The 282,500-nt window shown below is 40.3% G+C and overlaps 10 protein-coding genes across 10 annotated transcripts in view; 5 read left to right on the forward strand and 5 right to left on the reverse strand.

The window, feature by feature from the left end:
* anos1b (anosmin 1b) overlaps positions 1-1,824 on the reverse strand; it is a gene marked incomplete at its 5' end in the record, with an annotated part of 37,872 nt that extends 36,048 nt beyond the window's left edge. Inside the window, one exon of the mRNA XM_079220562.1 lies at positions 1,648-1,824. Within this exon, the coding sequence (XP_079076688.1) occupies positions 1,648-1,824 (177 nt within the window). The remainder of the gene's footprint in view (positions 1-1,647) is intronic.
* A 5,606-nt stretch (positions 1,825-7,430) lies between these two features.
* swt1 (SWT1 RNA endoribonuclease homolog) lies at positions 7,431-23,666 on the forward strand (the record flags this gene model as incomplete). The annotated part of the gene is made up of 20 exons (XM_079221569.1): positions 7,431-7,496; positions 7,839-7,906; positions 8,038-8,113; positions 8,753-8,817; positions 8,947-9,022; positions 9,609-9,673; positions 10,698-10,788; positions 10,969-11,098; positions 11,393-11,494; positions 12,033-12,215; positions 12,949-13,042; positions 13,898-14,133; positions 14,992-15,140; positions 15,431-15,569; positions 18,129-18,268; positions 18,638-18,768; positions 18,984-19,127; positions 20,173-20,239; positions 20,374-20,441; positions 23,558-23,666. The coding sequence occupies 20 exons, from the start codon at positions 7,431-7,433 to the stop codon at positions 23,664-23,666; spliced, it is 2,199 nt and encodes a 732-aa protein (XP_079077695.1).
* Positions 23,667-58,914: 35,248 nt separating this feature from the next.
* Positions 58,915-67,456, reverse strand: ivns1abpa (influenza virus NS1A binding protein a; the record flags this gene model as incomplete). The annotated part of the gene is made up of 15 exons (XM_079220641.1): positions 67,377-67,456; positions 66,656-66,946; positions 66,340-66,473; positions 65,467-65,636; positions 65,296-65,371; positions 65,012-65,185; positions 63,434-63,559; positions 61,828-61,938; positions 61,152-61,293; positions 60,716-60,940; positions 60,385-60,506; positions 59,994-60,120; positions 59,726-59,857; positions 59,312-59,485; positions 58,915-59,177 (listed from the first exon to the last, which is right to left on the reverse strand). Exons 3-15 carry the CDS (start codon positions 66,448-66,450, stop codon positions 58,915-58,917), a joined length of 1,953 nt encoding a protein of 650 aa, XP_079076767.1. The 5' UTR covers positions 66,451-66,473; positions 66,656-66,946; positions 67,377-67,456.
* Positions 67,457-88,982: 21,526 nt separating this feature from the next.
* Positions 88,983-170,085, forward strand: hmcn1 (hemicentin 1; the record flags this gene model as incomplete). Its single annotated transcript, XM_079220983.1, has 107 exons — positions 88,983-89,238; positions 104,764-104,834; positions 106,953-107,111; positions 107,199-107,321; positions 108,351-108,522; positions 109,505-109,611; positions 113,555-113,675; positions 113,820-114,083; positions 114,172-114,316; positions 115,207-115,328; positions 117,843-118,112; positions 120,719-120,860; positions 121,050-121,177; positions 121,582-121,695; positions 121,910-122,068; positions 122,893-123,084; positions 123,165-123,260; positions 124,372-124,499; positions 124,594-124,738; positions 125,640-125,752; positions 126,788-126,947; positions 127,609-127,765; positions 128,294-128,421; positions 128,595-128,846; positions 129,043-129,138; positions 129,324-129,518; positions 129,665-129,795; positions 130,665-130,812; positions 130,934-131,060; positions 131,155-131,309; positions 131,446-131,724; positions 132,304-132,585; positions 136,502-136,610; positions 136,700-136,869; positions 137,098-137,252; positions 138,818-138,941; positions 139,102-139,203; positions 140,415-140,591; positions 140,797-140,948; positions 141,182-141,305; positions 142,472-142,647; positions 142,859-142,955; positions 143,314-143,436; positions 143,571-143,726; positions 144,087-144,368; positions 144,498-144,665; positions 145,504-145,617; positions 145,858-145,944; positions 146,057-146,248; positions 146,355-146,528; positions 146,618-146,731; positions 147,025-147,170; positions 147,259-147,409; positions 147,641-147,838; positions 147,923-148,036; positions 148,149-148,336; positions 148,674-148,770; positions 148,969-149,130; positions 149,291-149,404; positions 149,502-149,704; positions 150,065-150,146; positions 150,264-150,395; positions 150,623-150,772; positions 150,912-151,071; positions 151,221-151,345; positions 151,482-151,665; positions 152,053-152,150; positions 152,259-152,537; positions 152,636-152,832; positions 153,167-153,248; positions 153,436-153,572; positions 153,656-153,797; positions 153,927-154,071; positions 154,306-154,433; positions 154,554-154,710; positions 154,962-155,083; positions 155,250-155,414; positions 155,696-155,803; positions 156,013-156,150; positions 156,283-156,417; positions 156,798-157,067; positions 157,604-157,794; positions 157,967-158,180; positions 158,333-158,467; positions 158,814-159,004; positions 159,155-159,236; positions 159,420-159,689; positions 159,829-159,999; positions 160,105-160,275; positions 160,786-160,956; positions 161,110-161,280; positions 161,645-161,815; positions 161,931-162,101; positions 162,190-162,336; positions 162,496-162,633; positions 163,393-163,514; positions 163,787-164,024; positions 164,238-164,300; positions 164,588-164,707; positions 164,798-164,932; positions 165,021-165,134; positions 165,271-165,396; positions 165,519-165,647; positions 166,777-167,145; positions 167,361-167,480; positions 167,581-167,707; positions 168,896-170,085. The coding sequence occupies 107 exons, from the start codon at positions 88,983-88,985 to the stop codon at positions 169,260-169,262; spliced, it is 16,866 nt and encodes a 5,621-aa protein (XP_079077109.1). The 3' UTR covers positions 169,263-170,085.
* Positions 170,086-171,148: 1,063 nt separating this feature from the next.
* arpc5b (actin related protein 2/3 complex, subunit 5B) lies at positions 171,149-175,279 on the reverse strand. Its single transcript, XM_079221137.1, has 4 exons — positions 175,052-175,279; positions 173,821-173,892; positions 173,475-173,651; positions 171,149-173,068 (listed from the first exon to the last, which is right to left on the reverse strand). The coding sequence occupies exons 1-4, from the start codon at positions 175,190-175,192 to the stop codon at positions 173,006-173,008; spliced, it is 453 nt and encodes a 150-aa protein (XP_079077263.1). The 5' UTR covers positions 175,193-175,279; the 3' UTR covers positions 171,149-173,005.
* A 5,694-nt stretch (positions 175,280-180,973) lies between these two features.
* Positions 180,974-197,315, reverse strand: pla2g4ab (phospholipase A2, group IVAb (cytosolic, calcium-dependent); the record flags this gene model as incomplete). The annotated part of the gene is made up of 18 exons (XM_079221570.1): positions 180,974-181,634; positions 182,626-182,783; positions 184,179-184,368; positions 184,468-184,652; positions 184,806-184,917; positions 185,065-185,195; positions 186,630-186,695; positions 187,833-187,922; positions 188,001-188,138; positions 189,308-189,422; positions 189,676-189,898; positions 190,259-190,395; positions 191,856-192,000; positions 192,574-192,611; positions 193,123-193,236; positions 193,471-193,619; positions 193,843-193,924; positions 197,307-197,315. Coding segments are annotated over 18 exons (2,244 nt in total), but the record flags the coding sequence as incomplete, so codon positions are not given.
* A 3,209-nt stretch (positions 197,316-200,524) lies between these two features.
* ptgs2b (prostaglandin-endoperoxide synthase 2b) lies at positions 200,525-205,933 on the forward strand. The gene is made up of 10 exons (XM_079220541.1): positions 200,525-200,655; positions 200,964-201,080; positions 201,178-201,321; positions 201,444-201,587; positions 201,943-202,124; positions 202,229-202,312; positions 202,410-202,656; positions 203,230-203,516; positions 203,607-203,754; positions 204,359-205,933. The coding sequence occupies exons 1-10, from the start codon at positions 200,595-200,597 to the stop codon at positions 204,769-204,771; spliced, it is 1,827 nt and encodes a 608-aa protein (XP_079076667.1). The 5' UTR covers positions 200,525-200,594; the 3' UTR covers positions 204,772-205,933.
* Positions 205,934-225,753: 19,820 nt separating this feature from the next.
* On the forward strand, positions 225,754-228,367 carry pdcb (phosducin b; the record flags this gene model as incomplete). Its single annotated transcript, XM_079221223.1, has 3 exons — positions 225,754-225,799; positions 226,640-226,788; positions 227,852-228,367. The coding sequence occupies 3 exons, from the start codon at positions 225,754-225,756 to the stop codon at positions 228,365-228,367; spliced, it is 711 nt and encodes a 236-aa protein (XP_079077349.1).
* A 5,311-nt stretch (positions 228,368-233,678) lies between these two features.
* tprb (translocated promoter region b, nuclear basket protein) lies at positions 233,679-260,689 on the forward strand (the record flags this gene model as incomplete). Its single annotated transcript, XM_079221256.1, has 51 exons — positions 233,679-233,829; positions 234,232-234,336; positions 234,436-234,509; positions 235,173-235,269; positions 235,355-235,458; positions 235,618-235,782; positions 238,077-238,169; positions 238,321-238,401; positions 238,750-238,837; positions 238,988-239,128; positions 239,223-239,326; positions 239,712-239,909; positions 240,178-240,285; positions 240,402-240,628; positions 242,211-242,374; positions 242,525-242,667; positions 243,928-244,076; positions 244,159-244,321; positions 244,458-244,592; positions 244,673-244,813; positions 245,047-245,215; positions 245,658-245,824; positions 246,021-246,173; positions 246,305-246,421; positions 249,284-249,487; positions 249,668-249,855; positions 249,984-250,131; positions 250,352-250,489; positions 250,814-250,945; positions 251,071-251,201; positions 251,336-251,546; positions 251,702-251,848; positions 252,114-252,312; positions 252,437-252,630; positions 253,240-253,313; positions 253,520-253,713; positions 253,929-254,219; positions 254,560-254,714; positions 254,812-254,892; positions 255,073-255,249; positions 255,370-255,525; positions 256,738-256,831; positions 257,459-257,604; positions 257,790-257,855; positions 257,952-258,043; positions 258,289-258,398; positions 258,539-258,637; positions 258,836-258,986; positions 259,355-259,470; positions 259,590-259,685; positions 260,553-260,689. 51 exons carry the CDS (start codon positions 233,679-233,681, stop codon positions 260,600-260,602), a joined length of 7,077 nt encoding a protein of 2,358 aa, XP_079077382.1. The 3' UTR covers positions 260,603-260,689.
* Positions 260,690-260,791: 102 nt separating this feature from the next.
* prg4b (proteoglycan 4b) lies at positions 260,792-267,619 on the reverse strand (the record flags this gene model as incomplete). The annotated part of the gene is made up of 12 exons (XM_079221571.1): positions 260,792-260,933; positions 261,635-261,763; positions 262,113-262,220; positions 262,352-262,508; positions 262,693-262,829; positions 263,066-263,152; positions 263,661-264,584; positions 265,083-265,376; positions 266,119-266,175; positions 266,449-266,571; positions 266,789-266,905; positions 267,562-267,619. 12 exons carry the CDS (start codon positions 267,617-267,619, stop codon positions 260,824-260,826), a joined length of 2,301 nt encoding a protein of 766 aa, XP_079077697.1. The 3' UTR covers positions 260,792-260,823.
* Between the last annotated feature and the right edge of the window lie 14,881 nt (positions 267,620-282,500).

Raw genomic sequence — 282,500 nt, forward strand, 5'->3', positions numbered from 1 at the left:
CGATTTGGCCACGCCGCACAGACACAGACACAGGCAGGCTTGTTTACGTCACAGAGTAAATGGGAGTGAATCCTAAAACAACACACGAGTTGGAACGCAAAAAAACATTCATTGAGTCTTGGAGAAAAAACATACGAATGGGGAGAATGATGACTGATGGTATGTGCGTAGAGAGTGTGAAGTTGAGTGAGAGACAGAAGCTGAAACTATTCTCCGCACCAGCGAGTAAGCGAGGGTCCACGGGATGTACTACACGTTGTCATCAGAGGCATCGGCATGCAATAATTGTATAAGTAATGTCATAATGCAATATCAAACAGCTACTTTGCATATTTTCCTCATATCGTGCAGCCCTAAATGCAACAACACTTTTCAAATGGAAACCCAAGTTGAAATTGAATATCTGGCCTGTTTGCTACCTCCCAGTCAGTTGGTTTCATTTCCATCACTGCCGTTTTGATGCTCAACATCTGACTACTGCACTGCACTTCATAAAGTTTAAACTAAATGTTCCCTTTCTCACACACGCACACACACACACACACACACACACACACACACACACACACACACGCACACTGCTAGAGAGTCAGGGAGTCATCCAGGGGCCACCCTCATTACCCAATGCACAGGTGCCGGGAGTCTTTTCTGGATGGACGCGGACCAGACCAAACTTTTATTTTATACATGAACATATGCACACACACACACACACACACACACACACACACACACACACACACACACACACACACACACACACACAAACACACACACACACACACACACACTTTATTCTACACACACAGAGCCACTGGGCTGAACTCTGTGGTTAATGACTTTCCCACCCACTACACAGCATGCACATGCTGAAGCCGTTAACGATAAGTGGCTTTTCAACTTGGTAACGTCCTAATGTCCCCGTTAATCACATTCCTCACTACAAAGACAACAGAACATGGGCCAGCGATTTCACTGGGATGAGTAATTTTGTCATCCACTATAAACCAGTAACCTACATTTTTTCAGGGTACCATTGACCCTCTGAGTCCTGACACAGGGAAACTTCAGTCTGAGCAACATCAAAACATTTCTTCAAACATTCTTATGAAAACCATGTTGGACACAATGCATTGTTTTAGGCGAGATCCCACAGTTTCTTCTGGTACGACAAAGTGCTCCACTCTGCTCTTTCTGTTGTGCATAACAACACCTGAAAGAGGATTTTAAATATCTGCACCATATGACATCTGTGACCTCTAGAAAGGAAAGAATATTTTAAAGATTTTGATGATAGCCACAAAATTATAATGAGGTATTGCAATATCAGCGGGGTCTTTTCACAAATCAGACCAACTAAACATGATTATTTATGTAATGTTTCAATGTTTTGATAAAGTTTCATCACCCAATTTGTGTTAAAGTTAATGTCAATATCTGTGGCTGCACGCCTCACTGGGAACATATTCAGCCCTGTATGCACTGTCGCTTCTGCTTCACTGTCATCATGTCAGTGGATTATGAGAAAGTATTTGTAATCCTTCTGATGTATGTTTAGCCTATGAATTTGACACTTGACTGCATCTGATTGATTCAAGATTGCCCCAATGTCTGTTAATTTCACCCCTCAACATCCCCCACAGGTACCTGGAGGTGTCTGAAGGCAGTCGTCAGCTGAGTCATATGCAGAGTGAGGCACCTGGACGTGCATCTTGCGCTGCTGATTTTCTCCTGAACGTCCTCCTGCTCCGGTGAACTCCTGCGAGCGCGAGTCACCGCCAGCACCGCGCACAGGAGCACGAAAGCGGCCCGACGGACGGACATTACTCCGAAAGAGATACGAATGAAAGAAACGCGCAAGTTACACGGCAGACTTTTCGTCCTCGTGTCAGGGCTCGTCAGCGTCCTGCTCTCGCGACCCTTTAGGCTCAGAATGAAAACATCTCAACGCTGCTCCTGTCTGCGCGCGAGCAGCTCGTTGAGCGGCTTTCCCTCCTCGCGGACACTCCCACCGCCGGTACAAGTTACTTTTTAAAGAATCTTTTTACTTAAATATCTTTATCATCATCCTCTAAGCTTTGATTTGATCCACTTCCTCCTCCAATTAGTCTATCAATTATCATTATCATTATAATCATCATCATCATCATCATCATCATCATCACTGAATCCCTTCCATGAATGCAGCTCATAACATGATAATCATCATCATCATCATCATCATCATCATCATCAAATTCACTTTTACATTTCCCTCACCTTGTTTATTCTCCATTGCATCATTGGTGCTAATCAAGCAAGCCATTAAACTGCACCACTCCCTCACTCTCTCACTCACTCTACCTGTGCACATTGTCCTTATCCTGCATGCCAACATAATCCTCACAGCCATCAAGCATCACTGTCACCTTCATCCTCATCATCACAGGTGCATTATGCAACAGGCTCTTGTTGGTCAGCACCATATAGCGGTAGGAGACATAGATCTTTTTTTGGCATGTTACTGTAGAAAAAGTGCAGGTGTAAATAATTAGATTAAAGATGGCCGAGTTCCATTTAGCTGCTTCAGTTTCAAATCTTGGTATTGTTCATGCACTTACGGTCCCACTTTCATGACTTTTACTTTTTATTTTGATCTTCATCTTCATAATTATAAATTATCCCCACCCCATCGTCATAATCATCACCATGACAGCCAAGATAACCATGATAACCCTGCATACCAGTTAATTGAAATAAACACATAATCATATTTTCTCTTGTTTCACTGATGCTGATTATGCATGATCATCATCTTTTTCATTAGTTGATTTTAATATTTCCATTATCATCATTATCAAGATAATTGTCATTGCATCATTATTTTCATCCTCGCTACCTCACTTTTTACCTTTATCATCATATTTCCTCTTGCCTCCTCTTATTCAACATCATCCACACGATGATCAGTACACCATCAACATCATCATCATCATCGTCACAAATAAACAGATTCACATATATCAACTATCTACTCAATGAAATATAAGGACCACTTTGTTGAAAATCAAAAAGCTGCTATTAATAGATTCAACATGAGTAGATGCAGTGCAGTAAAGCAGGAGAAGGCATTTATGGCCTAATGGTTTGCATGGCAGGCTATTGTTCTGGGCCTATTAACACTATACTACTACCATTACTATTCTGAACAACAAACTCCCCTTTATAGTCTGGGAATTCTCTCTGGTAATTATGAAAACAGACTAATTACAGAGCATTTATTTATGTCAGAGAGACCTGAAGCATTTGTTGAGGTAGGTGTCTGTCACAGAGCCAGTCCATGTGTTAGTCACCACTTTTCAACAGCAACTGCAGAGCCAAGTGGGGTTTATTAGATCCAGGGCCAAGTAAAGATGTTGCGCACACATGGTTGAAAGACCTATTTGTTTATATAAACTTGCAACCCAGCAGAGGAGTCATCTCTGTTGGCCTAAGATGTAGGAAGAATCACCTACGTTTTGATTTAGGGGATATGGAAATGTCTAAATATTTTGTACTGGCAGGACTGTTCTTGGCCCTGCAGTTTAAACTAGACTTGATTTTGTCCTCATATAGAACAAACTGCGTACTGTAGGTTATTATAATGGTCAAGATAAGTGATTTACAACCATTATTGGCTCAATTCATCATTTTTCTTTAATTTTTTTATTACATTTTTTTTGTCTAAGTGTAAAGAAAAATGATAATTCCCTGCAGCCCAAGGTGAAGCTTTTAGGCAGCATGTTTTAATCAAAGCAAAACCAAAAGATTTGCCAAAGTTTATGACAAAGAGCAACATCAAATCCTGTCATCTAAGAAGTCTGAAGCCAATGTTTGGCTTTCTTGCTTGAAAAATTAAAAGACAATTAACTAGAGACCAACTAGAGACTAGCTCACACTAGCAACCGCACAAAATCTGACCAGGGGCCTAAAGTGGGGGGGTCAATGGCCCCTACCCGACTTCCTACCCTCCACACGTATCTTTGAACTCCGCCAAATGTCTTTCAATGTCATGGAAAGAGAGAGAGAGACAAATAGGACTAAAGAGACAGAACAACTCAATAACAGACAAAGGAACACAAATGTGCCAGAATCTCAGCTCTTAATCAGTCTCAAAGATCTCAAAAAGATCTGGAAACTATTATTTTTTTCTTCACTTGATTTTCACCCTGATTTGATCAAATGTATACTGCTAGACAGCAAGTTCTAGCTTGGCTTCACACCTTTTAACCAATGCCTGCTATCCTATTTTTTCAGTCATCTGTCTCTATATTGAAGTGAAGACGCGAATGATTGTATTTGGTCCAATTATCAAGCTCAGTAAACAGAGCTGGAAATCTCAAGTTTATATTCATTAGTGAATACACTGACCTTGTTTTATTTATTCAACATATTTAGCAAAACGTATTTTATATAATATAGCTACAAGCTGATAAAACCAGATTAAAGTTAGTTAGACGTTTTTTAGACTTTCTAAAAAAATGGATTTTGAGGAAAATCCCTCTACATATAAACAGACTGTGGTGGTAGTTGTATTTTTCATATTTTAATTCTATAGCCTTGTGTGTATAAATAGTGAAACAATGTGTTCGCAAACATGAACTTTTCTATAATAATATGTTGAGTGATTTTCACTTAGGGTTCGTAAATCAATATAGGCAGCGTATAATTTTTCCTGTGTTTTGGGTAGCTCAATGAGAACTCAGGAACTCAGGACTTTGTTTGTGTTGAAAAAAGAATACCAAGCATGTGGTTGAAGGCAGTTTAAAAGGTGCCAAAGACAAGCAAAAAAATCTGTAAAAGATTTTTTTTTTTTAAGATCAAAACATTAATTAAAGTGAAGGAATTTTTTATTTGTCTACAAAAAATACTGAAATTGTGTCTTCAGCCTTGCAGCCTGCTGGTTTTGTCTTTTTGTGTGTGTGTGTGTGTGTGTGTGTGTGTGTGTGTGTGTGTGTGTGTGTGTGTGTGTGTGTGTGTTTGGGTGGGGGGTGATAGAATTGTTCTGTCTCTTCTTATTCACCAATAACACAAGGACAGATTTCCATTTGTGAAATAGCTTTTCATGTTAACAAAGAAGCTTGAGTTTCATGATTTGTGTTAATGAGGGAAGCTGTACTACCAAATGTAACCCTGTGATGATGAAATCTTATGAACCGGTCTGTTTGACACCAGATTCCTAGACTTCATCACAATTTACCACATAAACACATCTTATCACAACTAAACCCAGAAGAATTAACCGTCTGAACTATGAAACAGACAAGCTGTTCCCACTTATATATAATATAATCGTTATGTGTTTAACATGTCACTGATCTAATCCAAACTGTGTCATGTACTGAATCCCAATGCATTTAACTGTTTCTGTCACAATTTGTACATGTTGTTATTATTCCTGTCCAAGATTATTGAAGTGGTCAGATATTCTTCCCTGCAGCTGGTAATACTCACTGTTCATCTGTTAGTCGTCTGGTTTCCGTCTTCAACAGAACTGTTTCTCAAGCCGTGGTTCAGGGACCCAAAGGTGGCTCACTGTGAATGCTTACAGTCTGTGTGCATGTCAAGAGCAAAGGAAGGCAGGGTTTCTGAATGGAGCTATAGTGTCACTATGTGGCATATTACAGCAAGTGCTGTTTCAGTATTGACTTCATAATGGACCATATTGTATAAATCAAAGGTTTCAGAGAGTTTTCTGAAACTTGGCATTGCATGATTGACAATGTTACTTTGAGGGTAACATTACAAACTCTATGCATAGAGGAATGATGGTGATTGTTTGAAATATTGTTATTGTGGTGGAAATATATCATAAGGGCTTTATTCTTAAATGTGAATAGTGCTGAACTCTGAAAGCAGAGTTCAGTTCATCTTGAACCAGTCTAATCAGCGCCATCCGAGTGGAACAATAACAGGTTGATCTCTGTAGTGTTTGGGATTCTTTTCGTTTGTTTTCTTTCTTTCCTCTCACTCTTGACTCTCAACAACACCTTCCAGACAGGCACAAGGGCTTGTCTGGTGGGAAGAAGGACACTGCGAGGAGTAGCAGGGGGGAAAGGGCAAACATTTCAATAATAATTGTAGATGTATACAACTCATGTTGCCCTATTTTTCGGGGTCAGACCTCCGAACCATCTGCGGGGAAGAGCTCTGCCCATTCAATTGAATTATTCCAAGTTTTCTGTTTAGTAAATACTTAAAGACATTTAAGTGTTTCACATCACATTTGTTTTCTCTAAAGGAGATTGATAAGGTTAATTTCCATTACACCCTTCTGTTGAATTACCGTACATCTATCTGGTTGTAATGCTGTAAAAGATAACTTATAAAACATAATAAATAATAATACCAAGGTGAGTGGAAAACTCTTCGCTGTGTTTCCCCACAGTGATAGTGTTTGTGTCTAGAGGTCACGATAACCCGCTCAGCTGACCTCGGACCGTGTACTGATGATGATGCATTTTATTTGTAACACACTTTTCTTTCAACAGAATCTCAGAGTGCCACAGAGCCAATGTATAGTAAAAAATAAATAAATAAATAACATAGTTAAAACAAACAAAATAGCTGACAGTGATTTAACCCAGAGGCCAAAATAACACCAACGAGTCTGTATTTTCCACCAGATCAACGATTTCCACTCCAGTCCAGTCTGTGGCGGTAATGCAGCACCAGAAGAAGAAACAGTCGTAGAAGAAGAAACATGCGGAAGCGCAGCAGTGGCTGAAGGGAAACTGTCCGATTAGAGTCGTTTATTTGGCTGTGTATGACACATTTTTCATAATAGACAGCGTGCTTTATGCCACTTAATTCGTGTACCACAACTTACAGACACCAGAGAAAACAGTTTACTTGCGGGTCTGTATTTGTTTTTCATCAGTTACCGTCAAATTAAACGAGCGTTAGTGAAGTTAACGGTAACATTCAACGTTGACTTCACCGTGTGTGTTGGGATTCGAACAGTCGGCTCTAAACGATGAAAACAATACTCACTGTCCTGTCGTTTTACATTAGATATGAGTCCAGTATACACTTGACCCCAAACTGAAGATGTAAGCTAGTAATGTTTGTGTCACTACACAGTGTTAGCCCCGGGTTGTTCTTCCTGTAACGTAGTAAGCAACTGGTTTGTGTTGATTTCATTGACTTTGCTCACATTACACGTCACAGCACACAAACTGGGTCCAACCAATCTGTGTGACAGAGCACCTAATCATGTTACCCTAATATTAAGGGTAATTTCCATTTTAAATTCGCAGTCCCTCATTAAGAGAAGTTGTTTTCTGTATTTCTAGTTGTATTTATGTCCTGAGCCAAGGTGCTTAGTTGAAGATCAATGTGGATTGTTGTATTGTGTAAGGATGATGCATAGTCACTGAAGTCCTGCTTTTCAAAATTCCATTCATAGGAAAATGTCTAGAAAGTCAAAAAAGAGAAGGTGCAAGAAGTCTTCATCCTCAAATGAAGAAGATGATAAGGTAAGAAGGCATTCAGGAGTGTTTGGTTGCTCTGGGCTGTCTAGCAACAGAGGATACACTCTAATGGCAGGCAGTAGGTCTGAAAGTAAACAAAAACAATTTTCTTTTTCAATTAATCTGAAAATGATGTTTGTCATTTTTCATTTTGTCTATAAAATGTCAGAAGATAATTGGGAACAATAGCCATCACTGAATAAAAAAGACATAGATATATGACATATAGACATACATTGATTGAAAACCTGGAACCAACAAATATTTATGATTCAAACTAATTAAAATTGTTTCAGAATAGTTTTCTGGTGAGCGAAAGAAATGTAATGTTTTTCTCCATGTTTTCAGTCATCCAAGAAACAAGATTTTACTGAGAGTTACAAAAGGGGCAAGAGGAAGCAAGATGTAAAGGAGAGGTTAGATACAGTTTACTTGACTTTTAACAACACATTTATGTTGATATTACGTTGTTGAATATTATTCACTTAATTAATCTGTTTGTTTATTATCTCTGAATGTGATATTTCTTCTGTTCTTCTACATGTAGCTGTGCAGCAAAACCAGAAAAGTGTGAGAAGTCTTCATGCAAGAAGTCTTCATCCTCAAGGGAAGACGATGAAAAGGTAAGAAGGTGTTCAACAGTGTTTTGTTGCTCAGGGCTGTCTTTATGGATAAAATCCTCTTTTTTAATGCATGTTATTTTATGCCATGATATCAATACATATTCAGGTTTATAGTCACATACATTTGTGGAAAACCCCTTGAACAATTGTTCATGGATAAAGTAACCAATCAAGAATGTCTGTTTTTGGCAAGTCTAGCTGTTACCAGACAAATCAAAGTGCTTTGTCAAATTCATGCAAAAAACTGACTAAAAGACTACAAACAGAGATATTACGGGGATAGCTCCTACAGTTTAGATGTATGGCAAAACATCTAACTAGGCAGTAGGACTGAAAGTAAAAAACAAGTTCCATTATCAATTAATCTGAAAATTATATTCTCAATTAATCATTTTGTCTATAAAATGTCAGAAGATGCTTGTGAAAAATAGCCATCACAGTTTCCCAAAGAAGAAATAGACATATATTGATTGTTTTGTCCGATCAATAATAGTTCAAACCCCAAAGATATATTCTAAAACCTGGAACCAGCAAATATTTGGCATTTCTTAATAAAACTAATTCATAATTTATCAAAATTGTTTCAGAATAGGTATCTGGTGAGCAAAATAAATGTAATGTTTTCCCCCATGTTTTCAGTCATCCAAGAAACAAGATTTTACTGAGAATTACAAAAGGGGCAAGAGGAAGCATGTAAAGGAGAGGTTAGATACAGTTTACTTGACTTTTAACAACACATTCATGTTGATATTATGTCGTTGAATATCATTCACTTAATCAATATGTTTGTTTATTTTCTCTGAATGTGATATTTCTTGTTCTTCTACATGTAGCTGTGCAGCAAAACCAGAAAAGTGTGAGAAGTCGTCGTGCAAGAAGTCTTCATCCTCAAGGGAAGAAGATGAAAAGGTAAGAAGGTGTTCAACAGTGTTTTGTTGCTTGGGGCTGTCTTTATGGATAAAATCCTCTATTTTAATGCATGCTATTTTATGTCTAGATATCAATACATATTTTGATATAATAGCCACATACATTTGTGGAAAACCCCTTGAACAATTGTTCATGGATAAAAATAACCAATCAGGAATGTCTGTTTTTGGCAAGTCTAGCTGCTACCAGACAAATCAAAGTGCTTCGTCAAATTCATGCAAAAAACAAAACGCAGACTAAAAGACTACAAACAGAGATATCACAGGGATAGCTACCACAGTATAGATGTATGGCAAAACATCTAACTGTAGGCAGTAGGTCTGAAAGTAAAAAAAAAAGTACTATTTGTAAAAAATAGCCATCACAGTTTCCCAAAGAAGAAATAGACATATTGATTGTTTTTGTCCGATCAATACTAGTCTAAACCACAAAGATATATTCTAAAACCTGGAACCAGCAAATATTTGGCATTTCTTAATAAAACTAATTCATAATTTATCAAAATTGTTTCAGAATAGTTTTCTGGTGAGTAAAAGAAATGTAATGTTTTCCCCCATGTTTTCAGTCATCCAAGGAGCAAGATGTTACTGAGAATTACAAAAGGGGCAAGAGGAAGCATGTAAAGGAGAGGTTAGATACAGTTTACTTGATTATTATGTCGTTGAATATCATTCACTTAATTGATGTTTGTTTATTATCTCTGAATGTGATATTTCTTCTGTTCTTCTACATGTAGCTGTACAGCAAAACCAGAAAAGTGTGCTTTCTCTACCGTTAAAGATGTTTCCCAAAGTACCCGCCACATTAAAAGTGCTGTCTACAGACAATCAAAAACACAAGCAACAAACCCGAAACATGTTTATATGCAAGAAGAATGTACAAAACCAAAACGTGAAATCTCAGGTAAAGATAATACTGTCAGGTGTAAGACTGTGGAAGTCTCAAAACCCTCAAACAATGCAGGTACAGCTCCTCAGAGGACAGAGAAGACATTTAAAGGCAGCACAGATAAAACATCTTCCCATAGTAGCACATCCAATTTAAAAAAACAGCGAATGAGTCCCAGTTTGGTTTCTGCTGAACAGAAAGAACAGAGACCAGATGTACTGAAGAGCAAGTGCAGATCTACAGAACCACCAAGGACTGGAAATGAACACTGGACTGTCAAGACCAGAGAACCAAGCAAGGCCTCGTCTGTCTCTCAGGATTCTTCATGGGAGAAGAAAAAAGAACTGTTCAAGAAGATGTGCAAAAGGCTAGAAGAAAATAAGGCCAAAAGGAGCCTGTGTACAGAGGCAAAAACTCTCTCTGTCCCTACTACAGAGCATTCCTCCACTTCATCCAAGCAGACAGTTAGTAGCTCAAATGTGGTGAAGAATGCCGGGAATGTCCCATCGATGTCATCGAAGACAGTCAAGTCATCATCTGTTCAGCAACAAATATGCCATCATGCATCACTTCTGCCTCTTCGGTTTAAGATATCAAAAAAGGTTCAACCAGGACCAGTATATAGCCCCGGTAACAATAATGGTGCTAGTTCTTCAAACACAAGTCTCAAACATGGGACTGAGCCTTCAGACTCGAGGCCCTCAAGAAGCAATGCCATGCAGGAGAGTGTCCAACAAGCTCCCTGCTGTTTGGATGCGACACCTAGTTCTTCATCTGAAGGGCAAGATAAGAAGTCGTTTTCGTCAAGCCTACTCCCAGTTACGTCTCATACACTCACTGAGCCGTGGCATGACCAGGTATTATTCATTTAAGTTTGTTTTACATGTATTGCTTTACTTGGCTTTTTTTTCACACATACATTGTTCATGTAGTCAGCTAGTGTATTTAAATTACATCTGCATTATGTTGTTAAAATATTTCAAAATGGAAAGGGAGTATTCATATTTATTATTCTTCCAAAATATGTTTTTCTGTAGATGCAAGTGGTTGAAGAGCTTCACCTAGCCCGCTCCGAGAAGCGATTGGAGGTGAACGTTCTGCAGATCTATGGGGAACTCACCTGTATGGACATAGACCCTCCAGAAGAGGGAGCTGCAGACACACAAGGTACGTTTTATTGTTAAATTGAGAGACGCTTGAAATTGTGTGCACTCATCATGAGTGTAAATACAAACTCTCTATGGAATGTAGTCTCAAATGTTACTCCCATGTAAAACAGGATTTCACCGAACAAAGTAATCATAACATTCTATTTAACAGGGAAAAAATATTCTGATCCGTAACCTACACAGGCACTAAACTTTGGCTGAAATTGTTATGTTTAATTTAATTTAATTCTGTTGTTAACTTTTGACAATCAACAACAGACTATTTTTATATATATGAACTTGCTTTTTGCAGGTGAACAACCTCCTCAGCAAGACCTAATCCTTGTTTTGGACACCAACATTCTCCTCAGTCACCTGGATTATGTGAAACAGATCAGCTCTCACGGCCTTGGAGGTGTTTAGGATGATTTTAATACTTGTTTTTTCTTGTAGAATGATTTATGGTTATTTCATATGTTATATAATGATGTAACATGCCGTTATGGAAAGTATCCAGTTAGTTTTCACTCCCACATTTGTCCAGTTGTGAGCCAATACATGTTTAACTGTCCTGTCCTTGGGTTGATTTTGTATTTGCCTATATTCCTTGCCCTTACATTTTTCAGATCATTTTAATTACTTTAATAGTATTTTATGAATATGTCAAGTATTGATACAGTTATCTTAGCACACATGAGGAGCAGGAAGGTAATCTAAGTATGCAAAGAAGAGACCAAGACAAGCATCTGCTCACAAAGAAATAATTCCATCACACAATCAATGGTTGAAAAGGACATTATTGTTGGGGAATTATCCTAAAAAACATACTAAAAAAGTATGAATTAAAAAAAAAAAAAATGTAATTTTTAATTTCTAGTTACAATAAAAGGCACTCATGTTATGGCATATGGAATCATCAATACTTGCTTTCTCCCCACTTCATGTTCTCTTAGCCCCTGTAGTCCTGATCCCCTGGGTGGTGCTTCAGGAGCTGGATTCCCTAAAAAGGGGGAGAGGCATGTCCGGTTCTGTGGCGCACCTGGCAACTCCTGCCATCTCATATATTTACAACTCTTTGAAGAATCGGGGGCCTCACCTGTGGGGGCAGTCTATGCAGCAGGCCGTTGAGAGCAGCAGTGAGTGTTTATTTAAGGAAAATATGGGAATTTTCTGTGCATTGAAAGTAGTAAAACATGTATTACAACCAAGTACGGAACCTACAAGTTAAGAGTGGGTATTGTCTCCATAAGGAGACATATACAGGACAGAAAGTCCTGTATATGTGTGATCTAAGTATGTTATTGAGCATGGTACAGGGTTTTAGGTGTGTATTGCAGCCTCTTATCCTATGAGTAACTTGACTACTTTTTTTCTTTTCGTCCTTTACCTTGTAAATTACACACAGCTACATACAGCTCATGCCCAACACTTACACAAATACTAGGTGGCACTATCACTAAGCTAATTCATCATCAATGCATACATATTGTAAATCTCAAGGACAGGTTTCACCCTTGCATAAGGTAACCCACGCCTTAACTGTATATTATATTAATATTAATTTCAACAGTGGTGTAAGGTTCTCCTCAAAATGAGATGTGATAAAGGAGATTTAGCAGATACATTGTTTACTTATTTATCTCTTAAAATAGACTTGGAATCTCTATCTCTTGGTCTTCATCGTTGAATCTTCCCCCTTGTCTATGAAAGAAAAAGACACCCTGTTGTAAAGTGTGCTAACACGCTTAACATGAGCTATCATTGTACTGAATTCATCATGTCTTTTTAACAGACTGTCATGTTTTTATCTGTCACTCTTGTCTTTCTCTTCCACTCCCTTTCCCTCTCTTTGTACCTCCTTGTCCCCAGACGGTCTGAATGCTGAGAACAACGATGACAGGGTGCTGCAGTGCTGCCTGCAGTACCAGGGTCTGTACCCAGAGTGTACTCTCATTCTATGCACGTGAGTTGCCCCTCTACCTATGGGATATACTGCTGCTGCTGCAGAGTCTGTAGCTGCAGTTGAATAGTCAAAAAATGACCTCCTAAAGTCTAACCCTAACCACTTTTCCTTGACCTCTGTGGAAAACGTCACAGGGTTCAAGGAAAGATGGGAAGGAGAATTCATGAGGAGTTAGGAAAAGACAACCGCGGTGTTTAGTAAATCCGACTCCACTTTCACTAAGCGACGTAGTTATGACATGACGGCAGGTGGATGTTAGTGTAATTGTGGGGCGGTATTATCTCCTTTCCTTTCATAAAGGAAGGTCTAGTGTTTCCTATGCTAAAGGAGCTAAGTTAGAAAGCATTGAAGCTCCTTTCCTTTGCATTTAGAGAATTCGACCAGCACTTATCATGGCGGTCACTTGGATACTTCCGGATCATTTCACTCAGTGAGGAACCTTCCTAACCAAAAAGGACTATTCGACCGCAGCCTGTGTCCTCTGCAAATAATGTACATGCATATGACTGTGACTGTCACTGAGCCCAGCCAGATAGTTCCAGTTCACAAGCGAGAGGGCCAGACAGAATAATTGGGCAAGAATAGATGTGCTGAGCATGGAGAGTTTAGTTTGGCTTGCAACATTGTATTGTTTGACCTTCTTTTAACTTATTTCTCTGACTATTTCCAAATGTCATTTTGCAAAATTAAAGTAGAAATTAGTGGGCAGACATTCAATTATTGTTGCACAGTACAGGTTTGATGATAGCGACCAAACCTTGATTTAAAAAAGTTGCATCCTAATGTTGTTTGTGTTATCACTGCTTATATAGACTTGCCAGATAAAAAACATGTTGTCCTCTATTTCCTCTCTAGTAATGATAAGAATCTATGCTGTAAGGCCCTGGTGAGTGGAGTGAAGGCCCTCAGCAAGAATGATTTGGAAGAAGAGATTGGAAAGTCCAGACATAGCTTTCATCCTCTGGGAAACATTAGGAGTCCCATGCTGCCCCACGTCAGCCCTCACCTCCCATCACCAATGCAGAGCAGGCGCTACACACCAGCCCAGCCACTCAGTCAAGAGAGAACAGGCCTTTCTGTAGAAGAGAAAGGTGAGCCAGGGGTTAATGTGTACTTTTTTGCAAAACAGGAAATTACCTGCCATTTTACATCATGGCGTAATAGTTAACAGCACACACCATCCATGCCCTTGCCACTTCTTCACAGCCCTTTGAATTTGCATGTTTTAGTTGCCTCACTTCAAGTCCATCTGGATTAAGTGTTTAATACAGGTGACATTTTAGCAGTTTTAACAAACAAAAAATACACAGACTGGACAGTGTATTTGTCATGTAACATCTTCCACATTACCTCATGTGTATTTTGTGCTGCCATACGCTCCAGCAGGGTTCTTACGGTCATGCAAAACCTGGAAAAGTCATGGAATTTTAAAATGGTTATTTCCAGGCCTGGAAAAGCCCTTGAAAAAAAATAATTCCCAAAAGTTTTGGAAAAGTCATGGAAATTTGTTATATTCATATGTTCATGGCATTCATTTAAGATGAGTTTGAAATAATTAATATGCTTTTAAAAGAAAGTCGCTCAAAATGTAAACAGGCATACATAAAGTCATCTATATAAATGTTTATTCTTTTAATCAAACCATTGTCTCATTTATTTGTGTCATTTAAGGTATACTGTATGCTTTGGAAGTCTCATTGTTAGTTTGAATACTACATTTTTTTACTTTTTCATGTATACACCGAGATTTCACAAAATGTTTGGTCATGGAAATGTTGTTTAAAGTCATGGAAATCCATTGGTCAAAATGTGTATGAACCCTGTCCAGCTTGCTCTCCTGCTGCAAATATATGCATTTAATTTTTTGTAAAAAATAGCCGCTGTCCTGTATTATGGGTATATATTTTGTATCCACTCATACACAGTATGTATGTTTGTATGTAACACAGATAACAAGCAACTGAGCACAAGAGAGGATGAAGAGAAGACAAAATGGAGCCCCAGCAGCGTTTCTGAACTAGAGGACTGCCTGCGAGAGGTGCTGTCCGATGTGTTAGAGGTGGAGATGAAGGCCGCTTACGAAGACCTCTGGCTAGAGGTAAAATTGTGAATTGGAATTTCACGTTATCTTTTAGACTATATTGTAATTACTGTTTCTAAATGCATTTAGAACTAATATCCGGTATTCATGAAGGGATCAAAGGCGCATATTTGGTTTATTTGCAATCATTTTAGATCAGATTTATATGTTTTGGGTGGACAATATGCAACAAATATTCTCTTGTGTGCTATTCAAGAGTCTAGATAGGCCAGATTGACTGACATTTTGAAAATTGCAATATTTTCCATTTTGGGCGATTGATCATGTGTTGTTTCTTCTGTTAACAGATAGTTTACCTAAAACCACCCTGGACTCTTCAAGATGTCTTGCAGTGTTTGAAAAAGCACTGGATTGCTGTCTTTGGGCAAGTTGTCCCACGGAGAAAGCTGCAAACTGTTTTAAACCTCATTGAATTCTTCAACTCAGGTATGTGGGTGGAAGAAGAAGGAAGTGCTGTTATGTATCTGTGCTGTTAAGTGCTGTTATGTATGTGTTTTTTAATGTTTTTCTTTCTATGAACAAAAACACATTGGTTGTTTTACCCCAGATAAAGATTTCCAGTATAGTCTTGGAGGATTTGTCTTGAATCGTGTTGCAACTATGACTGGCACCATCCTTAACTGAACAATTCACAATACATAATGAATAACGTAAAATGTTCAATAAAAGCTAGTAAAGACATGATAAAACAAATAGATAATACATGAAACAGATACTAGTGGATCATCTGGTCAGGTGGATGTGTCTAAATGTTTGTTTCTGTAAACAAAGTGTGTTAACCTCCTGCTCTGTTGTATTTAGCATCATCTCTGTTGCTGGTATTTGGTGAAGCTTGATAATGTCAAACACTGTCGATAAAAACAATTGATGCCAGTTTTCTTGGAGCATATTTTAATCTTACTTTGAACGTGAACAATAGATTTTGGGGAAAAAAATAAATAAACTTGAGCTACTACATGAGATTCATGAGCATAAACTTTCACATCTGTGGAAACAGCCAAGCTGAGCTCCCAGAGGAATCAAAATGCAAAGATATTATTTGTGCCACTCTGGACAGCAGCGTTAAGATACTGAGTCATCCCTCAGATAAAACACTTTCTCCACTGGGGTATGACGTGGTCTGCCCTGCATTGCGCTAGAATCCTACAGAACTACATGTAGAATTAGGTCATCTGCTAAAACAGGACACTCAAATGTGTGTCAGAAAGATGCTGACTTGTCCACTGCAGCACTTCATACCCTGGACCTCATGACTCAATCTGATTACATTACGCTTACAGTTCTGTGTGTGTGTTGGTCTCAGCCTCTCATTCAGTCTATTAGTCCACCTGTGTGGGGTTGGCTGCTACAACTATGGGACAGTGATTTTGTTATTTGATAAGACAATAGAGTTTTGCCCTTTCTCTCTGTTTATACACTAACATGAGGCTGCATTTCTTGGTACCACACAGCCTGGCTCTATGTGAGGCTAAGAAAAAAATCTTGGAGTGGAAAAGTACTGCATGCTATTTTCTAGTCTCCCATAAGCAGGCTGTGAGCATGCATGTGTCATGTGTGTAGCTACACTTGTGAGGACAGAACTTTTACAGCTTCCTAAAAAGGGACAAAGGTGGAATTTTTAAGACATACAATGCAGGAATTGTCACGTGCTATTTGTAAACACAACATTTAAAGTTGGCCCCTCCTCTCCCCGGCTCAACAACACCAGAAGTGCATATCCCTTTGACTGCAGTTAATAGAAAACAACCCAGTGTACCACCTGCAGCATCACACACCCCAGCCAATGTGAAAGCCAACATCAGATTCACGGTCATTCGCCTCACTGTATTTCCATTTTTTTCAATGCTGTGTCCTCTATTTTACACAGCAAAATGCAAAGACAAGAGAAAATATAGGCATAGGGCCGGAGCTCTGCAGATACAGACACTGCCACACACTTCTAGTGGGTCATAGATGATGATTGAGAGGGATTTGTTTTGTATGAGTCTATCCAATGTTGCATAGTATACCTTTAAGACTTGAGTTAGATTTGTTAAAGGTAAGTTAGGTAAGGGCTAGAGAATGGGGTTACCTGTCATAGGGATCATTTAGGTTACACTGAGGGTTAGGACAATGGATAGGTATGTGTATGTTATGTTTAAAGTCACAGTATGTCCTAAGGATATCGATGGCCAAAGTGCAAAACCTCCTATCTACAAAATGATCCAGGAAAAGTTTAATTTTTTTCTTCTTCTTTTTATATTATGTCTTGGGTATCTTTAAAAGATAGCATTCTGCAAGAAAACTACAAGTTTTTCTTTTGAATTCTCAAAAAAAGTGAATTTTTCAGATAGGAGGTTTTGCTCTTCGGCCATTGATGTGTAAGTATGTAAGACCATACAATGTACTTTCAAGTATTCAGCATCTTGAAAGTCTCAAAACAGAGTTGGACATAATACACATTCACACAAGTTCAGTCTGAGCTGAACTGTGTCCGTCACCATCTGGCTGTTTTGCTTTACATCTATATCTATATCTGTCACCCCCAGGACCATTTCAAACCAGTCACTCCCCTGCACATCCCTTCATACTTCATATTTAAATACACATGTCACTTTAACATTACACTTTAACATACATTACACTTTAACACACACTTACATTACACTTGTTTACAGTACTGTTGTCTGTTTGTCTGTGCACTTTATTTGATATTTGATATTCTATTGTAAATGCAATATGTTTCTATTGCACTGTTGTTTGTCTATTATATATGCACCACCCACCAAGACAAATTCTTCGTATGTGTAACATACCTAGCAAATAAATGGTTCTGATTCTTATACATTTATGACAGTTCTTCTCAAAGGTTAGACACACAAGACATCCTCATCCCTTTTGTCTAGGTGGACCAAAACAGTTGGCAACTGAATGTATGTACACCTTCATATGCATCGATTGGCACACGTCTGATGGCTCGTATCTATTTATCACGTGTTTCCTCAGGGTACACGGCAAACTGTAGCACTAAGTCAGCAGCCCTCCAACAAGCTAAGGAGCTTGTGAAAGTGTTTGGGAAAAGTTCAAGACTTGTTCCCAGTGCTATCTCCATGATGGACAACATTTACAACAAGCTACAACCGCAGGTCAGGTCGGAGCAAATTTGATGTTGCTATGCACTCACAACTTAAACAAATCCCACTTCTGATCTGTTCAAGAAGTTAACTCCCTTTCTAGAATACTGCACCCTCTGAATTGTGTTCTACATTGTGGTGGTTTGGAAGCACAGAAATACACAAAGATATTTTTGTTCTACCCTGTTTCTGTTGTGTATTGGGTTTATATCAAGATAGTTCTTGGGGGAAATATATTCTCTATTAGATTTGAAAGGGTTGAGAATTATTATCAAAACAAAAATGACTCAGACAGCAGGATGCATATTCATATTATACACCGTATATAATTTGTTATTTGACACTGTTGGATTTTAAAGATACATCGCTGTGTGTGTGTAGTGGGAACCTCCTGCCTGCGATGTTGTCATGAATGATAATGATGAAGAGAAACAACCCACGCCTGCTCAGGTCTCTCACCAGGAAGTGTGGGCCCTGTTTGAGAACATCTGGTCTCATGTGTATCAAATAAGGTGGGTGTAACAGGGATCTGACTGATGCAGCGCTGGGATGATTATACTGTCACGAACATTTTGAGGATGATGTGTGCAGATTGTCATTAAAAAAAAGCGCCTTGATTTTTGAAGGATAATGAGAAAAGATTAGCGCAAAAACAACTCTTTGGAGGTTGTTTATTTAAATTTGTATTCCAAGTCATGTAAGGTCATTTTTTCCTGTCACGTTTCAGCTTAGAAGTGTTCAAAGCTCTGGGCTTTGACCCTCACACTATGCAGAGACCTCAGCCGGTGGGAGGTCCTCCACCACAGGACGCCTTGGTCTGTTTGCACAGAATGTCCTCCATGGTCTCACAGCTGCTCCAAGCCTTCAGCAGGTGTGTTAGCCCACTCATATCACTGCTGTCAGTCTAAACTTACCACCAGACGTTCTGCTTCTTTACCTGTTCTATGTAAATTGTATATTCAGTCTACTGACTTTTTTTTATATTAACAATGAATCACATGACAACTTGTATGTGAAAGGAGGTCACTTGTGGTGATGAACCCACAAAGAAGTATCACCTGACTGCAGTTCCCCTCAGCTCCACAAAGCATAACACTCATGATGCTATGTTTCCAGGCTTGCTTTATTTATTGTGCTATGTGTCTGTACTCGGCTGTGCTTTGTTTATTTATCTCTCGGTTGTATGTGCTCCCCTCTGAATCAGTTTCATGTTGCTGCTAACAGAAAACATCTTACTGTGCAGAACCCGTACAGCCCATTAAAATAAATGGTGAAACAATTCAGACAATAATGTTTTTAACTTTATGACCATTTAGATATTTCTCTCTGTAATGATGGGAACAATAAAGGAACATTATGCTGTGTTTTCTGATGGAAAAAGGTGTTTTTTAATACCTCAAAGCAGACATAATAGTTAGAATAAGCTTTTTAGGACAATGCTACATTTGACTTTATCAGCAGGAATCTGTGTTTACTTCATGTGTGTGCATCTTTGCATTTCTGTGCTTATTTATGCACATGCATGTGTGTGTCTTACACAAGTACAGTTGCCTAAGAGACAGCAAGACTAATTTTTTGATATGTTTGAGCAAAGCTATGACTCATTCCATACAGGCTCTCTCTCTTTGCCTCCTCACTATTTTCTATGGGGACACTAGATATGGATAATTTAGGTACATTTTATATTCCTCATTCTTCACTCCTTTGCTGGCACTCCTTACTCTCTTTTTGTCTCTGTTTTGACTTAGTTGTTTCTTTCCCTGTGTTTGTGCATTTTGGGTTTGGTGCATGGTGAGGGATGGATATAGGTAGAGAAAACAAGTGCTGTGTATTAATTTCGTTACACATACAACCTTTTCAAGCTTCAGCTGAAAAAAGGTTGTCCCTATAATGTGTGTTTTTTTTGTCCATCTCAGCATCTTGTCGTCAGCCCCTGGTTTAGAAGAAGCTCAGGCACTGCTCGCCATCATTCACTCTAATAAGGTTGGTACCATTTCACATGTTATTGGTATAACATTAGATGGTGCCATTTATTAAAGTAATTTGACTTTTTTCCTCCGCAGTGGTCTTTGTCATGTTTAGCTCACCGTGCTCAGGTCATATGCATTGTGTTTCAGATTGTTGATATGGATTCCAGATTGACAGCCAAAGACCTTCTTGATTGTTTCTCACAACAAGACTACAGGTAGGACGCACACAAACACGAACATAAGAAGGATGACTGTATAGACACTGTTGAACCAGAGCAGAGTGCTGTTACACTGTGACTTCTGTCTGTCTGCTAAATCAGATGGAGATTTATTGACTCAACTCCCACAGTACAGCTGGAATCTAAGCAGTCTGCATAAAAAAAAAGAAGGAATTATCTATTTATTTAATATTCTCTCTATCTATTTTGCCTTTTGTTTTTCTTTTTTCTCCTTCTTCCCCAACTGACTAAATCCTACTGTCCTCCCCACTCTTCTCCTCTAAACTGTCTCCCCTTCATCTCCTTTCGTCGTCGCCTACTGTGTTCACGCCATACTTCTGACTCTCACACTCATTCCCACCGCTGCTCATTCTGTTTTTATGGGCCTCTAACTCAACCTACAAGTGTTAAAGTTGTTCCTCCGGAGAATTAATAATCTTTTCTTATGAATCAATGTGAACACCTTAGTTATGTTTGTCAGACATGAAAGAATCAATTTTCTGGTCCAGTGATTTAACTTTACTTTATTATGATTATTTCAACAGAACAGACCTTATTTTTCTTCTGTTCATTAGTGCCCTTTGTGTGTCATTGTTGTTCTTTGTCTCTGGCCTTCGAGGACATGTTTGATTTGATTGTCTGTGCTTCTAATTACTGACAAATGCGGCAGATCATTCAAATCTTTCACGAATATAAACTTCTACTTGCTTAAAGTTTATCTACTCCCTTCCATATGTTTTAACATACAGAACAAGCCTAAAATGTTTTTTTTGTTTTTTCTTCAGAGGATAAGCATATTAAAACTAGTGAAATATATCCAGCACCCCCTTTATTTGACATGTTTGACACAGTTTGATTTATGCCCTTAACAATGACATTCTTCTGACCCGAATCAAACTGTCTCAAGTTCCCCCGAACTCTTGTGCTCTTTGTTGAAGCATGCCCGGGCAGGTATGTGTTGTTTATCCAGCATCATAGCCATTACTTTGTCATAATAGCTCTCCTCAAAGATATCCCCAGCAGAGCTCTGACAATAATGGTGGACATGTCAACAATTCCAAACAATTGCGGCACTTAACATATTTCATCAAAGAACTGCTTAATAGATGTTTGTACTTTTGTAATCTAATAAACATTCATATTCATCACCAGGCTGGCATTTTAGGGGACTGTGAACCCATATCCAGTTGCTTCGTTGGCTGTTGAAACATAAACACACCGGCGTTGTCTTGTAGGGTAAGGATGTATCTGTATGGGCAATAATTCATGCTGGTCCTGCACTAAGATTTACTTTTCAAGTGGCAGTGTGAACTAGTAATAAATGATCGGTTGACTTTATTTGAACCATGGAGATTTACTAGGACTCCCATAAACTGTCATGAAGTTAACATAGTGTTGATTTACCAAGCGTTGCCTGGATTACAGGTGAAAACCGTTGTATGTCACTTCACCAAGCTATTGTTAATGTCATTATCTTATCACCTGATTTTAACCTGTGGCTAAGATATCACTATTTTGAAGAAGTACATTATTAGTATCTTTTGAAAGGGGTATTTGTTTGCAGCTTGAGAAAAACGTAAAGCTGTCTGAAAGGCTGAATTTAGGACGACAAAGTGACCTCTGCCGTTCATCTCACTCCCTCATGTAACACAGGCTTTACTTTATGCCTTCTCTAAGATTATCTTGCAAGATTTCGGACTACATATTAACACAGTTATCCTACTTATCTGTTTATATTTTGCTCCTTGTAACCCGGAATATGAGATGGTTGAACATAAAGTGCACACTACTTTTGCTTCAGCGACAACTAATGTTGTCACTGATAGCGACTGATAGTGTGTGCTAAGCTCTCTCTATTTAATATTAAAGATAATATTATTTAAATGCTACTAAACTGTGACAGTTAAACTTTTGCAGTTCTGAAATGATTATTGGTTAGTTTAACTCAAATTAATCACCAACAATTTTGATAATCAGTTGATTGTTTCATACGAAAAATAACACATACAGGCATGAACAGAATTTGTAACACCGTGACAACAGGTCCATCATAATATACCTCTGAAGATAAATTGCTGCTGCATATGTAACTGTAGGTTGAACCAGCCGCTTCCATGTTGTTTTCTGGCCATTGTGTGTCATCTGTTAAAGCCACAGCCTGACTGTCAGAAGCTGTTTCTGAGGATTTCATTACCACATCAAATATATTAACTTTCACTAATAGTATAGTGATATTGTAGCTCTTGCTCACTTGAAAGAACATTTATAATCAGTCCTGTTGTTGTTGGTATTGATAATGATTATTGTATTATCATAACCAAAGTAAGTAGACATCTGCTGTGTCACTTTGTGGAGGAGCTTTAAGGGCACCACTGAGAGGTATAGTTCAACTGAATGTGTGGTGAATATTTTATTTTCTACACTCACTGTAAAGTTATGTCAGCCTTTACTTAGTGAGCGCATTATCCGTAGTCAACCAACAGGCTTTGGCTTTTACTAAAACCCTCTTACCCTGAACTAAAAACCTGTTAATATCAATGTACAAAAATACAAAAGCGTGCACCGCATTTCTTGATACCTAATAATTGTTGCTAAACAAAACTTTTCTCTGGCTTAGCTTGTGGCTCTTGTGCGATACAGCGAGAAATGAACAGATCTGTACATTAGTGAAAACAAGTAATTTGCCCCACAGATGCATGACGACATATCGGAGGAGAGTAAACGCATCAAGTCAGGATTCAGCAGGAATAATAAACACTGTTTTCAGGACTACACTGCACAAACCCCAGACACAGAGGATTGTTTTAAATATTTGTGAATTAATAAGCAATACTGAAGGCTAAAGTTTAGGTCAGTTAATCTGCTTTATCATGATTGTGTGTCACTCGATTTAGATTCAAATATTGGTGCACTAAAGCAGATGAAACACCCTTCTTCCACCCACTTCAAATCAACCACAGCAAAAGACAAACACAGAGGTCCAACTCTGGCTTTGTGTTCATGTCGGACGCTTTCAGAAACAAGATGGTTGGGCTCTTAATGTCCCACCATTTGTCAAGCACACTACGCTGCCTTGTCTTGTATCTAATGCATCTCTTTGCTTGTGTTCCCAGGGACAAGCTGAGAAATGGAGGGAACCAGTTAATGGGGGTTAAAGAGGCCCTGGATTGTTGTATTGGGGCCACAGGTCATCACACCACCTTTCCCACATCAGCGCCCTGATTGGATCAGAATCTGCGAGTCTGCAGCCAAGAATAAACTGATATTATTTACTTGAATTATAGCCTGGTATTTTGAAGGGATGTCTAATCATACTGTGCCTCTAGTGACTGTTTACCTTTTTCACAGTTGAGCAGTGATTGATAATTTTTCACCTTTCATCATATTTCAGTTCATTAAGTCTCTAAAACATTTTGGCACAAAAAGTATTGTTTTATCTCGTAAGTTAAATCAATTGTGGCTTTCATTATTATTATTTAAACGATGATATTTGTTTTGGAAACATAGTTTGTTACATAGTGTGCAAACACAGAATTAGAGATGTATCCATTTTTATATTTTTGGACCATATGAATGTGTGATGATGTAACAGTGACTGAAGTTCTAGGTTTACCCCTCGGCCCACTGTTCCCATTACTTATGATTGTTCAACTTCAGCATAAGCTTCGGTTCACTGGGCTTAAAGGAATAATACGTTTAGGTTTAGGTTGCTTTCATGCTGAGAGGTAGACGAGAAGAAGGATACCATCCACATATCAGTCCATTCAATATTAAGGTGGAGATGGAAGAGGATTAGCTCTTTTGTTTTTTTTCCATACAAAAACCAAAGTGTAAACATAACTTTGGTTTTACGGTGCCCAGCAAGCTGTTTACCCGTTTTCAGTGTTCGTGCTAAGCTAAGCTAACTGTCTCGTATTTAGCTTACAGACATAAAAGGGACTTCGGTGCTCTCGTCTAACCCTCAGCAGGAAAGTAAATAAGCGTATTTTTTCATTTTAGCTTCTTTTCAAACGCAGAATTTTTGAAAGCCAACAGATCGGACTGTCCAACAACCATGAGAAGCTGAAACCAAATAGTTATTTCTGTGGTTGTCACACATAATCACAAATGATCAGGAACACGGCTTTAATTAATAGACTAGAATGAAACCCAGTGACTTTTCAGATTTAGCTAGTTTGGGTTTATTTTTAAATATAAATGTAAATAATTGGAGACCACAATATATTTTTTAATAAATGAGTTAAATGTTTACAACAAATTAAATGTTTTGAAGTTGTGTTTTATTAGCGATTTCTTTTTCTTATATGGATCATTTGCTTCTGTTGATCTTTGAGTAGAAATGATTTCTGAACTATTTTAGCCTTAGTAGCAGTAATTGCAGTACCTTGGGGTATTTCCTGCAGTTTTTAGGAGAGGCTCGCCTGTGTATTATAGTATGTGTGCTGTGATTGACAGCCAGAGTGTGACTGCATGCGGTCGCATGCGTGTGTGCATGATGACTAGGGATTAGAACGCAGGTGACGCCAGCAGTTGGGCTGAGATTACACCCGCTGCTGCTGTGACACACACACACACACACACACACACACACACACACACACACACACACACACACACACACACACACACAGGTCAGACCGCATCAGACGTCACACAGTTGTAGGGAGGACAGGAAACGAGAGCTGATGATCTCAAGTCATTGAACTTCCCATCTCACAGCTGTAATTGAACATTTTGTTTTAGTTCTGTGCATTGAATTTTCAACGTACTTCATTTCTAAATCTAAATAATTGTAATGCCCGAGCAGTCTCTGCCAAAATGGACTACGTGTCATTTTAATTCTCTCTTCGAGTTATAGAGGCCCTTTATCTCATCAGATACTGCATTATCATGTGCCTGGCTAATGTAATACATTATTTCCTCTAAATTTGGTTTCCAGTGCTAGTTGTAATGTGGAAATAATGTGAAAACAGAAAGATCCAAAAAGGACTAAATACATATTTTGTTTATTATCTATTTGAATGCTTAGTTGCCTTTACAATTCTACAATAGATTTAGTTATTTTACCAAGTACTTGATTCAGTCCGAGTACAGACTCATCAGAGTCCAAGTATTTTAGTCCAGATACATACAAATCTGATCTACAGTTGAAGAATCAAAATGTTAACAGCAGCCCTTTAGGCCAAGAGAACCCGAAATACTCACAGGGCTAAAAGCTCCATGTCATTCAATACACAAAATATAATTCACTCAACAGGGGTCTTGCATTTAAACCAGATATGCTAACCGCTAAGCTAGCGGGAGCAAGCCAAAGGTTAAACCAGTACTGAGCTCCCCAAAGCCTGCAGAGGATCTCAACGGGAACAAACCAGTAGCTAGCTACTCCTATCGACGAGTAATATCAAATAATCCACACACACACAAATCACTCAGGATGAAGATACAACGCTTGTGCTGTATTCTTTCTCTTCTTCTACGTTTGCATTTATGCGTTTGGTTATATTTAGCGCCCTACGGCGGACGACTACTGGTACTTTTTTCCGGTCTAGCTTCCAAGTTGTACTAACTCGTAAAGTTATCTCAGTGTTCTTGACATGAACGAGGTGCCCAGATCATTGTTGTTATGCAGCAATTTTTGCAACTGCAAAAACATTTTTTTTTTTACTGTTTTTCAAAAAAATGTTCTTTTCGATTCAATTGTCACCTTAAGAACTTAATTATGTTATATACACATCAGTATGTTATACACTACCGCACACTGCTACGTATATAAGACCCTTAGACGACAATTAGTGTTCTTACCTAACGGTACCTGCCGGATGTTAATCGGATGTGTCTGGTGATAATACGGCCTAATTAAGTGTGGCTTCAGCTAGAGGGGTCATAGACCCCTATAGCAAAGCGCACTTCATATTATTGCTCGGGCTTATTATTATTATTATTACTTATTATTATTCTTCTTATTCCGCCAAACTTTGGACCGTATCTTCTCCCACAGCGTTGCCCGCACATGCGTAAAAAATACATCAAAACGTGCGGCCCGATCGGGAATCGTGAGCTATGACTTTTCTAAGAGATTCGACCAGCCATTTTCACGAAAAGTGCGAAAAACGGCGAGAAATTGTCCCATTCACTTGACTGGGGTTTCGGACTGAAGAGAGCAAAAAAACATACATCTTTGTGCCCACAGTGACTCGCCATAATGTATCGTAGAGAAATGATTTGAAGTTTAAAACGTTGACAAAAGTCTGGAGTTTATTTGCCCAATTGGGCATTTTTTGATAGCTAGCACAGTTTTCATGTAATTATTGTTCAAGTTTAGGAAAATGTGGGAACCATTTCAGAGTTTACAATGGGTGTGTGTGGGGAAGGTTAGAGCTGTGATGTCATCGCTAGAGCACGAGGAGCTGTGTCCTAAACAACCTTTTTGTATTTGTATTTTGCCATTCACTCCACAATATTGACTTTTGAGGCATAATTTATATATGAAAACGTTGGAAATATTGTGCCGGTGGTACACATGCGTCGTGGAATCCAACAAATGTATACTGTTTTGTCAGCAAGCCTGAAAGCGACATGAAGACCGGCCAACTGCTCCATTAACCTCCATGTTAAATCGGACCACAATTTTCTCTCATGACGGAAACGTGAGCACTTTACAAACTGAATTTACGCCCTCATTTATAAATCCTTACAAATATTTAAGTAGACGGAAACGTTCTCAGAAGTCTTGTGCTTCTCATGATGTCATTATTTTCGTGATGGGATCCATGGTTGTCTGTCAAATACAGTAGTTTGAAAGTTAGTTTTTTCATTAAATCAACTCTCCTGTCTCTCTCTCAGTGAACACCATGGCAACGGTGACACACACGCACACACGTGCAGGAGGAACTGTCAGTTGGTCAGCTGACACTTGACTGTTTGTGCTTCCCATGATTTCATTATTTTCGTGATGGGATGGGATTCATGGTTGTCTGTCAAATACAATAGTATTATTTCTTGGTGTAACCACACCTCCCTACTCAATTCTGCGCCCTACCTCGGATTATGGCCCATCTTCATTACCTACACTTACACCGGTCTCAAGACACAAATAAACGCCTCTTAACTTCTTTTCTTCCATATGCTTCCTCTTATTAAACACTTAAACAAGCTTAAGACTCATAGACACGGTTTAAACATCCTAATATCACCAATAAGGCACACAAATAGACATTTTAGACCATTAATAACGTCCTTTGTCAGACGCTCATGAGCCACACCCACGGTTTTCCCGCCTTATGCAAATGAGCTGCACCCACAGAGACTTTCACCCAGACCCCTGCAAAGAGCTCCTCTCCCCTCCTCCTATTCTAATTAATGTTATATATAAACTAATCTCTAAATCCTTGAACTTATTCAATCCCCTTGGCTTTTATTCAAGTTCAGGAACATAGAAATCCACTACAGAGCTGTGTCCTAAACAACCTTTTTGTATTTGTATTTTGCCATTCACTCCACAATATTGACTTTTGAGGCATAATTTATATATGAAAACGTTGGAAATATTGTGCCGGTGGTACACATGCGTCGTGGAATCCAACAAATGTATACTGTTTTGTCAGCAAGCCTGAAAGCGACATGAAGTCCGGCCAACTGCTCCATTAACCTCCATGTTAAATCGGACCACAATTTTCTCTCATGACGGAAACGTGAGCACTTTACAAACTGAATTTACGCCCTCATTTATAAATCCTTACAAATATTTAAGTAGACGGAAACGTTCTCAGAAGTCTTGTGCTTCTCATGATGTCATTATTTTCGTGATGGGATCCATGGTTGTCTGTCAAATACAATAGTTTGAAAGTTAGTTTTTTCATTAAATCAACTAAACTGTCTCTCTCTCAGTGAACACCATGGCAACGATGACACACGCACACACGCGCAGGAGGAACTGTCAGTTGGTCAGCTGACACTTGACTGTTTGTGCTTCTCATGATTTCATTGCTTTTATTCATATCTGTTGTGACTGACTCATGGATTTAAACATGGTTATTCATTTCATTTTATTTAAACAATCCAACTGAAGTCTTGGGTAGGAGAGAGGCAAAGTTGTACTTTTTTACATTGAGCAGCTCTGGTTAATTGATGGCTGACATGATTGTTTCAAGGTCTTCTCCCTCTTCTGCCCCTCCCAATGGGCTTTTCGCATGAGTGTTTGAGTGCTATTTTTTTCCCGCCATTCGATCTATATACCGCCCCCTGTCTGTCTAACTCTGTCTGGCCCCCCCCTTTCCGTGGCTGACATGATATTAGTTAATCTGATTTCTCTCTCTCTCTCTCTCTCTCTCTCTCTCTCTCTCTCTCTCTCTTTCTCTCTCTCTCTGATAGCTAGCACAGTTTTCATGTAATTATTGTTCAAGTTTAGGAAAATGTGGGAACCATTTCAGAGTTTACAATGGGTGTGTGTGGGGAAGGTTAGAGCTGTGATGTCATCGCTAGAGCACGAGGAGCTGTGTCCTAAACAACCTTTTTGTATTTGTATTTTGCCATTCACTCCACAATATTGACTTTTGAGGCATAATTTATATATGAAAACGTTGGAAATATTGTGCCGGTGGTACACATGCGTCGTGGAATCCAACAAATGTATACTGTTTAGTCAGCAAGCCTGAAAGCGACATGAAGACCGGCCAACTGCTACATCAACCTCCATGTTAAATCGGACCACAATTTTCTCTCATGACGGAAACGTGAGCACTTTACAAACTGAATTTACGACCTCATTTATAAATCCTTACAAATATTTAAGTAGACGGAAACGTTCTCAGAAGTCTTGTGCTTCTCATGATGTCATTATTTTCGTGATGGGATTCACGGTTGTCTGTCAAATACAATAGTTTAAAAGGTTGTTTTCTCATTAAATCCACAGTCCAGTCTCCTGCTCTGTGACAGTGTCACACCTGTTTTAAGTTAGCCAATCAGGGCTGTCACCACGACAACCGGTGATACAAACGCAGGAGGAGCCAACTGACGTTGGTCAGCTGACATCCAAGACACTCTATTTTAAACTCTACAAAAAACGTTTCACACACATTCTTATATATCATACATTAGACTTAGACACACACACACACAGAATTATCACAAAACGATTGACTGTGTGTGTCTATGTGCGCCCGCGTGTGTGTACGCGCACGTTTTTTGACCCCAGAAAGTTGGTGAGTGAGGAGATACAACTTGGATCGACCTTTCACCCAATGAGTCTGTTGTTGCTGGGGAAAAATGGACAACACAACGAATCCGATTAGGCTCCTCCCATAGAAGAAGTCTGATTGGCTCTTTTTTATTTGGCTTTCGGTTAAGGATTTTTTTTTTCATTGTGTAAAAAACTACGTTTTTCACCCTCTCAAAGAAAGTCATTTGATCTGATAATTCTGAAGGTGGCAGAGGTTATTGAGGTTATTGTGTTATTGAGAGATGTGTTACCTCAATAACACATCTCACTACCGGTAAGGTATACATATTGCGACGTCTTACGGCAGTAGTAGCCACACTTTCAAAATTTCTTGTGAAATTTTCTAGTTTAATCATCTCATCCACTCATTAGTCACAGTCACATTACCTGCTGTTTTCTCTGTACTTTACATGTATAAAAAGGTAACACAATTCAGCATTAAATACTATTTACTCTCAATTTACTTTGTCTTTAGTGTAATACTTATCTTGTTTTGTTCAGTTTAATGCAGTGTGTACTATTGGCTTGCTTTTACAGGTGAATAAATTAATCTCTATGATAGTGGAGAAGAAGTCAGCTCTAGCACCCATTATTAAAGAACTGAGGTCGCTGAGGCAGCGGTGTCATGTGAGCATCGCCTGCCATCTAGTGGCCACAGTTTGTAACCACAGATGCCAATTTGACAATAACAATATCAGTACTAGTACACGGGGGTAAATACGGAAGCGCATTGCGTTCACTGGATAAAAAAAAATAGACCCCTTTTCTCGTAATTACGACATCCTGATCTCGTAATTACGATATCTTTTCTCGTAATTACGAGATATTTTCTCGTAATTACGACATCCTGATCTCGTAATTACGAGATCCTGACCTGATTACGAAAGGTGCCATACTGGCCACTGTTTGCATGTATGTGTACAGGCGTCTGTATGCATGTATGTGTACAGGCGTCTTCTTAGACGGTTCCCTTGCCTTAGCTACTCCTTGAGGATCTAGGATTTTTAACAGGTGCCGCACAGTTCTTTGAGTCACTGTAGCATCCCCGGCAGAATTATAGTCTGGAGTCTTTAAGTGATGGTTCGCAAAGGTTTATTGAAGTCACCGTAAGAACAATGAAGAAAAACGGAAATAGCAGTTGGTTAGCTTAAGCTCTGACACAGACAAAAAACGTAACAATCTAAAACAATATTTTCTCAAAAAATGAATTTGAACAGGTGCAAACCTTGTGCCCATATCAGCCAGGTGCTAAACTAATACATCCGTAACCTTTTTATCACTGTTTTCCGTTGTTATGGCAACTTTTCCTTCTGCCCGTTTCTTACTAACAACTTCCGTTTTTGTACCTTCAAAATATGAGCGCAACCGGAAATGCACCGACTGCAGTAACAAAACGGACTAAAATAAAGGACAAAAAAAAGGAACAAACTATTACAATACTTTAAACTCTCAGAGGTCCGTTCTGTGAAAAAAAATATTTCTGGTTTTATTTTCTAAGTCTAATCCAAATAGTTTTCTCTATTACGAGCAGGTGAAAGAAGGTTTTGCAGGATATTTATTTTGAATCCTTTAGTTTTTTTCTTAGAGGAATTGCCTTTAAGAAAAGGTTAATGTCTGGAAAGATCACGATTTTCATGTCAGATATAAGAAGTATACCCATTCACTTCAGTTATTTTTTTACCTATTGTTGTTCCAAACAATGTCCTATAGTGAAAAGATATGAAAGCCTGCTGATGAAACGTTTCTGTCAGCTTAGAGATACTGTAATTGCATCTCATTAAAAACTTAACTACCTGATATTTTGAATATATTATAACAGCTGTAATGGTGAGACAATTTTTGATGTAATTTTTATCCCAAAAAGTTCAAACTTGTGTAAAGTTAGTGGTTGTATCCTCCTGTTCAGCAACATCAGGGGTTTTTGGTTGTTTCTTTTTGTTCCAGGTTAATGTGCCAATGAGGAGTGTTGAACTGGAGGGAAACAGGGAAAGGAGAATTGGTTCTCTGGGGTCAGAGGCACACTACAGCATATTCAAAATAACACCAAAACACAAATATGCTACCATAGAGTAAAAGACCGTCGACTTTACAACCTCATGGTAAATAGTTCTGTTCCTAAAATGGTGCTTGTTTTCACATTTCCTGCCTCAAAATCAAAGCCTGTACACACAGACTGATGTGAAGTGATTGTACAATACGTTTGGACATTGTACCGATTTCAAGATTACGGTAATTTGGATTTGGAGTAACTACATTAATAGTACACTATCAATATATAGCTAATATGTATAAAGATACATATTTTCACATTAGATATATAATCCTATTCAGCACATACAAACAAATATTTCCTCTGTTATTACGGTCATTTATATAATACAAGTAAACAAATAAATGCTGTATTTAATATATTATTCAAAGCAAAATCTGTCAAAACTGCACCAATTTAAAAGCAGACGAAAATAAAGCTTAAACTTCTCGTACTGCATTGATTGGATCGGTCCCATTTCAGTCGGTCTGTTCAGGAGTCAGTTAGCTCACAGCCGCCACTTTGTACTGTCCGTGGGTCAGCACTGGCTGCGTTGAGTAGTTTTCCCACACTGAGTTGTGCGATGTTCTGTCAACAAGACGTAGAGTCTGAGCTCTACAACGTGGTCTCACTGCTAATGTCCCGGGGGGCGGTGGTGGTCGCTGTCTGAGTCGTAGTCTGACTCCATCTCGATCTTGACCTGGGGCACAGAGCAGGCCGTTCCTCGGCCCATGGGCATGGCCGGAGACGACAGGCAGGAGATCTTCAGGTGGAGGGTGATGCTGAGGAAGGACAAGCTCCAGTTACTAAACACACACACAGACAAAAGCAATGAGGGGCTGAGGGAGGAGAACAGGGGAGGATGGAGGAGCTCAGCCATGTGGCGTCATGACTCCCACTACAGCAGCTCATGTCAGGGACAAGTGACTGATGAGTGAAATGAGCTGCTGTAGTGGTTGTCCGTGCCCACAACGCCTTATAGTTAAGACTGGTGATTGGTGACTGGGACAGGTAACTTCAAGGCTGGGGAAATTATTTATACAATCAACATGGAAATGTGCCCTTTGCAAAATTGCAATTCAAGTTATTTGTTTATGAATATGCTATGATAATTCTTCTTACGTCCATATTTACGAAGCCTTAACCTGATTGGCCATTAATATTACCCGCCATTCCATGCGGCAGCTGCCTCAGCCACAGTAAAGCCAATAGCTTTAACAATATAGTGTTTTGAAATGTGTTTCATGTCTCATTCCTGGCGCGATTCAGGCAAGAGGATAGACAGGATCTGTACTTTTTTAAATGTAATTTTTTTAAATATATATATTTTAATTATATAAAAAAGTATGTGTTATATACATAACATACATACTTTTTTTTATATAATTAATATATATATATAATAATAATAATAAAAAAAAATATATATATTATTTATTTATTATTATATATATATATACACGTATGTTTTTTAAATGAAAAATGTATTTTGTTTTAATATATATATATATATATATATATATATATATACTTTTTTTAAATAATTAAAAAACATATATATTCCTATGGGTGGAGTATTCACAATAAACCACCTCTTGTCATGGTGTGGTGCATTCACGGACAGCGACAGGACAGCAGAGTTCTTTCTTAGAACAGGTTTATTGCATGGATGAGAACAGGAAAAACCAACAAGGTCCGGGTGCCGACAGTAACACTAACAGACAGCAAGCAGGTGGAATGTCAACTAGAGGCGCGTACCCGCGCTCCTAGAAGCAGCTGACGCGAACAGCAGCAAACTGACTGTTGAACGGAAGCGCACCCCCGCGCTCTGCTCCGGGTCAGAAGGTGGCCGTTAAGCGTCCGAGTACTCCTTACTGCCCTGAGCCGGAAGGTGGCTTCTAACTACGGGCAGACTGGCAGCCAGGGTCTCCAAGCCTCACCGCTGATCTCCGTGGAACGAGATCAGCGTAACGAACTTGAGGCGAGGAAGCACAGAGGCTCCCGGAAAGAAGTAGAGTTAATAATGTGCATTGAAGTAGAGTTAATAATGTGCATTGAAGATACATGGAGGAGAGAGAGAAGAGGAGAGGAGAAGAGAGCAGCTCAGTGTATCCTAAGATGTCCCCCAGCAGTCTAGGCCTGCAAACATTGTAAAACGCGGATCCGTGTTGCGAGTTCCGGAAGTGTTAATTACAGCCACTTTAAAAGACTGTGGTACATGACCCGTTAGTAAAGACCCATTGATAATATCTAGTAGAGAGGCACTATTTAAAGGTAAAACTTCTTTAACAACAACCCACATACTAATAAGGCACCTTTTTGGAAAGATTAGGACCTAAAGAATCGGAATCTGCAACAAAAATCACAATCCAAAAAAGCATTGGCATGTTAGGAAGGATATTCAGTCAAAAAACTGTGTCGTTCGGTTCAAAAATGGAGAAATGGAGAAATTATTTTATGACAAAACAGTGTCAGATTTAGGCATGCTGGGTATTGATATTCAACAGCTTCCGCATGTGCTGTATGATGCGGTTTAAGAAATGTGGGCGGACCAGGAAGGCTTCAGGACTCATAAACGTCCACCAAAAAAAGAACTGTTTTGTGTCTTTACAGATACTAATAGGGGGTTTATAAGGATTTGTATTGCTTTGTTACACCCCCACAAGCTCGTACGTCTACGGGGACGCGTCTGTTAGTGAAATCCGACGTTGTAAGAAACGTTACGGTCGCCGCGGCAAGTTTACGTAAGTACTTCAACATAACGGTTACTTGCCATCCGTCTCTTCTCACAAGGGTAATGGTATTGTAGTGGAGATAATTATGTTTTTTAATTTTTTTTTAAAGAGGCGCTGGTAGGCTTGGGGCTGGACAGTAGATCATCTGTGGTTAGTTCACATGTCTTTAATAAAAATGGGACAGCGGAGTGTCTGAGCTGCAGGTTTTTTTGAGCAGTTTAATCATTTTTGTTATCAGCAGCTGGACGCCTGAGCTTCATGGTCCGTGGTGCTCATATAGACATCACGTGTTTCTGTTCACTTGCTATTGTGACCTTTGACCTCCAAGTGCATCAGCAGCTCACCATGTAAATATGTACAATTGCTTATTGTCATTCTCATGTCACCATCTCTATCATAACCCTCCTCCCCTTCTTTCTCTGCCCTCTGCCCCACAAACTCTGGACAATGCCTTCAATCAAAGTGCAGATTGCAAGAATTATTTTTATTATAGCAAAAAACACTAAATAACTGATTGGTATACAAATAAAACAGTCAAATGACAATAATAAACCTCATTTGGGAGACCCCAGATGAGGGTCCTGGCTGCTCGGGGACCTCAAAGTGGCCCTTTGATTGGAGGGAGAGGATGGACGGCAACAGCCCTTTCTTCAGCCTTCTGGCGCTAAGAGAACCTGCCAGACAAACAGAATGCTCTTCACCAAACAATAAGTCACAGTACAGATTATAAAACATCAGACCAGCTTCATGTTGAACCCTTACCACTGGGTCAGGGTCCTCTGGTTCAGCTCATGACCAGCGCTGCCTCTCTGGTGGCCACGTCGTCCCCACGGACCCGCTGGGTGGAGCTGGCAGATCCGGCTGCCAACGGCCTCCACCAGGCGACTGGCTCCGGGCCAGTTTGAAGGGCCCGAGTTCAGTCCGAGAAGGCGGATGAAAGAGCCGTGGAGAGAAAAGCCTGGGTTAATATAGGGCAGATATTTAAGAGAGGACACATTCATATTGGTAGAGAGTCTCACCGTTGGAGAGTCTCTTGCCGGGACAGGAGGTGTTCTTCCCCTTCGCTGCCTTGAACCGCCCCTTAGGTTGCTTCTCCCGGTATCTGGGAGGGTCGACCACTCGCTGCTCAGGGAGGTCTGTCTACCCTGCTGTCAGGAAGCCCCGGAAGGCCTGGGCTATGAATAATTTCATTGAATGTGCTGTAACTCCATTACGTTATTCATTCTGGTCACATGACATCTATTGCTTCTGTCCATCCGGGGAGAGGGATCCTCCTCTGTTGCTCTCCATCAGTTTTCTTCCCCTTTTTTCCCTGTGAAAGGGTTTTTATTATCTTTATTGGGGGAGTTTTTTCCTGATCCGATGTGAGGTCCCGGGACAGCGATGTTATGTGTACAGATTGTAAAGCCCTCCGAGGCAAACTTGTATTTGTGATGTTGGGCTATATAAAATAAACTGAATTGAATTGATTTCATATGTTTTTATGTTCCATCTTCAATACGTAACGTTGTAGTGTAAAGGTATGTTATCGGGCTAAATGCCCACGTGCCTCTTTGTTTACCTTCTTTTTGTTTACGTCTCCATTCTTCCATTGGGAACTGCGTGTTTAACGTCACATTGCCTGTGGGTAATTCTCTTGAGCAAATTTGGCATCTAATGCTGACTCAAAATGTCTGCCACAGAACTAAACCCTCACGGAGTTAGCGGGAGCGCGCCTCAAAGTCCGTGAGTCCGTAAGGGTGGAGATTGGGATTGGGCCTGAGACTGCTCACGGCAGCACCCGATGCTCGCTGAGGACAGTAACTGCAGAACAAAACGTGCTTTCACGTCAGTCTCCAAAAGTTTCCAATAACATTAGAAAAAGTCGCTAGATTTGTTGCTAGTCACTTTTGACAAAAAAAAGTCATCAAGAGGGCTTGGAAAGTCGCCATATTTAGCGACAAAGTGGCCAAGTTGGCAACACTGGTGAGAGGGATTTGGGAAGTTCACGTGAATTTTGTATGTCTCTGCAACTGCTGCTAAATTTAGAATCGGAAAAATCCACAAATTAGCCGCACTGATATATAAACTGCACGGGTCAAAGTTGAGGAAAGAAAAAGATCAAAGTATCGGCTTATAACCCACATTTTGCAGCATAATATGTATATATATATACACAAAATTATACGATATTATATATATATATATATATATATATATATATATATATATATATATATATATATATATATAATAACAGTGTATTAAATAGACAGCGGGTAACATATATTATATAATAATATATCATATCAAATAATAATGTGAAAAAAACACCAGACCAGGTCAATTTCAACCAAGCAGAGTGTTTAATCATATCCTAGTCCCTGCTTCCTGGAGCACATGGCCCATCTGCTGCACTTTTTGCTGTGACTGTCAGGTGTATCAGCAGGTTATCAGAGGCAAACGTGTGAATGAGTGCGGAGGGATTTCATAAACTGTCTAGCAGTTGGTGATGTCTGAGGTCATGCAGACGCAGCTGGTCCTCAACACTCCTCCAGACCAGTGACTGTCATCGGCCCTTCCTGCTGAGCTCCGTTAGCCGCTTTAGTATAATCGCTCCTAAAAGACACTTAGAGGAGCAGAAAAAAAAACGTGTGGTCGTCCCTGAGGAAAATGGTGGCACTCAGGGGCGGACTGGCCATGGGGGACTCCACCATCAAACGGCCCTCCTCCTGACATCGCCGGCCAACACTACGTTCTATGCTTCACAGAACACGTTAAATGTACTCATATACACTTAAAGTAAATCATCACTGACTGAAATGTATACTCCTCCTCGCAATCTGTACTCACACTCATGGTTTCAACACCACAAGCATACAACACTACTGATCGCGATCTGGTTTGGATGTTGCTTGCAGGTTTTCAGAGCTTTTTGTCGATTTGAGGATATTCTGCCTTGATTTTAATAAATTCTTTAAAGGAGTATACTAATATTGTTTTTATTACCATGTGTCTTTAATGCACCTGGGCTGGCAGAGTTAGTTTAGGTTATGTTACTTAACTTATTGTTTTGTTATGCACCTTCAACACCCCTGCACACACACACACACACACACACACACACACACACGCACGCACACACACACACACACACACAGCATGCAACACAACTGATTCCATCATGATGTTCACACCCCATCGTATGTTCTGTTCAACAATATAATTCGTACTAATTCTACCCTCTGATTCCAGTTTCCTTATTGCGTGGTCTTTCTCTGCTGACATTTATTCCTTAAGACTCTGTAGTTATACGTTTAACCATCTGATACTAGCCCAGAGTTAAGCATATTCATCTAGTAAACTATACTTGTGTATAGTGAGTGCTACAATAGCCAGTATCATTTTATTTCATGTATCCATCCAGGCAAATTAGTGGAGCCAAATGTTATTAAAATACACATATGTAATGTGATTTCTTTGTAATCGTCCATAATAATGTTAAGTGTATAGGTATATTTCCAAGTAAGCCACTGACTGGTCGATACGTGCGAGGCATTGAGTGGGCAACGCGTCATGCATTGAGTGGGCCGGTCTGACAGTATCTCCCGGGCCACTTTTTTCCCTTAGTCCGCCCCTGGTGGCACTGAAAGCGTAGACAGCAGTGACCAGGAGGCAGAACATGGGGGAGACGAGGTGGCAGTAAAAGCTCAATTTAGCTGTTAAATCAGCTGTTGGAAACTTAGTCAAGGTTTTAATTAAGCATCAGCTGTTGATCTTAGACTTAAAAAATGCTGACGCCTATAATACAGTCACAACCAGAAATATCTTCAATATTAACTTCTAGTGCCCTCCATCAGTCCTGGCAAGAGATACAAACCTAGATATTGACATCTGTAAAATAAAATGACTAAGTTGCTGTTGCCATCATCAATTAATGACATTTAGAAAGTAGGCTGATAATTTCTTGTTCTAACATTCCTTCCAGGTGAATCTGCCAATGTCTGACACTTGAAACACAAGAGAGAAAAAAGGATCTTCAGTAAATTGCATTTCAATTAGTTAATCACAATAACAAAATGTTGGTTAGCAGAAGCATGGTTGTGCGTGTGTGGTCTGTGCACAAAAACTATACTAAAACTGGCACTGGTTAGATTCATTGACTGAGCTGTCTGCTACTACTTTTGATGTTCCGACATTTTTGGGACTTCCACAACAAGTATAAAGCAGAACTAGTGGTTATTTATTCCATTGTCAATACCGAAAAGAGAACTATTTCACGGAGAGAAGCGACGGCGATAAGCCACGCCCCCTTCGTCGCGGCGCAATTTCTCTTTGTCGCGTTTGGTGTGAACACCCTTGTTTCACTCGCGCGACGAAACTGAAGCAGTGAGCGCGACGCGACAAATCGTTTCGCGTTCGGTGCGAACCCAGCATAAGTCCCTTATTCCTGGTGAATGCCGTCTTGTTATGTATGACACAACTAGTTTTCACAGACTGAGCCCATGAATAGTGACGCTCTCGTGTAAAACCAGTGAGGTTCCTTCACCAGAACACCCAGACACGTCACAGACAGCCAATGTTGCTTTACCATTTATTAAAAACTGTTTACAACACAAATATAACTAACTATTTACAAGACAAATCAATACATTTAAATGAAAACAACTATCAAAAAGACAAACAAATGAACAATATAACTAACTATTTACAATAGGAGAGGATCAAATCCATGGCTGGACTTTCCTTGATACTGCTCACAAGCGCCTTTGAGAATAAGTTTCTGTAATTTCTAGGAAAGAGAGGAAAACATGTTTTTTTTAAATCAAGTTTTGGTCGCTAGCATTAAATTCAGAATCATCTGACCTGTAACTGTGCAACAATAATCGAATGTCTGCCCACTAATTTCTACTTTAATTTCGCAAAATAAGTGTGTAAGTGTTGGATATGAATGCATGACACCTCTTTGGCTGTGTGTAATTTACTTCAGATAAAGAAAAAAAGTCACTCATGGGATAAGAGACTGCAATACACACCTCAAACACAGTACCATGCTCAATAGCATACTTCCAAAATACTGACTTTAACGAAAAAAGGAAAAAAAATCACGTAAACTCACAATAATTTACAAGTCAATGACCAAAAACCCACAAGGTCATGATTGTTGATGTGAATAATAGATTATTCTATTGTGATGCTTTTACCCATAAAAAGTGCTTATTTATTTGCTGGCAATGTATGTCCTGTATATGTGTGCTCTTTTGTAACCAAGGTGACATGTTTATTAGCCTGCTCAGCCATCAAGTTTTTGTCTAAGATAACACCCAACAGTTGCCTGTAGAAATCTGACATGTGCTCATGGACAGCTTAACTTTTAGGTTCCGTACTTGGTTGTAAATGAATACATGTTTTACTTTCAATGCACAGAAAATTCCCATGTTTTCCTTAAATAAACACTCACTGCTGCTCTCAACGACTGCTGCATCGACTGCCCCCACAGGTGATGTCCCCGATGCTTTAGAGTCCTATAAATAAATTGAATGGCAGCAATTGCCTTGGGCGCCACCGGTTCCGGCTGGTTCCACCTCATTTTTAGTGAATCCAGCTCCCCAAACACCACCCAGGGGATCAGGACGATAGGGACGGCTATCGTCCGTAGAAAGCAAGTATTGATGATTCCATGTCAAAACATGAGTGCCTTTTATTAGAACTAAAAATTTGAAATTAAGGACAAGGAATCAAACAAAGAGGGCCAAGGACATGTAAACATGTATTGTGCCTTTAAATTGGAGATGTGTTTAGAAGGGTGAGGACATCTCTTAATGATGTATAATAATAGCTCAGCCACTACTGCAGAAGAACTTCAAACATTTGGCTCACAACTGGACAAATGTGGGAGTTAAAACTAACTGGATACTTTCTATAATGCCATGTTACATCATTATATAACATGAAATAACCATGAATCATTCTACAAGAAAGATCAAGTATTAAAATAATCCTAAACACCTCTAAGGACGTGAGAGATGATCTCTTTCACATAATCCAGGTGTGTTATCAGGATATTGGTGTCCAACACGAGGATTATCTGAGGTTGTTCACCTGTAAAAAGCAAATTCATATATATATTAAAATAGTTTGTTGTTGATTGTCAAAAGTTAACAGAATACAATTTAATTAAACATAACAATTCCAGTCAAAGTGTAGTGCCTGTGTAGGTTACGGATCAGAATATTGTGATAACTTTGTTCGGTGACCTCCTGTTTTACATGGGAGTAACATTTGGGCCAAAGACAGTTAAACATGTATTGCGCCATGTGCTCATGGACATCTTAACTTTTAGGTTCCGTTCTTGGTTGTAATAATTTTTGTACTTTCAATGCACAGAAAATTCCCACATTTTCCATAAACCCTTTGGGGCTCTTCTCCCCTAATGACTCGAAATCGACTCCCTAAATTACAGAGAAAGCAGTGGCGGGCTGCGAGTTTTAGAACAAGGCCTTCAATGGTGTGTCCACATCAGGTGCGGACTGGGGAAGGAAGTGTCCCGGGAGTTCCTGTCAGACCGACCCGCGCGTGCATTGAACACTGCGTGCTGCCAACTACACGGCGCGTTCATACAGACTGTCATGTGTCGACAGCAGACGCTCACTCTACTATACGGCCGATTTCTTTGCACTATTATGGAACACAGCTATATGGGAAGAGGCTATTTTTTTAATCATTATTTTTTATAAATATATATTTAAATAAAAAATGTAATAGTTTCATTGCTTATTTTTTACACACCGTGAATGCATCAGATTTGGAGGTGCTAACTCTCATCCCTGCCGCTTCACACTCGGCTGCAAAACGCCCCAGTGAATGTTGGCGATCACGGTCTGAGGAGGCAAACAGGACCACATCATCTGCGAACATCAGAGAGGCGATCTCGAGACCCCGAACCTGATTTTCTACGCCCCCCCCCCCCCCCCCCCCCCCCCCCCCCCAACCCCTCCGGCTGCGCCTAGATATCCTGTCCATGAAGGTCACGAACAGGACCGGTGATAAAGGGCAGCCCTGGCAGAGGCCAACACCCACCGGGAACGTGTCTGACTTATTGCCGAGGATACGAACACAGCTCCTACTACAGGCGTACAGAGACCGGAAGGCCCGTGCCAACGGGTCCGGCACCCCATACTCCCGCAGCATTGAAAGCACTAAAACATGTATTAAAACCAAGTACGGAACCTAAAAGTTAAGAGTGGGTATTATATACAGGACTTTCTGTCCTGTATATGTGTGCTCTAAGTATGTTATTGAGCATGGTAAAGTGTTTGAGGTGTGTATTGCAGCCTCTTATCCTGTGAGTAACTTGACTATTTTTCTTTTTCGACCTTTACCTAGTAAATTACACACAGCTACAGAGCTGCCATGAGTTAATGTCCAACACTTTACACAAATACTTGGTGGCACTATCACTACGCTAGTCGTGATATAGCAGAATTCATCATCAATGCAAACATATTGTAAATCTGAAGGGCAGGTTTCACCCTTGCATAATGTAACCCACGTCTTAGCTCTATACTATATTGATCAGACAATGGATTTCTTTTCAACAATGGTGTAAGGTTCTTCTCAAAAAGAGATGTGATAAAGGAGATTTAGCAGATACCTTGTTTATTATTTATGAGCATAGAAGCAATTAGTGCATCTCTTGAAATAGACTTGGAATCTCTATCTCTTGGTCTTCATCGTTGAATCTTCCCCCTTGTCTATGAAAGAAAAAGACACCCTGTTGTAAAGTGTGCTAACACGCTTACCATGAGCTATCATTGTACTGAATTCATCATGTCTTTTTAACAGACTGTCATGTTTTTATCTGTCACTCTTGTCTTTCTCTTCCACTCCCTTTCCCTCTCTTTGTACCTCCTTGTCCCCAGATGGTCTGAATGCTGAGAACAACGATGACAGGGTGCTGCAGTGCTGCCTGCAGTACCAGGGTCTGTACCCAGAGTGTGCTCTCATTCTATGCACGTGAGTTTCCCCTCCCCCTATGGCATATACTGCTGCTGCTGAGTCTGTGTCCTCTGCAAATAATGCACATGTGACTGTGAGTGGGCTCAGCCAGATAGTTCCAGTTCATGAGAGAGAGGGCCAGACAGAATAATTGTGCAAGAATAGATGTGCTGAGCATGGAGAGTTTAGTTTGGCTTGCATAATGGGCCATTGTATTGTTTTACCTTCTTTTTACTTTTGACTTATTTCTCTGACTATTTCCAAATTCTGTCACTGATCATTTTGTGAAATTAAAGTAGAAATTAGTGGGCAGACATTCAATTATTGTTGCACAGTTACAGGTCAGATGATTCTGAATTTGATGATAGCGACCAAAAAAAAGTTGCCTCCTAATGTTGTTTGTGTTATCACTGCTATATAGACTTGCCAGATAAAAACATGTTGTCCTCTATTTCCTCTCTAGTAATGATAAGAATCTATGCTGTAAGGCCCTGGTGAGTGGAGTGAAGGCCCTCAGCAAGAATGATTTGGAAGAAGAGATTGGAAAGTCCAGACATGGCTTTCATCCTCTGGGAAACATTAGGAGTCCCATGCTGCCCCACGTCAGCCCTCACCTCCCATCACCAATGCAGAGCAGGCGCTACACACCAGCCCAGCCACTCAGTCAAGAGAGAACAGGCCTTTCTGTAGAAGAGAAAGGTGAGCCAGGGGTTAATGTGTACTTTTTTGCAAAACAGGAAATTACCTGCCATTTTCCATCATGGTGTAATAGTTAACAGCACACACCATCCATGCCCTTGCCACTTCTTCACAGCCCTTTTAATTATTTCATGTTTTATTTGCCTCACTTCAAGTCCATCTGTATTAAGTGTTTCATTCAGGTGACATTTGAGCAGTTTTAACAAACAAAGAATACCCAGACTGGACAGTGTATTTGTTGCATAAAAGCTGCCATATTACCTTGTGTGTATTTTGTGCTGCCATACGCTCCTGCTTGCTCTCCTGCTGCAAATATATGCATTTAATCTTTTGTCAAAAATAGCCACTTTCCTGTATTATGGGTATATTTTTTTTGTATCCACTCATGCAAAGTATGTATGTTTGTATGTATGTAACACAGTTAACAAGCAACTGAGCACAAGAGAGGATGAAGGGAAGACAAAATGGAACCATTGGCCAGATTGACTGTCATTTTGAACATTGCAATGTTTTTAATTTGGCTGATTGATCATGTGTTGTTTCTTCTGTTAACAGATAGTTTACCTAAAACCACCCTGGACTCTTCAAGATGTAGCATGTAGCATGATGTTGCAGTGTTTGAAAAAGCACTGGATTGCTGTCTTTGGGCAAGTTGTCCCACGGAGAAAGCTGCAAACTGTTTTAAACCTCATTGAATTTTTCAACTCAGGTATGTGGGTGGAAGGAGGAAGTGCTGTATCTGAGTGTTGTTTTTTAATGTGTTTCTTTCTATGAACAAAAACACATTTGTTTTTTTACCCCAGAGAAAGATTTCCAGTATAGTCTTGTTTTTGTGTGTGTCTTGAATCGTGTTGCAACTATGACTGGCACCATCATTAACTGAACAATTAACAATACATAATGAAAAACGTAAAATGTTCAATAAAAGCTAGTAGAGACATGATAAAACAAATAGATAATACATGTAACAGATACTAGTGGATCATCTGGTCAGGTGGATGTGTCTAAATGTTTGTTTCTGTAAACAATCCTGTCTGTTTTGGCTATAGTCCAAACAGGTGCAGGATGCAGTTGTCGAGTAAGTAAAGTGACCAAACTTAATATGTAACTCAGTGAAAACATGAACAATCATCTCCACATTGTTCAGACAAATAAATCAAGCCTGGTTAGAAATTAGTTTAGCTGTGTTGCCATAAACTGTGAAGCCAGTTCTCTTTAGCAGATTTTAATCTTCCTTTGAATGTGAACAATTGATTTTGGGGAAAAAAAGAAATAAACTTGAACTACTACATGAGATTCAAGAGCATACACTTACACATCTGTGGAAACAGCCAAGCTGAGCTCCCAGAAGAATCAAAATGCAAAGATATTCTTTGTGCCACTCTGGACAGCAGTGTTAAGATACTGAGTCATCCCTCGGATAAAACACTTTCTCCACTGGGGTATGACGTGGTCTGCCCTGCATTGCGCTAGAATCCTACAGAACTACATGTAGAATTAGGTCATCTGCTAAAACAGGACACTCAAATGTGTGTCAGAAAGATGCTGACTTGTCCACTGCAGCACTTCATACCCTGGACCTCATGACTCAATCTGATTACATTACGCTTACAGTTCTGTGTGTGTGTTGGTCTCAGCCTCTCATTCAGTCTATTAGTCCACCTGTGTGGGGTTGGCTGCTACAACAATGGGACAGTGACTTTGTTAATTGATAAGACAATAGAGTTTTGCCCTTTCCCTGTGTTAATACACTAACATGAGGCTGCATTTCTTGGTACCACACAGCCTGGCTCTGTGCCAGGACTGTGCGAGTAGGGCGAGGAAGAGGAGGAAGAGGAAGGGAGGAAAGGAAGGAGGGATAAACTGTATGTGAGGCTAAGAAAAAATCTTGGAGTGGAAAAGTACTGCATGTGATTCTCTAGTCTCCCATAAGCAGGCTGTGAGCATGCATGTGTCATGTGTGTAGCTACACTTGTGAGGACAAAACTTTTACAGCTTCCTAAAAAGTGAGAAAGGTTGAATTTAAAGACATATAATGCAGGAATTGTCACGTGCTATTTCTAAACACAACATTTAAAGTTGGCCCCTCCTCGTATTATGTTTTGACTAACCTTAACAAATAGCATTCTGAAAAAAATGCAAACTGTAGCACTAAGTCAGCAGCCCTCCAACAAGCTAGGGAGCTTGTGAAAGTGTTTGGGAAAAGTTCAAGACTTGTTCCCAGTGCCATCTCCATGATGGACAACATTTACAACAAGCTACAACCGCAGGTCAGGTCGGAGCAAATTTGATGTTGCTATGCACTCACAACTTAAACAAATCCCACTTCTGATCTGTTCAAGAAGTTAACTCCCTTTCTAGAATACTGCACCCTCTGAATTGTGTTCTACATTGTGATGGCTTGGAAGCACAGAAATACACAAAGATATTTTTGTTCTACCCTGTTTCTGTTGTGTATTGGGTTTATATCAAGATAGTTCTTGGGGAAAATATATTCCCTATTTGATAGATAGATAGATAGATAGATAGATAGATAGATAGATAGATAGATAGATAGATAGATAGATAGATAGATAGATAGATAGATAGATAGATACTTTATTAATCCCCAAGGGGAAATTTGTTGTAGTAGTAGCGCCTTACAACTTGAAGATACAAATAAACACACAAGATAAAATATATAAAGAAGCAACAGGGATGAAAGATATATACAAAATAAAATAAAAATAAAGTAATATATATATATATATATATATATATATATATATATATATGTATATGTATATATATATATATATATATATATATATATATATATATATATATATATATATATATATACACACAATATACACAATAAAAATAGAATACAAATAACTGGAATGAAATATATGTACAGCTGCAGAGTGTATTCATTAATTAAGCAAATTAAATGTTAACAATCGATAGTGCAAAATGCAAAGTATGTATGTGAAGTGTAATAAGCATACACACGTGTACAGTGATAATTAAATAATTAATCCACAGAAGATCTAGCAAGCGGTGACTTGTTGTAAAGTCATATTGACGTAGGCAGGAATGTTTTCCTGTAGCGGTCCTTGTTGCAGCGGAGCGTGAGGAATCTCTTGAAGAAAGTGCTCCGCTGACCCTGCAGCAGGTGGTGGAGAGGGTGGTCCGGGTTGTCCAATATGGACAACAGTTTCTTCAGTGTCCTCCTCTCTACCATCTGTTCCAGATACTCCAGTTTACAGCCGATGATGGAGCCGGCCTTCTTAACTAGCTTGTTAAGTTTGTTGGTGTCACCGGCTCCAATGCTGCTCCCCCAACAGACAATGGCGAAGTACAGAGCACTGTCCACAACCGACTGGTAGAACATCTAAAAGGGTTGAGAATGATTATCAAAAACAATAATGACTCAGCCAGGATGCATATCCATATTATACACCACTGTTGGATTTTAAAGATACATCGCTGTGTGTGTAGTGGGAACCTCCTGCCTGCGATGTTGTCATGAATGATAATGATGAAGAGAAACAACCCACGCCTGCTCAGGTCTCTCACCAGGAACTGTGGGCCCTGTATGGGAACATCTGGTCTTATGTGTATCAAATAAGGTGGGTGTAACAGGGATTTGACTGATGCAGTGCTGGGATTTTTTTTGTCACAAAAGAAATGCCTTGATTTTTTTAAGGAAAACGAGGAGCACATTTCCAAGAGCAAAAGCAACTCTTTGGAGGTTGTTTATTTGTATTTGTATTCCATTCCATGTCATGTAAGGTCATTTTTTCCTGTCATGTTTCAGCTTGGAAGTGTTCAAAGCTCTGGGCTTTGACCCTCACACTATGCAGAGACCTCAGCCGGTGGGAGGTCCTCCACCACAGGACGCCTCGGTCTGTTTGCACAGAATTTCCTCCATGATCTCACAGCTGCTCCAAGCTTTCAGCAGGTATGTTAGCCCACTCATATCACTGCTGTCAGTCTAAACTTACCACCAGATGTTCTGCTTCTTTACCTGTTCTATGTCAATTGTATATTCAGTCTACTGACTTTTGTCTTTTCGTGTTCAAGAGTCTATACCGTATTTTTATATTAACAATGAATCACATGACAACTTGTATGTGAAAGGAGGTCCCTTGTGGTGATGAACCCACAAAGAAGTATCACCTGACTCTGCAGTTCCCCTCAGCTCCACAGAGCACCTTTTTACTCATTGTTTTAGTTTTACAGCCTGCAATTTCTGCAGTTTTGTTCCACTCTCACCATTCTCAGTGCAGTTTTCAGCCAAAGAAGGCAGCTATTTTCAGCGAGAAAGCTCTAAAAACTGACTGCAAAGTTAACAACTAGCTGGTCATCGTAGTGTCGCAAATAGCAGCCAAACAACCACTTAGTTTCCTTGGCGTAGGAGATGTTGGAGTCCAAAAACTGAGATAACTTAGATTTGCTAGCTGACCAGAAACATTATTCCAAATGAAAGATGGTGTTGCTTGATGTGTAAATATCAACTATTTGCTCATAGGTTTTTCCTTTTAACTTAATAGGTGATTATATATATTTCTTGGACACTTGGGGGCAGCGGAAACTGTTTTGGCAAAATGTAAATTGTCTAATCTCCTTCTACTACTTTCTGTACAGGTATGCCCTGTTTTCAAAAATACATTTTTTGCCATAGCTGTTTAAAGAGCCAGGGCTCTAAAGCATGAGAATAAATTAAAGTCTAGTAAGAAGTTTCTAAGCAGGAATGTGTGTGGCACCTCTCAATACCTCGCCTTTTTCATTGTCCCACTGGTTCATGTTCGTTACACCCTTAACCTCCTCATGCCATCACAGGGGTGTCTCACTTTAGTCTCAACAGCCAGTCCCTCTTAGAAGCCCCTTCAAACTGTCCTTCACCTGTCCTGAACCAGCATACTCTTTCCTGTGTCCTGGTTAATGTGTGTGTTGTATGCTCATAGCTTTCAGGTCCTATTCGGCATGTAATGTTAATCTGCTTGCGCTTGTAGCTGCTTACATTTGACATCCTCCAGCTGTCAGAATGGTAATCACAAAGGGGCAAGAAGCTGAGATGAGTCTTTGGTTGAGTGCATTGAGAAATTTCCACCATAAAGAATTGATGCTATTGCAAAATGACGTATCAGTTTTGGTGCTTTTGTTGTGTCTTCTTTGATAATATTGCCATGTTTCTCAAGCTGACATCAGTTGTTTGCAGTCACATCCTTCAACCTGTTTCCCATCAAGTTGGTGATGATTCACATTGATGTCATGGCAGGTGCAAGAAGACATCCCATAAATCAGAACTCTTTGAGCTCCATTAATACAATATACCTGCTTTACAAAGATTTGTGAGGTGTGTGTTTTGATTTCATGGCATCCACTTACCATGTGTGTGTCAGGGTGTAAGGCTATGTTTATCTATCATTTCCTGTTAACAATGTCATGTTACAGACAGTCCACCTGTGGCTGCTTCAGTAGGTCTCTGTGTGATGTTAATCAGCCTGAAGAGGAGAAGTGTCCTCAAAACATCACTCAGTAATATTGATCATACATTTATTTTTATTTTCATTGTGGCGCTTTAAGTGTGCAAACTAGTGGCACTGCTACCCTGAGCGCACAATCAAGATCTAAATCAGGTGACGGTGCCGATGTTCACTCACAAACATGACAAGTTCTGCCACAACAAGGCATCCTCTTTCAAAAGTGGGTTATTTTTTTGTCAGTTCTTGCTTTTCTCTCAAGCTTTGTGGGTTTGCTTTTGAGCAATTGAGTTCACATGTTGTAGGTTGATGTGAAAGTTGCATGTGTGTGGATGGATTTCCCCATTGAAGTACATTGAGTGAATTTGTATGAATTCACTCAATGTAATAATTTGCATTAATCCACTAAACACAATTGCTAGACAAATTAATTTAACTTCAGCCAAAATATTCAACGGAAGAAAAAAAAGGTGTTGTTTAACACCTCTCAACGCAAACATAATAGTTAGAATAAGCTTTTTAGGACAATGCTACATTTTACTTTATCAGCAGGAATCTGTGTTTACTTCATGTGTGTGCATCTTTGCATTTCTGTGCTTATTTATGCACATGCATGTGTGTGTCCTACACAAGTACAGTTGCCTAGGAGACAGCAAGTCTTATTTTTTTATATGTTTGAGCAAAGCTATGACTCATTCCATACAGGCTCTCTCTCTTTGCCTCCTCACTATTTTCTATGGGGACACTAAATATGGATAATGTGGGTACATTTTATATTCCCCATTCTTCACTCCTTTGCTGGCACTCCTTACACTCTTTTTGTCTCTGTTTTGACTTAGTTGTCTTTTTTCCCTGTGTTTGTGCATGTTGGGTTGGGTGCATGGTGAGGGATGGATATAGGTAGAGAAAACAAGTGCTGTGTATTCATTTCGTTACACATACAACCTTTTCAAGCTTCAGCTGAAAAAAAAGGTTGTCCCTAATGTGTGTTTTTTTTGTCCATCTCAGCATCTTGTCGTCAGCCCCTGGTTTAGAAGAAGCTCAGGCACTGCTCGCCATCATTCACTCTAATAAGGTTGGTACCGTTTCACATGTTATTGGTATAACATTAGATGGTGCCATTTATTAAAGTAATTTGACCTGTTTCCTCCACAGTGGTCTTTGTCATGTTTAGCTTACCGTGGCCGGTTCATTGTCAGCTCAGGTCATATGCATTGTGTTTCAGATTGTTGATATGGATTCCAGATTGACAGCCAAAGACCTTCTTGATTGTTTCTCACAACAAGACTACAGGTAGGACGCACACAAACACGAACATAAGAAGGATGACTGTATAGACACTGTTGAACCAGAGCAGAGTGCTGTTACACTGTGACTTCTGTCTGTCTGCTAAATCAGATGGAGATTTATTGACTCAACTCCCACAGTACAGCTGGAATCTCAGCAGTCTGCTTTAAAATTGTTTTATCTATTTATTTAATATTCTCTCTATTTATTTTGCCTTTTGGTTTATTTTTTCTCCTTCTTCCCCGACTGACTAAATCCTACTGTCCTCCCCACTCTTCTCCTCTAAACTGTCTCCCCTTCATCTCCTTTCGTCGTCACCTACTGTGTTCACGCCATACTTCTGACTCTCACACTCATTCCCACCGCTGCTCATTCTGTTTTTATGGGGCTCTAACTCAACCTACAAGTGTTAAAGTTGTTCCTCCGGAGAATTAATAATCTTTTCTTATAAATCGATGTGAACACCGTAGTTGTGTTTGTCAGACATGAAAGAATCAATTTTCTGGTCCCGTGATTTAACTTTACTTTATTATGATTTTGATTTGATTATATTATTTCAACAGAACAGACATTATTTTTCTTCTGTTCATTCGTGCCCTTTGTGTGTCATTGTTGTTCTTTGTCTCTGGCCTTCGAGGACATGTTTGATTTGATTGTCTGTGCTTCTAATTACTGACAAATGCGGCAGATCATTCAAATCTTTCACGAATATAAACTTATACTTGCTTAAAGTTTATCTACTCCCTTCCATATGTTTTAACATACAGAACAAGCCTAAAATGTTTTTTTTGTTTTTTCTTCAGAGGATAAGCATATTAAAACTAGTGAAATATATCCAGCACCCCCTTTATTTGACATGTTTGACACAGTTTGATTTATGCCCTTAACAATGACATTCTTCTGACCCGAATCAAACTGTCTTAAGTTCCCCCGAACTCTTGTGCTCTTTGTTGAAGCATGCCCGGGCAGGTATGTGTTGTTTATCCAGCATCATAGCCATTACTTTGTCATAATAGCTCTCCTCAAAGATATCCCCAGCAGAGCTCTGACAATAATGGTGGACATGTCAACAATTCCAAACAATTGTGGCAAATTATTAGTATCTTTTGGAAGGAGGTAATTGTGTGCAGCTTGAGAAAAAACGTAAAGCTGCCTGAAGGGCTGAATTTAGGACGACAAAGTGACCTCACCATTGTGTGTCATCTGTTAAAGCCACAGCCTGACTGTCAGAAGCTGTTTCTGATGATTTCATTACCACACCAAAGATATTGACTCTCACTAATAGTATAGTGATATTGTAGCTCTTGCTCACTTGAAAGTGAGAATCAGTACTGTGGTTGTTATTGATATTGATAATGATGATTGTATTATTATAACCAAAGTAAGTATGATTTCTTGCTTGGAATAGTGACATGAAACCAAAGGTGTATCAGTATTAAAGACAACATCTGCTATGCTACTTTGTGGAGGAGCTTTAAGGGCACCACTATGGCGGGTCACCACTATGGCGGGTCACCACTGAGAGGTATAGTTAAACTGAATGTGTGGTGATTGTAAATATTTTATTTGGTACAAAGTGATGTCGGCCTTTACTTAGGGAGCGCATTATCCGTAGTGTTAAATATTTGATTTCGGTGCTCATTGCAGCGGTCTGATGTCATCAGTTATATAAAGCCTGGGTGAGGCCTTTCCCAGAAGCATGTTGGGTCACCGGCAGGCAGCTTGTGGGCTTGTCAGCAGATAAGAGTTTAGAAATGTCAGATAAAAAAAACAGTTCTGTGTTGCTTATCATCCTCGATAACAAACGCCTGTTGGCTTTAAGAAAAAAACACAAATCAAAAGGCAACCACTACACATAATTATTAATAAAATTACAGGAAGAGAAACACTACGGTAGTTATTCAAGTACAGTTAAAAAATCTCTTCTTTGTCTTGCAATACAGTTGGGAAAGACATGCATGAACATGTGTGTTTATGAAGCCTTTTTATGAAGGCCGTGTCCATTTTACTGTTTTTGTAAGAGAGTGGGTTGAAAAAACTAAACATTTTTGCTGTTTGCTAAAATATCTTTCAGTCCAAGACCCATTTGAATATATGCAGCATTTCATGTCTTTCCACTGTACCTGCCAATTTTTCTGTTTGTGTGGTTCAGGTTTGTGGAACAACGTATGTGAGAATGCTGATTTTGCGACACCTGAGTTCTTTTCACCCGAGGATGTGTCACCAGGGTTGATGCCTGATGCGTTTTAATTCGGCTTCGCTGTGGGTTATCACAGCTGATAGGCGAGAACGCAACTCAGCGCTCTCTTACATTGTACGCATGTGAGGTCCAGCCGGCGTGTTTCTCTTACATTGTATATCACCAGCTCCTTATCCATGTCAGCCAACCCTTCCATCATTATCTTATATTATTATATGTACACATATGTTTTATGTAACTGAGTCAAACAGAATGGCCGGGGGCAAACACCGACTGCTGTTTCATAAAACTAACCAACCTATAGAGAAATACACATAGTTTATTTAAAGAAAGCCTTACATAAATCATTTGTTTATTCAAAAGCTACACTGAAGAGAAACTGCCTTGTGTTTGATTAGACAGATTAGAACAAAAGTATTATAGCCATGTTAGAAATTGAGGAGAAGACAAATAGAAGTCATCATTTCATATGATTCCATATTATTACTGAACTTCAATACTATTTCATCACTTCTAATTGTCTACACCAAGTCTTTGCAAGTCCTTTCAGGTCAAACGTTTCATAAGAAAACGCAGTGCCACCTTGTTATCATTAACTGGCATTCCTTCATAAGCCTTTCTGTGAGACTGAGTCACATTTGTAAGGTCAATGTTTTGCTTTCAAATGAAAGTCAAATGGAAAGCTGAAACAGCCTTGGCTTTTCCATACAATCAAAATGTGCAATATGATTTCAGCACAAAAGCCACCACAGCATAATTGGTTGTCTGTGAAATACGGCAAACACTGTTAATAACATTATAAAGAGACAATCTAAAAGCATGCGCAATGAGTCCAACCAAATATAAAAGTAAACTAACCTAATTATCATTTAAAGGTTTTACAGGTGACCCTCCTACACTTCCTCTCTTTCTTCTGATATTGATCAGTAGATTGAGAAGACAGCATGGATCCATGTGATCATAGAAGCATAACAGAATTGGCTGGAGGAGAACAGTAATCAGTGACGTCATCTCGATGCATCATGTGGTTCTCAAATAATTCGGTGCAAATCGTTATTGTCTCCTGTGGATATCCATGAATGACTCATCAAACACATATTGGTTGTTATGTAATGCACAGAAGCAGCGCTGACTCTTTGTGTATACATTGTCGCTGTGGGTCACTGACTGCACAATTCATGTGCGTCACTGACTTTGCATGACTGGGTTCAGAGATCCTTCCTGGTAGAGCTCGATGCTCTTTATTTGTAGTTCTAACAAAGTAAACACATTGACAGGAAGCCTTTCACACATGCCCTCTGTCCATGGAGCAGGCTGGTCTGTAAAACCAGATCATTTGGGATGGACCAACACATTCTGGGTCTAAGTCCAACAAACGTCTGTGACACAACCTGCGATTTCCAAAGGTTATGAAAACACATAGCTGCACTATTTGTATGAAGAAAGAGAGGGGGATTGATGGATGTTGGGAGAAAACAGGGAGCGTCGGCAGCCGTTAAATACTGTTCTTTCTTTCCTCCTTCTCTCCGCCCTGAAGTTACATAACGCTCCAATGGAAACAAAGCAGAGGAGGAAACAAACAAGCAACAAGCTCCTTCAGTGTCTCTGCTGCTAGGCAGCTGTTGCCAAGACTCTTGCAGCCTCTTTGTATTTGTGTTGGTGCTCACACTGATGACCATGTATGTGTTGTGTATGTGCATTTGTAACTGCTTGGATGTATGTGGTGTTGGAACCAGAAGAAATGTAATTCAGCTGGAGAAAATTGCTGCTAAACAGCTGTCGTTGAGAGCCAGAACTTCTGGAAGCTGCAGTCGACACAGAAGCTCTTTTGTCTGTTCTAAACATTCTGTGCTGAACATGATGAGCACAGAGAAAGTTGACGCATTAAAATGTCTGTGTGGAGTTACCCAGGTTCATCCAGATCGTACAAAGTGAAGTTCAATTATTCACTGGACAATTCAATGTGATGTTAAAAACCTTTTGTTGTGTCTTCCAATGTATATAAAATAATAGACATTAACTCAACCAACAGACATTTGGCTTTGACTAAAACCCTCTTACCCTTAAAACTTTAACCCCAGTTGAGCCCCAGCCATTTTTCTGAAAAATTCCGAATGATATGCATTGCATTGCATACCCATACTAAATACAGAATACCTCCTCAACCACAAGGGCTTTTTGAATAATTTCAAAAGTTATAATATACAGAAAACACTTGTGAGTCTAGTTAAGAGGTTCATATAGCAGTATATGGGTTACTGGTTTATTGATTGATGATAGAACACAGGAAAGAAATAAAACTTCCAGGATGTATTTCCTCTGTCATCGCTTTTTTTCCTACTATGAAATAGCACTATGTGTTGACAGTATCTTTGCAAAGTTTGACTTTGATTAAGTGAAGTTAAATATTTTTAGTAATTCATTTAGTGCACATTTCGTGAACCGTAGTTTTAGATCCGCCGAGAGCCAAAATGCCCTAACTTTCTTTGTGGACCTTAGACGCCCATTGTACCACAACAGAGGGGCTCTGCTCAAGCAGATGCACCAATATAGACCAAGCAAGTATCGTTTAATCCATAAGTAAGTCATATTTCAGTTTTTTGGATGAAAAAAATGCAATGTGGTTGATATTTTGCTGAGGCTTTGTCTGACAAGGGATTTCGCGTTATTGGGGGATTCTGTAGGTCGTACGTTTTCCAGAAAGGTGCAGCGATCATGTGTGGCTACAAGCTAGGGATACACAAATTACAGCGAGAAATGAACAGATCTGTACATTAGTGAAAACAAGTCATTTGCCCCACAGATGCATGACGACATACCGGAGGAGAGTAAACGCATCAAGTCAGGATTCAGCAGGAATAATAAACACTGTTTTCAGGACTACACTGCACAAACCCCAGACACAGAGGATTGTTTTAAATATTTGTGAATTAATAAGCAATAATGAAGGCTAAAGTTTAGGTCAGTTAATCTGCTTTAACATAATTGTGTGTCACTCGATTTAGATTAAAATATTGGTGCACTAAAGCAGATGAAACACCCTTCTGCCACCCACTTCAAATCAACCACAGCAAAAGACAAACACAGAGGTCCAACTCTGGCTTTGTGTTCATGTCGGACGCTTTCAGAAACAAGATGGTTGGGCTCTTAATGCCCCACCATTTGTCAAGCACACTTTGTCTTTGTATCTCATGCATCTCTTTGCTTGTGTTCCCAGGGAGAAGCTGAGAAATGGAGGGACCACAGGTCATCACACCACCTTTCCCACATCAGCGCCCATTTTGGATCAGAATCTAGGGGTCTGCACTGCAGCCAAGAATAAACTGATATTATTTACTTGAATTATAGCCTGGTATTTTGAAGGGATGTCTAATTATACTGTGCCTCTGGTGACTGGAACTGTTTACCTTTTTTTCACATTTGAGCAATGATTTCTCATTGTTCACCTTTCATCATATTTCAGTTAATTAAGTCTTTAAAACATTTTTGCAAAGCAAATATTGTTTTATCTTTATCTATAAGTTACTATCGTAGTTAAGTCAGTTGTGGCTTTCATTAGTATTAATAAACAATGATATTTGCTTTGGAAACATAGTTTGTTACATAGTGTGGCCCACTGTTCCCATTACTTATGATTGTTCAACTTCAGCATAAGCTTCGGTTCACTGGGCTTAAAGGAATAATACGTTTAGGTTTAGGTTGCTTTCATGCTGAGAGGTAGACGAGAAGAAGGATCCCATCCACATATCAGTCCATTAAATATTAAGGTGGAGATAGAAGAGGATTAGCTCTTGTTTTTTTTCCATACAAAAACCAAAGTGTAAACATACAGTAACTTTGTTTTTAGGGTGCCCGGCAAGCTTTTTACCTGTTTTCAGTCTTCATGCTAAGCTAACTGTCTCGTATTTAGCTTACAGACATAAAAGAGACTTAGGTGCTCTCGTCTAACTCTCAGCAGGAAAGTAAATAAGTGTATTTTCTAAAACGTTGAACTATTCTTTCAAACACAGTCCAATGGGACATTATTCAAAACATTGGAAGTTCCTGGTGTACTTCCTGTTTCATCAAACACAATAGTCACTCATACAATTAACTGCAAGTGTCGCAAAATTACAAAACAAATCAAGTAAGTAGGACTATCGTTTTAGCTTCTTTTCAAACTCATATTTTTTTTAAGCCAACAGATTGCCACGTCGGACTGTCCAACAACCATGAGAAGCTGAAACAAAATGGTTATTTTTTAGGTTGTCACACATAATCACAAATGATCAGGAACACAGCTTTAATTAATAGAATGAAAACCAGTGAGTTTTCAGATTTTGCTAGTTTTAATTTTTTAATAGAAATGTAAATAATTGGAGAACACAATATATTTTTAAATAAATGAGTTAAATGTTTACAACAAATTAAATGTTTTGAAGTTGTCTTATTTGCGATTAATTTTTCTTATATGAATACTTTTCTTCTGTTGATCTTTGAGTAGAAATGATTTCTGAAGCCTTAGTAACAGTAATTACACCACCTTGAGGTATTTCCTGCAGTTTTTAGGAGAGGCTCGCCCGTGTATTATAGTATGTGTGCTGTGATTGACAGCCAGAGTGTGACTGCATGCGGTCGCATGCCTGTGTGCATGATGACTAAGGGGATTAGTACGCAGGTGACACAAGAAGACGGGCTGAGATTACACCCGCTGCTGCTGTGACACACACACAGAGGCTAAAGCATCAGACGTCACACAGGTGTAGGGAGGACAGGAAACGAAGGCCGATGAGCTCAAGTCATTGAACTTCCCGTCTCACAGCTGTAATTGAAAATGTTGTTTTAGTGCATTGAATTTTCGATGTACTTCATTTCTAAATCTAAATCATTTAATGCCCGAGGAGTCTCTGCCAAAACGGACTTCTTGTGATTGTAATTCTCATTTTGAGTTAAAGGGGCCCTTTACCTCATCAGATACTGCATTATCATGTGCCTGGCTAATGCAATACATTATTTCCTCTAAATTTGGTTTCCAGTGCTAGTTGTAATGTGGAAATAATGTGGAAACAGAAAGATAAAAAATAAATGAATACATAGTTAGTTTAATGCTTAGTTGCCTTTACATTTCTACAATAGATTTCGTTATTTCGTATTTTCATTATAATAGATATTTACCAAGTACTTGATTCAGTCCGTTCCAGTCAAGGGTTATATAAATCCAAAGCCAAGAGGTCAGGAAACCTTGGTCCCAATTAACAGTGAAAGGAAGAAGGGTGGTTGGACATTAGTCCACATAGTAGTTTGCCTTGCCACATCAAAGAGTACAGGCTGGCCATCTGCTGCACTTTTTTTTGCTGTGATACACTTGCTGCGTGTGTATCAGCAGATCATAGGAGGCAAACGTGTGAATGAGTGCAGAGGGATTTCATAAACTGTCTAGCAGTTGGTGATGTCTGAGGTCATGCAGACGCAGCTGGTCCTCAACACTCCTACAGACCAGTGACTGTCGTCGGCCCTTCCTGCTGAGCTCCGTTAGCCGGCTTAGTATAATCGCTCCTAAAAGACACTTAGAGCAGAAAAAAAAACGTGGCTTAGTGTGGTCGTCCCTGAGGAAAACGGTGGCACTGAAAGCTTAGACAGCAGTGACTAGGGGGCAGAACATGGGGAGACGAGGTGGCAGTAAAAGCTAAATTTAGCTGTTAAATCAGCTGTTGGAAACTTAGTCAAGTCTTTAATTAAGCACCAGCTGTTGATCTACAACTTAAATAATGCTGACGCCTATAATAGTCACAACCAGACATATCTTCAATATCAACTTCTAGTGCCCCCCATCAGTCCTGGCAAGAGATACAAACCTAGATATTAACATCTGTAAAATAAAATGACTAAGTTGCTGTTTCCATCATCAATTAATGACACTTAGAAAGTAGGCTGGAGACAAAAATCTGATTTAAATGGTTTATTAATTAAGAAATGTTACAAATGTGATAATTTCTTGTTCTAACATTCCTTCCAGGTGAATCTGCCAATGCCTGACACTTGAAACACAAGAGAAAAAAAAGGATCTTCAGTAAACTGCATCTCTACTTACATCAATTAGTTAAATCACAATAACAAAAAGGTTGGTTAGCAGAAGCATGGTTGTGCGTGTGTGGTCTGTGCACAAAAACTATACTAAAACTGGCACTGGTTAGATTCATTGACTGAGCTGTCTGCTACTACTTTTATTTTATCAGTAAATCAGCAGTGTATAAAAAATATAAAAAAGGCCATTTAAGATTCAAAAAGCAATCCAGCTTGTTTAAAATGACACAAAAAGCCATGAGGTGTTTATCAACTCGCACTCTGAGTAAGGCTTCAAACCACTGACCTTTAAATATGTGAGCAAAATTACATTTCAACAACAGAAATATTCTTAAATAAAATTGTAACTTTCAAAAGTTAATTGTCACCACTCCATACTGCCACATTCCAAATGACCAATAACCGCTAGCTCGTCTGAAAAACGGTTCAAGTCTAAGAGAAACGAAAAGCACTAAATGTGTATTAAATGTTGGCATATGACAAAAATTAGGAAGAAACTAAATATATACAGCACGAAAAACATTGTATGCAATATGCAAAGGCGTCATGTTGTTTTGGGCAACAACCCCCCCCTCCCACCCTTCTTCCCCACCTGCCAAATATAAGCCAGTCTTCACTGAAGACCCCTCATCCCCCACCCAGACATATCCGCTCATACACACACACACACACACACACAACGTCACGAAACACGATTACGTCACTAAGCCTGTTAGTTTGGAAATAGGTGAAGCACTGAAACTCCCCAACCCCCCCACCCCCCTCCCCCTCTCCTCCTCCTCCTCCTCCTCTTCAGTCGGAGACTGGAGAAAGGGTCTTGGTGCAGTCGTTCCACTCGTCCGTCTCGGGGCTGTACACCTCCATCGTGTTGAGGAACTCGTTTCCATCAAAGCCGCCCACAGCGTAGATGGCTTCTCCCAGCATGGCCACACCTGCATTGCTGCGGGAAGAAGTCATGCTACCCAGCATCCTCCACTCGTTGCGGGCGGGGTCGTAAACTTCCACACAGCGGAGTGCGTGGGAGCCGTCGAAGCCACCAACAACAAACAGTTTGCCTTGACAAGAGTGAGAGATACAAGCATCAGCACAAAGTCAAAAACTGAATCATCCAAATTCCTCACACTTAGTTTGCACAACAAGATGCAGCCGATTATGCCGTTCACGCCCCCATTTGCGGTCGTGAGCTTACCTTCATTGACAGCAACGGCGGCCCCCCTGCGAGCCACATTCATGGGGGCTATCAGGGTCCAGGTGTTGTTCTCAGGGTTGTAGCGCTCCACAGTGTTCAGGCAGTTCCACGACTCCGCCCCCCCAATCACGTACATGAAGCCATCCAATTCACACACTGCTGCCTGGTGCCTCCCTGAGAAATAAATGTACTTTATGAATACAACTTTCAAATTTCCCCTCACACTGCAAATATCACGAGTACGAGCTGTTCTGATGAATTGAAACCCTTTAGTGCTGCAATATTTAAAACGTAATACAAAAAAGACAGACATTTGTAAGCATGCCGAAAACATATTTTGATTCTACGGTTAGACCATGTTTTACGTATCAGATGGAAGGTTTTGAGTGCATGCGAGACTGTGTAGACACGTACTGATGTTAAGGGAGGCACAGTTGGACCAGGTTTTGATCACGGGGTCAAAAGAGTCACAGTTCTTCAAGCCCTTCTGCCCGCAGGGGTCCGACCCTCCCACAACGTAGAGTTTGTTGTTCAATGAGCAGACACCTTTAGAGAGGACAGGAATGAAGGAAAGGCAAAATAGCCAGAAGCCAATAACAGAGAGGCTACTTTATTTAAGTGTTGTCCTGGAAAACACCATTAAATTAAATTATCACTTTATAAATCCTCGCAGGAGACTCACCTGCATTGCAGCGGTTTGTCCTCAGTTCTGGCACTTGAGCCCATTCATCAGCATGAGGATCATACGTCTCGCCGCTGCTCAGCTCGTCAGAATGTCCATTCGACCCTCCAATCACGTACAGCTGACCCTGTGAGGTGTAAAGGAACTAGTCATTAGATGACAATATATAAACATGGGACTTAAAAACACTCATTTAAATCACACATGCCATTAATTAAGTTAACATAATTTAGAAACCTAACTACTTGGACAGGGTGTCAGGAAGCATACAAGTATTTGGGCAAGACAATTGAAACTTGTTTAAACATAGTGCAGTCCTATGATAATATTCAAAAATCACTTCATTATTAGAGTCAATAAATCTGAGATTATGATGAATAGTAAACTGTACCATGAGCACAGCCATCTGAAATCGAGCCCTTGGAGTCCGCATGGGAGCGATGAAGGTCCAGCGGTCCTCTTTGGGGTCATAACACTCCACAGTCCTCAGACACTCTTCTCTGTTGTAGCCTCCTGCAGGGACATTAAGATGCATCAAGGTTACAGTTGAGCTCTGTGGTCTGACGTTTTTATATGCATAATCCTCACATTACACTAAAAGAGAAGCATGCATCTTCCCATGTGCCCCAGCTATATACACACACACACACACACACACACACACACACACACACACACACACATGATATAAAACTCCACATCCAACCCTGTTAAGTGCCAACCTGCTGCGATGAGTCTTCCGTTCAGGGCTGCGGTGCCCAGACCAGAGCGAGCATAATGCATGGGTGAGAGCGGCTGCTCCTCCAGCTCCTCGGGCTGGGCCTCGAAGCTGAGGCTCTTCATCAGGCAGGGGGTGGCAGAGGGAGAGGTCTGGGGGCTGCTGCGGCCGTGCAAGAAGATCACACACAACACACCATCCAGCACAGCCAGACACAGGTAGGTGTTGTCTAGAAGTAAGATTGGATATTGTTTGAGCCACTGGAAAGAAATACTTTCAGATTAAGCTCAGAATTCAGATACTATGTCAGCAGACTTCTGACTTTAATCTCACATTGTGCAGCACCTGTGGGATTTATTTTAAAGAAGAAAAAAAAAAAAAAAAAAAAGTGTTGCTGATTGTACTGTGAAAAATCACATGTAGTTCATGCACACACTTACTTGTGGTCTTCTCAGAGGCGATGTACTTCCACTCTCTCCTGCCGGGCAGTTTTGGGGCATTTGCTGCTTGGTTGGAGGGCGACAGGCTTCCTGATGAGCCGCAGCTCATCTGTCTCTGGGTGCTCTCCCGTACGGGTTTCTTCTGCAAGAGCACAGTGCAGCTACAGAAGCCAAGCTTGCACCACAGGCCCACCAGTGGCCACAACACCAGGTAATCATACCCCAAACTACGCTTTGATCCAGCTGTTCTAATGTTGATGTTTGTATTAAAACCTCACGGCATCTGAAGCCAACAACTCCACACTGCAAACAACAGTCTCAGACCACAACTACAATCAGAGCCAACAGCACACAGTTCAGGCACAAATCGAAATAGAGGGCAAAGAGACAGCCATTACTGCCCACCCCCATAGTTAGAAAAGTGTGGTTTTGATAGATGCTCAACAGCAAAGCCTGGCAGACATCATAGCTCATTTCTAGCTCTTTACTGACATTAGTCTTTACATTGTAGCTTAACTGTAGTATCAAATGAGCCATATCTACTTCTTGCTAGGCACAGGCTGTGTAGTATTTGTATGCATGGCCAGGCACAAGCTGTACAATAAAGCTACACACTGCCAAGCAAAATATAGTAAAGACTTCATTACAGTGAAGCCAGGCACAAGCTGTTGAGTACCTGCACAAACTGAAGGTGGTCCTCCTCGCCACCAAACACCTCACTGTGCCCATCAATCACCAGCCCTCCATCCACCAGCTTATGGTCAGGTGAGTAGTACAGCGTTTGAACCTGAAAGACAAACAGGAACAACACACCCATGTGGCTGTCTCCAAGGCAACACACTCAGAACCCCAGCATAAGGGGGAGAGAAGGGAAGGAGGGAGGAGGAGAAGGAAGAGGGGGGCAGTGCTGTGGAGAGGAAGAGGGGGAAGGGACGATGGTCTGGATCTTCAGTCGCTTGGATGGAAAGCTTCCTTTAAAAAGACACACGCTTCTGCCACTGCATAGAGTGGGTTAAGTGTTGAAGCTCAAGAAGGTATCTGACAGTGTCTTTCCTTAATTTGCATCGAAAAAAAGAGGGAGCTGGTGAAGCATGAAAGGCTGCATCTGGAAAGATCTTCAGTGAAGAATGAAGAAGAGGAACTGTATGTGGCCCTCTTTCCACCTCTGCTGCTTGGAAACCGGTCCTCTAGCTGAACAAGTTGGTCATTGTGATGGCAGCCGCAATGGGCACTCAAATCCAGCCGACTATTGACATTCTAGCATCTATTAAGGTAATCTTAATCATTACCCATTAATAAGCGCAAACCACATAGGTTCCGTTGACGCCAGAAAAGATTATAATGACAATATGGGTTGAAGTCACTCAGTTGCCCATCAGGAGGGCCCAATTTAGAAATTGACGGGAAAAAAGTAAAAGGAACCAATAATTGAAGTGAAGGTGAAATACATTATTTGTGCTGGGCATATCGCTATGCTTATGTGCAATGCCGTTTTCTTCCCAATGCCTAATTTGAATATGCTGGTGGGTAAGTAGGAGAATATATCTTTATGTGCAGTAAAAGGGCCTTCAATTATATGTTTTGAATGCTTAAGGTTTGTAAGCAATGCATTTTGGTAAATGCAGAAATGGGATGCATCTGTAGATATGTGGCATGGACAGATGGGAGCACAGTGTTGCTTGGCTGCAAAGAGAGGCTGCTGAGAGGCAGTAGTGCTCCTCTCCGCCTTCTCTTTTCTCTGACTCATTACCCTGGCGGCTCAGTCCTGGCTCTTCAGTCTGGTCTCCTGCTGCTGCTAATAAACCTACAGGAGAGATAAATCAACGGGGAGGAGTGTCTGTTAGTGCTGGAGCAACAAACACGAACCTGTTCAGATAGTAAAGTGGCAGTGAGACAGAAGAATCAAGGGTCACACCTTTGAGAACCTGTGTTTTTGTGTTTCAGAGGAGAAGAGCATTGTAATACTCAAATGGGGTTGAATGTAAACCAACCACATACGCGAAAGAGAACAGTAGAAACAAAAAACAAGAGCAGACAGCAGCTCTTTTCGGCTCACCTCTAATTGTAGTATGGTTCAGGGGTACAGATTCTTACTGCAAAAACCTCAACAAATCAGAGGAAAAAAAAGAACAATCCTGACATTGCAGCATGACAATGGCATGCCATTTCTACTTCAGCCCCCTAAATTACTTCTTAACGTCAAAAACAGGAGTCAGAGGGAGTGGAAGGGGCAGGGTAGGAAAGAAGAAAAGTCTGTTTCGACTGCACGCCCTAGTACTGACCTCCTCCATCAGTCGTTCCAGTTGGTCTCCATTCTCCCAGAGGCTACGCTGCACCCAACTGAGCACCTTCGAGTAGAGCTTGCCATTGCTGGGCAGGGTCAGGTTGTCTTCTAGCATTACTTCTAACTGTAAACACACATAGGGAATGAAACACGAGTTAGACGTACACACTGTAGGAATAAACTGAACTGAAGAAATGGGTAACGTGACCATTATTATTTACTGAAAAACTTGATCTTACTGGCTAATTATTAATTTACCTTAGAATTCATTTTTTATAAATTCATACAAGTGACTCAAGTAAGACATCAGCAATTAGCTAATGGGTCAAATAGCTGCCAGTCATCAATTTTCTCAATTATCAATAAACATCAAGTTTGTGGTTCACGTCAGGAGAATTAGACTAAAAGGCTGTATTTACACCGAGCTACTGCACAGTGATTAACTTATTTTGTTCCCTCATGACTGAGTTGTACAGATCTGGATCGCCGGTTACGTGATTGGCCACTAAAGAGTGATGTCGGCTTGCGTTTCTCCAAAAGTTGATTCCGTTTAAACTATTGCCGCAGGCTACTGCATTTTTACCCCCCCCCCCCAGGCACCCACTGCCACAAACACATTATTCAAATAAAATTAATAGAAAGGCTGCAGTTTTCACCACCGCACCCAATTTGATTTGAATGCACCTATTACATCTTCATCTCCCAACTGGGGGTGCAACAACCCAAATGATTTACCAGAATGTTTTTAATTACACCATTTTTCATTTAGGATCTGAAAATGTCCACATTTAATGGGCTTGTTTAAGTGTAAAAAACAAGCTCATATACCCAAAGTGATATCTTCAAAAAGCTTATTTTGTTTGTCCAACTCAAAGCCCCAAAGTATTACATTTACAATGACAGAGGACTAAAAGAAGAAAGCTAATGCTGACATTTGAGAAGCTGCAAGTAGCAAAAGTTTGTTATTTAATAAATACAGTATCTTTGTCAAATAAATAGTTGCTGACCAATCAATTAACTAATAATTTCAGCAATACTACCAGCGTATTTTTATTCCAAATAAATGACTTAATTTAATTCATCTGACCACAACCAAAAGAGCCCACCTTATAAAGTACCTATTGCTGTCTTCATGTTGAACACCAACCTGTACACTGCAAACAGCCTACGCTTGGCCTTATACATTTTAAGCCCTGTGCCCTAAATACATTCTCAGCAGGCTTTAGCAGTAGGTAAATCTATAAGAGGCACGCCTTCATAAAATATGTACTGTTAATCTAATCTCAAAGTCAGAAAGGTAAAAGCACAAAGCTTAATCCAGTGCGTGTTATTCAACTCAAGACCACTGATGCTGGTTAGTTTTCGTGAAGGAGCCAAGGGGGACTAGAATAGACAACTTTTGTGAACTTGTGATGGCATTTAGCTTCATGATGAGAGAATGTCTCCAACACTACAATACCATCTATAACTTAATAGGACCACTTAAAACAGTCTATACAATACTTTAGTACCAATAGTAGTTTTTTTTAGTACTAAAATACTTTTAAAACATTATGACATATGAAAATTTAAGTACCTTGAGACGGGGAAGTTTGAGGAAGTCCTCCTGTTCAGAAACTTCCAGTAGATGGTCCTGGATGAAGGCGTCCACTTTGGCCAAAACTCTGGCATCTCCCATAGAGCTGGCAAAGTTACGAAAAGAGATGGCGCTCTGGGAATCCATTTTAGACAGCAGGTAGTCGCCACAAATCTGAGGAAATAAAAAAAAGTGTTCTTTTTAACCTGTGAAAATCATATGTAGCCAAACTGGTAGCATTGGGAGAGTAAATATTATGAAAAAGCAGACTAGTAAAAACAAACCTGTTTGACTCGCTCCATCTTGAACCTTTTGGCTGCAGAGTAAACTTCCTTGACTAGTTCCTTATCTGCCTTTAGCCTGCGTTACACACAGAAGACAAAATAAATAAGAGGTTGTTCATCCTTTTAAAAATGTTTTTGTTGTGATAAGCAAAAAGCCAAAATGCTACTCACTGGGCAGTATAGGCATAATTAAGCAAGACCTCTACAGCCTCTGGGTCCAAGTCCTCAAAGGTGACATGTGAGACTCCGTGGGGCTCAATGTCACTGTTAAAGATCTCAAACAGGTAGGGACTGCAGCAAGCCAGTACAGCACGGTGAGCCATCAGCTCATGACCACACACCTGGACAAATGAAGAGAAAGACAGACAATTATATTAAATATGCTACCAAAAACAATATTCAGAGTCAAGCTTGTAGCTAGTTACAAATCAAAGCCATTTGATTCCCTTGTGCCTCAATGGCTATTTCTAGCCATTCAGGAATGGCTAGAATGTTGATTCCTGATTGGCTGCTTTTTTTCAGAGGTCCGCATTATACAAATGGTGGGAACAGGTTCTCCCACTTAAGATATGAGAGCAACGGAAACATAACAGGAAACAATTAAGTAAATACTGACGCTTTTCCTTGTTCCAAGTGTGGCATGACCAGTGTTTGCGTTACACTTTCTCAGTCATGATCCATTATTACCTCTCATTTAATTTTTATTATTATAATAAGCTAAAAAGGTGTATTTAAAACATTTTTTAAATTTTAAAAAATTTCAATGTACATGAATCAATAATATACAGAACAGCTTTATAGATCATGTATTTATAAGTGAATGGAGAGAAAAGACAGACCCAGTAAACTACACTGCGTCTTTTCTAAACTGTGTAGAATTCATATAGCCGTACAGGTAGTAACATCTTGCGCATGTCAAACTGTTTTGTAACATATTTGTCCCTGACAGTGCACCATTGCCTGTTATGCGCGTTTCACAGAGAGGGACTCTGAAAAAGTGTGTGAGTGTGTGAGTGTGTGAGTGCGTGTTTGGATCAACCATACCTGCAGTCTAACGTCGCAGAACTGACCACTCTTTCTAAGAGCGTTCATCTTGGCCACAGTGGAATCCAGGAAACTCTCATCCTCAAAGATCAAATAACCGTTTGGAATCATTTTTATGAATTTTGATGGTATGCCTGCAGAGGAAAAGGTAAAACAATTATTTTTTAAGGAAAGTTTGCCAAGTAAAGCAATAACACCCAGCATGATTGTCTTCTGAAATTCGTCCAACATTCTAATAGCAGGCTTTATTAATTGATGACCAGAGAGGGGGTGAGGGTTAGGCGCATTGTGTATTATAATCAGTTGTATGCATTACCTAATAAAGAATAATGCAAATCCAGGGAAGCACCACTGCTGAAAGTGTAACCGAAGGTCGGCAATAGGCAAAGCAGACTGAGATCACAGTGGAACTCAAGACTTCTTCACCAAAGGAGAGGGATGGGACGTTGTTAGAAGAAATGCCAGTTGACTAAACGGGCGTGAGCAGAAGGGAGAGGGGGAGCAGCCGCACGGACAAACTATCAGGCTTGAAGCGACTGTAATCAAGTCCTTGGGATCCCGTTGGCTATAGAGTTGTACTCATTCTGTGTTGGTCATACATTATAACCTAGAAGAAAAGGAGAAAAGGAAAAAAGGGACATAAGCATTATTATTTTTATAAGTGGAGAGAGGACCTATTCTGGCATTTATCAGTTCCACGTGATAAATCTAAGCAACCTTGAACACGAGCTGGCAGTTTAACACTGCCACCGCCCTTCTCTTCCAGTGGCCTTTTCACAAGCCATTTTTACAAACATGCAGTCGAGTAAATAGTTTTTACATATTCCACTCACATGGATAAAAATTCAAGAATAAATGATCCGATTCAGGATACATTAGTTACCTCATCTGATCACACTATACTCATCAAATTCAGAAAGAAAACTGGAATTCAGCATCTTATCCCAATATGCTATAAACCAAAAGATATACAGAAATGGTAGCTAAGCCCATTGCCTCTTACAACACCCTCCATTTAGCACTTTAAATCTCCACACCTGCTGATGCGTCCCACCAGGCCGAGCAAGATCGTTTAATCCGTCTCACGCTTTGAGCTCCGTCTCCAGCCTTTCTGAGCACAAGGCCACCCCACTTCTATCTTATGTAACAAGCCCCTTTGACTGGCTCCTCCCCATAGGAACCATGTCATTCAAGCAATGACCTATGAGGAAAACACTTGTGACAAGTTTCCACTGTCAGTCCATTGGTGAGATATAGTTATCTGTTGCTTTGAATTATGGTTGGCCATCATAGTTCTCCTTATATACCACATAACCCTGGCCCACAGGCCCCACCCACCCACATGTAACATCCAATAGAGATCATTTATTCCATATCTCCCCATCTCAAGATATTTGATTCCGCTATTGAAGAGCTTGGATTCCACTAGCTGGAAAGCCATTGGTAGCCCCAACTGAGCCAACAAAATCCCTTGTACCAATCAGGTGTTCACAGTAAAAGTTCAACACAACTGCTGTAATTCAATGCTGAACTATGCCATCTGCAGTCCTATACTCAATAACTAAACCTGCACTGCAGACCTAACAGTTTTACCATTATACCAAATGGGGAGAGGTCTAGAAAGACCACAGCAGCTGCCAGTCTGAAATTGTATCCAGACTCCATTTGACAAGGCTCTTCCGGGTAGCCCAGCTTTGTGAGTGTTGTATTTCCAACTTGCATGCCATTCAAACTCATAATAAATAAAGCTGTGATTTACTCAACTGCTGCGCATATAATGTACTTGTGACTCTAGCTGCTGTCAGTGGCACATTCAGTAGCATCCTGTTAATCATTGTGCAAGATTTATTTTCCAGTGAAATCCTCTCGTTAGTGTGCAGAATGTTCAACATTAGTACTTGCCAATGACGCCTTAAAGCCCTGTGACAGATAAAAGCAGGCCTCTACTTCTCAAAAAAGCATGCAACCCTTTGAAAGTGTCCTTGTCTGGCACATGGCAAAAATATAAAAACATCAACTTAATTTTAAAGTATTATTTTTGCCTCGCAGAAGCTTCATCTAGAACAGTCTCGGGTAGTTGCACTGTGCACAATCCCCAGGTAGAATGTAGCTGCTGCTGGCATGAAGCAGACAATGCAAAAGACAGCCAGTCTGACATTGGTGCAGATGAACAGTATGCTGCTGTCTTATCCACAGTCAAGACGGTTTGAAGGAAAGGTATAACAGTCTTGCAGACCCAAGGCCACGTCTGAACGGCGCTTTTATACTGAAATAATGTAAACATTTGTCTTTGGATTAAACAAATGTACTCATATAGATCAAAACAGTAGTGCCTTTGACTTAAACTACATTTATTTTCTGCTGCCCTGAGCTATGAATTTACAGCAAATAATCCCAATACAACAACTACAGTGTGTAAAAGGTGGCAAGTAACTGGTTGAACAAGTAAATCACAATACCAGTTCGGTGCAAAAAGATTACCTTACATATCACACTTCCTAGATTAAACATTATGTAAAATGATCATACAAAATTTGTATGCCAATAATCTGAAACTAGCTCTATGCCTACATCAATCCTTTATTTAAAAATCACCCTCAAAGCACTATACATTACACGCGTGTACTGTGGCTAAGCTACAAAATATTAAAATCCATTCACCTACTTATTTCAAGACCACACAGTGTTAATTTGAAAATCATAAATCAAGTATCACAAGGAAATGAGGAATTGTATTTAGATCCAATTACTTGGCATCAGACTGCATTTAACTTGCTTCCCCCTTTATCTTTTTGACAACACTTAACAAAAAGTACAAGGAAGGGAAAAATAAAAAAAAAGAAAAATAAAAAAAAAAAGGAAGGAACTGTGAAACTAGAGACCATTTTGTGATGGCCACACCATTCGCAACACCAAAAATCGGGCCAGGGGCTTAACGTGGGATGGTCAATGGCCCTTTCCCCACACCCAACTTCGAAAATCTACGTCATCTAAATCTGTCCAAAGACAGACAGAATTTAAACTTCTGGCAAAGCATCAAAGCCCCTTCTGAGGCAGTTCCCACTACATTAGGTGCAGGGTCTGAAATGGTGATTTTGTATTTATTGTTTTATTCAACTGAACATTACCGGCCACTTTTTTGTCTGCTACTTCTGAAATCGATGTAACGGTGAAAACACCAGCTGGTAATTAATTGCTTTTCTCTGAAGTACCATGCACTATTTTACAGTCTGTCAGATGGCATGTATTTGAGAGTAATCCATCTAGAAAGATGCTAATCATAAGCAGTGTAAATGTCAAACACACATTGGACAAAAGTACAGCCTGTACTGCACTACTGTGTGGAAGGCATCTGTATGCCAAGACTGCTGGAAAGTGTGCCAGATATTTGTATAGGTAAATGCTCAAGCACGATGGCAAATGCGAGAATAGTCTTTTGTATTGCACTGAACAGCATGGAACGCTACAATTCACCCTGTATGTGTGTGTGTGTGTGTGTGTGTGTGTGGGGAACACTGACCCAGTTTTGAGTAGTTATGCAATATCTGGCAGAAGGCTTCTTGTGAAGGCTCAACAGCTCAACTCCTCCACATGTTTGGGTCCACCATGCTCGCTTGTTGCCCCTTGCACTTCTACACCTAACACTTAATGCAACACTCTGCCAGACAAGCCTCGCCCTCAGGTCTCTGGATAATTCATTATTACAGAGTTTCCGCCTTAATCACAGCTGTGATTAAATAGAAAATCTTCTGTAGACTGATAACACACTCTTATGCCATGGCCAGCCTTACTCTGGTAACCAGCAAATGGCAATTCAGGGACTGACCACATAAAAACTGTGATGGTAAGCATGTACATGCCGTCTCTATATTACATTGTTCCTTCTAAAGAAATAGTTGATCTTTTGGTCACTTATGTGGACACAAGATTAGTATCCTAAAAATAGAGCTCAGGTCAGTGACCACACATATGGGAATGTGTATAGACAAAAAAGTAAAGTGGATTTGGTGGGCTGTAAATGTGGATGTTTGGGCATACACTTGCAAAACAGGCAACAACAGGAGCGAGAACAAAAGGCACCAAAGAGAACAAGTGAGTTTGTTCACAACCTTGTCACACAGGGTACCTGAATGTATTTTCGCTTTCCAATTTACCATCTGATCGATCAGTCAGTCACAGAAGTGCAGGCCTGACAATGAACAATTAATGCTTGTTAGACCGCCCTCCAGTGGTGAAGTGAGGCATTGCTGGATATTTTACCCAGTTCAACTGTGGAAATTTACAGCATAAATGTAGCACATCTCTAAAAAAAGGGAATATATGAATGGTTTGACAATCAAACTGAAGAATGCAGTCAACACATCGGTCGCGTGTCTGTAAAATGCAAATATTGATGAAGCACGAGCATAACTGAGGAACTAACTATAATAACTGAAAACACATCATGATTCTACATGACAGTTAAATGTATTTTTCTAGAAATCAGAAATCAACCACATTAAAATACTTGAGCAACTTATTTCGATACCACTAAAAGGAAGTAAAAAGGAGAATATCTGAGCATGACCACACAGACAGAATGAAAGTTTAATTAATGACCTATTGGATCAGCCTTAAAGAGCATGCCAAATGTTGCTTCACCCTCTTTATGAAAGCGCTACTCTACATTACGTCATTTGTAAATCACCCACGTGGTTGCCAGCTTCAGAACCGGATTAAAAGCACAGTAGGTCAAATACTACCATGGCATGAAGCACCCTGCTACACTAAAGCACTTTAGGACATCTGAAACGTTAGACAATTTACTTGTACTAGACAATCGATACAATGTAGTGGATAGAGCTCAATATCGACGGAAGCGGTGGCCCATCAATGTGTCAAGACTGGTCACAGCCCACAAAATGTGTCACAAAATGGCACTAAATGGAGGGTGAGAAAAGGACAGGATGTACCCACGTTACGTTAGACACCCTCGACACCCCCAAAGTCTTACAATTGGTCACCCTGCAACTCGTGTTTGTCTATTCGCTGCAAAGCAATGTCATTCTCAGGCCTCCTCCTCTGGTTGTGTACCAGGGCCACGTCTGGCGAGGAGCCAGGGAGCACACAGCTAGTCTGTACATACATCCCGCCACCAGAAACTGGGTCAGGAACGAGACACCCCCGTCACCGGTCTTTAAAAAAATCTGATTAACTCGACTTTTACACGCATTACAAACGCAGATATACACCGGCTTTCAAGGGAGGAGACGCCAACATTAGTCCCCCGGTTGAAGCCGAGCAGCAAGCAACCCGACGAGAGATGGAGAGCTCTGGCACGCGCGGAAGCTAGTGCATGTTAGCCTCCTGGTTAGCGAGGCAACCTGCTGCTGGATGGGAAGCCATGCCGCTGGGTTTACGGTGTTGGGGCTCGGTTAATTTATTTGGCCGTTTTTACAGAGTACGCTGTCAGCGCTTAACTACAAGCAGGGAGAGTCACACTTTCGTCAGCTGACAATATCAGTCAAATAAAAATGGGGTTGTGATGCTTTCCGCGCCAGTAACGCTACAATAGGCATTTTAACCAGTCCACCCATTTTGAAAAACAGCCTAAAATATAAATATAAATATCCACCAATAGCGTTTTTGAAAAATATTAAACTCACATCAGCTGTATAAAAAAAAAAAAAAAAGTCAAAGGAACCGCAAAGACGTCAAACGGAAGCATTTCATCTTACCTGAGGCGTTTGACAGCAAACGATATTAGACATATTTAATGCGAATTCAGAGTTGGTTTGGTTCGAGTTAAAAGCAAAGACGCAACGCGACTCCCGGCTCGGCTCGTGGTCGATGTCGATGTCTGATCCCTCTCTGTAGGAGAAGCACGTCCACTCGCAGTCTGGTCTGGACTCGCTCTGACAGAATGGCCGGTTGGTGACGGGAAAGCGCGCTCCCGACAGAAAAATGTGAGACCGCCGAGCCACCTCTGACGTACACAACGGTGGGCGGTCCTACCACGCCCACTTGTACTATAAAAGTGATGAAATGATCCAGGGTGCAATGTTTTAGTGGCTCATAGGCAATATATGGTTTTAATAAAATCACCTGAAGTAGTTTACTTAAGTAAGATATGTAATCATTTATATACAAGTATTTCTATGAATACAACATTGCAAAAATACGTCATAATTGAGTTGAAGTATGTACCCTGTGACTTTTGATCTCATCTGCAGTTTATTAATGGATTATTTTTACTGACGCATATAAAATATGTGGTATCAGTATTGTAATGCTCTTGGTAAAGATGGATCTGTTTTTACGTTGTTTATACATTGTTGGGTAATGTAAACCACAACAATGCACCATATTTTATTATGTGCATTTTGTGTGTAAACATGTGTAGCAATAGTTTGCAGCCATGGCTGTCACATCATTTAACATTTAGGTAGATGTACCAAACAAATGGATGTCATTTAGCTAAACATTCCATCATGTTGCTGTATCATCTGATAATGCAAAGCATTTGCTTTTTGATGATCCAGATCTGTCATGTACAAATGCTTTAGTGAAAATATAAGCCTAATACATTTATATATATAATTGTTTGCCTCATGGTGATCACCAATGGGGTATTTATGTTCAGCCACTAGCAGAAAAGGTTAGATTGTGAAAAAATAGTATTTAATTAGTAGTAAAAGTGCTGCATTAAAACGAGAAGCCAGTTGGCAGTATTGTATCAATTGAAGTATCTACAGTAAAAGTACTCCTTGCAAAGCAGAAGGAAGAGAAGGAAATATAAAATAAGATCTAAATAAAATATATTAGAAGATTATGATGCACAGGTTGGAAATAAGAAATAAATGAAGATGGATGATATGAGCAATATAATAATAGTAATAATAATGATAATAATAATAATAATAATAATAATGTATCCTTTATTAATCCCCTTGGGGAAATTCTTCTCTGCATTTGACCTATCCTTAATTAAGGAGCAATGGGCGGCCCTGTGAAGTGCCCGGGGAGCAACTAGGGGTTAAGTGTCTTGCTCAAGGACACTTCGACATTTGTGAACTATGGGGAGACCAGGGATCGAACCGGCCTACCTTGCGTACATGTGCCAGAAACTTGTATTTGAGTACAGTAGATTTCTTAACCAGTTCTTAACCTCTTTTACACTTGGTGTCTCTTGTCTTTTGAAAGCACTCAGCCCCTTTTCCATATTTACTTACATTTTGTCATATTCTCCTCTACATGCGTATGTGGGTCATGACAGCACAGTGACATAAGTCTTTTGATGTAAGGGACATTCATGCTCAACTACCACTTAACTTCATCTCGAGGAGGAAGGACCCATTCACCTCATGACTGAGTGGAGCTTAGTACTACTCAGTACATCGGTAATTAGATTAGAGGATAAGAATCGCTTCAATACCAATGTGTCAGCCAGCTTTTGTATCTGCGTGGGGAATGTGTGTGCACATGTCTCTAATTGTTTGCATGTGAAGTTGTTAGTGAAAGCCTGGCACCGAATGTAACTAGGGGACAGAAGCACAAGAGCATTTAGCCGTAGCCTTAAAGCACGCTGACCATTGTGTTGAAAACCACAGTGTTAACAACCAAAGCCAGAGGTCCAGTCAACGTAGATTAGTTTCATCAACACAACGTAATCTCCTCATAACAGCTCTTGTGCTGGAATTATTACCACGACACGTTGTGCTTCCATCCATGTGGGGGTGACATTCCTGACAAGGTGAAATAAGTTATTGCTTGCTCATGGGCAAGACAAATGAATGGCTGGTTTCCAAGGATGGACACCTGCATCATATTTAACCCCTATTTCTTTTTTGGACGCTGTGTCCCTGTGTGCCTGGATTTCTGAGGGAGAACCATGGAAACCAACCGGCTTTAAGGTCCTATCACCAAGGATGTTTTCAACAAAACAAATTGAAGTGCGATACAGGGCATGCCATCATTAATGCATCACTATGCAATTTCCACGTGATTGCCAAATATGAAAATGTAAATATATTATTTATAGCACAGCTGTTGAACAATGTAATGCCTTATGGTTAACATTTTTACTCCTCATTAATCACCATGGCTCTGTTTTATCAGACATATGTAAATCAAGAGATATCACAAAGAAGTTGAATCACCTTGGCTTTGCTGATGGGTTTTTATCTCTGAGTTATTATCAAGTATAGAATCACCAACAACAACTATGTCTTATTCCAACACAAAGGATAAAGCCTCAATTGCTGAGTTGTCTTGTAAACTCTGGCGCCCCCCTCATTCTTTCATTCTACACAGATTTGTACAGTGAGGCTACACAAATGTGTTCTGACAAGGACACTATGAATATTTTAGGTATCCGTGCCCAGCAGTAACACGTGGATCTGCCCTGTGTACGGTGTTGCTGTAAGCGGGAAGTCTTGTGAAGAATTTAGAGTGAGACTGCAGTGTTGAAAAACCTGCTTAGATTTAATCTTAAAGGAAATACCTAACGGTTTTCTTTGCTATTGCTGAAACACAATTTCTGAAACAAGGGCCATCTTTGTCAAAACTCTCCACACAAAAAACAAAAACATGCACAAAATACAAAACATCTCACATCTCTTCCAGCAAACACTTCATTGAAAAATATATAAACCCTTTTAAAATGATATTTTTTTGCATCACAATTGCACACACAAATATGACATAAATAGTCAACTGCAGACTGATGTGCTAAGTATAAAATACTGCTTGAGTATTTGGCATTTTCCTTTGTAGCATCTCATCAGCGGGACTTATTTTTACACTAATATTATTCTCATATTGTTATCATTATTATCATAATTTAGCTAGCGCATAGCTTGGTTTTGCATTCACGTATTATAATATTTCATCCTGTGTGGTGGCGGCAAAGATGGCGGCGGGTGGCTTTGACATATCAGCGGCCTACAAAACTGTAGCTGTAGTTTTGTTGAAATCTCCACCTCTCGACCCCTCGCCCTGGAGCACTGAAAACTGGAACAGTGCCACGTGAGTGTGGAGTTACATAGTCCTCTGATAAGGTACTGATAATCTGTGAAATTCATTAGGTTAACCTTCTCATGACAGACCAATGACATTGACTGAACAGAGGCAGTTGTTTTCCAGTGTCATGCCATTTTAGTTTCATGGCCTACATTATTATCTGTGAGGTCTGATACCACACACTATTAATGCAACCTCAGATAATCCAGTCTGTAATGTTCTGTTTCGTCCTGTCTCTGAAAGGAGAATGGCACCCAATGTAGATGTCCAATATGGTATTCGTGTGACTCATGAAAGTTCAGTCAATGCTAATAACTCTTTTTCAAATTCTTTGTATCCTCAATAAAGTCAAAAATAAAGTCCTAACACTCTTTGTGTTAAAACAGTGTGTGTGTATATGTGATGACCATAACTTTAATTGGATGGCCATGTGAGCGTGTAAATAAGACTGATAGTGAGGTGTGATGTGGTGAATGCACAAGCAGCTCAATTTCACCACATTTAGATCACAAGAACACATTCAAAACAAATTTAAAGTCACCTCTTTAAAATTACTACATTTTCCAGATTGCTTTTTCAGAGGTGTTTTGAACTAAACGTGGCAAAATATAGCTGGCAATTGTAACTGGCACCACTTACAACCTGTCAAACTGCATCTGCATAAACAGGTGACACTGTGAGCTGTCAGTTACACTTATATTATACGTTATGTTATCTGTTGTAACTGATAAGTGTGACCCACAGTGAGATCCACAAAGGCTCACTGTAGTCAAACACCCTCTCGAGTGTTTCCCACAGATCTGTGGCAGGCTCTCCTCTCGGAAAAGTCTCAAGAGTGTAACAAGAGTCTAGCTTTGTGTCCCATGTAAGCACACCTCTCCCAGACTCTCTTTTGTCAAACCCTAAACCCCCTGCGGTCTGTCCCACTCTGCAGGAAGTGGGTCAGTTCAGTAAGTAATCACTGAACACGTGTGTGCTTGCACGTACACACAAAGCTGGATTTTGTGGGAGTAAAAGACACTGAGTTGCTATCTTGACTTAATCTTACATTGATCTCCCTCGAGGACACACATGTAAATTTACTAGTGACAGTAAAATACTGAATTAGCCTCACTCTTATTTTGTCTCTGGCTGGCCAGAACCTACTGTCAGATTCAGTTTATATATTGTTTCTTTGTGGACATGAAACTTACTTCCACTTTTACCCAATACACAAAACACATTTGCAGTGAAAACATATGAGGAAGACAAAGTCATGCAAATTTTCACTGGATTGCAAACATTCAAACAAGCATAGTCCCAAGTCCATTTAAATGATCAATGTCTTAAAAAAAATGAATACCATACCCACATCTATTGATGGATTGATGTTATTGTTGTGGGAAAAATCCAATGTACCAATTGTAAATGATTGTTGTTGTTGAAATGATAAAGGCAACACATGATCTCTCGTACTGCTCATGCTGGTGACCTGAGAAAACATGCAAATCTGTAGACAGTGATATGTGACAGTGTGTTTGGTCTCAGATAATTCAGTCACTGGCTGCTCCTGTCTGCTCCTCTCTGTCTGTCTGTCTGTCTCATCTCTCTCTCTCTCTTTTAGTCCTTCTGGTTTAACTTTTTATGATTCTTCATTTCTCTATTTTTGGGTTGTTGATTTGTGAAATGCTCAATCTTTTGAAACATAAAAATAACATCAGTTATTCTTTTTACTCTTTATATAACTAGGCGTTATTTAAATAAGATGCTGTCTCTCAGTGAGCATGTCTTTTTTCTTCCTCGTGAATGTTAAGATAGGATTATCTCAACTCAACTCATACGCACACAGTGCCAGGAGCAAGTGCTTCTGTGATCCAGGGAGTTTCACAAGAAATAACATTAAATCTAAAACGCTCAACATATCACATAGAAGCCTCAAGTCAAGAACGAACGCAATGCATCATCAAACAAGCACGTGCTGACAACCAGAAATTAATCTGTTGATGTAAATTATTCATAATAAAATCCACATCACAGGACTACGCTTTCTTTATTACCATATGTATAGCAGATTCCTTTTGGGCTTTGTGTTTTTTTCCAGGACAAGTAGCTGATTGGAGAAAGGACATTTAAAATATAAAAGAGGAAAACACGACAGTTCTCGTTTCAGCCTTGAAGCTCTCATCATCTCTTGATGTTTCCCCTCTTTCTTTAAACTGCTTTTAAAGACATAGTCTGTTGTGTGAATGGTAAACTCAGCGCTTTAGTAGATAGATACTCAGTTATTCCTATTCCCTAACATCCTCACTATAAAAAATGATAGCATTGCTGTAAATAATCAGGATTAGCACTTTGTTTGATGCTTTTTTATTTATGTTGAAAGCAGTGAACCTCACTCTGATATGTGGGATTGAACTCCATGCTCTCCACCCTTTCCTCTCGTGTTTAATTCCTCGGTGTCTTTCTTAACGAGATCTAATATCACACAGTTTTCCTCTTAGACAGGGGTGGGCGGCTGCCAGCAATACCTAATTAGTTGTGTACCAGCGACCAGCTCATCACACACACTGTGCTTTCCATAATGAGCTAGTTAGCAGCAGATCCCCTTTGAGAAATAGTACAACGATACACATTAGTGTTGTGATCGCCAGAAACTTGTTTTTGAGGTCATGGTGAATGGACAGCTTTATAAACGCCAGTCAGTCTCCGCTCTTATTTCAATTTCCCTAAAAAACTTGCCCCAGTTGTTGACTCTACTGTCAACAACTGGGGCCTCAATCTCCTCAAGCTGATGTTACAATGGGACTTCTCTGTTTGTCTTGCTGAGATGGGTGAACTCTAAAACAAGTGCACATGAAATGTGACCTGGATAACATCATAGGTTGAAGTTCAATATGTGGAAAAAGGGACACACAACTTTAAAGTTGTGTACACATCTGCACACACACAGTGACGGTTGGCTATCAGATATTCTGTTTAACTTTTAACCAGTGTGCCTCCAGCGAGGACACCTTGGATCACTTTAACCCCAGTCACAATGATCCAGTTTTAGCCGGAAATATTGGCAGCTCACACCTACAGTGTCAAAGTAGCAGTAGCACTTTTAATTCCAGGAAGGCGATTCATTTATACAGAAGCATTAATTCATTGATTGTAGTACGAAGTGCATTTCACTATCTCAAGAGTTGTATCACACTGCTGAAGCGCAACATTAGTATAAGTTTTACCTGAGATTCACCCATGGCAGCTCAGCTGTCTGGGTCGAGGAGCTTCACTCAGAATGAATCAAGGGCACCAAAATAAACTGGAACATTTTAGATTTTCTACTAGACATTTGCATCCATGTCCTTTCTTAGGCAGTTGACTTGTTTTCTATATACACTGTTTTCTTCCAAGTTAATTTAAGTTGCTGATTTTATTCTTACTGTGAATTTTGGAGACAAGTTTTTAAAAACATTCATGACTGTAATAATATTTGAACATGCTTCATGTCTGATCATATTCACCTTCTAGACATGTTGCCTCATAGAAATGTAATAATTGTTTCCAGTCAGGGCTTCTAATCTACTTCTTTCTCAACTTCAGACGTTTACGTTTGTTAAAATTGAGGACTAACTAAAGCAGCTGATGTTGAAGTCCCCGGCGGAGCAGTGCTGTAACCGGAGAGGCCATGACATTTACAGTCCAGGCTAAAGAGAGTGAATTCATTATGGGGTTGTGCAGAGACTGAAGTGCTAAAGCATGTTGATAAATATGTGGTAGTCCCCTGTCTACCTTTTGCATACTGTATGCACTACAGAGAAACACATGCACAGTATGCTTTCACAGCTCCCTACAGCGTCAGTAGTGCGAGTAAACAGAGGTAGCGCTCTGTTTGTGACCTGAGGTCTAAACTGCCATTAATGTTTCCTGTTTAAATTCAGCAGCCCAGACAGAGCCAGTAGCCTTGATTATATGGCTGCCCTCTATGCTCATTCAAGTATATAATGACAAGAACATGTGCTTATCTTGTGGAAAATTTTCAGATCATCCTGTGTGCTGTTTTTCCAGCAGCTTCTGTTTTATCATTGTTGTCTGGGATGTGTTTTGTTTTGGCAGCAACTGTAAATGTCAGCGGGCATATTCTGCCGTGGCAAGCCATAATATTAACTTTTTAGAAATTGGATCATAACAAATCCATGGCTGTTTTGCTCCATATAGCATCATGAATATATAATTGAACAAGGCACAACAATGAATATTACATAATTACATAACAATTTGCACAATATTATACAATATATCTTACATACATTATATTATTTAGTATTTTGGGCTGTAATTATTGCAAAACAATCTGGCTTGTGGGAAAGGTTAAATAAGAGGGCAGTAATACAGAAGCTTGATAAATACAATTGTTTTATCCGCTTTTTATGCTTTGTTGCTTTAAAGAAATGCTCTTCTTTCTTCACTGATGCATGTTCTCACTGGCTTTGTGGTTCAAGGCTGATCATATGCTTGTGACCATTAAAAGAACAAACAAATAATTGTATTTGGAATAAGCAAATATAATAAGAGCTGAAGAGAGCGAAGTAAAGTTTTTGTTTTTACAAAACAAACAGAAAAAGAGTAGCGGAAAAAGTGCAGCAGCCAGACAGCAACGTGAGGTGCTTCTTAAGATGTATTTTTCAGCCTATTTTTAGAGGCATTAATCATGCAACCGCCTCAGATGTAGAGGCTTCTTTAAAAATAGTCACGTATTGTGGCTCGTTTCCACTTGTATTTTTCTCAATGTCACATTCCAGCAGAATGTTGATATTTTGGCCTGGATCTTGTGTTTTGGTAAAAAACAATAGCTCATATTTTCACAATCCTTTCTTTGGCCTTCTTAAAGGTCTCAACAAGCTGTTTTCACGATAGAAGCAGGAAACACAAACAGTCGTCACTGGGCTGAGGACAGATTGCAGTTTTTGAGTTGAGGTCAGCTGGAACTATTATGTTGTTCAAGGTTGCTATGATTTCCTTGCTAATGCAAAGGATTGAAAGTATTTGTTTTTCCACAACACTCAGCCATTACACTTTGGTGCTAAAATGGAACTTTTTAGCCTCTGACATGCACAACAAATGTAGCATTGATGACTGCGGGCTTCAGAGTAAATGGCCCTTTCAAGACCAATGTGCGTTAGTGTCAGTCAACTCGACTTTGTTTATACACAAAGAATGGATGCATGGAAATTATATGGAATAGACACATTTCTGGTTGGATGTAATCCAAAACTCACAAAAGGTGAACTTAGTTTGAGAAACCTCTGCTGTCAATTTCCTCAATCACTGAACATCTTCTGCCTTTTGCCCTCACTGCATGTATAGACATCTATTATGTGAGCCAAACACCCTTCCAATATATGATGGAGACAGGTGACTACCTTTTACAATTCTACCTGAAGCATTTGTGAAACTGTATTTGACAACAAATTCAATAATAATGATGAAAATAGAAAATGATGAGATTACATAAAACAGTTGGACCACTGTGCTTAGAAGAAACAAAGTATGACTAGTGAAAGATTAATGAAGAGTAGATCAAATAAATTAAACTTTCTGCCTCCGCACTAGGAACTTTAACACAGATATTTATTTTCATAATCCAGTGCATATATACTTGTCTGTAACATGTAGGCTAAGCAATGTATCACCATGGCTAGAAACAATATTAAACCCAATAAACCCAAAACTAGTTTACTATTAACTTTATGGATTTCTCTGACACAATTTCCAAAACACACTAGCAACAATCTTTAACTAGAACAAGTTAATGGTTTGCTCAAGGAAAGTTACAGGCAGGTAAGGTCATTTAAAACGCTTGTCAAATTTGATTTTACTTATGTCCATACATTTGGTGGTAAAATAGTTAATAGTTTGCATATATGGCATCCGTAACTATTTTTGGCAACTATAGTTGGCGTTAACTAATGCTGGTGACATTAACATTAGCTACCTAGCATAGGTTAAAATGTGCAGAAAGACCACATGATTGGCAATACAAGACAAGCCCTCTACAGGGATTCGGACCTATTGTCGACTTCGTCGACAACAACATTTCCCCTTGCGGATGAATAAAGCATCTATCTATCTATGGGGATTATGTGTTGACCAACATTTTTTGTTCGCAACGCTTTTGGTGTGAACGCAGCATAACGTTAACCTACATGTAAAGGTTATATGGGAGATGGGGACATGTGAAAATTTGTGTTATTATCACCGCTAGCTCACCTTGCTGTCCATTCATTTGCTTTTGTGAATGTCTATTGTTTTGACTGACAGGGATACATACTTTAGTCTCTTTTTTAATTATATGAAGAATCTATGTTGCATGTAACGTTGTCTCAGTAGCCACTAAATGGTTTGCAATTGTTCCATTTTAACATGTAGGCCTATCTGTCACACTGCTCGTGATAAGTTTGACCATGGGTGTGTTCATAACTGCACTACACTGTGCATAGTGGTCTTTCTTTTCTTCACGTGAAAGATGTTCAAGACATGTTACTCATAGTTTTGCAACAACAAAAAAAACTTTCCTGAAAGAGGACATTAATGCTCGTGATTCGTTCTAAACTGAACCAAAAAGAAGAAAATATTAATTTTGCTTGCACAGAGCAACAATTCTGTGGAAAGGCTGTAGGAAAATATGTGGTGGGACTCACATGCTCACTAGAGGAAGTTAGCACACATTATGGAACACTTCCTGACCTTGCTCAAGCAGAGTAAAATTGTAAATGCTTTTTTTATAATATTGAATTAATTCATGTCATGACTTTCTACAAGTAATATAAACTATAGTAGTGCACTTGACTGAGCAGATGTCCCATGCTGAGGCTTGTTTATTATGTGTCTGTTCAACTGTAAAAACCCTGTACTTTTAAACATACAGCAGCATTTTAGTCCATTCTCTTATGTAAGATAAACATCCACGACTCAGCTTCCTCAAGGCCAGGGGAAGTGGGACTTAATGAAACTTGTCTATTTTCTCACTGATGCTTCCTTGTTGGGATGCAGTTGGAGACATTATGTTCCCTTACATACAAACACATACATGTATATGAATACACAGTCTGCCTGATGAACACACAAATGCCTTCTGTCAGTAGGAGACTTAGCGGGCTGGGAAAAACTTTGTTGCCCGAAATTTTGACTGTGATTATGGGAAAAGTTCCTTCGGTGGTATAAGGTCAGGGAGATGTTTTGAGAAAACGTTTGTATGGGAATAGATTAAGTCTGTTTCTCATAATATTCTAGTGCACATGTGTGTGTCTACTTCTTGTTTTGTATCGTGTGTTTGTGAATGAGAGGAGTCTGCCTGCTTTGGTTTTGTAAAAAGGGGAGAAAGAAACAAAGTGCTCATCAACCAGACTGAGAGAGACAGACACAGTGTATTTATTGCATAATGCAGCCATTTGTAGTGCATGTCCTCCCACCTCTGTCTCCCGTTTCTCTAAGCTATTACTTTATTCTTTTTAACTTAAATCCTCTCTCACTTCATTATCCAACCATCCCAATATCCTTTTACAATTTGATTATTTATGTCACAGCCCATTATTGCTGTTGTTGTTGCAGTTTTTGCCTGACATCCCATTGTTCTTTTGTCCCTTAATTTCCACATAGATTTCATTTCACACACATGCACGCTAGGATGGAAAACAGGAAAGACATGGAAAGGAGATGTTTGTGATGGAAAGAGAAAAGTGGAGTGACATCAGCAATAAGGGAAGTGAATGGGATGGAGACAGAGAGATGAATGGAGTAGAGTAACAGAAAATATCAGACAATTCAGCACAGGTTTCTCTTATCGTCCTGCTCTTGTCCATTGTGTGCTGGGGACAGATTTGCACATAAACAACATTGTCCCACAATGAATTGGGACAAATAGGTACTTTTTCCAAATGTAAATGAGCATTTAGAGTTAACTGTAGGTCACAAGTATAATGTCCTTGCTAAACCGCTCTCTCTCTCTTCCTTATTCTCTGTATCTCTCTTTCACTTTCTGATACGCTCATACACTCATCGTTCTCGCATAATCTGTTTTTATGGTCTGTGAAAAACAAAGCCTGAATAAACGCTTAATTATGTGATCAGCATTAACAGTAGCTTTCAAGGGAGGAATGTGCAGGCCAAATGAGACCAGATTAAAAAGAGTGACAGAGAGAGGTGCAGTCCAGTTAGATCTGAGTCTGATGGAGAGAAGCTTCTTCTTTCCTCGCCTGTCATTTCCATTTTCACCCGATTACATATAGTCAAGAACTATTTCCCTTGATGTGCACTGTATATCTGCTGTTCTCTACGTTTCTGAAATATTTTCATCGCTGCTTGTATGTGACTGACGTCAGAGTGGGCGAGAGAGAGGATGAGACAGTAAGAAAATGGGGACAATTGTTTGTGCACACAAATGCTGGTGTTTGTGTGGTTACCCATGTCTATACTGTTCAGTGTGTTTTTATGAGAGCGAGAGACCCAGAATGGGAGACAGAGATAAATGAAAGAATGGAGAGGGATTACAAAGGATATGTTGGTGTGTATGTGCACAACCAGTGAGCCTCATTGGCCAGATGAGTTGTGTTCCCTACAAAAGAGTGACTTTAGTGAGATGACAGGCAGTAAACCCAGGGATTAGGTCTGTTGGGCAACAGAGCACCAGGGCCCCAGGGCGGGTTTCTGGTTGGTTTACTGGGGGGCTGGAGCCCATGTGTCATATGGCTCATGTTTGGAAGACTGAGGGACTGGTGTGTGTGTGTGTGTGTGTGTGTGTGTGTGTGTGTGTGTGTGTGTGTGTGTGTGTGTGTGTGTGTGTGTGTGCTACAGTCATGCCTGTCCTATGAGTCTGCACTCATGAGCCATTAGGCAGCTATAGAAAACTACCAACATAGGCAGAAACATGGGGAAAAGAAACAGCTGAATGTGGTTCACCTGGCATATGCAGAAACATTATCTCACAAAAGGATCACAAACATATGAAAAGGAGCGCACACTAGGAATAAACTCACCTTTTCTGAAAATTTCTAGTCTGTTTCCCATCCAGGGTCTTTCTTAGAACAATCGAGAAAGAAAGAGAGAGAGAGAGAGAGAGAGAGAGAGAGAGAGAGATAGAGAGAGAGAGAGAGAGAGAGAGAGAGAGAGAGAGAGAAGTGAATGAAAGATGATGTGACTGACTACTAGAGACAGAGAGCAGTGGAGACAGGAGAAAGTTATTGATGCGACTGTATTTTTTTCTCCTCTCTTTCCTTGTCTTCTTCCTGTATTATCCCAAAACTGCTGAGAAAGAAAGTCTCATATGAGTTTGTAAAAGCTGAGTTGGGTTTTGTTGCGCAATGGAAAAGGAAGTTATGCAACTACAATGTTGAGTCCATTGAATTATTTGGTTTTGTCAAGTTTGGTAAGTCTTTGGAGAAATATATATATATGTATACATATATATATATATATATATATATATATATATATATATATATATATATATATATATATATATATGAATATACATGTATACATATATATATATATATATATATATATATGTATACATATATATATATATGTATATATATATATATATATATATATATATATATATATATATATATATATATATATATATATATATATATATCGAATCTAAATTATGTAAACATGTTATAGATTCCAAGAAAAGTGAAACCAAAACCAGTCAAATAAGACTGTAATCTGTGAAAATTTGTGATAATTTGTGGAGCTGGTGCAATGATAATATAAATTCCATGCCTGATACATTGTTTTTGGATACAGCTGTTGTAGCCTTGACGGCTGCTTTGGGACAATGTTTATGCCAGTGAAGGAATGTCCTATTTATACAAACTGTTCAAGCTCAACAGTATTAATTTGAAAGTAAATCTATTAGATACAGCAATTTCTCAGATTATTATATATTATCATAATTATTATTCAGATTGTTAAGGGTAACAAATGTGAAATGAAAAATGAATGTTCTATTCAAATTGGGTATGATCCTACTACTTTAACTGATAAACTGAATATCTTGCTGTAATGAATGATTGATGTTTAATTATTTAATGAATGCATCTTTTTATGTCAAAAGGTCATGAAGGTCCATTTAGATGTGGGACGACTGAACTGGGTTGTTGCGTGGTAGCAGATGCCCGACCTTCTACTGAACGACAACAATGTTCACCTCCCACAACTGATGATAAATCTCTTCACTTTGACATTGCAGAATTTAATCTGGTGTTTTACCTTGAACACAAGCAATAGCACTGTGTGTGTGTGTGTGTGTCGTAGAGAAATCTCCAGCTTGTGTGTGTTTGACAGTCTACACTTGTCATACAGTTCCTATATGCTTCCTGCCCTTTTTCTGAGATGACATCACCACTGTCTCTCTGCCCTTTTTCCAGGGTAGGGATGTATATTCACAGTATTTCAACACATCTACTTCTGCAGAATGCCTTTCGAGGAGTGAATCATATTGTTAGCTTGCAACATAGTAGAAAGGAATGACACTGTGTGTTTAAACCATGTGAGTGATTGTTTTACCTATTATTGTTATTGCTCCTTTTTTTTGTTCATGTATGAACTTGTTATAGGAACTGGACCTGCACCTCAGATGTGATTTATTTTTTGTTGAGAAATGTGTTGTGTAATCACTGTCTGCATGCTGGATGTCATGGTCCATTTTCAAAAAGCTTTAGCCTCCCTATTTGTTTGCTATGCAAAATTATTTTTCCACATCATTTGCGTGTGCCTTGGTTCGTGAGGTTTGGATTCTTATTTGAATGTTTCCGTGTAACACTCAATCAACAACCTCCAGTAAAGACCTGGTGAAATGACCTGTTGAAAATGCAAGACACTTCACTACCCAATACCATTCCCTTTACAGAGCCATGTATTTTAAAAAAAGACTGATGACTCTCTTCACCTTTATTCATTTTTATTTCCCCCCTGATCATTTAGTTATATACAGATATACAGTTTTAAAGCCCTGCATTAGCATTAATATGAGATATCAGTGGTGTACTAGCTCTCCCTAGTGCCCAAATATGCTAATTGTTTGCACTTTACAATAATTGTCTGAGAGGAGTGAAGAAAGCACGTTTGCAGAGAAAATAGCTAGTGTGGACATTTTAGTGATTTATGATTCATGAGATACAGTTGTATTTGTATTCCAAACAATTCTTGAATTGGACTACTTGAAACTAAAGCAATGCCTCACAGATAATGAATAACCAGGTAATGTTGTCACTTTCAAACAAAGGTCAATCTTACTCCCTAAATCGCTCTAATTCTCCTTTATTCTTGTTTCAGAACTAGTTGGGGTAATTAAATAACATGTAATAAAAGATTGTGAAAAAGATGTATTGCATTTAGAGATGTGCAGGAGCACAGTCTCTCAGACTTTATTTCTCATAAAAGAGCCCTTTAACTTGAATACAATTGAACACTGAATCAACATCCATCATAATTGTAACACAACCATCATACTTATTATATTTATCGGTAGGAGCTCTTTGGTATAACATTCAAACAGATATTGATTAAAGTAAAATGCTATGTGACAAGGATTACTTCTCAGTCAAGGAGACTTTTGACTGAGTAGACCTTTTCGCAGCAGACATATTGACTTGAATTATGGCTCCATTCCATCTAGCATTTAGTATGCATAATATAGCTATAACAACCACACCATCAACAGATACGTTTTAAAGATGTATTAAAGAAAAACATGATTGATGTGCAATGCTTGAACTATAAGCTCATCTGCTTTGCCAATTGCATTGTGTGGAAGCTAAGACAGGGAATCCGCCGTGGCACTCAGGCACGACAAACCCTCTGAGGTACAGTTGAGGAGTGGGAATACTCCTGAAATTCTGCTAGATGGAAATTTGATGGAGTTGTCATAAAGCCCTCTGATGTGACAAGATGGATCATTCATGTAATTTAGGGCAATCAAATTGAAGTTTCATCATACAAAGACTGGCCTTCAAGCTTATTGTCTGCATGCAATTTTACTGACACCTGTTTTATTTGTCCCTCATTAACAACATTCACTTTATCGTCTTTCAAACAGTGGAAGAGTACTCATAGTCGTTACTTGAGTTAAAGTACAAATATAACTAAAAATACTTGATTACAAGTAAAAGTCCTGCTTTGATAATCCTGCTGAAGTAAAATTTTATAATTATTATCAGCTAAATGGACTACTAAAGTAAAAGTACTGGTCGTATGATAAAATGTCCCATGTGACCTAGCAGGATTTTACTGTGGTCGATGTGGAGCTCATTTGATTTCTTTCAAATACAGTCAGCTATGCTCCAAAGGGTCACAATGCCAACCCGAGGGGTTGTTTGTGTAAAATATTAGACCATCTCTTTGGTGAAACTGTTTATCACAAAGAGACATCGGCATCATTGCAAGAAGCGCCAATAATACAATCAGAAGTCACAGGCCAAAAAGCCTGAGAAGCACTGTTTTCATTTTTTATATGCTTTATTTGTAAACTTATAACATGATCTTTTAATGCAAAAACTCAATTTGAAAAGTAACCAGTAACTACAGCTGTATATGTAGTGGAGTAAATCATACAGTATTCTTTTCTAAAATGCAGTGGAGTGGAACATAAATACTCAAGTTCCTCAAAAATATATTTAAATTCCTTGATTAATAGTGCTTTACTTCCATGTTTCACTTTTTGGTATATGTTTTGCCTTTTTTTTTTATAAACCTACAACATATCTCCTAGTAAGACTTTTTAAGTACAAGTATATTGTCATTTGTATACCAAATGTCAATTCTTAAATATCTTTAGTTGTAGCCACTTACTTGTGAGGTCAATCAACAACCACTAGGTGGCAATACAGAGCTCAAAATCACCAAAGTGATGCTTTTTGATTGTCCTGGACCCCAAACCAGCTTGTCTCGTGCAAGTTCAGCGTTTCAAACCATTGCATCCTTTCTTTCTGTATTATTCATTCACAATAGGTCAACATTAATAATTGCCCTTCTAATAATTTGTATCTAATTGCATCAAATTTCTTATTGGTTCTAAAAAATAAATAAAAAGTCAACGAGACCTGCAACAAGTGCGTTATTTGCAAGCAAATTCAACAACATTACGCGTTGATGACTGTAGCCTATTACTTTTTATGATGGGAAACATGACGGCGCTGCAGCTCTTTGTTGGAACGCCTTGAAGTCAATTTGCGCACACGGTCCCTCGAAGTCCCCCAAACATCTCGTCCAATCAGAGCGCAGCTACTCTGCACGGGTTAGTCTGTGCCGTGGAGACCTTCTGCCCAGCTGAGAGGGGGTCTTTGTATGACAGAGCTGAACAAGGGCCCCGGACTCTGTAGACAACAGACGACAGGCACTGCTGCAGCTGCTGAGCCCGCTGCCGCTCCTGCTCACAGAGAAGTGAGAGGTTGACTTGTGCGCACAGGAAGAAGCCCACGAAAACTCCGAAACCCTTTTCCCCCCGTTTTTTTTTGTTGGCTGTTGTTGTACCCTTTGTAAGTTGTTCTGCATACGTTTCAGTTCACGTTTGAGAACCCGATGTCTCTACCTTTACTTCGAGACTTACCCTGAGGTCCCAACTGGCGAGAAGGAAACATCCCAGAACTTTGCTTGAGAAGCATCTTGGATCTGAAATGGGCAGCAGGTTGGTGTGGCTGTCCCTGGTGCTGTCGGTGTCGTGTTCCGCCGGGCAAGACACGGGGCCCGGGGCCACAAAGGAGGACATCCCGGAGGGGGCATCCACCCTGGCATTCGTCTTTGATGTCACCGGCTCCATGTACGACGACCTGGTCCAGGTCATCGAGGGCGCGTCCAAGATTTTGGAAACTTCCCTCAATAGACCGAAGCAAACTTTGTACAACTTTGCCCTGGTCCCCTTCCACGATCCAGGTAATATAATGGTGTAACGTGTGTGGAGTAAAAGTCTCATCTGTTGTGGTAACCTTTTTTTTGCGCGTGACATTTTTGTTTTTGCAAACTGGCTGCACACTTTTGGGATTATGTTGTGTTTACTCTCTGCCGTGACAACAAAAGCACACGGAAAAGTGAGAAATGTGATAGTTTGCTCACAATCCGCCCCAATGCTCCTCACACCTCCAGAGGAGGGACTCTGGGGGATTTTGTCTCCGCACACAGATGTTCAGCCTGGCGGTCACTATCATTAGCATTCCGCCGGGGTTAGTGTGTGGCTTTATGTTTGCAATGCAGCTCAATGATTATTATCACCCCGGGGTGCTCTCTCATTCTCAAACAGCTAATATTGCCAAGACAGTATATCATTGGGATACTTAACTGTAACCCTGGCTTGTAGGTCAGAGGCGCAGGCGCACTGTCATGACAAAAACGAGAAGTTTCAAATGAGTTGTTAAATAATAATCATTATTAATAGTGTTAAATAATCTCCTGGGAAGTGGTATGGCAGTATGGAAATGGAAACAAAGCTTTTGAAGAGTATACAGTCGATGTAGTGACTTACATGAGTCATATCTCTTTCCAAGTAAAATGTGTCTTTTCTATCATAACCACCTTACTTGAGGTTATGTTTTAAGCTTGAACGTTTTGGTGATGGAGATACTTTGTGTTTGTATGTAATTACTATTTTCTGAGAGGGAGGAGAGGTCACTCTTGCACCATCAAAGGCTGCCGTGATGCCATGGGGGTCTGTATGCTGATTTGGAGGTGAGACGTGTTCGACATCCTCCTCCAAAAAAGGCTCCATCAACAGCGAGAACAAAGGGTCCATGTTCGAGTGTGTCACTGTAGATAGGCCTTATAAAGGTCAGAAATCAAAGTGTGTGTGTGTGTGTGTGTGTGTGTGTGCGTGTGTGTGTGTGTGTGTGTGTGTGTGTGTGTGTGTGTGTGTGTGTGTGTGTAACACTCAATAGTGTCTTTTTACTTTTTAAGCATTTTAGGTATAATCCTTACCGCAGACTCTCAATATTTTAATATTTGTATAATATCCTGCCAGCACCTACAATTTAACATATGATATCCTTCATTGTGTTTAAAATATACTCAGTTCGATTTGAGTACTCTTAGCAACTGCTGAGAGAAAGTACAAGATGAATCGACAGAGGTGATCTGTGTGGTGAAGAGACAGATTCCTTTTCCAGATGTTTGCTCTCCTCTGCTACATTTCAGCATGTCACAAATTCTTATGAAGCTCAATTCATCATAGATTCTGTGCCTAGAATAATAATTATATTCAAGGAAGACATATGCTCAGTATACACAAGTGTAACAAATGATGAATTCATTATTGTGTGTTTGGGATGGAGAGAGGGGGACATTTAAAATCATTAGCAGATGATAAGAGAGCTCCGGTGCATTGTATCTTGGACAAAGCAACAGTTTTCAAAGAATGATTGCAACCTGTATGCACTTTCGAGGCTTGATTCATAGCAAATGTTACAATTACTGTCACTAGGAAGTCATTATACGACACTCTTACAGTAAACTGAAGCTGCAACAATGGGATTCAGAAACTCGGTGTTGGCAACTCTTTGTCTCTGTGTTGGTCTCTCAACTTCAAGTGACGTTAGTTTGTTCTTAAAATGTTTACAAGGATGTCAGAAGGGGTTCTCCAAAATTCCGGGGGAAAAGAGGAATGATTAGCACAGCACGCAGTGCAAGCAGGGGTGGCCAAACATTCCCCCAAATGTTGTCCTGCCCTCCTTCTCCGACAGTATCCCAGACCCACTGAGAGAATCAGTTTTGTTTTCATAAGAACTTTTATTTTGGGTTTGTTTCATTCTGACACAGATCCACTTTCTCCGCTTTCCATCCGACCCAGTGCGATAACGCAGTCCCTCCTGTTTGGTTTGGCTCCTTTTAAATCAGAGGCCGGAGCTTCCCCTTTATTTACACTGCAATCTGACACGGTAAACATTGGAGAGTGTGTTTGTGTGTCTGTTTCCATCGGCCTGTGTGTGTGTGTGTGTGTGTGTGTGTGTGTGTGTGTGTGTGTGTGTGTGTGTGTGTGTGTGTGTGTGTGAAGCGAGAGTGTCAGGAGGATGCTTGGATATTGGGTTTAGGCTTGTGTGGGAAGATCAGTCAGGAAGCCTCCCCCTTTCCTTCATCCTGCAGGGGGAGAAAGAAAGAAAGAAAGAAGATACTTCACAAGTCATTTTACAACAGCGCAGGGGCTGTGTATTCTGCGCTCCAGTTTGAAAAAACGCTGGTACGTTGGAAAAATATCATTCACTTTATGAGAGAATCCACAGGAAAAGGCCTTCCTGGACTGTTAACAGCTGTAAACATGAACATCTTTCTTCTCTAGCTAGAGTCTAGAAAACGATGACTGGTCTGTCATTGATGGATCCAGTCTTAGGCCGAGGAGTCAAAGGTGTGTTGCGAGCAGACTCTCTGGACTCATGGGACATTTATTTGAAAGTTTACAGCTAAATAAACTTTATTTCACAACACTCCTACCACTACCAAGCCAGGAAATGTGTCATTTATCCCAGAATTAATGTTAATTTGTGCAGTTTTCCAATTAGCCATATAAAAAGACTCTACAAGGTCAGAATAATGTGCTGTAGGGAGTTGATGTGAAATAAAAAGAGTGTGCATGTGTCCACAGATTTGTTTCAAAAGTCCTCAGAGATTCTACGTTCTTCATGACGTCCTTACCCACGTATGCTTGTCCTTGTAAACACTACCTTGCTGTGAGAGGGTGTGTTTGTGTGTGTCTCGTATGTGTTTTTAATTAGCTGAGTTTGAGATAGGTCAGAACCCAGGGCCTTGGGTCAGTGACACTTTTTAGTAGTGTTAGCGGTGCACTCCAGCATTACGGATTTAAAATGGAACAATGACTGTGTGGTTAACGCGCTGACTTTAATTGGAGGGTGTTTGCATCTACATCAGAAGTGGCACATTTGATCCCTTTTCCATAGTGGTTAGCAGGGAAATCCTCCAATTTTAAATGTCAGAAACCAAAGGACAAGTAAACTTAAATTAAGTCATTATATTTAGTATTTGGTTACAAACTCTTTGCAGTCAGTAAAGTGTTGGACCTTGTCCAGGATGCCCCCACCCCCCAATCACAGATTGTGCCATCTTTAACTATGTGTGTGATTGTCTGGTTGAGGACTTTTGTTCTGCATTGTCCTACACTGGTTAAAAGTGGCTACACGTCCCACATAATGCTCCCAATATAAATGTGAACGCTCTCAAACAACCTGAAAGCTAATGATAGAAGAAGTATGCTAGTTCGTAGAACCAGTTGTCTGACATGTCGAAGGCAAAAAGGTGTCGCCGCTGTCATATAGACCACTTTTGGACCTATTGTTTCTGGAAGGCATTCATAGTGTAACAACCGTTTGTACATAAAATAAGTGATAAACGTAGTGTGGACTGTGAAGAGTTATTAAGAAGGCTCGAGAGAGAAGATCAAAAATCTGTTTAATTTATCATCTTCACACACCTTGCCAATCACTGTATGAAGTGTAAGTGATTGACAATTTTGGAAAGTTGCAATAATTGTCAGATGAAGCTCCCCAATAACATCATTAGAAAGGTTTGGGGGGGATCAGACTTGCACTTCTTGGAAGGATACGGACCATTTAAAAGTCAGCACTAGTAATTGTCAAAGTAATTGTTTAATTTCAAATCCAGTGTGTTGGAGAACGAAGCTAAAACAGAGTAACATACAGTATCTCTGTCCTTTCTGACTGCATTGGATTTGTTCAAGGAATGGCACAACCCAAACGGAGGAAGGCTGAGTCATAGACTGACTGACTCCTTACTGAGTGATATCTGACTAACATCAGCTGGCTTGTCAAGAAGTTTAGACTTTGACATCCCAGTCTCTTGTTTCAGCTGTGAGTTCTGTAGATCTGTAGAGAGTTGATGGCCTGCCATCCTCTTTCAGCCAGTTAACTTTAGTTAGAAGGAGATGGACCAAAACTCTGGGCGTGGAATAATAAGAGGAGATGACGGGATTGCTTCAACCTCCACTGCATGATCAAAGGCATCTCAGAGCTCCCTTTGTTGGTGGCCATTGTCCTTTTCCCCCTCATCTCCTTTTCTCTTTGTTTCCCTCTTTCCTGAGCAGCAGTTTTTTTGTCTGGACCGCCCCACCTGTGTGAGATTACAAGGAGCTTGCGTTTAGCTGGACAGAGTCAATAACGATGCTATTAGGCAGGAATGCCAAAATAAAGAGGTGGAGGTTTTTGAAGAGTTAGAGGAAGAGAGAGGAGTGTGGCATACTACAATGTGTGTTTCATGTTTCGACTCTATTTAACTTTGTAATCGGTGCTCTGAGGTTATCTCTCTTTCATCTTGGAAGTCAGCACATACCTGAGGGCTGCATCAGACACTTTAGACGTTGTCCATCTTGTTCTCTGTTTACAGATGTATGTATGACAGCTTTAGAGATTCCAAGGTGTTCAGAAAAGTTTGAGGAAGTTGATCTTTTGATACAGTGGTTGACATGAATGGCCAATGTGTTAAATGTCTCTGTTACTTTATACTCTTTACTATGTTGGTTTTGTTTCCCTCCAGGCTTTGGATTAGTTTTTCATACTCGGTTGAGTTCTGAGCCTCATTCTGAGCTGCGGAGGGTTGCTGAGCCCTGGTCGTGACCTTCAGTGCTCTTTGACATCACTGTCTGGGCTCTCATCAATATCCTCTTGACCTTTTATTACTTGTTTTTTGTTTGAGTTCCAGCATCTCTCGGGTAACTGTCTGAGTGCGGAGGTGTGAATGTTGGACAGGTTGTAGTGAAAAAGTGGAGAAACAGACTGAAAACTTTAGATGACACAAAGCTGTTGGGGTGACGACATTATGATTCATGGCTGGAAGGGAATTGAGACTTAAAGGAAAAATATGAATAATAGGAAGAGTTTATGCAATAAAACTAAACATTTATTCAGACTGAGGAAGTTGGTTTTGTGCCATCATTTAATGATGGAGGCTTTGGGAATGCCTTGGGCATTCATTTGAGTGAGGCCACTCTGCTGGCACAACATCAGTGCCAACCATGGACTGCAAGAAGTAGACGCATTGCCCCGTTCCCCCATTGGTTTGTGGACTATGGTTTTGAAGCCTTGAGTTCGGCATTTGACCTTCGCCATCTTATATTTTGTATTTTTGCAACCAGTAAACGGGTGTGACTATATATAGACTGCGGACAAGTGACTGTAGTAGAGATGGCTACATATACGACTGTCAATCACAAGGTAGCCACGCCCCAAAACAGTTACTGCGTTTAGCATCTATTTTACTCTAATTGGGACCAATAATTGACCAAATACATATCATGTTGTATTGAAGAATACTCAAACCTAAAAACCCATTGAGACCATTACACAATAAATCAAGTGAAAAGTAGGGGCATTTTCTCACAGACCTTTATACAGTCAGACTTCTTATTAGGACCAGAGGAGACTAATGCGGAAGTTTAAGTCACTTCTGCATCGGCTAAACTTTTCAGAACCAGAGGTTGCCGCCTGGTACAAACACAGACAACAACAGCAAAAACATTGAACCTGGCTCAACATTTGCTACAATGCAATATGCCATTATCAGGATAGTTGCTGTGTTGGCCAGTCAAATATATGGAGATATAATGATGGTTACTTCCAGACTACTACCAATACTTTATGTATTGTAGATGACAAGTTAAAAATATAACTGTCTCATGAAGGCAATTTATTGTGTCACAAACACACGTTTTTCTGCATGTCTAAGAGCGTTTCCCCTGTTCTGGGGCAGACATGTTTACCTGACCTATCCTTAACTCTCACCATGTGTCCACAGCATAAGCAGCCTGTCACTCCAAGTCCATTTATCAAGGAGAGCTGAACACCCGAGGCCAGGCAGTTAGGTGATTTTGATAACAGCTGCCACTGCTTGCCTTTTGTTGGTGGGGAACACCTTTTAAATGCTGCTCTGACAGTTTATTTCTCTCCACGACTGCATAGTGGCTCAAGAAGGCTTGAGTCACATAACACGTCAAATATAATTATGAATAACATACTGACCCATCGTTATGCCCCTACAAAGAATATATGGGTCTCAAATCAGCCTTTCAAAATCACTGCCCTGGTACTAGATAGTTTCCAGCTGCTGAATGCCAGCTATACGTACACTATGTTATATATTAGTATGTGCCAGTCAGCATTTTTTGTGCTTCATTACTAATAATAACAAGCAACAACCTCAGCACTTACTGGTAGTCCTTTAACGAGGGCTTTCCCCAAATCACCATTTTTATAGTCAATTTAGACTACAGATCGAAGTCTAGACATTATTATTAAGGAAGTATTTTTCTAAAGAACTTTTTAAGGCAGATTCATTTAATTTTATTGTTTTACGTCATACTTTCGCAGTCTGGAGGACTCATTTAGAACACATAAGATTTACGTCCATATAGATCTAGTGATCAGAGTTTAAGACTTCCCATGGTTTGGTATGGTATGACCTCATTGTCTTTGCTGTCTACGCTGTTTATGTACATTTTAGTTGAAACATATGTAAGGTTTCAGCAGCTTGGCTGCTGTGCTCAGAGTGACATTTACTCTCAAACCATTAATGTGCGAGTGACGTGTTTCTTCCCATAGAAACAGACACGTTTTAGTTATGCTGTCTTCAACACATGTCTTCAGCACATGAGCTGGATGATCCTCCAACACAATCTTCAGGACAGAAGCATAGCAGGAGTACAGTCCTGCACTTGTTTTTGTGGCTAAATTTATTTAAATGTTTTGGTACGGATTTGAATATATTAAATACATTGAATAAAGGCACCTTAATATTAGCAGAGGATCAAATGGAAATGTACTACAGAGAATTGTCTTCTGTCTACTTTCTTTTTGTTTTACTGTTTTATTAAACAGATACACTCACTATACACTACCTTCTCAGCTCTACTGGGCAGGCAAGCTACGGCCTAGCTGGTGAACATAATGAAGCATTTATCTCTAAAGAGCTTGATATTTCCCCTCAGTAGTCAAGACCATAAAAGCGGTTAAAGGAGTGTGAATATTGGACTTATATATGTCACTGTGAGAGACACAACTCCTAATGAATACTGCATCTACTGTATGTGTAAATAGGAAAGTGTTTGCTAACACGATCACCAATTATTGTCATGCTAATTAAGTTCTGTGTACTGGGCCAGCTCTATTATACTGAAAAAGACTTAGCAGGCCATGACAACCCCATAAAAGTTTAATGATCCTATTAATCCCAGGACTTTAGGTTTGCAGCCATATATGCGCAGGAGATTGCCAGTGACAGTATGTACTAGGTGAGCTCATGGGTCGCTGTGAAAGAAGACTTGCTCAAGGTGTTTTGAAACTTGATCTCCGGGTGTAAGAATACATTGTATCTGTGTGTCGTGTGTTGTTCTTGATGCATTTAGCCTTCTTACAGTTTTTGCAGGTGCATTCTTTTTCTTTTCTTCTTGTCTCTTCCAGACAAACTTGAAGCATTTACTGAAAGGCTGCATGTGTCGGCACCAGAGGAAAGGAGTAGAGATGAAACAACTAGGCAATAGAAGGTTGACTGACATGCAGGCCTGTGTGGTTTTAATTGAGGCAAATGTGTCTGTCCCAGACAAGTGTTTTGGGAATCTGAATTACAGGCTGCAAGGTTGAAGGTCTGGCTGTCAGTGCCCTCTGCCCCTGCCTCTGAGGGATATGCATTGTGGGAAGTCATGTATCATGAAGACCACCTCAGAACCGTGTTTCCCAACGTTTTCTATGTCATGGCAAACTTTCTATGTTCTTAAAGGCCCTGGGCACAACATGCAGCCTTTAAAGAACACAAAATAAGGTACACATGTCAATCTTTGTCCATTCCCTACAAATATAGGATAATTCTGCCTGAAACCTGAGCTTGTTTTAATAAACCACGTATCCTGTGTCAAACTGATGACGAGCACGTGATGAGCTCACGGAAAACTGGCAAACAAAACACAACAATAATTTCCTTTTCCATATGAACATTCATAATTAAAAAATGGTATTTTAACAACATGCCTAGGCAGGTGTGAATGCAGTCTTGTGGCACACTGGTTGGAAGTCACTGCCTCAGACGCCTGAGTGTGCATCTGTGTGTGGTCGGCAGTGCTCATCTGCTCAGCATGCACGATTAGAATTTCCTCAGTAGAACAAAAGAGGCACACAAAACCGAAAACACCACCCAGTCACTTTTGAGCATTCTGGAATTACAGCACCACTCGTAAAATACTTGATCATGAGCTTTATCGTTTTGTGGTTGTTCTATTGAGTTTGTTTCCATCCATTTTAAAGCCTTGTACTTTATTTTTGAGGCAAATTAATACAATTAAAAGGTCACATTTAATTGTTGAAGTATTCTTTTTCTGAGAGTGAGTCATAGAGTCAGCATTAGCCAAGTCGCTGGGTTTTGGCCTGGATTTCCAGGATGGAGACCATATGTAGCTACGCCTCTAGGTTCTGGTTGTGTTGCAGCCTGTGCCAGTCTTTGCCTTTCCAATGAGAGGCATTTAGAGGCTCAACACAACCTGAAGCCTCTCTAAGCCCCAGCATTGTCTTTTTCATCCTCTTCTCCAGCCCTCCCACTCAGCCTTGATATGTTGTCAAGGCAATTAAATGAGCATCTGTCTGACCTATTTGCTGTGATGCATTATGGGTAACGGAGATTGCACAACACAACCAGTCAGTGGTGGGGTCAGTTTTGTAAGATCCTGTTTAAGTGATGTAAAGGTGTCCCCCTACCCAGAAACCAAGTTAGGCATTTGAGAGAAATGAGTGCCGACATGAAAGAAGTGGGGAGGAGCTCAGCCGAGAAATATTAACACACCTCTGACAACATTAGTTACAAATCAGACCGCAACTCTTTTACACGGCAAGAGATCATGTTAGACAAGGATTGAGGACTGTGTAATCCCAAGTAATCTCAAAATATACCATGATTGTAATTCATAAAGTTGTATTTAAAGATGTCAAAGAGAACAATAGCTAACCTGGCATGTTTTAAAACATTGTGAACTGACTGGAGTGTATGGCTTCAATAAAGCTTCTATTGTCAGAAAAGCCAGTTGAGATTGTTGAATTGGGGATGTCTTTTATGTGAAACATCTGCTTTTGAAAAGTGCTGTGGCATATTTTGCTGCAAACACAAAACCCTCAGTGGGTTCTTTTGTACCGTGAACTAAAACTAATCTTCAATAACTCTCAAAAATAAAAAAATATCAATAGTTCAGAAAACTAAAATGAAATTCTGAAACATTATAGAAAGGTTCTTTGAATATTATAATGGAGCATGTGCGTCTCATCTCTACCCATGCGACCAAGTCAGTTTTATTTACATAGCCCCAAATAACAAGTTTGAAATCTTTCTCTTGTTGCATGCAGACATAATATGAAAAAGATTGAACATCATCTTAATGAAGACAATGCAGCAGACAGTGACACTCACACTCATGCCTAATAATACTCCATCCTGTTTTAAACAGTACATTATTCACCTACTTTTGCCCTCTTCTTCCTTCTACATTTGTCTGTGCTCTCCTCTTGCGGCTGGTATTCAGACTCAAAGTCACCCAACCACAAAGACTAGACCACATTCAACTCTTTCTTTTATGTTTTTCTTTGTAGAAACACTTCACATTCAGTACGCTTGTGGTGAGAATCAGACTAAAGGCTTTGACTGCCAACATGTGATATTGTTTATATGGATCCTCAAGTAAAGACATCTTTGTTTGTTCCAATATGATCATTGCCTCTGACCAGATGGACCATGTTGACAGATATTTTGAACCCACAACAATTATTTCCTCTGATAATTTTAGTGAGACACAGCTGTCAGGGACATTAAAAGGGACGCTGGAGGTGTGTGGAGGCCGAAACTGATTGGTTACAGGAGAATATAGTTTTACAAAGTAAGATAACTTTAGTTTGAACAAGCGGAGCATACCTCACCAACAGCATATCTTAACAGTTATACAGCAAATATTGCACTTCTCAGGTCATAATAAACTATTTGGCATGTAAAATTAACAATATCATGATATTTGTACACTCTGATGTTTCATACAATTACTTTAATGCTATTTATTCTTTCCTGGAAAGTGGACAGTGACGGAAAGATAAGAGGCAGAAAATTAGGCAACATTTACTATTGTTAATACAGCAACATTGTTTCTTTCAGAATTCCATTGTCTCATTACATTTAACACACTTACAGATTGATATGCAAGTATATACACACGTAAACATACACAAAGCCAGGCAGAAGATGTCCATTTGCTGCAGGGTCGCTGTGAATGGCCACACCACAGAACCACACATCCCCAAAAATGACAATCCTAAATTTACACACACACACACACACACACACACACGCACACACACATGCACACACACACGCACACACACACACACACACACACACACACACACACACACACACACGGTACGCACTCTATTAAGACTTACCCTCGGGCTGCATCCCCTTCTGTGTTCGGTCTCTGGCTCCAGTTATTAAGTCAGATTGAGGACTGGTGGAGGAGCTGTCATCTGTCTCCGGAACATGCTCCTCATCAGGCGATGCATCTGGGAGGGATTACATGCTGTGTGGTTTGTGCTTGGGTTTCCCACTGTGTTTATGTGTGAAAGGCTGTGTGTGATCATTGTAACTCATGAGTGCCATTATTAGGGATCTGTGGTTTTGTGGCACATCATCCTGAGACAGATCCAATCGGGTCGAATGAAGTGAGACAGGAGAGACCGCGCCGCAACTAGAGTTTAGCTGCCTGGTGGTCCTGCATTCTCAGTTGGTTGTGGGAAGAAGTTTCCATCACAAGTTCAGTTTGTGGTGGTTTGAAATCAAGCCTGTCGTCAGCTCCGTCGCTCTGGGCTGAACCTCAATAATTAGATGGCAGCTGAAGAAGTAAGGCAGGGTAAGAGATGCAGTTTAAAAGAGAAAGGGTGAGGAAGAACTTAGGGAGACACACAGGGAGGCACTGTAATAAAGGATTGACCATTTTATGTTGACAGTGATGAGAACATTGGCAGGCTTTGATGCATTACAGATGATATAACTGACAGCTGGTCAGATGTTGGAAGCAGTACTTGCTGCTCGAATGAATTTTCTGCGAAGCTACATTTTAATTATTTATTTGATGAATTATTCTCAAACCTTATACTGCGAGAGAGGAAAAGAATAGTAAAATGTGGATGAGTTGGGCTCAGTGTGATGAAAGAACCCATTTTTTATACCGCACCATTACAAGTGTGGTTATTGTTCTGGAATGGTTGTGTCAAAAATAACCCCTGCATTTGAAAGAAATAAAATTATTCCGTGAGAGGGACAATAACCACTTCCTCTCCATTGTGCTTTTCTTTTTTAAATAGGCAATACATATGAACTTGGTTAAAAAGCATGATCTCATTTTTTGCAAGGCTGCAATTTCCTGTTTGGGAAATTCTTTCAGGCTGATTTCACCATTGTGTCTAAGGAAAGCTGGTCAATTTAACCACATGCAATTAGGGATTTATATCCTCGTCAAAAAGGCAAGAAAAAAGGAAGAGGACTTTAAAAGAGAATAGTGGAATTAGAAGTTAACAATATTTATAGTAAAAGCTACGAGGAACTTCGTTTTGTGTTGCTTTTGGCGGTCCCTGTGGACAAAAAAAGCGTTAGTGTTTCTGACTGCATTTAAATCTAATTTTGAAATTGAAAATCTAATTTTACTGTCAGCTCCGTGCAGTCCTGCTTCTGGTTCTCCCGTACTTCCCGTCCATCAAGCGGGCCCAGCAACACGGCCTGTTCTGGTCGCTGCCTGCTGGAGCTGAGCTGAAGGAGGTTTTGGTGAACTTGCTGCGTTGTGTGAATTCTTTCATCATATTTTGCGGGGAAATGGACCCGATGACAGACATTAAGAATACATATATACTCTAGTAACTTAAATAAAGTTAATAGTTTAATACGTGGAATAAAAAGAGAGTTATCAATTGCAAAAAAAAGAATGTTAACAATTACTGCACATGTTGTTTGCACGCAGTGTACTCAGACCTATTTAGTTGTGTTGCCTCTTCCTAAGAGAGACACAACATATGTGTGCCCTCTGTTAAGAGTGATGGCTGCTTACATGGATGTAATTACAGAGCACGATGCTGTTGACCTCTTATACACAGCATATTTGTTTGTGTTTGTGTGTTCATTCATAGGTCAAGAGTGTAAGTGGACCTGCGTGCTTTATCTCACATAGTGTCTGCAAACATGTTTACTCCTTTGTATGCAGTATGTACTGTACTGGACATGTTCCTAACTGAGGCACACTATTAGCACTGTGTGTTTGTTTCACATGTGTTTTCTCAGTGGGGCTGATTAAGTGAATAACGGTATGCCTAATAGCTGACAGTCAGGAAGACAGCCACTCTCTTTCTGGTCGATTTTAACCTGAGTCAGCAGAATGGCAGAAAGCAATGTGTGTTTACGGCCTCAGTTGCTGTTAAGTGCTGTAACAGCTACATGTTGTGTCTGATGTTGTAGGATGGGGAGGCATATACTTGTCTTTAACTGACCATTCATTTAGTAGGTACATGCATACATAGCTCGTTAAATCAGTTTGAAAAACTTGGCTTATTAGGCACATTTTGTTAATAATAATCTTAAACTGTGAATGAAGTGGTGCCTGTAAGTAGGAAAAAGAGCACAGCCCTGTGACTCTGTTACTGCTGGTGCTGATGAACAGAAGGTTGAGTTTCAGGCTTCATTTGGTAGCTGTTGGTCTGTAGGTTTTTGCGAGCTTTGTGATTAGGTGTTTATAAACCAGAGAAATTGTAAGTTCGGAACATTTTGGTCTTTGCCTTCAGGAATGAAAAAAGAACAATGGTAGATGTGATCAATGCCACTGCTGTATAAACTATATACACTTGGAGGCACAGAGCATTTAAAGAGCAGAACCTTCCCAAACTGTCGCATCACGTTATGGTCACAACTTCGAAGAAATGTTAGTTCAATCTTGTTTTATGTATTGCTGCCAGAATTCAGAAGTTATTGGGTTGAAAGACATTAAAGGCTGTGACCTTTCAATGCATTACCCTTGGAATTCCTCACTGCTGATCTTGTTAGAAAAGAGAAACTCTCTCCACAATGATTCCAAGCTAATTACTTTCAGACCGAATGCCAGTGGAGGTGAAACTAAGTTTGCCATTGGGAAGTTGCCCAGTTTGTTCCATCCCATGGAACAAACTGTAAACTTTCTGTGCGTGTTTAAGCTTGCACGTGATTTGCAGATTCATGCTTTTACATTTGGCATTACGGATGAATGCTGGATTAATTTGCTTTGATCATTTAGGACTATTTGTATAATTATATTTGTGTTAATCATTTACACAACATATAAAGAAAAACAGGATGAGATGCAGGTCATTTTCTCTCTTTTGTTGTTACTTCTTGTCAGACTTTAGAGCATTTTTTCACTCTGACTTCATTCTCTTGGCCATGTTCATGCCTTATTGGATCCTTGTTGTCATCACAGAGAAAGCATTACAGCTATTTCCTGTGTGGAAGCAAGAGCAAAGCATTAAGCGTTTCCTTATATGTGTAGTCATGTATACTATCCTATGTCCTCAAACATTTTTTTATGTTAAAAACATGCATTCCCGGGAGCTTCCCAGTTACATCAGTCCAGTGGAACTGTTGGGGGTTAAGTGCCTTGCTCAGGAGCACCTCATGAATTGTGGGTGAGAGAAGAGAAATCATGAATGGGTCATTTCCACAAACGAAGGTTCCCTGCAGATCTGGAGAGTCAAACCAATGGTTCCCTTGCACAACATATCAGAACCTTTTTAGGCAAATAAAAGCTTTATTCCTCATTTACCACCTGAGCATCACAGCTCATCTTTAGCAATGGCACGGAAGAAGAGCAGGCATGCTCTAATTACTAAATGTAATTAAGAAAGAGAAAATATTGATGAAAAGCAGTGCACACATTATCTTGATATGTCAAAGTTAACGATTGTTACACAAGTAGAGTTTGGAGGGTTAGGTTCATGTCGTCTCACACTGTTTATAGAGGTATTAACTACGGTTTTCCACAGTTCTGGTGCAAAGACGGTGGCTGTGGTTATAATCAATCTAAAGAATACTTACAGTCATGGGAACTTCTCCCATAGGGAAAGAGATGTCAGCTTTTCCATCTCTGAAAAGTTTGGCTCAAGGTCCATGTTCCGTTCAGAGCAGCCAGACACATTTCCATGTTAGTTTTAGAAAAAAGTGTCTCTGATCGCTGCAAATGTTCCTTCACTCTCCACCTTGAGGATTTACAAGATGCCAAAATCTGGGTCATTTGGAAAAAGCCTTTTCGCTTCTTCGTGTATGTTATTATTGAAATTAAAAACGCATGTGGAGTGCTTTCAAGAAGAAATGTACGGCGATGCATGATTGCAAAGAAAATGAACTGCTTATGATTCCTCATTGCAAACTCAACAACCTTAAATGTTTTACTTAAAAAACAATCACTTTTGACAGAAGGAGAATAGAAGGTTCTCAATGTTAATTATGTTTAAGGAGTCTCAGCACTCCACTAAATTTGGGCGCTGGCCTCTAGACAAAATTTAAGACTGTTGTAAAACAGTTCAAACTGTATCCTTTTTCAAAAGTCAGGGATCCTTTGTAATTGCCCTCTCTTCAACAAGGGAAACCTTGTTTTCCAATGTGCTTGCATGTGCAAAACTGCAGTGTGTGTGTCTGTGTGTGTGCATGTGTGTGTGTGTGTGTGTGTGTGCTTTTTGCTGCCCCTCATCAGGCTCATTCCACAGCACAGCTGCAGTGGCTGAAGTCACACAGTTTGACTCAAGAAGAGGCTTAGCAGCTCATTAACGGATAGAACAAAGTAAGCTAAGAAACAGCGGTGACTACCAACACTGGCCGAGGTACAGAGTGCAGGCCATGTTGTCTCTATCCAGAGGTAGTACTCTACTTTCATGGTACAGTGAAAGAGGCCCCACTTCAGGCAAACCCTAAGCAGACATTGACTCAAGAACATTACAATAATAACCGGATGAAAAGGTCATTCGTCTGCAACCAAAGAAGTGTCAATTACGACAACAAAGTAGTACAGAACTTCACATTTTCATCATCATCATTATATTTGTCTTGAGACACATTTTACAACAACTATAACTCCAACCTTGCTTTTCATTGGTCTTTGCCTTTATTATCTCATCTGTCAGTCTAGAAGTGTCTTCCTCACATTTCCCTCTTTCTTTCTCTGTTAGTTAAATATATCTCCTTTCCTTGCTGCAGTTCATATTGTGACATTTTAATCTGGACATCCGTACACCTCTGCCAAAAGCAATATTTGGTTAAGGACAAGAATTTGGGAAACGAAAATGTTTCAGTTATTCATCTGATGCAGACTTCAGCCTGTGGGCCTATTAATCACAGAGCCTCTTTCTTTCTGTCTCTTTGCAGAGATCGGACCCGTAACAATCACAACAGACCCCAAGAAGTTCCAGTATGAGCTGAGAGAGCTGTACGTTCAGGTGGGTTCAGAGATCTCATTCCTCAAACAAAGGAACGGCTGCAGCCGCATCAGGTCATCTGGCCCAGATAAAAGCAGTAGGCTGTGGTCATACCAGACGGCTGGGTAGGAACATGTGTGAGCTGATTTGTCAGTCTACATTGAATGATGAAAGAAGTTCAAAACAATGATATATTTTTCTTTACTTTTACAAGATACTTGCAATTACTGTAACAATTTTTAGTGTGTTTTCATCCTTCATATAAACGTTAGCTAAGGGTTCTAACACTCATGGTTTTGGCCATATGTTGGCCTCACTGTTGCAAATAAATCTTTATCCTATGTTTATTTGCCTTCCCGCACCATTACAAACAAATGTACAAACAAAAACAAAGAATGGTTAGAAAGCTAAACAGAGTTCTGCCAAGTTTACATTTTTGTGTAATCACTTGGAGAAAGAAAATAAGTTGTACAGAAGGAAGTTGAGCAGAAAGCCTGCTGTGTACTACTTGAACAAATCAGAAAAACTGCAAAGCTGGTACTCTTCATGTCTAAGTATGACAGAGAGCTGGACAGACACGGACAGAGATAAGTAGCATTCGGAGGTCTGTCCTTTGAAGAAAAAGATTTTGGCAAGTTTCTTTGCATCCTTGGCATCTGCCTCAGTTAATCTGGTGCTGGAGCGTGTTGTGTGTAGAATGGAAGAGATCCAGTTTCCTCTCACTTACTGCTTTATTCCTGTGTCCTTTTTTTCCTGCCCTCACCTTTTCACCTGCACAACCCCTGAAGAGGTTTTGGCCAGAGTGCATGGAAAAGATACTCTTTGGAATTGACATTTTTCTTGAAATTGAAAGGTTAAAGGTTATGTTATGTTAAATGTTAGGCAACGCTACATATTTGCACAAGAGCAAAAGTGCACAGCGATGTTATCAGGCTTAGCGTTGGGGACAATTGGGGAATGGAGGGGTTCTGGTTCGGCAGAGACAGAGGGTTCCTGTCTCTTCACACACACACACCCCTCGGCCAACAATCATGGGTCACTCCATTCCAGATGTTACTCTTGGGGTGATGCATATTCGCTAGCTATTGAACCCCTCAGACGGACTTTGTCGGTTGGAATGCTGCAGAGGACATTTGTCTTTGGCCCCACCAACAAGACAGAGAGACAGACAGAATAGTGGCTGAGAAAGACGGATTGAACACTCACAGTCACATATACCATCACACATTTTCTTTAACCGTATTTGCTGCGGCTGTCAGTAATAGTTTGAGATATTTTTTACACCCCTTTGTCTATTTTTAAGGGCACGTCTTTAACGGCTACACAGTTCATGAATGTGGTGTTTCTACCAATTAAACAAATGTGTTTACTGTATACAGCATCAGAGTTTAACACGTTTCATATAGAGCAGGTCTAGACTGTACTATCATTTACAGAGACCCAACTTTCTCCCATGAACAAGCACTTGGCAATACAAAACTTGCGTACTTGTTGAACTGGTAGAAACTTTGGGCAGAACCAGGCTCTAGATGGGAGGTCATCTATCTTTTGAGACAGAGAGACATACAGAGATGTACAGCAACAATAATAATAGCACAACAGCAATAATGACAATATAAAAAGTTCCAATGACTATGATAATAATAGCGGTGAAAATAATAGAATGATGCCACCAGACATTCAGTATTACAGACATAATGTTGGTGCTATTTATGTATTGCTGATAGAAAAGTCTGTCATCGTGGACTTTCACTGATTCTGCTAAAATACCAAGCATTCACTCAAATACAATTTTATTTGAAGTTTGAAAATATAATTTGTTGGGGTTGTCTTGTGCTCATGCCTTCTAGTTATAATGTTGAATTTAAACATTTGAATGAAGCCCTGAGTTAACACTGTATCAATAGTTACATAGACACTGTGGGCACTTGTATTATGCCTGTAATGTTCAGTTTGGTTTACATTGCCATTGTACAGGTAGACCTAATACCATGATATGACTTGGTATCACCCAGGACTGCATGAACACAAATAACTATATGTACCGAATACATCAGAGAACTCTGTTAGTGGCTCACAAACTCACACATATATCTGTGCATGCACACTATTTGATGACGATATCCTTCTCTTTCTCAGGGAGGCGGGGATTGTCCTGAGATGAGCATTGGCGCCATTAAAATTGCCTTGGAGATCTCCTTGCCAGGATCCTTTATTTATGTTTTTACAGATGCCCGTTCCAAAGATTATAAGCTGACCCATGAAGTTCTGCAGCTCATTCAGCAGAAACAGTCACAGGTTTGGCTATTACTGCAGTTTATAGTATATCACATATAGGCTTAAGCGATAAAGAGGTCACATTTTTATATATGTGTGTGTGTGTAGGTGGTGTTTGTGCTGACTGGAGATTGTGATGATAGGACTCACATCGGCTACAAGGTTTACGAGGAGATCGCCTCCACCAGCTCTGGACAGGTCTTCCATCTAGACAAGAAACAGGTCAATGAGGTAAGAGTAACACGGAACGGAAACTCTGCTCAAGAAGAAAGTGTTTTGGTCAAAGTATTCACATCATTTCAGCTTGGCTTGTGTAAATTAAATAGCAGTAGAAGGTTTTACAGCCCTTTCTATGTATTTTGCTGTGTCCATGTCCAAGTCTGGACTCCAGATCAAATGTGCTGGAAACATTGCATTGATTGATGCATGCCGGAGCGCTTTTTAACCTTTCCAAGAAGTATAAATCAGCAGTCATGGACTGGGCAGTGAGTCAAAGCCTTTGAATACCGTTTCTGTTTTATTACTGTAAGATAAGAGTCCTTGTTAGTGGAGGCAGGGATTCGCGATCTTCACTGCATGAGTCCTTCACTATTTGGCCGTCTTTTTGGAAATGTTCCCATTTCTCTTTTAATCTATTTTATTGACCTTTCTCTCTCGCTTTGCCTTTCTGTTACATTTGCTCATCAGCAGTGTAATTTTCACTGTGTCATTCGTAAGATCAAATGCAACACTTCGTTTATATCTTGACCGTGGTTCGGTTCGGTTGTGTTTATTCTTAAAATGCTTGTGTAAAAATGAATACTAATTCATGACAAATCAAGAAATTCAGTACATTTGAGTCAAATCAATCTTTTTTTTGTGTGCAGTCCGCTTTACCCTAAAACTTTGACTGTTCTGTATCATTTTACTCTCACGCCACAATTGCCTGGTTTACATATTATGGGTTAAATAGCGCCTAGGTCTGGCTCTTACACAGTAGCTGTTGAGTTCTCCTTAGAGACATGGGGAGATACGGGGGGGGCTTTGCACATGTTGAGGGGGATGACCTTGTGTGCAGCCGAGGGGGTACATGCATGCGTGTGCTAGTTGGTAGATTATTCATATTTAAGAATGAATAAATGTTTTTTGTTTAATAATGTTATTTAAATTTTTTAACATCGTGGTTTTAAAATAGAATACCTTATCTACTGTCTATACCGTAGTAGAGACAGAATACATTAGCCATAAAATATGTTTCTGCATTCTTTCCCTTCACTGTAGGTTCTGAAATGGGTGGAGGAGGCGGTGCAGTCCTCCAAGGTCCACCTGCTGTCCACTGATCACTTCAGTGGGGCCAGCAACACTTGGCAGATGCCCTTTGACCCCAGCCTCAAGGAAGTCACTGTAGCCCTCAGCGGCCCAGCTCCTAATATCGAGATAACAAACCCCCAGGGTATGATAAGTGTTACCATACATAAACAGATTGTCAGTGGGATTAAAAAAACATCTTCACAGATTAATGTAGTTACCATCACATAATAAATATGTATGTACAGATTGGTGACAAGGAAATACAAGTAAGATAGATAAGATAGAAAGATAAAAACTGAAAAACACGAGTGGAGAAACATAACAAATGTAGATATTTCAATACAGGGTTTGATGAGCATGGAATTATTTAAATAATTTGTTATGGTCATCACAGTCGTCAGATCTCCACCCATCTGAACATCTATTGTAGATTCATAATACAGCTCCCTCCACCACATTTAACAGTGAAAACACCAAATGAGGGAATACATATCAGTTAGACTCAGCACACTGCAGTAAAAAAATACTGTAATACAGAAATATTAAGTGTAAAATGCTTAAATAAAATCAGTGTGGTGGTTATTCCTCGGTGTGTTATGTTGTTGGTATATATAATGATACAAATAGTGATAATGCAGCATCAACTTACTTCCAGTGCACCTACAGTAGATTGTGAAAGCAGACAAAGTGTTAACTTCAGGTCTTGTGTCAGTCTCGCTAAATCAAAGAGAAGCTTTTTAGACTATTTTGAATTAATGTCCCACAATCATACAGGAGGAGTTTAAAGAGGAGGAGGACATTTTACTTTTAGGAAGTGAAGCTAACTGTATAAGTAGAAGTACAGTACAGTACACAGACCAGATAGAGCTAAATAGAGTACACGCAAAAACAAAAAAAATCTTTTGGAGGACGGAATGATTCCAACATCATTTGGGGTCCACTTTCATTCACCTGCAGTATGCTGGGAATGCTAAAACCATATTGCATCTCTATATGTGGACAACTAACGTTTAATATTTTAAATGTAACTTGAAGCCATGCATCAAGAAGTGTTAATAATTAATTTGTATCAGTCAAAGCTGCAGATCAGGTGAATAAACTCAGTGTTCATGTTTGGCCTCCAGGGAAGCTCATGGGGAAGAGTGACGGCCTGACTGAGCTCCTGCACATTCCCAACTCTGCAAAAGTTGTCAACATCAAGGACCCACAGCCTGGGATGTGGTCTATCAAGGTAAGCAATTCATTCTTTCAGTGAATGTGTGTACAATTACAGGCTTCTATTAACAATTCCCAGAGCTGAGCTGTCTTTTAAGAAGACTTACTGCAAATAGCTCAGTAATGTAACCTTGAAATTAGGTCACAACCCACACCCTGGGAGGGAGTTGTGCCCTTGAGGAAGGTTCTTAAGTTGAATTACTGCAGCGATATATCAGCATGTTGAGATACAGTGATATGTTTTCAATTTCACATGTCTGGTGAAAGCATCTCCGAGCAAACAAAAACATAATCAGAAAGACACATTTGAGCACTGAGACGATTTTGAAGTATGTTCAAGGACACTGCTGTCAACACAACGTCCATATTTGTTTGGGGCACCTTTGCTGTTGCTTGCCCCTCTGCAGAGTTGAAGGTGTTGGCACCCAGCTGACGAGGTAATGCAAAAAAGATCACACATTTGACCGCCCGCACTGTCAATGCCAGATGTTGGAAAATGACGAGCATTTTTACCTGAGTGATTTGTTGAAGGGCCCCTGTATTCTCTATGGACTCCTTCTAGGACACTTTCCCCCATCTCTGCATAACTGTGTTATGTGTTTGATTTACAGGGGAAGAGATTCAATGGTAAACAGTGTCATCTCTGAGTTTCCTTTTAAAGAAAAATACAGTTTTGAGGATAACAGGATGCCTTAAAGATTGGATTTTCCGTGATTTGTTCTTGCACTTCTACACTTCTATGCTCTTTTTATTATTGTGCCACAATGTCTTGTTGTGCCTCTTATTCTTGCCAGGCATATTAATGCTTTTGGAATCCCCTCTCAGTAGGCAGTAATGACAGTGTGGGGCAAACGTTAAAAGTTTCAATTGCATGCATTTAAATTGTAAAAAGTAACATGAATGGGGAACGTACATTCAATCAGTAATGCATTTTTTCTGCACTTAACCACAGGTTAATCTCATGCTGCCTGTCTATAAACACCGATGTAAGAAGCCCTTTCTCTGTTCACAGAGAAAAACTGGCAGGAGCTCAACATTTCTTACTGTAGATGTCTTTTTCCTTCTGTGTTATAGAGCTGGCAGACCTTTTTCAGGTTCTGAATGATTATTTGGATTGGATTTTTGGCCTTCATAACACCCTGTGTTATGGGGTAACTTGTTAAATGGAAACATTGTGGTTGAAAGATGTTTAAAGATGAACAATGCCACATCACTGTGTGCTGTCCTTAATACCAGCTTGAACACCATATCAGAAGTCTTTGATTGAGGTCCTGGATTTCTATTCACATACAGTATGGTGAGCTGTACCATGCACCTGTCTCATTTCTGTCTGTTTGCCTCTCATTTCACTCCCTGTCTCCTCTAACATCATGAGTCTCTCTCTGTCACTTATCTTCTTTTCCTCTTCCTCCCAACGCATTTACTCCTCTAATTATCTCCCTTGAAGAATAGGCGGATCTCTTGTTCTCTCTTTCTTTACTCACAATAAATCTTTTTCTCCCCATTTCTCAACGTGGACACTGCCTTTTTTAACCTCAGTCCCCAACACCACTCTTTCTGGCTTGCAAGCTGAAGATATTTCTCTCTCATCTGACGCCATGTTTCCCAGGACATCGAAAGAAATGTGGATAAATACTTTTGGGGATTTCACTGTTCTGCCATGCTGGGTTTTCAGTAAGGCTAATAGACCATGACACCCGAGTGTAAGAACCATAGATTGTGTGTAAAAAGGAATTTGATTCATTTTAATCTGCCTTTAATTGGATGTTGTGATGGAGTGTAGAAGGTGGGCTCAATTTTGCCCACAGTTTTACACCTTACCGGCCTACTTTACATTGACTTTGTGCTGAATTCAGTATATTCTGCAACTGTTAATAAGTGCAATCAGTGTGCAAATAAGTGTTATCAATGTGCAATAAATTCTGTAATTTTCTGTTTCTCACTAAGAGGAAATTATACCAGGTTGCGCCAGTCACTCAGTTACCCTGTTGTCAGTTTCTAATGTGAAAACACTGCCACATATAAAGAAAAAAGAAAGATCTTCATTGGGAGTGAACAGCTCTTCTATTTGTGCTTTGTGGCTGTGTGTGTGTGTGTGTGTGTGTGTGTGTGTGTGTGTGTGTGTGTGTGTGTGTGTGTGTGTGTGTGTGTGTGTGTGTGTGTGTGTGTGTGTGTGTGTGTGTGTGTGTGTGTGTGAGGGTGTTTAAATATATGAGTCACGCAGGTGAGACTTCTTTGTGCTGCAGTGACCTCAGCATTGATGAGTACATTTAAGTTGAATTTTATTTTATTGCCCATGATAGTAGTTTGGAAAGGCTGTAATTTAAAAATCATGCAAACAGCTCAAAGGACGAGCGCCGGTAACCTTCCCTCCTCTTGTTCTTTGTGTCTGTGTTCTGCTCCTGTCTCTTCTTATATAACTTGTTATATATTTTTCTCACATATTGTAAAAAATGTAATACAATACAGTTGATGTAAATCCCTAAAGCCCTGAAAATACATTTGTGTCATGGAGAGTGAATTTTATACCATGCAGGCGCTGCTGTTGCCAGTGGCAGATCTAGTGAAATGTATTGGTATATGGACATGAATAGAAAGGCAATTCAAAGCTCTTGATCATCATGATGATTACAACACATTAGATAAATGTAACGTAACATTTAAAGAATCTCAAATCACATTCACATCGGATCATAATAGTGAGTCTAGCTCAGTTTTCTTGCAAATCAAACCACACACAATGACAACTTACATAGTTTTATCTTTGCTTGTGTTCTAAAGAATCACATCTGAAGGTATTCAGTGTAAAACTCTCTCAGTTTTCTGATTCCGGCTATACACGTATGATTGAACTGCGTGAGGGTGTGTTTGAGATGTTTGTCCGGTTGGGTGTGAAATTGGGGAATGGGTAGCTCTAATGACAGGGAGCCTTCTTGTCTTTGGTAAGATCGTGACCTTTAAGGGATCTCTCCACTAATTATGGCCTCATTTACAACCAGCTAATGACCCGGGGTAATTCCATAGCAGCCATTGAAGCAGGTTTGATGACCACGACATGTATTGTTGAAGATGATGGCAGGCATTAGCATTTACGGTCGTGCTGGATCCCCTTTGTCCTGATATTACCCCATTGTTTGAGCAATTTCATCTCTAGCTTGTTATGTGTCTACGAGGCACCGCTTTACCCTGTTTGGGGGTTTTCTTTTCACAAGCAATTTCAGTTTATGTCAGGTAGAACTCAGTAATTGTAAAATACAGTAAATCCACACATTCTCTTTCATTTTAGGCAATTGCAAATGACAGTGTAGGTATGCATGCCTCACTCAGCATTGTGAGTCAATGTCTGTGACACCTCTAAGATGTTTTACCTAAGATGAGGAGTTTCCACCACTCACAACCTATATTTCATTGTAATTACTCTGTCTCTATTTCTTCAGAGCTTCAAAAGACCTCCACAAGATGTGCTCTTTGATTATAGTGGTTGTGTTTGTTTGATTAAAGTATGAATGTCAGACTGAATGGGTCATCTCTGAATTGATGATGTTTTATATGCTTGGGTGTTTGGCATTCGACAGTCAGCCATGACTTACTTAGAGTGGCTAGTCTCTACTTGCAAGTATGGTTGAAGTACAAAAGGCTTTTACATAACAGTCCCAGAGCTGCGTCTGTCATTTAGACCACTCAGTTCTTCCTTTGATGAAAAGTACTCTTCTATATTTTCTTTTCTTGAGTTATATAAAATGTATCAGCCGGTGTTTTTGACCAAATGAATTCGTACCAACCATCTTATACTACATTGTTTTTAAATAATAAAGATGTGACCGAAAAAAATGTACTTTAATATAGACACTGGGTTTTAAGGCAAAATCTTTTCATGGATGCCAGAAACACAGATGTACTAACCAGTAGTTCTGGACATATATATCTGTAAATATACATGTCCCCTTTCTTTAATACAGACCTCTAGTGAAGGAAGACACTCAGTCCGTATCTCAGGTCTCAGCAACATCGACTTCCGAGCCGGGTTTTCCAGAAAGCCGACCCTGGACTTCAAAAAGACCTCCAGTAGGCCAGTTCAAGGTGAGTGAGGTCAACCTTAGCAAATTGTGAAAAAAAAGGGAAAAAAACGGCACCACCACAACTATTTGCTTGAGTTCACCTGTTGTGTTCACTTATATCTTTTATCTTATGGACAGTATACAGTATGTCATATCGTCTTTCCAGGTATTCCCACTCACATCCTTCTGAACACCACTGGACTTTTACCTCCTGCTCGGGCTGACAGGATAGAGCTCCTGTCGATCAAGGGCCAAGTGATCAAAACTTTGCCAATCCGTTACTACCCTGACCGCGAGCCCTTCGGCATCTGGAACATCACAGAGTTCATTCCACCCGACGAGGCCTTCTTCCTGCGAGTGACGGGATATGACTGGGACGGTTTCCCGTTCCAGAGAGTCTCCAGTGTTTCCTTCTCACGCATTATACCTGGTCAGTGATGTCACCCATATTTAGATGTGTGGAATTATTCAGTAATTTGAGAGATTCATTATTTGTTTTGGCTTAATCTCTCTTTTAGATGCTCCTAAGGTGCTGATGCCAGCCACAAGTCATGGGTATTACCTACAGAGAGGGGCTGTCAACTGCCAGGTAGAGAGCCTGATCCCCTTCACTCTGCGCTTCAGTAGGGATGGAAGACGACTCGGGGTGGACCAGCTCTTCAGGTGAGCAGGGCGGGGAGATAAATTCATTTTATTAACATACATTTTTGTTAATTTTATTAATGAAGCCTGATATTGAAAATGTGCTACAAGGGGGTTTACAGACTGTGCAGCATACAACACTCTCTATCCTTAAAACCTCTATTCTAACTCTTACGAGACAGATGAGGCACCCCTCCTCTGTTGCTCTTCTCAAATATAAGCTGGATCCCAAAAGTTAGATATCAAGAGGAAAAAACATGCTGTAAATTGAGTCAGAAGTCAGAAGAACAACACATTTATATGGCTGTGACATGGAATACATCTGTTTAAGTCGTAGCCACCTTTGAAGCATTTCAAAAGATAATTTCTGCAACATATGTTTAGTCAGAACTGTATTTGTTCAGGAGGCTGGATGGGTTGCCCTTCTACTACCTTAGCAGGTTTGGAAAGCTATGCAGTCAAGTTGAAGCTGGAAATGAGCTCCACAGATGCACTGTGGTGTCGGATTGGGACAATGACGAAGGGTTCGCCCCCTCTTCTCTCAGCTGAGAGTTTGATGATATGATAGTCTGCTCTGCCATTATATGCTGAGAAACCATAACACTTCGGCCAATGGCTGATAGTTCCACATCTCATGCAACTCTATTGAAACCATCTGAGAGATTACTCTCCAGCAGGCAGACAGGCAAACAGAATGGATCCAAACTGTGCTTCCTTCCCACCTTCCAACTCTGTTAGAGGTTAAAACTTGCATATTGTGCTTCCAACTTTACTTCGTCACCTGTGTGACTAAATCTGATTGGATTTCCACCAGATCGAGGGATGAGTTCGTCGCACATAAAATGGATTCTACATAATTCTTAAGAAATAGTGAAGATAAAGGTATTGAACGTTCTTCCTTTCGATTCTAGTGAGTCCGACAATGCATCGTGGGTGATAGCCCAGGTAACTCTGAAGGATGAGGACTACTACGAGTGTATTGCTATCAGTAGTGCTGGGACGGGAAGAGCTCGCACCTTCCTAGATGTATCAGGTAAGCACACACACAAGACTCAACAGGCAACTTATTCAATTTGATTACAAGCAGACACAGAATGCAGTCCTTATAAAATCTAAACTCTCTGTCAGCACAACTATGACAACTAGTAACCATATTATTAAAATAAATTAACTGAAGCAAAATTAAATTGCATTTTTGTTTTGTCTGCTACAACACACACATCTGCTCTGTAAAACACAACTTTTGTCCTCCTTTAAGAAACTAAAAAGGAGATATTTATATATATATATATATATTATTTTGCATTACTTCAATGGAATACCGAGAGTAATATTGTTCCTTCCACTTCAATACCATTAACAACACGCTGTCTGCCCATGACGGCTACAACGCTAGTCAGTTTACTTTGTCTCTCATTGCCTCTGGTGTAACATCAGCACTCTGGCAGCCCGCCAGCTGCTGTCCATCAAACACAGACACGTCCCTCCAGCCGCCTGAGACAAAAAAGGAGCATTTATCTTTTTTCCCCAAAGAACATGTTTTTCTTTTCAGTAATACAAAAAATGAAATAATAGTTGTGGAAAAACACGTTGATATAATGTTTTCAAAAAGTACTGACTTTAATGTAATTCATGTTTAGAAATCAACTCATGGTTTAAAGACGCAAAATACTTTGAGATAAATGATGCAGCAAGAAGTTTATGTCATGCTCGATAGGTTTCCACACATGCTCACACACACACACACTTACACTTACAATTTGAAATCCAAGCGGCAGTTGATGTGAGTTGGATTTCACTGGGTTCAAGGTCTCCTGCTGTGGATCCCACGCAGAGAACCTGCATGTTGGCAGAATGAATGTTGCTTTAAGGAACATTTGACCCTAACATGATATTGTAATCCATGCCCCTCAGCGATCATGTCATAAGGTTTATGGCATGATGCCGGATTTGTGAGTAATAAAATGTAAATATGATGTAAGGTGAGAATACATATAAAGCTCTAGGTAAGTTCCAGGCTGTGGATCAAGAAGAACAGTAGTGGTATAGTTTAGCTGGCTATACTCTCATACACTTTCAATACAACAGGAGCACAATGGTAAATGCATAACAATGTACGATCTCACAGAGAAATTCATAATCCATGTAATACATTGCTTGCAGGGTTAATTGTGTGATCATCATGATGTCAAAGTTTTAAGCACAGTGGAATCATATAATGATTTATACTTTTAATTTCACCGCAAAACATTTTTGCCTTTTCCAAAATCCTCGGTAGTGCGCTTTTTTTTCTTTCCAACTGAGCCTTTTCCATTTAGCTCTGGAGCTAACACCAAATGAGTCCCAGTGCTGTAGGTAAACGTCTCTTTGTCCAAATTTTGCTTTCCAAAAAAACGTCCTACTTTGTGAAATTCACTGGAGCTCCATCAACATGATGAATTGAATGCCAAGCAGAAAGGAAGAAAGTGAAGTGCAGAGAAGAGAGAGTGCGGGGTAGTTGAAAGACGCTTTGGGAAACTGAAGAAGGAGAAAGGGAGCCAGGCAGGGATCTGTGTAATGTCTCAACGTAAGTCATTATTTTAACTCATCCATTATGTTCGCAGTCCAAAGGTGGAGAGGGGGCTTAGTTTGTCCATCTTTTTTTTTGACCTCTTATGACTTCTCTAAAGTTGGGTGAAGTTAATCCTTCTCAGTCACAACTCCAGCCTTTGTCAGTGATATTATGAACAGTATTACAAACCTCCACACTTAAAATTTGAACACACAGAAAAACACATATGATACCCACTCAGTCGCCAAAGTTATGTCATCCTAATCCCATGGACCTGTGCTGAAATCTCCAGCATCCTCCTTGTATCAGTGCCAAAGCCTTTGCTACCTCTCTGCGTCCCCATCTTCTCTTTCGCTCTACTTTTATGAAAAGGATTGAATATGAACATCATTCTAATAGATGTTTCTGTTGCACACATCTAAGATACCTACATGGAATACCGTTTTACAAAGTAAAAAAATGCATGCAACAAAACACACACTGAAGTTTAGACAATGCACCATATGATAATTAGAAAGACATCAATTTGCTGCATTTGGTGATGAAATATGGATTATTTAAACTGCTTATGCAGATGAAGAAGTTTCCTCCCGGACAAGGGCTACTTTCGTACAACCTGTGAAAAAAGTCTACTAAAGGCGTACTTTAGCAATTAAATATTGTATTGTCATAAAGTTAATTGTATTAAATAAAGAATAGTCAAGATCAAAGCAGCAGATCCAGAGAAATCCTGACCCAAGTATATGCTCCAAAAATGCTCCAAAAATACTCAATCCTGCATTTCCCATAATGCAACTGGAAAGCTTCTTTCATTAGACCCTTCCAGCCTGGTAAACACCAATAACTTTTGTTCCTCCTCAGATTTTTAGGTTTGCAAAATTGTTTCCCATGACTGCAAAATATTCCATATCTCTACAAATGTGACAGCCAAAAAGTAGCACATTCCTGTTTAGCATGTAAAATTCCTGCCATCAACATTATTTCCTCCTTCTGCAGAGCCGCCTCCAGCCATCACAGCTGAGGGCAATGTCACCGTGTCTCCCGGCTCCCGTGCCGTCCTCACCTGCCGCGTCGTCAGCACAGTCAGCTTCAACCTCACCTGGCTGAGAGGAGGTCACGATGCCCGCCTGGACCCACAGGTGCTCGTCTTGACCAACCTCTCACTACAGGTGTCCGCTGTGACCCCAGATCACGCAGGCTGGTATGAATGCGTCGCTATAAACGAAGGAGGAGTGCGGGCAGAGCGAATCCACGTCACTGTGCAAGGTGAGGAGTGTGTGTTTATGTCTGTGATTCTGTGGTGTAAGATCAGGATTGTGTGAGAAGTGACAAATACACATCATCCTACAACAACTGGGTCTAATAGGCCAGTTGAACTGTAGTCCTGTTGCTGGTGTATGTGCGTGTGCTTACATGGTCTTGTGAGACTTTTCTTATTCGTGATTTACACCCTGGGGGAACAGAACTCTTGGCAGACACATCCCCCTTCCCAAATGCACCATTGTGTCCCAAGTGCCCCCGGCCTTCTTCCCTCAACAGCTCCCTATAATTCACCTTAATGCTTTATGGGATGTGTGAATATTATTTATGCCTAACTCTCAGGCAGCGCTAGTAGAGTTTTCCATCTCCAGACAGCTCTCATAGTCCTGTTTCTAACACTTCACTGACACTGAATCAGGAACACTGTGTTGCACAGAGTATCTCTGGCTATCTGGCCAGCACCACATAGCATCGGCCCGAGCGTGGCCAGGAAATGTAATAAAGCAACTAAAACCTGCCGTGAGCAGAGGATTTCAGCCAGAACCCATTGACAATAATCCAGAAAGTACAGAGGGTTGAAAGAAAGTAAGTGAGAGCAGTGAAGAAGCTTGCTTTACACAATCCAATCCAAATGGACATCCAGTATTTACTTTGTTGTACAACCATCAGTCCCAGAAGCAGTTAATACAAATAACATCTGCTGCTTACTGTCGCCTAAATCCCTCCTTCTATCTGTGCTTCCACGTCTTGATGCTTTGAAACAAAAACATATTATTTCTCTTAAAGAGCAACAAAGAAAGTATTTCACTTCACTGTGATTTTAAGAGAACAGTTGTCTCTGGAAGGTAAACCGCGATAACACAGATTGAAACATTTCAGTTTTAATACCAGTGCTGCAGACAGGGTTGGAGCATAGCTCTGTCATTTGGCTTGTATCACTGAGAAGTGAGTTGGTAACACAATTGACCCGAAAAAAATTTCCCCTGGAACTGGATATTTTTCTCTTCATATCTCCTCACCTGTTCATAATTTTTCACATCATCCTGTCACTAAGTCTTTTGTTATTCTTTTCATTAAACCAATTTCTTACTGCCTCTTCAAGATTATTTTCTTGGCCTCATCTCTTTTTCTCTCTAAAACATCTGTCAGCAAGCCCTTAGGGTTTCCTAATTACCCCTTGGTCAGACCTATCCTAGTTATTAGTCTCACTTTGAAGTGCGTAAAGTCTGCTGACATCTTACAACACTTGGACAGAATACAGTGGAACTTGTTCTGTAGGGCCACATGCCAACAGGAATAAGATGAAGAGGATTTGTAGCTGATTTCTTGCTGTCTTAGTGTGGATGGAAATCTTTCGGAAAACAATCCGAAAACGCTATTGTGGATGCACATTGTTGATAGTCAGAAAATAGTCAGAAACCAGGGGAAGTTTGAATGCATTGAAGAGGGAGTGAATGTAGATGAGAGTCAGGAAGGAAGAGGGGAAAATGCAGCAGGTATTGAACAGAGTGCTAAAGACTTCTTTCTGAAACATGAAGGCTGCTGCTGAGTCAAGGTAGAACAATGTGTCTTCCTTCTCAGGAACCTCCTTGTTCCTGAACTCAGAGGTACCCCGCCCCCCTCAGGGCAGGGTGACCTCACTAGATGGAAGGAGCAATTGAGAAGAGAGGCCGGCTTGGCTGTAAATACAGTTATTGTGACGCCCTTACTTTTGAGCTTGTCCGAGTCGTACAATCAGCACCGTACAGCCTGAGGTGCTGAGATGAAGAACAATGCGGTGGCAGGTTGCTGTATTTCATTTTGTGATAACACAATAAATTATGTTAAAATGAGATGGACACAAATGGTTAATTTCTTGTTCTAGATGAGTTCTGTACACTGTTTTTTCTACAGATTGTAAAGGTCAGAGACTGGAGACGTCTTTGGCAGAACAGAGGAAACATGGCCTTGAAGGGATGAATTACAGCACACATCGTGAATCCATTGAAACATATTTTACGTTTCCCCAGCTTCTCTGGGTCTAGGTTAAATATTCCTCCCTGTTTTACCAATAGATACGAAGTGAGGGGAAAAGATATACTGTAAAACGTTATTAGTTGTTGTAACAGCCATCAATCCTCCTGCTACAGGGACAATAACAGTTTATGCTCTGTTACATCTTATGGCTGCTCCTGATTTCATTCAGGTTTACATAATAAGTTCCTGACTTGCATGTAAAAGTCCAAAACATCATTCACAACACCTTAGGTGTACTAATATGTAACACTTATGTATGTTTCAAGATTTGTACGTTACATTTCTTCAAGCCAAAGTCACTCACATTCTTAATATTCTTCTTATATTGTATTTGATATTTTCACATCAAGAAAAGAAGCCCCAAATCAACTGTAAAAAGCAATATCTTTGGTTTTTACTTTCAAATATTTTGTGTCAAAGATAGATTATTGACTAATTGATTACATTTAGCCAGTGCAATCATGACAGTATACTAAGTGAACCAAGTGACTGAATTAAACAAATATTGATTAATTGTTTGATCTGGTAAATCTGTATCTTTGTACCTCTCTTTTACTTGAATAAAATTCTATCTTTTCTTATATCTTTTCCTTTAGAGGTGCCCAGAGTATCAGTAGAGCCCCGGAATCAAACCTTTACAGCAGGAGAGGAAATGAGGATCAGATGCTCGGCCAGCGGCTACCCTCCACCTCGTCTGGTCTGGACCCACAATGACATGTTCCTCACGGCATCCAGCAGGTGAATTCATCTCCTTTCCCATGAATAGATTTGAAGACTTTAATGTTTCTTAATTGTTTTAGTTTTAGTTTTACAATATCAATCCCATCAAATGAAAAGTTTCCCTTCTTCTGTCTCCCATTTATCCAGTTATCTTTCCATGTGATCATGCCGAAATTCAGTACCGAATTGTGTATTTTGCTTTTTCAGACACAGGATGACTTCTGATGGCACACTAGTCATCAGAAACACAGAGAGAAAGGATGGAGGAGTGTATGGCTGTCTGGGCAGCAACAGGGCTGGAACAGACACGGTGAACTCCATCCTTACTTACATTGGTGAGTGCCACGAAGCACATGCATGCATCCATCCATTAGCTATCCTTTAGACATGGGAGCTGGAGCCAGTACCAGCTGATATTTAGTGAGAGGCGGGTTACACCCTCGTCAGGTCGCCAGTCAATCACACACACATACACATATAGAGTCAACCATTCACGCTCACATTCAAACCTACAGGCAATAAATAGTCTCAGATTAAATTAACCTGCATTCTTTTGGACCGTGGGAGAAAACTGGAGACCCCACAGAAAAAAAATAAACATGCACGGCATGACACAAAGCACATGCAGTCAAATGGAATTAAATAAAATAGACATCTACTTAAATATGCACATCTGCATTTTGATTTGCCTCCTCCATCATACTGATGCTCTGTCTGCTCTACAACTCTCCTTCTGTAGAATCTCCTGTGGTGAACGTGGCTTTGGGCGATATTCTCATCGGCATTGGAGAAACCACAGTGATGGCCTGTAGTGCGTCTGGAATCCCACAGCCTGAGGTCTGGTGGTACAAAGGTAACACCTGAACAGAAGAAGAAAATACATCAACAACAAAACAGTATTTGACATTTGTATATTCTGGACAAACTAAAAAACTAAAACTATGAAAAAAATATGAAAAGCTTAGTGTGGAGCTAAGATTTAAAATACTTTTCCCCACTAGTTGATCACACGATCCGAATAAGAGTCAAGCTGACCACACTCCACTGTTGTTTGCTCTAATTATTAGGTGATGTACAGCTGCATTCATCATCCCTGTTGGACGTGGACGCGTTAGGAGGTTTACTGACAATCAAGGAGACCAAGGATGTCGACGCTGGAGATTACACCTGTGTAGCTGTCAATGCTGCTGGCACCTCGTCAGGAAAGATCTCTCTGGATGTAGGAGGTGAGAGTGGCACCAAGTTTAGTTGTAAAAAACACGAATCAGTATAATTAACCCAGAATAAGAACATAATATATAGGAAGATTACAACTCGTGCACCCATAGATGTCAATGTGCAGACTGCAGAGTTCGGAAGTGATGGTGTCATTTCTTGTTTCTTGTGTTGCAATGTTGCTACAGTTGGCTGTTGATGTGCTTCCTAGACCCTTAAACTCTAAACAGTGAATTAATTGGGTGTTGAACACTAGTGTGCAATGTCTGTTTATGATGATACAAAGGCGGCTTTGGTGCAGGTAATGAACGATGCCTTTGCTAAGCCAGGGACGCAACGTGTCTGGTTTAAAGCTAAACTGAGTAACACAGGAGTGTGTCAATAACCATGTGCCAGCTACACTTTTGTGCATGCACAAAATATAAAAATAAATGTGTAAAATATATAAAGGAACCAACAATTTGTAAAATAATTGAAGACATTGTTTAAATTGTGTTATTTCATCAATCATTTTCTTAATAAACATTTTATTTCAAGCAACATTTTTTAAATAGATTATGAAATAACAATTAAGTCCTATGAAACAATACCATAAAATACTATATTTTTTTTACATTTTCTATTCATGTGATTATTTGTGTTATAAATACCTATTTAATGTTGAACAATTTGGCGCTCCATATTCACACAGTTCAGAACGCTTGGTCTTAAAACCAGTAGTGAACAATCCAAGCTTACATGATGGGCAGGTTGATTGTCTGTAGAATGCAATACAGATAGACGGGTATCCCCAAAAGCTTTTGACCTTTTCCATCTTCAACCTTGATTGTTCCAGTTGCACCCAAGTTCACCCGAGAGCCATCCGATGTGGCTTCTGACATCGGCTTCAATGTGACCTTGCTGTGCCTCGCCCAAGGTCACCCCGAACCACAGGTCACCTGGAAGAGAGAGGATGGACTTCCAATTTTCAACAGGCCCCGCGCATATGGCACTATTACAAGGAGCAGGGGAGGGCTACATATCACCAGTGAGTTTTTTAGTGGGGAAACACAGTTCACGTGAAATTCTCTCTCTTTATGCCAACATAAATATCCCTTTTTCTTTCAGACCTGTGGGTGGAAGATGAGGCGGTATATGTCTGTGAAGCTCACAATCACTTTGGCAGGATCCAGGCCCAGGCAAGAATCACTGTGACTGGACTGGGTAAGTGCAAGTCTTGCCTCTTGGATTCTCTGTTTATTTATTTCTGCCTCTTCATTTTCAAATCAAAGCTAGTATTCACAGAAATACAGCAGGCATTGTGCTTTTTTTATTTCCAATTTGGCTCTCATTAATTTATTAATGATTCATTCATTATCTTAAAAATCACCCAGGGCAATTTAATATGGGTTTGCTGAACGAAAAAAAAAAGAAGCTTAGATCGGCCTGCCTGTCTTGAAATGCATATACTCACACATGCTCACATTACTTTTAGCTGAATATGCATTTTTTTGAGTATGTCTATTCAAAGATCATGTCCAGTACATTTAACAAAATCTCAAACAGTAGCATTGATTACCTATGTGCTGTATGTTCTTGTGAGTGTGCGTGTGTGTCTCTGTTTCAGTCTTAACACGTGAGTGTGAGTTCATTAGCACATTTCAGTGGGTGTGTTTGAACACATGGGCCTTGTTAACTACTGTTTCTATTTCACCGTTTTCTTTACAGTGGAAACACACTGAGCTCTTATATGTGGGCCAAAGGTTAGAAACCACAGACTCACCCAGATGACGTATATTACTGCCCCACTGCCCCATTTCCCTACTGACAACGTTGCCTCATGACATACACACACCCAATACACAGAAGAAGCACATGTAACGTACCTTCTTTGGACAATGGTTGAAGTAGGGAGCAATAAAGTTGGCATGCACGTGTATGTGTGTGTGAGCTTGTGTTCACAGGTCATTCAAGGCGGTTGTCAAATTCCCCTTGGCAACACCCTGTTGTCTATCACAGCCTACACAGATGACATCAGCATTGTCTGTGTGAACACAGCCAAACCATTTAGACAAAAGTGATACCATTACATGTGTGTGTTTATGAATGGGTATACATGTGTGAGGGAAGTAAGAGGTGTGTTGACGCTTTTAGCAGCTGTGTAAAATGTATACTGTATATGCTGTATTGTTATTGTGTTTATAACAACCAAGCATTCCCTATTCATAATACATTACACACACAAACACTTACACATGTGTTTCCTTTGAGTTTTACCAGAGTTAAAGGCCTATGATCATTAGTATATAATTTTTTATTTGCATGGTATCTGCAGTCTCGCCTGTCATTGGGATGAGTCCGGCTGTGCTCAGTGTAATCGAGGACCAGCAGGTGACTTTGCCCTGTGTGCTATTGGCTGGGAATCCGCTGCCTGAGAGGCAGTGGCTGCACAACTACGGCTTGGTGAGGATACAGAGAGTTTACAGTTTTTAATGTATGTCTTTATTTTAAATAGCCATGATTTCATTTGAACATCTTCAACCTAAAAATCTTTCAGGTTGCCTCAGACCAGTATGTAACAGTGAGGAGGGATGGCAGTCTGCATATTGAGAGGGTCCGGCTGGACGATGCGGGGGACTACACCTGTTTGGCTGAAAACGTTATTGGGGCCACCAACCATACCACCACTGTCAACATCTATGGTAGTTTACAAAAACTTAAATACAAACTATAAATTGATGTGCACATGCTTAACATTTTTGAAAAAGACAGTAGTTTAGGGTACCTTGTGGAGTTTTTGAGCATTAGCAGGACTCAGATTGTGTGTGTTGTATCAGCAATAACATGGACAAAAAAACATGTAGAATGAGAATTGTGGCGTTTTGATATTTCTGTTGTACAGGGCCGTAATGCAAATTAGTAGTGGTATGTCTCTATATCATATTTTACGTTTTTTTTGTTTTTATACCATTTTAAAATGTATCCGGAAACATCTACCGGTAATCAGGTGTCTAATTGCCATATATTTAGTTAATTCTTTCAGTTTAACTTAGAGACTGAACTTGTCTATTTAATGAAAGGCGCTGTCAGTAAAGGCGCTGACTCCCGTCTTGAAATTAGGTCAGTTCTTTTCATCTTTAAATACACAAAGCGCTGGACATTCACACTATATAGGTCAGTGTATAGTTACATTTGCCATCATAACCTGAGATATACTTTCCATAGAGCATACATAATGCAATGTACGTGCAAAGACTCCAGATAGAAGACCACCATGCAATACTGGTTCGTATTGTGTACACCGAGTTTGATTTAGCTGTTTAGTTTAATGACATTTTTCATTTCCAAGAAGATGCCTCCCAAAGCTGATCTTTTCTGCAGATTCCCAGAGTTGTAACAAACAACAAAACAAGTCAAATAGTGAGAAGAAAGGAGAGAGGGAAAGGATAAGGAAGAGAAGACTAAAATAAGAGACACACAGAGAGAACCAAATGCACAGTAGATACAGAGCAGGAAATTCATCTTTTCAACCAGATTTTACAAATACTTTACAAATACTTATATAGTATATTATATAATAGTATGTTTTTCATGTGTTTCCAGTGATTCCTACCATCCAGTATGGCCCTCAGGTGTTCAGCACAATTGAGGGCACACCCATAACTCTACCCTGCCGTGCCAGTGGAGTACCCGCCCCTGACATTACCTGGACCAAGGTATGGATTGGCATCACATGCCTTAGTACCTGTCTTAGTATGAAACATGCCAAGTCAGAGCCAGTTCTCCCAGCTTGCAGTTGTGTGCCATTTTGCTGCAACTGAAGACCTTCACTTTCTCGTCATCAATGGCAAAATAATAAAATGGAGATAAAGTGAAACCAAATGAAAAGTATTTCGATGAATTAAGAAAAAATATACAGATTGCTCATTTTGCATCACACTTTGGCCAAACATCACCAGATTAGACACGACAACAGGGTGCTAAAGAAAGCTTTTATGCCGCTCATATGGATTTGAAATGTATACAATGTATGTTCATGTAGTGTGGCTGGGCAGTTTTGGGCAGAGATAAGCTCCACTTGAAAGAGTTCAGATGTGGATGCAGATGTGCAAAACATCTGTGTGAGATTACATGTATGTCCCTCATCATGTGAAAACACTTGTACCCGTGTCCATTATCCTGTACAGTGTGCTCAGTCTTTGCATGTGCTCTTGTGTGTGTTAGTGTGTGTGTATGTGGACCGTTCCTCCCTCTTTTCCATCTTTCACACTAGTTTCTCTGAGTTGTAAAAGTGATCCTGTTAAAGTGAACAGGGCTAGAGGGACACATGAAACTAGACCCTGCTAAGTTTTGCACCAGCTGTTAAAATGGGATTTCTGCTGATTCCTTCACTGTTCTCTTTAACATCAATCAAGTCAAGTCAATTTAGTCATATCACAATCAAGACACAATCCTGAGGCATTGACTTAACATTTGCTTTGTGTTTTTGATTATTTGATTGATACTGTACATATATATATATATATATATATATATATATATATATATATATATATATATATATATATATATATGTACAGTATCAATCAAATACATATATATATATATATATATATATATATATATATATATATATATATATATATATATGTAAATGTATTCACAGTTGTTGACACCATGACAAGTGTAAATAAAGCTGAGTTAATAAAACTCTGGCCCCCGCCCTTTTCCTGTTGTGATTTGTTTTGTAGGGAGGGGAGCTGATGTACTTGGGTGGTCCAGCCTTCTCACTGGATTCTGAAGGCAGCCTCCTCATCAACACCCCCTCTGGAAATGAGACTGGAGAGTTCATCTGCACAGCTACCAATGCTGCCGGCTACGCCTCCAGGAAGGTCCAGCTCACAGTCTATGGTAAAGCTCATCACCAGCTAAAGGTTGGATAAAGTCAGTTTAAAGAGAAAGAAGCTATAACGTCAACAATGTATAACTAAATGTATTAATTAGTGTAATTACTGTGATCATTGCCAAGAAGACTAGCACCCTCTACCAGGTGGCAAAGTACATTACAAGTCATGTCACTGTGTTGGATGTTGGATCAACAGGAATCTATTATCTATTATCCATTATTTGGGCTTAATGGTTTCAACTTAATTGTAGTTTAGCTTGTCCAGTGTCCTTAATGATTGTTATTGATTCAAAAAGCCCATTTTAAAGCCAAACTTCTGAAGTTTAATATTTATAAATCCTACAATATGCTGTCACTCACAGTCATGGCCCACTTACAATAGCAAATGTAGGCGTGAAAATAGGCAGAGCTCCAAGTGCTCGGCAGGTAATTGTCTCCACATTCTTCTTAAACGCTCTAATCGCTCCCATGTTATGTTGTGTGTGGTTATAGGGGAGTTGTAGGTAGTTTTATTGAAAACAGGGGAACAGATATGTGGCAACCACTACGTGCTCTCCACTTTTTTAATTTAACTGACCCAGCTATAAATGCAGGATTGTATTATCATAGCCAATTTATCAACCACTTTTACCAATTGAGTCACTGTTTCTGTCTATGTATGTCCAGTCCGTCCTAAGCCCAATGTTAGTGGCTCAGCCGAGCCGATGAAAATGTCCGTGATCGAGGGTGTGGATGCCATTTTGCCATGTGAGGTCCACAGTGTCCCACCTCCCACAATAAGCTGGGCCAAGGAGAAGCAGCTCATCTCCCCATTCTCTCCGAGGTAAAACCCATAGAGAACCCTTTACTCACTGCTGAGGTACAGGTTTTTGCCATTTTTCACTAAATTCAACCCTATTTTATTAGACATACACCTTGCTGCCTTAAAGTAAACCCACATGAATAATATTGTACGTTAACATTAACATAAACATAAACATTCCTTAAAATCATATTTTACTGGCTGTTGCCTCAAATATACAATATATACATATTTGCAGTTGTAAAGAGACCCCAGGCTATGTACATTGCTGTGCTATAGTTTGCGGTTTTATAAGATGACTGAGTAATTATACTCTTCTCTGTGATCTGTTGTACCTGCTGCCACAGCACCTACAATTGTGGTTGATGGTGGATTATTAAGAATTATGGAGTATCTGTTGATAGAAATGACTGAAATATTAATTTAGTGAAAAAAAAGCAGTGTGTGTTTTTGCTTGTTTTGTGATTGTAAGCTTGCATACAACTTTCCACTCAGACTTTCACGTTACAGTGTATTGTATTGCTGCTTGTGTGTATGTGTTCCTCCCAGGCACACTCAGCTTCCCTCCGGCTCTATGAAAATCTTGGAGATCAGAATGTCAGACAGTGGACTTTATGTGTGTGTTGCCTTGAATATTGCTGGCAACTTAACACAATCCATTGAGCTAAGTGTTTTGGGTAAGTTCAAAGATCACAAACGCACAACACATATTGAACCATGATATTATCGAGGGTTCCTAAGGAGCACTATCACTTGTTTTTGTCATGTACGTCAGGAAATAACTCCCAGATGCAGAGGAGGAACTAAAGCCTATTTGCTGTGCTTATTTCCCCTGTCATCTCTCCTGTAGTGCCCCCCAGTATCCAGGCGGGACCCAAGGTAATGAAGGTTCAGGTGGGTAACCATGTGGCGCTACCCTGTGTGGTGAGAGGGGTCCCAGAGCCCACCCTCACCTGGACAAAGGATGCTAAGAGGTACCCAGTATCATCTGATGGCAGCCTGGCATTAATAAACGTGGGGCTAGCTGATGAAGGAACCTACACCTGCACAGCCAGCAGCACTGCAGGGAGAGACAAGGCTCAAGTGCAGCTTCTTGTGCAAGGTTGGCCTCAGTTAATGTCTTGATCCCAAAAACTTGCACTCTGTTCATTATACATATAAGTGTTGAAATGTGTTCAGAGTTGTATATCTCTGTTAAAGTTGGATTGAACCAAATTACAAAAATGTTCAGCACAAAATAAGAAATAGTATACCTATTGTTCATGTGCGTATTTATCAGTAATTATGTGTGTTTTCAGTGCCCCCTGTGGTTGAGGTGTTGGAGCCGCCCTTCAATAGTCCCCTTCAGGAGAGAGTTGCAAACCAGCGTATTGCATTCCCCTGCCCTGCCAAAGGTAAAGGAAAATGTCCAACCACCCTCTGATATTATGAGGAATAAGATGATGGACCATAATTCACCTTTTGTAGTATAACTAAATTGAGTATTTATAAACATTCTCATAAAAGTATACACTATAATAATGACTATGTTAAATATAATATATTTTTCATCCTTTCACTACCTTCTTCACCATTGCAGGTCTTCCCAAGCCAGTGATTCGGTGGTCGCGTAATGGCCAAGAACTGAGGGGTACTGAGCCCGGTGTGTCCATCCTGGAGGACGGGACACTGCTGATTCTGGCCTCTGTGTCCCCACTGGACAATGGAGAGTACGTCTGTGCTGCAGTCAATGAGGCCGGATCCACTGAGAGGAAGTACCAGCTCAAAGTCAATGGTAACGTATCTGTTCTCTGACCTGTGACTTTAGAATATTTGCTGACACATCACTGAAACAGTACCTTCTATCTTATATTTCGCATGCATTTGACTCTGTGAAAACTAATTCTGAAAGCTCGGTAATCACCTTTGACACCTTCACAGTGCCCCCAGTTTTCCGTGACGAGGAAACATCTGGCAACGTGTCATTGGTCCTGAGCCACTCCACCAGCTTGGTGTGTGATGTCATAGGAAGTCCGACCCCTGTCATCACCTGGTACAAGGATGGGACTCCGGTAGGTGAAATCCCATATAATATGTTGTTAACATATATTTTATAAAAGAAATGTTAACAGTCTTCATTCACGTTTAGAACACAACAAATATTTATTCTTTTGAACAAATGTTACTCCTTTTAAAGGTAAATACACACACTATCACATCTTCATCATCATTATTAACATCAGAGAGTTAATGACGAGTCTGAGGGATTAGGTCACACGCTCCCTTATAATTTCCATAACCTATACTTAAACTTTGGTCGAGTAAATGATCTACAAGGATTGGATTACAAACTTTACAAGTATAAATTACTGATAAATTAAAATGACCTTTCCTTTCATTTATTAAGTGCCCATGAAGAATTAATGAGCTCTGATCACAGGGTACAACACTGTCCAAGAGAACAGACCTGAAACCACAGTGGATCATGTGTGTTTGTACCAAAGAGCAGCCCGGCCAGCCATGGAGGCAGCATGGTCAAAGCTGTAATGGCAGAGTAATTATGATAAATTGGTGTGAGAACAGAGAGTTAGCGCAGACTTTGCTGTAAAATCCCAGTTAGCTGGTGGCTTTTTGTTCCCTTGGCTGCCTTACAAATTATTCCTGCAAGGCACAGATGGAAAAATCAGTTCTCTTACTTTAATCTGTTAGTTATGAGCACTCTAACGGAGGATGCACTGAATGTGTTTGGCTCTAAGCAACGATTTAAAACGTTTCTTGTTTTATAATCAAACTTCTCAGCTGAATTGATTGTTGGCTCTCTCTTTTATTCTGCTTGAATTGTACGCTGCAGCTTTAAAAAAAAAAAAAAAATCTTAAATTCTAAATTAGGCTGTTGTTTTTGCTTTTTATTTTTGTTCAGTTTATTTATGTTGATTGACAGGTGGTTGCTAGCAACAGCATCCAGATTTTTGACTTGGGAAAAACCCTGAGACTACTGAAGGCTGCCACAACAGACGCAGGAAGCTACAGCTGTAAAGCGATCAACATCGCTGGCAGCACAGAAAAGGACTTCTTCCTGGACGTACTGGGTGAGTAAGGGCACTGAGCAGTTGTTATGGAAACTCACAATAATTGTGTGCAGACATATCGCCATACAGAACTTGAAATTGATATCCCACATTAATGGAAAACTCTCACTCTCTGCCCCAGTCCCACCAACCATTGTAGGGTCAGGCTCTACTCAAGATGTTATAGCCATTGTCAAACAGGAGATCAGTCTGGAATGCAATGTGCAAGGATTGCCTTTTCCCACAATCCAGTGGTACAAGGACAGGAAGTAAGTGTTTTCTAATATGAGCATACTTGCTGTCTCTATTATCGTAAGAATTATCAAACAAATTGAATAAACTTGGTTGAACTAATGTTTCTAGGCTGGTGTTTCTTGGTGATCCCAACATAGAGGTCTCAAACAGGGGTCAGGTTTTGAAGATAACAAGTGCTCGACTTGGGGACAAGGCCCGCTACCAGTGTAGTGTCATGAATACAGCCGGCAAACAGTCCAAGGATTTCAACCTCAGTGTCTTTGGTGAGTGTGGATTTTGACAGATCCTATGCAGCCAGGTTCTACTTACAAAGCCTAGTCTTTATACAATACACCTAATGTGCCTAAATACAGCTGAATTACAATTGTCAGATTCGTAATTGTTGTGCCATTGTTCCAGTGCCCCCCTCCATCAAAGGTGGTAACACAACCTCACAGGTCACAGCCCTGCTGGACACTTTGGTAACACTGGAGTGTGAGGCACGAGGAGTTCCGCTTCCCACCATCACCTGGTACCGAAGCGGTGAGGCCATCCTGTCCCAGCGACAACTTCAGTATGTTGAGCGAGGCCACTACCTGAAGATCCCTCGGGTGCAGGCGCCAGATGCTGGCCAGTACACCTGCAAGGTGATCAGTGTGGCCGGGAGCGCTGAGAAGAACTATGAACTGGACGTCTACTGTAAGAACCTGATCATCATCCTTTTTACTGTGCTGCTGTATTTCGGCTTTGAGCAAAAGCATTAAAAAACATCTTAAATAACTACAGCGCATTTGGACATGGAAGTCAGGTTTTCAACTGAGGAACTCTCTGAACTCTGAACTCTCTGAACTCTCTGAACTCTCTGAACATAAGTTTTCCTTGGCGATTAATAAAGTATATATTTATTCATTCAAACTTCCATTGTGTGTCTGCATTTGCAAACATTCTCATATGTTCTGAGCTCTGAAGCTTATTATTGTATGAATACAAGCTTTTGGTTTCACTCACAGATAATAAATACATTTGCAGCAGTTAAGAACAATTTCAAACAGCGGTGGATAGTGCGCAAACAATTTAATGTGAAAATAAAATCCTTGATCTTTTGATGAGAACAAAAATGGATACAGAGTGGAGGAATTCATGCGTAAAGAAATTGTGCATGTTTTCAGCTGATGGAAGCCTTGAGTGTGAGATGTAAATAGGATATCAGTCAAGTGGAAAGGTCCTCCAAGCTTAAGCCTCCTTCCTTTTTTTCTGTTTCTCTTTTATGCCCCCTAGTGCCTCCTACCATTGCAGGGGGTGATGACGGGCCAACGGAGAGGAAAGTGGTCCTCAGTAAGCCTCTTCTTCTGGAGTGTGAGGCTGGGGGACACCCTCTCCCCTCCCTCACATGGCTGAAGGATGGGGTTCCTGTGCGTGATGGTGAAAGTGTCCGTCTTCTCGAGCAGGGGAGTAAAATAGAAATCCTCTCAGCCACGGTGTCGGACTCTGGACGCTACATCTGTGTAGCTACAAGCATCGCTGGAGAGAAGGAGGTCAAATACGACGTCAAAGTTTTAGGTATCGAAACACTACAGCCAACACACATACACACACTCATGCAATGTTTTTATCATTGTCACTGTGGTATAGACCCAAACTCACGAGGCCTGATGGGACCTCACTTATCTTTCCACTGTTTTTTTTGTTTCAATTCTATTTAGTTGTTGACTCAAATTGTTAATAAATAAAAAAGGATTTGACTGCCTGCATAGTATTCAGTATTAACAGTATTTAAATATAAAACATTTGGACTCCTCTGTCGGCCCCGTTATATCCACAGAGCCTCTCGCAGGAAGTTGATTTACTCCTTGCCTGATCGCTTCACTCAAACCATCCCCTCCCTCTGGTCAACCGAGCGTATCGCCGTAACTCCTGCACGTCATCGCCGCAACAACCTGCATGAGCGAGTTGCCTGCCTTCACCCCCTTACCGAAGCACCCCAGCCTGTCCAAATTCATCCACGTCTAAAAATTGGTCTGTTTAACACTCGATCCCTAAATAACAAGGGCCTTTTACTTAACGAATTCATAACTGACAATTATCTGGACTTTTTTTTCTAACTGAAACATGGCAAAACCAGCAGGACTATTTTTCTCTAAACCAAACCACCCCCCCTGGATATTCATATATGGACAAGCCACGCCAACATGGGCGTGGTGGTGGAATAGCCACAATTTTTCGCAAAAACATCACTACAAGTTTAATAACCATCCCGGCTGCCTCCTCATTTGAACACCTTGTTTTTAAACTGTCTGGTCCCAAACCTCTAGTTACTGCAGTAATTTACCGCCCCCCAAAACCTAACCCTGCCTTCCCCTCTGATCTGTCTGAATTCCTCACACAACTCTGCGCCATCTCTCCATCCATTTTGCTACTCGGTGACTTTAACATACACGTTGACTCTCCTGACTCCACAAACTCTTCAGAACTTCTGGACATCTTCAACTACTTCAACATCACCCAACATGTTGACTTTCCCACCAACAAAAAAGGACAAACACTTGACCTGGTCTGCACCTCCGGCATTGCCACGAGTAATCTAACCAGCATCGACCTCACCATCTCTGACCACCTGGCTATCACCCTGGACATAGACATCCCCATCCCCCATGTTAAGCAGAGCCGCACCATAACATTCCAGAAGATCAAGTCCATCAACCTCCACTTGCTCTCCTCCTCCTTGGCTGACATTGTCTCTGCCTCTGCCCCTATTTCGACTGCCTCCCCCACTGATCTGGTCAATCACTATAAGGATGCACTCTCCTCCTGTCTTGACCTCATCGCCCCCAAAAAATCCAAACTCGTCTCCTTCACTCACTCCGCCCCCTGGTACACTGACCAACTGCGCCACCTCAAAGCGCAGGGCCGTCAACTGGAGCGTCTTACAAAGAAAACTGGACTCACGGTTCACCTTGATGCCTTCAAACTCCACCAAGAACAATATAAAGATGCCCTCAACACCGCCCGCTCCTCTCTCTACTCCTACATCATCCAATCTGGCTCCAACAACCCCAAAACGCTTTTCTCCACCATCAACAAACTTCTCAAGCCCATGGATACTATCTCCTCCTCCTTCACCACCAGCAACTCATTTCTATCCTTCTTTAATGAGAAAATCATTACAATTCACAACCAGCTGCCTCCTCCCCCTCCACTATCTTACCCCCCAGCCCTCAACATGACCCTCCACTAGTTCCAAGCCCCTCACTCTCATCCTTCAGTTCAATCACTGAAATGGACCTCTCCTCCATAGTCTCCAGCATGAAGACCTTCACCTGTACCCTCGACCCCCTCCCCTCTTTCTTAGTCAAGGCCTGCCTCCCCTCACTCTCCCCTCTCATCACAAACATCATCAACTCCTCACTGTCCTCTGGTCTCATACCCTCCCCACTAAAGCTTGCTGCTGTCACCCCTGTGTTGAAAAAACCTGGTCTTGACCCTGACGTCCCCAATAACTACCGGCCCATCTCTGACCTCCCCTACCTGTCCAAAGTCCTTGAGAGAGCTGTTGCATCACAACTCAAGTCCCACCTCAATCTCAACAATCTCTACGAACCCTTCCAATCCGGCTTCCGTTCAAAACACAGCACTGAAACCGCCCTACTGAAAATAACAAACGATATACTTCTCTCTGCGGACTCTGGCTTCCTCACCATCCTCATCCTTCTTGACCTCAGTGCCGCCTTCAACACTATCAACCACTCCATCTTCCTCTCACGTCTCCAGCACTCCCTTGGTATAACTGGCACTGCCCTCTCCTGGTTCACCTCGTATCTCTCAGACCGACATCAATTCATTGCCATAAATAACTGCAAATCCTCCACCTCCCCAGTGGCCCACGGTGTCTCCCAAGGTTCTGTGCTTGGTCCCCTTCTCTTCATCATTTACATCCTCCCCCTTGGACAAATCATTCGTCGTCATGGTCTTGATTTCCATTGCTACGCTGACGACACCCAACTCTATTTCTCCTCTAAGACCATCACCTCAGTCACCCAATCCAATCTCACCTCCTGTCTCACTGATATAAAATCCTGGATGCAGCAGAATTTTCTCAAACTCAATTGCAATAAATCTGAAATGCTCATCATCGGCCCTAACTCCCTCACCCGCTCAGCCCAGACCTTCTCTCTGAACATTGATGGCGCCATCGTCACCCCCTCTACCAGGTCCGCAACCTCGGCATCATTCTCGACCCCACCCTCTCTTTCCTACCCCACGCCAACCACATCACCAAAACTGCCTTCTTTCACCTCAGGAACATTGCTCGCCTCCGTAAAGCAAAATCTTACTCACCACTTACAAAGCCCTAAACAATCTGGCCCCTCCCTACCTTTCAGACTTCCTCCCCCTTCACGCCCCTACCCGTTGCCTCAGGTCTGCCAATTTGAACACTCTGAAGACCATCAAGACCAAGCGACAGACCTGGGGTGACAGGGCCTTTTCAGCTGCTGCACCTCCCCTCTGGAACGCCCTCCCCATCCACATTCGTCAAGCTCCCACCCTATCGTCATTTAATCAAGCCCTCAAAACACACCTCTTCAAACTCGCCTTCACCTGCTAACCCCTGCTCCCTACCCTCCACCTGTTAACCCCTGCTCCCTACCCTTCACCTGCTAACCCCTGCTCCCTACCCTCCACCCGTTAACCCCTGCTCCCTACCCTCCACCCGTTAACCCCTGCTCCCTACCCTCCGCTGCAGGACTAATTCTGTTGCAGCTTCTCCAGTTTTTTCTAATTTTATTTTTTTGGGATTGTTTGTTTTGTTTCTATAATTTTTGTTTTGTTTTGTTCTGTTTTGTCTCTGTCAAGCGTCTTTGAGCATCTGGGAAAGCGCTATATAAAATAAATGTATTATTATTATTATTTAAGCATTTTGTTTACTTCACTGACAGCAATTTAAGATACCAGTGCACACTGGAAGTTTCGACCCCAGTATTTATTCCCTAAGAACACACCTAATCCCTTCAATGACAACAGTCTGTCATGATTCATATATTTTTAAACATTCCAGGCCCAGTGAAAAACATTGATTCGTTGTCGGCAGGATTTGAACCTGCGCGGGGAGACCCCAATGGATTTCTAGTCCATCGCCTTAACCACTCGGCCACGACAACTCATGTTAAGCTACAAATGTGCTGAGTGATTTCCACACGGGAAACAGGCACCTGCCATTTTACTGTGACTTTGAATGTCTGACTAATGAGAACCCTTCACAAAAAAACATACCATGTTCTTTTCTGATACAAATTCTAGTTCCAAAGGTATTATAATAAAAAAAAGAAGATTTTAATTCATTTTGACATGGTTTTTGAGTGTCAAATATAAGATTATATGCATTTTAAAATTACGCAGGTATTTATTGTGGTGATCCAGGGTCAAATGCATTGAAATATTACTTTAAAGTGTCACAGACATTTCTTTTTTTCAATCTTAGTTCCTCCTTTCATTGACGGAGCTGACGACGTGACAGACAGCACAGTGACAGTCAACAGCCCTTTGGAGCTGGAGTGTCACGCCACTGGAACACCTACTCCTGTCATCACGTAAGATCTCCATCTCATGCATATAGATACACAGATTTAATAACAAATGAATACACACACATGTTCGATGTAAAACTATTCTTTCCCAGGTGGTATAAAGATGGAAAACCAGTCAAAAAGGGTGTGGGGTTGCGGGTAGCAGCCAGCGGTCGACGGCTGGTCGTTTCCCGCGCTCAGGTTTCTGACATGGTTCGTTTTCAATGTGTGGCCACTAATGAAGCAGGAGACCATGAGAGGGACTTCAATGTAATTGTCCATGGTAAACATTTTGAAATGCTTTGTCGCATGATGTGCAGTAAAATGCTTTTTTTTCTGACAACAAATGAATATAGTGGAAAGTTATGCATGCACTGTAATTATAATCGATGTTATTTGTGCTTTAAATGCCAGCCACAGAGACAATCCCACTTTGGGTAAACACTACTTTTTTCTAAAGTTGCTGTAAAGTGTTATCAAGACAATAACTGTATGCTCTTCTTCTCCCCAGTTCCTCCATCCATTCGTACCACTGGGCCTGCTGAGCGTTCAGTGGTTCTCCACAAGCCCATCAGTCTGGAGTGCATCTCCAGCGGCATCCCTTCTCCCGGCATTACCTGGCTTAAAGATGGCCGACCAGTTGACACAACACAGGGGCACCATAAGGTTGGTTCGCTGATAGACTGAATATGAAGTCCACTGGAGTCGGCCCAGACTCAGTCAAACTATGCTGTTGAAATGCACCATATACTGTAGTCATTAAAAAAATTTAAACTTTTTTTTTGGTTCAATTCTGGTTAGTTGTTGACTCAAATTGTTAATAAATAAAAAATGATTCTACTGCCTGCATAGTATGCAGTATTAACAGTATTTTGGCAATTTGTTAACTTAATAGACAGCAATTTAAGATACCAGTGTAAACTGGAAATTTCCACCCCAGTATTTATTCCCTAAGAACAAAGTTAATCCATTCAATGACAACAGTCTGTCATGATTCATATATTTTTAAACATTTCTGGCCCAGTTAAAAAATGTTGACTTGTTGTTAGCAGGATTCTAACCTGCGCAGAGAGACCCCAATGTATTTCTAGTCCATCACCTTAACCACTCGGCCACAACAACTCATGTGAAGCTACAAATGTGCTGAGAAATTTCCACATGGGAAAAAGGCACCTGCCATTTTACTGTGACTTTTCATGTCTGACTAATGAGAACTCTTCACATAAACATACCATGTTCTTTTCTGATATTATCACTAACAGCAGCAGAAACAGAAAAAGACTGGAATACATTCTAGTTTCAAAGGTATTATAATAATAAAAAGCTTTTAATTCATTTTGACATGGTTTTTAGTTGTCAAATATATGATTATATACATTTTACACCTGTTTACACATTTTACACAAATTACACAAGTATTTATTGTGGTGATCCAGGGTCAATGCATTGAAATATTACTTTAAAGCGTCACAGACATTAATTACTGCATAGTATACAGTATTAACAGTATTTCAGCATTTTGTTAACTTCACAGACAGCAATTTTAGATACGTCGCCACCCCAGTATTTATTCCCTAAGAAGAAACGTAATCCCTTCAATGACAACAGTCTGTCAAGATTAATTTATTTTAAACATACCAGGCCCAGTGAAAAAGTATTAATTCATTGTCGGCAGGATTCAAACCTGTGCTGGGAGACCTCAATGGATTTCTAGTCCATCGGCTTAACCACTCGGCCACAACAACTCATTTGAGTGTACAAATGTGCTGAATAAAAAAACACAGATTTTTTTCAGGGTGAGCCTTGATATATATATTTTTTTTTTTTATCAATGCAATGCTACACAGAAGGGAAACAAGGCACTGTTCTATTCAGCAACATTTAAGTCACTGAGCGTTGAAGGGCAACGGTTTGTGCCAAGTTATTTATCTTTATTCTAATGGGAGTCAGTTGCAGTTGACTCTTTGACTTTTGGCCTGTGATGTGTTTTTAGCAAATTTCTGAATATAGGGTTATGCTTCAAGCACAGAAATACAGCATATCATTAGTTCAGGCAAAGCACTGAAGTCACACTTTTACTGGCTGATTGGCTGATTGGCACCAGCTGTTTGAATCTAAAACTGACAAATTCCTCCAACATGTAGAAAATACTTTTATGCTCACATGTTTACGTGAAAAGTCGCTACCAGTCTGAATTGTCTGTGTCCTGTATGTGTTTGTATCTGTCACAGTTGGAGTCAGCGGGCAGATTGCTAAAGGTCACAGAGGCAAGATTAGAGGATTCTGGGAAATACACCTGCCTGGCCACCAACGCAGCTGGTGAAGCCCAACAGCACATACGGCTCAGTGTCCATGGTAACCTCCAGACACACACAGCGCTATCTCTGCATGTTTCCGTCCCTTGTCTCGCTCATCTCCTGGTTTCTGTCATATATACTGCTCTCTGTGCCAAGGGACTAGGCTGAGCCAGGAGAGTATCATCTGATACATGACTGTTCTTGTGTGTGTCCCTCAGAGCCGCCCAGTATCCCCCACTCTGGAGAGATCATGAACCAGACCATCCTGTCAGGCTTTCCCACTGAGCTTGAGTGCAAGGCCACAGGCAGTCCATTACCTGGTAAGACGGTTCACAAACTTCGTCCTCCGTCCTGCTGTGCTCTCTCGCAGGCTCCAGGCCGTAGTTTCCTCTGGCTGCTGAGTTGGAATTGGCTGTTCTGCTGCTTTCCTTATCTTTGACCATTAAAAGAACAGCAGAAAATTGATCTCAGATGACTCCCTACAGGCAGCTTCACTCTCTTCCCACTGATTTTCTTTCCTGTGTACAAGTTCAGTACAGATAAGCAGTCACATTCCAGTGTGATTGAACACTCTTTTCTTCGGCTGTTTCTGCATTTTACAGCAGAAATGTTTCATTCCTACCATCTGATATCTGTGATGATGTCATTTAGTTTCAATTTCGAGTTAGTTGTTGACTCAAGTTTTTAATAGATAAATAAAAAGATTTGACTGCTTGCATAGAATCTAGTATTAACAGTATTTCAGCATTTTGTTAACTTCACAGAGAGCAATTTAAGTTACCAACATGTATTCCCTAATAACAGACCTAATCCCTTCAATGACAATAGTCTGTCATGATTAATTTATTTTTAAACATTTCAGGCCCAGTGAAAAATTGTTACACCGTTGTCGGCAGGATTCGAACCTGCGCGGGGATACCCCAATGGATTTCTAGTCCATCGCCTTAACCACTTGGCCACGACAACTCATGTAGTTGGACAAATGTGCTGTGTAATTTCTACACGGGAAACAGGCACCTGCTATTTTACTGTGACTTTGCATGTCTGACTAACTCTTCACAAAAAAACATACCATATTATTTTACATGTGAAAATATTTCATGATAAATATGTTTTACGCTCCGGTTCGAGATCCGGTTTGTAAATTTAATTACCTCAAATAGTCAAATAGTAAATTCTATTACTTGTTGACAAAGCACTAAATGGTCAAATAGGTCAAATACATCACGTCTCTGATCTGCTTCTGTGTTCTGAACTCTCAAAACCTTTAAGGACACCTAGACAGTGTTTGCTTACTTCTCAGAGGGTTGAAACAAAAAACACTGAAACAGTTCTGAGATGTTATCCGACTCAAAGCTAATCATGGCTAAACCTTTTTTATCCTTTTTTGTTTCTGCACGGTAACTGAACTCCAACCTTCGTCCCTTTATCTGTTATCCTTCTCTTTATTTTAATTAAATTACATTTTTGTTTCATTGTTTCTTTTCTTTTGCTTTACGTTGAGCCCTTTGAATTACCTGTTGTGCTTCAGCTATCACCTGGTACAAGGATGGCCGACCTCTGACAAGTGCAGCTGGCGTGACTATGCTGAACCGGGGCCGGGTGCTGGAGATTGAACGAGCTCAACTGTCTGATGCCGGGATGTACAGATGTCGAGCGGTCAACCTGGCTGGAGTTGCTGAGATATCCCACAGCCTACATGTGTACGGTGAGTACATATATTAAACTTTATAAAAGTAGACATCATAACAATGTGTCTTCATAATTAGGAGATGGCTAAATAACACAGGGATAAGATACTTTCCAGTCAACCACCTTATCCAACTTCTTAAAACTACTTAAAACTCCAGCAACTTCTCTATCTGATTATCTGCCATGCATTTATGCGATCACTTCCCTTTCCTTCCCTGCAGTGCCTCCGGTCATCTCCAGCCGAGGTGGTACAGTCACAGTTGTGGTGAATGAAGCTGTCAGGCTCGAGTGTGAGGCCACCGGTGTTCCTCTGCCCAGCCTCACATGGCTCAAAGATGGCAGCCCTGTGGCAAGTGTGTCACATGGCATACAGGTGTTTACACATTATTCTCACATCACTATGATTATTTATTTACAAGCTAAAATGTTGCATAAAGTCTCCAAAAATTGTTATCTTGAATTAAATCAAACATATGAATCAAACATATGCCTAAATATTCATGAAACACGTCATGGTTTTATTCTGTAGGTTTTTTGATGGCTGTGTTTTTATGTAATTGTGTGTGTGTTGTGTCTGACCTGTTCCTGTTCCTGTCTTCCTCCCAGGTGTTGTCTGGTGGCAGAGTGCTGTCTTTAACCAGCGCACTGGTTAGTGATACAGGCAGGTACACCTGCGTGGCTGTCAACGCCGGAGGAGAAGAGCATCGAGAGTACGACCTGCGAGTTTATGGTGAGTAAATGAGCGCTGCAGCAATTCTGAACGTGTGTGTATATATATACGTATATATAAGACATTTTGATAAACATTCTCTGGTCCTAGCCTCTAAAGTGTTTTGATTTTCAGTTGCTATACCAGTCTGAATAAAGCTAATGTCACTAAGCCAATAGGAGACAAGTAGTTTACATATAAAGTCTTTGCTTGTATTTGTCGGTCCCTATATGTCTGTTTTCAACATATGTATGTAGAATATGAACATCCCCATGACGTGTGTTTCCTCAGAAAGATCAAAAGAGCTTGTCCAGAGAAATAAAGGCAGATTTGTTGTGGTAATTGCTACCATTCTTCTGCAACTTCCTGTGTCTGGCCTGAGCTGAGCTGAGTGTCTGTTTCTGTCTTTCCCCAATGACCAACATGCAAGGGGAATTGGCCAGCAGCCTTTTTCTAGATCAGGCCAGATTCACCCAAAAAGAGAGACTGTCCTCTCTCATGAAATACTGACAAACAGAAGCTTAGATGAATAAAATTGCCACTTGACACAGATGTTATATTTAAGGAATCCAGTCTGCTGTTACAATAGAGACATTGTCCAACTGAGTTTTTGTATAAAGTTGTCAATTAACTTATTTTTCCACCGTTTGCCTAGTTGCTCAGATGTGGGTCCCACGAATGTTGTAGGAAATCTAGTTCACAGGTCTCAGTAGCACCAATCTTTGGTTGTGATGATAACTAGATAGTCACAGGGGAACAAAGACATTCTTGTGTGAATTTCTTTGCTCCTGAGTCTCAGTGCATGTAAGCAATTTCCTTGCAGATTAGGTTTCATGAACTTCTTGGAAGTGAAGCTACTCTCATTGTTATTACCACAAACACATGTTCAACAGGTTTATTAATGCTGCCATAGTCCAAGATTATTGAGTACTTAAAGAGCACCAGATTCCCAGTTTAAACGAGCCTGTGAATTTCAGGAAGCAATAATTCAGTTTGCTTATGAGGTAATAAGAAGAGTTTACAGCATTTTGAATGGCCAAGCAGGCTAACTTTCAATGTCACTAAATGCAAAAGAGCATGTGAATAGTGTGTATGCGTACCTCATTTACGGTCTAATTTTGTATAAATGATACTTTGTAATCTGTCAGAGAAAGGTTTTCAGTAGCTTGCTGTCATGTCTGCCGCAGTGCCCCCAAACATTAAAGGGGAGGAGGCGAACGCCACGGTGATGCTCGGCCGTCCAGTGGAGCTGCACTGCCAGAGCGATGCAATCCCTCCACCTACCCTCTCTTGGCGCAAAGATGGCCGCCCACTCTTCAGGAAGCCTGGTCTGACTGTCTCAGCGGATGGGAGTGTTCTCAAGGTACAGCCAAAGTTAGAGATTATAAAACAGTTCTATTAATATTTGAAAGAAGTGTCTTGAATCAACTTCAAACAAACCTTGGTGTAGGTACTTTGACTATTCACCTCCTTTTTTCCACGAAATAAATATCTACTTTATTGTCTGAAGAATTTTGAGTTTTTCAGTGTATTGTTACCATATCTCATGATTTGTCTGTATATCTAATCGTCAGGTCGATCGTGCCCAAGTGCAGGATTCAGGCAGGTATTCCTGTGAAGCCACTAATGTTGCCGGCAAAACGGAGAAGAACTACAACCTTAATGTCTGGGGTGAGTTTAACTCTGGCTTTGCTTTCTGCTGAACCCACTCTTGATGAAAGAATGCATGAGCCTGTTATCATAGGTACCTGTGGTTTAACTGACCTGAAGCCAGTGTTTGATGATTGCGGTGATGGTTTTGGGTGAATTTGGGTTTTAGTTATACGTGCCCTGTTTTATGTTGAGTTTTAATGATTGGTGAGTTATTAAATTGATATTTTATTTATATAAAGATTGATATAAACATTATTATTACCATTCTCTTTGGGTACCTTTTTTAATTTGACCCTTTTAACCTCAGTAAAATGCACCAGCATGTAGCTTGCATAAGATGGGAGCGCCTCCTTTAGGTGTCTTGTCATTATTACAGTTTCTCCCAGTATCCGTGGATCAGAGGCGGTGTCTCCTCTGACTGTGATTGAAGGAAGTCTCATCACTCTGCTGTGTGAGTCCAGTGGCATACCACCCCCGAGCCTTATCTGGAGAAAGGACGGTGAGTGTGTCTTAGTTTATAGATGTACAAAGTGACAACAAGAGAAAAAAGAACTATACTATGGACATACTATGATGTTATGTGGGTTACATGTTTGCACATCATACCTAACCTGTAGTTTGTGTTCATCCCAGGTGCTGAGCTCAAATCAGACCAACGGCTCAGGGTTTTGTCAGGTGGTCGCCAGCTGCAGATCTCCAGTGTTGAGAGGACAGATACAGCCTCTTACACTTGCTCGGCCTCCAGCACAGCCGGTACCACTTCCAAGGAGTACAGCCTGCAGGTTTATGGTACGTGTGTAGCACCAGATCTGTGACATCTAGTGATCAAAGTAATTCAAGTTATTATTTTGTCTTTTATGGGGATTGCACTCAGTCGGTGAAATATAATCAGTTACAGGGTGGTAAAATAACTAAGAACCTGCTTTGAGAGGACAAATTATGTAGTTTACATGTTGGGAGGCGATAGCAGTGTGCTGGAGATTTTAAAAGAGGAAGTTCACAAAAATATCCTTTATTTCTAGTATTATGGACCAGGGCTTAAATTGACCAAAAAAATGTAAAAAATATACAAATACATGTTTGTATCATGCAGCCAATCAGTATAGATATAGAGCATGTGCACCGACTCACCTGCTTCTCTCACTTCAGTCCGCCCTTCCATTAGAGCCAGCGAGGGCAACACCGATGATGTTGCTGTGACAAAAGGAGGGGATGTGACCCTACAATGCACTGCAGAGGGTGTACCACGACCAGCCGTCACATGGCTGAAAGATGGACGGCCTATCACAGGCCAGCACGGTGCCATGATCCAGAACGAGGGGAGGCTGCTGCAGATTAAAGATGCTAAGGTGTCAGACACAGGACGCTACACCTGCATCGCTGTTAATGTGGCAGGACAGGCTGACAGCAAGCATGACATCAGTGTTCATGGTATGAAGCTGTTTTTTTCTTCCATCGCTTTCATCTTTTTTTGTTCTTCAGTTTGGAGAATTACAATCCATTTCCATGTCTTACATTTTCTTTCTGTCTTTTTCTCTCATTCCCTCTCCTCTTGTTCAGTCCCACCTAATATAATTGGTCAGGTACAGTTGCCAGAAAATGTGAGTGTTGTAGTGAAGAACCCAGTTGCTCTGAGCTGCGAGGCTTCTGGTATCCCTCTCCCTGCCATCACCTGGCTGAAGGATGGGCGGCCAATCAAAGCTACCAGCACAGTGCGTCTCCTCTCGGGTGAGTTGCAGTCAGACTTTCTGGGCTATCAAATTGTTTTTTAAGCTTGCTCACCACTCTGTGTTGTGTTATGTGAAATATCTTCAAACGTTTATAAAATTCCTTCTGAGTTTAGTGTCCCATCCATGAAAGAACAGACTCGAGGAAAGCAAGCCACCCAGAATATGAATGATGGTCTAAATTCAGGAGGAGTAACTCAAACTATTTTGCTACCTAGCTGGGTTTCAAAGGCAAGCAGTTGCAATGCATCACCAGTAATCAGATGTAATGGGTTTCCTGCAACTGGGGCCAAACTTAACAGATAATTGTGTTTTTATACATTTAACCAGATGTATTAGGTTTTTCCAAATTAAACTGTGGCCTCTAAATTTAAGCAAACTACCTACATGTGCAGAACTAGAAGTAGCAAGCATATGCTGAGTTGACCCATTTTAATTTTTGAGTCTACATTTTGCACATGCTCAGGATAATCCGAATTATGTGGAAACAACAAACAAATGGCATTGTTTAGATTTTTCCGGAGTAGAAAGTTTCTTTGTGTAAATGCTTGTCACTGAGATTCTCATGAACCTTGTTCAGTTGTGTTTAAAGACTGATGCAATTTGTCTTGAATCTCATTAAACTGGTTTGTAAATGTTTTAACAGCTGTGAGCCTCAGAGTCTAAATTATTTTTGGTAATTAATCCCAGTTTTCTAAGAGGAGTGATTTACGTTCAACAGGCTTTAAATGTTGTTTCATTCACAGTATGTTTATCTTTTGTGGTAAAGGAGCAGGTTTATGCGGACATTCCGCGATGGCAATAGATAAATGTTAGTAATTGGCCTGTTAAATTTCTAGGGGGCCGGAGCCTGCGTCTAATGCACGCTGCAGCAGAGGATGCTGGGAGGTACACCTGTATTGTGTCTAACAGCGCTGGAGAAGAAAGAAAGAACTTTGACCTCGACATCCTCGGTAACGATATTATAAACCTTAGTATTTTGTTTGACGCCATCATATTGAATACAAAGTTCAACTTCAGTGTACATATTTAAAGAACCTTTTAAAAGTCTAGGTGAAAATTGTTTTTGTTCTTTGATTTGATTTATCATCTATCTGAAGAGATGTGATTAACATGTATCTCACTGTGAAAGTCTTTTATTGAATTGGAAGACAGTGAGAACCATGTCATTGATTTTCAGTCTAATTCGACAGTTCCGCCAAGCATTGTGGACGAGGGAAATGTGGTGGATACTAAAGTCAAGGAGAAACACAACATAACTCTCACCTGTGAGGCGTCAGGTACTTGACTTCCAAATCTCGTGTTTTGCTGATGAAAATTCTCTTGATCGATCCTTAATGTAGATTATATTAAAGATACATTAATCCTTAACATCACCTAATAATCTCCCAGGTAACCCTTCACCAGAGATTAAATGGCTGAAGGATGGACAGCTGTTGGTGCCTGACAGACGCCACCAAGTCTTGTCTCACGGTCGTTTCCTCCAAGTCTCTGGGGCCCAAGTTGCAGACACTGGCAGGTACAGCTGCCTGGCATCGAACAGTGCAGGGCATCGCAACCGCCACTTCAACCTCAATGTCCTGGGTACAAACACAACTCTTTTAAATAATTTATAGTATGAATCAAACCATTTGAGATTAAATCATGTCCTAAATTTGATTGTTCTGCCCTTCTTCCCTTTCTTTGCCAGTTTCTCCCACCATTGCTGGGTCAGGTCCTGATGGTTCTGCAGAAGAGGTGACAGTAACTCTGAGCAACCCCACTTCACTGGTGTGTGAAGTCCAATCCTACCCTCCTGCTCTCATCACATGGCTCAAGGACAGCACTCCCTTTGAGTCCAGTCGGCACGTCCGAGTCCTTCCAGGTTTGAGATCACATGTACATTACGCTAGAGGCGAACCAAATAGAAGACTATTGTGCATCTTTTCTCATTCGTCAGCCATACTTTCACAGGTGGGCGAACCCTGCAGATTCTCAATGCTAAAGAAGAGGATGCAGGGAGATATACCTGTGTGGCCACTAATGAGGCTGGAGAGACACTGAAGCACTATGAGGTCAAGGTTTATGGTGAGATTGCTGCATCTTTTTTTACATGCATTTTTACATTTTTACCTGTACATATTTTACCAGAAGAGAAAGAGTACAGTACAGTTCCATATGGCAAATATCAGTTATTGCACAGCTTATTTAATATGCTTACGTGAACAAGTAACAAATAAACTGATAATTATCAGTGATTTTTAACAATGATTTAACTTGGAAATTGCAATCTGTAAATTCTTGAAAATGGATGAAGGATCATCATAAAAAGATACCTATATACATGTCAGTGTAATCTTAATCGTGTTTCTTGACTCCAGTTCCCCCTCAGATCAATAAGAACGATATCCCAGGGGAAGGACTGGCCCCCAAAGAGGTCAAGATCAAGATCAACAGCACACTGACCCTGGAGTGTGCAGCTCAGGCTTTTCCTACCGCTGCACTGCAGTGGTACAAAGACGGACAGGTAGAAATCTAATTTGATTCCATGGAATATTATGGATGAAAATAAAGAAAATAACCTGTAAAAGCCACAGCTATTTTTTCTACCATAGATCCTGCGTGCAGATGACCACGTGTCCATAACAGCCAACGGTCGTATTGTTCAGATCAAGCATGCTCAGGTGTCAGACACTGGCCGCTACACCTGCGTTGCCACTAATATAGCTGGAGAGGATGAGAAGGACTTTGATGTAAATATACAAGGTGAACTGGGTTGACTGATGACGATGTATTAATTTATACTATTTGCGCATTTCATGGACTCAGAGTATTCTCATGCTGTTGTTTGTGTTTTTATGCTAATACTCAAATAGTATATTGAAAAATTTAGAGCCATTGCCTTGATTATGTTTCCGACTACAAACCAAAATTAAGTTTCAAAATTGCTCAAAGAAGGACTTAAACATTTGTACTCTTTCCTTTCCCCCTATTCAGTTCCACCTAATTTCAACAGGCCTGGTGGAGTTGGTGATACCACGTCTTCCCCAGGCTTTGGGGGAGAAGTTCGAGATGTGATACTCAACAATCCCATGTCTCTGTATTGTGAGACCAACGCTGTCCCCCCTCCAACACTCACCTGGTATAAAGATGGACAACTGCTGACCTCCAATGACAAAGTTCTGATATTGCCAGGTGGGATAGACAAAAACAAAAACAGTGGGAGAAAGACAGAATGAGTTCATACATACTAACCTTTAACCTTTGTTTTGTTCTCAGGTGGGCGAGTCTTACAGATTCCCAGATCCCAGGCTGAAGACTCAGGCAGATACATGTGTGTGGCTGTCAATGAAGCTGGAGAAGACTCCATTCAGTATGATGTGAGAGTATTGTGTGAGTAAAAACACTTTTCTTTATGGTACAGGTATCAGTAAGTTTAACAGAGCTGGGAACAAGTCTTTTTCCATAGATCAGTTTCTTATTGTGCATTTCTGTCCTTCATCAGTGCCCCCGACCATACGGGGAACAGATAGGGATTTGCCTGATGAGGTCACAGTCCTGGTCAACAAAACTACCCAACTGGAGTGCCATGTAGATGGAAACCCCGCCCCCAAGATCACCTGGTTTCAGGACAGCCAGCCAGTCAGCTCTGATGGGCCACATAGGATCCTGTCCAATGGGCGAACACTTCAGGTGACAACCAGAAAGCACACGTTCTGTTACATGCCATAGCTCATTGTTCTATATATATTATTTTTTTTTGTATCTATATATATATATATATATATATACAATCCATAGTAAATATAAGGTGCAATGTTATTCAGTCCAACAGAAGGTTAATGCAATAAATACTTTATTTAAACACAACTTTCTAAGGTCCAGATAGATCAGCGACACATTTACAATGAGAATATCTGTCCCATTTAAAAGAAACGCTTCATCACTTTGATTTGGTATATTATATCTTAAAACAGTAGATCTGTGTTCTTACTTGATTCTACATGTCTCCATCTTTCCCAACCACCAGGTGTTGACTGCTCAGGTATCTGACACAGGGCGCTATGTGTGTGTGGCTGACAATGTGGCTGGAAGTGCAGAAAAATCCTTTAACCTTAATGTTCATGGTGAGTCGCATGTGACATGGTGACATTTACATTAAAATGCTCAATTTCATCAAATTGTGAAAAGATGAGTTGAAGATGCATCTACATTTACTCTCATGTAGAATAAGCTGATTTCACTTAAACCCAGATAAAGACTCCACTCTGAGGTAAACAACTACTGTTTGTTATACTGAATGTTTCTTATATTTTTCCTTTCAGTGCCTCCCACCATTATCGGCCGCAGTCCTGAGACTGTGACTGTGGTGGTCAACAACTTTGTATCTCTCTCTTGTGAAGCCACTGGTTTCCCCCCTCCCACCTTGAGATGGCTAAATGATAGGGGCCCCATTCAGGCCAACACCAATGCACTCATCATGCCAGGTGCTGACAATATCACATGTAAAAGAATGAACATTGAGCAGTGACAACTGAAGCCCTTTTACATTGAAAGAATAATTAGAATATTTGGATATAAGCATGCAATGAAAATGATTATAACCAACAACAGTAGGTTCTGAATGTTTATTTGTGTCCATTTCAGGTGGTCGTACTCTACAGATTCCGAAAGCAAAAGTATCTGATGGAGGAAAGTACAGCTGTGTGGCCATTAACGCAGCAGGAGAGGCTTACAAGAACATCTACCTCACTGTTTTTGGTCAGTCCACGTCCACAGTGTGTGCACTGTACACTGAGCGCCCGGCTTTACATCCCAAGTTGACAGTTAATGTTTTCCTCTCTCCTCTGCCTTTCAGTTCCTCCAAGTATCCGGGGCAGTGATGGGGACTCTCCTGTGGTGGTGAATGTGCTCGTTGGGAAATCAGTAACTCTGCAGTGCGAGTCCAACGCTGTACCTCCTCCCACCATCACCTGGTACAAGAACGGCAGGATGGTGACAGAATCGGCAAACCTGCGCATTCTGGCGGAACGACAGATGCTTGAGATCAAAGGCTCAGAGGTAAGAGATGAATGGATGCAATGCTGTGTCTGTTCTTGTTTTCAATATTTTTCAGCGATTGCAGATCAAGTCAAACAGTGTGGCCATGACAGCAGATACAGTGAAGCTATGAGGGCAAATATCTGCTCTTTGCATGGGAGAGAGTAGGACTTAAAGTTAGCTTCAAGGTGCTTTTAAAAGTCAGGGCCTGAGAATGTCATGGGACCCTGCCTTAAGATGGGTCAAAACATAAATGCTTCACTTCCTCAAGCGTTCTCACCCAGCTTCTGGCACATTTTACTTTAAATTGATAACTGACTATTATTTAAAAAATATTTTGTTGTTTTTGCATCTTCCTTTTATGTCTCCTCTGTTCTTCAGGTGTCTGATACTGGGCAGTATGTGTGCAAGGCCACCAATGTTGCTGGACAAGTCGACAAGAACTTCCACTTGAATATTTATGGTATCTTATGATAAATTGATTTATTCAGAAATCAGCAAAAACCTGATAAAAACACATTTCATTTTCAAACGATGCTAAACACTTACAGTATAATATTAAAAATGCCTCCCTCTTCAGTACCTCCCAGTATCGACGGGCCAGCAGAAGAGAGTGTTGTGGAAACCATCAGTAACCCAGTCACCTTTGCCTGTGATGCTACTGGAATCCCTCCTCCGAGCCTTGCTTGGTTGAAGAATGGACGACCCATAGGTACACTTTTGTTTAGGTTTATCTTTTTTGTGAATCACACAACCACAAAAAAACATATTGTTTGTTATGTTATCCTGGGAAGGATATCCATTATTATGCTGTATCTTGCATTTCAATTAAATTACCTGTTTCTCTACGAGTTTACACAGAAAACAAGAGGGAAAGGTAACATTACATGAATAGATTCTCATTGTAATTTAATTCATTTGAACTTCATATTTCTTTAGAGTACTCAGAGTCTCTGGAGATGCACATCTTCTCAGGAGGAAGCAAGCTGCAGATTGCACGGTCACAGCTTTCTGACAGTGGCACTTACACGTGTTTGGCCTCCAACGTGGAGGGCAAGGCCCACAAGAGCTACCACCTCACCATACAAGGTACATGCACATGCTCTTGTCTGGCTGTATGTGTGTCAACTGTATGCCGTCAAGCTTACAGTATATATTATCATACATACTGTATCATTTTTCTTATGGTATTCATCGGATTGTGCTAAAGCCAGTAATTCTCTCTCAGTCCCTCCCAGTATCTCCAGATCAGAGCTGCCCAGTGAAATGGGAGTCCTGCTAAATGAAAGCATCCAGCTGGTCTGTCGAGCCCAGGGAACTCCGACTCCAACCATCCAGTGGTTGAAAGATGGGGAAGTCATCAACAATACGAGGGACGAGGGACGAGGGTAATGCTTGCCGCAAGAAAATAGCAAAATATAAGGATATTTATGGGATTTCACAGCAGGCCAATCCAGTAGCAATGCTGTTAATAATAATAATAATAATAATGATGATAGTCATGTTAATGATGATGCAATGCTTCCTTTGTGTCTAGAATCAGTCCAGATGGAAGCACACTCACTGTGACTGGAGCTCGCACCACTGATAGTGGCAAGTATACCTGTGTGGCCACAAACACTGCAGGACAGGAAGACAGGATATTCAATCTGAACGTGTATGGTGGGTTGAATGGATCTGACTACTATATTATCTATATTATCTGTATTATCCAGTACAGACAGTCTGAGTCACTTTTCCTTGATGATGCCTTGTTTATTTTAATGTCACTGACTTTGCTTCAAATTTACTTTTTCAGTGCCTCCTGTGATAGACGGCAACAGTAAGACAGTTGAGCAGTTGACCACCGTTTTGGACAGTTCTGTCAACATTGAGTGCGTTGCTGCAGGCTCCCCTCCGCCACAGCTCAACTGGCTGAGAAATGGCCTGCCTCTGCCAGTGTCCTCCCACATACGGCTTCTTTCTGCTGGACAGGTGCTCCGGTAGGTCAGTGGACAGGGCTCAAGAGTGTGTAGAACATGGTGCTGCATTAAGAACAACATATTGTGCATCGTATGTTTCACATGAATCCAAATGATTGCAAAACAGTGTGTTTATATTAGGGTAAGACTTAGGTATTGGTGCAATCGTTATCTGTTAAATTTGCAAAGGAATCTTCCCTTTTTTTCATGAATGAATTATCCTTAAAAAAATCTGCTGTATCCTGCAGGTTTTCCTACTGTTAATTCATAAAGAAATTCACCCATCATAAAACGATGTCATTGTAAAGGGTCGCATTGTAAAAGAAAAATAATAGTTTGCTGGTTATTTTACACCATTAGTGAGAGTTCAAATGTAACAAGATACGCTGTACCTTTTATATCTGTCAGGATTACACGAAGTCAGGTGTCCGACAGCGGCACCTATACTTGCATCGCGTCAAACAGAGCAGGAGTGGACAACAGACATTATAACCTACAGGTGCATGGTGAGTCTGAAAACATTCCTTGCTTGTAAAATCTGAGGAACACATTACAAAAGCAAACTGTTCAGCAATAAATGGTAATGAACTGTATCTTTTTACTGTTTTCTTCAGTCCCTCCTGGCCTGGATGGAGCAGGGAGCACAGAGGATGTGACTGTAGTCAGAGGAAACTTGGCTTCTCTGCTGTGTGTTGCTGATGGGACCCCGACCCCTTCTTTGTCCTGGCTCAAAGACGGGGTAACTCTAATTCCTGACCCCCACCTCAATTTTCACAATCTGAATACCACTGTGCAAATCATCCAGTCCCAGGTCAATGATACAGGACGCTACACATGTGTGGCTAACAATACCGCTGGCCAAGCTAGTCGCCACTTCAACTTCAGAGTTCTGGGTGAGTAAAAAACACAGTGAAGCTCTTATTCTGCAGCTTCGGCTGTGATTAAATGAATGAGAAAATAAATATGGTTTGGTTTATGTTTTCATATTCAGACCCTCCCCACATCAAGGGCTCTGGTGTACCAGCAGAAGTATCTGTTGTGGTTAATAATGTGCTGGAGCTTCAGTGTGAAGCCTCAGGTATCCCGGCCCCCTCTTTGACCTGGCTGAAGGATGGACGCCCACTCCCACAGACAGACAGTCTACGCCTTCTCCGGGGAGGAGAGGTGCTCCGCGTGGTCTCGGCTCAGGTATGTGCCATGGAACTGTTACGTGTTCAATTTAAATGTAATCTCTTTCTCTTATCTATACAAAATGTAAACCATATTTTTTATCACATACTATATATAATAACAAACTGTAAGTCATGCAATTTTGGGCTGTAGCCTACAATTTCAAAGTTATTTTCATAAGCATATTGTTACAGTCTTATGTCTCTTCATAATCATTCACATCCTCACTGGTGGCCAAGTTGTTCTTTCATCCATTTGAACTGAACTCATATAGAAATAGAAGGGTCTGTTTCTTCGAACAGCGCTCTCATTTTAGTGTAGAGTTTTTTACAAGTTTTTCTCTTGCACTCAGTTGGAGGACACAGGCAGATACAGCTGCTTAGCCAACAGTCCAGCAGGAGATGATGACAAGGAGTTCCTCGTTAGAGTGCATGGTGGGTAACACAGATGTGTACTAATAATACACATTGTTGTTAGCGTATAGTACAAAAAAGGATGATTCAGTCAATCTGTACCAAGATAATGAAATATGTGTTCATGCCTGTAATAAATATATAATACAGGGACATGAGATTGGGCTATAAAATCCATGTCAGTCTCTTTCTGTTCTTTCTGTAACAGTTCCCCCTAACATTGCTGGGGAGAGCTCACCTCAGGACGTGTCAGTGCTGAAGAACAGACAGTTAACTCTGGAGTGCAAGTCAGATGCTGTTCCACCTCCAACTCTGACCTGGCTCAAAGATGACCAACCATTACAGGTCAGAAATGAAACAAACAAACAAATATCCACACAATGCAATTCATTCTCATGACGTGTTCACAAATTACTATCTTTGTGTAGGCCTCTGCCCGTGTGCGTATTCTGTCTGGTGGCCGCTATTTACAGATCAACATGGCTGAGCTCAGCGACAAAGCTCAGTATACCTGTGTGGCCAGCAACGTTGCTGGCAACACCACGCGACAGTTTAACCTGGCGGTAAATGGTACAGTAACATCTTTTATCCACAACTAATGTCCATACTCTTTACAATTCCTTCTGTAATTACAGAGCAAAACTCAATGCTCAGCTACAAATGATTTAATAAATCTCTCTCTGTCACCTGTGCCTTCAGTGGCCCCAACTATCAAGGAAGGCTCCCAGACAGTGTCAGTGCACATAAACAAGCCAGCAGTGCTTGAGTGCATCGTAAGTGGAGTGCCACCACCTCGTGTTACGTGGAGAAAACATGGTGCCATACTGATGGGAAACAACCCCAGGTAAAGCCACAAGTCAAGGAACAATGATGTCGTTTGGCTGATTCTGCAGATTCTGCTGATCACAAAATAAAACAATTGCATATACAGTTCTATTTGATGAATGTAATATTATGTGTGAATGATTCGCAAGTTCCAAAATCTAGCATATGTTTATTATTATGATAATCTAGCACATCTCAGTTATTGGCATTTCCTCTGTGCTGTACCTTATCCAGTTTCAACAAATGTGCGCAGGTACACATTTTCAGAGGATGGGTCATTACACATCCACTCTGCTCAGGTGACCGACACTGGACGCTACCTGTGTATGGCAACAAACCAGGCTGGGACACAACGCAAGAGAGTGGATCTGCAAGTATATGGTGGGTGGTACATATGTGCATACAAAAACAAAACACATGAACACCTTCAAACTGTCTCAATCACCCACAAACACAGCCAGCCATCCAGTAATCTCGTGATCTTCGGTTCTTATCTCTCAGTCTCTCCTTCCATCGCTGACAGCCGCACCAATGTGACGGTTACGGTCAACGTTCAGACCACCCTGTCCTGCGAGGCCACCGGTATCCCCAAACCCACCGTCAGCTGGATGAAAAACGGACGAGCCATCAACACTGACCAGAACCAGAATTTGTACAGGTTGATCCAGGTTTTTCTCCCTATCCAGTTTCTGATTCAATAGTTGACTGACAAATACAAAACTGGATCATTTTGTAATTCCTCGACTTAGATGACATTAATAGCTTTATTGCTTGAGCGTTTGATTGTAAAATTAAATGTTTAAAATATATATATATATATACGTATATCACGCATTTTTCCATCTTGTTATAGCACCTACATCATAGTGAAACTACTCTCAGATCCTAACTTTTTATTATTATTTCCAGACTACTATCATCAGGCTCCCTGGTCGTCATAGCACCAACAGTGGAGGACACAGCAGTGTATGAATGTGTGGTCTCTAATGAGGCCGGGGAAGACTTCAGATCCATCAACCTCACCGTCCACGGTGAGTAACACAGCGTTTGTTGAGAAATGTATCCTTATGATTACAGCATGTTCATTGATATTATATCATGATTTGATTGAATGTATATTCCCGTTGTAAATCTATTTTTACATTTAAATTCAAGACCAGATATTTTTGTCTCATGTTTTAATTTATGTCCCTCTAGTTCCTCCGTCTATAGCAGATGAACCCACAGAGCTCATCGTAACCAGACTGTCCCCAGTGGTCATCACCTGCTCTGCATCTGGCGTCCCAGTGCCCACAATCCACTGGACTAAAGATGGCATGAAGCTGACCAAAGAGGGACAGGGTTACAGCATCCTGCCCACAGGTCAGAATTAGGATTAATGTGAATAGTACGCAAGTTTTATTTGGTATAACTTGACAAAATGACACCAAAATACTGAAATTGCTAGCAAAATATGTTAATCCCAGACTCTTTTATGAGAACTAGTAATGCTATTGTATTCAGTTCATTCTTCCACTGGTCTTGCTATATTCAAATAAAGGCTACCACTGTGAGTCATAATACACCAATAGAGATTATACCAAGTGATAAGTATTTCAGGTTAATTTGTTTGCTTCATCAATTTTGTTATGATCTGTGCTCAGGTCCAGTAGAGATCCCATCGGCTCAGCTCAGTCATGCAGGACGCTACTCCTGCACGGCCAAGAATGCTGCAGGCTTCACCCACCGCCATGTGCAACTCACAGTGCAGGGTGAGAACATCCTGAGGACCAATATATCGAGAGACACCCTGCTGTCAAAAATAATCATGGTTCTCAACTACATTTCGATTGATGATGATTTCCTTTGTGATACACGTTCAGTGATTTAAAAAATATGCTATTTTATATAAGGCTTTAACTGCTATTTCTTTTTCTTGAGATCTTTCCTAGCATCACTCTTATCCCATCCCTCTCCCCAGAGCTCCCAGTGATCCAGTCCCATCCCTCCACACTGGATGTGATCCTGAATAACCCCATCACTCTGCCCTGCAGGGCCACAGGCTCGCCCAGACCCACCATCACCTGGCAGAAGGAGGGCATCAATATACCCACCACAGGTCATTTGTGTGTGTGTGTGTGTGTGTGTGTGTGTGTGTGTGTGTGTGTGTGTGTGTGTGTGTGTGTGTGTGTGTGTGTGTCAGTCATCCCAGGTAATCAGTCATAACATAATTTATCTTGCTTCATGTCAGGTGGAAGTTTCACAGTGCTGCCTAGTGGAGGTCTACAGATACATAAGGCCTCTGTGTCGGACTCTGGGACATATATATGTGTGGCTCAAAACCCTGCAGGGACTGCGCTGGGCAAGACCAAACTCAGAGTACAAGGTAGGGCACTCACTCAAGTGAAAGTAACTTGATTAACAGACGTATTATGTAATATTCAGCAGTTGTGTACAGGGATGTAAGAAGAACACCTTACAATCATGTGTACTTTTGAGAAAAAATAAAGTTTAATTTTGAGCTGCAACGTCAAACTTATTACACAAATTGCTCGCAGAGCTGAGCTGTCTTAATTATATTCCATATATCCTGTAGCTGGGTAACAGTCATAAATCTTCAATTCCAACCTGCACTCCTTTCAGTCATCTAAATCCATATTCAACAGCCTAATTTTGCATTTTGGTTTATTTGCTACTAACGCCAATAAAAATTCAAATTATAATGTGTTTACTTCATGTGGTTTTTCCATTTGCTGTGTCCTGCAGTCCCTCCAGTGATCAGCTCAGTGACTCAAAAGTACCTGGCACCTGTGGACTCCTCTGTGACGCTCCACTGCCAAGCTGACGGCTCCCCTCCCCCGTCTGTCACATGGCATAAAGACGGGCAGTCGCTGAGGGAATCTGTGCGCCTACGGGTGCTCAACTCAGGGTCCCTGCAGATAGCCTTCATCCAGCCAAGTGATACAGGCCGATACACTTGCACTGCTGCCAATGCAGCTGGCACAGTCAGCTATGAGATGAGCCTTACTGTACAGAGTACGTTTCAGTTCATGCAATATTTTAAACATCACTGAACACAGCGCATTATTTTTGTGGTGAAACACAAACATAGAGTTTGTGTAAAACTGATGTTGCGGTTGTCTTTTGTTTTGTGTCTCTGTTGTACATGAGATAAGTATGACCTTCAAAATCCATTTATTGTGAAACTGATCTAACTGAATGTGATACATTTGCATCTTCACATATTTTTAAACTACATTTAGCATAAAATGTTACATCCCACTCCTGATTGCAAAGATGTAGCTGTAACTACCGATGTACTTACGGTTTCAGTTTCACTTTACTGAATGAACACTAGTTACACCACCTGTGGGTATAAGAAAGCAGGAAGAACAAAGCCTTTTTCCATTGTTGGTGTTCTGCATATTCCCTTGTGCCATGAAGCAATCCAGTTTATTCGCTCCAACATATAAAATGTAATGGAGAGGGCATTAGTGGTTTCCCTTCTGGTCTTGCATATTTTATAAAACCTTAACTAGATCAAAATTAATGTGATATTGACTTCTTTGCAGTCCCACCTTCCATTCACGGTGGAGAGCAGCAGGTAGCAGTGGTGGAAAACCGTCAGGCTCAGCTGGTGTGTGTGGCAGACGGGGTCCCTCAGCCCAGCCTGTCCTGGGAGAAGGACGGTAGTCCTCTCAGTGAAAGCACAGGGGAGTACACAATCCTTCCCTCTGGAGAGCTGGTAATAGACATCGCTCAGGTAAGAAAAATATAAGGAAAACAACAAATTATCTATAAATGTTTTATGTGGAACTAGCTTGTGTTACATTTAGCTTTGGTGGCTTAAGTAACTTGTCTTGCATCAAAAAGATGCATTTAGAGATTGTTGTCCCATGCTCCCACTCTCCTCATCTCCCCTTCCTCTGTACCAGCCTGACGATGCAGGCAGTTTTACCTGTGTTGCCACAAATGCAGTCGGACAGGACAGTCGGACAACAACCCTGTCTGTACACACTCACCCTGTCTTCACTGAGCTGCTCGGAGATGTGGCCCTCAACAAGGGAGAGCGCCTCCTGCTGGCTTGTGGAGTCAGTAGCATCCCCTTACCCAGAATCACGTGGGCCTTCAACAACAACATTGTCCCAGGTGTATATCAAGACCTCATTCATTAGGAAAATGTTTTATATCAACTGACAAATGTATGCTACTTTTATGTAGCTGTACTGTATGAAATACATTAGAATAAAGAAGTGTAACTGTCCTTTTCTTTTACTGCCTTTTTGTTAACGCTTGTTTAGTTCCCTACGACCACATGAACGGCCACAGTGAGCTGGTGATAGAGCGAGTGAACAAAGATGACTCTGGCACCTACAGCTGTGTGGCAGAAAACAGCGTAGGAACCATCAAGTCACTGAGCGTTGTCTATGTCAAAGGTAAAACCACAGATATAAATGTCAATGAATGTGTTTAACAACTATAACCCCTCTGTAGACACCCATAAGTCACCCATTCGGCTGGTTTATGAGCAGATAATGCATGGAAATGTAGTAAAACACAGCTGTAATGATGTAAAATATCTTTTTATAGGAGACATTGTTGACAAATATTGTACATTATCACTTAAAAATGTTTGTATAGCTGCATGTATGCTGCATTGTATTAGAAGTATGCTGCTTCTAAATGCTCAGTAGAGGGATTTAAAGTGCTACCAAGTAATTTACAACTCAATCCTAATCAAGTGGACTTTTCATAATGTCAACTTCATGTGTCTGTCTCCAGAGCCTCCTATCATTGATGGGGACCTTCACTCCAACCGCATTGAACCTCTGGGTGGTAATGCCATCCTGAACTGTGAGGTTCGGGGAGACCCCTTGCCCACCATCCGGTGGAGCAAAAGTGGAATAAACATCCAGATCAGCAACCACATTCGTCAGCTGGACAACGGCTCTCTGGCCATCTATGGCACTGTGGTAGGAAAACACTTGAGACTGGGATCTCTTATGTGTAATAGTCTGCAAATACAGTTGATAACAAGTGAAAGGGCTCAGTTGGCTAAGTGGTCTTAACATTTCATGTAAAACACAATTTCCTCATTGTCTTTATCATTACATTGAATACAGAGTGAAGATGCAGGCAACTATATGTGTGTGGCAACAAATGATGCTGGAGTGGTGGAAAGGAGTGTTACACTTACCTTGCAGAGTAAGTGTCTATTCTCTGTGTCTGTCCTTTTTAGTGTAAAGTCTTACATTTTTGACAAAATTTACATAGTACTTTAGTGATATTGTATTGCACGTTAAACAGTGACATCGTCAGGTTTTCAATGTGTGAGATCGATGAAATTCCCTTTTTAAGGTTAGATCACGTAGATCTGCCCTCTTCCAGGTGCGCCGGCCATCGTAGTAGAGCCAGTGGAGACAGTGGTGGATGCTGGCACCACAGTTGTGCTCAACTGTCTGGCTGAGGGGGAGCCTACTCCCATGATAGTTTGGTCCCAGCAGGGGCGACCCCTGATGGGCAACGACCGCTTCTCCCCTTTGTCCAACGGTTCCCTCAGAATCAGCAGTGCCCAGAAGGAGGACACAGCTGAATATGAATGTGTGGCCAGAAACTTGCTGGGCTCAGTGCTTGTCAGGGTCACTCTTACTGTGCGAGGTGAGCAGGACATAGTGGAGATTGTATGTACGCTACATTTTTGATCCAACATCCATTTTAAATGTACAATAAACAATCATCCAAATTGCCCAAATGGCTAAAGACATGGTGCGTTAACGTGCAGTGATTGGTTTTCCAGTTCATGGGGGCTACTCAGAGTGGTCAGAGTGGGGTCCTTGCAGTGTGTCCTGTGGTGTCGGGTCCCAAAAAAGGCTGAGACAGTGTAACAATCCTCTACCTGCCAATGGGGGGCATCACTGTGCAGGATTGGACACAGAAACACGTCGTTGTCAGGGGAAGCCCTGTCCAGGTGAGAGGGCTTTGATAAACCAGAAGATTCAACCTCAGTACTTGTATAGGAGACTGTCCAAATGCCACATGTGGTCACAAAGTATTTACCTTTGTCCCTCTACAGTGGATGCTAACTGGTCTGAGTGGTCTCTCTGGGAGGAGTGTTCTCGTACCTGCGGTCAGGGCAACAGAACTAGGGTCCGGACCTGCAGTAACCCTCCAGCTCAGCATGGAGGCAAGCCTTGTGAGGGCAAGGCAGTGGAGGCCATCATGTGCAGTGTCAGACCGTGTCCTGGTGAGTGAGCAGATACGTTTCCTGTAACTTCAGCAGAAGGCCATCAGCTGTATGAATAGTTGGTATGAGGAGGTATAACTGGCAGGAAGGCTTGTTTAATCTTCACACGTATGATCTAAAAAGCTCATATTTATTGTTTGACTGCCTATAATACATCACACATTTACAATGAACAGGCTTTATGCCAGATTTGATTATTTGCCTTGATTTTCACAAGGTCTCATTAAACACGCTTCCTTTATGCCGGATTGTAGGCCGTAACAGTGGTGGAAGGACTATTTACATCCTACTCAAGTAAGAGTAGCAATACCACAGTTTAAAAATAGTAATTTTTTAATGTAAAAGTACATGAATATAATTCACAAAATGTACTGAACAAAAGTTAAAGTTCTTAGTTGACAGAACAATTAGAAAAAATACAATATTTCTCTTAAAAAATGTAATGGAGTAGAAGTATAATTATTACTTAATAAGTATATACATATCGACTTTCTGTTTATACTCCTGCAGTGGCGGGTAACTGGGGCTCTTGGTTACCATGGAGCCCATGCAGTGAGACCTGTGGTAAGGGTATGCAGTCCAGAATCCGACTGTGCAACAGCCCTCCTCCAGCATTTGATGGGCTGCAGTGTGAGGGCACAGACACCCAAACACAAGTGTGCAAAGAGAGAGCTTGTCCTGGTGAGAGCTCAGGGATTGTAATTGATGATAAAATCAAATTGAAAGAGATGTTAGTCCATATACATACATTCTCTCTGCTGGATGGTGTAACATCAGTATATTATGACTTATGCTCCTGCGTCTTCCTCCTCATCCTTTCCTTGCGCTGTCCAGTGGATGGGAAGTGGTCATCCTGGGTCAGCTGGGGAGCCTGCAGTGTTTCATGTGGAGTCGGGACCAAACAGAGGACACGTCTCTGCGCCAGCCCCAGCCCTCAGCATGGTGGCCGACAGTGTGAAGGCAACGATGTGCACATCGGCTTCTGTAATAGTGACCCCTGCCCCAGTGAGTCATATGCACTTTTATTTGCTCTTCTTACTCTTTTAGTTTACAGTAAGGCAAGGCAAGTTAATTTGTACAGCACATTTTAACAACAAGGCGATTCAAAGTGCTTCACATAAAACCATTAAAAGCATCAAAACATAATGGAGAAGACAACAAGATTTAAAAACAATTAAGAACATTCATTAAAATATAAAAAAACGTTAAAAAAACTGTAAAACAAAACAAAACCCAAAACGTATATTCTCTACATCTCAATGTAAAAATGTCTGTCTTGTATCTTGATTCTGGGCTTCTTTCCAGTAACCTACCTTCTCGTTTGGCTTATCTCGGTTCCTTTTTATCCTTGACGTTTGAATTTCTTCAGTCAACGGTAACTGGGGTCCATGGAGTAGCTGGGGCGACTGCAGCAAGACATGTAACGGGGGTCAGATGAGGCGCTACAGGACATGTGAAAACCCCAGACCTGCCAACGGTGGAAGAGCATGTGCAGGAGCAGATACCCAGATCCAGAGATGCAGCACAGACAACTGTCCTGGTGAGTCAGCATGTTGTTAAAAATGGTACTGAACTGTGAGGCAATCAAGAAATGTTTTTTTGGCGATTTATGCGTTAATGTGTGTATTTATTGTATATTGGGTATATTATTGCAGTTGAAGGTAACTGGGGCTCATGGCAGCAGTGGGGAGAATGCTCCGCCTCCTGTGGCGGTGGAGAGAGGACCCGTGTCCGTCTCTGTAATAGTCCGTCTCAGAGCAACGGGGGCCGGCCGTGTCCAGGAGACTCCTCCCAGCTGTCCAGGTGTAACAGTCACGCCTGCCCAGGTGAGGCATTTTTGTAAATACAAATTGTACATGTTCGTAATTAAGTGTTGCACAAACAATTTACTTGAATACCTGCTTTTGTTGTCAGGTGGACCCCAGAAGGCACGAGGAAACATTATAGGAAACATCAACGATATTGAGTTTGGCATAGCCATCCTCAATGCCACCATCACAGACAGCAAGTCTGGTGGCAGAATCATCAAGGCCACTATTACTAATGTACCAAGGACATTAGGTCAGTTTTCCAACAGTTACATATATTTAAATCTTGTACTTTAAATTAATCAAATAATGCTTGGCTCCATGCAACTAGAGCACCTAAGTTGTTCTCTTAAACGGTCTCAATAAATCTCATAATAAATTAAATTGCTCTTGTTGTGCCTTTAATTTCAAGGTCCTGCAATGAGAAAGCTCATCTCAATCCTGAACCCTGTCTACTGGGCCACTGCACAGGAAGTAGGAGAGGCTGTCAATGGCAACACGCTAACAGGAAGCATCTTTAGGCGAGAGACACAAGTGGAGTTTGCCACAGGTGAGAATTGACAGGCCTTGGTGTGTCTGTTCTATTTCTAAAGTAGGACATAGTTAACCTTTTAAAAACCAATCCCCCCCCCTAGGAGTTAGGGTTAGACTGAGCGATTGTTGCATAAAACTGTAAATCATAGCTTGTTTTATGCAAAAAAAAGCTCAAAACTGCTGTATTTGGATGTATTGAACACCATAAGTAATATACAAGTGAAATATATGGTTTAGTACATGAGAAAATTGAAATGTCACAGATGTGTGCAAATGTGCCCCAATGCAAATTTTGGAGACCTCGCCTGAATTTTCTCTGTACTAAACCCTCTCCAACTTTGTTCTGCTTCACTTTATCAAAGTCAACCTTTGCAGAAAGAATGTTCACATATTGTGCTAAGATTTGGGAGAGGTTTAGACCTTACAGCTGCATCATTTCAAATAAATAATTATCCTGAAAGTGTTTTTTTTTCTAGGCGTACCTGAAACCTTTTCATTTTTGCTGTGTGTCATCTTCATTTACTCTTAACCAGTAACATATAGACTGACATTTATACATCTGACAAAATCTCACATGTGTACCTTTTATTATAACACCAACATTATTCAAATAGCCCTAGTGGTTGCAGAGATCCACCCTTTTTAGTTTGGGTATGCCTAAAAATAGGATGGTTTTGAAATTGTGAAAATGTTGACGGATGGTTTTGGATGGATGTGAATAATGCTAGAAGGGTGAAACGGAACCTGACAAACGTCTGTGGCTTAATCTTGGTAGGTGAGATCCTGAGGATGACTCACATTGCAAGAGGCCTGGACTCAGATGGAACGTTGTTACTGGACATCGTCGTGAACGGACACATCCTGCAGCTGCCCTCACATGCTGACATCAGCATCAAGGTAAATAAATAAACTATGCAGGGATTCTACTATGTGGCCTATTGATAGGTATATTTATTACTTAGTAATGAATTGCAACTTGTATAAGATCTGGGCAAAAGTAGTACAAACCAAACATTATGAGTTTGCAAATGTTATATTTTCAACTCTATTTTGTCTAGTTTACTACATAAATATCACATTATATCACTGCAGAAGCCATATTGTGTGGAGCTTAGCTCTAGCATGTCAAACTTTAAAGCTGCCTCACATGTTCACTTTGTTGGACTCAGGACTACACAGAGGATTACATCCAGACAGGCCCTGGCCAGCTGTACGCTCTGTCCACCCGCATGTTCAGCATCGACAGGGAGAGTGTGCCCTACTCCTGGAACCACACCATCTCCTACGACCCATCCAAGGGCAAGATGCCCTTCCTCGTAGAGACGCTGCATGCCACAGCCATCAGCGCTCAGTACCGCCCCATGGAGGAGATGTTGGAGTATAGCATCCAAGCTAGTATCGCCAAAGGTGAGAATACTGTCCTGTGAAATTCGTCAATTTATGAATTAGAAATTGGCTGTGGGTGAGAGATGGATTCAACAACGTTGTTAAATTAATATTATGTTGTATATGTTTCCTTTGTATGTTTAGTCCAGTCAAACTTCTGATCTTGCTTTTTTCCCTGCATGTTTTTGTTTCAGCTGCAAACTAAATTGAATGATGAAATGTTTATTATTCCAGGAGATCGCAGTAACCAGTGTCCTCAGGGATTCAGTCTGGTGTCTGCTGGGCCCTACTGTGCAGGTAATGTTTATATAATCACGTATATAATCATGTGTTTATGTAACGTGATTGGTCAATGCAACTCTGACTACAAACAGAAACCAGAATCAGCTGAGACTACAAACATTGTAGTCAGTTTCTAGATAATAATCGTGATATGAAATGTGCTTTTAAACACACAGGGGAATTCAATGTTTCAATCTTTCAACAGCTTCTACAAACACACTCAGCAGATCTTTCTCATTGTATGCTTAAATCCTATCTGATTGTTGCCATGTTGTTGTTAATGTATCATTAATGTGCCACAGATGAGAATGAGTGTGAGGTAAGGAACCCCTGTTCCCATGTTTGCCACAACGCCATGGGAACCTACTACTGCTCTTGTCCCCGAGGCCTCACTATCTCAGCTGACGGCAGGACCTGTCAGGGTATACAACTCACTTCTTCATCAGTGCTCTCAGCATTATTATCACACACAGGCCATTGTTTAGATAATGCAGTGCTCTTCATTCTCGTAGATATTGATGAGTGTTCACTGGGAGGGGACGTGTGCCATGATGGACAGGACTGTGAGAACACGATTGGCTCTTACCGATGTGTCATGCGCTGTGGGCGCGGCTTCAGGAGAACAGCCGATGGTCTCAGCTGCACAGGTACATAAACTAGCTTTATTGATCAACTGAGGATTTGTTGTGAGTGTTGCTGAACCTTTTTATAACAGCTGTTCTCTTTGTTGCTTAGATGTGAACGAGTGCCAGGAGTCCAATCCGTGCAATCAACACTGTCTGAACACTATTGGCAGCTACCGATGCGCCTGCGAGCCAGGCTATCAAATCAGGAACCGACGCTGTATCGGTGAGACGGCCTGACCTCTCCATATAGAGCTTTATCTATGTTATTCACAATAAAGGGTTACTATTTGTATTCTTTTTAAAATAATTTCCTAATTTGAAATAAACCACTTCTATACTTCTCTCTGCGATCACCTCAGATATAAACGAGTGCAGACAGAGGGTTTGTCGATCAGATCAGCAGTGTAAAAACACACGGGGTGGTTACACCTGTATTGACCTGTGCCCCAATGGGATGACTAAAGGTGCCAACGGGACATGTGTAGGTGAGTATTCACATTATAATTCCCTATTCATTGTGAAGCCAGAGAGCATTTGCTCTAAAGTATCGACTGGAAATTGTTTTAGTTCTGCAAAAAGATTTACTTTTGTATCCTTCGTGCTGTAGACATTGATGAATGCAGAGATGGCACTCATCAGTGCCGTTACAATCAGATCTGTGAGAATACCAGAGGCAGCTACCACTGCACCTGTCCACGTGGCTACAGGTCTCAGGGAGTGGGGCGGCCCTGTATCGGTACGTGCATCCTTTTATACCTCTTGTGAAAATTAGAAAACATAAATCCAATATTGTAGTCCTTATTTTCAGTATTCAGGCAGGTGATACTTCCACTTTCTTGTGTGTAATTCTGTTTAGCTGAGGATATTTGCCAAAGCATACAGCATGTTAAGCAATGAACGTGTAAAACATTTTTGCACTGCACTTCCTATCAGCTTGTCCGCTTCTACCAGCATACTTCTCTCTTTGGGTCAGTGACTCATTCTTGTCGACAATCTAAAATAACTCTGCTGACATCTACAACATAGCTCATTATATCCTGCCAGTGCTTGCTTACATCTCTAAAATGCTGTAGTTAAAACCGCTGACTAACTGATAACGTTAAAGACCCTGCAGAGCTTTAATGCATGGTATCAGGTATTCTAAAGCTCTACATTGACGCTACGTCTACTTACCTACACGGTCAAATAGGAGTAAGAGAAAGGGGAAGAAAGGACTTCAGAGGAAGGGAACTGAAAATAAATGTGTCCCTTTGCAACACATCAACCATGAAAAGACCAGCACCATGACTTTACAGCTCTGTCGGTCACTCTGTTCGTTTCACTCTCTTCCAATCCTGAACTAACTGTCATCTTTTTGTTCGGATCTGGCTATTTCCTGGAGTTGCTTTGCAATGGCATACATTCACTGTTCCCCTTGTGACATCATTAACATTGTACGCTGATGTCTGTCTATGTGAAATATTCATCTAGGATTAGTAGGATTTATACCTGATTATATTTGATATTATTTCCTCAGATAAAAGGTTATAAAATGGATTTGAAGTTATTAACTTCAAAGCATTACTTTTATTTGATATGAGAAGAGATAAGTCTCTCATTCAAATTAGACAAATGTATTTATAGTCTCAATACATTTCTGTCTTAGGGACATGGAAATGTATTGTTGTACAGTGGGGTAATTGACATATCCCCTTTTTCCCCCTCATTTTCTCCCTCCTCCTTTCTTCATGGCCCACACCACCTTGTTTGTTCTTTTCATCCATCTAAATATCCACATTTCCTGTTACTCTTTTTGCACCTTGTTCTCCTTCTTTTCTGTCACTCTGTCTTTTCCTGCTGCTGGTCTTTCTTTATGCTGAGGGCAGACATAAATGAGTGTGAGCGGCTTCCACAGCCCTGTGCCTACCAGTGCATCAACACACCTGGCAGCTTCAAGTGCACCTGCCCGCCGGGACGCCACCTGCTGGGGGATGGCAAATCCTGTGCTGGTCTGGAGCGTCTGCCCAACTATGAAAGTTACTCATTTGGCTACCGAACATCACAATCCTCTCCTGAGCGCAACTCATTCCAGCGACTGTACCACAACTTGGCTTCTCAGAGCTACCACTCCCACGCAGTCACCGCAGGGGGGCGCAACAGGAGCCGGAGCCACAGAGAGACTCCCGTGCGTTTCTCACAGCAGGGCGCCCTCGCTTGTCAGCAGGGGTTTGAGTCCAGGGGTGGCTCCTGCTTAGGTAACAATGGAGACAGGCAGGGTTGAGATGAGGGAGAGGATGAAAGTTGTTCATAGAGGAAGTGTCTCTTTGCTTTGCTGCTTGTGGGTTTGCTTTGAATATAGAACTGAATGCTATAGAAATGTGTCTTAATATGTCATTTATGTTCTAAGATTTTATCTCTCGTCATGTTGTGGCTGTTTGTGTGTTTGCGTGTGCGTGTGTAACTCCAACAGACATCAATGAGTGTGAGGTGAGGGATGCCTGTCAGCATGAGTGCATAAACACACCAGGAAGCCACAGGTGTCTCTGTCCTGTTGGTTACCGCCTCATGACCAATGGCAAGACCTGTCAAGGTAAGAACCACCAGCTACTCCCAGGTTCCTTCCATTACCATCATTTAATGTTATTATAGCGTGTTCTGTAATTACAATGAGATGTTTGCTGTATTTACAGATGTAGACGAGTGCCTGGAGCAGAACATCCAGTGTGGAGTGAACCAGATGTGCTTTAACATGAGAGGAAGTTACCAATGTATTGATACACCCTGTCCACCGAACTACCAGAGGGATCAATCCACAGGGTAAGCCTTCACAGAAATGCACTCAATTAGGTTATACCATTTGGACTAATCCATTAAAGAGATTAAACATGGCCACACATTGTTTGTTCAATTTAGGAGATTTGCAATTATGGAGCAGTTTGTATATTTGGATCATTTTCAACCTTTAAAGGACCAGTGTGTAGGATTTAGTGGCATCTAGCAGTGAGGTTGCAGATTGCAACTGAATGTCCAGTCTGGGCTACTGTAGAAACACGGTAGCTCAACATGGTGGACTCCGTGGAAGAGAACCCACTCAGTGGGTGTTTCTCAAAGTCAAGGAAGAATCCTTCAAAGGCTAAATTTTATAAATGCTATTTCATCAATACCCGCCATATGACTGTTTCAATGCCTTTAAATTCTACCCTTGATGTATTGTATACTACATACTCAATATGTACGGCATACTGCCAACCAAATAAACAATTAAGTATAATTTTACTAGCAGACTGTTTACATTGAAGTATACACAAGTTACTTGTGGATACGTCTTACTTGTGACAAGTAAGACGTATCACGCGACTGGCGGCCAGGCTGGTCTCAAAGAACCCCACCAACAGCACTGTCAGATCTCCGAAAACATTGCAGCATATTTCAAACAGCCGTTATTTGGATAAACCGACCACGTATAGATAATCTAAGTTGTTACTTTGATATTGAAAACCTATTAAAAGTATTCTGGAGGCACCCAGGTGCAATGCATTGTGGGGCAGAGTATGTGCAGAGAGCTCACTTCTCATACTCTGACATTCTCGCCATTCTGGCCATCAGAGTGACGTACTCTATTTTTGGTTTATAGGTTGGAGACCTATGTCACAAAATAACTCTGTATGCTGATGATGCTCTGGTGTTTTTTTTTATCTAGCACTGAGACAAACATAAACACACTTTCTCAGTTTAAGGTAATTAAACATTAATGACAACATAGTTTTGAATATTACATTACATTTCTCCCAATAAATCCCCCTAAATCATACACACTGTTCATCCAAAAAACAAAAATGTCTTCACAAAAGCCATTGTGGTGCGATGTCATGCAGACAGTTTTGGTTTAGTGCTCAGACTTTGGGGTTAGCAAAGATTCTAGCTATCTATCCTAGACAATATTCGTAATTTCTCTGCTTTTCCACATTATACCCAACTGAAATCTGCTATCTCTGGTGTGTCTAGGTTTTGCCTAAAGAATTGCCCACCAAATGACCTGGAGTGTGCCCTGAGCCCTTACGCCCTGGAGTACAAGCTGCTGTCTCTTCCCTTTGGCATTGCGGCCAACCAGGACCTCATCAGACTGGTGGCCTACACGCAGGACGGAGTGATGCACCCCAGGACCACGTTCCTGGTGGTGGACGAGGACGTCACATTACCGTTCGCCCTGCGAGACGAGAACCTGAAGGGAGTGCTGTTCACCACACGGGCACTACGAGAGCCCCACACGTACCGCATGAAGGTCCGTGCCCTCTCATACAGCAAAGACGGAGGCATCGAGTACCAGACAACCTTTATCGTCTATATCGCTGTCTCCGCCTACCCCTACTGAGAGCACTTTAAATGACACGAGACAACGGTTAATTGCGTCCTAAATGAGTGAGTGGGTGTGTTTTTAGGAAAAGCAACCACATCGGTAAACAAACTGAAAAGACTTTGTGTTCAGTGTGAGAGAGGCCAGTGAGTGCATTCAGTCCTGAAGGCACAAGGAAGTAGATTTAAAGTGGATACGATACAAGCCACTGGAGGTCAACACGAGGCTTGGTTGAAACTGTCTATTTATTGGCTCTAATCCTTGGATTCCTCACATCAATGTCAAGACTTTACAGTGAAAAGTTTGAATATTCTGTTATTTCCCGCTGCCCCTTCAGATTTATTTATAAGGTTAAAAAGGTAGACTTCAACCAACTCAAGAAATCTTAGCCAGCCTCTTATTTACATCTACCTATTATTAACTTATTGGGAAGTGCTTGAACGAGATAAATGGGCAGTTCCCACCGTTTGTTTAGCCTTGTGTTATCAGTCACCAAAGTGGAGCTGTGACTGTTCAGATACGGTGCTCATTTTGGCTATAGAAGACTTGACTGTCACATATTGTACATCCTCAGGTAGCGGCATAATATAAACACATGCATTGAAAAGAAACCCTATCTAATTATTACACTGATTACATCATCAATGTGCCATATACTGCTCCATCCAATAGTTGATACCAAGATGTATTTTATTTTTTTGACTTGTACATATGTTTTTTTCCTATAATGTATTGCCATACTGTACGTATTGTATCAATTTTGTAATAAAAATGAATATTCACTGAAATACAGCATAATGTATGTTTGCAGCACTACTTAATAAAACAGTCCATATCCTTATTAAGCATTTCATACCTGGGAGTATAAATAAACTTGATCAAGCTACTTGCAGTGTAATCTCCAGTGTTCACATCATGTATGACATGTGTACTCTGAAATAGAGAATCACAGACAAGGACTTACCTTGTGTCTGCCATATTGTTCTTTTTTAATTTTTTTATCCTTAAATTCTTTCTGCAAATCAAAATTATACTTTTAAGAGTCAATTGTATTTGTTTGTGTTTCTAATATCTCTATCTCTAATATCTCTAAGTCAATCGTATATGTTCAAAATGCATAAATACGGATGCAATAATGCTCATATTTGCTGAAATGGAAACAAAAAGCAAGTAGACAATATAAATTAAAGAAATATTGAGGAGAATTTAGTAACAATTCAATATATGAAGCTTTATGGAGAGTGATTGCAAAAAAAGATTTTTCTTTATGTTTTCTCTCCTGATAAATGAAAAAAAGAAAGAAAAATGCTGTAATACCTGTCAAACCCTTAAATTAAATGCAAAAAAAGAATGGGCTAAAACTACCCTGTTCTGAATTATTACTATTGTTCTTCAGTTAACAAATCATTAATCATGACCAATGATGTTTAGTACAGTCGACTTTTCTCGACGAGAAAAAAACATCTGAGAAGTTGAATGATCTTGTCTGTTACTGTACAGCAACCATTTAGAAACAGATCATTCTTAAATTTATAAGTAAAGGTGCAGAGTTTTTACTTAAACATTTAACTTACAGGGATTTCATAAAGTATTCAGAAACCTTTACTTTTTTCACATTTTGTTAATATGATTTATTCTCCTACAACTGTGACAAACGAGATTCTGTGGTCTAATGAGACCAAGATTGAAATGTCAATTCGAAGTGTGATGTCTTGAGGAAACCCGGCAATGAACGGTGAAGCGCGGGGCTGGAAGCATTACCTTTGAAATATATTTAGCATAAAGCTGCAACATTACACAATGTGAAAAAAGATGAAGGGGTTTAAGAACTTCCTAAGTGTACCTTTTTTTTTTAAATGTCACTGTTGGCAAACTGTGCTGAAAATAAGTCACGACAGTTAAGATCAGCAGTCACACCTTTATTAGTTTTGTCAAAAAAGCACAAACATAAAAAAGGAATATTGAGTAAGGCAGTTTGTACATCAGTGTGAGATGCTCCCTCGGCGAGAAGAGCATCTCTGACTAGACATGCATGAAGCAGAAGAAGAGATCGCTCTCCTTTAGACTTTACTGCATTAGAAAGAGAATCTAATGTCTGGATGAATCATCACTGACGACAGTATTCAAACATGAAAACATGTCTAAATATCAACTTGTGAGAAACAGCTATGATGCGTTAAAAAAAAAAAAAATCTTCCATTGAGATTCCTGTTTGATTGGAAATGAGCAGGAACAAAACATTATGCTAGAACTGAATATTCCGATCACTGTTTCCACAATTTTTTGCGTGTATGTTCATTTATACCGTTTATAACTCCACCACTTTGCCTTAAACATTGTTCTCTACTACACAGGGGCAACAAAATCATCAACATAAGCATGGAAGCAGAATAAATCATTTGGCAACAGACGTAATCTACCTGATAAAGCAGATGACATTTACATTTCCAGTTTTCCTCATATTATAAAATGTATGGAAATAGAATAGGACTTCCTACTGCTAAACAAAACCATGTGTGGAGGATCTGTTTGGGTGAACAAGCATGAATATAAACCCAGATTCAATACAAAAATCACTTAATGTTTCCAGAAGAGACACATGTACAAAAGACAAGTATGAAATGCTTGACAGAATACAGAACTCTCAAAAATGGGATCATGCAAAATATTTTTTTTAGTCGCACGAGAGACAAAATATTAATTATCTTATGTTAGTCTCTCCTGCAAATCAATCACACTGATATTGTCAAACATTTCAAGCAAATGGTTGTAATGTTCATCAAGTAGGGAGTTGGCCTATAAAACAATAGAAAAACTAAGAGGAAAATATTTAATCCAGATTATTTTTCTGTTAAATACCAAAATTAATCTGAAAAATGATTCTCAGGGTGACTCGTCATTCCTGAAAGCACAGAAGCAAAGCCACATGATGCCCTGCACCATGGCAAGAGAGACTCCCACATAGAAGGGATGTGAGGAATAGTAAAGTGGGATTAATAAGAGTTGTGGTGGAGATGCATCGTGGGTAATAATCCTTAACTGGGGCAGCGTTAGAGGATGGATGACACCAACCCCCACCCTCATCCCGCTCTACAGGGGGAATGGCGAACCCCCCCATGAACAAATCCACCACCCTCCATCTGTGACTGTGCTTTTCAAGAGCCTCCCACTGCTCACGTGTTATAGAAGAGGCAATGAGATGATTTACTGACTGAATCAGGTTTTTATTCCATCAGGAGTCTGAGGAGAAAACACAAGATGGGAAACAAATACTCGATCAATTATCATATTAATCATTTCCCAGCCCTCGTAAGCATAAATGAGTGTGTAGGTGCAGTGCTATGAACAGCAGTGGCTCCTAATGTGGTAAAATTATCCAGTTTCCCAAAAAAAATGTTTTTTTTGAAGCAGGAATATGAGTTTTCTGCGTTCAATTATGTTTTTTAAGATGTGTAGACTGAGCACACTGTGTAGGACTGACACGTAGAGAAAGGGGGATACTGTAATTACATCAAGAAAGCAGCACAGACATATGAATCTCTCTGTAGCACCTTGTGAGTAACATGATTTAGTCGGTGTGATCATGAAAGGGAAGAAAGAAGAAAAACATTTTTTTTTAGCCCTAATGTGACCCAGATTTGATTTTGAACACATCAGGATCACATTGGGTTGGATATCAGTTTCTCCTTTTCGGCCCTATGCCATCTGTTATGATTACATGAACGGTCTCCTGTATCTGTCAGTGATCCTCTGCTCCTCTTCTAGACCGTCTTCCTCGCTGTTAGTACCCTGACGATGCTGCCTACTCCTCCAGCTGCCAGAGCCTGAAGGCACAAGACAAAAAAATATAGTCAGGTTATTTTTATTGGTACTGAAACTGAGTTTCTGTTAAATGCATCCAGTTTGCAGAGTTGTGGCATCGTGTGGTCACATTTAATCTCAAACTCCCACCATGGCCTTAAACTACAGAGCCCACACGTTAAAGAAGCATTAGCGATGAGCATCGTTCTTCTGTCATCATTTCTAAACAGTTATCAAGTTTCTTTGACATATTAGAGTCAAATTACTATTACAATTATTAGAATTATTATTACATCTAAGAGGAACCAACCTCTGGGTACTTGAGGAGTTTCAATTTAAATCTTGCTCATCAGCGTCATCTTCTCCCTCTAGTGAAGCCAGTTCAATCGATAAATCAAAAGTTGGTCTCTTTGTAATGCAAGTATTTACCTTTTCATGCCACTGCAGCAGGACAGCGCTGCTGTTTTCTGACGGCCTCTCAAAGCCTTTGTAGATGTATTTCATCAGCAGGTCCACGCCATTCTTGTCGAGGGACTGCACCCCTTTCTCAATGTCACTGCTCTTAAAGGCGCTGAGCACCTTCAGCACCAAACCCTCAGCACGATCCTGCAAAAAAAAGAAAGAAAAAAAAGAGGAGAGGTGTGTAAAGATGGGAGTTGCTATGGAGTTGATTACGAGGCTGGTTCCAGGCCTCTGAATCACGGCCCACTTGTTTGGCTCATTGTCTAACAGGAATGTGGCAAATGCTCAGCTGACCATTATTGACCAAACCCACCTTGACGTTCTGGTTCTTTGTGTTGATTGGCGGATTCTTCAAGACCGCTTGTAAAGCCTGCATGAGATTTCCTGTGCGGGAAGAGTTAAGGATGCAACACAGCACAGCAGAGGGCGACCTCCTAATCACAATGTTGGCTACAAGCCTAAATATGATACATAAGCCAAGTGTGCAGCCATTATTAGTGTTTTTCTAACTAATTAGAATAAGATCCTGATCCGGAGACCTGTCACAACAGAAATATGCAGGTTTAAGATCAGTGACTGTTTGTCTGTGTGACTTATGTCTTCAAGATAGCTGTGGGTTTCTTGGGGTCTTTGCACATGTATTTTAATGTAAAACACACTGAGTTTACGTGTACGATAAATTACATTTCCTTGCTATTATACAAGCCTTTAAATGCCAGTCTTTAATAGGTTTACATGTTTCCAAGTCTGCGTTGAAACAATACATGTATATGTATTAAAAGTTGAGTTTTTGCAATAACTGTTGTAACTTACTATAATATTCATCCTCTCCATATCGGCTGGCAAGAGATCCCTATTTTAGATCAAGTTAAATGTAAATAAAGGCATGTCAGGTTGGTTTTCATGTTTATATTTAGAGGTGTGTTATTGTGAGTCTTTAATGCTCCTGTACTGCAACTTGTGATGGGAGGTCCCATTCAATGAGGAAGTGCTGCACTTTCATGCCTTATAAGGCCTCCAGGACTGAAACAGCTGGTTCAGACTTTACAGAAACACCTCCAAGCCTTTCCTTAGACGAAAATACACAAATAGAGTTTGTTGTACCAAAGAAAAAATAGATTTTTAGCACAGGAGTCAACTTCTGTTTCTTCCAACACGTATCCTACTAAGCTAACATGCAAACACACAACGACGTTGCACGAGTATTCAAAGACACGGCGGTCAATTAAAGCTGTATAAGATGAAATGGTGAACTTGTGACGTTTAGTTGTACAAATGCACACCAGCTTTCCGTTGATATAACATCCATAACAAGCCTGTTCCGTCTTGGGGCAGAAATCCCTGGAATGTGACAGCGAGGCAAGTCTGGACAGTGACGACTGGCCTACTTACAAAACGCCCATTCAAACAAGAGGCGACAAACAAAGACGAAATATGCAGATAAATCGAAGCACACACAGACCGTGTTGTCTGTGTGTGTTTACCCGAGCAGGCCGTGCACGCGCACAGACTGCAGGCTAGCTAATCATGTAACTAAAAGGATATTGTCTGATGAGGGAGTCCACCTCTGCCTCGTCGGGACCGAGCTGGTTTTCTCCTCCTTCCTCCTCGTCCACAAATTTGTTCTCGTCGTACTCGTCCACGTCTACTCGCCTGAAGCGGGCGGCCACGGTGTTCTTCGACATGTCGCGAGCGTTTTCTCAAAGTCTGGCTCTCACCGAAAAAGATAAGGGTTCAAGCTCCAGCCCCGGCCTTTTTTTTTACTGTGCTTTTCTGCGATACTGCTGTCACAAGCGGGCGGCTTCCTGACTTCCTCCCTTTTTACTCTGGGTGTTTTTTGCTTCCGCGTACATGACATCGCCCCTAGTGGTCAACATGTGAAACTGCAGGTCATATAGCTGTAGTTCGTATTTTTGATCGACAGAGGGCGACAAGACACAGGAAATATGACCACTGTCGTTAAAAGCAGCTCACTGGCAACATATCTATTTACTGCAAGTAATACCAAAGCACCAAAACATTCTGAAAATGTTTCTACATATAACACCCCCCCCCACAATATTTCCATTTATCTATTTATTTAACTGTTGAACTTTATTTGTTGTGTGAATTGTATCTGCATACATTAGGATCTAAGTGTTGTTCCAGAGTCTTCTTTACACTGCCAGGTATGAACAAAAGAATATTAAATCCCTTTATAGTTAAATGTATCTCTTTTAAATTATAAACAATAGTCTAATTTGAATGTGTTCAGTCAAAAGTATCAGTTAAAAAAAATGTATGTGTGTAATTGTAGAAGGCACACCTCACGTCATTAAAAAGGCACCACATCCATCACTGACACGGACTGAAAATGTAGGATGGTTTTATAAATGACGTGTTTGTGCATCTGACAGTTGTGACTGACTATATTCTGAATATCTTTTTAACTTACTATGTTATCAATATGATTTAACTGCTCGCAAAAACACATTTATAAGTATAGTGCTTCTACTCCTACTACTTGGCAGTTAAATTAAAATTATAGTATTGCCATTTTACTTGCATACAATGAACCATAGTCAACATATATTTTTAATAGCATACAATAAATAGCTGTAAAAGTTGGGTGTTGAAATATTTTAAGATAGGATCATTAGGAAAACCTTGAGCAGCAAATTGTTTTGCCCTCAACAAATGTATACTAAAAGGTTTGAACATGAACCATTATACAAATCCAGAGAGTCTACATGAATGTCTCACAGCATCACTGAGATAAATATCTCTCTATCAAAAACATGTGTGCAAGAAGAGAATTATGAAATATTACACACACACACACACACACACACACACACACACACACACACACACACACACACACACACACACACACACACACACACACACACACAGGGGTGCTGGAAGTGTGTGATTGCTCCCTATGATGATGAAGATTTAGTTTGCTTTATGTGATGGAACAGATTATCTTCTGCACGTGCGTGTGTGTGTGCTGAGTCACTGCAACCATTGACCATGTCTGTGGTGCAAGTATTTATTTAAGTCAGCCACTAATGTAGACCACCGCGTCAGCTATGTGATGTCAGGGGTTTCCTGCGTCACAAAAAAGTGCAGTTTTTTTTTTATTGCAGGAAGTAAGACACACTTTCCATGTCGCTAATGCACATAGTCATCTTTACTTGAATCAGAGAGACAATTTGGAATAAACACAAACAAATAGATCCGCTTGTCAATCTGCCAGAAAAATGGGTGAAAGTTTTGCTGCCTTCCAATCTTTTCATCCTCAAACTCACATGAGCTCATGTTAAATTCTGGCTTGCAGTCCTGTGATGTTGCCAAGGGTAACAGGCACACAATATGTGTGTGGATCCTGACCAAGAGAAACTAGTTTATGACACACAGGACTTTTCTGGGAAGTATGGAAAGTGGGATACGCCTACATTTCATTGAGAGCTACTTTTTGTTGGAAGTGGAATTTTTAATTTCCTTATCTGACCTGTCTAGACTGCAGGCGCTTCACTTCAGGAGGCCAAAGGATAACACCGGCGCCTGAGCAATGGAGCAATATGGTAAATGCATTCCCATCATTCAAATAGGGGGGAAAAAAACTTATAGTCACACACACACATACATACACACACACACACACACACACACACACACACACACACACACACACACACACACACACACATACACATACACCATATCTGACTTATCTGACTCAGGAACTGGTCCGTTCCAAGAGAGTAAGACATTGTTGCTCACTGCACCGGAGGGATGTAAAGCTCAATACCACAACCAGAAAAGCAGGATATTATGATTGGGAAACAGAGGAATTTCATTTAACCCCCCACCTCTGCTCTCCTGTAGACAATAAACACCCATGTATTTACACATGCTCATTTCTTTTCCTTCTCTCTCTCTGTCTTCATTCCACTCCCTCTCTCTCGCACACACACACACAGCCTTGCGTGTCATGAGTGTCTTCATTGCGGGCTTTGTGGGATGCCCCAACCCGTCTGTGTTATGTGACTGACTCAGCACATCAAAAGGCGAGGATACAGGCACATACATGACCTTCACGTGAATGTGCAAATTAACAAGCCCTGGAAAATTTCAATATTGAGGCGGTTTCCTGCGGAGGGGATGAACTTTGAAAAAAGCCTAAATCTAAAATCTGCAGGGCACCGGGCCAGGTGCTTCCGTGCCAGAGAAAAGAACTAAGAGCATTGCAAAGGATCCTAAGCCCTTAATAAGTACGTTCATATGATGGGAATATTACTCTTGGGTGATGATTTAATTGGGGAATGTAATGAATTAGCGGTGCTGCGTTGGAGCAGGTCTTCAGCCTGGGAGAGATTGTGGGTGGCGTCCTGCTTTCTGGAGGTGAAAGGGGTCCTGGTGTGTTGTTTTGTCACACCACATTGAGCTATTTATGTTTTGAGTATCATTATGGTGATGCTTATGCTCTGAGATTTGTGAAATAACACACTATCAGTTGACTCCTAACTAAATATGAGACAAGCTAGTCAGGACTTTGGACACAAACACTGACAAAAAAATACAAAGAAAATGTATACAGTTATTTATACTGTATAAAATACACCACAGTAATAATTTATATATAGTTTTGGTTTTGAGATATCCAATTCTAAGATTTCATTATTTACAGCACATGAAATGCACAATTTATGGTGCATTCTAAGGCTCAGTGAATCCAAATGATCGTCTCTGATGACTCTTCAACCCATGCAGATAATTTTGGTTTTATTTGTCCAGGTTTGGATTCTGTGTCTGAGATTTCTGCCACCTCCCCGTTACAGTGGAGGTAAATGGAATTGGATACTTAAGCCTATAGAAAACCAAAACTATTTTAATGGGGACACATACCACCCAAGGTAACACAATTCTTTTTTGTAATTTGATGAACCAACCCTTTAAACAAAGTTCACACATTTAGAGCATGTTGACCTTTTCATTTTCTTTGCAAACATATGATCTACTGGACTTTTCCGGACATCTTAATGAACACGGTTTCATCGTCACACTCAAGAGTTTTCTTGTTGTGCGTACATCAATACAACTCCTGGGCAACTGCCACATTGCTTTTGTTGCTTTAATTCTTTTGGGCAATTCTATATTACAGCCTCCTATTTTTTCTATATAATAGCTTAGTTTCTATGATATTTTTTTCTTGTGGATGCAGATTTAATATCTGCCTGTATAATATTGATTTTGATGTTTTCATCAGTTTTTGGCTTTGTCCCCTATGTGTGAGTATCAGACGGTTGTCCTGCTGTGCCCGGATTGGTCCAGAGTTGACTCTCGATCAAACAGATTACAACCTGCTCTGCTTTGTAATGGTGATTTGACCACGCCTAAAGAAAACCGATTACACTCTATTAACTAAAATAACTGAGCGCTATCAGTGTGCAGATCTTCTTTTGTGGCAGATCTTTGCCTTCAGTAGTTTTCTTTTTGATTCAGCATCTGTATAAGTTGTTTTTGTATGTGTGTGTGTGTGTGTGTACCCACACTCTGTTGTCTAACATTATTACCAATCATCATAAGGCTCCTGACTGATTATAAGGCACCAAGAACAGATTTTAAACACAATCATTGACAATATAATATATAAAATAGACCAATTGAGACCAATGCTTTTAAAAATATAATCCAAACAAAAGGAAATAAAACATGCTGGAACCGCAACTCTACACTTCTTTATCATCTATTGTGTTATTTCAGGAGGGATCTCGCGGATGAAGGAAGGATATATTTTGACAGACAACATTACACACAAGCTAAATTCTGTTTTATTATCCTCTTTTTTTTACGATGCACATTACATGTTGTGCTTTGCCAGTAAATGATCACAGTACTGACCGTTTAGCATCGTAAACTTTTGTAAACATTGTTAAAAATCCTAAAAATGTAATGATAAAATATTAGGAACATTATAAAATTACTACAGATTGTCTGTGCTTTTAAAATGACCACACATAAAATAAAAGTGAAGCAACTTACAGAGTTTGACAAAATGTCAAACTCTGTAAGTTGCTTCGAACTATAGTTTAGTTTAAAGTACTATTGTGGGAATGCGCTAAAGTAATGTAAAGATCAGTACTACTCTCATGTTTGTCTTTAATATATAAGGTTACAGCCTGCAGGTGGTACATTTAGCTTAAAGATTGAAAACAAAAGGAACTACATATACCATCAGATTACATGATCACACCTGAGAAGACAGCGAAGGAAAGCAACCGCCCCCTTCTGGTGCAATCTCTTCACCTGGATGAGAGGCTTAGGCCTTAAATGCTGCCTTCCCCCTTTGTTCTTTTTATTTTTTTTTACACAGCCATGTTGTGTATGGATCTCTTAAACATACACCGTCCTCACCAATAGCAGGTAGGGTTCAGAAACTTAACAGAACAGAGGCCAGATCAGATGCCATCATGACTTTGGCTCGTATGTAACAGGCAAATGGTGTCAAATAAAGGAAAGTGAATAACTTTTTTTTTTTTAAACACAAGGCAATGCTGACTGCAGAAAATAAAACAAAAAAAATGATCAGCAAAAAGGCACTTTACACATGTTTTCTGGGTCATGAACTCCTACAGCAAGACTGCAGAGCAGCTTCTTCCAAACCAGCGGGGCTGAAACATGAGCATATAGGGGTTGGAGGTGCTTCAGTGTAAAATTCCATTGCTCTGTGCGCAGCCTCTGGGACCCTGCAGGTATAGGTGTAGTGTGTCAGATTCCAGGCCTCCACTGCTGCAGGTGTAGGTGTAGTGTGTAAGATTCCACTGGGTGCCAGCGAGAGCCACAATTTTTCAGCTGCCAGCGTGTCGCGTGGTCGTGGTCGTGGTCGCACTCACCACCTCCACCTCCACCACCTCCACCCAGCCCGACCTGAGCACCACTTCACCGTGCGGGGCTGTTGGAGGTGAACTGCAGCGCACACAAAAAAACTAAACTGTGCCTGTGTCTAAAACGCAGCCTGAAACCACATGATCAGGAAAATGAACACACCTAGAGATGGAAGAATAAGTAGGGCCATTTTATGGCATCAAGTTTTGTTTTTATAAAATGGTGGCTTTAATATGAGACACTCCCTAGCGGGAAGCAGGGAGTGCTCCTTCCATGCAGGTGGGTACGCATCATTGAGATGTTTGAGGTATCCAAAGGGGTTGCACTTGACGTGCTTAGGAGTCGCCATCAAACAAAACCAATTGTTACGAACTCCTGATCCATGTTTTCAAAAAGTATTTCATGTTCAGCCGAGCCATCCAGTGAACAAAAAAATCTAATTAAAACATGGGGATTTGCATTTTCTGCTGTCAATATTCAAATAGTTCAACTGACAAACAGTTACAGGTTCAGATGTGCATTCACACAGCTCCAAGCTAAATTTAGACATGGCTGAGTCAGAGTAAGATGCAAATGCAGCTTTGCTCTCGGCAGCATGAAAACCAAGAGGCGTCCTATGAACTGGGAATGTTGCAACTGGAGTAGAAAATTCACATGATTTATTTCAGCGAAGTGAATGAACACATTGATTTGAAGTGGATATGTCTTTCACTTATGAAGAACTAAGGACCCACTGTCCTGTTGTTTGTGATGGAGCCAGGCGTTAGCTGTAACAATTCAGTCACTCTGCAGTGTTTAGAAAGTGTTGATTTTCAACATCTGTCTTTCTCACTGCCAGCAGGAACATCCAGCTGTTTGTGGTCAAAAAACAACAACAGTTTCCCCAGAAATAAAGCCAGATGAAAATGCTCACTGTGTTGTTGTATATTAATGCAATCATAAGGCTTTAATCAGTAAACAGTATGGTTCTTTACAAAATTTTAAGTTTGATTCAAAGTGTACAGAAAAGATATCACCATGATAGCATTTTCCAAAAAGAAAACGCTTTTCTTTAAGACTGAAAGTTCGCTATATCCAAAGTCTTAGATCAGGCTACTGGTTGTCGTTCCCCAAAAGGTTCCAGGGTTTTGCCCGAGAATCTCTTTTGTTGAGATACCTCTTGTTCGGGATCGCACTGAGGGAGAAGGGACGAGGGAGGCATGAGGGATTCTCCTTTCGGGACACGATGCAATCCTTGATGGCTTCCTTAATCACCTGCGGGGGACAAATACAGGGATTAAATCCGCAATGCCATACTGCATTAATGAATATTGTATATTCAATGAAAAATATATGCATTATCTCAAATCTATTGAATTACGATTGGACATTTTCTTCAAAATCATTTGTTTATTTTTCATAAAAAAATATTTGTGGAAATTCTCATCACGTCCTGACAGCAATCAATTAATCAAATGCTTTGACAAAGAAGGGAAAGCTCTGCATGTGCACTCATTGTTCGTCTCCGGAGTCTTCCACAAGCTGCTAGCTTGACAGCTGTGAGTACGGACATATCATGTTTGTTGTTTAAGTTCATTCTGATCATTTTTAAATATATTGTTGTAAGAAGAGGTCTTTAAGTCATCCAACGATATTACAATCTGGACCAAGTTAGCAGACCCACTGATATTACCATCCCTGGAGCCGTCCACCAGCATGGCTAAACATGTCGATTGACACAGCTTTTAATGTACAAAGATCAGTATGCACACATTTGTTTCAAGTGCCGTAGACATCTAATCAATGCTGCAAGAATAACGAAACTTTGGTGTTGCTTAGTATTTTCATACGTCAATCAATTTTTATCTACGCAATATCAAGCTGCTGTCTAACTGTGCAAGAATCCGCAGAGTTACTATTGACATTAAATATTAGCTTAAATGAGCTGACCTTCCAGTGAAATTAAAAAAATACATTGCATCACATGGAAGTGACTCAGATACAGTGAGTGAAAGTCAGTCTGACCAGGCACAGTAACACACCTACTGTGAACTAGACCAAACTTGTCGTATCCGGTCTTGAAGGCCTTTGGGATTTTGAAGTTTTGAAGTTGCACAACAAACTAATATTTGTATAGTGACAAAACAAGGATGTAAAACCTCCCTAATGACTACACTTAATGGCATGCCATTAAGTTTTCCAAACTGCGGATATCCCTAGTGTTTCATGTGAAAACACCTTTGCAAACTATGAGGACAAAACCAACCTCCAGGTTGTTGAGAGTGTTGAACTCCATGAGGTCATGGAGTCGGGTGAAGGCCTCGTTGGAGTACTGGAAGTTAAAAGTGGAGAACGGTGTCTCGGGATCGTCAAAGATGTCAAAATCAGCAAATTCCTTCTCCAACTCTGTCACTCTGGGAACACCTGGAAGTACGAGAAAGAAAGTAAGGAAATCAATCCACAAAATCTGGTCCACTGGCTTGAAGAGACTTGATATTAGGGACAAAAGATAAAATAAATGTTGACAGTTCAACATGTATTTTAACTTTTGGTCACTTTAAGGTCTACTAATAAGCCTTTATGAAGACAATTTAATATGATATTCATCAGCAGAGAGTTGTAGATGTACAATTTTTAAGCCACCAATAATTAAAAAGTCCTTCAAGTGGTAAGAAAAAAGGAAATCTGTGCAAATCCATCTGCTGATAAAGCTCACAAGATAGAAGTAATTGAAAGCTAAAAATAAAGATAATACTACGAGATCAGTTAGTTTTGTTAACAACATCATATAATATTCCTTCTAATTGATTCAAGTGAAGTGATTTAAGTGCCTCAAATTTTACAATATTCTGGTGAATACAATATCTACATTAATTCTTAGATGTTCTCTTTGAAGCCAAAACAGCCAGCCAATGAACAGTAACAACGTTATAGTGCTTTTTCGACAAAAGGTTCTTTGTTCATCCCACTATCCATATAAAATAGTTTGATACATTTACTACTGAATGTTCTCTCAGTAGTATCTTGTACACCTATTAACTATTTCTGAGGTCAAGAATGAACTATTCACTACTTTTTGAGAGAAAATGTAAGATTGATTTAACTTGTATTGTATTGTTACTGGATTAAGATGAAAAAACACATGCAGGAAAAAGTAATGGTTTGGAAAAATCCATGCAAACCGTAGTGAACCGACTTCATGATGGCCTGTATAACTTTCTCAAACGGAAAGTCCATTTATGGCATATTTCCTTCTGATGACTTTTGGGTTTGAGTGCAAAAAGCTTACGTTACGTCCATAAACAGACAGGGGAAGTATGTGGGCTGATGACTTACTGAATGTAAAGATGAAGCAGTGGAGATGTGTGTGTCTTTCAATGCCTCATGTTATAGAGTCTGTTTACACAGAGTTCTCCCACGAGAACGAGAGATTCCCTACCAGCACCTGGCTCCTTCAGGAAGCATCAATCAAAGGAGCAGCTAATAAAATCCTGAACACACTTTAGTCCACATCTGTGCATGCATGCACGCACGCACACGCACATCTATGCACGCACAAAGCACATCTGTGCACGCACGCACGCACGCACGCACGCACATCTGTGCATGCACACACACACACACACACACACACAAAACTGCTGGTATACTTAAAAAGGCAGACCCTGAGCAGGTCAGGGGTCATTCAAATGAGGGGTAATAGTTCAATTACAGTGTGCAATTCCGAGGAAGAAATGCCTCATGTGTCATGATGCTGAAACAGCAGCAATATTCCTCTTCACACATGCTGTCGAAACCGCCACCTATGCACACACTTACCAGGGGCCTTGAACGTCCTAAAGTTGATGTTGACCAGGACAAAGTGGATGATGGTTGGGCAGTTCTTTTTGCCTTTTTCTGGTTTAAAGACGTAGCATTCCTTCAGGCCCTCACGGTCAAAGACTTTGGGGTCGATTTTGGGGAATGGAAGCTTGTTCATTCGAGCCCACTTTTCTGCTAATAGGAGCTCCTGTGGCATACATTTACAAGTCAGAAAAACATGTTCATTATTTCATGTCTGCCTTTATTTTTCGCAATTCGTGACTGTAAAAAGAGTGAAGACTTTGACCTTAAATGGGGGGCTGGAGTCGCTGGGTCGTGCAGAAAAGTCAAAGGAGATGATGAGGTTGACACCGCGCTGCAGCCGCAGAAGGAGAGGGTAGGGAAGGTTGTAGGTCAGGCCACTGTCCACCACATGTATCTTCTTGCTCTTCACATCTAGAGGCTCGTAGATACGATTGAACTCGTCTGGGTCTGAGAAAATCACACTAAATCAAATAAATGATGCAGGGAAATGATTTGGAAATCAAACAATTGTATTGCACATGACTAACCCAATCGAATGAACTGTGTAATGACTCAAATACTTCATTTTCAATGGAAGTTAATTCTGACCATCTTTCTTACCTGTGACAGCGTCCACCTCGTCTTCAGGTGTGGTAGCGTTGCACGTGATCTCACTGCCCGGAGCGAACGGGAAGCTGGTGTTCAGGTTCAGGCCCAGCATGAAATTATGCACCTGGCAACCGGGTGAGATTAGAGAGCAAAATATTATTGTGAATTTTAATAAAGGAAAAACTGAAACGAGAATACAGCGACAGCACATGCAGTATTTTGTAAGAAGTTTGACATAACTTCATGGTTTCATGGATACATATTGAGTTACCTTCCCGGCCCGGCCCTCCCTTGTGTTGAATAAGGATGAGTCACTGAAGAGTGATGTGAACATTCGTTGAACCCAGCTAGCCTGAGCAGAGCGAAAGTACTCCTCTTCTGCCTTCTGGTTCTCTGTCCCACCTGAGCACCAAAATAATAACAGAGAAAATACTGTCAAATCAAATTGTGTGGCTCCGAATTACTTGCAATACAAATACATTAGATATAGTTAACAAGAATCACAAAACAAACAAAAAAGAGAAATTACCTGTCTTCCTTCCAAAATGTTCTTTTGTAAAATGTAATCTACTTTAATGCAACTGACTAGCATTTAGCTGATGAAGAGCCAGATATTTCTAGAAGCAGTTAGTGGAGACCAAAAACAGAACTAAAAGAGAATGCATATTGGACTTGCATTCATCACACAGCCAGAAGCACAACTTTAAATGAATGATATAGTTGCTCTGTAAATGCTGGATGTGATATGCTGGATAAAATATTAAAAGTTGACAGTATGTCAAGTGTTGCATATTGAGTAATGAGTATTTGATATTTGGAAACAGATGTTTTAAGGAAATATTCAAATATGTTTTTCATGCCCTCTTCAAATAAAAAAATAATGACCTCGCCAAAGAAAATAAATTTGAGAAGAAAAAAAAAATCTGTCACTCATCTTAACCCACCCCTTCTCTTCATTTATTTCCCACACAACTAAAGCTCACACGTGCAAAGAAAAAACATTAACTTCCCCAAATTCAGCATTTACATGGTTATTAATAGGATCATGACGATCAAAAACACCCTTCCACCAGAAAACATTCATAACATAAAGTATGTAGTTAAAAGTGAAAGCTCAGCATTTTTTCTTGGACTGATCGAAACCACAGTAGCTTTCAGATGTAGCTTAGTCATGCTAACTTTGGTGACATCACCAAAGAAATTTAAGAAAACGTGTTAAGGCATCGACTTTCCCTCAAACCCATCAATCAACCACGCCTCCCACCCCATGCAGGACACTCTGGCAGCGCTGCACAGCTCCTTCAGTTACCGGCTGATTCATCCCCAGTGTCTGAGGGAGAGGTACCGCAAGCCCTTTCTTCCCGCAGCTGTCAGGCTGCACAATACGCTGAGCTCTCAGTAGACCACTAACACTTCACTTAGTCACTTTTTACACTTTACTCACTGTGGACACTTTGATTGCACTCATCTGGTTCAATATAAATACATTTAAGTACTTTTATAAACTTTTTTTATTCCGTATGTATATTTAATTTCAAATTGCTACTGTATTCTTCTCTCTACTGTTTTTTACTACTGCTTATTGTTATTTATATTACTTGATTGTTTTTACTATGTGTCTCTCTTGTATACAAGGCTGCTGTAATCCTGCAATTTCCCCACTGCGGGACTAATAAAGGATTATCTTATCTTATCTTATCTTATCTTATCTTATCTTATAAGTCAAAATAGTATTTGACGCCAAGCAAAGTCAGACATATTAATTGCATCTTAACAAATGTAATCACACTGCACAATGTCTGTTTGTGAGCTCCTGGTATGAATCATGCACGTCACCTTTACGTGGCTCGTCTTCATTGTCCATGCTTTCTTCTCCGACAATGTGCTGTGGTTTGATCTGCTCTGTAAGACACAAGACACGTCAGGTTTAACACATGTTCATTTATTTATACCATATATCCACACTGTACCTGACAGAATGCTGTTGATTAGTTACGTGACATTATCAAATGCACTGTCTATTGTTTATCTCTGTCAAATAAGTCCTCGGAATAATGCAATACAACTGACAAAGCATTCTTAAACTGGGTGGTTGTACAACTGATGCTTTTTCTCAATGTTTAAAAGGTCACCCAAACAAATGCAATCAAGCGCAACAAAACATCCGATTGACTGTCTGAATTGTCATAGAAAAGCTTCCTTCCTGGTGTTGTGGTAACGTCACAATAACACACACAAGCTACACATTTTTTTATCTGGTGAGATCTTTTTAGGTTGGCTATTTTTAAAGGTGTGAGGATACCCACAGGTGTGTGAAAACAATTGCATGAAAAGAAATGGAATGTGAAAACAATTCTTCCATGAAAAGAAAGAAGATACAGACAACAATAGGATCTCAGGCACGAGTGTCAGTTTCAGTGGACGGTTGCACCATAGAAGTTATTTTTATAATCATCTGGGAAAAAAACACCCAAGTACCCATGACTGAACACATATTTCAAAATATGTTCAAAGATCCACAATTTCAAAATATATTGTCATGTAGAGAACAATGAGAACCCCCATTTTAATTATATTTAGGACACTGGAAATACATTTTCTTCAATGCAATAATTCATTTAATGGCAAATACATCTGCCTGTAAATATGTTTTTAATTAACACAACTATATAGATACAATACTTTTCAATATTTGTATTATCTTAAATATGTGGTTAATGTTTTTATTTATTGATTAAACTAGAGAAATTGAGTTCATTTTCTTGCTTGGTCTCATTAATCGGCTCATTTAGAGGTTGCTCTGGAACTATCATTTGTTTCACATGCTCAATCAAATTAACAACACAGATGTACTTCGATGACAACTGAGAGAGCTCCATCTGCTGATGAAGATCATGTGATATGAAAGCCCCTGAACAACTACTGAATTGACCTCGTGGTGAAATTGTTCAATCAAAGAATAAATAAAGTGATTTGCACTGAACCTGAATAGTGCAGCTCAGAACAAAGCATAAGAGGAAAGAGAAACATAACGATTACCTAACTCCTCCTCCATGGTGCTGCCCCCAATGGTGTCTTTGACTCCCAGCACTCTGTTGAACAGAATGGAGAAGGCGCTGCCCCACACACCTGACAGGGAAACATACTGTTAGTAGGTTTACTATTGGTAACTTCTCTGACTGTTTTAGATGCAAACTTTTTTCTCACCCATCAGAAAATGAAGAGGGTTCTCCTCGTATTTCTTGACAACGGTTCCCAAGAAGAACTTGCTTCCAAACAAGTCCGGGGTCATGAAGGTGCCGTACTTTGCCATCCCAATTTCATACGGGCTGAACTCCACCCAGTCTGCAGGTTGAAGCCTCAGCGTTAATGTACAGAAATGTACCGGTCACTGACTAATACATCGCTCCATGTGCATTTGTACGCTAGAATTACAATGCATGTACAGTTGATAAAAATACAAAATCAAAAGTCTTATGTTCACACTGAAGCACTTAATATAAAAACACTTGTGGCTGCCTTGGAGGAGACAGACACTTTCAATTTAAACTCTAATGCCACAAAATGCATTTCTGATAGGTTAAATAAATCTGAATTAGAGAAACATCGTTTGAATTTGAATTAGTGAAAACTAATTTGGAATTATAGTTCAATACTAGTCAGAGTGTCTGCAGTTGTCATTCGTGTAAGTCATAGTCAATATGAGCTAAGCTCTGTGTTGTCTGCAGTGTGCACTGAACATGGGTATTTAAACACAACAGGATTCATGCACAATACAAAGACAGAGAATAGAATGAGTCACATTCAACAAGGTCAAAGCGGGGTTATTCAGTCAATAAAAGCTTCAGTCAGGAAGACTATACTTTTGCATACCTAGACCTGTAGTTCATTTCTCATTTATCTGCTATTCACTTCTCTCACGCATGCTCACTCATAATTTCATTGCTGTCACTGTTTGAGGCTGTTAATCAAGATATCAGCAGTTCCGATCAGCTGGTCCGATCAATAGCAAAACGAGAGTGACTTCATTCTCTGCTCAGGTAGACATTACTATATATTTACACAGCAAATAGTTGTTTGCTGCTATATTAATGATCTGTCTCAGATCACTGGAGACATTTTTTGCTGCTCCTTTATTGTATTTTCTATTCAAATGTTTGAGTGTAGTGTACTTTTGTTGTACAACCTGCAATGAGGAAGTACAACAGGGGACTAACCCAACCCAGAGTTTATCATGGCCTACTCAGTTCCTTGATCTAGAGTTGACATAGCACTACAGAGCTGTCATTAGTTGACAGCCTACCTCGTCATGACACATTGTGACTTGTGTGGTGACAGAGCAGCATTATAAGAAAATAAGAAACACTTTGGGTTTGGCATGTGGTCAAACACATCTGATCATCTAAAGATATTCATTATAGATGCAAAATAGTTCTCTGAGGGACATGGTGTGCATGCAACACACCATATAACATAAAGGCACATGCATATTTACAAAAAGGACAGACATTTACCTGCAAACATTAGCTCTGAAACATCTGGCTTGACATGCAGACACGTGAAGAGAGGAAGAGGACTCTGAGCCTGGTTTATTTTCTCCTGGATGCCGCTCAGTTTGATGTCCATCCTCTGGTGGGAGAGAACACAGTCTTTGCATGATAAACATGCACACTCTCAGGTAGTTGGAGTTGTGTTTGTCATGGTTAAGTGAAAGAAATGGAGGGGAAGAAACAGAGCAATAAAAAGCTTAAATAAGGCAAGCTTGGGATGTCACTTATAATAAAAGAGAGGAAATTAAACATGAAGTTATGGAAAGGGGAGGATTTATGTACTGCTGAGCTAAAAGGAGATTGTTCTAATAAAACAGCAAGGCGGTTCTTACCGCAGGTACAAGGGTCTCTCCTATGAGCATACCGAAGATATCAGTAAAGGTAACAGGCTGCCCTGAAGCCTTTTTGGTCCAGAGGGCCTGGATGTAGTTGGTGATGTGTTGAGGCAGCAACAGCTTCAGGGGATTACTGCTAACTCTCTTCATCAGCTCTGCATTGATCTCCTTTGGGCCCTTATTTGGAAACTCTGGATGGGAGTAGAGAGTGGACATGTACCTAAGGGATAAAAAATGTAAAAAGAAGCATGTTAAAAGAAAATCAACAAATAGATGCTGAAAAATTATCACAGCTCTTTACAAAGTGTAAAAATAAGGGGCTGTCCTTGTAAGGAAATTAAATTAAATAAGTCACTCCAACAACATACATGTGGCGACTGAAACAAGTCAGAGGTGCTCGCTTAATGTGACAGCTTTGTACCAGCAGATAAAGACAAGTTTGCCAGTAAAAGGAAGAGGGAACACAGAGTAGAGTCAGACAGAAAGACAGGACAAAAGAAACTGTAATGCCAAAGAGAAAGATAAAGAGTATTTCAAGGAAAGAGAAGGTGTAAAAAAGAGAAGAGAAATAAAAACTGACCATGTAGATCCGGAGAGTCCAGCGACATATGTTGCACAATCTAAGACCCCAGACTCATACAAGGCTTTCATCACACCCGAGAAGCCAACCATGGCACGGAAACCGCCTCCTGAGCCCGCTATGGCTATCACCGGCACCTACAAAACACACACACACACACACACACACACACACACACACACACACACACACACACACACACACACACACACACACACACAGGAGGAGATAGTCGTCATAATGTGAGGAGGAAGAAGACAAAAGCATGCTTAATCACATAATTACATACTACACCGTTTAGAGCATGAGTTTCACATTCATTCTCATTCTTTCACATTGAGTAACTTCCCTCCTGTGCCTTACACAGTGGGGTTGCCCGTTGCATCACACCTTTGCAACATTTTTTCATTTGTGCCTTTAGATTTTCAACTATTTCAGAATTCTCATTGAGCAATATTGCTTCCTTTCTGCAGTCTTTCTGCAGTGTTTGTCTTGTGGTCAGTTCTAAATATTCTGACATATTTACACAGGGGTCATCCTGGATAGGGAGTTGGGAAGTGTTGTAGCATAGTGGAGCAGTAGCTGGTTATCTCATTCCGATGGAGCTTCCGGCACATGTCGAGGACATGAGCAGGCCTGGCTGCAGATTACAGTCAGGCCCAAGGGCGTCTAGCCAAAACTACACCAACAAAAAAATTTAACAGAGCTTCACTCTGAGCAGGAGAGCAGAACTTGCAGATTTATGAGGCCTACTGTCTGGTTTGCTTCGCAGTGAGTGAGAGGAATGTCGTAGTAAGCTCTTGAGAGCTTGTGAGTGTTATTATAAGATGAGAAAACAGTCCATCACAGTTTTGACTGACCAAGTCTGATTACATTACTTAAGAACAACACATCTTAAAGATTTGCCTGATTGTTATTTTTTTTACATTTTGTTATCTTAAATAGTAAGTGCTACACATCATAACAGTGGATCTGTTCAATGAGAGCATATCACAAGCATAAGTTATTCATATAAAAATGTTAAGAGACTACAGCAGTTTTAGCTCACTAACTCATGTGGAATGAATTATGACGTGAGTGTAAAATATAGACAGAGTAGGTATTTAGCATCTATAGGCTCTGACTCACAAGACAAGCGGCACAGAAGCGAGAGATGATGTTAACGTTCCCTTTGGGGAAAGTAGAGCCTACAGGTTGTGGAGGTGGGGCTTTTAAAATGCTCTTAAAATAGCAGCAGTAGCAACAACTCACAGCATAGCATTCAGGTGAGCAGAGACAACATAATGAAATACGTATTTTAGCTACCACATGGGACAGAAAAGGTACACAAAATAATGTCATTATAAGAAACACAGGAGGATACCGACAGCCTTCATGTCAGCACATACAGTGGCCTCTTATTTTTGACAAGCCATGAAAAACATGAATTTTGATAATAAAGCATTATATGTAGTGAAGTTCAAACTGATGTTGACATTGAGTGCTTGAATAAATTAAGCTGTCACCTCGCAGATGTACACAAATGGAATTTAAGTTTTAAATACAAACAGTTGCAATGCTACTTCTGTGTTAAAACTTGAGTTTGCTCTGTTCCCACCTCATCTGGAGAGCTGGGGAGGAAACAAGGCTTCTCCATGTCAAGCAGCTTCTTGATGCCCAGCATCACTCTCTCTCTGCGGGTCTGTCTGAACTGCTTCTCCTTGTCACACAAGGACAGGCTGAACCGCAGGTCCAGTTTGGTACTGCAGCAACAAATAACAGAAAGGTTTAATAAAATATGATTGTGGGAACTTAAACCATAACTTGTCTTTACATTTTCTGCTGAGAGGCAGAGAAAGGATATGATCTCTCTGTCTATGTGATACTACTGATGATGTTGAAACTGATCTTTAGGTCAGATAAGATCTGCCTCTGGGATGGTCTGGTGTGAAACACACACCTACCAATAAACAACACCCATTACTGCTTGTCATAATTCCTCCTCACAAGCATGTTTGGCATTTCAAAATCCTCCCACTCAAGCTTGTGTAGTGATGCCACAGGAGTTATGAAGCATTTTAACCCGGTATCAGCTTGCAGTATTCTGTTGTTAGTCACGCTGCTATAAGTTCTAAATTTACTTTCCACACTGTTCCATGTTAATTCCTCTGCAAGTTTTTATTTCTGCATATTCTTGCATTCCTGTGTATTCTTGCACCTGTGACATATTTGTACACAAGCCTGCAATCATATGTGAACTGTGAAAAACAATTATAGCAGTAAAACCTAATCGAATATACTGAGACATTTCTTTTTATTTCGAAGGGAATACATACCAGATCTCCAGTAACATCTCTAAGTAAACTTTGGTTACCTGTCAAAACAATTTAATGAGTGGTTATTGTCCAGTAAAGAAGCAAACTAAATTGGTAATTCTGCAAACAAAATCTATGATGTAAAAAATGAAATAAAAATGAAAGAGACATGAATGGTTAATTTTTGTAAATATTTGTTTCATGGTTTATCAAATGATTGCATTATCTAAATATAAATGTCATGAATCGCTTTATCCTTAATCTATTCAAAATCAATCAACACCAAAAAAGTCAAGAGTTATTCTGCTGGCACATTCTAGTCTTTGTACACATGGAGTATAGAATAAGATAAAATAAAATAAAATAAGATAATCCTTTATTAGTCCCGCAGTGGGGAAATTGCAGGATTACAGCAGCAGACAGGTAAAGTGCCCACAAGAGACACATAGTCAAATAAGATAAAAAAAAAAACAAGTAATATAAATAAACAGTAATAAAACAGTAAAGTAATATAACAAGTAATATAAATAAACAGTAATAAAACAGTAAAGTAAAGAGTATATTTCTTACTTTGCCAATGAGAAAAGGCTCCATCTTTGTCTGGCCTACGCTGAGCTTCATGATGTCATAGGTCGCAGTCCCAAGCGTCTCATCCATCACATAGTTGGCGTCCATTAATGTTAACTGATTGGGATAAACATCATCAGTTAAATGGTTAGTTATTTTGCTGGTATGTGTTGAAGTCTGGTTCAGTTTTCAAGAAGTTAAACGAAGATCAATGTAGACTTTCAGAAAAGTCTTAATTTATTATTATTTTCTTATTATATTACCCTAATGATCTCCAAGAAGAGGCATTCTGATAGTAGTTTCTAAGATGAAAACATGTGTGCTACGCAGACAATAAATGCAGGTCTTAACCTTCAGGACGTTCTGCTGGTTGGGGTCTAATATGAAGGTAAAGGTTTCGTTCCATTTTGGGTTGATGTCGTTGTCTATGTGCTTGGTCCTCTTTCTGCTCTCTGGGGCTGTTGGGATGAACAGCTCCACATATGGATCTGGGGTGTCCACTGCGCGCACACGCACACGCGCACACGCACACACACACACACACACACACACACACACACAGTAACAGTGTTACTCAATAGCAGAATGCCAAACATATGTACATTTATATTGTTTTTGTAAAAAGTTCACATAGAAACAATTCCAGTGAAAATAGCTACGACATGCATGCAACATGTTCTGAATAATTTTCAAGCAAAGGGGAAGAGATGTATTGAAACTCACACAGGTCGCCCAGCGCTCCCTTCGTGACGTTCTCAGCTCGAGCCACCGTCACTGTGAATGTGTGAGAAAACTGCTGGTCCACCTGCAATGCAACATTCATTTAGTTCAGTTAATTGTCTCATGTGGGAGATTCCCTCCACACAAGTCAGTAGGTGCATAAACCATATACCATACAGAAATGCTGTACGGTATGGTTTGAAATGTGATGCAGGCAGGTTCCCTACAGATTCTTGTGTCAATCACTGAGAACAGGTGGTGGAAGAAGAACACTTACGGGAACAAGGCATTAACTGGCAGTTTTTGTCAGGTGAACAACAACAGGTGAGCAACATTTCCTGTTGGTGAAACTTTAAACCTGGGGTAGGCAGTTTTCCGGAAAAGGAAGGAAAAAAAAGCACTTAAAACTCCAAGACTTGAAAATACTGCTCTCTTCCTTCGGCTCTCCTCTCTTCTCTGTTCTACGCCCCTTCGACCACACGAGCACAGCATATGCATGCGCAACAACAAGATTGGGATCCAACTGGAGGCCGATAAAATCGCAATCTTCTTCTCTTTTTTTGTGGGTTGCTTTGCAGTGTAGGCAATTTTTCAGAAAGACTTTTTGACAATTAATCAGGTTTCACCATCTGAAGGGACGTGAATGCACATCTGCATTTATAGATCAGCCAATAGGAATGCCCCCTCACTAAGATGAACTGTGATTTAATCGCAGAGGTCATTTACCTGAGATGAACTGTGATTTAATCTCAGAGGTAATTTACCTGAGATGAAATGTGATTGGCCAAAGTCTCCAGGCATGAGCTAGATTTACTTCATAAATGATTAGCATGTCATTCATTAGTTCATTAGATTTGTACTCATTCTCTCAGAGTTTCCTAATCCAAAACTACATTTCTGTACCCCAGCATTGGTTTTGTGAACATAATAAATGTAGTTTATGTATTTTTCAACAACCAAGAGATTGTGACATTTATAATTTCAAAAATACAATAATATTTTTCCCAAACTGCAAGTTTGTACCCGATCACTGTAACCGGAAGGAAACTAGTACCTTGTTTTCTTCCAATGTACCTCCATTTAAGTACTAGCGCGTACCTCAATAAGTTTGTTGTCGGTGCCTGATTCCTAAAATGAAATTACACTGTAAATTGTGTGCTGTATTAAAAAGCGTTCCCAAACAAAGTACAAGGTCACCTCGAAATTTTAAATGTTGAAAAATATGAGATATGCAAGTACAGACATCTTTTGGAGGCCGTTAATCTCTAAACAATGTTGCTTTATCCTTCGTTCACAGATATCCATCAGGGAACCCACATGTTGGATTAAGCAATTGTTTTGGATTTTTGTGCTGTGTATTTTTTCCTGTCAGCCTCAGTCAGAACTCTCTGGCTTTCTCAAGAACTCTTAACAGCTGGTGTTCACTGTAAAGTGAAGGACTGTCTATTCATGAGGGACACAAGTGGATGATTGTGTGTGATTGGCTGTTGCATACCCAGAGGTGTCAAAAGTATTCACATTCATTACTCAAGTAAAAGTATAGATACTGGGGTTTAAAAATACTTCTGTAAAAGTTGAAGTATCAACTCAAGCTTTTTACTTAAGTAAAAGTACTGGTTTAAAAACTACTTAAAAGTATAAAAGTAAAAGTAATGTAAGGGGAATGTTTTTTTCTATTAAGGACAAACTCTTAAGCCGCGTCTCAGGGGCCTATAGTGCACTACCCCACCTCCCCCAAAACAATCATTTTTAAAATGGCCATAATGACTATAATGTTTTAAAATGTTATGTTGAAAAATGTGGGATGCACTAGGCTACCCGTTTCAGCTGCATATATGCCCATTTAAAATGATCACATTTTATTACAATGCAAATACATTAAAGTACCATATGTGTACTACTGAGCATTAACATGTGTTTCATGGAGCGGAAGACATGATAACTAGTTGCCTATAAGTATTGTAATAGTGCAAAATAGGCGGCGGCGGCGACTCCGACACAAACACTTAGAGCTGTGGTTCTCAAACTTTTTCTGTAAATAACATAATTGTGTGACTCATCTGTGCTTTTATAAATAACAGAATAAAGAAAATTGCAATCACTTTCAAGTAAATCAGATTGCCCCATCAGACAATGTTTTGTGTAACGGCGTTCTATCTGCGCAAAAAAATACTCATATTTAGTCACTACTAAATAGCTCATTGTGGAAAACAATAAGCTTTTAATTTTTTTTGCCAAACAAAACAGAATGAGTGCAGATATGTGAACCATCACGTTGTATCAGTATTAGTGGCTGCAGTGACCTGCTTTCCTCGACACATATGTTATAAACGGGGTTGTGGATTTGATACGGCCTCTCTCAATTCATGCTCAATATTGAGCTGAGATCTGTTTTTGTATTTTAAGAAACGCAAGAGCAAGAAAAGACGAGCTCACGGCGTCGCGTCAAATCGCGCATGCGTAAGCGAAACCTGTTAACGGCGTACCGTAACCATTTACCCGAAAGTACAGGCATTTGTCCATGTATTTATTAATGACTTAGTTTTATATCCGTGTACTTTGTACTTTTGTAATATGTGAAGCCAGCAGCTCATTGTTGGTAGAAGACACGAGCACCGTGGCTGTTTCACTTGGAGCAGGAGAGCTGCTCCGGGTTCAGAGAACCCTCCGGTGCGAGGAGAACTCCGGTTGCTCCTCACAGGAGAGCTGCTGTTGAATCTTCACCATGGGAGCGTTTAAAACGCAGATATAGCGGTCTACTTTTCACGCGACATATTTTTCGACGCTCTCTGCCCGCTGGTGTGTGTGCTCAGCGCTCACCTGTGTGCGCGCGCACGTATCTGTGGGCAACGGGGCGGAGAGGTTTTTTGTGTGTGTGTTTTTGAACGATGACAAGCCGGAGTGAAAACAAACCAAAATGAAATAGTAACGAGGCTATTTTTAAAATGTAGGGAGAAGAAAGTACAGATATTTGCGTGAAAATGTAAGGAGTAGAAGTAAAAAGTCGTCTGAAAAAGAAATACTCCAGTAAAGTATAGATACCCAAAATGTCTACTTAAGTAAGGTAACGAAGTATTTGTACTTCGTTACTTGACACCTCTGTGCATACCCTTATGCAGGAGAGATCCTTTGGTTTCAACCCTCCATTTACAAGTCTTCAAAGCAGAAAGTGTTGTGGGACTTTTAACAGATGTAGAATTGTCATTCAGGGCTGCGAATGAATCTCTCACACAGATCATCTTCTGCTAATCTTTGCTGCCTAAAACAACCCACATTAACCATTGTCGCCTGCTGCTGTGATCATGAAAGGACTTTGCTGTTGAGTTTTTTCTCAATAAGAGTGAAATTTATTCTACTGTACTATTATAAAAAAACAGTAAGGTAAGACCTGCTATGGAGGGATTTGGACCGTGATTGAAACCACTGGAATCTCTTGGCTCGGTTATGCTGAACATGTCAACACTCACGATTATATTGGAAGCCATTGTGCGTTGTCAGGTGAGTAAATCCCAGGAAAACCGTTGTCAAGATGTGAACTTTAACTTAGAACATCTCAGTCAAGAACGGGTGCATTTGGAACCTGGAAGGTAAAAACATAAATGTTTAACATCAGTGTAAATGCAGGAGAACAGCTTTAGCAGACACGATTAACATTACAACTTGTTTCACCATCAACAATCAGGCATGTTCCTGAAACTTCTTGAAGGAGCAACCCTCTTCAAACAGCCAAAGCTGCTTCAGAAATATCTTGACAAGGGCAAGCGGAAGTGTGCTGAGCCACAAACCCATGATAAGAGGACTGGGCCAATAGCGACCATTTATGTATGTGTGAGTACACCATGCATATGTAGAGAGAGAGAAAGAAAAAGAGGGAAGGAAATAGATATGCATCAAAGGCAACTAATATGACTGGACAAGGATGGTGTGTGTGTATAAAATACAGTACTGTCTGTGTATGTACAGGTAGGTGTGCATCTACAGAAGAGGTGGTGAGATTATTATTTTTTAGCAACATTAGGCGCTCTCTTTACAAAGGTTGGACATTTGTTGATGAGGAATTTGCATACGCGTATGTGTGAGTGTCAGTGCTGGTGATAGCGTATCAAGGTCAGCTGGCCTTTTCTCAGCTGTTCACCAAAGCGTATCATTACTGAGGGGACTGAGAGCACGTAGGGAGTCTGTGTGTTCTCAGCAGTCACGTAGTTTGCATCAGTGGTCCAACTTTTGCAAGTGCCAGTTCCCTCTGCCCTTGTTCTGCAGCGTACAATGAGTGCATGCAGTCTACTGAGTGCTGTATGTGCCAGCCAACATAACCCAGAGGCTTCCACAGCACTGCAGTATATTTTCATATATGTGAAAAGTGAAAGAGATCAGCCGTAATGCAAAACAGCTACCAACATATTTAACTTAATGTTAAAGGACTTTCAACTCGGGAACCCAAGAATAACTACTGTAAGAAACGGCCGTCATAGCAAAATGTGAACTTGTTTCTTCTCATAACATTATAAGTTATATAATTAATGTCATCTGAAGAAAAAACACAGATATATATATTTTTTAGGAATGTTACAGCTGATTTGCATATCGTGTAAAAATTAAAATAGACAGCACACATATCTGTGTGTGCTGCATCTTTGTCTGCCTCCCTCAAAAAGTGTCCCTGCTGCCCTGATAGTGTGTGATACTTTAAATTTGTACACAATGGCAAACTGCATCAGCAGAATAGAGTAGTTTTGACTCGGGGCTCCAAGAACCCCAAAACATTGGTATAAAAAAAAACACACAAAATTAAAAGAGAAACAAGAAAACATGATATGAAGTCAGTAGAAACAGATTGATTGACAAAGTCGTGAACAAATGGAATGATAGAATATCGCTCATGTGAGACCTAGTATACCTTTGGTCGGATTAAGGTTAAAGACAGTACATATCCAACTGTACAAGTAGGAGATGTAGGAGGTAAACGTCGGAGTAAAGAAGAAAAAACACATTGCCTTTTTCAAAAGAAATATAACAGGGTAAAGTCATGATAGGGTATCTCTTGTCAAAACTTATCAGGCTACATTAACAGGTTTTTCCTGATATAGGCAGAATAAGGTCAGATCTGAAGATGCTGGATGGCATGAATTTGCAACCCACAATGAATGATTAAGCGTTGCCTCAGATCATGTAAAGCAATAGGGAGGCAATAGGGAGGAAAGTTATCAATATGTAATGTTGTAAACACCAAACTAGGGAAATCAAAGACGTGTATCAATAAGGAGACTTCGGTTTTTTTAGAAGTTACTAATTGCATCTGTTCACTCCGGTCTGCCATATTAAGCGCTAAAAAGAAGCTGTTGCCAGTCGAATTAATAAAGCATTATTGCTCCGTAAGTGTTGGCAGTAGCGCGTTTCCTTATCAGTTGCGTAAAGTGAAATGCTCACAAAGACGCTGGTTCAAACACAACTGTTACTGACATGGACCGTCCTCTCCAAACTTGCTGACCTACCTGCACAGAAACATACACTGTAAATGAAAAAAAAAACTGGAAACTTACCTTAACTGGAGAGCAAATCCTGGACATTGTGTCATGCTTGAGAATATCGTTCCACCACTGCAGGACAGAAGAAGGAGGTGCCTATTGGTGCACGAACCGCGCACGGCAGTCACAGGATTCCGGTAACAAATTGAGCGAACATCGAACAAAATCTAACTACGCAGCAGACTAAAAATAACTCTCTTGTTGAAATGTTTGTTTTAAAAAAAACATGACAAACAGGAAACAGTTACGGAAAACTTTAAGTGTCCGATTTTGACTCAACGGACTGTTCTCCACCTCTGCACATACTCACCAGTGCGCAATGGTGTCCACGTGAGGGCGCGTAAAGACTGACTGTGTTGAGAAAATACACATTTTTTGTGTAATTGCTTAGAACATGACAGAGGGATGACTTGTAAATTAAACATATTAGTAACATATTCCCATTTGTATCAGTGTGCTGGTTATGTTTTACATTGATTAGTAAACCCTTTGGGTTTAACACAATTATGTTTCATCAAGTGTCCATTTCTTCCTGCATTGTTGCCCTCCAATGTTCTCAAGAAGAATGGTCATTTTGAGCAATAATTACTTTGGACAATAAATAAGAGAGACGGCTCTGGTATTGATGCCAACAGGAACCCGTGTCTCTTTAGGTTTCATATAGTACATTTAATCATGTTAATTACATTACCTCATCTTTGAGAGGAAATACAGGTACAATCTCTAATGAATAAATCAGTACAGTTGTTATTTCCATGGGTCAGAGAGTACCTTTGTTACATGAAATCACATATAATTATCTGAATTACAGTCGTCCTCTAGTGGAAATGCGGTCTGTATAATTAAGATATTGTATCTTTAATATTTAAAAAGTGGCTGCATTCTCTAGCACTTCTGATACAATCATTATAATCACTTTCTATTAAAATAGAAGAAAGCGTTGCCAGTAAGCTTTGTGCCAAAAACACACAAAACACTATTACTAGAAATGTAGAGAAATTGAGATTGTGAAAGAAGGAATATTCCTCAGGTATTCGATGTATTCATATCCCCCTCTGTATCACTCATTACAACTTCGGACGGATGCGCGGACTGCATGACGTCACCCTTCCCCATGCATATAAAGGTGCTCCAACGAGCAGGTTGCCATTCAAACTGTTAGCCAGCGACACCACTGCGGCGGAAAGGAGAGAAGGAAAGAAAAACGCGATCCGACAAAGTCTTTGGACTATGTACAGATTTACATTTGCGGTTTTCCTCTTGGCACTGGGTGTTCTTGTCTGCGAAGGGGGTAAGTAGATGAAACAGAGAATTAAACAGAAGGTAGAACTGTTAAAAGTTCGGTGTTAGGTGTCTAAAGTTTTGCATTCGTTTTAACTTTTTGTAATTTCGCAAATCTTGATATCAGAAAACATAGTTATAAACCACGCAATGTGTTGATTTGGCTTTTAAATGGATCTTTTAGCCAATAACACAATACAAGTATGTCATAGCTAAGATGTTTATTGTATTATAGCAGAACGAATATTGTAGAGTTTTTCGATTTTCTTTGGTGTCAGAAGTGAACTGTCAGTAACAGCCCAACATTGTCTGTCACAGGTAACCCTTGTTGTTCAGATCCATGCCAGAACAGGGGCGTTTGTACAGCGCTAGGAACCGATAATTACGAGTGTGATTGCACACGCACAGGATATCATGGACACAACTGCACAACGCGTAAGTATGAATGGCATAGTGAGGTGAATGTAAAATGTTGAAGTATTTGTTGTGGTAATTTGGTCAATTATTAACTTTTCCCTCTTGGTTTGTACAGCTGAATTCCTCACCTGGGTCAAAATATCCCTGAAGCCATCGCCCAACACTGTCCACTACATTCTCACCCACTTCAAGGGATTTTGGAACATCATTAACTCCATCTCCTTCTTCAGAGATGCCATCATGAGATATGTGCTCACATGTAAGTGTCTCTAGCTGAATGCAAAATGAGAAGATGGATTTTCACATTGAATAATTTGTATTGCAGCTTGTAGAAAAGTAGTTGTAACTAATAATGAAATGCTTCTTTTTTTCTCACTCTAGCTCGATCCCACTTGATTGATAGTCCTCCGACCTTCAATGCAGATTATGGTTACAAAAGCTGGGAAGCATATTCCAACCTCTCCTACTATACGCGCACCCTCCCCCCTGTGCCAGAGGATTGCCCAACCCCTATGGGAGTAGTAGGTGAGTTTGGAGAACCAGTTTTCTCAGATTCTTGAATGCTGAGCAAGAGTAGCTTGGCCTCATTATATCATAAGCAGTGCTCGCATTTAAATTAGCCCTTTTGTTGTATTGACTGAATGGAAATATAACGAGGGAACACAGAAAAACCCTCACCAGCAAGCCAAGACAAAAGAACATGAAACCACATTGGACGTGTATCAGGAATTTACAATGACAGTTAACCTCAGTTGTAGTTTTTCAAATAAGTAAAAGTAAATCATCACACCATCAATCACATTAATATGTTTTATCCAAGTTAAACTGGGTTGGTTCTGTGTTATAGTGCTATATGCTTACTTCAATGTTGTTTCCCCAGGTAAAAAGGAGCTGCCCGATGCTAAGCTATTGGCTGAGAAGCTTTTCATGAGAAGACAGTTCATTCCGGATCCACAGGGCACCAGCCTGATGTTTGCATTCTTCGCACAGCATTTCACCCACCAGTTCTTCAAATCTGATATGAAGAAAGGACCTGCTTTTACGCTAGCTACAGGCCACGGGGTAAGCACAGCAGATTTCAAGCCTTGCCAGATTTTATTCAGGAAGAAGAGACAGCAGATTTGTGAATGACTCATTTGTATTTATGGTGTTGTGTTTGATTTCAGGTGGATCTCAACCACGTTTATGGAGGCAGCATGGAGAGGCAACACAAGCTCAGACTCAGACAGGATGGCAAGCTTAAATATCAGGTATGTGAAGATGGACAGATGGCTAGTAGTATAAACAGCCAAATGCTTCAGACCACAAGTGTGTAACAGTTGCTTCCTCTCTTGTGTAACTCTGCAGGTCCTGGATGGCGAGGTGTACCCCCCAACAGTAAAAGAAGTGGGCGTTGACATGCACTACCCTCCTCAGATTCCTGAATCTCACCGCTTCGCTGTGGGCCACGAGGCGTTCGGCCTTGTCCCCGGTCTGATGATGTACGCCACCATCTGGCTACGAGAGCACAACCGAGTGTGTGATGTGTTGAAGGAGGTCCACCCGGACTGGGAAGACGAAAGGCTCTTCCAGACCACACGGCTAATTCTGATTGGTGAGTTTGTGTTTAAAACGTCAGTCAAAGCTATGGCAAGAACGGCGTTGGACACACTCTTGATAGTATTAATGTAGTTACAGTGGTAGTTATGAAATGAGGAAGTTGTACTTTTTGTTTGGTTAATAATCAACCAGCAACCCTGTTGTACACAGTGGAGCAATTGGAACATTATACTGTGAGAAACATGATTTACGAGAGAGGATATGTTTGGATTTTCATTTTATGACTTCACTGAATGTTTACCAAATATTACTCATCACCAGAATGATTAAAAGATCCCCTGCAAACATGTTTTAAGACATAAAAAAGACACTGCTCGAATAATTATTTGTCTGATATAGATTTTCCATACAAACAAATCATCTAGTCTAGTCTTACAGCTACATCTTCTCCCTCATTGAAATACATATTTGCACATTCATAGATCAACTGCTGGACAAGATGTCTGCGCTGGAGCTTTCAAGTTTGCTCATTAAACTTAAAAAAAGCAAAACACATTTTAAGTAGAGATGGATTTCCAACATCTGAAATATCTGCTAAACATGAACATTTCCATCTTTTGTCCTGCAGGAGAGACCATCAAGATTGTGATCGAGGACTACGTGCAGCACCTGAGCGGTTATAACTTCAAGCTCAAGTTTGATCCCGAGTTGCTGTTCAACCAGCGCTTCCAGTACCAGAATCGCATTGCATCCGAGTTCAACACCTTGTACCACTGGCACCCTCTGATGCCCGACAGCTTCCACATTGAGGAGAAAGATTACAGCTATAAAGAGTTTGTCTTCAACACCTCCGTAGTCACCGAGCACGGCATCGGCAACCTTGTGGAATCGTTTACCAATCAGATTGCTGGACGGGTAAGAACTGTCTGAGCAACATCTAGATTCAGCTTGTAACACCACTGTTGCTTTAAGGCTGATTTACTAGCACTCCATTCATTCTTTTAGGTTGCCGGCGGCCGAAATGTGCCAGGACCTATCATGTACGTGGCCATTAAGTCCATCGAAAACAGCAGAAAAATGCACTACCAGTCTCTGAACGCCTACAGGAAACGCTTCTCCATGAAGCCCTACAGCTCTTTTGAAGACATGACAGGTGAGACAAAGTCACAACACGTAATATGTACTTGCAGGTGGAAACAATGATGCGGTTAGAGGATTAGTGAAGAGGTTATTTTCATTTTGAATTGAAAGGCCAAATATTGCTGCGTTATTGACAGCATTGTCATGAGCTGATTGCAGGAGTTCGTTGTGAGGTTGAACAACACAGATCTTAAGTCAGAGATCATCTATATATTAAGGACATTATATGGACTTAGTTTTAGTGTCCAGCAGCGGTGGAGGTTTGGAATTTATTTCTGTGACTCTGAGAACCAGATGTCCATTTTAGTCTTGCGATAACGTAAGCAGATTGTCATCACAGAGAGCAACACATAAACAGATGAGAGAGGTCTCCTGCTTCAGAGGAGAAGTTTATAAGGAAAGAGGATTTAACGCTAATTAAAAAGTTAGCGTAGTGTATGAGGAGAGAAAATGATCAGGCTGTGTGTGCTTGTAAGAAAGACTAGCACAAACACTCATCTACTATTTGGGCTGGATTTTAAGCCGTCAAAACACTGAGCTAGCAGCAAGCTTTTCAGCTGCCGAGTGAGTGATAGGAGCCAGATAACTAAAACTATGTCCTCCTATGTGTTACTCAGGAGAGAAAGAAATGGCCGCAATACTCAAGGAGTTCTACGGACACGTCGACGCTGTGGAGCTCTACCCGGGTCTGTTGGTGGAGAAGCCCAGGTCTAACGCAATCTTTGGGGAGACCATGGTGGAGATGGGGGCCCCTTTCTCTCTCAAGGGCTTAATGGGAAACCCCATCTGCTCCCCGGAGTACTGGAAGCCGAGCACATTCGGAGGCAGCGAGGGATTCAACATCGTCAACACCGCCTCCCTGCAGAGGCTTGTGTGCAATAACGTCCAGGGCCCCTGTCCCGTGGCATCCTTTTCTGTACCCGACGTTAAAGACTCGGGGTCGATGATCATCAACTCGAGCACATCCAACTCGCGCAGCAGCGATATCAACCCCACAGTCATTTTGAAAGAAAGGACTACTGAGCTGTAATTTATTTTTATTTTGTAAGAATATTTTTTATATTTATCTATTTATTGTTGTATTTATTGTATTCTATTTATGACACTAAATCTTTTTATATGTCATTTGTTATATTTGTGTTTCATTTTCAAGAACAAAAGTCTGTGGTTGTGTTTATTTATTGAAAGATTCATTGTATTGTAAATTATTGTTACAGTAATGACCTCAGACACTCAGAAACTTGATACTTGAAGGTTAGTTTACAGTTTATAACTACATAGTAGCGTACTTTACATTCCCAATCAACTGCTACTAATCCATTTATGTTCATTAAATTGTATGATTGTCCCAGTGTTTTACAAAGGTACAGTCGTAATGTTAACAGTGAATTTACTGATCTTAACTCACTTGATCCAATGTTCCTACTTCAGTATTGTTTTACTGATTGTTTTTATACTGGTTTTGGGTACTTTAAAATGGCATTAATAACATAGCTGTACTGTTGTTCAGAATTGCATTGTCATCAGTTCATTCAGTTTTATGGACTTAAACTACCCATGTACTGCATAACCAGTTTGTAAGTTTTGTTCTCAATGCCTATTGACTTGCAATGTTGATACTAATAAATACCCAGAGGAAATGGAGCTCAGAAATCAGCCGACGTTGTAATTTTCAAGATGTGACTGGTTGGGCTTTTATATCAAATCTCCTTGATTTGGAATCTGCTATGATTCCAGGAGCAAACACATTTCTACTTTCTAAGAAAACAATGTGGAAAGGTGTTATGCACATAAATCAGAATTTATGTAATTTCTTATAAATCTTATTTTTCGTAGATTGGGGTTATGGCAACAGCAAAAAAAAACAATCAAAAATGTATTTAAACTGACTTTTATAGTGCAGTCATCTTACTAAATCTTCCACATACTCTATTGTTAAATTGTGATTAAAGACATATCTAAATCAGATGTATCACATCTACGTATTTGCACATTTGTGTTCTGAATTTGTATTGTAACAGAGATTTGGAGGGCAAGAACATTTAAAAAAAAATGTAATTGCAAGAGACAAAACATAAACAGAACAACAGGACAACAAGGTCAGTGAATACATACCAGCTAACATCTTGTAGTTGTGCTTTGTGAAATGATAGAAAATACAAGTGAAAATAACAATACAAAATCAATAAACATGTGCATTTAACACTAACACAAATAATATGTTTGTTTTGTTCCGATTAATTGTTGATATGCGTCCTTGTAAGCACAGTGAAGGGGATGTTGGGATGAGGCAGCCCAGTTAGACGTGTTCTAAATTAGTGGTCTTAAAGTTTTGATTGATCAGATGATTTAAGTTCAGGATATTCCAAAAATGGTTTGCTCCTGATGCCGTGTTTCTGGACCAAGTGGGGGAATGAAAACAGGGTATTATTACTGAAGATGTGTTTCAGATATGTGATGCTTTATTAGGTTGGTTAGTTAGTGGGTGGGTTTCTTTTTCCCCGCTCCTTATGATATCAGTGCAGTTCAGGAGGTTTATGCTGACAACTCATTAGAGACAGTTTAAGTTTGACGTTCAGTGCAAAGAGAACCTGATCCAGATTTGTTTTATAGGTTTATACTATAACGGAATGAAATCAAAGTGCCACACAATTTGCTGAAAATATAATGTTCACATGACATCTGTCAGCTTGGGTGGACGGATATTACAAATCCTTGTGGTTGCTGCTGAGCATTTTGGGTATGTACAGATAGAGAACCAGCTCCAGCACGCATTCGCCCACTTTCTCCACCACAAACGTCATCTTCTGAGTCGACATGAGGAAGATGACGACAAAGAGAGCCACCTCAAACTCGGGACTCACACCAATGAACTGAGATTAGAACTTTATGTCCTTGTATCTTCTGTGTTTTAATTGCTGATGAGATAAAACACTAAAGGTAGCACAATGGGACTCTCCTTGAAAGAAGCAGTTGAATATCAAATAAATACAAACAGCATTCCAACAAAAATGTGGGGCTTCAAGTCCTCCTTGGGTTTTTGTGGCCAGTTTAAATCATGGTGTTTTATTTTTCCAGTAGAATTGAGTATGATTGACTCTAGAGATTTGAAGCAGGAGTAAGTGGGTTGAGATGGGATCATTGTGAAAAGGTTATTTTTTTGTGGAATTATTGTCAATTTAACTATAGCTATTAATACGTGATAGTGGTAAGTTCATCCAGTGGAGAAGGTCATCATTTATTGTTTTGAGGAGTGGAAGGAAATTGAGTGTGAACAGCTCTGACAACCTGCGGGAACTTTTATTCCTAAATACGTGATGGGACCTGTGCTTAAAGGGATAGGTGTTGTTTGGGCTGCCACATCCCAACTGTTACTATCTAATGGAAGGATGGATGATTTGTTCCAGTTAATGGAGTCAGAGATATTTTAGAATGGTTCCTTAGTTTAATTGTTTCTTGTAGGGACTAGTAGGGGTTTGAAGGAAGAGCAATATTTGCATAAAGACTAATCTTATGATGTGTGTTGAGTATTTGGATTCCTTTTATATAGATGTTCTGACGAATGGCTGCAGCTAACGGTTTAATGAAAATGGTGAATAGTGAGGGAGAGTGCATCCTTGCCAGTCCCCTGTACAATGTCAAGCTTTGTGAAGTTTGTCCATTGGTGATGAAAGTGGCTGAAGGTACAGTGTGCAGAATCTTAACCCAGTTAATAAATTATTCCCCGAAGCCAAATCTGTGTAATGCGCTGAAGATATATGTCTAGTTTACTCTGTCCACGGCTATTTCTGCATCTAAGGTGGCTATGATGGTTCCGGCTTCTTGTATTGATTTGTAATTTGTAATAAGCCGGTGTGATCTGATTGAATTATGGTTTGAGTGACTTGATAATCTGTGAGCTAGTGCCTTAGTGATGATTTTTATATCTACGTTGAGGAGAAAAATGAGATGGTAACTTGTTGGTATAGTTGGGTCTTTGTTTGGTATGAGAAGTAGTGTTCTTGTTTGCTGGAAATTGTTAATTTAGTTTTATTTCAGAGTTTACTTTACTTTACTCAGCCGGGAAGTTGCTTTGTTATTGGACATAAGATTGAAGGCAATAGAAAGTTCCTCCTGTGTTATTGGGGAATCCAGTATGTTGGCATTTCCTTTGATACGGTGTGGTAGCTCAATAAGTGGATTTCCTCTTGACTGGGTTCCCTTTCTGTGGAAAATAGATTGGCATAAAAACCTCTGAAGATTGTTTTATCTCATCGGGTGAATTTGTGGGCTTCCCTGCTGAGTATCCAAGTTTTTACCGGATGTATTGCTATGGTAAACATTTTCTTGTCAAAGTCGGTGTATCAGGAATTTTTATAAATATATTTTTATTTATACTTTCTTAATTTGTTCTGGGTTTCCTCTGTTGGGTTAGTGGCATTAATGATTTTGAGTTGGATGATTTTTTTTGTTCTTTTTCTTTCCTTTTTTGTGTTTTTTAGATAGATAGATAGATAGATAGATAGATAGATAGATAGATAGATAGATAGATGATACAACAACTTTTTGATGGATTGACAGAAAGAGTGTCTTAGGTCAAGAACTTCAACGTTTTAACTTACTGAATATAAAATATATATTTTCATTCGGCCGTTGTTTGAATCTTAACCTAGATTCCATGAGCTTTCACTTTTCGGCACATCAGTTAAAACATGTACACACTTGTCAGGCTCGAGGGAGTCTGCATGTTGTGAGGCAAAATGGCATGATGAAGTTTCTGTGTGCTCCTTCGGTTTTGACATTATGTTGACGTAGATTACGTAGATTACTAACATCACACATACACCATAGTGTGTATCAAAGAGGAAGTGATGAAGCAGAGGCAGAGACTGTGATGTTATTCTTACCCCTAAAACTTTCCATACTTGATGTACGTGTTGCCAGGAAAAGATGCAGAGGGATAAAAATACCTTTTTACTGTATATGAGGTGTGAAGATTAGCAAACAGTCCAAGAGCATACAGGAAACCTTGCCTCAGCAGTATAGGCTGGCAGTGCAACTGAGGAAAAAAGTTATTGTTCGAGGGTACCCATTCCAAATCAAACATGGTGGAAGGAATGTTGACGTGACTGGCAGCACAGAGGGGTGAGTCAGGCTGCCAGGCATCATCCCATCAAAACACAGACAATACCAAGCTAAATTTTCCCATCCATGCACACATTTCTCATAACCGATAGAGCACATTTACTCTCTCCCCTCACACTGGACAAATTAAGCTTTGAACAGAAAACCAGACACACACACAGAAGTGAGTAGAACGACATTAATTAAGTCATGTGCATCAGTTGTCATCTCAACTGAAGCTGATGGATACTTCCTCCTCCTTGTCATAATCTTTGTCCTGTACTTCAAAGGACCAGGCGTAGGATTCCGCATCAAGGGGACTTGGCCCGTCACGGCATGAAAATGACCTAATTATGTGTGCAAATTATTTGTTTTCCCCACTGTTAGCTATCCGAGGGTGAGTTTTATTATTCCAATGCGCATCAATGGCATGCTCAGGTCCCGGTCTATGAGATTGAGCGGGGGCGCACATCTTGCTTTGTGTGGATGTAATACGCGTGAGCAGGCCGTGGGCCCTGGTGTGGGAGTAGATCAGGAAACTTCATTGTGTGTTTTCCCCCTGACCGCTTCTGGACCTCTCTGCAACCGGACCCGGTGTGGAGGCCGTGATTCGAGACCGGAGTTACGTGACGCCTTGCATGTGGTAAGACCAGGGGTCAACTGGGAGCTGGTGCCGGCCAACTACAAATGCGAAGCACTGGCACTGACCCACCAGCCAATTGTCACTTACATTGATTTAAAAGACACAATCACAAAATCTGAGAGTAAACAGTTCTTCTAAAGTTCTTCTACAGTTCTTTTCACACAACTGTAGCCTTGGTGCTTTGTTTTGCTGTCACACAGAATTCTATCTTCAGTTGACCCAAAGGTGCATCGAGTTAAAAGAGTTCTCCGACTTCATGGCACCACATCCCTATAACAATACACATCTAAAACTAATCTAGTACAGATTAAATCGCCCTCGCGTTCTGATTTTTATTACCCAACAACACTGGCTCACAGCTAATCAATTTTTACATTACTTCCTGATAAAACTAAATCTCACACCATGATCTACTTTTACCTCATACTTGCCAAAGCATTAAATCCAAATCTAAAGCTCATTCATGTGTTATTGCCTGTCTTGATCACGCCACTGGAAAGAGTTGAACAGTCCAAATGAAGTTCAGAGTCAAGACAAAGGCTTGACTCTGAACTTTCCTTTAACTGCCATGCATCATATTATGAAGAAGATGAACTACAATATTAGTAATTTTTTACTGATCCAGAAACTGCTTTTCATTTACTGTTGGAAAGAAACTTGCTTTAAAACTCTTTTTTCCAATTATAATATTAATAATGCATTTGATTTATATAGCGCTTTTCATAATACTCAAAGACACTTAACAAACATTTAAAATCATCATTAAAGAACTATGCAATAAAAAAACATAGAGCACACAATCACACATTGAGAGCAGTTTTGAAGAGGTGGGTTTTGATTTGAGACTTGAATATGGAAAGGTCAGTGCAGTGGCTGATGAGTTTGGGGAGACAGTTCCAGAGGGAGGGGGCCGCTATATGGAGAAGGCTCTGTCACCCCATGTCCAGTGCTTGGTCCTATGTGGGATGGACAGGAGGTTGGCATAAGAGGAGCGGAGCTGACGGGATGGAGTGTGGTGGTGAAGCAGGTCGGTGAGAAGGGGGGCCTGATCATGGAGGGCTTTGTGAGTGAGAAGCAGGATTTTGTACTGGATCCATTGCAGGACGGGGGTCCGGGGGAGGTTCTGGAGAACAGGGGTGATGTGATTATGCTGATGAATGTATCCAAAACTGATCTTCTTCCTCTCAATGTAATTTATTTTAGACTGCAGATTTTCTCTTGCCTATTCTTTTTATAACTCAATATATGAAACTCTTAACTTGTCCTCTCCCACCATAAGAAGACAGAGCACTGACTGCAGTTTACTTTTAAATATGTATATTTCAATTACCCTCCCTATTTAAAACAGTTTATGGTCCCTTTTCTACTCAACTGAGATACTATATACAGTTATTGTTGTATGTCCCTACAGTCTCTAAGTAAAAAGCTTTTAGAAAACTTGTATGTTAAATATTTCCTCTGATTAGAATAATCTACCTGTAAATATTTCCATATATACAACATTTCACTTGGTCAAAAATGCCCCAGGCGTCTATTTAGAGATGATCAATTGTCCATAATAACAACACAAAACAAAAACAACTCTATAATTCTGTATTATATATTTATTACTGAATATTATTACTGACATTAATACTTTTCTATAATCTATTCATGAATGATCAATTGTTATGCTCTGCTTGAAGTAGGATCTCCTGATTTTGTTTGTTTATTTTTTTGTCAAATTCTGTATTCTTCAACTATTTTGTTGTTTTTGTTAAATATTGTGTCTAATTGTGCGTATACACAATCAGGGACAAGGCAGACAGACAGACAATCACGGACAATCACAGGGGCAGGAAGTGCAGGGAACACAGAGGACACACAAGACAAGGACTTCACAATAAGACAGGAAACAGGACAAACCAACATCATGACACTGTGGACCTGGGCAATTTTTTTATTATTCAAATTATTTTCTTTATGAAATATCAGAAAATTGTGAGAAATACCAACTTCCAAGAGCCCCAAGCAGAATTATACTGCTTGTTTTGTCTGACCAAAAGCTGTCAACTTTACAATAATACAAAATATAGAAATGCAGCCAATCCTTAAATTGGAGAAACTCAAACCAGAGAATGTTTGGTTTGATTATTTTTTTAAGCTAATATCCTGTCATGTACGGTGCTGAGTCTCTCCTATGATGATGTGAGGTGTTTTGCTGTTGTTAGGGCAACTCAACTGGCACCTCAAAGCTCTCCACTTGTCATTAGCAATGATGTCATCAAAATGATGATAGTTTCACTTGACTCTTGACACACTCATACTAATAACATTTTTGTCATACTTTCATTAACACGCGATAGGTTAAGCCATAGTGAGTGTCATATGGAAAAGCCCGGGTGTAGGAGACGGTATGTCTGGGTGTATTTCTGTGAATTGTTAGGTTGTTCTATGTAGCCATCCCCGCTTTAACTGTTAACCTGGTCATTAGAACATTCCTGTTATGGGCAGGAAGATAAGTCAGAAAGCTGGGAGTAAACAGTAAATGTGCAATTGAGGTGAAACTATAGGATATGAAAGAAGCCGCTGCAGGAAAGGAAGGGAAGGACAAGAGATTAAAAAAAATGAAATCCACACACACAATGAAACATTGTGCAAGTAAGAGGAAGAGAAGACCTGATGACTCATCTTTATCTACCTGTGTGTTGACACCCATTTGTTTCTGGTTGATTTTGGCTCGCTCATAATGACATTCCTAGTAACAACAGGTTAAAATTGCACAATACTGACTTTTGATCTACCACCGATAAATAATGGAAATGTACCACTAATTATTGAATATTGCTGTATGTATGTATCAACAATTAGTGAATTATCAACAAATTAGAAGACAATGTGTCTGTGCTAAGAAACAAAAACAGAAGAAATTAAGGAAAAATGTAAAGAAAAAATGAAAGAACGACAGAGACAAAAATGAATAGGAAATAAAGAACAACGAAAGACAAAGACAGATTATATGTATTTTAGTCCAAAGAAAGAAGGTAGGACAGACAGATTGAAATAAAGGAAGAAAATGATTTTGTCTTTATTCTTGCCGAGGTCCGACCCCCATGCTCTGGATGTCTCTGTGACTTTCAGCGAGGAGGAATGCCTGGAACTTGACTGTTTTCATTTCCAATCAGATCGTGTGTTTCGTCTGATGTGGACCTCACAGTAAGGATCACAGGAGTGTCCCTTAGACAGAAACTACCGACAGCATCTGTACAATAAAGCATTTTAAGGCCTTCTTCATCTGCAACACTGTCACAGGATGATTAAATGGTAACAAAAAAATAATGACATCTGTCAGGGATCGCACGAACACACTGTGACGTCATATCATCGACAGACACTTACCCATAGCACACACTTACTCACCTTTTAGACATACGGTACTGTTATCATACAAGACCATTTGAGGGCCTGAAGCGGCGGACTCAGCAGATGATGTCACATACCAAGATGTTAGAGATAATCTTTCTTTGTTTATCTAACTCCACTCAGACCTTTACTTAACTTGATAAGAACAACTGAATATCTAAATAATCTAAAACGGTGGAGTTGTAAGTATTGTACCTCCGGCCCCAAGCATTCTGACATTTTTTCAAGCCTATTTTGATACAATACTATCCACTATCAAAAGGGTTATCAAGTAATGCAGAGGGATAGTAACAGAGAAATGTTAACGTTTTGTTCCACAATATACATTTTGTCTCCTACAAAACACCATCACGCTGACTGGTCCGTCTTTACAGCTTTGTTGTGTATATTCGCGAACATGCAATGGTGGTGTAGTCTGTTTATAGTCGTTAGTTTTTTATTCTGCATTCACGTTTTTTGCTGCAGTGTGTGCAAATTCATATGCTTCAAAACTCAAACATATACAGAAATACAGACAGTTCTCATTTTGATATTGCAACATGTTTTAAAGGAATCTATTCTTTTTTCATCAGAGATTGACAAAACAATACATTTGGTCTGAAAACGTAATTACCTCTTGTCACACAACTACTTTGGTATCGGTGTTGCTCAGTCCCTTTCACACACATCACTCTAATGACTAACAGCATTTTACAATTGACTTATTTTAACTGGTGTGTTGAACACGTTCCCATGTTAGTAATAGGGTGTCTCAAACTCTCATACCTTGACACACCTTGCATATCTGTCACATCTAGTTGCAAAGCCCTCTGTCACCAATTCTTCTTCGGGTTTCACACACTTTGTAAACATTTGACTCTTAACAAACAAAAAAGTATTAAAGGAATGAATGAGGTGCTTCATTTACTTTGACAGGTGCAAGTGTAGTAGCTATGAATCATACAAAACTATTCTAAATTATATCAAAACACAAGAAATTATACAGATTAATAACATTGCCATCTTATAATGACAGCCATGTGATTTACATTTTTAACAATTCAGTAGTTGAACTCCTGGCTTGAAACTCTTTCAGTACTTTTCCTTTTCAAAGAATAAAACATGATTCTCATTTAATCTTTCCCAGGAAGGTCAAAATGAAATGACGCACTTGCTTCTGTTGGAAAACTCAGCGAGTCAGACTCCACAGGATCCAGGACTTGGCAGGACAGGCACTGGACACCAAGAGGCTAACTGGAAGCACATTCAGCAAAGACACGCTTAATTGGTGTCCAGAATCAGCACGTAACTTGACGGTAAATGTGTGTGTATGTGTTTGTTAGAGTTTAGGACTTCTAGTAGCTCTTTTCTTCACAATCGGACTCGCTCTTCAAGATCTATTGACAAGTTCTGAAGTGAAAGTACAGAACAGAAGAAGAACAGAGGTTAAGTTTAAATTATTTAAGATAATAGAATAATGTGCAGTGGTGAAAGAAGTTTTCAGATCATTGAGTAAAAGTAGAAATACACTTAAAAATAAGAGAGAGGTTTTTAACTGGGAACACTAGCACTTTTGTCCAAAGGCACCGCCAACATCAACACAAAATGGAAGTTCCTTAGAGCTTTATAGATACGTTAAGTAAATATATTTATTGGCGTATTGGTTGTTTTCCACCCCTGGAATGGAGTTTCAGACAAAATATGTGTCTGATACCTAGATCAGTGTTTTTCAACCATGTTTGAGCCACGGCACATTTTCTACAATAAAAAAATCCTGCGGCACACAAACAACCAAAAAAGTTACAAAATGGCACATTGTAGCATAGTACAGCATATATGGAAGGTAATTATTGCGCTACCTACTGGCATAGAAGAGTAATTCATTACTAGGTCAGCCACTATATTGCAGGCTCAGACGCTCAACAATGGAAAATTATTTGCGGCAACTAAATAATATTTTTTGGGACCGATTAAGCGAAATTGGACATTTTCCCACGGCACACCTGACGATCTCTCATGGCACACTGGTGTGCCACGGCACGGTGGTTGAAAAACCGCTGACATAGATCAGTCCTATATTTTGTGTTTCTTGCTTTGATAATAACATTTTAAGAATTTTGCCTTTATCGTCAAACAAGTGTGTTCTATTTGTATTGTTGTCATAATCAGCCACCACTTGTGCAATCTCAAAGGATGTCATGTTTTAAGTTGACTCTGTTGTTGTGTCATTAGCTTCTGATTTCTTGTTTACACTTTAAAGTTGACTCTGTTTAAAGTGTAAACAAGAAATCAGAAGCTAATGACACAGAATTCCCCTCCACAGCATCTCTTATTACGACATCCCCATCTAACTGTCTTTTACTGGTAAAAAAGTCAAATAATAGATGTGTTTCCCTAGAAAACAATGAGAACAAGGAAGTTGGAACAGTAACAAGAACATATTCTCAGTAAACAACCATGTGTGTCACTCTACATGTAACAACTAATTAGATTTCTGCAGAAATCTGAACCTGAATCTGAATCTGGCCATCTCAGGGAGCAACAGAAGCTACTGCTAAAGTTTCCATGCCATATATGTAATCTTTGTTCTGCGTTGTCACAACACATCTGGTGACTCAAAAGCATGCCATCAATGAAGAAGCACACTTCCTCGTGTTTCCTTGAAGACAGCCAAGGTTTAACAGCTAATGTAGCATCATATATAACAGACATAAAATCTTGAATTTATCTCTAATAGTTTTATTTAAGTCATGAGTGCATATTTAGACAACAATTACAGTGATTTTGAAAGGAGTTCCTTATGATTAGGTCAATGACATAATGTGTACAGTGAGTCATGGGAGGCATGTGAACACATATAGTCTTAAGTGGGAGTGAAGGTGGAAGTGAGACAAGCAGAAGGACAAGCACATAGGTAGTGAAGCATGCAGGGAAGGACACCTGAGGAAGGAAAACTGTCTTCTTTACAGAATAAAGCACAGTTCAATCAGCACTGAAAGCATGACCAGTATTGATGTTTCATTTGGTATCGGGGCTCCCAGACATTTAAAAAATGACGTCACAGCTAGCTAAAAGAGAACCTGCCCGTTAACTGGCGGCTAGTTTGATCTGGTCTGTAAACCACTCTGACATGCTTACTCTAATTCAGAAGCACAGACGTACTCATGTCTAATGACCCAATGACTCAGATTTTGTATTTATTTATTTTAATGTATAAACTACTGTTTTACTTTGTAACTGATTGTTTTTTACCTTAGAATAGCTACAGAAAACTTTGTTTAGCACCACCTGCTCCTTTTCAACGACATACATGTCATAGTATTCTGATAAAGCATTATCGGATGGCAAAAGCAGAATGAATGTCGAATAGCGTGTGTAGTAAAATGTATACCGAATATTTTACACCTAAAAGTGGATTTGACAACAACAATTTGATGCATTTTGAAACTTTAATAACTGATTAATTTACATATTTTAAACAATCTCTCGAAAACTCAATAATACGACAGGGGGCATTTCTTGCAGTTTTGTTTTACCGCTTTTTATCTGATTTTATTTGGGAAGTTTGCCTCAATTGTATTGGTTTCATTGCTTTGCCTTGAGCTGCATGTGAACTGATCTGTTCTAGTTTTTTATCTCCTTTTTATCTCTAAATGTTTGTACAATCTTTATTTGTGTAACCTTGATTTGTAAGTTGACTAGATTTAAATATTGATGTTATTTTCCTTCCTGATTTTTAACATCAGCCCCATGTGAAGTGCCCAATCATTTGTTGCCCAATACTTTGATTAATGATTAAGGAAAATAGAAATGGAATTTAATGAATGACTAGTCCTCCCATCATCCTTTCTCTCTCTTACATACCTGCTGCATTCTGCTCACTGACTGACTGTGATTGCAGCTTTTTCTTGTGGTTTGCTCTGTGTTCCTGCAGCTCCTCCCAGTGGCATCTTCAATAACTATATCACAGTACAGTGTTTTTAATGTCTGCGTCACTTTTTTCCTGTGAACTTGAAAACGTCAAGAGGGGCCTCTAGGGTTGTAAAAAAACAACATTACGGTGGTATGAATAATATGTATGAATGGATTACAATAGTAGCAACAGTGGCTGGTCAGAGAAGGTGGGTGACCGGCGTGTCGTCACTTCCTCCCCCCTCTTACGCACTACTCACTGAACCAGCTTTAGTGTTGCACAATAGGCACGAACACACACACACACACACACACACACACACACACACACACACACACACACACACACACACACACACACACACACACACACACACACACACACACACATGTTTATATGGATACAAAAAAAACACATATTCATTTAAATAATGAAACACACATCTTCCTGTGCACGATGACTCTTATTTCTCAGTGTCATGAATAATCATGATAGTGATGATGGTGATGATGATAAGGGAAAATTACTGACCAAATCTGTAAAAGCAGTTCTGGAGCCCATATAGTCCATATAGTTAATATTATATATATATATATATATATATATATATATATATATATATATATATATATATATATATATATATATATATATATATTTATATATATATTATAGAAGAATGTCATCAGAAAGACCCAACAAAGACAGACATCAGGAAACAGGTGTCTGAATCCTAATTTGCAGAGTTGAGTTAGTTATTATTGGCCAGAAAGTGCCAGACCAATAGAGAGTTTAAGACAGTACAAGAGAATAGACTATCTGGAGTTATATAGTAGTGTGGCTTAAATTTCAGAGAGACCTTTGAATCAATTAATTTCAGTTGTGCGTTAAAAGTATCAGACAAACATTAGTTTTGTCAGTATGAATGTATAGAATATATTAAACAAGGGCAGTAAAACTGCTGTTTGAAAAACATTGTCTTATGTTGTATCCACATGGGATTATACAGCTTTCAATTACTTTCAATAACGATTTATAGTTTGTTAATAAAATGGTGAATAATGTCCATCATAATTTTTCAGAGCTCAAGATGATGTCGCCTAAATTGCTATTTTTTTCCGATAAACTGTCCAAAGCGCACCGATATTCAGTTTTGTCATCATATAAGAACATCTGAAAATTCATATATAAAATGCTGGAAGTTTTGGTCATTTTCGTTTGAAAACTTTCCCGAAGCAACTGTATGATTATTCAAATCAGGCAAAAATAAACATAAAATGAACATCTCTTCTACACCAAATAAAAGCTACTTCTAATACCGAAACCTAAAGAATTCAATATTTCAGGAACCCTTATTTATACCATGTTCTAAGGGTGTTGATACATTTTGATTGTGTTGCTAAAACAATGGGGATAGACATTTTAAAGACACAGGTAGACATATATTGTTATTATATTCTATCAAGTCAGAAAAACTGCACAAACAAAACCTTGTTATGAAACTTTGACATGGATTTAAGACTCCAAGTATCACCACAGTAAGAGTGGATTGTAAATTAATCTGTTCATATGACTTGTGCTCTCTTATTCTTTAAAAATAACTTTAATCCAACTTGAGTGATACATTGACTTGTTGTTTTTAATTTCCACATAAATAGTTTTATCTTACAGCACGATTGAAGGGTTTCCCATTGAGTGCAGAAAAGGCTTCACAGAAGAAATGCAGTATGGATGGATTTCTTATGAAAGGTCATGTTGTTTTTGTCCATTTTGCCTCAACTTTGTTTGCAAGACATTCGTGTCATTTCACACGCAGGGAGAGTTTTTAGGAAAGAAGAACTTGTACCCACAATGACTCACTGAAGAAACAAAGCTTATTTTCTAATTTTCTCCGTAAGATCAGACGACGATGTCCGTGCAATTCCAGTGCTCACATCAGACACTGAGGCAGACACACACACGCATAGAGACGTAGCATTCATACCAAAAACGTTATTTTGTGTGTGAAACCATATGGGTCTGGCGTGCCATTGATTCATCCTCGTCTCCATTGTTTATCCATTTTAAACCTGTCCTCAATCCGTACACACTTCATCATGATTTCCATCTGTTTGCTTCAAAGTTAACATGCACTCAATGCTTTTGGCATTCACTGTACTTCTTCTGTAAGGGAAGGGAGTAGAGAGTAAGTGTTGAGTTCATCTACTTCATCACAGATTTAAAGGTTTAGTTCACTGTGTTTTCACTTATCTGTACTAGCAACTAAACATGCAGGTTGTTTTGGATTAACTTGTCCTTGTTTTTAAAAAGAATACCTATGTCTGAGATTTCTCCCACCATCTCAGTACAATGGAGATGAATGGAATTGTGTTTATATTTATTTTGATTATTAATATTAAGTTTGAAATATTATATTAGTTTTGAATGTTCTCAGTTTCATCCTTTATTTCTATCCATTTTATTATGTTTTTTTTTTAATCCATTCTTTTGTCCAAAGCCATCTTGTCATAGGTGAAAACTCCTTTGTCAGAGCAGAAGAGTTATGTTGGCTGTGTGCCTCAAATAAAGCAATGCCGGACTTTCAAACCTCTTGTAATAGCCTACTGCTGTCATAACATTGGAAGCCTCTCAATTCATGTGAATAAAATGCCATGAGGGGAAACCACTTCTGAGTCTGGCCAGAGGAAAATTACAGAACTGTAAAAGTTTTCCTTTTTACGAAAAAACCAGGCACAAACTCATCAGGCATGTCTGTCACTGATTGTGGAAAGGTGAAGTGTGTGTGCGTGAGTGTGTGTGTGTGTGTGTGTGTGTGTGTGTGTGTGTGTGTGTGTGCATGTGTGTGTGTGTGTGTGTGTGTGTGTGTGTGTGTGTGTGTACAATGGGTCAATACAAGGGCAACTATTAGGTTAGATTAGATCTTATTTAACAGAAGTAAATGCCAAAATAAAACGGCTACTCCAGAGTAGGGATGGGTATCGTTTGGGTTTTTTCCGATACCGGTGCTAAACCGATACTTTTAAAACGATACCGGTGCCTAAACGGTGCCTGAACCGATACTTTTTTAATGCCAAGGCAATTTTTTTTCTTCAAATTGAACAATATTATTAACTGTTTAAAGTATACTATAGATATAAATAAATAAATACATACAAAACACGCTTCAAACTACAGCTTCAAACCTTTTAACTTCAAACTATAAAAATATGTATTTAAAAAAAGAACAGACACAAGCATCATGGCCTGATGGGATCGTGTGCAACAGAACTCAGACACTGTTGGATCCTAAAACGGCTGCTTTACTGGACTACACGTCATCATTAATATCAACTGGAGAGATTTGTTCCATCAAGCCGAGGACGGACGTTCAAAAGCTCGGGCTCGTGTCTCCAGCGATCTCTGTGTTCACGCGCTGTGTGTGTGAGCGCTGGAAGCTCCGCCCCCTCGAGCCCCGCCCTGCTTGCAGGCAGACAGAGAGCAGAGCAGCGAGTGAGCTCTGATCCGCGCTATTTTAATAATCGTTTTTAGCGTGCGGGTACCGCGCTACCTTTTTAGTATCTATATACCGTGCAACTTTACAGAGTAGTGTAAAAAAAATGTATTTAAATCGGCTCAGGCACCGGAAGGAAGCACCGAAATCTGCGTTGCTTTTCGGTCCGGTAGGTACCGGACGTACCACCGGTTCTCGGTACCCAACCCTACTCCAGAGGTTTGTTATTTATAGATTGAAGGTGGTTTCCTCTTTTGGTTTAAACATTCTTTCCTCTAACAGTTACAATCAACTTGTTAGATATAAATCTCTAATAATGAGTATGAACAGTCTAACGATGGTGAAGTTAATGATTAATAGCCTCTGCTCCCAACACTACCAGCTATTCTATGGTATGCACACAAGACTGAGACACATAAAGTGAGAGAGAGATCTATTAAAACACATTCTGGCTCATGTATGCAGCACAGCAGTTCTGGAGATTTATAGTGTATGACTCAAAGCTTACTAAAGAAAACCATAACATTCCCAAACTGCAGTATGAATGTATGGGAAGCCGTGACTGTAATTACAGACCTTGTGAAAAGAAGTAACTCTATACCCTTTAGTTCCACATACAAAGACCTCATGGAGCCGATGGTGTAAAGTAGATACGTCGGGCCCTAGTGCTCACTATTATGAGGGGCCATAGTGCACGTAGTTACTACTGATGAATCGTACACACACTCAAACACACACCGACACACACCACCGTATCATCTCGTCACGTCATGATCAATAGAGACTTCACATTAGACAATACCGACATATATATTACCCAGCAATCAGCAACCCAGATGACAAAAATACCAAAGAAAGTATAACATTATTAACTTAGCCCAACTGAATATTTTCTATTGTCTATTTGTTGATTATAGTTCACGCAGAATAAGTATACAATTTTATTATTGCCACTGACTATTTTACCAAAAATTATAAACCATGACGGAGATGGATTTGCGTTTTCCAGGTGTAAATGCCACCAGTTAATGACCTATGCAATTTGAGCACAAGCATGTTTCTGGAGTAGTTGAATGGCCTGTCGAGAACACGCTCTTCCAGATCAAATCCAACCTTACTGGCTCTGGAGTAACTGTATTGTGTTCACTGTTTACAGATGGAGTTTATATAAGAAAATCTGCCCCTCTAAATACATATAAGGGAACCTCACAAAGTCATGCGCACTAATTTACTAGCACTTAATTTACTGTGGGCCTAAGTTTCTCTTGGTCCTGTATAACCTTTTACTAATTGTCCCAACTGCCACTCTTTCTTTTAGGTATCAATATTGTGTGCTATTTGGATCGGTTATCATGTTTCTTTTTGGGGGTTGTCTCTGTACTCTCCAGCCGCTGTGCGGAGGGGACATGGTAGACATATGCACATTTATAAACAGAGACATACTGGTGTTGGTGAGTCAGAGAAATCTGAGGTCTCTGAGTTCAACATTTCATTTGGCTCAGTTTAAATATTCTGCAACATGGTGTACAGCTGAGGCTATCATATCTTTTGTTTTAAGGTAACAAACAAAAACAAGAGGCAATACGTTGTATTGCATCCATTGCAGAAAAAACTAAAACAATAGGTTTATGTTCAGGGTCACAACACTACATATGTAGTAAAATGAGTTGATGTGCTATATTTATGTACTGATGAACTGATGTGGAGATGCAACAAAAAAATGAATGCTTTGCTTTGCAGGCTTTGGTGGATTCAAATGGGAAAATGTACTTAATATGATGTGTATTTTGCAAGATTAAATCTATTGGACTAAATATATTTAACTGGATATGTAAGGTGTTGATGCAAAGTTGTATTTACAATGGCAGTCTGAAGCGGATGTGCTGGTATCTCAGCCAGTCAGTGTCCAGTATTTGTTTCAATGTCAACACTTGTGTGAAAGATCATGACCTTAAAAAGTTTTAGGAAGCTAGAACAGCATAATTATTGTAGGTTAATCACAAAGGCACAAGGCTGACCTCTAGCTTTTAAAAGAAAGGGTGTTAGAGAGCTGATCTAGTTTCACCCTGTGTCCAGCCAGAGCAGTGATCCAATGATCCATGGTCATATAACAGAGCGACTCTGCATTTAGCATCGATACGCAATCATCCATAGAGACACTGAAATGCATCTCCCATGCAAGACTTTCTTTCAGAAATGTTTCTTCTTAGAGATGTTATCCTGGGCACTTTTCTGTAGTTGTTTTTGTTGTGGGCATGCACTTACTGTGGTGTGTGACTTGTGGCTAACAAATACATCAGTTATTTGCCATTTGACTATCTTATCCTGGGAGTTCAGTTACATACGTAGCAAGTCTAATATTGGACTCTAAGCCGTTGCTGAGAGACATTTTTAGAACAGAAGGTACTGAACTGGTAATAATGAAACCCCACCTAACTGGTATGCCTTGTGTGCCAGAATAAAAAAGTCTAGTAATCCTTTAAGCCAATAAATACAGGATACAGCCACAGAGATAAAGGACAGAAGTCAAACACGTTTGCATGAGCTGTCCCAGAACATACCTTGAGGGTGTGGGAAGCATGCACTGTTCCTATTTGCACTGCAGTGATTCAGAATTCAGGTAAAGGAAAGACAATAATGGGTCATGGAGAGGAAGAGACAAAAGAATTAGGAGTGACGGAGGTATTTATTTTCACGCTGTAGCTTGTGGAAACATATTGTACAGCCTGAAATGTATTAAATACATGTATGTTGTTCTAAGGTGATACCTAAGATGATGCACTATTTATAACTTCACACAGGACAATATAAAGCGATGCTGGTTACCTTACAGCCATCATCACTGACCACAATAAAACACTAACTTGCAGTCACAGAGACCAAATTAAAACCTTTTGGGGATTCTTGTGGTGATGAGAATAATGGGTACGTTCCACTCTAAAAGCAGCAGTGTTTGAATGTTACTCCCTTCACTTAAGTACTAATCAGAATTTGGATGTACTTAACTTGAGGTTTCTATTTCTATGATATTTCTACTTCACTACATATCAAAGGCAAATATTGTACTTGACTCTAAAACATTCTTTTGACAGTTTCTTCTTAACACATGAAACAGGTGATTCATTGACAAAATAAGATTTCATTTAGATTAACTTGATACTAACTAACATTAAAATGCTACTTACATTTAAGCAATAATACTGCAATATATTCATGAATGTCTTAATGTAACACTCTGAAGTAAGCGATGTTGTGTTATTAGTACTTTTACCTTTGATACTGTGTGCAGATACTATACTTTGACATAAGTAGGATTTTGAATGCATAACTTTGACATGTATTAGAGTATTTTTACATTGTCTTATTGGTACAGTACTTAATCAAAACATCTAAATCAAATCAATCAAATAATGTTTACCCTTAATTATTGTAATTGCTGTAACTGCCTAACCAGCAAGCATTGACTTGGCTGTTTGCTCTTAATATGTTTAGTTTAACAAGATGTACTAATGCTTCTATGTTTTACTTCTTATCTGTCTTTGTGGAAAGGCATTATTTTATAATCACAAAAACCTATTTGTGTATTAAAACACTTCTTCGAGCTTCATTTGAGAAAGTATAAAAGAAAAACTCATAGAGTAATAAAAGAGAAGAGACTACAGAGTTATTTCTGTTTTGAATATAATCAAGAGGCACATGATAAGGCATCACAAGATATCTCCCATCCATAGCTAGCAGTGTTTGTCCATTCAATGATTTTGATCATGTGTTCATTTCCATGCGAAACTCGATTCCTGGAAGAACTTTTAACTCCAGACAAGATAGCTTTATTTGAGAGTTTATCTCAGCGATATGCATGCTGTTTTAATTAACTCTTAATGTGCTGTTGAGAATGGTGAAATGTAATACAATATATTTTGTGTGCTGCTCTTGATTAGTGTTATCGGTTCCCTAATCAAGTGATTTATTAGATTATCCTCATTAGATTATCCTCACACCTTTCACATTTTTGGAAAAAATAAGCATTGTGCCCTCTCTCTCTCTCTCTCTCTCTCTCTCTCTTTCTCTCTCTCTCTCCCTCTCTCTCTCTCTCTCTCTCTCTCTCTCTCTCTCTCCCTCTCTTCATTGTGTTGAGTCAGGCCTTTATCTTAGTAGAGGCTTCTAATTCCTGAAGTGAAATCCTCTTAGGATCTATGCTCTATTTCTGGTCTATAGGGTCTTTTTAAAATCTTCATTAGTCCAAGCTCATTGGCTGGAAAAGGCGCACGCATGCACACCAAATCACACATCATCCAGCAACAGATAGCTCAGTGAAGCGCTCGAGTGTAGACCAGTGCAAGGTTAACTACTGACACAAAGGGAGGACTTCACTGTGACTGGTAAGAAAAACTCTATTGATGTCTTTTATTTTCGGAAGATAGCGGAGTGGACACGGGTTTGAAATATGTAGAAATAGGGAGTTTAGTTTTGAATGGATGAAATGGGAGATCAATTATTCTGTTTGTATGTTTTTACATACATTTGAGACAGATTTTTCATGTATATAATTTGCTATTTACACTTTCTTACAACATTTGGTAACGTATAGAGTTCTTTTTTAATGTATTTCTTGTAAAGTAACGACTTCTGCATTGAATGAGGACAAAAGATTATTTATTTTGGTACTGAATTTAGTCATGGGTCTGTGTCTAATTGAAAGTCAGCTGTTTACAAGAGTTTATTGTCTATCTCTTGCTCACACACACAGAGTTGAAACACTTATATGTGACTTAATTTGCTCATGCTAGAAATATTCACAGCAAATCTCCAATTGATTACTTTGGATTTGGGGGTTAGAAAGGTGGCCACAAAGATCATCAGCCCAGATCAGCACTGTGACTGCACGCAGGAGGGAAGACTGTATTGACACACTGGGGAAAGCCATTTAATCCAATGAACTAGTGGCTCTGCATACGTCACAAACTGTTCCAGATACTGTCACCACTGACATTTCAAAACAGTGTGAGACCCAAGTGTGGCAGTTCCATCTGTTCCATCTCAAGCAAGAGGGAGAGATCAGTTGAAGATCAGTAATCCTCTTAGACTGCAATAATTTAATTAGATAGTGTGGGACTCACTTGGTATTCAGTATTTCTGTCAGAGTGCATATATTTAAAATCGTTCGTGATATTTGGAGAATCTTTCCTTTTCTGGTGTGATGGGTCCAAGGATGACGTTTGTTGTATTGTTGTTACATTTTTGGATTTGTAATATTGGGCTATACAAATAAAATTCAATTGAAAATTTGAATTGAATTGATTCAGTTACCTTGTTGAAAACAATGACAACAAACAAGTGTTACAGCCAATTAACACTTTTAAAAAGTGGAATAATTATTCATTCAAACATCGAACATTTCATGAGCACATCATATGAATTACCTCCTTTAACTATTTACATCTGATCCTCAAGTGGTTATCTTACAGGTAGCTAACCAGAAAAGATGTCTGACAAAATGCTTGATTTGGAGGAGACCGCAACCCAGACAGGTGAGTAGAAGCAGTGTTGTCAAACATAACACAGTAACCTAATATTTGGTGACCATTCTTTGTTCTTGTGTGCTCAATCTATGCAAACATAAACTTTGGTTGTGAGTTATTAAGAAGTCCCCATAAAAATAACAAACAGAAAAGCAAAAGCATTAATTACAGAACAATTGGAACTAAATGCATAGGAAGTCCAAAGCAAAGAAGCACTATGGCAGTTTAACCGGCGCTCTAATCTTCTTTTTGTTACGCAACGGTGGAGCAATTAGTGCACTTCCAAGAAGGTTAAGACGAAGCTTTCAGACCCAAAATAAAACAGGAATACCCACCAATGACTCATCGACTTACACTGTCATTTTACACGCAACCAGTTGTTTAGCTTGAAATCCAGAATATTATGGATTATTTGGACCTTGAGAGTAAAGTTTACAAAGTTTAAGAATGCTGCTTTAAAAAAACAAGTTCAGATTGAATTGTGTCTGTAACTAAAAATGTTTTCCTTTTTTCTTGCCTCTATCAGCCTTTACATGATTTTTTTTAATAGTTGTAATTATGATAATCAATATTTATAATAATACAAATACATTTTTATACATATACATTTTCTGAATAGTTACTAAAGGTCAAAGTTATTCAGTAAAACTGAATACATTATAAAATAGATTGAAATTATAACACAATAAAACTGTTGAAAAATGAGGAGCATATAAAAGTAAAAAACTAAAATAATTCAAGCATAGTCAAAACTTAAGAAAAGGTTTAAAAGATGCTACAGACTTGACTAGCCTGAGAAACACTCACCACTACCCTTTAATAACTGAATGCTATGTACCTTCTCTGTAGGTCCAAAGGGAGTCATCAATGACTGGAGGAGGTTTAAGTTGGAAAGTATGGACCAGGAAAACTTGCCAGCTGCAAAAAAGGAACTACTGAGACAAATGTCATCCCCAAGCAGACCAAAAGATGATACCAGATCAAACATTAACCGCAAGGTACAAACAAACAGAACACACACAGGATTTTTACTTTGCTTTTGTTGTTGAGGGAGTACAAACAAACTGTGGTGTGAAGAGTCAAAAAAACAATGAGTGTTACCAGCAAAATGTGATAAACCAACCTCCTCGATGCCAAGGAGAAATAGTTATTAACTATAAACTCATATCCCATATTCATGGCCACTTTATTTATTATACTGAAACAAAGATTCAATATCCTGAAACAATTTGATTTGGCTGGCAAAATATATACTCAAATGTAGATTTTTAAGATCTCCAGTTTTTAAAGCATTTTTTTTTTCGTAGTGACCTATATGGACACAACTCAGGGGCTTTTAAGCTCAGGACTTCAACCAAGATGCCGGTGTTGTTGTGGATTTGATACAAAAACCTAACGTTACGTAATGATTTTCCTAAACCTAACATTCGTTTTGTGCCTAAACCTAACTGTCGTAGGTAATTTGACTCAGTGGTTTTCTTGCCTAAACCTAACATTTGTTTTGTAACACACGTCTTTCAAAAAATAAATCTCTCTGACCACCAAAACAAATGTGTGTTCCTGTACACAAAACCAAAAGATTGCATTTTGTGACTATTTCACAAATTGCCATAAGACTGTGTTGAATTGAGATGCCCAACCAAACATCACGACAACTTGCTGCATGCACAACATCCACGCGCACAAAGCGCTAGGCCGTGATGACGTCATTTTGTTCTGTGCCTACCATTGATGTTTAAAGAAAACTGGATACTGCGTTGGGGGGCAGCACTCCGTTAATTCCTATGAAAGCTGCTCAGTGGCACACGATGTAAGCAAAGTTTGACTCCCGAGATTATACAGATCGACCGCCGATCTTCCATATCACGGAGCCCATAGAGCCCATAGAGCCCATAGAGGCTCGGCGGGTATTCGCGCCGGCTTCACTGCTATGAAACCAAGTGTTATCATGCTAATGTTACACTGGTTAAAGAAAATGAGTGGAACAGCGGGCAAATTATAAATAATGTACTTCCATGGCCAATATGATTTCTAACTTTTGTTTTAATGTAATTCTTTCAGATGAGTGTCCAAGAATATGAGCTACTTAAGGAGGAGGATGAGGGATGTTTAAAGAAATACAGAAAACAATGCATGCAGGATATGCATGATAAACTCAGCTTTGGGCCCAGGTTTGAAGGTGTGCATGAGCTGGACAGTGGTGAGGCCTTCCTCGAAGTCATCGAGAAGGAGCATTACAGCACAATGGTGGTTGTCCACATCTACAAGATTGGGGTCAAAGGTTGTGAGGAGCTCAACAACTGCCTGGATTGCCTGGCCACTGAGTACCCCACTGTAAAGTTCTGCAGGATTGATGCTGTCTCATCTGGGGCTGCCGAGCGGTTTTCGGATGAGGTTTTGCCTACGCTGCTGGTGTACAAAGCTGGAGAACTACTGGGGAACTTCCTGGCCTGCACACAACACCTAACTGAGGAGTTCTTTGCCACTGATGTGGAGGCCTTCCTCAACAGCTATGGCCTGCTGCCAGAAAAAGAGTTGGCTGCTATTGAAGATGAAGAGGAAAACGATGTAGAATAAAAAAAAGAGTTTGGCTGCTGAGGAAGAAAGGAAGCTGTTTTGGAGGGCTGGATAGAGAGTGATGAAAGACAATAGGACATAAGACAAATAGAAAAGCCACAACATCTCCACTAGCTCACTACTGTTTGAGATTTTTTATTGAAAGGAGAAATGTTACATCCAGTTGGTGAAGGAACCTTGTTGTCTTGGGTATGAGTGCTCACAAATATGAGTGTGGGTTACAGTAAGTTGAGGACATACGGCTTTTATTTGTGAAAATATCTCACAAATCCCCTCTCCACCACCCTTACAAAAGCCAAACTATAATTTAAAAATAATTGCAACGTCTTATTTTGTAATGATAGATAATATTACATGTATGTATTTAATCAAATACTTTAATGTAGCATTTGTTTGGGTTGATCTGTACACAAGTTATTTATAAATTCAGGGTTTTACAAAGCGACATCCTCAAATGTAATACAATATTTAAACACATGTGTACTTCAGTTCTCTGTGGTGTTTTTGCAAAGATTTATAGAAAAATAAAACTTTATTAAAGGACAAATAGGACAGGGGCCAAAGCACTCTGGATAGAAACATGTGTGTGCATGTGTTCCATCTGTCCAGTACAACATGACCTACCTGCTTCTTAAGGCAATGTGGTGGGATGTGCATAGTGTGTCTGGAAAACACATTCATGAGTCTCTGGTATTTTACCATCATCAGTGGAACATCATCAGTGAGGAGTTTGTCCATGTCTGTGTTATTGTGTGTTGTAAAAGTGGGAAAAAGTCATCAGAGTATTTAAAAATGGAAACCATGAGTCTTGGGGTTTCTTAGTGTGATATGACTCAGAACAACGGTCAATATCACCATTGTCGTGTTTGATTTAGCCATGGGCTTGGTTACTATTTTAAACTGTGTACTGTAACATGTTGAAACAAAGCTATACTATACATGTTGTCAAGAATAAAAATGAGAATGAAATGATACAAAATTGTTATGTTTTGCATTTTATTCAATTGAGATACTAGAAGGTCTGAGCTATTGCTTTAAATGTGATTCGCTGCCGCATATAGCTGTGCAAAACTCACCTCCTATTTAATCAGCACCATTCTATCACCACCATTATCTTAAGATTGTCCAAAGAGATTCAGCCAAGAATGATGCTCCACTATCCAACTGCTGCCTTTTCACCTCCATAATGTCTATACTCCAGAGGGGGGTCCTTAGATAACCCCTCTGTCTTCAAGGGCCTGCCTGCCTACCTTACGCGTTCTTTAAGAATATTTCCCAATATAACATACAACTGAAACAACTTAAATTGTATTTCTATGTCTTTAAAAGAATATTATCTTACCTCAGTGTATTCAAAGCAGAGGCGCTAGGGAGGAAACAAAATGCACGTATGCAAGATTAAATAGCAAGGCCTCTATCTCTTCTGTTGAAGCAAGCTGCCACATGTTAAATAACCTCATCTTTTAGTCTTGTAGCATAGACTTGACTCCCCTGTGACCCCAATGAGCTGCAGGCATGCCAAAACCACAACGTAAAAGCCTATTGAGTAAAGAATGGCAATACTAACCCACACTCTGATATGTCGTGAAATAAATGAAGTTGCCTCATATCTGTACGACACATGACCACACAAACACATCCACTGCTAACATGGTACAGAGAGGTTTGTAATAAAGGTAGACCTTTGTGACACAATTATATTCATAAAAAGCATGATACATTCTTAAAATGTATATTTACGTTTCTATATTATAATTTTTGGCTTTTAAAACATGATGGCAATGATAATTTCTTCCCTTGCCAGGCATCGGAATCAGACCAATCCTTTTACAGGATTAAAAACAAAAAAGGGGTTCAGTCATCTCAATCCCATTGTTGAGTTGATTACTATGAGACCATACACAGTGGCAAGCTTTATCCCTTTACAAAGCCCCTCACAGCACTTTCCAAGGTGTCTCCTTTTATGTGGTTTCATGTAAGTGTACTTCCAATAATCTTGGATATATTGCCTGCAAAGGAGCACTTGATTTCTAATTACTCAAGATGCTACACTTAGCGACTGCAACACACGCTAACACGCTAACTGTACAAGTGTCTGTGTTTCCACAGGACCACATCTGGCTCGGCATGCATAGCCTCTGGCTGGTAACACCTCATTTCTTCACAATAGCGTGTCTAAGATTTATCAAAACCTTTTGGATACCTCCCACAGCAGCTTTCAGAGGAGTGTGAGGTTTCCTGAGATGCCCAAACATGTCAGCCAGACAGAAGCTGACCGAGACTACAGCACTGCATTTGTGGCAGCCAACTAGCCAAAACACCCAATTTCTATTCAGACAGGGCATGTGTGCCACCACTGGTCCACAATGTTCACAGCAACGACTTCTACTGAGGATTATGCCTTCGAGCTGGCAGAAAAGTACACTATGTGGGGCATTCTTCCAACAGGTTTAGGGTTCAGGGAGTGCAGCAGAAACCATTGAGAGTCCAACCAATGGTTGAGAGGAGCACCACTTCAAAACAAGATGACTTATGGATAAACTCAGAATAAACAATAAACAATTGAGAAGTGAGATGGAGTCTTTTGCCTCAATATTCTGCAGAACATTAACATAACCAAAGCACAGGCCTTTTCTAAGAGGTACAGTGGGTTTACTGAGTTATCTGCATGACAATTACAGTGAAATTCAGAGCAGGTTATGAATGTTGCAGATTTGAGGGTGTTTCTGGTTTCACCCAGTTACCTCAGTGAACTTGCTTCTTGACAACAGGCCGCAGAGCACGATTTGACTCATCCCTACCCTCAAACAAATGTTTACCTCAATGTTTACCACAGCAATGACCACCTGATCCCACCCCCACATCTGACATTTTGATTCCCCCTTTGTTTATACTGCTTCGCTAATTGGATAACTTTTGTGATTTTTGTGTTTGGACTCCCAGCTGTCACGCTCTACTTCACTGACATAAAAACTATTTCACTGAGGTGATGTCACAGCAGAGGAGACCTGGTTTGAGGCGCACATGGCCCCTGTGACCAAACATGGACAGCGGATGTGGGTGATATGACATAACCACGAACTGTGCTTACTAGCTGTCATCACAAATGTAAACCTATTTTAAGTTGCTTTGTTTAGATAAATGTAAGTTCCTTGTGACTCATTATCTTCAATGAAGTATGAAGCGGTGATGCAAATGTTGTCCGTTGACTCACCTACTCTTGATGTGATTAAACTTGTATGTATTGTGAAAAAACAAGCAGCTCCTTATCTTAAACGGCGAGATGCTATTACTAAAACAAACGTGGACTGAGCCAACAGTTAAAGATAACATGAGGGAGGATGTAAAAGATAAGAATCAGGGGTATAGGGATGAGAAACATAGCTGAAACTGCTGCCGAAAATAAATTACAGTGCAAATACCACCCCCGCATCACAGTCCATCTTTGGGTTGGTCTTACTGGTGTTTCTCACGCTAGTTTGACAATGAATGGACAGATAGATACGTGAACAAATGCAGGGTTTTTCATTTCTGTCACACTGTCCTGTAGCTGATAGGTCACTGCTGCATTTGTTTGCCAATGTTGTAAGAAACCTGTCAGCCTGAATCACACCTAAACTCCTTTAATCAAACACCATGGATTGTAGGGTGTCGGTGTGCGTCCATTCTAGGTTCCACTCTTACAAGTGAGGACAATAACCAACATGGCTGAGTCAGATCGGGAGGTTTTGCCCAGCAATGTTGCTATAGGTTACATACATCTTGGTAACCAGGCGTGACAGTTGAGTGTAATAAAATAGTTCTGCTGCCTGGAGCAAACGTCTGCTTTCACACTTTGTGTGTTCGTGCCATCAGTCTTTTTTCTTATAGAAGTATCACCTTGGTTATGAACCAATAAACCACTGAGGTATTTGTTAAAACAGGTCCAGGCAGGGTCTAAATACCTATCGGGTATATGTCACGAGGGACACAGTTAATAAATGACTGAAACTGAAACTGTGAGAGCAATTATAGCCAACATGTACTTAAAGTATATCAATCTAACTAAAACTTTTAAAGTTGCTATACAACATTTGATGAATTAACTCGACAAGAACCTCTGAGAAATTTGTTAATCGTCTTGAATTTGACAAAAAGTTCATTTTTTTCTATTATGTGACATGCCCTGTAATTTACTGTATTAACGTTGTGTATGAAGGAGGGAGGAATACAAGATCAGTTACTTTAAAGACCGTTAATGAAAAAATTAGCACTGGGGTTCAAAATGTTAAAGTTACTGAGGTGATTAGTCTAAATCCTTTTTTTTTGACAAAACAAATATCAGAACTGTTTTAGAAAAACCCTCTATGTGTATAGTATGTTTGTAATGTAGAACTAAAACTCTTCTTTATATCATTAAACCCCACAAAATCCCACAAACATTCTCAAGGACATGACCTCTCTGTTTTCAAAGGCTAATGACACTGTATGGTTTCTAATATCATCAAAATTGTCAACAGTCTGGTACTGTGCTCTTTGCTGTTTTGTATTATATTGTTTGTAATCATATTTTAATATAACTGGAATATGTCAGAGGTCAATCTGCTTGGTCATCGCTGGACTTTCCAAGATCCCAATATGCTTTGCTGAATTACATCCTGCTTCTAAGTGACACACACAGTACATTGTGTGCCGACACACACTCAGCTGTCTTTTAGTATGTGTTGGCTCCATCTGCTGACAATCTTTGACTGTATTGCACGAGTCAACACTAGAGGTTAACATAGAGGACAAATCCCCATTGCTTTTGAACTTTTAAGTTATTAAGTGATTACAAGTAATTCATCCTTATCTGTAGAATAACTGCATTGATTACAAGTGTATTCCTCGCCGTGTAAACAGTACTATAACAAAAAAAATATGAAATCCACTTAAAGTTAAGAGCTGTCTTTCAATTAATAAAAGCTTAAAGGTAAGTGGACACATCATTTCATACTTAGGGTAGTGGTTGACAACAGGAGTGTCTCCCTCACAACAACCTGAGACGTTTTAAGTCAGAGGAAACCAACTAGTAAGTGGACCAAGAGTTTTAATACTGTACCATACAATTTAAATACTGTAAATAAATACATGTTTTATGCAACATGCATTGGAGTCTTACAAGAAAGTCCCTCGGGAACATGTTTCAGTTGTGAAGGAGCTCTGTATGAATAATATTGTGCAGGTATTTGCAGGTTACAATCATTTCTAAGAAATACAACTCCCATAAGGCATCAGAAGCAATGGTGGACTCAAATGTCAAACTGCGCATGCTCGTACCGTTGTCGGAAAAATGGCGGCACTGCTGCTGCAGGAGTTGGAAGGTTTCGAGCTATCAAAGCTACCAAAAACCATTCAAAACAAACTCGAGAGGGCGTTTTCGGATCAGCAGTATGAAATCGATTATCTAAAAGCACAACAGGAGCAATTTCGCGTTGACAGCGGTAAGATATTGCCTAGTATTGTGTCAGCCATCGGTGCTAAGTGCTAAATGTTTTGCTTTGCTCGACATCATGCTCGCACGCTGGTGAACGGGACAAAGTACCTATAAGTTAATAGCTTTGCTAAGAGCTTACTGGGCGATTCATTTCACTTGGTTCATTATTGTACATGTCTACCAACTACTGTGGGGGTTTGGGCGAAAGCTGCAGCTAGCTGTTAGCTAACACTGCAGGTTAGCTGTGGACACAACTTGACGCTAGTGTTAGCTTAACTAGCAACTTCTTGAGCTAACTGCAGCGTCAACAAGATGACATTAAAAAATAAACACATACCGGTAAAGCTAATGAACACCAGTCAATTCATCATGTTAACGTGTTGTGTATGTGCCGACCCTCTTCCTACAGAACAACAATTCTTTGAAAAGGTGAAACAACTTGCTCAGTGTCAAGATGATTTTTTGTCTCAGACTCAAGAACATCATAAACTCAAAGAGGAGTTTAAAAAGCAAGGTAAGAGTGAGCGTATTGGTGTATTGTATACGGTTTTGATTTGGCTTCTCTAGATAGCGTTGTTTCATGGTTTGCTTTACTTTAACTCTCCCTTTTTAGAGGAGGATCTTATACGTGTGCGTGAGAAGAACAGAGAAAATGAATCTGCACAAGCGAGGCTGTCATCTGAGCAGGTACGAAACACAATCAGTCATACATGTTTGGTTATATTCTAAGAACAAACTGTCAAATGTTTGTCAGTAGTGGTGGATGTCTGCATTTGACTCAATCAATGTATCTGCTAAGTATAGTGCAGTTTTCAGTTTATTCCAAATGTTAGACTTGCCTACATTTGTTAGGGTTAACCCAGCATTGTATTTGTATTTTAACAACCCTCTGTCAACACATTGATTTGAAAAAGTTTTCTTCAACACAATGTTAACCTCTAAAGTAATGAGAAACCATGGACTTGTATTTGTACGGTGCTTTTCTAGTCTCCTGAACACTTAGAGCACTTTTTACACTACATGTCATTCACCCATTCATACACTGATGGCAGGAAATACCATTAAAGGTGCCACCTGCCCATCAGGACTATCTAACATGCACACACTGCAAGTAAAGCCTATGGAAGCAATTTGGGGTTAAGTTTCTTGCCCAAGGACCCATCTTCTGATTGAAGGACGACCCGCTCTTCTACTGGGCCACAGTTGCTGTGTCTGAATTTCCGATGACGAGATAGTTTAACTAAGGCTTATATTGATGTCGCCAAAAATCCAGATATAATCTGCAAGTTGCGTTTAGTTTGTAAGCAATACCAGCCAGCTACGGTTAAATAATGCTACTTTTTTTTTCAGAGTTTGCTGGCGAAGGCCAAAGAGGAACTGGAGGTAGAAAAGCGAGAACTTGTGCGAACACTGGAGAGGAGATCCTTGGAAGTGGAGCATTTAAATGGTATGGACAGATGAATTGGTCTGGAGACAATTGTCAAAACCTTTTATTTCTGTTAGTACATGGTTTATTTCTGTTGCTTCCCCAGATGACTTCAGGCAACTCAATGACAAAATGGTGGAGGTTAACACCTCTAAGATGGCCCTGCAGATGAAGTTGGATGAACTTGAATCGGCTGAAGTCAACATTAAAGTGAGCTAAACTATTGATTTGAATAGTATCTTTATCAGATTCGTTCATAGTGGGAGTGACTTTATACACAGCTATTACCCAATACTATACTGCAAACATGTATCCTTTGTTTTACCCTTAAACAAGTACCTGAATAAAGTTGTTGGTTTGCCGTTACAGTACAAGGAGAAGCGTATGAAACAAGAGAAGGAGCTGCTGAATGACCAAACATCTTGGCTGAATAAAGAATTGAAAGCTAAGAGTGAGGAACTGCTGTCCCTTTCCAGACAGAAGGGAAACGAGATACTAGAACTGAAATGCAATATGGAGAACAAGGACGATGAGGTATGCCTCTTTATTTAAATAAAAGTGTTTTATAAATTACATTCCGACGGCTCAGGAAGGGAAAGCAGGGCCTACCCCAGGCTGTTCTCAGCAGGGGGGGGGAACTGCTGACCCGGACTGGGGACATCGTCGGGCGGTGGAAAGAGCACTTTGAGGAACTCCTAAACCCGGCTAACATGTCCCCCGGAGAGGGGGCAGCGCCGGAAGACTTTGGGGTGGTTTCTCCCATATCCCTGGCAGAGGTCGCTAAGGTAGTCAAAAAGCTCCTTGGTGGCAAGGCGCCAGGGGTGGATGAGATCCGCCCTGAGATGCTGAAAGCGCTGGACATTGTTGGGATGTCTTGGTTGACACGCCTTTTCAGTGTCGCATGGGGGTCAGGAACAGTGCCCATGGACTGGCAGACCGGGGTGGTGGTTCCCATCTACAAGAAGGGGGACCGGAGAGTGTGCTCAAACTATCGTGGCATCACACTGCTCAGCCTCCCGGGAAAAGCTTATGCCAGGGTGCTGGAAGGGAGGCTCCGACCGCTTGTCGAACCTCAGATTCAAGACGAGCAGTGCGGATTCCGTCTCGGTCGTGGAACAGTGGACCAGCTCTTTACCCTTGCAAGACTACTGGAGGGGTCCTGGGAGTTTGCCCAACCAGTCTACATGTGCTTTGTGGACTTGGAGAAGGCTTTCGACCGGGTCCCTCGGGGGGTTTTGTGGGGGGTGCTGCGGGAGTATGGGGTGCCGGACCCGTTGGCACGGGCTATCCGGTCTTTGTACGCCTGCAGTAGGAGCTGTGTTCGTATCCTCGGTAGTAAGTCAGACGCGTTCCCGGTGGGTGTTGGCCTCCGCCAGGGCTGCCCTTTATCACCGGTCCTGTTCGTGACTTTCATGGACAGGATATCTAGGCGCAGCCAGGGGCCGGAGAGGATCCGGTTCGGGAGTCTCGGGATCGCCTCTCTGCTGTTCGCGGATGATGTGGTCCTGTTTGCCTCCTCGGATTGTGACCTCCAGCATTCACTGGGGCGTTTTGCAGCCGAGTGTGAAGCGGCAGGGATGAGAGTTAGCGCCTCCAAATCTGAGGCCATGGTGCTCTGCCGGAAACCGGTGGATTGCTCCCTCCAGGTGGGGACAAACTGCCTACCCCAAGCGAAGGAGTTCAAGTATCTCGGGGTCTTGTTCACGAGTGAGGGTAAGGTGGAGCGGGAGATCGACAGACGGATCGGTGCGGCTGCAGCAATAAAACAGGCGCTGTACCGGTCCGTCCTGGTGAAGAGGGAGCTGAGCCGGAAGGCGAAGCTCTCTATTTACTGGTCGGTCTATGTTCCAACCCTCACCTATGGTCACGAACTCTGGGTCGTGACCGAAAGAACGAGATCTCGAATACAAGCGGCCGAAATGAGCTTCCTCCGCAGGGTGGCCGGGCTCACCCTTAGAGATAGGGTAAGGAGCTCGGACATCAGGAGGGAGCTTGGAGTCGAGTCGCTGCTCCTTCGTGTCGAAAGGAGTCAGCTGAGGTGGTTCGGGCATCTAGTCAGGATGCCTCCTGGACGCCTCCCATTAGAGGTTTTCCAGGCACGTCCAACTGGTAGGAGACCCCGGGGAAGACCGAGGACACGCTGGAGGGATTATATCTCCCGGCTGGCCTTGGAACGCCTCGGGATCCCCCAGAATGAGCTGGAAAGTGTTGCGGGTGAGAGGGAAGCCTGGGTCGGCCTGCTGAACCTGCTGCCACCGCGACCCGACCCCGGATAAGCGGCTGATAATGGATGGATGGATGGATGTTTTATAAATCTCAATGTCATGGAGGAAAACGCTATGATGGCAGTAGCAACAAATACGATTATATGGATAGCATGCCAATATTAGAATTTGTCAAATTACATTAACATACACTTACATTAATGTTATCTGTTTGTCTGAGCACTTTATCTTATACTTAATTTAATACCCCATTGCACTGTTGCCGTTTGCCGATTGTTGTTTGTCTCGTCTAACATCTCATGTCTAATGTATGCACCTTCCGCCTAGAAAAATTCCTCGTTTGTGTAAACATTCCTGGCAAATAAACGGATTCTGACATTAAATGTAGAGCAGGGGTGTGACGCTCCAACCATAGACCAATAGTTGTGTACCTACGGTAATCATATATGGGTACTTTGTAAACAGTCACTTACTGCCGATGCTCTTGCTGAAAGCAGTTTCTCTTTGTATTGAGTTAATTTAAGCGCTTCCTTATAGTTCCTTAGTTATAAATGATTTCCATCATCCATTAGTAATTACTTCTTTTTTTTTTGTGACTTGAAGTTGAACCGACTCCAAGACCAAGTGGCCAGTTTGAAGACTTCAAATGAAAACCTTCAGAAACGGAATGAGGACATGATTAGCAAATTGAAAGAAGTATGTTTGTGGTATTTCTTACAGCCTATCTCAAGTCTTTTTGTATTCTTATTATACTATATTTATATTATCCAGCAAAGTGATCAGTATTGTAGCACTCAGTATGATGTTTAATCATTTAAGTGCGTGACCTTGTCTTTGCTCATTCCAGGCCAGGGAACAACACGCCACCATGGAGGAAAAGTTCAGAAATGAGCTGAATACCAACATTAAGATTTCCAATCTATACAAGGTATGTGTATGTATAACAGACAGCAAGCTGATGGGGTGTTCAACTACGTACCACCAACGCATTTATTCCCATTAATTACTTCCAGATTACGTCCATGGAGTGTCACTGTTTCACGTTTTCAGAATATGCCAGCGCAACTCAAATGTTTTGGCTTATTTATTTAGTTGAAATTTGAGGAGTGACATTTAATTAGTCTTGAAGACAAAATAAAATGCCAACTGTTTCTTTCATCTCTTTATATTAGTGTGCTTTATAGTTAGTGACTGAAATGATTCACTGTATGTCATAGTTAAGTTGCCATTATTTTGCCAACTCTATCCCTATTATTGTTGTTGTTGTTGTTGGCAGGGAGCATCAGCGGATTCTGAGGCAAAAAGTGAAGAGCTGAGTCGGGCAGTGGAGGATCTGCATAAGCTGTTGAAAGACGCTGGAGAAGGTGCAAGTCTATGACAAAGTCACCGCAACGACCATTTTCATTATTTTGACCTTCTTTTGAGAAAGTCTGAATATGTTTGTTTAGTTTATATTTTAGTCTCCTGTTGTTGGTATCCCCTGACATTTGCTCTGTTTAATCTTTACGCCACAGCCAACAAGGCCCTTGAAGAGACATTGCAGGAGATGAATGGTGCCACAGACAAGAGTGTGGCTGAGCTAAAGGAGAGGATCCAGAGTCTTGAGAAGGAGTTGGACAATGCCAATGAGCTGCTATCAAGTTCTAAACTTAGAGGTTTGTTCGGTTGATTCTTGTACAATATCAAGCCTGGTGGGGATTTCTTATACAAATGACCTGTGAGCCTTCTTGTACTTTTTTAAATATCCAGGCCCTATTGGTACAACATCTATGATCACAGAAGAGCAAATGACAACAATGTCTCCAACGGCAGCGGCTGTATCAAAGATAAAGCCCGGCATGAAGCTGACAGCGGTATGTGCAACTGAATTTGAACACCAAAATGAATATTATAACCCTTGAGTATTTGGATATTGGCCTGAGGGAATGCCTTGTGGAAATTAGTTTTAGTTTGATGATGGGGCACAATAGACTGCCTCGGTGCATTTCCAATGTTACGTGATGTTATGCAGTATATAGACTATATTACGGGTAAGCTTATGCTTTGGGTTAATTTGGATACACCTCAGTGTTGGCCAACTGCATTTCGAGTGCACCATTAAGGGACAGTTTTTCGTATTTTCTTAATGATTGTTGACTTGTTTGTGCCACTTGCGCAGTAAACAGTTTTGAATCAACAGTGAACACTTCCCCTCTTTAACTATCTTATTTTGATATGAGATGTAATTTGCATTCTCAGTTGTACAGTGCATACGTGGAGAGCCAGGAGCAGCTGCAGTTGGAGCGATTGGAGAATAAGCGAGTCAACAAATACCTGGATGACATTGTGCAGGAAGTGGAGGCAAAAGCCCCAATCCTCAAACGTCAGAGGGACGAACATGAGCGCATGCAGAAGTCAGTCGCCAGCCTTTCTGCCAAGCTGGAGCAGGCTGTTAAGGTGGGTAATCAGACAAGTTGTGTGTTCTATTAAATGGGATTTTCCATTTAGATTACATTTAGTTTGTCTGTGTTGACATTACATATGTTTTATAGTTCGCAAAATGAATGAATGAATATGTAAATGCACTTCTCAGTGATGACAAAGTGGTGAAATTAGACTGGTTAATTTGCTTATTTGGAAACTGGTTAGTAAAGACTGCATTTCCTAATACCTTCCTCACTTCCAGTTGACAAATGTCGATGTTTTTCTTGTACTTTTGATACAGGAGGTACATCGTCTGCAGAAGGAAGCTGATGAAACCAACAAGCGCTCCTCTGTCCTGGAAAGGGACAACCAGAGGTGTGAACTGCAGCTGGGAGACATGGCTCAACAGGTGGGTGTTAACTCTACATCCAGTTTAAAGTATAATCCTGGTTATTTCTATAATTTATATCATCCCGATTTCTCCAAATTCTTATTTTCTATGCCATCCTTGGTCTTTCCTGACAGGTGCGTGTGCTGCTGATCGAGCTGGAAGAGGCTCGTGGAAACTATGTGCTTCATGAGGAGGAGGTGAGCTCAGCTGACGTCAGCAGCACATCAGAGGTGATCAGCCAACACTTGGTGACCTTTCGCGGTGTAGAGGAGCTACAGAAGCAGAACCAGCGTCTTCTGTTGGCCCTCAGGGAGCTCAGTGATGCCCAGGAAAAAGAGGAGTTTGAGGCCACTGGTGATAAGTACGTAAAGATGTGTGGTGATTTTTATTTTGGTTTCCCCTTTGGTTTCTTGTAGTAAACAAACTGAATCAGGTAACTGTTTGTGATGACTATCCAAAATCAGTGATTTGGGGGAAAGGGAATGCTCAAGAACAGGAGTCTCAAACTCAATTTCGCTTGGGGCCACCGCTGGTATTGTGATCTCATCGGAGGGCCACACAGAAAGCGCAATCCTTTTTTTACATTCATAACATATTTTCATCATTAAAAAAGGCAACCAGCCATTTCTATACATTTTTATTATCGTTTTTAACAGTGCAAATATATTTTATTTTTTTAAATAACTTATTGAAACTGCACCGAACCAACAAATGCAATCCCTGAATACATTTGTACTTTATTCTATTTCTTGCCAGACACCTGGCAGTGCTTTTACTCACAGAGCTGAGCCACATTGGACCTGATCGAGGTCACAGTAGAAACCCTGAGTACAGCTTCACGATAGGCATCACAAAGCCTGGACCTTTACTTGCATTTATTAAAGTTCAGTCGAGAAAGGTTTCTCACAGATATATGCTTCCAAAAAGGTACATTACCCGACTGATCACTTTTGTCTGCTCAGGCACGGATGGAGGCAATTCTTTCAGAAATGGTCCAGTCATGTCTGGCTTTCCTTGTGGCTCTGAACTGTTGCACTGCAAGTCAATAAGTTCCATTTGTAACAGACTCGGGACTGAGAAATGACTTCATACTACAGAGCAAGCTTCATGGGGTGTGTGCACATGAAACATTAATATTACAACAGTTTTTGTTTTCAAACAAAATTTACTATATATTTGAGTCAAAATATGTTCTATAGAAAAACAAACTATTTACAATGTTTACACAATGTGCATGTTTCAGTTTTGGTTTTTCAAGAACAGTTTTCAGAACAAGAACAACATATGTACATGTGTACTATGTACTCTGTATGTATGTGTACACTATGTACCAGCGCATGGTCGTGTGTCGAGTAGCGCAGAGTAAAACTGAACAGCTGAGCGGCAAGGTTTTTTATTCTTCTCAGGTGGTAGTGTGTTGTCTGTCTGAATAAAAACCAGTGTATCTTTGTAGCGTATGTGGGTGGGTAGGTCCTTAGGGATTTCACACAAAATGTCAACTGACACCTGAATCGACAAATCACGGTGAAAGGTGGAGGACACAGCCGCCTCAGGCTGTGTGCTCCTATGAGAGGCACGTATGATCACATGGAGAATTGGGGCGGAACCTCCCGACTTTAGCGCATCCAACAGCAGCTGAATCTTTTTTCTACTTCGTTTTTTCACCGAGCTATTAATAGAAACGTCCAGTAAACGTTATCTTACCGTTATCTTACCGCGCGCGCAGACCTCAGAAAAACGCGCGGGCCGCACTAACGCTAAACTTTGTCAATTAGGGGGCCACAAAATATTGGCCTGCGAGTTTGAGACCCCTGCTCAAGAGCAAGAGTGCCAAGCGTTACAAAAAAAAAATATATATATATAGGTTTTAAATTCATAAATCTATTATCACAAGTAACCAAAGATGTCAAACTGCTACGGCTAAAAAAGATGATCTGTTACAGGCGGGGTGAACTGCAGCAGGGTTTCAACAAAGCCCAGCTTGAGCTGGAGTCCCTGAAGGAGCAACGTAGCCAGCAGGTCAAGACGACTGAGTCCATCGCGAAGCAGAGGGACATGTACCGTGTGATGCTGGCTCAGGCAACCGGAGTCAGCTTCCCTCAGCAGGGTAACAGACACAAGATAGTTATAATATGTACATGCACATTTAACTGCTTCAATTATGGCACCACACAATTTAAAGTCTTATGGTAAAGGCTTGCAGTGTTTTGGGGATTCTTTTTTTATTAGGCTAAACTGTTGAGTGTTTTTCTTTAAGATACACAACCCGAGGAGTTTGCCCTAACCTCCACCCCGAGACGCTCACCTGCAGCCATTCCCGCCACAGGAACGCCCACTGCACTCGTCTCCATGGCAACGGAGTCTTCCGAAGCCTTGGAGGCCAAGGCAGCTTTGCATCAGGTGAGAAAACATTGAAATAAGACATTTGCAGATGTATTAATCTCGGCCATCCAACAGTCACCCTGTGGTTTATGTCAAGCAGTGCCCAACACGAGTTCCATGAGAACCTTTAGTTCCAGGTAGGATTTTGCTTGATGGTTATTTTACTATAAAGCACTAATGTTAGCAGCTGTCCAGACTTCTGCTCTGGCAGTTCTAACTATCGACACCTAACTACATATAAGGAGTGGACAAGTGGAGATTTTATCCAACTTGTATTTTAATTAAAAAACAAAACAAGTGGCCGAAATGAGTTTCCTCCGTAGGGTGGCCAGGCTCCTGTTTATATTTAAGGGTTAAGATCTACATGTAGAAAAAAAGTGTATTCTCCAGTTAATTATAATCTATATAGTTATGCGGTTATAATCGCTGTCACACAGAGAGAGGTGTGCATGTTCAGGTTTACCTGGTGGAAAGATTATTCCAGTGTTCTAGACTAACAGTGACGTTTCCTCAAAGTAAAGTAGCATAACAGTGACATAATATGGTCAAATAAAAAGGCTGGTACATTATACATATTATGGCATATGTGTAATATTATGTAGTGAAAAAACAGTAGTAGCAAAACAATATTCAGTATAGTACAGCAGTATTGCATATTGTAAGTATACCAGGAAAAAGAGAACTTTCATGTGAAACTCAGCAGTCTATTCTTGTTCTTAGAAATGAAGGCTATTCCATGCCAGAAATTGCGAAGTTCCTCCGGAGGCTACACCAGGCATCCAATAATTAGTATGCATTAACATTATCCACTACGACCACCCACGTCACTGATGAGCTTTGCTCACTTGTTTCCCATGTCTGCCACTAGATGGCAATGTGGCTATATTGACAGATCAGCGTTTACTTAAATAATATGCCCCAAATACTCACTTTTTTGCTAATGATGCTAGAGAATGAGTTGGAGTGAAATGAAGACAAAGCACAACAGTGACAAGTGGGCAAACAAGAAAGAAACTAAACTGACAACAAATTAATTTTATTTGGTTCTTTTATTGAAAGGTCATCAGAAAACGGAATTTGGTGGTTCAGTAGTGATGTGTACATAGTTGCATTATATCTAGTTTTCACTGAAGACCAGTGATTAACCTTTGACAGCAGTCTCATATGAATCAGTCAAAGGCTAGTGTAACCTGTGTTTGTTGTCCCTCCATTAAAAAGGGTATTTCTCAGACAACAATATCTACACTCTGTTGACACTAAATGAATGTCTGATTGCAGTTGCAAGAAGTATTTTCTGCCTATAAGAAGGAGCGTATGGATTGCAACAAGGCCATGACGGCGCAGAACGAGAAGCTCCAGGAGCAGCTCTCTGACCTCCACTCCCAGAATGCTAAGATATCGACCCAGCTGGAGTTTGCCTCGAAGAGGTAAGTTAGTTTGAGAAACCTCCTTCTGCTTCACTGAACACCTAATGTGTTGGAAATAAAATGTATGTCTCCACAATATCAGGTACGAGATGCTTCAGGACAATGTTGAGCGCTACAGGACAGAGATTGCTTCCCTCAGAGAGAAAGGGCAGAAGATGGCCGCAGCCACACAGAAGCATGAGCAAACCATCCACACTTTGAACGAGGATCTGAAAGCTGCCAAAGAGAAACTCACCATGGCTGAGGTTTGTCATTTGTCATTTTATGATTTAAATTTGTCCTAGTGATGTTTGTGGCCAAGTTTGCTGCTTTGCATTTCATCATCATCGTGATGGAGGAAGTGCAGTGGGGCATGATTTGGTTTTGTTTATTTCCGCTTAGGGCCATGCTGAGAGCCTACGTAAGGAGAGAGACCTCCTGAAGCTTGTGGAGTCTCAGCTGAATCAGGAGAGGGAGTCGATCCTGAGCCATCAACAGAGCCAGAACCTATTGATGACCAACCTCCAGGCTATTCAGGTAATCTAGAAGTATGCCATTTGTCACTCATTAGATCTCACACACAGACGGTTCACATTATAACTGCTGTGTTCTTCTAGGCCACTCTTGAGCGTTCAGAGACTGAGACGCATCAACGCCTAAATGGCCAGTTGGAGAAGCAGGAACGAGAGATCTCCCAGCTGCAGAAGAGGCTGGAGCACGAGGTGGAACAGCACCACCTGCTCAGCAGAAACCAGGACGTAGGCATAACATTGAATGGTTGCCCATCTGTTTTCTAGTGTATATGATTTTTCCACCTCAATCATGTCTGACTTGGTTATGTTCAAAGGTGTTGTGGTGTACTGATAAATCAGTACTATTTTTTTTTTTTTTTTTTTTTAAATGTAATCTTGAACACACCCCAAATGAAGCAAAAGCATTCAGACACAGAAATAACAGGATTGAACCGTTTGCTTACTTCTCAATGTCACAGATCCAGCTGATGGAGGCAAAGAGGCAGCTAGAGCTACAAGCACCAATACACCAGAGGACCAAAGAGCTGCTGAATGCTGCCGAGCTGGAGCTCAACACCCTCAGGCTGCAGTTGGGCAGCAGCGAACCACGACACAGCCTGAGCGCTCCCTCTACACCCATTATCAGAGGTTGGCATGAACACACTTACAGAGCGACAGACAGACATATGTAATACAACAAAAACAATACAAAGAGGAATTCATACATGTACACATTTAAATGTATAGCATTTCCACTGGTTGTCATCAAATTCCTTGACCACAAAAAGTTAAGCAAACTATTTTCTAGGTTGACATCTTTGCAAGTCAAATTGTTTATGGCTTCTCATAAACTCTCGGTCTGTGTAATTATTGTGCACTACAATCACCATTAACATGCTAGTTTGCATTTCTTTTGGAAGTTAATTAGAGTCGTTAAAATAATTGTATTTTACAAACATGACTTATTCGGTCTAGGATGCTATAGTCTCACACACTCATGTTGTTGTAACAGTTTATGAGACGGGGAGGCATACTAATTGTACTGTTTTCAAATGTAATCTTTTCTGCCACTGGTTCTTTCTGCTTTCAGGTCTGCCGGGGTCAGATCACGACAGAGAGGACTTACAGGGCCGTCTGCGGCTGGCTGAATCCCGGGCCGAGGAGCTGGCAGAGAGCCTCAGGGTAGCCTCCTCCAGCGTGGAGCAGTACAGGGCCATGGCCCAGAGCCTGGAGGAGTCTCTGGACAAAGAGAAACAGGTGCAAAACAAACCCAAACTGCCCGTCAGTGTTCCGCCTCTCATAAAACCATTGATTAAAACTACAAAATCGCTGAAGATAAAAAAAAATTAATAAAAGGGCTACATTATGTACCTTTCCCATTAAACCAAGCTGAGTTTGACAAGTTGTTGGCGTGCCTCTTGCCAATTAAACAAATTACTTTTTTAATCACCAGGTAACAGAGCAGGCACGCTCATCCATTGAAGCTCGCATGAAGGAGGCTGAGAAGCAGCACTGCCGGCTGGAGGAAAAGCTTCTGGAAGCAGAGAAGGATAAACACAATTCAGAGGAGCAGAAGAGGCGAGCCCTGGCCTCACTAGAGGAACAGGTATATTACATTTTCTTCAAGAATTTGCACTTCACTGTAGTTTCCCCCTCCACATTTTATCTTCTGAGCACTATATTGTTGGTCAGTTTATAAAAGTAAAGAAAACTTTGTTTTTGTTTCTTGTCTGTTAGATGAGCAGTCTGAGAAGAAGTCTCAGCAGCGTTCAGGCAGATCACCAGGCTGTGCTACAGCGAGTGGCAGTCGCTGAAGCCCAACAGCAGCAAGCTCTACAAGACAGCCATGAGCAGGTAAGAAGCTGTCAGAATTTAATGTAGAGGAATTAGGGATGTACACGTTTGTCTCTTACTGATAGGTGACCCATGTTAACGTATCATTAACTGACTAGATTAGTGCCTTGGGTGCTGTCGTTAAAAAGCTCCAACAATAAGGGACGCTCAAACGCCATCTGCGGTGTAAAGTGCAAAACGGCCAACTCTCCCGCATTCACCCAGTAGAATTAGCAGCCATGGTGTTGTCTGCATTGTTGTGGACACATGTAGCCACTCAACCCTTAAGTCTACACAGTTTGCCCCAGCGTAACGTTAGCGAGTGTCTGGTCAAGAGAGAACGAGAGTTTGTGTGTGACGATGAGTATGAAGCCAGCAATAACGGTATAGCAGTGCTGTGTGCTGTTTATTTGTCAGTGAATTAATGCTACAACTCTTCCTGATCAAAGCAGAGTTCACATGTTTTGCTGGTCATCTGCTAATTAAAGTGAAGAAGGTTTCGCCCTGATGATAGAAACCACTTTGTTTGAGGGTCACTTAAGATTGGCTGACTTTTAGGGTGGACCAGCTATTCTCCTGACCAATCACTTTTTTGTCTTGCTCAGCTTTTATCATTTTAATGTTTCTATTAACGGTTTAACTAATAACATTAATCTGTCAAAATGTGTATTGTCGGTTAACTTTTAATTGTTAATTTCCCGCAGTGGAATATGACTATGATCAGTTATAATTTATCATGAAAATGTTTCTGATCAGATCTGCAAACTTGTCGCTTTTTGGCGATATTCGCCGTTTTTAAATCAAAATTTGTCATCCATGCGAATCGTGTAGATCCGACCATTTTGTTTGGGGCAGGGGGTCAACTTGCCGGCCAGCGTTTCTGAGATTGAAGTGTGACATGGTGAAAAGGTGATGTTGTGCTTTACGCAATAAAACGTCTTTGACGTGTCGAGTCTTGGCCAATCAGTGTCATGCTGCGTTCCCACAAACGTCGGAACATCAAACGCCATCGTATCTGGCTTCATAATATTATCCATGGTCCCACAACTGCGTCTGAATGAAGCCGCTACCAGCGCTACTTCAGGTGGACCGGCTGCAGTATGATTCGGCAACGACAGGATGGCGGTGATGACGGGCGGAGCATCTCAACTCACGCGACTGAGGCAAATTATTCGTGCCGCCCGCCAGAATTTCGCGTTCTTCGCAACCATTCGCGGCTGTGCATTGATTTGGCATGTAATCTACTCGCGCGAATAATTCACAACGCTTTTGGTCTGAACAGCAGCATCAGTCAGTTCGCAACATCTACTGCTGCAGAGAAAAGGAAGCAGGAGGTAGAGGCAGAAAAGACTGCAAGGAAAAGGCACATGGCTAAGCAGTGCAAACGAGTCCTTGAAGGACTTGTTCAGGCCAAAAAAGGAAGTTGGTTCATGAATGACTTTAACCATATTGTATATAATGAAAATGTATATTTGTTGTTGTTATTATGATGAGGGCCCGAGCACTGATGTAGTCTGAGCGGAGGACCTATTATTAAAATGTGTGTTTACTAAAATGTGTGTTTACTAAAAGGTGGGTTATGTATGAAACCTCAATCCCGTATTGGTTCTGCCCAAATGTTTATTATGATTACCATGCGTGTTTCTGCGCAATCTATGTTATTAATCAGATTAGTTTAGAATTTGTCAGAACAATCAAAAGACCGTAGTTATATATGTGGTGTGGCAACTAATGATGGGTATCGTTTGGGTTTTTTCCGATACCGGTGCTAAACCGATACTTTTAAAACGATAACGGTGCCTGAACCGATACTTTTTTTTATTGCCAAGGCAATTTTTTTTCTTCAAATTGAACAATATTATTAACTGTTTAAAGTATACTATAGATATATATATAAATAAATACATATAAAACACACTTCAAACTACAGCTTCAAACCTTTTAACTTCAAACTATAAAAATATATATTTAAAAAAAGAACAGACACAAGCATCATGGCCTGATGGGATCGTGTACAACAGAACTCAGAAACTGTTGGATTCTACAAACGGCTGCTTTACTGGACTACACGTCATCATTAATATCAACTGGAGAGATTTGTTCCATCAAGCCGAGGACGGACGTTCAAAAGCTCGTGCTCGTGTCTCCAGCGATCTCTGTGTTCACGCGCTGTGTGTGTGAGCGCTGGAAGCTCCGCCCCCTCGAGCCCCGCTCTGCTTGCAGGCAGACAGAGAGCAGAGCAGCAAGTGAGCTCTGATCCGCGCTATTTTAATAATCGTTTTTAGCGTGCGGGCACCGCGCTACCTTTTTAGTATCTATATACCGTGCAACTTTACAGAGTAGTGTAAAAAAAACAGTATTTAAATCGGCTCGGGCACCGGAAGGAAGCACCAAAATCTGCGTTGCTTTTCGGTCCGGTAGGTTCTCGGTACCCAACCCTAGTGGCAACCAAACGTTGATAAAATCAAACTGCGTTATGAAATATCGCTCTGTACAACTTATGCATTTAAACCAAAAATAAGCTGTTTTATTGAGAGCAGAGGTTCATTACTTTACGTCTTGTTATATAATGTCAAACAAAAATAGGTCTCCCTTTTCTGATTACCTCTCTGTAAAAAAAAAAAAAAAAAACCTGCCATTTCTATATCTCTTGGACATCTAGAATCACTTTCAACCAGATGTCATGATGGACGGTGAAAGCACTGAAATGTATTTTTCACTTTTTCCATCTAGCAAGTTCCAGAACCACCCACAGTTATTTTTTTCAGTAGAACAAGCTTATTCCAATTCATTAGTGCAGCTCCAGTAAATAGTATTCTATTGCAACAAAATTAACACTGCACTTGCATTGATTGTGTCAAAATCTTCTTTCCCATTTCTCAGGCTAAACTGGCAGCTGAAGCGCAAGACAAGTATGAGCAGGAGATGATTCTGCATGCAGCAGATGTGGAGTCCCTGCAAGCTGCTAAGGCTCAGGCCGTGCAGGCCGTTGAGGTCAGGCACCAGCTGGATGAGAGAGCCCAGAGAGTCGGTGCAGAGCTACTGGAGGCCAGGGTCTCCTGGGAGGAGCAGGAAAAGATCCTTAAGGTGATTTGATAGAAGTACTGGTGATGGCAAGACAGGATTAGATATAATACATTGGAGACAAGAGCCCAACAAAAAATATTTATTTCAGAGCCATTTTAATTTATTTGTTTTGTTCAACAACTCATATCTAAAATAAATTTAGAAATTCTTTCAATCGTAATATCTTTGCTCACATTATAGGAGGAGATGTCAAAGATGGAAAGCCGCTATGAGGAGTTGCAGAGGCAGAACACCCTTCTGCATGAGCAGATCCAGACAATGAGCAGCAAGCTGGCTGACAAGTTGCAGCGTGCTGCCAATGAGAGTCCTTTGAACATCTCCCTGACTGAGGAGGGCAAATCTCAAGACCAGGTCCTTGAGATTCTCAGGTAGTGCTTGTTTATGTCAAATCACATTATCCTTTCGTGAAGTCGAGAAGCTTTGCAATTATGCTGCTCCCGGTGGTCCTTCCACGTTCTCCACTATCTTTGATACCCTTGTTTTTTTCCCATCAAAGGTTTGTGCGTCGAGAGAAGGAGATTTCAGAGTCTCGTTTTGAAGTTGCCCAAGGGGAGAGTTTGCGTTACCGTCTGAGGGTGGAGCATCTGGAACGAGAGTTGAAGGAGCTGCAGGACAGCTTGAGTGCTGCAAAGGAGAGGATGCAGGTGTGTATAAGGTGTATATAAGACAAATCTTATATGTGAATTTTCATTATCATCCAATTGAGTTGGAAGATTGTGAATTTTTTCTGGACATTTCATTGATTTGCTCAAAGTGCGGTCAAGAACCATTAACTTCATGAAATACATGAGTCTAACATGACCAGTAGGAATCAAACTTGGAGATGTCACATGGGAATAAAAGCCCAATGCTAATCCTACTTAGGTGACGGCAAAGACCTTGGCTCAGCATGATGAACTGATGAAGAAGACTGAAACAATGAGCATACTGATGGAGACTAACAAGATGCTGCGAGAGGAGAAGGACAAGATGGAGCAAGAACTGCACCAAACCCAAGCTAAGGTATCGGTTGCATTTTATCAAAACATTTAGTTTGTGTTTAATTTAATGTGCACTCCTTTTGATATGCAATCCTCCAATAATATCCTTTATTTTTCCAAATTAAGGGAAATTATACACTTGGGGTTTTTGTAAACTTTTAATCACTTTACTTAGAAAATGAAACTTTCCTGAAAGAGGACATTAATGCTTGTGATTCGTTCCAAACTCAACCAAAAGGAAACACAGTAATTCAAAATTATTCTTCCAAGCTGTTACTTTTTCAAAAAGTATTCCTGAGTGACCTCCAAATCCAGAAGTTTTCAGTTCATCTTCTGTGTATTTCAGGTACAAAAGCTGGAGTCAGACCTCATGCCACTGCAGCAGGCCAACTCTGAGCTGAGTGAGAAGAGCGGTATGCTGCAAGCGGAGAAGAAAATACTTGAAGAGGAGATCAAGCGATGGAAAGCTCGGACCCAGGTCAGTGAATAATGCTGCTCGAAGGAGAGAAATACATCTGCCATCAGAAAAACCGAAATGACTATTTATTCCTAATGTTTTATCATTTCTCACCACTAATGCACAACCTTTTCTCATTATTTTAGTATTTGGTGAGCCAGCAAAAAGATTCAGACCCAGAAGAGTACAAGCGTCTGCACTCTGAGAAGGAGGGCCATCTCAAACGCATTCAGCAGCTCACTGAGGAGAGCACCAGACTTAAAGCCGAGGTGACCAGGTGAGGCATTATAAATGATACTATTGAATTTGTATTTACCAGGATATTAATGTTTTCTCCCATATTGAACCCTACCAGTTCTTTTTCTGTCACTTTAGCATTAATTTTCACAATCTCTTAATTTCTGTCTGTAGGACCAATAATCTTACGACATCTCTGCAAAGCCAGATACAAAACTTGCGTGACAATATGAGTAAGATAACTGATGAGAGGAATAAACTGAAGAAGGAAGTGGAAACCAAGAACCAGGAGCTCCAGGAGAAAGTGCGAACTATCACTCAGGTCAAGAAGATTGGACGCCGTTACAAGACTCAGTATGATGAACTCAAGTTGGAACATGACAAGGTGAGAGCTCAGTAGCTTCTCACTGCTTTAGTCTTAATTCCGAGTTTGATCAAATTGTATGGCTGTGTTGTTCAAGTCAATCGATTTTGAACAGTTGCCCAAAGCTACCTCTGTTGATTACAGCATAATTATTATTCATACTGCGTTTCCTCCAGTTGGTAGCCGAGGCCGCAGCAGGCCCATCCCAAGAAGAGGAGGCTCGTCAAGCCTCAGTTCAGGAGCTGCAGAGCCTCCGAGATTCTCTGAACCAGGCAGAAACCAAGACCAGAGAGCTGGAAGGACAGCTGGAGAACATCAACAAGGTCAGACTACAAGTCACAACAGTTTCAGCCAAGACCTTTGACTAGACTGTTAATTTTAGACTTGAACTAGTGTTCATAGACTTCTCTCAAGGAGGGAGTCCATGTACACTGATCAGTTTACACAATCATATAGCTTGCATAGTTGTTATATCATTAATTATTGTTTATAAATATTCTTGAAAAGAGGCAGTACAGTGTTCTCCAAAATATGCTTTCCTTTTTATATTAACATTCATTGGTATCATGTCTTCCTGGCCTGTGACAGGTGGTTACAGAGCGTGAGACTGAAGGGCGTAGTGCCCAGGAACAGTCGTCCAGGCTGCAGACAGAGCTGACCCGGCTAAGGCAGGAGCTGCAGGATAAAGCTTCTCATGAGGACACGCTGAGACAGCAGATGACTGACAAAGAAGACAAGACCAGGAAGGCCATCGTTTATGCCAAGCAGAAGATCAACCAGCTCGCGAGTGAGAGGATCTCCCTCATATTGCAACCAATAGACCGATGATAAAGCTCCTCTGCTATTTGCCCTCATTGTTCTGTTGCTTATTTGTTTTATTTGAATCTCAGACTAAAATGATTTATGTCCAGGCACCAAAGACCAGCTGCAGAAGGAAAATGAAGAGCTAAAGCAACAGCGCGAGGAGCTGGAGGTGCGAGTGAGCGCTCTCAAGTCTCAATACGAGGGCCGTCTGAGTCGACAGGAGAGAGAACTGAGAGACCTGCGAGGTCAACAGGAGAGGCAGGAGCAGAGAGATGAGCCACCTGAGGCGGGTCCCAGTAAGGTGAGTCTGCTTTAAAGTTTTCACAAGCCAGGCTTTTGTCTATATTTTGTACTGTCAGCTAAAGTTAAGCATATTGCAATTGGTAACATGGAGTGCAATGAATAGCAAAGTAGATACTGTTGAGCTTCACACAATGCAACATTTGCAGGTTTTCTAAAACAAACATACAAACTGTTAACCTAAAAACATGAACTTTTTAAAGTCTGTTTTTCTCTGAACATGTTAAAAAAGGCTGTTAAGAGAGAAGAGGTGACACCTTTATACCAACAATGTTATGGTTTACAAATGAAGTCATCTGTAAATGTTTATTTTGCTGGCAACCTGGCATCAACTTTTCATCAAATTATCTAAACTGTTACTAGAGCCAGAGATCATTTGTGCAGAGTTTCTTGCTTCTACATACTCATATGGAGCAGCTGCTCCTCTGTGGGCAATGTCTTGACAAAGATATTTGCGAACTTAATTAGATTGGATCAGAAAATGGCAACTTCCTGAGGTCTAAAAAAACATCAAGTTACATAGTTGCAAGCTTTATGAATCTACAGTATCATGCCTCGGCATCTTGTTTGGTTTCCATCATAACTTTTGTCTTTCTGTCCTGATTTTCAGACCCAGGAGCAGCAGAGGAGCACAGAACAGAGGCAGATCAGTCTGAAGACGACCCCAGCGGCAGACAGGGGAAGGTATGATACCCAACCACTAAAACTGCATATTAGTTTATAAGTTTCCACTGCAGTGCAACATGCATATATAGTATAAGTGAACACACACTTTTTTCTGCAGTTCTGAATCCTCGTTAGCACACTTGCTGAGACTTGTTCAAGCCTTTTGTATTTGAAATCTTCATAAATAGGGCCATTATTCATGTCCTGATCTTTGTCTCAATCAGTGCCAGCACATCTGAGCCTCCAACTGCTAACATTAAGCCAACACCTGTGGCTACATCAAGCAAGCAGCCTGTCAATCCGGGGAACAAACCCACTCCGAGAGCAAGCATCAGGCCCATGCTTACCCCAGCTACTGTACCCACCCCAACTCCCACGGCTACCGTCATGCCCACCACACAGGTGGAGACTCAGGAAGGTAAGTTTACCAAAAGACTCAAGCTTTCAATGTGGGAAACCAGCCAAATGAGTATTGTCCCTCAAGATAAATGTTACAAGTTATTCTAGTAAAGGTATTGCTTCACAAAGGACCTTTCCCTGTGTTTATTTGTGTGTGTTTTAAGTGTTATTAATGCAGTTACAGTCTTAATGAAAAGCTGAATCTGTTTTACACAAACTTAATTTCCCCTACAGCCATGCAGTCTACTGAAGGCCCACCAGTGGAGCATGTGACTGTGTACGGCAGTGCCAGCGGCTCGGTGCGCTCTGCTAGCCCCAACGTCCAGACCACTTTAGCTAGTCCCATGCTGACCGTGCAGCAGACCCAGACGCAGACCACAGCGTTTGTCCAACCGACTCAACAACAGACCATGACCCACACAGAGCCAGCCAATCAGGAGCCACTACCCATGGTCATTGAGGCAACACCGAGCTCGCAGGTGGAATGGCCTTCAACGTCCTCCTCTTCCTCTGTGTTTGGAACTGGTAAGAAACCTTTTTGAAAAATGTAGATGTTTATATGGAATAATAATACCTGTTTATAATAATGGCTTATTTTGGGAAGATATTAGGATAGATATGCATTTTAAATAGATACTGCACAGGTGTATTTATGTACATATTGTAATTACCTAGATTTAACACCTAAACTCATGTTTTGCAATTGGTGATGCTCATTTTTGGAATTGTGTCATATAAATTAGGAATATAGTCTTGCTGCTACAGATTAAACAATGATGGGTTCCCTTTTATTTATGTTTTAATCGAGCCACCATTTAGCCATGGTGTGGTTTTAAAAGTATTAGTTTCATCATGCTGTATCTAGTTTCAGCAACGCCAGGAACCTCCTCCATGTCAAAGAGGCCTCGTGAGGAGGAGGAGAGCGCCACCGTGGTCACTGACACAGAGTCCACACAGGAGGATACCGCCAGGGCGCCTATCCCTAAAAAGCTCCGTATCATCCAAAGAGTGGATCCAGAGGTGAGAATAGGGAGAAATCTTAATGAGTTTTTTTTAATTATCCAAAAACTGGTAGTTATGTCATGACCTTCATGTCGGTGATATGTGTTCTCCTCAGGAGGAGGTGCTGGTGGAAGACAGTGCTGAGGCTGAGGGGGTGGTGCTAACAGACAGTCAAGACGGTGCAGAAGCAAGCCAGGCAAGCCATCCCCTAATAAAAAAATATGAATTATTAAATTGTAAAGAACTCCAGGGCTCAGTCGGTTATTACTTCTTTGTACTACATGTCTCACACATTTTCATGGAAGTCGTTACTGTTCAAAGAGTGTAAATGAGTAGAGTGCATGTTGTTCATGGTGTCCATTGTTCTACCCTCCAGACGGAGGACTTTCCAGTACTGGAGGAGGGAGATGAGGGTGCAGCCTCCCAGTCCATCATGATAGACCAAGAGGTTACCCTGACTCAAAGTGATGCTCCTCACCAGCTTCAGCAGGAAGTCATCGTCATAGTAACGGACACAGAGAGTGATGAGGAGGATGACGAAGAAGAGGAGCAGGTAGGGACTTATGTCAAGCATTTTAAAATAGTATAAAGTGGAATTGGACACCAGGCCCAGAATTGGTCTTTTAAAAGATGTCTTGGGTTCCACTAATGATTTAATCACTGCTCGATGTAGGACTACGAGGAGGTGGAAGACGATGAGGATGAGGAGGAAGATGAAGAGGAGGAGGAGGAGGATGAGGAAGACGACGGAGAGATGGGGGAGGAAGGAGAAGACAGTAACGAGGGGAGCGGAGACGGCAACGAGGTTTACGAAGAAGACGACGCAGAGGTTCGAGTCTGACACATGTATTCAGTTAAAACATTGACCTTCTCCGCACCCACGCACACAACTTTTGCATCCTGTACAACACGTTAACCCTTCCCACGCTTTCAGCGAGAGATTTATGTGCATTTTCCAGCTCACACACTCAGTTTTTCCACAGTCTCGCTTCAGTTGCTTTTTGTCCCAGTGTCGTAACTTTCTGTCTGCATGAAAGCTGCGTATGTTGAGTTTAGAGGTTTACCTTTTGACTTGTCTTGTTGCACATGTTCTGAAGGATGAGTCAGTGTCTGCATTAACTGTAGATGTCATTATGAGACATTTTAGATGCAACAGAGGGGTCGTCCTCAGCAGATAACCAGTTTGTATAATATTTCCAAGCCGTAATATTCCTAAAATGTTTCTAGTTGTTTTTAGTAAGCTGAATCCTGTAAACTTGGATGGAAAGTAAAAAACATCAATACAAATCAGAGATGATCACTGAATATCTATATAAAAAAACTAACTAAACTAACACATTTAAGTTATTCTGAAATAATACAAAAATTATTTGGCGACTCTTATTGTTGAATTAAAATCTTAAAATCATACCCACTCTGTATAAAGAAAAACTCAATGTCCTCAGTATAATAAAAGGGCATGTAAAAGTAATTTCAGGCTTCCCGCTGATCCTTAAAAAGGCTTAAAGTTGCTTACAGCTGGGAAGTAGGTTTTTTGATTGTAAAATGAAAAATGTTCCCAGGTTTTTGCATTGTAAAATCTCAAAATGGTATTTATTTTATTTATATATATATATATATATATATATATATATATATATTTCTCCCAACTACCTCTTGCGTCACGCAGATCCTGAATTAAACAGTAAAACATGTTAGAAAAGATTGTCTGATTTGAAGTTGTTTTTGCCTGCTGACTGTGGGTTCTGTATGGGTCCTCAACCTTTGAGACTAATGCACATCGAAGGACAGTAATGTTTTTTACTCTCAATTTCTGGCCTTTTCTAAAGGGCATCTTTGTCCATTATAGGGGAAAAATGTAATCATAATCTCTATGTGGTCCTCTGCCAGTATACCCTGGCATCTATAGTGTGTGGGAACCATCCCATAACATTTTTGTACTTTATTTGTCCCTGTTGAACTTGTTTAAAATCTCCTTGAGGTTCCCGTTTCTCTTACCACCTATTCTCTTTAATATTTCCTTTGTCCTTTCTTTTCTCAGGGAGCTGATGTAACAGACCCGGGCACAGAGACAGAAGAGAGTTTGGGGGCGTCGGACTCCACCCAGAGGCCAGCCGATTCCCAGACACCTAGCTGTAAGATCCAGGAAACCTTGTCAAATTCACATACGTAGATCCATCTCAGACTCTCCACATGCGCTCATAAACTGTCCCGCCACTTAATTAGATTATCAGACACTCGACGGTGACTGAAAAATATGTAATATGTTGTTGTCTGTTTGAAGGGATGAGTGGTGCGTGTGTCTGCCAAAATAAAGGTCCTTTCAAACAAGGGTTTCTTTTCTTTGAAAACTAATACTATAATAACAATTCTAGTTATTTAGTGACCTCATATCACTGGGGGGAACAATTTAAACTCGACTTTAGTACGTTAGACCGACGAGGATCTCATGATTAGGAAAAACATACAATAATGGTTTCATTAGGGAACCAGCCCAATTTGAAACAATTTAAAACGTACAAAGTGTGCCACACATTAATTTCCTCTCTACAACTGTTCACCTTTTTAAAAAAGTTTTTTCATTTCTCCTGACCAAATGTTAGCTCTGCTTTTTTCTCTGTGAATTTTAGATTCCAGAAATGATTTGAATAACAAGTCAATTGTTTGGGTTTTCATGAGTAGTTTTCTAGACAATTCGTTCTTATCTAATGTCTTTTCAAATCAGATGGACCTCTGTTTATTTGAGTAATCTACTGTTTCAGTTGACGGCAGTACAATGGAGGCCTACTCAACAGAACAACCTATCACAAGCTCGAGTACACGGATGCCCCAGTCGCCACGAAGACCAACACAGCTGCCCGCTCGCCTGAACATTGCCCCAGAACTGGGACCACCTGCTCAGGTCCAGGTATGAAGGAAGAGTAGTTTGAACCTCAGAAAGAAAAAGATAATTTAAAATGGCACAAATACCAGCATTACTTTTTTGAAGATGTGCTATTTCTCTGGTCTTTTAAATTGTGTATCTCTCTAAAGTCATCTCGATGTGTAGATCACAAGCTCTGCTAATCAATTCTGTAAAATATAACTTCACAGCGTGTCCCTGTTCGTCGTCAGTCAGTTGGCAGAGTCCCACAGCTCACCGGGGTGCCAGTCAGTTCTGTAAGTCTGTTCATTACGTCATTTGTACAAATGTCAGTCTGAAACTTGTACTCCCTTGTTTGTATTCAAGACTTCCTGTCATCTCTTCCTCTGCAGCACCACTTCTTTGATGATGATGACAGGATGGTTCCCAGCACTCCCACTCTGGTGTTGCCACAGCGCTCTGATGGTTTTGACCAGGCGATCCAGTAAGTCTCAGACCAGGAAGTCAGAATGCCTGTGAAATATGTATAAGTGACTATTAAAATGTTCATACAGGTCTCTACATTATGGTCTTGGACATGCACATTTTGAATTGTATTCAGTCAGGGGCTTAAGTGAATTTTGAGATATTAAATAAAAGGGGAAAAAGTGAGGGGGAAAGCGCCTAAAATACCTTGGAATGCCATCACTGCTGTCTTATGGCTCTGAATGACTGTTGTCTGTTTGTCAGTTCTCCCCAAGTCGCCGGTGTGCCTCGGTTCAGGTTTGGTCTTTCAGACGACGTACCACAGACCAGCTCCTCCTCACACTCGGACCTGGGACAGCTAGCCTCACAAGGAGGTACTCCACCCCCACATGTTGTGCAGAGTTACAGTTTATGTAAAACATTATGAAACACACCACCAGCTAACTGCAACAGAAAGATGATTTTTAATTCCCACAGAACATTAACGTTTTTTTCATTTTTTACTCTTCTTCAGGTCTTGGGATGTACGAAAGCCCCTTGTTCCTAGCGACTCATGAAGAGGAGTCTGGTGGACGCAGCGTTCCCACCACACCGTTACAAGTTGCAGCACCAGGTAGCTGTTTGTTTTTGTCTCATACTGTCTGATATGAAGGCATCTGTTCCGTTTATCTATCCACCCGCCCCTTTCATCAACATACTCCGTTTACAGTTTCTGAAAATGGACAGTAAGCAGAATGGAAATTGTCATGTTTTGGCCCGTTACCATATGCTACAACAGAATCAGTGAGTGTATCTTGTTCTGCTCTTCCAGTAACTATCTTCTCAGACGTGGCTCAGTCTGACACCACCAGTGAAGCCTCCCAGTCGGTTCCCATGGTGAGCACATCCACACCAGGCCTGGTTGTACCAGGAGCCGCAGGGGAGGACAGAGACGACGTCTTCCTGGAGCCGGACACTGATAGGTGAGGCTCACTCCTCTCTGCTTTCTGTCAATCTTTCATGTGTTTTTTGTTTGCTGCTGCTTTTTTTTCTGCTCTCTTGGAATTCAGATTCACAAATGTTCTCCTGCCTTTTAACTGCAACATTCATTACTCGTTCCCATGGAGGTTCTATGCCTGATGTGAAATCAATGTATTTAATTTATTTACTGAAAGTCTGTTGTTCTCTCCTGTTAGTATTGAATCAAATACATTAGCAGGTTTATAAAAAGTGCATCTTGTGATTTATTTTCTTTTCTTGCATTCATGGTTTATAAAAGTGATTTTAGGACTACATGACCTGATCAATTTAATCAAATCCAATGCATGTTTTGTTGTGCCGTTTATTCCAGGCCCAGTGCAGAAGTATCGGTAGATCCAGTGGTCTCGCAGGGAGAGGAGCCAAGTCAGCAATCTGACAAGGCCTGCCTCCCCTCCACCAGCCAGGAGCCCTCCTCCAGCTCTGCAGGTATAGTGTAGCCACGTGGCTGTGCAGACTGTGGCTGTGCAGACTGTGGCTGTGCAGACTGTGGCTGGCTGTGAATTTATCTCCTGTTTTTTTAATTGGTGTTTTGTTTTTGTTTCTAGATACAAGCAGTGCACCACATAGACCCTCTAGACCTGCATCCAGCAGACAGCTGCAGCGCTGGCCAGAACACCGCGGTGGCCGCATGAAGAGAGGAGGTAATGTTTATACACACACACACAGGGTGGCGATGGCACTAGTTTTGTGATGAAGATGCTCTTCACATTTTGATTGTGAGAACGTTGAGCAGCTTGTCGTATCAAACCAGTCTTGTTAGACGATGCCAATAAGTTTGCTTCAAAACACCAGCATGCACAATGTGTTGCTGTTTTACAGTGTTTGTATTGTCACATCAAAATCGGCAGCCTGTAGGGTGTCCAGCTGGCCTATGGGCTTAAGTCTGATCAGGGACTATTCTAGCACATCATTCCACATCTCATATTCTGTCGTATAAAGACCTCAAATGCAGAAACAAATACTGAAGTAAAAATCAGCAGCATAAACCCAGTGGAATCACACTTTGTGTCACACACTGTGATTCCAATAAACGGCAGGCTTCAACACATTCTTCTGAAACATACTGCCATTTATTATAAATCAGATTTTTTTTTATAAGATAATATTAATCCTATAAAATGTATATTTTGGAAGTTGTATGCCTGAAAAATAACAACTTAAACTGATTGTCTCTTTATACACTAACTCATCATGCACATTGATTGCAGTGCACCATGTTTTTGCTTACAACTTACATTTTCTGAATGACAAAAGATAAACTAAGATAATCCTTTATGCTGACCAACAGTCATAAAGTGCACACAAATCCTGGTAAAGCATTTGTTTCATTTTAATTACCAGTCATACCATTTAAAACATTTTGGTGTGTTTTATAATTCAGTTTAATGTTTAACAGAAGAAACACTCATTGTTTTACATTTCATACACATTTTATACAGCCACTGTACACAATGTTTACGTCAGTATAGAAGGCTGTGATTAAACGACAATATTTGATCTCCCAACAGGTCAGGGATTTCCTTCTCGGGGTGTGCATGGGAGACGATTCGCGAGATGAAGCGCCAGTCCGAAAACGTGGGAACCGTGACGGAAGTTTTCCAATCAGTCTGTTCAAATTCTATATTCAGCTATGATATGTTCGCTTGTTCTGGAGCCTGTTTTTAGTTTTGCTTTTGTTTTTTATGTACCTTCAGTCCATGCTGAAGTAGTGTGTTTTATGAAGAATGTAATAAACTTTGAAGCTTTAAAACAAACACTATGTGATGCAACTTTCCTTCATCACACTCTCGCTGGGCATTTCAAGAAGTCGTTGCTCTGAGGTGACGCGTTGGCTGGAGGAGCAGAAATGACGGGACGTCCACTACCCATCCTCACATTGTAGGATTTGGCTGCAAAAGAAACAGAATTGTTCAATTAGCATTTAGATTTATGGATGGTATTCAGGATGTTTTTCTGTATTATTCATGTTCATGCCAGTTTCCATTTTTGGTTAACATGAATTTGAGATGAACAGAATCTCATGCATCTTCAAACAGTCCTGACCTCAGAGTTTTAAGAACATCTCAGAAGTTATTTTATTTTTACGACAAATGACGAGACAAATAACTCCCTGATTAAAATAGTGAAATGTTTTTCTGAGACTGAGAATATTTTACAGGGGTTCCTCCATTTGCGCTGTAGGTAAAAGGACGCCACCCTAAATGACCTTTACATCTGCCATATCCCGACCCACCCAGACACACATGGTCCTCGTTTGGCATCTTAGATGTTATGTGAATACGGCTAACACAAGTCTGAGGGCAGACAGACGAGTTTTGTTCTTTTTGAAGAGGAGCAATTACATTTTTGTGAAGGAAGAGAAAATACTTATTAAAAACCTTTTAAAACTTTTATTTCAGTAACCAGTGTGCGTGGAGAGCCAATCAAAAATAAGGCAAGGAGTTTCTTTCATAATTGACTGAATAAAAAAAATGTGGGCCTGGATGTGTAGAACAGAGCTTAAAACTATTTTGTTCTCCAACAAATTTCCTTAATACTAGACTGATTTTTCGAGGAAATATCTTAAAACAAAACTGAATCAATGACTTACATCTTGATAAGACGTAGTATTTGTATCTCTCTGGATCTCTGATGCTCGGGACGGACACGGCAGCGGTGATGGTGGAGGGGAAACCTCTCCAAGATGTCCGGATGCTGACTGCTGCCCCTAGAACAGGCACTGGTACACAAATAGTTAATTTATATGCTCTATCAAGAAATGTATTTTGGACTTTTTTTTTTTAAACATCACAACCCATAAACTGTTGCAGTCGCACAAATGGTACACAGGCAACACATTTCCACCTCAAATGTTTACAAGATTGACCTCGTTGACCACCTCACTGACCCAAAAGGATGACTCACTTTTTCAGAGACCTCATGTGTTGGAACTCACATTAAACGTGAGTTTACGTGAATCCAAGTAAATCTGTTAAAACGCTTGGCGAACACGCAGTACACTCATCACAGTTAAATTCATACAATGATCTGTCATTGTATAAACTCCACATTTTTCATTCTTGGAGTACCTGCTTGTCGAACCATTCGGGTGCGGACGGTGTAAACGGCGGCCTGGGCTTTCCTGCCACATGTTGAACTGGTGCCATACTGGTATGAATATTTCTGCACCAATCCCCCTGGAAGAACCAATCAAGAGTCAATTTCAGAATGTATTTGCACGTTTAAACTATTTGCATGATATACACAGTATTTAATCAATACATATACAAATATTTTACACAAAAGAACTCTAACTGCAGTGCATCACCTCTCTTAAAGAAGTAAACTGACTCTCTCCTCCTCTGGAACTGAGGCACAGACAGAGCAGCTGTGATTTGACCTCGAAGTCCATCAAAACCTGCTTTAATGGCCTTTGGATAGTTGGCATCCAACACATCATTTTCAAATCGCCAGTACTGGGATCCCTGGAAAGATCACAATCGAAACATTAAACCTTTCCAGCAATTTACAGAGAGGGCTCAAGAGGAAATGTGATTTTAAGGAAAAATGCCTCCTGATACAGTGCAAAGGGTCTCCTTCTCACCCATGAAATCCTCCAAATTCAGATTTGTCAAATGCACTCATTTTAGATCAGATGAATAAACATACCTTGAAAATGTAGGTTTTGCCTTGGCAGTTGCAGCGGGTGAACGCAGTGTCAATTGGGGAAGGGACGCCCCACACTTGTGTGATGCCACGAGCCGGACCAGCCACCATGTATTTGTTCAGAGTCCAGAAATAGTGCCCTGAAAAATGTCCAAGGATTAAAAAAAATAAATGGAAGGAAGGAATTTAAAGATGAGGTGATTTGTGGGATTTCTCTTTTATAAGGAACTGCTAACAACTCATACAGAAAATATCTGAAATATAGGAAAGTGCATTAAAAAAAGTTTCGTTCTTGACAAAACATCCCCCACGTCTCAATCAACTGGTATTTTGGCTGAACGCATGTTACATTTCTCAGCTGCCTGCTGACACTAACCTCTAAACACCACCATTGTGCCGTTGCTCAGCGTGGTGACGGCACCGAGCGGCCGCCCACTGCACAGATTGGTATCGTTGCTGTCATCTAAGAAAAAAGACACAATTTGTGAGTAAAAACCTCTGTTTGGATAAACAAGCAAAAGGACAAAATGAAACATGCAATCACAGACGGGTTACTGGGTGTTAATAGTAATGTTGTGCTCCAGGAGCTGTAATAATTTCTTTCCATTCTTTAAAGTATCTAAGCTTTATTTTAAAGTGCTTGATGATTTACAGAGTGGGAAAACAGCCACTTCTGTCACATAAAATAGTGTAGCTACACTTTGAAGGAGGCTTTGTTGACCCAGAGGCATAATGACAAAACAACAAGCTCATAAAGCAGCCTGAGAACATAATAAATATGTACCAGAAAATAGAGGCCTCCATTTTTGGCAATGGTGTTAGACTAGAAATGTGATATCTTTAATAAAACAGGGACAACATTTCAGTGCTCACACAGATATTTCTCCTTTCAAAGTTGCATCATTCATCTTTGAGTTTATTTGTTTTCTTTGGGTGCTGTGTTGAGAATCTGGACCAAGAACTTTTCTTACCTGCTTGGTAGTCTCTAGCATCGTCTGTGTTGAGAGTTTGTGCAGGTTCCAGAGGCTTAATCTCAGGTTTGGAGCTGGGTTTAACCAGAGTTGGTTTATCTGGCAATGGCTTGTAGGGGTCAGGTTGGTCCTGGGGTTTTGAGGTGACTTCGGATGTTGCGGGTTTGGTCGGGTCTGGTGTGACATTTTGTGGATGAGCAGTGGTTATTCCCTGTGTGACTTCCTCTGTAGTGTCATGCTGCACTGCATCTGTGGATGAGGGAATGTGGGTCGTCAGGGCATCAGGCTCTGGCAAGTCAGTGGTCCCCTCTGGAGAAACACTGATTGAAGGATCTTCAAGGTCTGCCAGAGAAGATGGAGGGCTGGTAGTGACTCGGTCTGTATTGTTGTCAGTATCATCCGGCTCAGTTGAAGTAGTCGCCTCAGGGATGGGTGTCGGGTCCAGCGTTGAGGCAGGCATGCTAGTGACCTGAGAGTCTTCTAGGACTGTTGAGGAGCTCTGTGTGGGTCCTGTGGAGGCTGGTTTGGATACGGTTGTTACCTCTGGTTCATCAGAGGGGCCTGGAGTGGGATCCACTGAAAGAATATCATCGTCAAGCAGTTCTTCTGCCTGCCCTATCGTCTCAAGCTCCTGGGTGTTGGCTGTTGAGGAGCTCTGTGTGGGTCCTGTGGAGGCTGGTTTGGATACGGTTGTTACCTCTGGTTCATCAGAGGGGCCTGGAGTCGGATCCACTGAAAGAATGTCATCGTCAAGCAGTTCTTCTGCCTGCCCTATCGTCTCAAGCTCCTGGGTGTTGGCTGCGGGAGAATACTCTGTTTGTGGTACTGAGGTTGAAATATGCCGGCTGGAGACATGGTTAGCTGCTGTTGTGGGCTGAGGGAGAGCTGTTCCTGGGTCGGATGCGCTGGTCGGATCTATGGCAACTGGAGGAGGACCGACATGATTATGAACTCAGCGCTAGTAAGAAGCATGCTAAACAATCATCAAATTAAGGACAGCATGTCTATATTGGTGGCAAAGTAAAAGACAAACCTGAATATATAAGAAGTGAAACATACATGAATGTAGAGCATGTAATTGATCATCCTCCATACAAACATGGAGAATAAAACATCATTCTTCAGTGAAAATATAGATAGCACAAACCAATGACAAGTATAAGGCATATATATATCCACTAGATGTGAAAACGTCTGCATTGGAGTTTTTAAAAATGTTTTCTAAACAAAGATTTTGAAGAATTAATGTATTTTGTTGTAAAAACTAAGAAAATCAATATGGGAATATGATATTGCCTTTCTAATCACAAGAATTACATATCTATGTCGGGTTTTGGATCAACATTTTAAACACCGCTCTCTTCATGTTGTTTATTATTATATCGATTTGTGCCTGCCAGGTAGTCCCTGGATATCACGTACTTGTGCTCTCCGTGGGGGCTTCTTCAATGGTGGGGTAAAGCGTGGAGAGGTCGTCATCAGCCTGTGTTGGTTTGGTGTCTGAGATAGTTGTTTGTGTCTGAGGGAAGACTGTAAATGTCTCTGTAGCCAACTCCAGAGCATCTGGATCCTTGATGGGTTCAGTAGGAATGTGATCCAGCGGGTCAGCTGTAGACGATCCATAGCCACTGGTGCTCTCTAGGATTGGACTTTCCTCCGGGTCCTCCACTTCATTATTGATAAACTCATCATTGGGAAACAGCTGGCTGTCCATATCTAGAGGAATTTGACAAGTGGGAAAAGATGCACGCCTGGATGTCACACTCAAGAAACTTTACTGGGGAAAAAACCCTTAGGTGGATTTGGTCTGACCAGTGGAATCACAGGTTCATCTGTGTCTAAATCTAAATATTCAAATATAAGATAAATTGTCAATGTTAAAAATGTTTTTAATCAGCACTCTGGATCTCTGTTTTTTTCCAACATTTGTTTTCTTGAGCACATACATCACTGACTCTGGATGTCTTGACATTCCAGATGGAAATGTCACAACACGTCTTCCTCCTGAGAGAGAAGTAACACGGATGCAAGAGTATCACCACCCACAAAACTATTCCAAGCTAACTGCTGAAAAAAAATCCTCCAAGAAAATGTTCTGTCATCCTTTCTTGGCTTTATTTTGTGCTTTCCTCTCTTGTGACTGAGCCTGTGCCCGTAACTCTCCTACTCACTCAGGACAACATTGCTTCCTTGTGTTTCTGTTGGCTAGTGGCTCTTGTGCTCTTGGCTTGTTCTGGGGAGACTTGGCCCCGAAAGCAAACCACAGCAACAGAGCCACAGTGTGGCTGTCAGCCGTAAACATCTTTCTGCCATCTTCCTAACATATGCCTAAAAAACACTTATCATTGAAGTAAAGTCTAACAAATGATCATTGGTTTCCGTCTTTGGAATCCAGCAGCAACTATTTGAGATGTGAAATAAAGTTGATGTTTTCTCCTTGAGTGAATGGCATAGTCACCTGCATTGTCTCCTTCGCTGAATGTAGAAGGCTCCGTTGCTTCATTCACAGTTGGCTCTGTGCGTATGTTTATGAATAAAGGTTAAAGAGTTAAGCCTGTGAAAAACAATTTGCCTTAAATCCTAGATTACTGAAAATGTAGAAAATAAATCAACCTTTTTGCCAAGTCAAATATCAAAAACCATCAAAAGAATACCCCAAAGGTGTAAAAACACATTTCCCTTAATCAGGATAGCAAACATGCCGATACTACTGCGAACAAAAGTTGAGTTGAACGTGCAGAAAATACATACACACATACCCATGCTGACTTTGTTAGACGGGTCTTACCCTCTGCATCACAGTAGAGTTTGTGATCTGAACAACACTGCTTGTAATTAGAGCAGTCAGAGTCGCAGCTACACAGCCGGCCTCTTTTGAAGCTTTCTCCACATCGTCCTTTACATGAGTTTTCTGTTGCACACAAACACATTTTTCATTAATGTGGAAGATTCAGGCAGTACATGAATTGTTGCTTTCTTCAGGGATGATGAAAAATAGTACAAACTTGTTATAGAAATTAAGGTGAGAACCACATTGGATGAGGGTAAAACATTGTAATCATTGACTGAAACTGTTATCAGTATTGTTCTTCCGGTATTGGTAGTATGTTAGAAAGGAAAATTCTCACTTGTGGTGCATTGGGATTCAAAGTCTTTGCAGCACTCTCCATAAGTCAGGCAGGTGAAATCACACTGACACGCGAAGCCCCTGTAGTACTCACCACCACATCGACCTTTACAGCTGGCTGTTTATGAGATGGAGCACGTGGAAACAGAAAATAAAATGTCATAGAGGGACATAACAACATCTGTGCCTTTAAAATTGACATATTCTTCTGTCCGATAATATGTACTCTAGGACATAGTGTGTAAATAACAAGACTGCCAGAAATTGATTTCTAAAGGAATGCCAAATATATGTTCCCTCTCTGGTAAATGATTATTAACAGAATAAACAGTACAAGAGCAGAAAACATCCTGGATACATTCAAGGAAAATCCTTCATTAAAAAACACAGTCAGAATACTGAATAATACATTTCAGTTAAATGTTACTCTCTGCTGTACAAAGGCCACACAAGTTATACTCACCCTGAGCAGCACTATATGCCGAGGTACACACGAACAAAATAACACCACAAAGTACAGTGGAAGACATTTTTCTGTAAATAAGAAACAAAGCACGAGACACAAAGAATAAATACATCAGTGCAGAAATAGCATTCATTCATTCTGAAAATCCTGAAAGTCAAAAGAGGAAATAAGAGGTAACCCACCTTCTTTGAGCCTCTGTCAGAACACTGCTGGATGTTTCACTCGGCTGCTTTTAAAAGGCTGAGCGAGACCGGCTCACTTCCCGTTCATTTGTGGGTCCAGTCTAATTAAAAGTGTGATGATCTCACATGCTGTAGGGAGGATCCTCCAGTCCAGACCAGACCAGACCATTGGTCCAGACATCATGATTCCCAAGAAACAGCTGGAAGTACACCAACACACATCTGTGCCAGTCAGACGGCTTCACAGACACACTTCTGAGCAACAGGAAGAACAAACGTGGTTGTGACTATTCAGTCACACTACGGGACACTGGACACTCTCACATCTACCGAGACTTGGTTTGTCAAATCAAAACCATATGGACAGGCAGGTCATTTCTTTAACTTTGAAATACATGAGCGCTACCATTGGTTGAAAAAATATTCAGATGATTTACTTAAGTATAAATAATAATAATAATAATAATAATAATAATACAAGTGAAAGTCTTGCATTCAAAATGGTACCCAAGTAAAAGTATAATAGTATCATCTAAATGTATGAAAAGTTTGATATATTAATGAAACAGCATGAACCCTTTTTGTATATTATTTTATTATTGGATCATTATTATTAATCCATGAACATTAAATAAGTACTTTTATCAATGTTTTACTGCTAATATACTTTTGGGCAGTTTAAATAAAAACTATTTTAAAAACTTTTCACATCACATGTTTTTGATGTAAAATCTTAACCTGAAAAGTATCTGCCTATAGCTGTCTGTAGTGAAGTAATGAAATGGGACAGAATATAAAATTAATTGAAACACTCAAGTAAAGTACATGTACTTTAAGATTGTCCTAGAGTACAGTACTTGAGGTTAATGTGCTTAGTTTCCACTACTGTGAGGGACATTGTACATAATGAAGGACAAACTTGGGCTATTGACTGCAATATTTGAGATGTTTGTCGTCACAAACATTCTCCGTCAGTGAGTTTATATACACTGAAAGAACCTGGTTACTGTTGGCTTAATGCAGTAACCCTTCAGTGCAGTGACATTGAATGTAACCTTATGGCAACTTGTTGGATGACCCTAATTGTCCCTGAATATATTCATTATGCAATTACAGTTTAGTTGTGCAAGATTTATTCTTTTTTAAGAATATGGAAGTAGATAGAAATGGATGTCAACTTAATTTTACATTCATTTCCTTAAGAAAAACATATGAAAAATAAATGTTTTTACTGTCAATTAGCATGTTAGGTGTTCAAGGCTAAACACAACTATAAGTTTGTAATATGTCTATCATGCTTTTCTTTACTTGTTTACCATCTATACATTCAACCATTTGTCTAATATTTACAATATTTCTTCTAGAATTTTCACTTCTGGATTGTGTTTTGTTCGAATGTTTACATAATTGTCCTCTGGCTTTTTTTTATAACAGGGGGACAACAGGCAGAATCTCTTCAAATACAAGACGTAATACCTTGTTGATGTATTTTTATAATTTAGGGCTGGTCTGCTCTGTGGGTATGTTGTGGTTGGAAGTGCTGATGGGCGATATCATGCCTGTGGTATTTTCCCATTATGTCATGGTCCAATTAGAGCAAGAGCGCTCATTAGTGCACTTGTGTCAAGGCAATAATGATAACAAGATCTGGTTTAAGTGACTGGGTCTACCAAACAGTCAGGTAAACACAGACACTAAGGGTCAACAATTCCCCCACTATCACACCATGAAAAGAGGAAGTATCAAGGCCTTGATACTTTATTATGAAAAAGCACTGACAAGTTGGCTGCGCCAGCCTGAACATTTTGAAAGTAGAGGCAGTGCTCCCCCTTGTGTTTGCAAGGTTGTCTGAATTTAATTTCTGCTCTGCAATAATTTGACAATGGCTCAAGAGAAAATAGTGTCTGCACATTGCCTTGTTGCAAAACTTTTAATTGTTAAGCTTGCAGTCCAATTAAAGTTAAACAATTAAAGGTTTTCAAGTGTATAATCCTATTAGACATATTGTGGCAACCCAGGGGACATGGAGGCAAGATTCACAATAAAACAGCTGAGGCAGTTGGTATGAAACAAAAAGTGTCCTTTAATAAAGAGGTTGGGGCAGCACCTGAACCCTCCTCCCCTCCCCAACCTAAGCTTGGTGATCCGCCCCCTGTGCTGGGTCTGCTTGGCTTTTCCCCTGGTTTGCCACAATGTATACATTTAGTGCTTTATTGTGTGCAAACACTGCTCTCTACTTCAGACTAATATGAACGTGAACCTGCTTTGATTTACCCCAGAGGGTGACAGGCTTAAGATTAGGGAAACCAACTTGAATGTGAATGAATGAATGATGAATGAATCACAGTGTAATAGTAATAGCAACTGCCCAAATGCTTGAGTGGTGAACGTCTCAGGTAAAATGTGTGTAAAAAGTTCAACTGCAGTCATGCATCTTATTTTTGAAGTTTTTTCCCCCAATGTGTGAATCAGGTGAGATCACAAAACATAAACATTAATGTTATTATATAATATAATATAATTTTATATCATATATATAATTCACGATTATCTTGATGTGTAGATAATCATTTCTATTTTGATATTATTTCAGCTGATTGGTGCTGCATTGCTCTGTCTATGTTATTTTGCGTTAGTGTATTATACATATTTTTCCCAATTCATGCTTTTTATATTAGTTTTTATTCTTAATTTAGGGGGCAACAGCTAATGTCTTTTTGATCTTTCCTGTCCCATCCTATGCATTTGTTATTGTACTTTATGCTGGGAAAATTATGTGGGAAAAAACTATATACAAAATATTTTATAGAAGAAGGTGCATTTTATACGGATGCTAAACAAGGGATACAATAAGTAATGCATACTGTAAGTAGATTCATATTTATGGAAAGTAATATATTCTTGACAATACAAGAAAACGTCCTGATGGTTGGCAGACAGGAGCAGAAGTATCCTGGTTCACCTCCTCGCAGGCCAACAAACCCACAGAGAGGCAGAGCCCTGACACAGAGGGACAGCCAGCAAAAGGCAGTAATATCACTGAGATGAGGCACAAAGCATTTATTATCACAGATGAATGTTGTACACACTGGATCTCCTGGGGAGAAGAGAGGAACCCTAATGGGAAAGTCAGCGTCTTTTTCTGGATCCAAATGGCTTTGTCAACAGTGGAGGCCATCTTCTGTCTTGGCAGCTTTAATCAGTCAGCCTGTTCAAAGCGCTTGATGAAAGGCAGAAACACAGAGTGTGTATGAGAGTTTATTTAGAAACTGTGGGTGCACATTGGGCCTCATTCAAAACGTCTGCTCTTGTCATCTCCCTAGTTGTAGAGACAGTGACTCTCTGGCTGCGTGCAAAATGCTTCTGCAAAAATGAACATGAGTTCAAAACAGGAAATAACACAACAATCTCAGCATTCTATCATCAGAGGACAAGCACACCACTTTGTCTTTTTCGATTTGATTCCTGTTCAATTTTATATATATTTGTACTTAACATTCTCAGTCAGTCAAAAGAAGACGGCTAGTGATCACACATCTATGGAAGACCCAGCCATGGAAAGCCCTTCATCTGGTTTCTGCAAAATCTACTGAAAATGCTCGTCACACTAAATGGTTTAAAGTGTATTGATGTGATGAATGAAACATGATCACAAAGGACCTTCAGAGGGAGCTAAATGAGAACGTATCAGCTGTTGTATGAAGAAAAGAATATGAACACCAACAGGTGACAGGCACCGATGATGCATGATTAAATTCAACAGCTCGTTTCATTTTTTTTGGAAGTTTTTCTTTGAATTAAAGGCTTATCCTCTGTTCATTTGCATAAGCAGATGGAAACGAGGAACACTGCTAACAGACTGTTTACAGAAAGATAGAGTTTGTACATAACCACACAACTTGTATTTTACCTTCCCGTATGTCATCTTTCACTTAACATATGGATAAGTAATACTCTTCTTGATCTAAAGCTTGTTTAATTTCTGTGTTAATTCAAACCCTTTAGAAATATCTTAGATATCTCGCCTTGTGAGTCAGTGGCAAAATATTGTGTTGTTGCAGCTCAATGTGAGTTTGAAGGTGGTAGTGAAAATAAATTAACCTAACCATATGAAACGTATTCTAACTATAAACTTGAGTGCTGTGCTACCCCACCGTCTTTGACATTATGATCTGTTGCACCCTGTCTTGATTTAAATATTTGCCTCAGTAAGCATCACATCAAGCATCCACACTTCCAGCAGAGGCCTCTCACTGCTCACATCTTTGATGTGCCAGACACCTGAAAGGACATGTGAAGCTGAAGCTGTGAGTCATAACAGCTGTGCTTGTGGCAGGGCTCTCAGTGTCAACCAAGACGCCATTGCATGTGCTAAAGATAGAAAATAGCCACATTTATACCTTTTTAAATATCATCAAAAGTAGGGAATAGTGAGCTGCAACCTCATTCTAAAATATTTACTGTGTCCAGTGTTGCGACGTTGATTCCAAGGTGATGACACCCTGCTTGTTTGCAATGAGGATCAGGGCATCATGGGTTTATTTCTAGCGGCAATCATCAACAGCAAGCTTTACATTTGAGAGAAAAAAATAACTGCACTATGTGCATGTAACAGGAAACTTTAAAGAACTGACAGAGAACATCTCGGTACTTCCTCACTATCAATCAACAAGCACCTCACCATGTTGCTGCCGTAGCCTTCTCCACGACGACTCCCAGCAACTCAGCCATCTGATCTAATTTTGATCAAGGAGGTTGACCTGGAGGTATTTTTCGGTCACTAACCCCCTGTAATATATCTTGTGCAGGTATGACGGACATGTTGTCTTATCATCCTTCAAGCTGAAATTATATTTATATATATTATATAATATAATATAATTATATTTTGGTGATTTACAAGTCAAAGCCATTATTTCAACAGCATTTAAATAACTGGATTTAATTTTGTGGATCCTAATATGTCTTTTGACCTGCAAATTACTAAATCAATGCATTCGCTTGTATGGTCATCATTAGCTGTACTATAAATATGATTATTATGACTGACAGTGATATTATAGGAGCTCTCAATACTACAGATTATTTTAACAACTTTTAAGAGCCATGTTAGTGCGGTACATATATAGTTAACACACTGGTACAGTGGATACCTATAGAAGCTATAAAGAACAAGTCTATCCCAAAGGCACAACACAATTTAACAAAATGATTGTGCTGTGGTTATAAATTACACCGGTTTTGACTGTGTGCAAAAGGTCATTTGCATGCATGTAGGATAGATGAGCAATGATTTAGGAGAAATACAATGATATTCTTTATATTCTCCCAAAGCTGCCCTTTTAACCCCTAAAACTTTAGGGAACCACGAGCAGATTAGTAATTATAAACTCATGATGTGCAGCATACCGTTGTTCAGTTTGAACAACGGTATGCTGCACACACACACACTTTTATTTGATTAAGTGGACATCCTAAGGATCTAACCATACGAAATATAGTATACTTTTTGGGGGAAATGTACAGAATGATGGGCAATACATGAATGATATTTCAATTGGATGGATTGTGGCAGTCATGAAAAAAAGCATAGTCTAGTGCTTGAACAAAACGATCTATTTGTTAGTTTATTTCACTTACAAGACAATACAGATTAATATTGTTACATGGGAAGATTGCAGCAGTGTCAGAATAAAAACAACAAAACAGATAAAAGGCTCTGCATGTGAATATGCATGTGTCTAAGTGTTGTACATGACATGCACTGACATACGTCTGTGAGTGAGTGTGAGTATATATTATATGTGAATATGTGTGGGGTAACGATATGCATGTGAAGTGTATCTTTTTAAAACCCATTCAGTCATCATTAAATAGCTTCACTGAGGGGTTGGAAAAAGCTGATACACAATATTCATAATGCTGTCAAACAGTAGGAAGTTTAAAATGGGTGCAGAAGTTGTTAAAACGCCTCAACTTCGCTCACTCTTTGTTTGATCTTGTTCCAAAACGGCAGAATACAGAAGCCACGTCCCTCAGGTCCGTTTCATTTAATTTTTTACGGTCTGTATTTTGTGGGCGTTGCTCTGGAAAGAAATACCCAATGGGCTGCCAGTATACTCTCTTACGCCCGCCTTTTCACATGGTTGCTATGCCTACTTACACGTTTCTCGCTGATGGAGGGGAGTGGTAGCCAATCGGCATCGCGCTGGGCGGGAGTTTGCGCGCACACTGCCTGGTTAGATTTCTACTACTGTGATCAAACCGTTCAGGGTGCATAGAAGTGTCGGACCGTGGCTGCCGAAAAGACTTGGGGATGGGAAATGTACTATAAACGCAGTTGGGAAAAGTCCATACAGGTATTGAATTATTCCTTTTCTTCTTTTACCACCTTCTGTTACATGAATATCATTCACAAATTGGCTCGCAGGACTGAGCTAACGCTAGGCTATTAACCATATCGAGTTGGTCGTGCATGGCTGTGACATTGTTGAATTGAAACCGGCAGCACGAGTAGACACGTTTGTTTGACACATGAACGGAAATAAATTCAGCGTGTTGAACGAGCAACTTAACGTTAAATATAACGTGAATCCAGAATGTAAACTTAGGAGGCAATGCTCACTCTCTCATAAACCCAAATATCTTTCCAGAGGGATTCAGACTTAGCATCATCTGTCCAGGTGGGACAGGGTGGACTGCTGTCCATTCATTTCACAAGATACTTATGTCATCTGAGGCTGATTAAGAGTCATTTTTTGGAGCTGAATGAAGGGTTTTTGGTCATGGTCCTCTTGCACCCTCAGACAGCTTGTCTTTTGTAGTGAGGGTTTTTACTATGACGTTTGTAAAATCATGTGAGTCTATGATTTGATCCCTACCAAGACTGTGGCTGATATCCATACCGATATGAGTTTAAAAACCCTGCTATATAAAGATATACTGGACTGGACATTTTACAGTTGAAAACAATGTCTCTGTGCAGTCCTGTGGACTGGTTATAAATTACCTCAAATATATATTTTGAACTTTAATGCATTGTTGCTTATCGGCCAACATTTATGCCGATACTCGACTAAGCTCAGCTGAAATTGCTGATAATGATGCCTTAAGGAACCAGTTTTTAGGTTTATTGTTGGTGATCACAGATCAGAGAAACATTATGGGGTTTCTAGGTTACACGAGCGGTTCATGCCTGCAAATATGAACTGGTCCTAGATATCCTATGTGAATTCTAGAGCTATGGTGGGTATTCATTTGCCTCCATTGGAGAATAGTACTCAACCTGGAGACACCCATGGTCCTGCTCTTGTGAACAACTTCTACACAGAAAGGATCAAATCATACAGAGCTTTTGATAAGAAGTGGTTTAATTCAGTTTAATATTTACTTCTTGAACCGACAACATTAGAGTAGTGCCTTTTTATAGTGCATTAAAGGCCTAACTTTACCAAATGAACCCTTTTTGTTTTTTTAATTTAACAGACACAATTTGTAATCTAAAGGTTTTGACCAACGCCTGAAAATCCAATACAGCAGTGGAGCCTATCATCACTCTCAAATTGACTGGTACCTCTTTTAATGTTACACTAAACAACCATTTAAATGGTAAATGTTTTCAGATATCAGTAATGTTTATATATTTGTGTAAAACTAGCTTTTGAATAGACAATGAATGCAAATATGCCTCACACTTGTATGTTTAAACTATAGATATTGGGGGTTTCACTGTGGCCTACTGGTCTATGACCACAACATCCCTGATTTCCTCTTTCTCAACATTTCCTGTCATGCTGGCTCTATTGTGTGTATGCGATAAAAATCTGCTGAAAAATATTCTTTCGAAATACAGAAAGTGAAAACCGTAAAACTCAAAATGTTAATTTTAGGGTTTTGAGGTAGTCAAACGCTTACTTGCATCACTCTCAGGAGGTTGCACAAAAACTACCAGACTGGAATTCCCCTTCAACGGCCTGATATGACCGCTATAACATAAGCCTCAGTATTTGCATCTTCACACTGCAGCACATCTGTCTTCTTGTGCTGCAATGGTCTGGCTGCCGGTGTTGTTTTTCTCTTTTTGCTTCTGAAAGCAAATGGCAGGGACTTGAGTGCTGCTAGGTCTACTGATGTCAAAGAAGTAAACAAGGCGCTCTCCCTGGTGACTTGACTTCGACAGGAGAGAGACCTATTCCTTGCTGAATGCTCAGAAAGTGAGTCAGGGTGAGTGGGATGGAGAGAAAGGAGACGAGTAAAGGGAAGGGGGGTCACTATCATTAAATAACAAGAAGTCGACCACTATTGAGAGGAAGAGATGTTTTCTGTCACCTCTCCTCAGTTTACAGGCCCAATCTTGGCGAGTCTTATTTGGCGCTTCTTAGTTCTTTACGATCGATGCTCATTCACTGACCAAAGGCTGTTTTTCTCCTGCCCGTCTGTTGAGGCTTGTCAGTGATGTGTATCCAAACGTATGATTACGTAGACCTCGGCCTCTCAGGACATGCATTTTGGCTTGAATAAGAGATACTTTGGTCTGATTTTGTGAATTCTTATCAGACTTTTATTTTGCTCTATTGATTATAAATAAATGTTTTTACCCACCATTGCCATGCCATCTTCTAAAGACATTCATGGTATTCAGAAGAGGGGGCTTTACGAATTTGATGTTTCCTCCAGCACCGTCGTAGGGTTGACATTTGTGGTTCGGAGTGAAATATCTCAACCACTATTGGATGGATGCGCTGACAATTTGTGTGATCCTCTGACTTTTTCATAGTGAAACCATCCACTGGTGTTTCTGGTCATCACAGCCCGATAAATATAACTATAAACTCAGTCCTGTTTAAAATAGCCATCATTGATTCGTACTGTGTTTACATAGCTACCTTTCATGTAGCTGATAAATGCATTTGATAGATTTAGTTGAAGTTGGTGGGCGTCTCTCAAGAAAAGAACACCAAAACCCTCAAATCTAACACCGAATAGAAATGTAAAGATTTAATACAACAATTAATTTTCCTGGAGACACACAGTTGGAGCTTGCACATTATGTTAGCCGAGTAAGTGAGCTCCAGGCTAGATGCTAGCATTGTCACCATGCCAGACATTATGATAAATATCACATGGCAACATATTGCATAGTTATCATAGCTAATAGCTCAACAGTGACCCAACACTGTGTGACATATTTACTGGATGCAAAGTAGTGCCATGACATTGGTAATAATGTTCAAATGTAGAGAGTTGGGCAGCGATATTTTCAGTTGCCACTGTTAACACTTTTCTTTTGGTATGTGCGATATGGAGGTCATTATTTAGTTTTAATCCCTGCAATTGACAGTGTCAGAATGATTGTTGTTTGGATATGTATATGACGATTCACTTGTGTGTTTTGTAGTCATATGGTGAAATTGCTGTCTGAACCCAGACAGAAAGGACACTTGAGAACGACTCCAGTTTAACATGTAGTTACAGTTGGTCATTTAGGCGGTCACAGAAAGTGAGGAGACATGAGAACATGTTAGAAAAGTCTCCAAACCTCTGATGACACCAGCTTTTGTTGACTGGCTGCTTCCTCAGTCATGCAGCACACAACCAATTATTAAGTCAAAAACACTTCTTTGAAGCCCAATGCTTTTTGAGGAGTTTGACATCTGCAGACATCTGAAATTGCGGCAGACAGAAAGACGGGGTAAGGTCAGGAGAGAACAAGGAGCAGGCAAATTAAAACGTTTTGCATTTATATTTGAATGCAGCAACAGTGTTAATGTGCACACAGTTGCAGCGGTGCATAGTTAAACAGTGGGACTCTTCACCTTCCCTGATGACTCTTCTTTCCCTCTCTTTGACCATTAGGGATCTTCTTACTAGAACTTATTGTGATCCTGCCTCCCCCCATTGGCTCTCTTACAACACATTATATGGTGCCAGTGACAAATATGAATTATACATGTGTAGCCTCTCATATGTAGGCTATAGTGCTGCAAGGTCTTTTCTCTGCTTTGCCAAGCAGGGCAGAACCCAGAGGCAGGAAATATGAGGCGGGAAACGGTGAAGCTAGCTTAACCTTATGCGACAAACAAAACTCTTAGTACTTTCAATTCAGAGCTTTTCATTGACAGCGCAATACATTCTGATTGCAATTATGAAAACATGTTGAGAAGTTCAGGTGAGAACAGGCGTCACCCTGCTGTGAAATCGTGTACCTTTTGTGTAAAGCCATGACCTGAGCACCCAGCCAAGGTCTCCTCGTGGCAGATGGGACGATCCTGGAGCAGAAGGGTCCTGGATCTGTTTCTGGGTTACTGGCTCATTTTATGCTCTGCTCAAAACAGCAAGAATGAAAAGGAGAAATAAATGTATTTTGTATATGCTTAATAGCACATGGAGGGTCGTTTTCAATTTGAGATTATTTTAATTAAAAATGAATCAGCTGTAGTCGTGGTAGCAAATCATCTGATGTCAAAATCAGAGAAGAGATGAGGAGTTTTGTTTTGAAACAGAATTTTGAACTGAGCCATGTTGGTTTTGAAAAAGCTGACTTTTCAGAATGAAACGGATCACCATCACCAACATCAGGAGGAAAACCTTGAACATGATGACAAGTTTAAAATGTGGATTTGATTACAGTTTGATTGCATAATGATGTTCATTATCGTTTGTTTCACAATTCAGTTTGATCTTTTTACTGTTCATTATTCATAGAAAAGATATCAGTAAACCAAAGCTGAAACAATTAGTCCGTTATTCAATGGACAGAAAATTAATCTGCAACAATTTTTTGAATAGAATAATTAATAAATGTATTGAGCAAAAGTATCGAGCGTTTTTCCCCCCCACAACCTTTGCGATCGCCACCGCTGCATTAAAATGAACGGGGCGACTGCCGTTTGTGTGTTTCTTACCTGGTCTTTTTGTACAATTATTTAACAAACATCAGATGAACTGTGTATAGTTTGTCAAGTATAAACGTGTGTTTGTTCAATTAGTTCAAATTTACTAAGAATGGAAGAGAATACAACTAAGAGCTGTAAATCGGTCCTCTGCCTCTCCTCGGATCAATAAACTGCAGTGTTTGACTCGTCTGTCTTTTCCAGCAGCTGCACTGCTTCAAACGTGCTCATCGGTCGCCGCGTAGGACGTCAACGTGTATTGTGAGAGTGTCACGCTGTGTGTGTGTGTGTGTGTGTGTGTGTGTGTGTGTGTGTGTGTGTGTGTGTGTGTGTGTGTGTGTGTGTGTGTGTGTGTGTGTGTGTGTGTGTGTGTGTGTGTGTAGCCATGGCATGACATGACACAGCCGGTCATGCCAGGGCTTGGAAGTGATGCCCGCCTGGCACGTTGACATAGACTGGACTGGACTGGGGCGTATGCTGCTGTAACAAAAGCACATTCAGGCCAGGACAAAGGGGAGCTGCCAGCCTGGGTTGTGTGTGTCTCTCTCTCTCCCTCTCTCCCTCTCTCCCTCTCCCCTGTCTATTGTGTTTGCTGTCTCACTGTTTCTCTGGTTCGGTCTCAGTCACTGAAGGCTCGAGCACACGCTCAGCCTGTTTATCGCTTTAAGAGAATACGCTCTCCGCAGTGCTGCTGAAGCTGCTTTAGTCATTAAACACAGGGTGTAATTCTGTCATCAAGTTGGCGGTGATGTGATTGTTGGTTCTAGTGTGTCATTGTTAAAGGGCAGGTCTCTGGTGTTGGTCCTCTAGTGTTTTTATTGACGCAATTTGCTTTGTGGGCTGTGCTGACAATTAGGGGGCACTGAATTTGTTGTTGATGACAGTCATCTTTCTCTTCACAATAGACACAATGAATCACCACCAGGATAAATCAAGTAAGTTCAGGGTCTGATGCAGGCAGTTCATTTGTTCTGTATTTCAGCTTCATATAAGTTTATCGACCAACTTCTCTGTTGTTTCTTTTGTTAGATTTGTTTGATAAATCAATTAATCTTTTTCTTAAAAGTAGTCAGCATTTTCCCAGAGTCCAAGCGGACGTGTTCAAATTGCAATCCAGCATTCCAAAACCCAAAGATATCCAATTCAATGAATATAAAATGGAGAAAAGCTCATCTTTGCATTTGAAAAGCTGGAACCAGAGAATGTTTGGCTTTTTTGCTTGATAAATGACTTGAATGGGTAATCAATTATAAAATTGTTGAGAACAATTTGTAGATCATCAGAAAACATTTTTTTTCATTTTTCAGGTAAAAATTAAAAACATTCTCTGTTTAACCTCTCAAATGTGAATATTTGCTGATGCTGTTGGTCATAATATTATTCGTAGACTTAGTCAACTGACACTGAAAAGTTAGAACAAACAAGACATTTAAAGATGCCAACTTGTGCTCTGGGATATTCTGAAGGGCATTTTATAAACTTGAGAATAAATTGATTGATCAAAAAAATAATCCGCTGATCCCTTGATGATAGTTGATAGAGGTAACTGTTAGTTCAAGTCCCAAAATTGAGCCCCACGTATATGACCACCTGTTACCGTGTGACCAAAAGGTTCACCTTTAGGTCACGTGAGGACTCCTGAGCCAGCTCCCTTCACTGAATGAAGATCGTGAGATTCAATGAAAGCCCTGAATTGACGTTGACCTTTTGATCTTCACCATATGTTGTCCTCAAATGTCAAGCGGTTTGCTCCTGCCGATCCCCCTGGAGTTCATGTATTTGTCCTGACAGGCAATAGTGATGATGCAGAAAGGTGATTGTGGTTGTTGAAAGAGATAAGAGGATAAAATGCAGAAATACCTTTTTGTTGTGCTTCTTTTGTGTCAAAAAGCTCTTCTTACAAATGGAAGGAGAAACTATTGAATGTCATCAGATGAACTGAAATATAATTTTGGAGCTTGACTGATCATATCAACCCACATAGGTTTCATGTTCATGAAAGAAACTCCTAAAGGTCCACAGCCAAGTTAAATTAAACTAAATTAGCAGCCCCAGCAGTGAGTCATCACGCTGGTCGAGGTGGCAGAGGAGTGCAGATGGCTGTCAGGTGCCAGTGGAAGGGAAATTAGGCCTGACACAAAATTATCTCTCGTCCACGGTTCGCCAGATCAGGTTTACTGAGGGACCGAGGAGTCGATCTGCAGTGCAGTAGACTTCCCAATAATCCTCCTGCTGCTCCATGAATTAAGTTTGTCCTTGTCTCACCTCTCAGTGCTTCACACCTGCACTTTAGAAACGTGTGTGTGTGTGTGTGTGTGTCACAAAGATAAATAGAATGGGCAATTTAGAATCTGATCACTTTGTTGATTCCTTAACTTTCATTTAACGCTTCCATCAGATCCAATACTTTATGATAAAAAAAAACTAGTGACATTCCATCACCCAAGCTGTACTTTGTGTTTAGTGCTATGAAGCAAATGTTAGTATGCAAACTAAGATGGCGAAGATTGTAAATATGATCACATCAGCATGCTAGCATTGTAATGTTTAAGAACATTTTCACAGAGACACTTGTATGTCTGTAAACCCTTAATTTGCACTGTTAGTATTGTTTGCACCGTTGGCTGCGAGACGCCTGCTCTAGAAATTATCTTGTATATCGCACCTTGAATAAATGACTCGATTAATTACAATGAAGAGATTGTAGATTTTTTTTTTCTTCTTCTGACGAACGAGTAATTAACTAAATTGTTCAACACTAACAATGCAGCAAATAAATTACACCAACTTGTAATGATCCCTCTGCCTTACCTCTCTTTAACATGGCTTTGTCTTTTGCTGCATGATTTGGGAAACACTTTTTTATCCATCTTACTTATGCCATGGACACTATGTCACTTCACTCTTTGTTTCATCTTTTCATCTCGTCCTTCACCTGTTTGGAGGCTTGCTTATGATTATCTGTCTGATTCTGCAAGACTGCAGTTTGTTTTCTCTCCCGAGTCTCATCATCCGCACCCACCTCGCCTCCTCTATTTGTCACCTCTAACTGTCCTTTTCCGTTTTTGCTCTATTCCTTTCTGTCATTTTCTGTCTCCCTCCTGCTTTGCTGCCTGAGCTTGTGACAAATGTGCCTGTTCGGAGGTTAGTCAGGCATCTTTATTCCACACTCGGCTGGGCCATTACATTTAACCCAGTTCCATTTTCATTTGGCTCTTCAAGCCAGAGGAGGAGGTCTCTGGCTCTTTCTCCGACAGTGTGAGGAGAGACACGGGGTGCATTTCCTGTCCATCCTCTCTCATCTCATCTCTCACCCAGAAGATGGAGAGAGGCAGTTGGAGGTAGTGAGAGGCGGGAGTTTGTGTTGACCCTCCCTCCCTCTCTTAATTTGGAGAGGCATCTGTTAGTAGATTGCTCTCTGGCAAAAGAAAGAGGAATGGGAAATAAAAACAGAAATGCTTTGTATGGGCCATTTATTTCCTACAGGAAATAAATGGGTTGTGGATAGTGTGTCTGTTTAAAAGACTTTCTTTCACTCTGCCACATCTGCTTTATCTTAAGTCCTAATTGTCTTATGGCAGCCAGGCAGTGTGAGGGCGGCAGAGAGCAGGAGAGGTCAGTGTGTCTCCATTGATAAGGCTGGTTGCCTTGGGTCTCTGTGACGGACCTACTGTCTGTTTGTTGATGATATGAACCTCACCTCAAACCTTGTTTTTACTTTCTTACTTTACACAAGCATGACATCTCGCCGTGCAGAAGGAATGGTAATGTTGGTCATTCCAGCACAACTGGGTGGATTGCGATGACATTTTGCTCATGAATCTTACTGACTTTTAGCGATCCTCTAACTTTTCCTCCAGCACCACCATGACCTTCACATTTGTATCCTCTACTATGGGAATGTTACAGATATTCTTGTCCCCCTGAGGATACATTTTAAAAATGTTGTTGATCCCGTAACGTTTTTAAATGAATAGCTCAATACCTAATTTAGCCTCAAGCATGGCTGTAGAGTTTTAGTCTTGTTTATTATTTCTCCCTGGTTGTCTGTCAATGTTTTAAATGATGTATCAGATTGAATCAATAACTTTTAATTTACACTCTTCTTGCCTGAAGACAGTTCTTTCCTTTGACCACTTTTTCCATCTTCAAGGCATCTTAAGGTTCCTTGCA

This window comes from Taurulus bubalis (assembly GCF_910589615.1).
Source record: "Taurulus bubalis genome assembly, chromosome: 7".
NCBI classification, from domain to species: Eukaryota; Metazoa; Chordata; class Actinopteri; order Perciformes; family Cottidae; genus Taurulus; species Taurulus bubalis.

Coding starts and splice junctions, on each gene's coding strand:
- arpc5b (XM_079221137.1), bottom strand. CDS start 175,192: ATGTCGAAGAACACCGTGGCCGCCCGCTTCAGGCGAGTAGACGTGGAC. Junction 173,652..173,820: donor CAAAGAACCAGAACGTCAAG/GTGGGTTTGGTC, acceptor TTTTTTTTGCAG/GATCGTGCTGAGGGTTTGGT. Junction 173,069..173,474: donor TGCTGCAGTGGCATGAAAAG/GTAAATACTTGC, acceptor TTGTGCCTTCAG/GCTCTGGCAGCTGGAGGAGT.
- ptgs2b (XM_079220541.1), top strand. CDS start 200,595: ATGTACAGATTTACATTTGCGGTTTTCCTCTTGGCACTGGGTGTTCTT. Junction 201,588..201,942: donor AACCCCTATGGGAGTAGTAG/GTGAGTTTGGAG, acceptor TTGTTTCCCCAG/GTAAAAAGGAGCTGCCCGAT. Junction 202,657..203,229: donor CACACGGCTAATTCTGATTG/GTGAGTTTGTGT, acceptor TTTGTCCTGCAG/GAGAGACCATCAAGATTGTG.